This window comes from Catharus ustulatus, chromosome 18, assembly GCF_009819885.2.
Source record: "Catharus ustulatus isolate bCatUst1 chromosome 18, bCatUst1.pri.v2, whole genome shotgun sequence".
NCBI classification, from domain to species: domain Eukaryota; kingdom Metazoa; phylum Chordata; class Aves; order Passeriformes; family Turdidae; genus Catharus; species Catharus ustulatus.
In genome coordinates this window covers 3004631-3264189 of record NC_046238.1, presented here as the reverse complement: position 1 = coordinate 3264189, position 259559 = coordinate 3004631, and the positions used below count along the sequence as shown (strand labels likewise).

General features: G+C 46.2%; 11 protein-coding genes and 2 long non-coding RNA genes across 33 annotated transcripts; 6 read left to right on the top strand and 7 right to left on the bottom strand.

Annotated features, from left to right (window-relative positions):
• The first annotated feature begins 4576 nt into the window (after window positions 1-4576).
• CLIP1 (CAP-Gly domain containing linker protein 1) lies at window positions 4577-64013 on the top strand. Of its 12 annotated transcripts, none has more exons than XM_033075902.2 (28): window positions 4577-4673; window positions 15542-15737; window positions 16191-16756; window positions 28560-28684; window positions 29625-29805; window positions 32404-32601; window positions 32957-33060; window positions 33542-33602; window positions 34632-34664; window positions 37973-38077; window positions 39371-40315; window positions 41435-41551; window positions 42394-42451; window positions 42680-42763; window positions 43386-43542; window positions 44155-44320; window positions 44410-44625; window positions 48975-49112; window positions 50169-50275; window positions 52950-53073; window positions 56852-56904; window positions 58987-59007; window positions 61141-61258; window positions 61492-61651; window positions 61753-61799; window positions 62554-62559; window positions 62691-62815; window positions 63358-64013. In XM_033075902.2, the coding sequence occupies exons 2-28, from the start codon at window positions 15644-15646 to the stop codon at window positions 63578-63580; spliced, it is 4332 nt and encodes a 1443-aa protein (XP_032931793.1). In that variant the 5' UTR covers window positions 4577-4673; window positions 15542-15643; the 3' UTR covers window positions 63581-64013. The 12 variants fall into 12 exon arrangements, with proteins under 12 accessions (XP_032931793.1, XP_032931791.1, XP_032931790.1 ...); XM_033075900.2 differs by having other exon boundaries at window positions 29625-29835; window positions 58999-59007; XM_033075899.2 differs by having other exon boundaries at window positions 29625-29835.
• A 945-nt stretch (window positions 64014-64958) lies between these two features.
• On the top strand, window positions 64959-73168 carry VPS33A (VPS33A core subunit of CORVET and HOPS complexes). The gene is made up of 13 exons (XM_033075909.2): window positions 64959-65079; window positions 65171-65236; window positions 65307-65434; window positions 65850-66039; window positions 66785-66901; window positions 67191-67365; window positions 67993-68186; window positions 69569-69695; window positions 69855-69922; window positions 70349-70486; window positions 70861-70998; window positions 71129-71297; window positions 71702-73168. Exons 1-13 carry the CDS (start codon window positions 64978-64980, stop codon window positions 71893-71895), a joined length of 1806 nt encoding a protein of 601 aa, XP_032931800.1. The 5' UTR covers window positions 64959-64977; the 3' UTR covers window positions 71896-73168.
• A 1563-nt stretch (window positions 73169-74731) lies between these two features.
• Window positions 74732-76310, top strand: LOC117004806. The gene is made up of 2 exons (XR_004419683.1): window positions 74732-74843; window positions 75959-76310. It is a non-coding gene; the product is annotated as an uncharacterized LOC117004806 (long non-coding RNA).
• A 1343-nt stretch (window positions 76311-77653) lies between these two features.
• On the top strand, window positions 77654-81410 carry DIABLO (diablo IAP-binding mitochondrial protein). Of its 3 annotated transcripts, none has more exons than XM_033076205.1 (6): window positions 77654-77736; window positions 78347-78461; window positions 78630-78758; window positions 79624-79734; window positions 79822-79918; window positions 80802-81410. In XM_033076205.1, exons 1-6 carry the CDS (start codon window positions 77678-77680, stop codon window positions 81008-81010), a joined length of 720 nt encoding a protein of 239 aa, XP_032932096.1. In that variant the 5' UTR covers window positions 77654-77677; the 3' UTR covers window positions 81011-81410. The 3 variants fall into 3 exon arrangements, with proteins under 3 accessions (XP_032932096.1, XP_032932095.1, XP_032932097.1); XM_033076204.1 differs by having other exon boundaries at window positions 78627-78758; XM_033076206.2 differs by having other exon boundaries at window positions 77659-77724; window positions 78344-78461; window positions 78627-78758.
• A 1877-nt stretch (window positions 81411-83287) lies between these two features.
• B3GNT4 (UDP-GlcNAc:betaGal beta-1,3-N-acetylglucosaminyltransferase 4) lies at window positions 83288-85687 on the bottom strand. Of its 2 annotated transcripts, XM_033076069.2 has the most exons (2): window positions 85412-85687; window positions 83288-85353 (listed from the first exon to the last, which is right to left on the bottom strand). In XM_033076069.2, the coding sequence occupies exons 1-2, from the start codon at window positions 85685-85687 to the stop codon at window positions 84007-84009; spliced, it is 1623 nt and encodes a 540-aa protein (XP_032931960.1). In that variant the 3' UTR covers window positions 83288-84006. The 2 variants fall into 2 exon arrangements, with proteins under 2 accessions (XP_032931960.1, XP_032931961.1); XM_033076070.2 differs by having other exon boundaries at window positions 83288-85447.
• Window positions 85688-85773: 86 nt separating this feature from the next.
• Window positions 85774-92596, bottom strand: LRRC43 (leucine rich repeat containing 43). Of its 6 annotated transcripts, none has more exons than XM_042779846.1 (12): window positions 92464-92596; window positions 92152-92391; window positions 91787-91897; window positions 91514-91653; window positions 90697-90935; window positions 89965-90143; window positions 89514-89637; window positions 89191-89330; window positions 88974-89063; window positions 88523-88708; window positions 87950-88037; window positions 85774-85928 (listed from the first exon to the last, which is right to left on the bottom strand). In XM_042779846.1, the coding sequence occupies exons 1-12, from the start codon at window positions 92551-92553 to the stop codon at window positions 85774-85776; spliced, it is 1782 nt and encodes a 593-aa protein (XP_042635780.1). In that variant the 5' UTR covers window positions 92554-92596. The 6 variants fall into 6 exon arrangements, 5 of the variants coding, with proteins under 5 accessions (XP_042635780.1, XP_032931955.1, XP_032931956.1 ...); XM_033076064.2 differs by having other exon boundaries at window positions 88523-88702; XM_033076065.2 differs by having other exon boundaries at window positions 88523-88699.
• A 12379-nt stretch (window positions 92597-104975) lies between these two features.
• LOC117004740 (MLX interacting protein) lies at window positions 104976-147475 on the bottom strand. Of its 2 annotated transcripts, XM_033075795.1 has the most exons (17): window positions 147105-147475; window positions 124522-124628; window positions 124154-124239; window positions 122816-122905; window positions 122507-122548; window positions 121449-121620; window positions 120445-120534; window positions 119793-119884; window positions 119029-119695; window positions 116144-116265; window positions 115252-115438; window positions 114362-114486; window positions 111851-111949; window positions 110585-110712; window positions 109459-109582; window positions 108753-108882; window positions 104976-108280 (listed from the first exon to the last, which is right to left on the bottom strand). In XM_033075795.1, exons 1-17 carry the CDS (start codon window positions 147473-147475, stop codon window positions 108159-108161), a joined length of 2754 nt encoding a protein of 917 aa, XP_032931686.1. In that variant the 3' UTR covers window positions 104976-108158. The 2 variants fall into 2 exon arrangements, with proteins under 2 accessions (XP_032931686.1, XP_032931688.1); XM_033075797.1 differs by lacking the exons at window positions 115252-115438; window positions 116144-116265 and having other exon boundaries at window positions 147105-147327.
• Window positions 147476-150777: 3302 nt separating this feature from the next.
• On the bottom strand, window positions 150778-170151 carry BCL7A (BAF chromatin remodeling complex subunit BCL7A). The gene is made up of 6 exons (XM_033075831.1): window positions 169918-170151; window positions 162280-162361; window positions 159630-159726; window positions 157777-157944; window positions 155190-155311; window positions 150778-154401 (listed from the first exon to the last, which is right to left on the bottom strand). The coding sequence occupies exons 1-6, from the start codon at window positions 170007-170009 to the stop codon at window positions 154330-154332; spliced, it is 633 nt and encodes a 210-aa protein (XP_032931722.1). The 5' UTR covers window positions 170010-170151; the 3' UTR covers window positions 150778-154329.
• A 1692-nt stretch (window positions 170152-171843) lies between these two features.
• CFAP251 (cilia and flagella associated protein 251) lies at window positions 171844-188179 on the bottom strand. Its single transcript, XM_033076061.2, has 23 exons — window positions 188080-188179; window positions 187438-187611; window positions 187195-187285; window positions 186930-187036; window positions 186646-186786; window positions 186343-186452; window positions 185797-185905; window positions 185295-185375; window positions 184950-185027; window positions 184545-184589; window positions 184008-184225; window positions 183354-183527; window positions 181231-181478; window positions 180990-181138; window positions 180362-180535; window positions 179907-180091; window positions 179290-179404; window positions 178952-179115; window positions 176664-176754; window positions 176318-176461; window positions 174141-174369; window positions 172955-173056; window positions 171844-172102 (listed from the first exon to the last, which is right to left on the bottom strand). The coding sequence occupies exons 2-23, from the start codon at window positions 187486-187488 to the stop codon at window positions 171978-171980; spliced, it is 2931 nt and encodes a 976-aa protein (XP_032931952.1). The 5' UTR covers window positions 187489-187611; window positions 188080-188179; the 3' UTR covers window positions 171844-171977.
• A 989-nt stretch (window positions 188180-189168) lies between these two features.
• On the bottom strand, window positions 189169-192928 carry PSMD9 (proteasome 26S subunit, non-ATPase 9). Its single transcript, XM_033076195.1, has 6 exons — window positions 192782-192928; window positions 192587-192689; window positions 191553-191746; window positions 191001-191102; window positions 190417-190505; window positions 189169-190093 (listed from the first exon to the last, which is right to left on the bottom strand). Exons 1-6 carry the CDS (start codon window positions 192893-192895, stop codon window positions 190066-190068), a joined length of 630 nt encoding a protein of 209 aa, XP_032932086.1. The 5' UTR covers window positions 192896-192928; the 3' UTR covers window positions 189169-190065.
• An 872-nt stretch (window positions 192929-193800) lies between these two features.
• On the top strand, window positions 193801-198663 carry HPD (4-hydroxyphenylpyruvate dioxygenase). The gene is made up of 14 exons (XM_033075877.1): window positions 193801-193872; window positions 194089-194115; window positions 194786-194848; window positions 195495-195599; window positions 195741-195783; window positions 195872-195954; window positions 196088-196177; window positions 196274-196377; window positions 196520-196597; window positions 196742-196904; window positions 197234-197305; window positions 197707-197829; window positions 197965-198081; window positions 198166-198663. Exons 1-14 carry the CDS (start codon window positions 193870-193872, stop codon window positions 198274-198276), a joined length of 1182 nt encoding a protein of 393 aa, XP_032931768.1. The 5' UTR covers window positions 193801-193869; the 3' UTR covers window positions 198277-198663.
• A 1410-nt stretch (window positions 198664-200073) lies between these two features.
• Window positions 200074-246801, bottom strand: SETD1B (SET domain containing 1B, histone lysine methyltransferase). The gene is made up of 18 exons (XM_033075756.1): window positions 246527-246801; window positions 246059-246213; window positions 245545-245643; window positions 244778-245048; window positions 241564-241676; window positions 237730-238905; window positions 216620-217390; window positions 214681-214851; window positions 213712-213799; window positions 212703-212920; window positions 212357-212486; window positions 211217-211690; window positions 207883-209430; window positions 206459-206625; window positions 206084-206215; window positions 205861-205980; window positions 205392-205529; window positions 200074-204745 (listed from the first exon to the last, which is right to left on the bottom strand). The coding sequence occupies exons 1-18, from the start codon at window positions 246597-246599 to the stop codon at window positions 204572-204574; spliced, it is 6018 nt and encodes a 2005-aa protein (XP_032931647.1). The 5' UTR covers window positions 246600-246801; the 3' UTR covers window positions 200074-204571.
• Window positions 246802-248041: 1240 nt separating this feature from the next.
• On the top strand, window positions 248042-254384 carry LOC117004917. The gene is made up of 2 exons (XR_004419705.1): window positions 248042-248725; window positions 251721-254384. It is a non-coding gene; the product is annotated as an uncharacterized LOC117004917 (long non-coding RNA).
• The last annotated feature ends 5175 nt before the right edge of the window (window positions 254385-259559 follow it).

Here is a 259559-nt window from a genome sequence, read left to right as displayed (position 1 = left end):
ATGCAGGGCAGGAGGTGATGATTGCCAGTGCACACCTTCTGGGTGTGGTGTGCTGCTCAGATTTGAAACAAGAAGTTCTCTCACCACACCTTCAAGATCTGTTTTTAATGGCTCTTAGGAAATGCTGCTGCTTGGGGAGGACATGCAGCCCAAATTAAAGGAGTGCTTGTGGTTTCTGTGAGCAAGGCAGAATACACAAGATAAAAATCATCTTTATGTGCTTGGAACCTTCTAGTGCTCGGTATGGTCCATCCTCAATCACCCTTCCACATAATTAATTGGTCACAACAGATGAGCAAAACAGTTGTGACTGAAGTACTTTAATTTGTTATCCTTTTGTCTTTCAAACTGCAATGTTATAAATGTTCCTGTAATGCTGATTTTTTTTCTTAAAATAATATTTTTGTGATATGTTTTGATCTCAGAAAAGCAGGCAGGGACTGTTTAATTTCTGGGTATAATTTTAGTAATTTAATTTCAAATAAGGATAATCAGAGTACTCAGAGGTATCTTTTAAATTGTTCTTTTAAATCTTCTCTTTGGAATTGTCCTTTTTTTGGAGGTGGCAGTCAGCATGGATAGTGCTGTGAGAAAACTGAAGCAATAAGTAAAACTCCTCCTGTATTTACCTGTGCTGTCAGACACACAGTTAATTAGGGATGGGGAGTTATCTCTGCTGCTTCTCTCATGATGAGGAATTATTCATCTGCATCTCTTAGCTATTTATCTATAATTCACTGTTCTATCAAGTGCTACATATTGTTGCACTGAAAAAACTTGTAATTAGTGAAGTTTTTAATCTGTCAGCTGTAACTACTCAAATGGGTTTTGTATATTGAAACTGCAATCAGATCACACTCTTAAGACCTAAGGAAAAGCTGAATAGCAAAGTATTTTGGGTCCTTTTAAGTGCCATTCCCATGGTGATGGGTGTGGCATAATAACCTAGATTAGAGTTTACTAAAATGAATGAGTAATAAAATCTGTAATGAGGTGGGTATAGCATGAGCAGGCATCACTCACATTTTCCCACAGATTCTATTGGCATAGTCCTTGTGTTTATTTACAGCTCTTGGAGCACCAAAAATATTTTTAAATGCTCATGCACATCTAAAAAAATCAAATATCTGCAAAATATTCTGGGTATCAGTCAGGTGGGAAGTTGAGTCTTTAAAAGATCCAAATTTCTGACTCGAAATTTTTATAACCCAATTCATAGCGCTCAAAACGTCAAGAAAAGAGAAACAGCTGAGATTCTAGAAGATAGCTGAAAGATGTGGTAATGCTAAAAATAATCATTTCACTGCAAGCTCTGTGAGGCAGCATAGCTGGGGAAAAAAAAATAAAAAGGAAAAACGAAGAGGAGGAAAAAGCTGCGATATAATGGAAGTGTTTCAGTTGCCATGGAAGCCCGTAGCACCTTCCCTCTGTGCCATGGCTGTGCTGCCCTGGGAAGGGAATGCCACTGATGCTGCTCCTGAGAACACAGTGCAGAGTCATTGCTCCTTTTTGGGGGGTGGCAGGGGATGAATCAGAGGGAGGAATTGGTCCTGATTCCTGGGGTAGCTTGAAAACAGGATGGATTTAATAGCGTGGTAATTACTGGGTGACAATTGGACACTTCCTAGGCTTCAGACAACTACAGCAGCAGAGATGTTACATAAGATTTTTTTGCAATATGACTGAATGAACATTTCTTTAACTTTTCTTTAGAATTCAGCACTTGATAGGAACAAAATCCTGCTTTGCTTCACTGTAGGTGAGAATTCAGCTTTTATTGGTATTTACATAAGTGCTAGAATGATTTGCATCTTTATTAATAGCCTGGTTTCTCAGTTATCAGGGAAATGAAACACTCATCAGGAGGAATATTACTGTTAATTTAAGTATCTTGTTTAAACCAGAATGCAGAAAGGATTCTTTTTAAATCAGTTCAAATACTGTTCTCTGTTGTTTTACCTATATTAGGTAGAACAAATAATGTAAAATTGGATGAAAGCTTGTCTTGAGTAGCTCACCAAAGAACATGGGTTAGGAGAGCTTTTATTGCTGCTGGCTGACCTGGGGAAGGGAACCAGTAAGTACATCAGCAGTGAAAAGACTTCTTGCAGCCTTTACAGAAAAGAAACTACAGGAAATAGTAGTGCTAGTGCTGGGATTTTTGAAGCAGCACTTCAGAGATTTTTTGAAAAAAGCAATTAGCTGCCTTTTCTGTAGCAGATGTGACCACCAGTTCTGTACAGGAATTGCCAGATGTGCATATTGAAGAGATCATTCAGATGGAAAAAAAAATCTTTACTCAAAATTCTCATACTTGGGTGAATACATCCCATTGAATAGGAAAGTGGATTTCATCAGTCAGAAGATCCTTACATTCAGTTCTTAAAGGACATTTTAATTCTTCAGAAAGCTTCAACAACCTTGGACCTATCATAAATCTGAAAAAGGGCAGAAACAACTGCAACTGGTGTTGCCACATTATTGAGAACAATTTTTAATTTTAAAGTGAGCCTTGTACTTGTGGCCAGGATGCCAGTAGTTATGTTGGCATCTTGAATTTCCCTGGAGCACCCAGCAATTCCTGTTCTTGTGGAGTTATGAAAATGCCTATATATTACTTGTTGACTGATCTGATCATGCAGATCAGAAAACAAAGCCACCAGGACTGGAATCAAAGATATTCTGGCTTTCAATCATATCTAATCCTGTACAGGAGTGTGGTTTATAGCACCAGGATCTTTTATTACAATGATTCCTACAAATTGGCTGTGCCCTGCTGGTGCAGACTGGTACACAGAGCCTGTCAAGCATTTCCAGCTGGGGTGAAGTTGCAGTTGCTCCAAGGTTACAGTTTTGTGGTATGAAGTTGATTCTGGTCAAAGAATGGATAACAAACTCTTTTTTTTTTCCTACAGGACTATGGGATCTTGAAGCTGAGTCTGCTCAGTAGGAAATTACTGGAAAAAACAGTGGCACATTTCCTTGGTCTGTGTGACAGTCTCAATTCTTGCCTTAGTCCAGGACATTTTTACCATAGCCTTGCAAGGTATTGAGGCAGACTATTTACACATTTACACCATATTTTATCCATTTATTTCCCCACTGACACTGCTTCCACATGATGACAAGTTCTACAATAACAGCACAAAGTTGCAACTTCTATTTTTCATCTTTAAGCTGTCTTGTAGTAGCTCTGTCCTAGATGCATCAGTCTGATATTGCTTATACAATTTTAATGCTGTGCACTGAACTGCAAGCATTTGAGATGGACTTACATGGTGATAAAACAGCTGAGAGACAAAACATCAAATTAATGATGGAGAATGATAGACACACTCAGAAAAAAACCCATTCTACATTAGCATCAGATCAGGACAGAGCTCAAATCTGCACCACCAGAAAGACAAAGGTTCACCACTGCAGCTCTCAAGCCAGCAGATATTTTAGGTAAGTGTTGTGTAAAGTTAGTACAACTCTCAGTTTCTACCCTTACTGCAATTTTTGTGTCAGGATTATTTCCATTTAGGAGCTGCAGGGTCATTTTTTAAAAAAGCAATCCTTTGCTGGCTCTGCACTTCTAAATACAACCCAATGTTTAAATCCTGAAGTCCTTATTCAGCGAAGCTTTTATCAAATTTTGCAAGGAGAAAGTGGGGTGGCTGTACATGGATTCAAATATCTGTTTCACCATATAATGGCCATGGCAAGAGATTTTGTTTAACGTTTAGGAAGTGAAATTCCAACAAACATTGGTAAATGCTGATGTAGTTGAAACCTATTCTTTGGGGAGTGCATCACACCATTTTGTGTTTTACCATGCTGGATTAATGCCAAAGAACGAAGCCAAAATGAAACACAAATTGCAATCAGTCCCCAGCAATGGAACTGCTTTCTCATCACCCTTTTGTTCGAATGGCATCATGCAGAAACCGAACAAGCTCTGAGGCTGCAAACTGAGGTTTGCTTTGTGAGGAATTCAGCAGTGCTGGGCCAGCTCTGTCTGGGTTCTCTGCCTGTTTATAAGAGGGGAAGAAGTGGAGCAGAGGTGTTTGATTCAGCCTTAAAAATCGGTATTAAATTTTTGATGATGGCATTGGAGCTGCCGCTGCAGCTGTTTAAACTTTAGCAGTGGGATAACGCCAGCTTCCAATGTGTTGCTTCACAAACACAATGAAAATAAAAATATTCAACACTTTGAGATGATAAATTTCTGCATGATAAATTTCCGGGCATCAGGACAAAAGGAAAATGGAGCGAAGCAGCAGACAGTGAAGTTATTCACCCACTAGAGCGATGTGCTTCACACCTCCCCGTCTGTGCCCACCCTCTCCCCCTCCCACCCAGCCGGGCTGTGCCGCAGCGGCGGCCCCGGGACCACCGCGCTCACCCCGAGCCGGGGCACGGCCGCTCCCTCCCCGGAGCCGGAGGCACGAACAAAGCGGGGGGCGGACAAAGAGAGAGGAGGGGGCGCGGGGAGCTCGGGGGCACCGCCGGTGCTGCCGCTGGTGCTGCCGCTGGTGCAGTCCCCGCCCCGGCGGGCGCAGACGTTGTGCCCGCCCCGCTCCGCCTCCTGCCAGCCGGGGCGGCGCCGCTGCAGAGGGGAGCGGGAGCAGGAACGGGAGCGGGAGCAGCGGCCGGAGGAGGCGGCGGGAGCTGCGCTGGCGCCGGGGCCGGTGAGACGGCGGAGCCGGGGGGGAACCGCCCTGGGGAGCGCGTGGAGCCACGGCAGCGCCTGAGGGCGAGCGGAGCCGCGGCCGCCGCCTCCCGCCTCGGGGCCTCCGCGCTTCCCGTCCGGGCGCCGCGCTGGGCGGGTCTGAGGGCGCGGGGGTCGGCGCCGAGGAGCCGTGAGGGGAGCGCGGGGCCGTGAGGGCCGGCGGCGGGCAGGGCCCCGGCGCTCAGGGCTGTTAGCGGCCGCCACACGTGCTGGGCTCCGGCGGGGGCCCGGCCGAGCCCCGGCGGGACGGGGCGCTGCGGACGTGGGGCCGGAGCGGAGCAGCAGCAGCGAGGCGGCCTCGTCTCGTTCAGCCCCGGGGTGCTGGTCCGGAGCGGGGACGCCGAGGTTGGTTCGCAGCCTCTGCTCGGGTCTCGCTGTGGGAAGCTGCGGCGCTGTGCTGGGTTAGTGGTGGCTTGAGCGGTTGGTTCTGAGGGAAGAGGTGTGGATATTCCTTATATTCCTTGGTGAGTGCTGACCTGCAATTCCCAGCATCCTGCATTTACATACGGATATTTTACTAATAATCTACCTTGGCATTTCTGTATTTTTTTTTAATGGGCGGCCCCCATCCTCGCGTTGTTATAAAAGCTGCTGTTTCCAGGTGAGCTGCTCTGGCATCCCCTCAGGTGGCTCAGCAGAGTTTGCTGCCATGTTCTAGGCAGGGTCAGAGCTGCGGGATTCCCAGGCACGGGCGCTGCTCCAGGCCCCTCCTGCTCCCGCTATGGAGCTGAACCTCGGGCGATGCACTGCTCCCTTTTCTGTGCCATAGCTGTCATGGGGCACAAGGTAATTGCTGCTGTTACTCACAGGGTAATGTGGCTCCTGCTGCATAAAAAAATCAGGAGTTACTTTTCCCTTTCATCTCGGTTCTGATTCCGTGCTTTAAATAATTTTTCAAAATAGAAACAAACAAGCCAACACTAAAGAAATTTTCCAGAATAGAGCATGGGCAGGAAAATGTACTCTGTGATTGTATATGTTGATGATTAAAAATATGACTGTGAAATGAGGACTTGATCCTCCCCACCCCTTCTTTTACCCACTGTGCTGAACGGGCAGGGTTTTATAGAAGTTCACAGGTTGCTTTGAGATCTTTGAGCAGAAGGATTTTGAAACATGTGACACTTGTGTTGACACGTAGGAAGAAGAAAGAAAAAGAGGTACAAAAGAGGAAATGCCTTGATGCCGGCTGCTTTGCAAAGTATTTTATTGAAAGAACAGAAATATGCATTCTGAATGCAATGTAAATTTGAAAGTAGCAACGGCAGAGTGGTTTTCCTGAAGTGTGTCCGTGTGCACCTGCTGCAAGAGTAGGAAGATTGCAAAGTAGATACTGTGAAGGAAAAGTAAACACCTCCCCTCCACCCACAGCAGCATTTCTTATTCTGAGGATAGTTTAACTGTCATGCTGAGGATTGTTAGTTCTTGCTGTAAAATGCCAAGATTTCAGGGTTCTCTTCCTGCCCAGTCCTTCTGTATGTGCTGGGAGCTTTTCTGTCTGTGCTACAGTGCACTAAATATTTCTGTGTACTGAAGGGAGAGGCATGAGTTGTCTGAAGCAGAAAGCTTTGGAAATGTGACCTTAAATGTCTGTATCTTTAGGGATCAAAAGGGAGATTTTATTTGGCAAAAAAGAGTTTTACACAATTTGTATGGTTTCCCTTAAAGAGAAGATCTCAGCTTTCTAGGCAGGGCAGAGCACCAGCTGTGTCCTATGCTCATTGCAGATGTATTCTGTAGGGAATAGCAGCCTCTTTCCTCGTGTGCTTACACTGTAGGAAGGAGCAGTGCTCTCTCTGCTGATTGCTACAACTTCCTAGAGCTCCTGAAGATTTCCTGTCTGCCTTTCAGGTTGTATCTGTTTGCCATCTTCTGACTGTGGATACCCAAGACAGCTTTTATTTACTCAGCTTGGGCAGATTGCATAATTCCTTCAGCGTTCCTCCCTTTATCCTTTTAGCCCTGTTAAAGTTTTTCTTGGGAGGGACTGAGAATATATCAAAATAGATCCTCCTTAAAAAGAAATAGAGAGCTCTGCCTTGCCAATATGATTTTTCAGAGCTGCTTTTCTTTCTCTTTCTAAAACACTGGGGTCAAATGTCAGCTCCGTATGTTGAATGCGAGTTTTCTAATGTTTGAACATGACAGCCATGAATGAATGCAGCTCTTGTTTAATCCTTTGGCATTCCTTAGGGACTACTGGCTCTGCTGGCACATATAAAGAGTAACTCACTGGAATCCTTATTGGAGCAGCATGTTTGGAAATGCCTCAGATGGATGGTGTTTTGTTATTTCATGAAAGGCAATTATATACTGCATTAGCTGTAATCTCAGCTGCCCTCAGCCCCATGCCAGTTCCTGCTGGAGCAACCATTTCTTTGGTGTTGAGCAGCAGAACTCTGTCAGCAGAGTTAAATCCCTGGTGATTTAAACACCTCCTGCTTGTGCAGGTGTCTGTCCTCCACGTTTTGTTTTTGCAGAGTGAAGCTGCACTCTTGACTGACCCTTAGAAATACCCACAAATCTGGTGCTGGCTCCTGGCCCCCAGAAGGCTGTGAAGGGTTCAGGAGATGTAGCTAAGGACAGGCTTTACAAGTTTGTGCTTTAACACCCATCTAAGTTTTTCTACTTGAAACATCTCAGTAATTATTTGTAAAAATTAATGAGAATAGTACTATACATTCTTCTAATTTATAAGACACATCTTCACTGTTTCCAGAAGAACCACCATTAAAACCTATTTATTTCCCCTCATCTTTATAATCTGTCTGTATTTTTATCTTATTATGAGGGGAAATTGCAAGGCAGAGAGAGAAACTCAATATTGTACAGAATCAGCTTATTTGACACTCTCATTCTGCTGCTTGGCAGCAGCATCCACTCAATCACAGCAATATTTATCTAAGTTCTGAATTTGTACTTGTCCTGAGCTCTCTGCCAGCCGTGCAGCACTCATGGTGCTAATTTCAAAGGCTGAGAACACAGCTAAAAAGAGACAGCTGACTTGATGTTTTCACCCAGTGTGAAACAGTTACAGTTTCACCCAAGTCTATCAAAATTAAATCCTTACTATAAAAAGCAGCATCTTTGTTTCAGCTGCTTTGGTTGTTAATTGTATTAGGGAGAAGCCTTTGTGCCTGTAAATGCTTGGGGGTTTGAGGCTGACAGGAGATGTTTTCTTTCTCAAAGTTTAAATAGTAGGTCCTAAATAACTCAAGACTCTGCTTTTCCAAAGTCATCATTTTATCCTGACTGATTGCACTTACTGGGATGGCTGAAGTGAATTATCATCAACAGAAGTCAGTGTGGACAGCCAAACAAATTGTTCTTTTTCTTGTTGAAATGGAGATCTTTGAGGAAAGACAAGAATTTCCTGGGAAAAATATAGGAAAATTAGTGATGATAATGGGTTTTACCAGAAGAGGTGGCAATTATTTACTTAGTTGGAAACTTTCTCTGCTCCTCAATCCTTGACTCTTTCTGTAGGGAATGATGTGCTGAGGAGGGAGGATCATGTGGTTTCTGATCTTTTAATAGACTAGAGCAGCAATGTTTTCATAATCTGTGTGCACAGTGGCAACTTGAAGTGCTAGTTTGCATCATATTAACAATTAGCAGCTCTTCCTGATTAATTAAAGATAGGCAGAATCTTTTTAAGAGGACTGATCAGGCTGTGTTTGAAATAGCAATAGATTTTGAAAAAATTACTCACAAATTGCTGGCCCAAAATAGTTTTTTAGACATCCTCTCATTTGTGCTTCATATTCAACAGTCTCAGTGTTTCTTTACTGAGGATCCTGAGGCATTTAGGAATCTGAATGAGCATAGCAAGTTCTAGAATGATGAAATGGGGTGACTTAAAATGTCCTTGATGCAGAATTAAAATCCATAAGCAGAGCTGAAGCTCTGATGAATTGCCTTCCTCATAGCAGTGCTGTAATATCTGACTGATGGTTTCAGCTCCTAAGCCTCTTACTATCTTTGATCTGATTCATCTTCTTCTTAGTGCAGTTTCTGACTTAGAGGAATTCCCCCCACCTTTTCCCTTTCCTTGATTCTGTTTATACAATATCCTGCACTTCCCAAGACAGAAAAACATCCTTGTGTCTTATTTAGCAACTTAGCAATTGGTTAATATCAATTTTCAGTGGATTTGGGTCTGATGATGGTTGCCTTCCTAACTGTATTAAGTTCAAATTTTATATTATCTCCAAACAAACTGATAACCTGCTGCTCTCAAATGTATTGATGGCAAATTTGCTTCAGAAGTCTGTTATTCTAAAGGGAGAAACTCAAAACTCTTTAAACACAAGTCTCCTTCTTCCTGGTTCACCTGCTTCTGTGAAACTTGTAAGAATAGGATTTTTTTTAAGAGATGTCCTGCCTTTTGTTTTATTTAGTTGAAATTACCCAGCAGGTCAAAATCAAAGGAGAAATACAGATTTGTGTGCAGGCCTTGCTGTTGTTGAAAGATGATCTAAAAGTCTTTGGTTCTGAATACCCTGGGATGTGTGAACTCATGTGGAGAACAGTTCCAGTCATCTCTGTGGTACAGAAACACAACTTCTGCTATTGATTTCAGTCAGGAAATAAATCTGAAGTTGCTGGTTGAGCTGTGCTGTGGGGCTTTGGGGTTCCCAAATATCCTTCCTCAGCCCCTCTCAGTGTACAAGACAGAGGGAGCATCTTTGAGATCTCAGGGAAACAGGGATTTGCTCTTTGGAGTGAAAAAGGCAGGAGCTATTTCTGGGGCTGTCCTTAGCCCTGGGTGCAGTGGTTCCATGGTGGGATGAGTGATGACAAGGCAGAGTGTTTGTGTTACAGCCTGGGACTGCTCCAGACATCCCTGCCTGCTCCTGCCTCACAAACACACTCTGCTTGCCTCACACTGAGGGGTGTCTCTCTAAACCAGTGCCCTGGAAAACACAACTGGAAGGTTTTTCAGGCCCTCTGCCACTGATAGCACAGCTCTGTTTCAGTTTCTGTTGGTTTTTGTCACTCTTTGTTTCAGGTTGAGTTCTTCACATCAGGGCCACTGTCAGAGGAGCTGTGTCATCCCAGTGGGCAAACTTCCCAAATTCCTGCAGCCTTTGGGCTCGTGTTATTATGGCAGCAAAAGCAAACTGTGTTTGGGTTAGACTAAAGCCCTGCTAAAACTTGCATGCAGCAGTAATTTCCTGGAGTTATCCTGGTAGCTACAGTGAAGGCACTGCAGAAAAGCAGGAATTGCTTTTGTTCTGTTCATTTAATAGTTATGCCTGGTTAAATTAAGTAGAGATGCACTTCCAAGAGTCTATCCCTAGTAAAATTCATATTTATGTTAAACAGAATATAAGAAATGTGGCTTTGAGGTTCCTGCAGGATAAGTGTTTGCCTTTGTGAAGGGTTTACTCTGGAATTCCTGTCATGGTTGTGTTGGCTTGGGCTGGACAGCAGAATGTCATCAGGATCCTGTGTAAATTATGAGACCTTCTTGTTTATTTTCTTACAAAATTTTTATTTCCTGTTCCAGTACCTGCAAACAACAGATCAGAAAGGTCTGAATTTCTTTTGTTATTTTCTACCTGATCAGTTAAGTTATAAATGCAATTTTTTTTTCCTACCTTTAAAGGAGAGGTACAAACCATTGGTTTGAAGGGCAGGTACCAGCCCTCATGTTCTGATTTTGGCACTAAGCAGAGCACAGTAACCCAAATAAATATGTTTTCTTGGCACTTGGCCTAACAAACATTGAAGTAAATAATGTCTTTTCTTCTAGTAGTGATGTGTCTGAAGGCTATATTCAGATCATAACATTACTTGACTAATTGACACAAAAATCAATGGCTTTTGGAAGAGAAAATGAAACTGAAGCCATGTTTTTAAATGCTCCCTTTCTCTAATTGCTGTGTGTTGAATGAGTAATCAAATATTGACTTCCAAATGCCAACTCCTTTTGTACTGAAATCTTAAATTCTCAATTCTGTTTGTTTGCTGTTTGATATATAAATTCTTTCTTAAATTACATTCATTTCAGTGTGACTGATACCTGAAGATGCCTCTGATTGCACAGTGTGATCCCTGAGCAGTGCAGTAAATCCCAGAGGAATGCTCAGATGCTCAGTTTGCTTTAACAGTGGCCTCTGCAGAGGGTTTTACCTCAGCCCCACCTCATTTGCTGTTTGTGCCTCTCTTTGTTAACAAATGCCTACGGTGCTTTCTGTGTGCTTCACTCTGAACTTGCTGCCCATTCAATAAATGCATCAGAGCTGACAAAACCCAGGGAATTTGCAGCAAGGCAGGAGTGTGAGGGTCACAGAGTTGTTCATTTGCCTTTTCACTGTCTGGCTTCGGTGGATCGATACAGAGAGACCTGGATGTGAGTTTATGGCTCCAGAATAGTTGTGTTTGAGTAGTGAGTGGCCAGGAAAACCAAGAGAAGCTCCGTGAAGTGAGTCCATGAGGGCTTCCAAATCCATCCTTCTGGTTTAGCAACTTGTAATTGTACAGGGCTGGCTTTGAAGGTGAGTGAGACATTCACAATGGATATTCTGTGCTCTGGAATATTTAGTTGTAAATCTAATCCATTGCTTGCACAATGATTATTCAGAAATTTCTCCAACAGACCCAGAATTCAGCAGAGGGGGAGTCAGGATTAGGAAAATTTCTGTTCCAGGATTCATCCTGTGCCCCCTTCATCCAGAATTGTTCCTGTAAGGATTCTGGTGGGCATGTCCCAGTCTGGTGGGTTGTGCACCTGCTGTGCATGAATTACTCCCCTCAGAACTTTCCAGAAGTTTGGCTCTGATCTGGCTCATTCTTGCACACAAAGAAATATTCTCCAAGAGGCAGCAAGCAGCTAAGAGCAGTGCAAAGAGAAGGTGTTGATTTTGTTCAAAGCCAAAATGGAGTTGTATTTTTAAATCAGGTGTGGATTTCAAAAGCTTATAAATTCAACTAAAAGCATTAAGTGCTTTAGTAAATATATATACTCATTTTTACAGGAGTGTAATAACAGCCCAGGAGAGTGCAAATACAACTTTTGGAGCTGTAGGGATTAGATCTGAATCACAGAGAACATGTTTATGTGCTTTACTTTTAAGACTGCAATAATTTTAGGAGTTGTGTTCATGAGTGTGTAGGGTCAGAGCTCTTGGAATAACTCATGGGCTGGAGGGGAAATCTTTCAAGGGTCAAAATTCCAAGTTACTTTCTCTAAACTCCAGATATTTGAGGAATGATTCATTAGTTCCTTCAAGCTTGGCAGCAGCAGTTGGACAAGAATGAAACAGGTATTTAAGAAATGCTGTTCAGGCAGAGATTTCAAACTGTGCTTCTTGTGCTGAGTTTGTTTTTCTCTCAGGAAGGTGAAGTTACTGCATTATGGTGGTCTTTGGAATATATTTTCCATTTAACTTTTCTACAGAAGGATTTTCTGATTTATTTTGGTCATTTTACCTTTTCTTCATGCTATGGGAATTTGTTTTCTAGGTGTTGTTACTGACTGCCACAGGGGTTGCATGTGATGGTCCCTGTGAGATTTTTCAGCAGTTTTCTGTTCTACAAACTCCTTTTACAATATTTACTCTCTAGCTTGCAGTGGGACTGTTTATTTGTGTTTTGCAAAGCACCTCTGTGCTCAGCACAATTAACAAATCAAGTGGTCTCTTTTTGAGCTTGGAAATGCATTGGCATTGCAAGGCATTTTCCAGCAGTATTTAGTCTATTAATGGTGTTAACTAAGTTAAACATTAATCTTTTTAATTCCAAGTGTTTTGAAGAACTAGGAAAAGCTGGACTTAATTATCCTAGAGGTCTTTTCCAACCTAAGCTATGCTGTGGTTCCACTGGTACTCCTAAATTCTTGTCATGACTACAGGGTTAAGTAGAGTGAGCTGAGTTTTCTCCCTGTGTTCTTATTTTATTTAGTTCTTTTTGGAATACTGTTTGTTGAAAATGGTCTTGAAAGGAACTTTGGACAGCTGCTTTCTTTTAATTATAGGAATTCCTTTTTTGACAGTTGGAAAATATTCTGCTTTTGTAATTTTGTAATTATGTGGCTACATTTTATTTATTTTTAATATCAGCCTGCCAACAAAATTCATATCATTATCACATAGCACATTAGTAGGATTTATTTACTTAAAACAATGGTTCCCAACTTTTTGCTTGATCCATGCAATACTTAGAGGCCTTCAGAAGGTAAATAAGAATAATGTGATCATTAATCAGTTAAAATTCATATTGTGTGTAGTCCAGTAATAGCACAAGTGCAAAGCCTGTGCTTAAAATCTCTTTTTATGCTCAGTTTTGTTACTGGTAGAACACTTCAGTGGAATTTATTATCACAGACTTTCTGGACCTTTCCTTAGGTTCCTGACAGGATATTTTGGGACACAGTCATATTTTTGTCTGTTGGTTATAAGGATCCTTTCTCAGGAGAGCTGAGACAGATTCCAGGGAGGAGAGAACAAATTGAGACAAGCAGTGAGCTGCTGTGTTTGATGAGAACTGAAATGAGATCATTGACATCTGGAGCCTGTTAGGATACGTTGGAGTGTGTAATGCTGAAAATCAGCTGATGCAAATTTCTGTGTTTAATGAGCTCCATTAGGCAATGCTGCTCCAAAGCTCTGTCCCTGAGACCAAAAGTTGCATTTGAACTCTTTCAGTGAGGCAGTCATTTATCCACAGGTGTTGCCTATAATCTTAGTTTTTATTTTGTCTGAATTAAGTACAATTTCAGTAACTCTGAAACCAGGACATGAGGGGTTCTGTTATGGCCTAGTTGAGAAAAGCAAATGACACAGCAAATATATAACCCATGACTGTGGAGAGCAAGATTAAACTCTGAATGAGTACCCTGAGCCAAGAAATGCAGTGGTAGAACATTCTAACTTTCTGTTGAGCAGAGGCTTGTTAACCATCTATTAATAAATAATTAACTGCAACTGGCAAAGTCTGATTTGGGTGGTCATGTAGTGTGTGCTTTCTCTTGCTGTGTCTGTCCTTGCACAATGCAGTTGTGGTGGTGCTGGAATGATCTTTGGGGGCCAAAAAAGAGGTGAGGTGTGGAAAAGAATGGCAGAGTGTGGGGAGCAGTTCCAGCTTCCAGGCTTCAGGAGAAACCTTCCTTGAGGACAACTCCCCTTGGCCCAAATTTCCATCAGTTTGGTCTTTGGTACTGACTGTGAACTAAAAAGAACTGACCATGATGTTTCTCCTGTTTCTGTATTTACACCAAACACTTCTTTATCTTGAACAGTTTTTCTGTTTCATGCATTTTGATGGGTTGAGGAAAGTAGAGGAGGTGAGCATGGGGGGTCTGGAGTTGGAGAGGAAGGAAAAGGGCTGCAGCCTGAGGAGGGGAGCACATTTGTGAGAGAGAAGGCTTTTCATGCTCTTGGTGCAGTTTTAGAAGATTTCTAGAAGGAAGGATAAGGAAATATGCAGTCATAACTCTGCAGGCAGGTGGGTGACAAACTTCTGGCATCACTAGAAAAAAAAAGGTTCAGAAATCTTCCCAGCACTTCAGGGAGCAGAACTTACATTGTAGACAAACACAATTACAACCAAGGTGGTTATTCATGCTTTTTAAAGTATAATATATTTTCTAAAGGCCTTGAATTTGGCATGGCAGGTCTTGAAATACCATAAGGAATGTTTCACTTTGGTGTTTATGTTCACAAAACAGTGAATTGATTTTTAGGGACGCCGATTAATAATTCATAACACAGGAGGGATAAATCTTAGACTGGTACCATGGTTTATTCTCCTTAGTTCCCCTTGCTGCAGGTTTGTTTTACCTTTAACTGGGTGCTGAGCTGCCCAGCTTTCTGTCCTGACAGGTGCCAGAGTGCTGAGTAGAGGGCAGGACCGGGAGCTGCTTTGTAGTTCTTGTCTGACGTGTTCTGAGCAAACACTTGAGCAAGCACTGCGTGCCCGTTTCCTTTCCCCTTCAGGTTTTTGTTTAGGTGTGTGCTGCTGCTGTTTGAGTGGTGTAGCTGTTCTGGCAGTGCCTCATGTAAAAGTCAGCACAAAGCCAAGCTGTGTTCACACAGAATAGTTTATTCCTTTGAAGAGGGGGGAGAGCAGTCGCCTTCAAGTTCGGCTTTGAATTCGCATTCGAGGTAAAAAAATGTGGATTTTTCATTAGAGATGAAAAAGCTTTTCTGAAGCTTTTGGGATCAGAAAGAAGATGCCTCCTGTGGCAAAACAGCTCCCTGAAAAGCTTTGAGCTGGCTTCCAAGTTCTGTCCTAGCAACGTTGGGAGGAGTCCCTCCTCTTAGCTGGGGCACTGGTGGGGACTGCGAGCCAGCGTATCTTGTGATCTGAGGTCACCAGGAGCTGAGGTGGCTCTTTGCTTTTCACTTGTCATCATGTAACTTTAAAACAATTTAAACTTTTCAGTTCCAATCTCTTAGAAACTTCTTTTATCCTGAAATTCCTGGCTGTCTTGATTTCTCTTGCTGTTATTTCTTTAGCCTTAAGTTGGTTTTGCTGGGCTGTTGCAACACTGGAAAAATGGGACTGAAAACAGTTGTGTGTGCACAGCAGTTAAATTTATGTGTAATGTTAGCTGTGCTGTTAAGGAATTTGTTTTTCTTTCTTAAAATAGCCTTTTAGTTTAAATCTCAAGATAAATAAAGCAGCATTCAGCAAAGTGAGTTCTTTTGATGATTTGGGTTTTAATAGGAAGTTCAAAAGATGGGAAGCTGGAAATGCTGCTGGTTGCTGCTGGAAGGCATTTTTTATAATGCATTTTGTACACAGATTGTGTATATACAGAAATCCTTTCTGCAGGAGTTAACACTGATCTTTGCTCATGTCTGATCTTTTTATATACAGGTTTATTCCAGAGTTGAAAAAGTTTGAACAATATATTTTCTCCATGTTTGGAAAAAGATAGTTGCTACAGAGGAGGAGGATAACCAGTGGTATTGCAAAAAGATGAGTATGTTAAAACCAAGTGGACTTAAAGCTCCTTCAAAGACCATCAAGCACGGGAGTACCTTGCTGAAAACACCTACACCTGTTGCTGTTGGTAAGGAATAGTTAAATATCTTAATTATCCCCTTATTCATCTTCTGATACAAAAATACCTTGAATGCTGTACTATACATTATTTTTACTCTTTACACCAATGTATTTTTGCTTGTATTTCTGATTTTTAAAAATTGCATGTAGAACTTACAAAACATCTAAAGATTGGAATTTTCCTCAGAGAAACCTTGTCATGATAAAAATGCTTTGGGAATTTTTGAAGTCAGACCCGTGATTTTTACAAGGTTTTTACCAAAACCTTCATTAAATGCATTCAGTGTCTCTGTCCTTAGATTTTGAATTATTTTTTCCAGAGATTACAGCGTTTGCACAGGAAAATTAGGAGTTGTGATCTCCTAATTAGGGACATTATTACATTGAAACAGAGTAATGATGCTCTTTGGAATATTAGTGTATTTAATTCCCATTGTTTCTCATTGTGCTTTGCTTCCAGCTCCAGCAGAAAAAGCAGCTCCCAGTGAGAAGAGCTCAAGCACAGCCCCTGCAGACGCACACGAGGAGTTTGTGGATGATTTCAGAGTCGGGGAGCGCGTTTGGGTCAATGGAAACAAGCCCGGCTTCATCCAGTTCCTGGGGGAGACGCAGTTCGCCCCGGGGCAGTGGGCAGGGATTGTGCTGGATGAGCCCATCGGCAAGAACGACGGCTCCGTGGCTGGAGTTCGCTATTTCCAGTGTGAACCCCTGAGGGGAATATTCACAAGGCCGTCCAAACTGACCAGGAAAGTGGTGACAGAGGACGAGGCCAACGGTACCCAGACAGCTCACGCCTCCAGAGCCACGTCCCCAACCTCCACATCAGCTGCCAGTGTAGTGTCCTCCAGTGCTGCACTCCCCCCTTCAGGAATCCCCCAGAAAAGCCCCCTTGCTGCTAAGGAACATGCAACTCCTTCTCAGATTAGCAATCTTTCCAAAACTGCCAGTGAATCTATATCAAACCTGTCGGAAGCTGGATCGCTAAAGAAAGGAGAGAGGGAGCTCAAGATTGGAGATCGAGTGCTGGTAAGATTTCCCTGTCTGCTTTTGATTGATTAATTGAAACTTCTGCTAATATTCAAAACTTTTCTGCTGTTTCCTTGGTAGGATAATGTAAATTTGTGCTCTGGCTTTTTTTGTTTAGTGTCTTCTGTAAACAAGCTCTTTGCATGCTGTGGGAATCTTGGCAGTACCAAGATAAAATGGTTATTTTGGCAGGTTTTAATCTATTATGTTTTGCCACTGTTTAAAACACAACATTGTGTTTAACAACATATTTGTAGCTTATCTCTCTGCCTCTTCAAGAGCTCCAGTGGTGCTAAATAAAAACCAAGCCTGTGAGATTTCCATGCAGCTCTCCTGCCCTGTCCAGGGCTGTGTCTTTAGAAAGCAAAGAGTTCAATAATTGATTGTTCCTGAGTGGTGATGGGCAGGGACAGGAGCAGTCACATAATCCACTGATCAGCCAGGAATTACGTGTGCTCTTGGGGATGTGCCACATTTCTTGGCAGCCCTTCCTGAATGCAGGCCCCTAAATGCTTCTGCCAGTGTATCATCTCACCTTTTTAAAAGGGAGCTGCTCTGTTAGTTTTAACATTTAAAAAAATAATTATCAGGAAACTGGTTGTGTATGTTACATTCTTAATTTAAAGACACTTGTGTAGCCTTCATATATAACTGGAATGATCTTTGTGTGCTCACCAGATCTATGATCACTGTATCAGAGACCTGATTTTAGGTTTGATTTACTCCAGTGAATCATTAAGCTGAAGATTTGTCTTGTTCTTATTTTGATACAATATTTTCTTATTTATGATATAGTTTTAGAATTTCCATTTGGCAGGTGTGAGTATTCTGGCACAGAAACATTTCTGTGGTTACTGTAAGGACATTAAATAGAAAAAAAAATCCCCTGGATTATATTGTTTGTCTTGCATTGCTCCACCAGATAATAATTCTGCAGTGAAGGTGGATTGATATTTTAATTAAGTTTATTGTGTTTTTGAAGGAAGAATTTGCCTCCTCTTTCTGTTTAAGAAGAGCTTAAAACACAGGGCCAAGTTGTAGAAGGAAGCAAAGGTGAAGTGAGGGCAGGGGTTGGCTGACAGCTGGATTTGGGCTGAGATGTGTTTTCTTGGAGTGCCAATGGAAACAAAGATTTGTGGTTTATCCCTGGCTATTTCTGTCAGACTGAGCCCTGTTGTCCTCCAGACACCATCAGGGCTTTAACCACTTGTTTGCCTTTTCCTCAAGGACCTTTGGGAGCCCTTCTGGGATGTCCCTTTTGGGTGGGAGAATTCTGTGCTGCTGTGAAGGCATTGCTCTGCCTTCCCTGGGTCTAATTAGTGCAGAAGCAGCATATCCTAAGTGCCACAGTTTGAGAATAATAATAAGGTCCCAAATTGTTAAGTAGGACAAGTTAAACTTAATATTTCATCCTCTGTACTACCTCTGTTTGCCATAAGTCTTCCTCATGAATCATCAAATTGTAGTTTGAGGTTTTGGGTGAATTCCTAGCACAGTATGGTGGTGATGCATAACTATAATTTCTATACCATTATAAAACACTCAGGAATGTGAATGTTGAAGGGGCAGGATCCTTGTTTACTCTTTTTTAATCCTTTTGGATCCCATGCTAATTATTTGTAGTATATCCCAGACTCTGTTGTCATGTGGTAATAATAATTCAGATGTAAATATCCTAAGTGGCCAGGTTAGTTCAGATAATCCTAAGCTTGGCTGAATAATTGATTCATCTGTTAATATTTTTTTCCCTGACACTGAACTGGAGAGTTGAGGTGTCACTGAGTAATTCTGGGAACTGTCCTCAGAGCCTCCAACAGCACCAATTGTTGGGAAAGGCTTGCCTGTCCTTGTGTCACTCTCAGCCATTCCTGCTCCATCAGAAGGACAAATCCACAAACCTGGCCTGCTCCACATCTCTTGGGTTTTATTTATGCTCACAGCAGTTCCTTTTCAGTGATGTGTTACACAAGAGGGTGAAAGGCTGGGTGGAAGTTGCCAGTCCCACCTCAGCACAGAATTCCCCCTCTAAGTGACAATGTGGTGTCACAGTGATGTGTTCCAGTCTGAGCACACCAGTGCAGGGCTGGAGGGGCTCAGTGCTGCAGCATCCATCAGTTCCTGCAGCTTGGACCAACTGCTGGGAGTATTTGGTGAAGGTTTTTTGGTGATTATGGACATGTGGGGAAAACAACTGCTGGGAATTACAGTGTGAGAACAGGGAGCCTCCAGCAGCAAAGAACTGCAGTTCAAAACAGTGAATTCATGATAGACAAAAGCTCATTTGGGAGTCCTGTTAAAACAGCTAATTGGAAAATGATGTCCTAAAGGGCAGATTCATAGATGGGTAAGGCACAGCCTGTCAGCCAAGATTACATTCCAGAATGGACATCAGATGGCCTCAACTTCATTGATCTTAGTGTGTGATCTCAGGGTGTGGAGTGTTACACTGAAGTATTTCAATCTGTTCATTTTTTGTCTCTTAACTTGGGTTCTAAAATGTCCTGCATGGGAATTACCTTGAGTGGATCAGTTAAATTACTTAAAGTTTTTTTTTTATTGGTGGTAAATGGCTGCTTTTGGATGATTTCAACAAAAAAGGCAAAAATCTTACAGCTCTTTTTGTGTTCCCAGTCTGGATTAGCAAGGAACAGGAGGCCATTCAGCCAGTGTTTGCTAACTCACATCTCAACTTTCTGTGTTACACAGATGCAAATTGGGCACAAGTTTGAGCCTGACATGTTGGGTTCAATTTCAGGCTTTCCCAGCAGCTCAGCTTGGTTGGAATTCTCCAGTTCCTGCAGAGATGTTAACACTGCTCCTCTCCAGGATCAGAAGCTGTCACTCCTCAGTTTGCTTCTGCATTGTCCCAGCAAACTGCTGCCCCAGTGGTGCTGGGGTGAGGTGGTTTCATTAAAGGCTGTTGGGAGCAGAGGAGTCTTGAGGAGGTGATTAAAGCTCCAGTGGATGGCCTGTACTGTTTTGTGTGGAGAGAAAAGATGCCTTAGGCTTTTCTTCTTATTCCTTTCATCTCTGGTGGTTTCACCAGCCTTTTGTACACTTTGTTAGAATTACCAAATGCTGCAGGGTCCCGTGTTAGAGCCCTCCCAAACTTCTGCAGGAAAATTGATATCTTCAAAATATAAAGGGTTAGTAAAAAAGGAACCTTCCAGTGAATATGTCCCTGATTTATTTGATTATGAAGACAGATACCCTGTGTGATCTTTCCTTAATTCAGATAACATTAGGAAGAACAGTGCTTACATGCAGATTTGGGACACTTACTCAGAGTTAGAGAAAAGAAATTCCAGAGAAGTAAAAGAAAAAATTTCTAGAGGGAAAAAAATAGAGGCAAATGCCAGAGAAAATAAATTCCAGTACAAAAACCAAGTAGAGCTGTGAGGTGATCACCTGTGTATTGTCAACCAGGCTTGCTCAGAGCATCTCATGTGAGGTTGTGCTGAACAGTGCTGTAGATACAGAGATAAAAAAAGGCAAAACAAGCAGCCTTGCTTTTTCAGGGGGCAGAAAACCCTCTTCTCCCAAAAGACCTTGGTTATTAAAAAGACATTGACATCAAAACAGACACTGCTTCAAGGTATTGGATATGTCAGTTGTGGGTGCCTGCAGAAAAATACAACAATCAGCTATAACCTTTCCTGGTTTTTCCCCTCAATTTGAAGAAGACATTTCCAGGCCATTAAATTGAGTTGTAAACATCAGAAAAATAACTCATGGTAGACATCAATGCCCTTAAGGGAAATAGAATAATTGTGGGAAAATTCCCATTGTCCTGTTGTCTTAGAAGTTCTCTTTCTTGAGATTCCAGAGGAGTCAAAGCAAATCAAAGTGAGTGAATACACAAGTATTCACTGAAATATTATAGCCCTAAATGGATGTTCTAGTGGAAAAGGACCTTTAGATTTCTGTAGTTTACTCCTCAAAGATGATTAATTGAAACAGCCCCCTGTGCTCTGCTGTCCTGGGAATCTCTGATGATGAATCTGTCTCCCTCAAATCCCAATATCTGAGCCATGTTCAGCAAGCTTGTGCTCAATTTTCCTTTCACTAACAAACCAACAATGTCTTGTGATAGATTTGGAAATGTTGAAAATACAGGTAGATGAGTTAGATATATCAAAGAATTGTGGTTTATTAGGTGTAATTCACTATTCAGCTTTTCATTTGGTACACTGATGTATCTTTTACTGAATAAAAATGGGGCTAAACCAAAGAAGACTTATTAATGCAAAGAGTAATTCAAACAGCCCTGTATTAGGCATCATTTCCATTCCTAACATATGATGTGTGTTCTGGAATCTGGATGTGATTTAAGAGTTAGAACATTAACTCTGGACAGCCTGATCCTGTTTTTGGGGATTCTGTAACACAGGAAAATTGATGTGGAAATCTGCACTTTCTCACTGCCCTCATCCAGCCTTTTTGGGGTTAATGACAGTGCCAGAGCTGCAGTTGATTTTTCTGCTGAAAATCAGGCTCCAGCTTCAGCATTTGAACCTGCTCTGAATAAGAATTCCTGTGCAAGAAGTGCCTTGCTCAGTGCTAAACCAGATGGGGAAAGAACAACAGAAAACCAATTCAGAAAACAAATTACTTTCAGGCTCAGCCAGTTTGGGTTTCCTGTTTGAGTTGTGGCCAGAGAACCTGTTTGCCCTGGTGCTGCACACTTAGGATTTCTTAAGAGCCCAATACAAAGTTGATTTGAAAAACAAACAAACAAACCCCCCTGAACTACCCAACCAAAACAAAGGCAACTTGTTAATAAAAGAGAGGAATCTTCTCTGTGTGACAACTGTTGGCTGTACCAAAAGTTGAAGCAGCTTTGACAGCATCAGCAGCTTTTCCCTGAAGGGACCAGATGCTGTATTTTAAAGAAATAAATAAAAATCTTATCAACCTAAGGGCCCTTAGCCTTCTCAAGGGATTAAAGTGCTTTCATTCATTTAACCAGTTACAGCTCCATCCCAGTCTGCCAAATCTGCTGCTCCTGGGGCTGAGCTGTAAAGCTGGAACTCTGTCCATATGTTCACAAAAAGATGCAAACTCAATTTCCAGGCATTGCTGATGTGGCCTTTTTTGCAAAGCTCTCTGAGTGACATCTCATTTCTCTTTATTCCCTGTTTTACAGAGCTGCCTGGAAGTTACTCTGTGCTTTGATGTTTCTTCCCGTTGTCTTTGGTGCTGGAGCAGGCAGGGGCTGATAGGAGATTATTGTCAGATTTGTTTCCACCCATGTAACCTATCTGCAAGTAAACATGACGTGGGGCTGTCAACTGATTACATTCCAGAGCTCTGAAAAGCAGCCAAGGGAAAAAAACTTCACGTGTAGAGAGGAGTTTCTCCTTTAGCATTGGCACTGTGGTGTTTTTAAGGCTCTTTTTCTGGATTTTACAACTTTCTGAAATGCACTTCTGAGCTTAGTCTGTTTGAGAGTTATAAAAACTGTTCTAAAACAAATATTCATTGGTGGTGTTACAGTTAAAACAGTGCAAAAATATCTGGCACAATGAATAGAAGGATGGAAAAGGAAGAAAAATTTGGAAGTTGGGAATGTGTGAGTGGTTTGTGCTCTCCTGGGGCTCCTCTCTCCTGTCTCCTCCATCAGATGTGACAGTTTTAACTGCTCAGTCACACTTGGCTTTATCCCTGAGCTGAGGTGGCTGTGAGGTATTTTCATGGCTTTGTCATGTTAAATCAAGGATGAAAGTAATTTTTATATTTATGTATGACTACCTAGGCCCAGTATTTTGGATATTGTAATGGATGATGTAGATTAGTTTGCTAAGTGGCTGCTACAGCTTGAAATCCATGCATGAGAAAATATCTGAGGATAAGGGGTATCCAAAGGCTTTGCCTTTATTCATTCCTTGTGCAAACCTCTGCTTTATTTAATGTTACTTTGAAGCATTTTCCAGACGTGGCATTACCAACCTGCTCACAACCAAGGTGTTAAATTTAACTTGGAGCAAGGCACAAGTTGTGTCTGAGTCACTCTGTTTTGGTAATTCCTTTTTAAAGTTCTGATTGTCTGTGAGCTCCTGGGCTGTAATGGCAGGGACTGGTGACTCCCCACATGCTTTAATAATAGTATTTAATTCCTTTTTTGTGTGTGGATTCCCTGGCTCCCTTCCCCTCTCCCTGCCTTCCCAAGGGGGAATATCCAGGAACACTTTGTCCTCAGTCATTTCAACACAGGATGGGAGAAAGAACAGTTTATTTACTTATTTCAGTTTTTGCTTTTTTTTTGTGGTGGTGATGAATTCACATGTGGCTTTTGTAGTATGCAATTGCTGTTAGGGTTTTTTTTTCTTTGTTTTCTTTGAGTTGGATGAATGAATTGACCCTCAATAGCACATCAGTTTTAGTTACTGAGCTGTTTTCTCTGGAAGTGAAGGATTGTGTGGTAGCACAGTGTGTGAGTATTTTATTGCACATGAGGTTTTTTGACCACTTTGATTTTGCTTTTGAACTTCTCAAGTCGACTGCAACCAAATTGGGTAGAAGTGGAGAGGTTTCAAAGGAAATTCTTCCCAGTTCCATGGAAACAGCCCAATGGAAGGTGGAGACTGCCCACCATTTCTGGAAAAGCTGCAATTTGCTTTCACAGAACTTTGCACATCACAGAATCCACATGATCAAGGCTTGTCTGAATCCTGTTCCCAGCAGTGGGAACAGCAGAAGTCACTCTTGCATTTTGAGGTAGTGAAGTCACTCACCCACAATATCCAATGCCACAGAAAAACTGCCATCATTGATCCTGCCACTCACAGAATTGCTGGGTTGAAAAATCTGAATTTTGGAGGCCAGTTTAAAGTTTGGGAATGCTCTAGCACTGTTCCAGTTGTGGCTTGATCTAGTGTTGGATGTTGTGTAAAAGGAAATAAGAAAAGCAAATAGCTAATATCTGTCTAATCTCAGCAAAAAAAAAAGGCAAAAACTGTCAGAGCAAACAAATGTTGACAAACTGAAATATGGCAGTTTTGTCAAACACTTTTGCTTCCTTCTCTAAAACTATGGATTTAATGAGAAGATGCCATTATGGAGTTATGTGGTGGGATTATTATTTTAAAATCCTGAATACTGTCTAACAGTCTAGCTTCAAAATTAGCACTTGACTTCACTGATAGATTTAAAAACTCAGTATATTTACACCTGTAGTTATTTGAGAAACCCATTGGAATTCAGAGCACAGCTGGAAGATGACTCAAGCAAGAGAAAATATCTTGCAATAAAAGATTTTAAGAGCTGAAGCTGCTAATGTTGAAAGGGAAAAATTGAGGTGTCTTGCTTAAAACCTGTGTGTACCTGCATGGTGGATGCTGCAGAGCTCTGTAATCTTCCAACAAATCATCATGAGAGCCAGTGGCCAGAGGCCACAGTCAAATTTGGTTTATTTGCAATTTAAATATGTTTGAACAATGGAGTGATTAAGTATGAAAACAGCCTGGCAGTGGCAGCATGTTTCCTGATGGATATCAGCTCTGCTCTAAAAACATCCCCACAGAAATGAGCTCAGGACAGTTCCAGGGTTAATCACAGATGGAGCTGGGGAGAGGGAAGGAGCTGTCCCATGAGAAGGGGAAATGATCCCTTTGTCCCCTCTGGCCTTGAAGGGGTGAACAAATCAATTAAACACAATTTCTGTTGCCAGCTGGAAACAGTTCTGCTAAATGTGGAGAAACAAGAGGAAGATGATTCTGATTAGATCCTGATTAGTGCATCCCAGGTGTTTCAAAGGCTGAGTGCCTGCATGGGTTTTGCTTTTCCAAGTGCTGAATTGTCCTGAAAATGCAGAAATATCCAGGTGATGCTTTCAGGAGTCACCACAAGTTTGTGCTCAGGCAGGAGGGGACACAGAGCAGTTGTTATCACCTTTTACCTCCTCTGGGCAGGTTTGAATGGGTGATATTGTTAACACAATATCAGAGCCTGCCTGTCCCCTTTTCCACCAGCCCTGCTCAAATCACACTCTCATTTTTAGACCATCTCTCCTTTCCCCCTCTGCATTACACTGGTTTATTTGTTTCCTGCTTCTCCTTATCTTTGGAAATGTGGCTCCACAGAGGTTCTCACAAGGTCTGATGTGTTCATCCCCCTGTCCTTTCACCAGGAGGTTTTTAACCACTTCAGCTTTCCAAACCCATTTTGCTGTTTCACTTTACCTGGCAGCAAATTAATGTCAGCTCAGGTATAATTGGAAAAATGGAATTTAATCTCTTTTTGCATGTGTTTGACATAACTCTGGTGAGTTCCAAGCAAAATTCCTCACCTCATCATGACCTGTAGTCTAACCTAGATTCTCTGGAGTATTACAGCTTTGTATTTTACAGCTTGATTCTATTGAGTGTGGGAACTGACTGAGAAAAGGTCTGGCAGCTCTTTTCTCTATCCATTATTTAGTGACCTGCCTTAGCATGAAAGAAGGTCATGGAAAACTCTCTCTGTGGTAGTTGTGCTCTATTTTTTCATAGAACTTTCAGAAATCTTTTAATATTTGTTTCCCCTGTTTCTTTTGGATGATGTTTTTTATTTTAGGCCTTCATGCAGTACTGGGAAGTAGATCTGCTGGCAAATGCAGCTAATTTTGTGGTTTGGGGTTGGGTTTTTTCACCTTTTTTGGCTGTAATTCTCAGAAATAAAATTCTAGAACAGATGCTGTACACTGTAAGTACAATTCTTTTTCCATATTGATTGGAACAGTTGAATTTAATCATGTCAGGATCTTTTTTTCCCATTTATCCATTAAGTCTGTGTGTGTACAACAACTTCCATCATGAAAAGCCTTTACCACACTGTCTTGTACAGTAGCACCTCACATTATACTGCTAAGGGAGTAAATTATTATTTTCTTTTCAAGGCTGGTGTTGTCACTTGCAGTACTAATTGCAGCTGGAGATAAATAATATACTTTTTGGGAGAGATGTCTGTGAATGATTGGGAGCTTTCAGTCTCGGGCTTTATAAAGGAGGGCTGACCTGTCTTTAAAGCTGAAATTTAGAAAGCTTTTGGTTAAAACTGAGCACATTACAGCCACAGGGTGCTCTGATTCCTGCTCTGTAAGGACACACAGAAGGTGCAGAGAGAGATGTAGTAGCTGCTTATTCCAAGAAACTGGACTGGGTTTGGAAAAAACCAACAATTCTTTGGCATTCTCCCTTGAGTCCTGTTTAAAATAACCCAGGTACCATGGTTACAAGGCAGTCACTTTGCTGCCTCTCCTGGGAATCTGGTGTTGAGCAGCCCCATCTGGTCTGGGATCTGAATTTCTGCATTTCTGGCTCCCAGGCTGTGGCTCAGGGCACTGCAGGGGCTGGAGCAGCTCCAGGGTCCCTGGGCACTGCCACATTCCTCCAGGTTGTGCTTTGAATGTGATCTCTTCAAAATAAACTCTTCACTTTTTTTTTACATCACTGTGGAAGATGAGCAGGGCCAAGGTATGAAACAGAAAAGGAAGAATATTTATTCTGCACCCAAGTTTAATGTGTGTTTTCCTGGAGCCAGCATTGATTTGCAGGGTGAGCTGGAGGGAACAGATTGCAGCATTTTCCTGTCCCTGGGAGTCCTTGCATGGACTTATCCTGTTCCACCTTTTACCTCACCTACCCCACTCACCTTCCTATGGAAAGGGTGCCTGTGTTTGGGTAATTCATTTGGGTTTGTTAAAAAAAATCACCACAGACACATGAAACAGGAAAAAAAAATTCCATTGCCTGGCTCAAGGTTCTGGCAAAGGAGCTTGAGGAGTCTCTGCAACCCCAACCCTGAGAATTGTCTCTGAAGGGATGCTCCTTATCTAGGCCATTGTTCTGGTTTTCCTGTCTAATTTCTTAAATGGATTTATGGAGCCTCTTTTGATTTAACTCTATTTTTTTCTGATGGAAAACAGAACAAAATTGAGTGGGAAACAGCTTCTAACCAGAACTAACCAGTCTTTTCACCTAAAGAAAAAATTGCCAAACAAAACAAGACAAACCTAAAGAGACAAAAACCTCTACCCAAACTTGCTAGAAAAGCAATAAGGAGGAGAACTTGGAGCTCAGTATGGACTGATAGTGCAGTTAAAATTTGTTTTTATGTTTGTATTTAAGATATTTACCCTCTAGAAAACATCTCTCAATTTAAGGGGTAGTTCTTCCCAGGGGTTACTTTGTCAGTGTTGTATATTCCTTTTTCAGCACTGGGCCAGAGGTCTGGATTCTCTGTAACTCTTTGAATGGTTACAATTCTTTTTTTCTAAGCCAGTCCTAGTTCTTGTTTGTGTGTTCTCTGCCAAGAGCACCAAATACCAAAGGTTCTACGAGTTACTATATTAGGCTGAGTCATGATAACTGTAAACTTTGTGTGTTTTTATTCCATGGAGAGTAATAATTTGCTACAGTGCCACTTAAAGCAGGATCTGAAGGTGACCTGCAGAATTTCTTCTAATGGCAGAGAAGGAGCTGCCACCTTAAGTGTGGACAAGAAGTGTCTCCGCCACCTTTCTGACTTGAATAATATCAGAAAAGTTCATTATTCTCCCTGTTTTTCTGAGGTTTGTGTGGATTAGGATTATTTTTCCTCAATTGAAGCCTCATAGAGCCAGAAGCTGGAGCACAGATGTGTGTGGCAGCTCCTGGCACTGACTTGGGACTTTGTGGATGTAAAATCCTCAATTCCTCACAGGTGACCTCACGACTGAACTCTTCCCAGCTGGAATAATGTGAATTCTCTCATGTGCTGTGATCATGCACCTTAATTTATGGCATTCTAATAATCCTGGGAAATCCCAAGAAACAGAATGTCTGCTGCAAAAATTATATTAAATACGAATTTATTTTTTCATTTCTAAAAAGGAGAATCACAGTCTTTAATAGGAGATTTCATTCAAGCTCTCTGCCAAGGCCTCACAACATTCCTGGTTTTACTACAAAACACAAGTGACCATTTTCAAACCATTGGTGCATTTTCCATGTGGAATTCTGTGGAAAAAAAAGAGGTTTCCATCACCATGTCCCTGTTTTCACAATGCTGGATGCAGGCTGAACAGATTTGCACAAATTTAGGGCACAGCATCTTGTCTTCCTGAACTGCAGGAGTCCTGTGGCTCTTCCTGGCACTCAACACCTTTTCCTTCCTTGCTTCACTGACTTCTTCCATCCCCTGGCTGTTATGAAAAGCTGTAGCTCACAGACACTGCAAGTAATTGGAATGACTGTAAATATTTAATATTATAAGTTTGAAAGCCACTGCTTTCCAGGCTTTCATTTAGGAGTGTTTGGGTTGGATTTTTTTGTTCTTGGAAGTGAAGAAAAGATAAAATGATTCTTCCCCAAAGATTCAAATAGCTGGTTATATCTACAGTTCTGCCAAGTGCTCTGTATCATGCTTTATATCAGTTCTAAATACAAGAGGGCTGTACTGTGTAGTTTATCTGAATTATTCCTTAGAGAAAATATGAAAGGGTTTTGTTCACATTTAATTTCCTTTCTTTTTCCTCACAGAATTAGAATAAGAAGAGACCTTAGACATCATTACCTGCTGGTAGAAATTGATATGAAATTCCAGCACAAATCTATTGCATTCAGAACATTGGTTATACTGTGCCTTGTTAAATATATTTTGGGTTGTGAAGGTCACTGTTTGTTCAACATTAAAACAAACTCATTAACAAAAAAAATACATAGTTTGAAATAAGAACTGGTTATGTCATTCCTGTGCTTTGTGAATGTGATTATGCCAAAATGTCACTGAATGTGGTGTTTTCTTTTGGAAATGCATTAAATGCAGATGTGTGTCATTGCTCTAGGTTGGAGGAACCAAAGCTGGAGTCGTGCGTTTTCTGGGAGAGACGGACTTTGCCAAAGGGGAGTGGTGTGGGGTGGAGCTGGATGAGCCCCTGGGGAAGAACGATGGAGCTGTGGCTGGCACCAGGTCAGTCCCTCCCCACATTCACTGGGGCATTTTCCTCTGGATTCTCTTGGGTTTTTATATCTTCCATGGAATTTTCAGTCAGGGAGGCTCTGAAGCTGCCTTTGCTGGTGGGGAGGGTTGGAGTGCCCTGGGTTGAATCCTCTGATGCCAACACTTCTCTCACATTCGTGGGGTGAGCTGATCTCTCCTCCCATGTGATTTTTATTCATAGACTGGTAATGGAAAACACAAATTCCTTCTTTTGAATGCCTGTTTGATTTCTCAGCTTGGAAGGAATGCTTAGTTAAGAAAATCTCTGGATATCCAGTAGTTGTACCTGAGGGAAATCCTCCAGCATCCCAGGAGCTGGAAGCTCCTGTTCCAACAATGTAGAGACTGGGAGAGACTGGGAGCAGTCAAAAGACATTAATTCACATCACAATTTAACTTTAATTCTCATGTGCCATAAGGAATAATCTTTTACCTCATTAAAAGGAGGTTTTACAAGGATTGTCTCACCTTAACATAGGTGATCACAGCTTTAAATTATAAGTGGCTTTTGTCTATATTTAACCAAAGATGTATGTTCTGTATCATCAAATATGCATAAATGGTACGTATGTAATAACATAAAAAACTACTTGATTTAATTAAAATCGCATTTCTATTTTTAACTCATCACATCTGTTGGCAGCTCAGAGGAACGTGATGAAGGGGAAATCTATAGATATAAAACTGAATCTGAATGGAATTTTTTAGGCATTAGAGCAGTGGTGTTAACTCTGAATATCTGAAGTTGTGATCTGAAGATGCGACCATGCTGCTCCAGTCCCGAATCCATCATTAAACAGAATTGCAGTGTGAATGAGATCCCTGTCCTTTAACCCTCACACTCCTGCTCTAGAATCCTCCACGAGAAGCACTTCAATCCTGCTCCCTTCTGCTTGCTTTGCCCTTGCAGGTATTTCCAGTGCCAGCCCAAGTACGGCCTGTTCGCCCCGGTGCACAAGGTGACCAAGATCGGCTTCCCCTCCACCACCCCGGCCAAGGCCAAGCCCGCGGTGCGCAAGGTGCTGCCCACGCCGCTGAAACGCAGCCCCAGCGCCTCCTCGCTGAGCTCGCTCAGCTCCGTGGCCTCCTCCGTAAGCAGCAAGCCCAGCCGCACAGGACTCGTAAGCTGCTTTTTCCTTGGCATGCTTCCCCTCGGCAGCCCCGCCCGGCCCCGAGCGGCTCGTGGGCAGAGTTTCACGGTGCTCCTCTTCATTCCAAGCATGCACGAAGGAAGGGAATCTTAGCTAGCCCTGGAGAGCAGCTGAATGTTTGAATATTTAATTCAGGCTAACTGAGTGATTGCAATAAGAAAGAGGCTTAAGATACTCACACAAATTTCTCTCCATTTAATTCATTTTCTGAGGATCTGAAGCTTCCAGAGATCACACTCGTTTTATTTAAGCAGGAAGCTTCACGTTGGCTAAAATGTTCAAAATTTCCTTTTGCTGTTCAAGAGACAAGTCAGCTGAGAAATGCAGCAGGAGCAATTTCCAAGAAGCCTCTTTCTTTTCTTTTAGGTTTGGTTTTAATCCTGTGAATTCATAAAGGCTGAGTGTTGGCTCAGGTGAAATCTAACACAGTACTAATTCCACCTAATACACTTACTATGGATTCTTTTGAAGTTGCTCTGTTACATAAATGTCCTAATCTTGGGTTGCAGCAGTAAAATGGAAATCTGAGAAGGCTGAATTTTGAGAAGTCTCTTTTATGGCAATTGAAAACACAGGAATAATTGGATTTTTCCAGTCACCCTAGTGTTTCCCTTTTGTTTTTTTTATTTTTAAACCATAGTCCATAGATAGATCTAATTAGGAAGAAGTGACTCCCAGTGATGTGGAGAGGTTCCCTGTCCCACTGTCCCACTGACCTGGTGGTACCCAGAGGTGACTTACCCTGCTCCTGCAGGACTGAAGCAGATTACCAGAGGTCAGCAGTCGGTCAGGGCACCAGGGTTAATACCTGACCACAAAAAGGATTTTTATTTGGCACAAACAGTGGCACTTCGTTACTTAATCCATTCTGGAAGTTGCACTTGCAGCTGCAGAGTGCCCTCTAGTTTGGGATCACAGCACTAACAGGTCAAGCCAAATGCTTTACTCCATGTGCTGTGATCCCCCAAGTTCCACCTTGTGAATGTCTAAAATGTATTTCCTTATTTTGTTGTGTCCCAGGGATTTTGCATGATTTAGACCATGAAATACAAAGCTGCTGTAATCCATTATTTCTGGAATTAAAATTCCAGCTTTCTTCCAGCTCTTTCTCAGGCAGTGTGAACATTTGGTGGCCATCCAAGTTTACAGGATTGTCCAAATAATTCTGAGACTTTTTCTTTAAAAGTTAAGCTGCTGAGGAAACATGATTTCCTGTAATCAGGTTTGACCCAGCAGACTTTTCATGCTTCAGTTTCTAGGAAAACTAAAACTTTTCTGGGAATTTCTGGACTCTCACATTGACTGCTCAGTTGTTCAGGGCTGTTTCTATTTTCTTTTTCCTCTATAATAAAAGCAGCTGTCAGAGTAGGTGATCTATGATTTAAGGGGCTCTCTGATATAATTGGTGTTTATTTCCAAATCTGAAGGAAGCTGATGCTTTTCTGAAGAGTCTTGGATTTGTTTTGCAGTTGGGAGTGAAGGGTGATTTGAAGACCTAAAACTGTCAGAAAGCAAAACACTCTGGAATGGGATTTCTTCTGGAAACTGGGAGGGTCTGAAAGAACCAATTAAGCATCAGAGTGAAGGTGCTTTATTCTGTGTGGTGCCTTTCCAGTCATTCTCATTTAATACTTAGGCAAATTTCCCAGCTGTTAAAGTTAGGTTTTATGAACAGCACTGGGTTGTTCTTGTTCAGTTTTTGCTGTTTTCTCACCTATTGCTCACTTCATAATTTTAATTTATTTACTTCCCCTGCCAGCTCAGGAACTCATGAGGGTGTAGCTGATAGGGCCATACTGAATTCTCCCTGGTACTGATTCCATCCAATGGGGCAGAGATGATGCAAGGTCAAGGAAAACCTGATTTCATTTTAGCTACAATTCTCCTGATTAATTTTAATCTGCATTCTTGAAGCTTAATATTTCAGATTTTTTTTTCTGGCAGTAATTTAATTCCAGGTGATATAAACATATATTTTAGTCAGATACCAGGTGATGTTCTTCACAAGGTTTTAGCTCTAAGGCTGGCTTTAGGCCAAGGTAAATGCTCTTCATCCTGGCTGGTTTTGCCATGGTGGAGGTGCCAGATGCTGGTGGGAGATCCCAAAGCTTTTCATGAAGGGTTTGGAAGTGTTGGACAATTGCTGGTCACCCAAGATAATGACCTGGTAACTAGAGACACAATGTTTGTGGCTTGCTAGAAAGCTGCCTTTCTTTTTTTAATGCAAAAAGATGCTTAGGAACATCCTGAGCCAGCCTTTGTGTGAGTCTACACCTTCAGCTGAGGCCTTTTATTTTCACTTCATCCCTCCTGCCTCTTCTGCTGCTGCTGCTCCTTAGAGGGCACTGACCACACAGTGTTGGCCACTGTTAAATTCTGGAAAATGAAGTCATTTAGGTGCAAAAGGAGAAGGTACAGTAGGTCACAGAAAGTGTTTGCTTTACTAACCCTGTGTTTGTGGAGTCTGGAGATACCAACTACAGCTCTGTTTTCTTTCTCTTGGGGCAGAATGATTTTTAACACATTTATTTTATGAAGTTGACAGAAACCTCTTCCCGGTATGCAAGAAAAATTTCGGGCACCACAGCCCTCCAGGAGGCCCTGAAGGAGAAGCAGCAGCACATTGAGCAGCTCCTGGCAGAAAGGGACCTGGAGAGGGCAGAAGTTGCAAAAGCAACGAGTCACGTCGGGGAGATCGAGCAGGAGCTGGCGCTGGTTCGCGATGGGCACGACCGGGTAAGAGAGTTCCTGTTCTTCTGAAACAGAGTTAGCACAATGGAGCTCACCTCCAAAATGGGCTTTTCTTATTGGAAAGGGCTGGCAGCAAGAGGTGGTGTGCTAAAAGTAAAATAATCCATACCTGTGAGATCTCCCTTGTGGGATCTTTGGCTTGGTGAGATACCAGATCTACTGAATTTAACTCGTTTTTATTGAACTTCACTGCAGCCTTTGATCATCTTCATATTTGATAACATTCCTGTCACTTGGCCCATCACTTCACCAAGTTGTGGTTACTGAGGTACAGGTACAGGGAAATATTCCTGTGTTTCCCAGCTTAGTAAATTTTGGTTTTATTCCTCTTCCTGATTAGCACGTGCTGGAGATGGAGGCCAAAATGGACCAGCTCCGAGCTATGGTGGAGGCAGCTGACAGGGAGAAAGTGGAGCTCCTCAATCAGCTGGAGGAAGAGAAAAGGTAACCCCAAACTGTCCTCATTCATGTAATTAATATTCTTCTTGTGCTCCCCTTGTGCATCTTGCTGTTCATCCTGACTCCAGACATGTTTGTGACATCTTAAAGGCCTGTGGACATTTTGGATGTGTCCTGAATTTCTGTTTCCTGCATGAATGGTAGAATGTATAGAATGTGAGATCAAACTGCTGGTTTAGGTCACCTCAGATCATGCAGAAGATCAATGAGGATTTAAAAGGTTTTAATACAAAATACCCTTTTACAGCTGCAGGAGTAGTGATGGCCTTGGCACTGGTAGTGTTTTAAGAACAGCAATTTTCCCTCACTCTGATGCTTCCTGTGAGAAATTTCTCCTTAATGTTCCTGGCAGTTTGCTGGTACAGTGTTGGGAATGTTGTCACTGTCATTCTGATTTCCACTGAAAAGTGAGCTTGAAAGCATTTTCTTCCAAAATTACCTGAATTTTAATGAGCTGTCCCCACAGGAAAGTTGAAGACCTTCAGTTCCGTGTGGAAGAAGAATCCATTACCAAAGGAGACCTAGAGGTAAAATATCTCCAGCTTTGTGAACGGGATATCCAGGAGGGCACAGAAAGGCAGCAATCATTAAGAGATGCAATCCTGATGCAAATCATGAAAATGAAATCCATTTCTGCACTCCTTTAGTAAGCCAACTGTCCCAAAATTGCAGGATTGCACCCCGAATTCAGTTACACACTTTAGCTGTGCTATAGAGCAGCTGTAGTTATTTAGAGGAATTAAATTAATTCATAGAAAATTCTACCTTTTGCTGTTAAAAGTAACCACTAAGAAAAAAAAATAGTTTTGAAGTTAATTGGAAGTTAATATTTCTACTTTTGAAAATTAATATTGAAGACTTGTCCTGTTTGATCCATTCCTTGAGTAATTCTGTGCTTCCCTTAGGGAATGTTGATTTTGTCCTGAGAGTTTGCACATAAAATCTGAATAGCAATTCATGTGTGCAACTTTTAATCTGTTGTTTATCTAATTGTGATATTGGGCTATAGCACAGTGTGTTACTGCACAGTCAGAATAGAAAACATTTAGGGAAGGATTGCTCTCAGGTATTTGAGCACTGCCAGTTTTTATCCCAAAATTCCAATTAATAAGTAAGATACTTTCAGTTGCTCTACACTGTTGTCTAATCACAAAGATATTTGAACTTCTTGCACAGCATAAAGTACAGACTTAGTTAACTGTGTTGTTATAAAGCATTTGTGATTGAAGTGCTAGCCTGATGAAAAATGCTCATTTCATATAACATTTCTTTTATTTTAGTCTTCCATTCATTTTAAGATACCTATCTAGACTCTTCATAGAATGCTCCTTTTATTGTTTAATCCATGAAAATATTTCAGTTTTTTATTTTCTGTTAAATCAATCAATAGTCATGGCAAGCCATCCTAAATACTCTGGTTTGTCAAGCTGCTTAACCTGGGGGTTTAAACTGAATTCAAGCTGATGAAATGTCTCCTGTTGTTTGTGTTGGAATGGCAGTGCTGAGTCTGTAGGTGAAACATTTTTGTTTGTTTGTTTTTTTAATTTTACTGATAGCAAAAGAGGCAGATTTCGGAAGACCCAGAAAATGTAAGAGGGCACTTCAATGTGCAGAGACATCCCATGTTAACAGATTGTGTGCAGAAAATGCTTATACTGATTCACTAACTGCATAATCTGTTATTGAGACATTGACTCTGGTATTTGTGTGCATGTTGCTTCCAGAGCAATTACAACATTTCTTGGAAAGAATGTGTGTAATGACTAAACGTGGTAATGCCCATTAACTGCAGACAGGGCCAGTGTGCCATTGGAATTCTTTAGGGTCAAAACCTTTGCAACTCACTGAAGAATCCAGGAGCTTGTAGAACATGACTGAGCAGCATCCTGAAGTGGCTTTAATTTAAATGTAGGATTTGAGCTGTTTTCTTCACAAAATCCTGCCTGCTCTCCTGTGAGATCCTGCTGCTCTTCAGTAGATGGCAATTTTTCTGAGGGAAAAAAATCTGTCTGTTCTTCATCTCCTCATACTTGTTTCCTTTTTTCCTGTATGAAATGCTAAGGGGAGAGATGATTAAAACCATCTGAACAATTACTGTAGAAAGCTGTCTGATTTTACTGTATCTTCATGTAGCTCCTCTTCTAATTATGTGTTACTTGAGAACAGAAATGGCCTTGCAAGATATTTAAGGAGCCCTCTTGCTTCCCCAGCTCAGAATAGTGGGATTTTAAAGGTAAATTTATCCCAGGAAGTTCTCAAGACTAGAACTGGATCCTGCTGTGCATCCTTAGGGGTTCCCTTTGAGATCCCTCAGGGATCTGAGTCTCCTCCAGTCTCCCCATCAGGCTGATGCTTTGTTAGAAATAAATCTGCATGTGCCCTTCCTTTCTCTTGTTTTGTGCACTCCTTCTTTGGTCCCATCTCTTCTCCTGACTTCCCTGTTTTGATTTTTCCATTCAGAATGGACATCTTCACTCTCAGAAGGAGTTCCAGCTGACACTCCCTGACCCCAGGGGTGTCCTGTGATTGAATCCCAGCATGAGGGGACTGGAGGGGCTCTTGCCCCATCCTAGAACAGAATTTGTCCCTCAGCACAGTTTCCCAGTTTGATGGAGAATGTCACAGGGAGGTTTATTCTGGAGTGAATAGAGGGGCTGGAAAAGGCTGATGTGCAGCTCCAGAGTTTGGGTGGAATTCTTGGAGGCTCAAGGCAGAGTAAGGATCCCATTTCCACATCACTTCCCCAGTTGTGAAGCTCTGGAGAAGGGGAAGGTGTTTCCTTTGGATTTGTTGTCTGATTTTTCTTCCCTGCTTTTCTCTTCCATCCAAGTTAAGGTTTACAATCAAATTCTTTTCTTCTTTTTGGGGTACTCTCTCTTCCCAGTTCACTGTGTTCTGGATTTCCTCAAAGAGAATCATAAATCAATAAAAATTTCTCTTTACATCATCAAGAGAGAAATTTGTGCAGTTCAAGATTTTGCAGTGATTTTTACCTCAGGGAATCTGGAATCTGTCCCTTGGAAATCAGATTTGATTAAAGGATAATCTCTCATGCTCTAAATGGGGGAAAAGGTGTCAAGCAAAGATCTCTGGAATATTCTTTTTAATCTTTTATTTCCATTTTGGCAGGATTTTAACTTACTTGCCTTTGTAGTATATAAGAGTTAGGATTTTAAAAAATCCAATAATCAGTGATGGTCTGTCTGATCTTTGGAGCAGTAAAGCACTGTCTATAAAATTAATCATCAAAGAGTTTGGGTTTTATGTAGCATGAAAAAAACTTAAAGTTGCATATTCCAAAGGCACTCAGGGAAATCCTGTAAGTATTTGGGATTTCTTGGGGTTTAGTAGATCCCCTTGGTGAATTAGAGTAAGTAGAGTTTGAATTTCCAGCTTTTAAAGCAGATTGTTTTTCACATTTACTTACAGTTTGGATCAGAACTAATACTGACCTGTGTCAGAGAGAGAAAAGAATTGTAGCCACTTACTAAATATGATTTCCCTTAGAATACTCAATTCCATTTTCAAAGGCTATGGGCAGGAAAAGGAATAATCTCTGTTCTTTTGGAGCATTTTTGCCTGTTACACCCTGAAGATCTTCCACTGAGAGAGAAACAGATCTGAGAGAGAAACTGCAGAGAATTAAAACATCAACAAATCTAAGGAGCAACTTCTAAGTGTTTGTGGACCAAGGAACTCCACAGTAACACAGCCAACTGTTTTCAGCTGTTTAAAAAATTGCCCCCCTTGGATGTCTGGATGATTTGGAAGGAAGAACTTGCTGCTGCCAGAAGGAATTCTGTGTTTGGAAAAGCAGACAAGAAGCTCATCCCCATCTTTATACTTCTTCATTTTATTCTGTTCCCTACTTCAGAGGTGCAGGTCAGGTTTGAATTACCTGCTGGACTTTCCCTGCATCTCCCAAACTTCAGATTCTCTTGCAGGCCCCAGGGAGTATCTGGATATCAAGCCAGAATATAAAATATTCTGTGTTCTTGCTAAAAGTTCTGTTTGTAAGCAAAAGGCAGGAGGGTTCACTTGGGTTCATCTGTGTACTGCTTCTCGTTAGGAACTTGTTAGAATTCCAAAGATCTTACTTTTCTCTTAATTCCACATATTTTCAATATACTTAGACATCAGTAACTGCAGAGCAGCCAGGCTGATTCACTTTTTTATCTGGTTTTGAGGGATCTTGTAGCTCACTTCCTGAAAGAGGAGAAGAGGGGAAAAAAGAGGAAGGTTTTGGAGTTAGAGACAACCATTCTCTTTGTATTTCTGCTCAGATAATTCAAACCACAGTGACAGAGGAACCTTCATGTTCCCATTTCTTGGCCAGAAGCATTTTTATGGCTGAGACTTAGAGACAGCTGCTATCAAAAAAAGAAAGTTAAAGTTTTGATGAGTCACATGAGCTTCAGTGGAGATTTTTTGTCCCCTTGTTAAGTATTTTTTTAATAAAATCAGCCAAACACATTAAAGGAAAAAGGTAGTGTGATGACAAGGGATTTACCTTCCTTTTAGAACAGGAACAGATATATATGCACAAATATATATTTTTGACATAACTATTCTAATTTGTGCTCAAAGCCTCATGTACTGATAAATAACTTCTACTCAGCTGCATGAAACTTTTTTCCATTCCCATTCCTCCGTTTGCTGTTCATTCAATCCTTGATTTATTTTACACGTTTGATTTCATTTTTACACGCCCATCCATTCACACCTTCAGCCCATCCTCCTCATCCATAGATTTCCCTGCCCATTCCCCACCCCTTGCATCCTCTCTGCTCACCTGTTAGAAGGCTCTGGCAGCACGGCCTGCATGTGGCTCCTCCTCTTGTGCTGGCATGTGATGGTGGCACCGTTGTGTTCTCTTCCTCTCCCTCTCCACTAACAGACGCAGACCAAACTGGAGCATGCCCGCATTAAGGAGCTTGAACAGAGCCTGCTCTTTGAAAAGACCAAAGCTGACAAACTCCAGAGGGAGTTAGAAGACACTAGGGTAATGGTTTTCCCTGTTTGAATAACGAACCTGATCTGTGTTGTGGAAGATTTCTGATGGCACAATGCCGGGGGTGACACGTGCTGGAACAGGTCCTTGCTCCTGCCGTAGCCAAAGCTGGAACTGTAAAAAATTAGATTAATGTTGAGCTTCCCTGGGGTGTGTTTGTGTGCCTGGACGTGGGGCTCGTTCAAGAACTCAGGTAAGATGTCTTCACACTGCAAAAGTAATCCTTGGATCCACAAGTGGCAGGATGAGGTGACAGAAAGGAACATTCAGTAGCTCATTTTAGAATTTAGCAGAGGTCATTAAACCCAAAAAACCTAAGATTGAACATGCCAGTCCTTTTAACACAAACTGACTATTTGGGGCTTGGTTTCTGAGCTCTTCAGTAGCTGCTGCACTATTTGTTTTGCTAAATCATGGTTTGTAGTGGCTTTTTAGCTCTTTTTTCTCACCAATGATATAATCCTTTAATGGATATCCCAGTAATTAGTGATACTGCTGCCTGTCAGAATATTACTGACATGCTTTGCACCAAGCCAGAAGTTCAGCAGATGTAAATTCTTAAATATATATAATATATATACACACACATATAGACATATTCATGCTCACACATGGGGATTTTCTTGAAGGTCAGGTGGGATGAATAAAAAACCCAGGATGAATATAAAACCAACAATTTAATGTAGAATAAATACTTTTAAAGAGCAGCTGTGGGTAAGTTATATCTTTTCCAGGAGGTCAAAGTAGTAATTTCCTAATTAGAATTAATTCTGGGAGCTTTGCTGTAGCAAAAGCTGCTCCAACAGCCAGTGAAAAGCTCAGATAGTGTGAGGACGCTTCTTCAGAGAGAATAAAGCAGGTATAGAAAGGATTTCAGAGGATTTATCAGTTCAAAATTAGTTTGTCATTTTCTCTGACAGTCTTGTAGCTGGTGTGAGATGAATTTGGAAGGAATTATTTCAACAAAGACCTCAAGGTTCTCCATTCTTTTCCAGTGTGCCTTAAAATGGTTCTGAGGAACATTTTGTTAATCATTGATAATACCCATCAGGGTGGTTTGTAAGTTTTTTAGTAAGTTATTTCTAGATAGTACCAGAAGAACAAATTTTAGTAAATTCTGTGTTTATAGACAATAGAAGATGTTTGTCATTATGAATTATGGACATTTTTCCCTTTTTGAAGCAATTTGCAACGCTCAGTGGAAACTTTCCAGCAAGGCCTGAGTGTCTTTGTATGAAATTTATTTTTATAATTCATTTTTTCTTCAAATGCTGTTGATCTTAGGTGGCCACAGTGTCGGAAAAGTCCCGGATCATGGAGCTGGAGAGGGACCTGGCACTGAGGGTGAAGGAGGTGGCTGAGCTCCGAGGGAGGTTGGATTCCAGCAAACACATGGATGATGTGGACACTTCTCTCTCCCTGCTACAAGAAATCAGTTCTTTGCAAGAAAAAATGGCAGCAGCTGGCAAAGAACATCAGAACGAGATGAACTCGCTGAAGGAGAAGTTTGGCCTCAGTGAGGAAGCCTTGCAGAAAGAGATCAAGGCCCTTTCAGCTTCAAATGAGAGAATAGCAAAAGAAAATGAATCCTTGAAAACCAAGCTTGACCATGCCAACAAGGAGAATTCTGATGTGATAGAGCTGTGGAAGTCCAAGCTGGAATCTGCAATTGCCTCCCATCAGCAAGCAATGGAAGAGCTGAAAGTTTCTTTCAGCAAAGGTGTTGGGGCTCAGACGGCAGAATTCGCAGAGTTAAAGACTCAGACTGAGAAGATGAAATTAGACTATGAGAATGAAATGGCAAATTTAAAACTGAAGCAGGAAAATGAGAGATCTCAGCACTTGAAAGAGATGGAGTCTCTGAAAGCAAAACTGGTGGCAGTCACGGAGGAGAAGGAGCAAAACCTGGAAAGCCTGAAGACCAAACTGGAAAGTGTGGAAGATCAGCATCTAGTAGAAATGGAAGACACTTTAAACAAATTGCAGGAAGCTGAGATAAAGGTAAAGGAGCTAGAGGTACTGCAAGCCAAGTACAATGAACAAACCAAAGTTATTGATAGTCTTACATCACAGATCAAAGCTACTGAAGAAAAGCTTTTGGACCTTGCTGCACTTGAGAAAGCCAATTCTGAAGGTAAATTGGAAATCGAGAAACTTAGCAAGCAGCTTGAGGCAGCTGAGAAACAAATTCAGACTTTAGAGACTGAAAAGGGTGATGGAATTAGCCAGGTTTGTATCAACATCCATCCTTTTAGTTTTCTTTTGCTTTTATTTTGCATTTGTACTGTTTTGATCTGCTCTAGGAAATACATCACAGAAAAAGCAAAGTTCACTGAATGTGTATCTTGGGACCATCTGGGGAGGTTTAGAGGAGCATTAACTGGGTCATGTCTCAACAGGTTTCTGCTGCTCCACCTGCACCAATAAGCAAAAGGGAAAAATTCCTTCTGCACTTCCCTTCTGCAGATTTAGGCATGTGCTGAAATCTTCCTGTCTTGGAAAAATTATTTTGTGGGCTTGTTTGGGAGAAGGGTCCACACATCCAAAGGCTTTAACCTTTGGGGACTTGGGACTCAGTAGGGAAATATTTCCTTCATTACCTTTCCCCTCCTCTGACAAGGTGATGGAAAAGGCTTTTAAAACAAAAGAAAGCACAAAAAAATCCTGGTGGAACTTTTCTTTAAGCCCAGGCTCTGCAGGGAATTCACAGCACTTTGGAACCACAGACTGCAACTTGATCCAGGATTTTCCTTGGGTTTGGATGAAACACCTCTGATGGTTGTAAAGCTGGTGGGAGTGAAGAATAGTGGGGAAATAATTGGAAAAAGCTTTCCTAAACTCTTCACAGGTGGTTCCAAGATATCAGATTTTTACCTTTGACTCTTTTTGAGTTTCTGCACTAGCCCTGGGTGTGGTACAGAGCTCTTCCCTCCCAGTGGGTGTGGATTCATCTGATCAGCCAATTGAAGCACAAATCAATCAGTTCCAAAAATGAAAACAATAAAGAACCAAAACTATTGATTGAACTAATGCTGAAACTTTGAAATTGTGGATGTATTAAAAAATGTCTGTCATTAAATAATGTATTCACAATTATTGCCAGGAGAACTAAATTTTAATGATTTCAAATCTGTTCCAAGATGCAATTAGTGCTGTGATGTATGTAGTCATAGTGGAAATCAGCTTCACTCAGTTAACCCATCATGGTTTTTTCTTCATTTTCTTTTGTTTTTCATCTTAGAGTGATTTTAATATTACAGTTATTTCTTTCAGATTCACCTTTTAATTTTCCTAATTTTTCATTCATGTTTGTCATTTTATTTTACTCCATTTCATCACCTTTGTTAGGCCAGTAATCTGGCCAAAGAACTGCAGGGCAAAGAGCAAAAGCTTCTTGACCTTGAGAAAAACTTGAGTGCAGTAAATCAAGTTAAAGATTCTTTGGAAAAGGAACTTCAAGTTTTGGTGAGTAATACCCAAAAATTTTGACTTTACTCTTTGGATTTTGGGTTTCATGGTGAGAATGTAATGGAAATCTGTGGATCAGCTCTGAGCAAAGCCTTCCAGAGGTGTTTTACTGCTGGAAAAAATGGGAAGGGCTCATGGCTAATGGGATCTGTCTCAGAATAAAAAGAGCATTTCAGTCCTGTGTAATCAGGTGTTTTGTCTAAATAGAACTCATCTATTTATGGATTGCAGATAAAATGAAACCAAATCAAAAGCAGCAGCAGTTTAAATTTAGACTGCTCATCAAGGAACACTTAATGGCCCTTTATTGTAGCTGTTGTACCAATTAATGCTTGCTACACACTTCTTGTAAATGGTTTTAAAAGACATTTCTCATTTCAATAAATTCCTAAATACTGTCTTGTTGAGTGGGGTTTCCCTTAGGAGCATTAGTAACAGCACAATGGGACTTTTGATCTTTCCATGGCCAATAGTAAATATTCAAACTTGGTGGCAGAGCCAAAAAAAATCTTCCCTTCACTGTCTGGCATCAATTCCTGCTGGTGAAACTGGAAGACACTGGTAGGAGATGGCTCACAGGGAACAGCAGGGATAGAAACCCCAAATCCTTGTTTCCCACCCTGAGCTCTGTGGCAGCTGATGGAGGAGTTGCTTTAAATGTTGAGGGACTTGCAGCCAAGGGAAGATCTGTGCTAAGCTGTAACTCAAAAACTTGAGATCTGTTTGTGATAGGAGCAAAAATTGTTCTACTTGTACAGAAAAATACCTAATACAAATTCAGTGGTTGAATTATGCTGTTACTACCAAGCCTTACCTTAAGTTTTTATCATTTTTTTCAGAAAGAAAAGTTTACTAGTGCAGCTGATGAAGCAGAGAAAGTTCAACAAGCTATGCAAGGTATGTGTTGCTAAAATAAAGAGAACTAAAAAGCTGCAGAAATTAAATACCAACAAAATGGCTTTTTTAAACACTTTGAAGCTCCTAGTTGATGGCACAGCAGTTTCAGTGGCTGTGGAAAGGACAGGATTATTTGTAGCCTCTCTGAAGGGTAACACCTTGCAAGTAGGTGGAATTGTCTGCCTTTAGGTTGTTACTGACTTTGTTTTCCACATTTGACTTGCCTAGAAACGGTGAAAAAGCTGAACCAAAAAGAAGAGCAGTTTGCACTCATGTCTGCAGAACTGGAGCAGCTCAAGTCGAGTCTGACTGGTAAGTTTGGGATGAAATGGAATCTTCTGGAAATGCATCAGCTTTGTGCTCTGGCATGGCTCCTGTAGGCTGCAGGAGGCTTTGCTGTGCCTTTCTCCTCCTGCAGCTCTGCAAAAGCAGTGCAGAGGGAAGCCAAGCACAGTTTGTGCCCTGCAGCAAACCTTGCCTGGCTGTTGGCTCAGAAGTGATCCCAAGGGTGCCCTTGCCCCTGGCAGTGCCTGCCCTGGCCTCGGGCATTTTTTCACTGTAGCTTGGTGTTTCCTTCTTGTTCATTCTCTGCTGCTCTGCTGAGCAGCTGATGAGTGCTTTCACCTGCAAGACCTGCAGGTCTCTTCCTCCATGGCTTCCTTCCCCTCAGACAGCAGAACTTGTACCAACATCTCATGGCCTGGGGTGAATCACTTCTGAAACAGAGGGCTTGTGACCAGCTGCTCCTCGCTGTTTCTGAAGAGTCCTTAATCTTTGCTGCAGTTACCAGTTCAATCAATCAACAGCTTTCATTTTAAAGGGGTGATCTGTGAGGTCTGGAGTATTGCTGGTTTTAGTTCTTTACAGTTCTCTATCTGTTCTTTGCATGCCCTTCCTCTGAAGTGTACAGCTTAACCACCTTTGTTTTGCTCAGAGATGGAGAGGAAGCTGAGGGAGCGAGAAGAGAGGGAGCAGCAGCTGATGGAAGCAAAAACCAAACTTGAAAATGACATTGCAGAGATCATGAAGTCCTCAGGAGACAGCTCTGCCCAGCTCACAAGAATGAACGATGAGCTGAGGTTAAAAGAAAGGTATTTCATCACTGTCAGAGCATTGTCACATCAAATCTCCACTCCCACACTCCCAGCTTCTCATTTTATTTTTCTGTAAATATCTGAACAAGATGCTCCTGAGTGTCACATTGATATGACAAGTGAGCTTATTCTAGCAAGCTAAATCAATCAAAACAGTCTCCTGGGAGTGATTTGAAGAGCATCCAACACTGGTAATTCCAAAATTCTTACATAACCTGCTTCTCATTGCCCAGAGTAAATGACCTCTTGAATAATCCAGACTGTTTTGTGATTGTGCTTCATGATTATTTGATTACCTGAAAAACTCAGTTTATTTAGATATATAAAAGACTTGGATCACATTTTTGTGAGAGAAAATGGGAGGTTTCTTCCAAATAAAAATTGTATGTACAATAGCTGTTCTTTGCCTTTCAAAACTGTACTGGGGGCAAAGTAACTTGGCCTTCCTTGTGTATACTGAATTTAGCAGAACACTATCTGTTAAACAATGAAATCTCTTTCTAAATGCTTGGTCAGAATATAGAAACTTCAGCACAGTCTTGGCTCTTTCATCTCTGTGCTTGTGGTGCTGTCAGCAAAAAGTGATGTTCTTTCATTTGGTCTTTCCAGGCAGTTGGAGCAAGTACAACTTGAGCTTACAAAAGCAAATGAAAAGGCTGCTCAGCTTGAGAAAAACGTGGAGCAGACAGCACAGAAAGCTGAGCAGAGTCAGCAGGAAACTCTAAAGATTCATCAAGAAGAACTGAAAACTCTGCAGGATCAATTAACAGACATGGTAAGAACGACTTTAAAAGCACTAAAACCGTGCAGAAATACGGAGCCACTGCTGTTTGAGCTGTGTTTTACTGTTTTATCTTCCACCAGAAAAAGCAGATTGAGACCAGCCAACATCAGTACAAAGATCTTCAGGCCAAGCACGAGAAAGAAACTTCTGAGCTGGTGGCCAAACATGCTGCAGATATCCAAGGGTTTAAGCAGAACCTGCTGGATGCAGAAGAGGCACTGAAAAGTGCCCAGAGGAAAAACAGTGAGCTGGAGGCACAGGCTGAGGAGCTGCAGAAACAAGCAGAGCAGGCCAGAGTAAGTGGCTTTTGTCACTCTGCAAGTGACTTAAAGTTTGAATTTTCTGTCTCAGTGTCTCATTTTCTCTCTGCTTCAACCTTTCATAGCCAGATTTTTGCAGTGTTCCTGTTCTGAACTTTTCCAGGGTACGTGGGTATGGGTTAGGGAGGAGAAGCCCACAGGACAAACTGGTTATCAGCTCTTCTCTCAGTTACACCAGAGTTGATGAGATACAGTTCTTTGGTATCAGTTAACATTTTATGTTCCTAGCTCTGGCTCAGCACAGCCAGCAGGAACCAGATGTCATTCCCTGGTTTTTTATATGCTTGGATTTTAAGATGCATTGTGAGCTACTTCATTTAGAAGTGCTACACACCTTTTGTTTTGTAGTATGATCTGCAGCTATTCAGTGTGTAGCTTGACTTCAGCAATTTTAATTTTTCTTCCTGTTTCTTTGACTTTGCTGCTTGCTTTCATCCCTCAGCAATTATTTGCTATAATCTTTGCTGTATGATTTAGCAAATTGTGTAGTGTATAAATTGACACACAATATTGAAGCACTGATGTGGTGTTTTGAGTTAAAGGGGTCATGACAGCATCTTTTTGAGAGAATCATGAGGAGGTGAAACTGAGAATTGGAAGTCAGTTTCTAATAGAACTCCTTGCATTTTAATTCACTTTGGAATTAAAATCATGGAATCATTATGTGGCTCTTCTTTTGAATAATTTAGAGTCAGTTAATTTATTGAGAGTAGTTTTATAAATGACATGAAATTTTGGATGGAGGAACCTTTAAACCATGATTTTTTATAATATTATTTAGCCACTAAAAACTTGATGCTTGTTCTGTAATGTAACAGGGGTGTCTGTCAGCAGCTGAGTTCAAACAGGCACTGTGTGTCAGTGTATACACTTTTAAATTGCAATTGCTCTAGTTGCCCTTAAAGCACATTTCTCATTCATCTGCTTGACTTGATTTTTGTTTTCCCTTCTCCCCAACTTTATTTCTTTAGTCCTTAAGCTCTGTGTTAGCCTCATCCAGAAAAGAAATCGAGCAAGTGTCAGACAAGATGAGGGCTTTGATATCAGAAAAAGAGACTTTGGCACAGGAGGGGAATGCTTTAAAATTAGAGAGAGGTCTGTTGTTAACAAAACTTAAAGAACTGGAATCAAAGATTTCGCTAATGCAACAAGACCTAGAAGAACTCAAGGCAGAAAATGAAAGAATCCTAAAACAGAAGGCAGAAGCTGAGGCCAAAAGCCAGCAGGAGAGCACAGAAAAGGGAGCACTGCTTTCTGAGAAAAGCACATTACTCTCTGAACTGGAGGCAGTGCAGGCAAAGCTGCTGGAGGCAGCTCTGGAAAATGAGACTCTCCAGTCCTTGGAGGTGACCTTGTTCCAAAAGCTGGAGGAGCTTCAGGCCAGCAAAGATGCCATGGAGGTGGCGTGTCAGAAACGTGTCAAAGAGTGGGAGGAGCTGGAGCATTATCAGAAGACGCTTCTGGAAGAGAAAGATACCATTCTAAAAGACAAAGATGATGTTATCCAGAAGCTGGGAAGTTCTTGTGAGGCCCTGGCCAAAGACCAAAGGGAGCTCCAGCTGCAAATGTCAGCTCTGGCTGCAGAGAGAGATTCAGCCCTACGGGAGCTCTTGGTTCTTCAAGACAGACACGAGGCCCTGGAAAAGGAGCTGGGCAGGGTCCTGCTGAGCCTGCAGGAAGAGAAGGACATGCTCCTTGAAAGCACAGAAAAGCTGAAAGTGAGTTTAGACAATGCAGTCAGTGAAAACCAGGTGTTAAAAGCAATGGAAGAGGAGATGCAAACCCAGCTCACCAAAGCCATGAGAGACAGCGCGGAGCTGGAGAATTCCTTTGCAAAACTCACCTGCTGTCTTGAGGAAATGAGAGCCTCAAGAGACACACTCAGTTTGGAATGCAATCAGTTACATCAAGAGAAAGAGGCTCTTTCCTCATCAGAACAGAGGCTTTTGGCTGAAAGGGAACAACTTCTCAATGAAAAGAAAGCGATTGCTGAGAAGCTCGCAAAGACCTCAGCAGCTGCTGAGCTTTGTGAGAGAATGTGCACTGAGAAAATGGACAAACTGACCTTGGAAAAGGAATCTATCCTTCAGAAGTCCTTGCAGTTTGAAAAGCACAATGAAGCTCTTCTCCAAGAGAAGAAGGAACTGGAGACAAAATACTTGGAGCTTCTTGATGAAAGCAAGTCTTGTGCAAAGGCACTTTGTGATCTGAAGAGAGAACATGAGCTGGACCTCTCGTCCAAGAATGCTGTGGCTCAAGAGAATACCACACTCCAAAATTCCATTGAAGCCCTGAAGGGAGAGCTCAGTAAGAAGGCTGTAGAAAATCAAGAGTTAGTGGCCTCTAAATGTGACCTTTCCAATCTTCTGAAGGAGACCCAGGATGATAAAAGAGCATTAGAAGGTGAGCTGGCTGCTGCATCAGACTCCACACAGGTCCTGCCATCTTCCTTGGACACCTGCAGCTTTGCCAGGGAAATGGTGACCAAGGAGAGGGATGAGCTGCAGGAGGAGTGTCAGAAATTCAACACAGAGGTTGCTCCTACGAAAGAAACCTTAACCTTGGAAAAGGAAGCTCGGAAAAGGGACGAGAAATCCTTTCTGCTGGGACGTAGGGAACTTCAAAGGAACATCTTCAGCTTAGAGAAGGAGCTAGAAGAGCTGAAAGAGAAAAATAAAGTAGTTCTGGCTGAGAAAACATTTTTAATTCAGGAAATGAAATTGATGGAAGTAATGAAAGGGGAAGAAACCCCCTGTGCAGAGAAAGAGCGGTTCTCTTCCTTCATGGAGCAGCTGAAGAGTGACTTTGCTTCCTTGTTCAGCTCAGTAATGCAGTACCAGGGCCTGCAGAGCTCCATCTTGAGCAAGATGGAGGTGATTGAACACAAGATGGAGCTGATGAAGGAGGAGGAAATGGAGTTGTTCAAGGAGCTGGAGAGCCTGAGGGATGAGCAGGGAAGTCTGGAGGGACCAGTGAATGAGAAGGGGAGATTCTTCCAGGACTATCACAGACTGTGTCAGGAGGTTAAACTCTTAGAACAAACCAATAGTGACCTCTCAGGCAAATTGCTGGAGTCTCAGGGCCAAAATCAGATGCTGCAGGAGCAAATGAACAATCTCATTTTGAATGTAAAAGAACTTGAGACTCTCCAGAGCCAAGCAGTAGTACAGAATCCAGAGGTATTGAAATTCATAGTTAAAAGTCAAGTCTGGGGCTGATTCTACTAATCCTGAGCACTAACCCCTGGTGTCCTCTCTGCACTTCTCTGCACACTCAGCACTTCATAACACACTCTGGGCTCTCTCAATGTGGTATTTGGGGGTTGTTGCAAGTTGCAACTATGAGTCTGAAAGACACTTTATGTTTATTTTTTGTATTTTTAACTGCAAAAACCTCTGTTGTTGCTGAATGTTGCAAGAAAACAGCATAAACTGTGAATAAAAGGAAGTTTTGTTCCCTGAATCTGGTAGGAGACTTTGAGCAGCTCCTTCTGGTGAAGCACTCTGCAGCTTAAAATCTAAAGTAGTAATAGATAAGGTTTTAGATTGGATCTTTGTGCAATTTTATGTTCAATTACAGCAAAGTACAAATCTGAGTTGCTCCAAAAAAATACAAAAGAATGTGCTGCTCCTGTAAATGTAATTGGATAAAAGCAGTGTGAGAGAAAGGGAGAGACATTGACAATTCTGGTGTTCTTTTTATTCACAGAAGTGTTTTGTATTCACCACCAACAAATTCTTTATCAAATACTTTGATTTTCAGTTTGTGTGGCTTGAAGCCCAGAAAATCACACTGAATGCAAATTGGAATCAGGAGATCTTGTAGATAACACCTAAGTATTTTAATATCATTGTGAACTATTTCCTTTATGAAGTCATAATGAACAACACTGAAATAATGCAATAATTGGCTTTATCTTAATTCCATTATTTTCAAAATGTTTGAGTTTTGGTAATTCCATATTTTCTGAAAATATCCCAGGCTGTTGGAAGTGAATATCTGTTGAATTGTTATTGCCTAAAGAGGTGAGAGGTCTGAGAGCCATCACAGTGGTGGTAATGAGAAATGCAGGAATCCAAACTGAGGGAATTCCTCAGTGGTGACACGAGCATGGGGTTATGATCTGTTTCTGCATGGAACTGAATCTTCTCTTCAGTTCATTTTATACTTTATGCAGCTCCAAAATGCAAATAAATTCCCAGTTGAAGTTCCTTATTTACCTGGGAAGCAGCTGACAAACCACAGAGCTGTGCATAAAGTATTGATCTTTTGCTGTCAGAGTTAGGAATAACTGTTTTATTCCCCCCATTTCCCTTTGTATCCAGGTGGCCAAACTGGCAGAAGATGTTTTCCAGGCAGTGGAGCAGGTGACCAAGGAGAAGGATGCCATTCACAAAGAAAAGATTGAAACTTTGGCCTCTTTGGAGAACTCAAGACAGACAAACCAGAAGCTGCAGAATGAAGTAATCACATTAAATGCTTTCCTGTGAAAAGCTGTGCCTGGTTTGTGAGAGCAACTGTTGAATTACAGAGAATTGAAACAGGCAGGAGGGAGAGGATTCTGTAATTTTCCCACTGTGAAAACTTACTGGATGAGTGCAGAGTGATGGAAAGTGCATGTGGTTTTATGGTGATGGTTATTTTGGATTTTGCATGTGGTGTCAGTCCAAGGTGCAGCAGCTCCCCTTGGGATCTGTGTCCAGGCTGGGGCTGTGTCTTCCCAGCACTCTGTGCTGCTCCAGGGCCCAAGGAAGGGGAAGATGCCCTCACCTCTGATGTTCTGCACTCCCAGAGCACTGGGAGTGAGCAGCTGGGTGCCCTCAGTGCTGGAGCAGGGGAGAGATTCCAGCACAAGAATTAGAATTGGTGACGTTGGTGTGGGAGGGGTTCCCTTTCTGGATTAAAACAATCCACAGGGTCCTGCAATGCCACCAGAATGGCTGCAGATTATCTGTTATGTAATAAATACACTGGGAGCTGCAGGCAAACAAATCAGCTCCACCAGCTCCTGGTGGTTCCTGGAGGGACACAAGCTCAGAAATCCATGTCCAACACTTTGTCCCATGCAACAAGATCTCTGCAAGGAATTCATTTCCTGTGTGCAGGCACAGTATTCAGCCCTCCTGGCTCTCAGAAAATAAGGTATGGAAAAGCAGAATTTATGGGTTATCTTAGAGGAATAAAAATCAAGGGGATAGCTGGTTTTAGCAACAAGCTCTGCATTTAACAAACAAATAATGCTCTGAGTGCTGCAGCAGTGAGTGGAGGTGAGGTGCTTTGAGCTTTACCTCTTGGCACCACATTCCTGGAAATTCCTCTCCAGTGCTCTTGGAATTCTTTGTGCTGCTCTATTTGCATGCAGGAAGTCTCATTCCATTTGTTGTTGGACAAACACACCAGTGCAGACAGGCTGGGTTAATTTAGGGGCTAAAGATGGAAAATGGAAGAGCTCAAGCCCCCATTTGGCTGAGAGTTTGTGTGGTTTCATTGGTGTAATGAGGGTTTTTTTCCTCTTTAAGTTGGACATGCTTAAACAAAACAACCTGAAAAATGAAGAGGAACTTAATAAATCAAAAGAGCTTCTAAATCTGGAGAACAAGAAAGTGGAAGAACTTAAAAAAGAATTGTAAGTATTTCAGGGTTAATTCTGTTAATTTTTGTGGGTACATTTACCTTTATTTTTTTTTAAATTGTCTTTCAGCACCTTTCTGGAATCCTGACTTATATTAGGTCAAAATTAAATGTTTGGCATGTGCAAAACTTGACATGAGAATGTTGCTACTAAATTGTTGAAGGGAATTGAAGCAAATCCTTGGAGCATAGTTTGAAATAATTTGTTGTTGGAGGGTTCTGTCACCTGAGGGCACAAGATGATATTAAAATCATTATTAGAAGAGAATTCTGGTTTAATTGCAAGCACACTTGGAGTTTTAAGTGGCTTTGTTCAGAGAAATTTCACTCTGCTTTTATTTTTCATCGATGGCTTTATGAAGTTTATTTCTGTGTATTTATTTTCTAAATGGTGCAAACCAAATCCTACATATGGGATGTAAAACTCGAGTTAATTGTTCATTATTTGAGCTGCTTCATTGAAAAGCAACATTTGACATACACAGACTCACTGTGTAACACTGGACACAAACAAATGAACTGAAAGCATTTGATAGAAAGTAATTTACCCTGTGGAATCTCATTGTAGCAAAGCTACCACAGGGAATAAAAACCCCAATTACTGCTGCCTGCAGTGGCTGCACATCCCCAGCTCTCAGAGGTGTCCTGCATTAAATCACAAACATGAAATCACAAACCTGCATTAAATCACAAACCTGCATTGAATCACAAACCTGCATTAAATCACAAACCTGCATTAAATCACAAACCTGCATTGAATCACAAACCTGCATGAAATCACAAACCTGCATTGAAACACAAACCAATTTCCACCTGTGCTCCAACAGGAATTTCTTGGCTCATGGAGTGAGAGCTGGAAGCTCACTGACAGCTTAAGAGCAGCTTTGATTAATTATTATTATTATTGTAGATCCATTTGTCATTTTGTGACAGCTCTGAGGTGACACCAGGTGACACAGGGGCCACCAGCTCACAGAATTCAGTGTTTGCCTGGGACTGGCAGCTTGTGCTGGCACAGACCCCTTTGAGAAATGCAGGATTTCATTCCAGGAGCAATTCCTGCCTCAGTGCTCGTGGGAGATGTAAATGATTGCTGCTTGCTCTAATGCTGGAGCAGCAAAGGAGACTCTGATGTTATGGGAAGGCAGCAGATGCTGGGCTGTAATTTGCCAGGCAGGAATTATTTATAGGAGATGCTGCCTTGGAAGTCTCCAGCAGCACAAGGTGTTCTCAGGACCCTGCTCACTCTGAGGGTTAATTCTGTTATTTCTCAGATTGAATGTGGCCTCTGATCAGAGCTGAGAACTTGGGGAGAAAGAGAAGCTTGTCTAATTTTTAATTGATGTTTGCTGGTTGTTTTGTGTGTTGCCCTGTTTTAATTTCAGTAAGAATTAGCTTGGTGTCAGGGACTCCTGATGAGCAGGGTGAGGAGAGCAGAGGGTGGGACAGGGACAGGGACAGGGACAGGGTGTCCTTTGGGAAAGGCTGGGGAAGCTGCAGTGCCTGTGGGAATTCTTGCCATGAACACAGGAGCATTTCAGGCACACTGACCCCAGTGCTGGGTGCGGGGTTTTGTTAACACCCTAAATAATCTGTGCTCAATGCCAGAAAAAAGAGGAAGAGAGGTTGGTGCTGCACCTCAGCAAGGAAACAGGGTTAGAAATTGGTGTGTTCTGCCCAGCAGGAGGGGAGGCTGTTAGAGCTGGAGCAGTTTGCTCCAGCCCAGGGAAATCAGGGTGGGAATTTGCCAAGGTGAGACCAGGTGGAAGGAATGGTTGAAAAATCAGAATTCCATGAGATGCTGAACTAAAATCAGAGTTTTGTCTAAATGTGCCCAGTGAGAGACAACAGAACCTTGTAAGTGCTGGAATAAGTTTTTTATTTCAGGGTTCTACTTCCCACAGTTATAAAAGTATTTTTAATATTCCAGTCAGGGTTTAAGTCTCTAGTTTTGGCACACAGGAGTACTGCATCTCCTTTTTTAAAAAACAAAAGAGTAATAAAAATTACTGTTCAGTGGAATTAAAGGTATCTTTTGTGCTTTTTGAAAGATGTCAAATCTTGAATATTTTCTGCTAGTCACACATTACAGCCAGCATGCTAAATATTTTTAAAAATTCATTGCAAATAAACCTATTTTAAGGAAATTATACTCATTAGTAGCAGCACAGGCTGTTGAAAGCTGCAAAGCCTTTTTTTCTTCAGCTTTGGTTTTGTCTCATTTGCAGTTTTGTGTCTATTAGAATAATGGAATAGATGAGGTTTTGCTTCCTGTGATCCTGCACTTTTGGATGTCACACCTGGTAGGGAGTAGTTAAATAAATGAACCTCTAAGCTGTTTTTTTTCCTTTTTGCCTTTTTCTCCCATAAGTTTTTTTTTTATGCTTTTAAGCAATTCAGTTTTACCTCTGGCTGCAAAGTGTGAACACTCCAGGCTGCAAACATCTCCTGCCCTGCGTGCCCAGCTGCCGTGGGATGCTAAACCACGGGCAGGGCAAGGCTCCGTGCAGGGCTGGGCTTGTCCCTGGGATTGTCCCAGGATTGTCCCCGCTGTCCCCGATCTCCCATCCCCGTGATCCCGATGTGTTTTTCCAAGCTGTGCAGCCTCTCCCCGCAGTTTTCCCTCGCCTCTCCCGTTCCTATGGTAACGATGCTCTCTGTGCTCGCAGCGAAGCGCTCAAGCTGGCAGCGGCTCTCAAGTCCCAGCAGCTCGAGGCTCTGCAGGAGGAGAACGTGAGACTGGCCGAGGAGCTGGGCAGGAGCAGGGACGAGGTCTCGAGTCACCACCACAAGGTAGAGCGGCCGCAGCGGGAGGGTGGAGGCTCGGCCGGAGCTCCGGGGCTGCCCCGGGGGAGCCTCTGTGCTGGAAACGTGCTGGGAACGTTTGGAAATAAATTTGGAAGCCACCTGCACGGGGAGGTTGGAAGTGCAGGCTGACAGAAGGTTACATAAGCCGGGAAGGATACTTGGGAAGGCTTGGGAATGAGCATAAATTAAACGTGCTTTAGCCAAGTGTATTAACACAGAGTTGCTATTTCTGTCGGGAGTGATTTTGTTACACAACTGTGGAAATGTCCATCCAGCAGTACTAAGGAAATGTAGCTTTTTAATTCTTAATCCTGCTCTCCCCACTGAAAACAAAGCATTTAGGATGTATTTCAGAATGCTGTGTAAAACTCCTTGATTGGACTTGTGCTGTGCATGTGTCTGCTCAAACTTCACACTGTGCTGCAGCCAGGCAGTGGTACCAGAACAGAACCCCTGCAAGGTGTTTTATTTTTATTTCATTTTTTACTATTATATCTGAACATGTTGTTGGAGTCCTGAAACGGCAAGTTACTCTGCTTGTATCTCTGGTACTTGCCAAAAGATAAAATAGATTTACAGCCCCTAATGGGTTTAGTTCTTGTGGAGCAGTTCCAGTGACAAGCACACTGTGAAGGAATCTTTGGAAGATCTTACCCAAAAGATCCCAAATTAGGAATGTGGGTTTGTGTCCTGCCTTTTTGAGAGAGCACCTGTGCAGGGAGGGAATTCTGTTCCCTGTGACAGGGCACAGACTCTTCCACCCTGCAACAAGCTTCATATTTTTAAATCCAAGAGGCTGATTTTTCCCCAAGGGTTCTGTTTGGAAGTGCTGAGGATGAGTGACTACAGCCCTGGCCAGTTTGTAAATCCTTTAGCTGCTGGCAGGAGTAATGCTCAGCTCCTTGATCCTCAGGAGGTGACGAGCAGAGTCCCAGACGTGTGGGCTCAGCACTGACTCATTCCCCATCTGAGGAGCAGAGTGGGGAGAGCACATCCCAAACAGCCAGTGGGAGCTGCTCCACTCCCACAGGGTTTATTTCAGAGTCCTTAAGGCAACCTGTTATTTTCAGGGAGAGTAGTAACTTCAGCAGGATTTGGCAGCATTGATCCAATCTTTGTGCATTTTGTCACCCTGAAGGGACCCCAAGGGCTGGGCTGGTCACTGCATGGCTCTGTGTGCTGCCTTGTTTGCAGCTGACCCTGGGCAGGAATCCTGCTGTGGATCTGTCAGCAGGGATCCCTCACACTGCCAGGACAGGCAGCTGCAGTGTGGGAAGCACAGGGATGAATCCATCACCTCTCAAACTGCACCAGAGGCAGCTGGGCTGCACCACAGCCTGTCCTGCCCAGGAGTAGATGGCTCCAGGAGTGAGGATCTGCTGGACACACAGCCTGCTTGCCTTCTTCAGCCCTTTGTGTTCACTGTGTCCCCTTCTGGGAGGAAAATGTGATCTGAGTCTCAGCAATGTGGGAATGCTGCCTGTTGCATTTCCCAAATGTTGTATTTGGGCTGTGAGATCTGGTGAAGAGCTCAGCCTCCCAAAAGCCAGGGAGAGCCCTTTGGTGTCCCAACACCTCCTCTCCTGTCACAGCACACAGCACCAGTGGCCACAGCCTTTGGGATCCCTGGGTTCAGGCTCTCTGTGGGAAAAGGAAAAATGTCACCAGAGAATCCTCCAGCAGATTTTGGAGGAGTGTCTGTGGTGGCAGGGAAGGGTTTCCCACGGCAGCATTGCCCAGGAGCTGCACCTTGTGCTCCCAAAAGTCTGGGCAGGGGAGGAGAGCAGAGCTTAGGGGCTGTGCAGGTACCTGAGAAATGCATCAGGAAGGGGCAAACACAGCACTGGGAATTTTGAGCTGTTGCTGTGGTAACCACATAAATTCTAACAAGTGTGTTGTCAGTTGGATTAGAGAATCTGGAGCTGCTTGTTACACACTTTGCAAAATTAATGAATTCTGTTTCATGAATGATTCATGTGGACATGTAAAGGTTAAAGTGTCTCATGCCAAAGATGCTGAGGGAGCTTTTCTGTATTGACCTGTTAATAATTAGCTGATTGTAATTAGTTAAAGAGTCACATTCAGATAGGTACTGAGCTCAGAGAAATTTCCTGGCTTCAGATGATTTGTTGTGGCATTTTGGGAGCCTCAGACCTGCCCAGGCATTGGAGTTCATTGGAGAAGGTGTAGAAATACCCAGCAGCTCAACTGCCCATCTTTTATTAACAGTGTGCAAGGTCTGCTCCAGGGGTGCTGAGTTAGAGAAATGCCAGTGCTGGCAGGGGACAAGGAATCCATAAAACCAGCTGGGAAGTGTGATGGGCAGGAATTGAGGGGATGATTCCCCTCACTCTGGAGATGTGCAGGAGCAGAGGGGCCTGGAACCCAGGTGTCACAACAAGGCTCTGGAGGAGTGGCTGAAGCTGCAGCTCCAGGGAGTCACATTTCCCAGACTTGTCACATTCCTCCCTGTCTGTCACCAGTCTGTGCAGATGTCAGGAGTTCACACAGGCTGCCTCTAGGAAACAAGGCACAAACTGGGAATCAGGGGGTGCTCTGGTGCTGCTGCTGCAGCTGGGTTTGACCTGCAGGAAAAACTTGGCCATACCCCCACAGTGTCACTTGCCTTGAGAGACACATCTTGATTTACTTTAATAATTATTTATAAGAGTCCCTCTGCACCCTTCTAGTGTCTGTTTTTCCTATCAATAAAGGTGTCTGAAAAACCCAGTGCAACAATCCTGGTTAATCCCAAACCTGGAAGGTTGAACAGCACTGCAGCACAGGGAAGGGGAAGGTGACTGTCAGGAAATGTGGAGGAGATGGCTGCTCTCAGTGAGCTGCTTTTAGCTGAGAGCTGGGGGCTGGCAGACACCCTGCCTGCTCGAGGAAACTTCTTTAACACCTTCTGTGCCAAATCAGGATCTGCAAAGTGCTGAAAGAATTCCCTCTGTCAGGGACAGGAGCTGTTCCAGGGCTCTGAGGTTGCCATTATAAATGTATGTGTTCCTGACCTTGGGGCTGAACCCTGGAAGCTTCTGGAATCCCACTGGAGCCTGTGCTCAGGGACTTCTGGTACAGACAGTTCTCAGAGCAGTGATTGCTGCCTTTGGTCATTGAATAAGAGAGAAGGAGGAAATGGTGAAAAATAATTAATTTGCCTGGAAAACACTGGTTTTCTTAACCTTTTCAGAAGATCAGTTGTCCCAGCATTTCTGTGCTGGGCCTTTGCAGTTTTGTTGCTTTGCATTTCCTAACCCAGTTTAGACCCAAGAACCAACATAAATAATTTCTGTTGAAGGCTTTGAAGGTTTTTAAGGGCTTAAAGTGGCCTCACTGAGTTACAGGTTCAGGATGTGGTAACAAACAGCACACCAACAGCTTTGGGATCAGTAATTTATCTCTGAGCAAATACAGATCAGTGGTGCAATGACAGCAAACCCAGCAATTCCCCAGTGCTGGCCTAAAAGTAATGGCCAGGCACACAAAGGGTTCCTGTGGGGTGTGTGGGGTCTGGAAATGTCCTTTAACACTGCCCTCACCTCTGCTGTGTGCACAGGACATGGAAATGCTCCTAAAGCACCTCCAGGCCCTCACTGGCTGAGGTTTTGGTCACTGAACAGTTTGTATTTGGGTGCTGTGCCAGGAGAAAACCTGGGGGCTCTGCAGCCTCTCCCACGTTTATTTTATGATAATGATGCTCTGATACTGAGGAAACAATCTGCACTGTATTAACTGCAGTCTGTCTGTACTTGTGTTGTAGCTGGAAGAGGAGAGATCAGTACTCAATAACCAGTTATTAGAGATGAAAAAGAGGTAAGTTGTTCTGCTGATGTGTGTTTAACCCCAGAGTTTTACAGAAATGGAACACAAACACTGCTGAGAACTGTTCTTTTCTGTTGTGTCATGGTTAAAAGTGCTGAGTTGTTGCACTCATTGGATTAGAGATGGAAGCATCCACGTTTAGTTCCACACCTCCCACCTTGTGGTAATTCTTATTTGCAGTGACCAGTTTAATGTTTGGTTTTAGTCTGCTCTGGAATGTTGGATTGTCCCTCAGTCTGATAAAATGTATGTGCACAGATCTGACCTGGTGAGCTCTTGAAAAATAAAGGACAGCACAGTGATGCTGAGGAGGGTTATGAGAGGAAAAGAAAAGAAAAGTTTCTGAGCACTTGCTGCTCTCTTGGTTTTGGTCTGTTGAGTTCCTTGTGAGTTATTGCAGTTCATTCAGCACTGCTTTTAAATGCCAGATCTGTCCTGGGTGACTGGGGCATCCCTTTGGAAACTGCTGCTCAGGGAAAGGTCCCAAGTCACAAATCTGAGTGTGGGCAGTTGATTGGCCCCTGGGCCTTGAGGGAAATGGGGGCTTTCCAAAAGCAGTTACATAAATCCTCAGAGAACAAGAGAGCTCCCCATGACACCTCAGCTGTTCCAGGAAAAACAAACCAAGCCCTGCTAAATTTCCTGGGTTTAGAATGGTCACAACAAAGAACAGTGAGTGGCTTTTGGGTGTTTGTGCACATCCTTGGCCACTCAGTATTGTCAGTGTTCCCTTCCTCATTCCCTGTGCTCTGGGAGGGGTTTTCACATCTCCTGCTGCTCCAAATGCCAGCAGCCCATGGGGTGTTCCCAAGGCAGGGCTCCCCCAGGGAATGTCACAGTTGGGTCAGCTGAAGCTGCAGCCTTACCCAGCCTCACCAGCCTGGGAGTGAAGATGTTTGAAGATGTGTTTTCAGTGGTGTAACTCCTGAAGTCACTTGAGGGAAGGAGGGAGTGGGGACCAAGTCATTCAACACTTTCCAGCAGTTCTGTTTCACAAGAGAACATTTATCAAAGACAAACTCTCTGTAAGTTCTGCAGAGGAAGGTGTGTGGCTCTGATCTTCCTTCTCATGTTTCACTCTGGGTGAGCTTGAGCTGCCTGAAATAATTCAGACTGTTATGAAATCAGTGAAGTGAATTTTACCTTCAGTTGGTTACACTGAGATGCCCCAGTTTGTGACTGGCTTAATGACATTGCTCAGCAGTGTTGAATAAACTGCAGTAAAAAAGGAAAATGAGGAACAGGAACAGGGGAAAATGAGGAACAGGAATAGGAATAAATAGGAATAAGAACAGCCTGGCTGAGGCAAACTGCAGGCACTGGGGCTCAGTACATGTCAACATGGCATCAGTGCTAATGAAAAAAAGTTTGGTGGAATAAAGAGCTAATTAAGTAAAAATAATGAAAAAAGTCTCTAAATTCCCAAATCCCACAGAATTTGGTGATGGGAAGATGATAATTTCCTCCTTATGCCTTAGGAATTTGAGCTGCTGAACAAGAGCCATCTTTGGGTTTCAATTAGGTCAAATCTCTAGAGGTGATTTCCTCTCCTTCCTTCCACCCCCAGGAATTCTCTCTCTGTTTTACATCCCCTTGGATGAAATCCCCCAGCTGGGAGTGCAGCAGTGAGGTGTTGGTGGATCAGGGGCTCTGTGCCTCAGCTCTGGGTTCAGTGTGGGTTGCTGTCTGACTGTCTTTGAGCTTGGCTGTTTATGGATACTCATTTCATTCCTCTCTCTTCCCTTTCCTGCCCTTGCTTCCCTTGCTATATCTGTGTGTCTTTAATGGTAAGACTCAAGAAAGTCTATCCACGTTACAATAAATAATTATTTTTTTTTTTTAGTAAAGTTGTTGTACATATTTTGGCTGCCTTTGTCCCTTGGTGTCTTGCTTTTGTTTTGTAAAACACTCAGCTCTATATATATATATATATATAATGAAAAAAAAAAAGTATATATATTTTTTACCAAAACAGAAGAGGCCCTTGGTGCAAATATTGTTCTTCCTTACAGTATTTTGCATTTGTACTCCATGTTTCTAACATGTGGTTCTTGTTATCTTGCATTTTTAAAGCTTACCCAGTAGCACTTTAAGGTATTTGCTTCATTCTTAGAATTTCTTATTTTTGTAGTAAGGGAAGAATCTGGGTGATTTTTTTTTCTAATATTAAACCAAAACAAACCCCTTTCTCCCACAACTTCCACACACTGCTCAGAACATGGTGACCTGTGATCCTCAGCCTGGATCTGCACCTTCCCTGCCTGGAGCCTCTCCAGGTCCAGCATTTTTGGGTCCTGGAGAGACTGGCCAGGGAAACAAAGCCCAGGGACCTTCTTCCCCTCTTGTTTTCTCTCCTCTTTTCTTCTCTCCTTTCTCTCCCTTGTGTTTTAGCATTCAAGGCTCCTGTGCTGAGTCTGTAAATATTTTATTTCTCTCCTTACAACCTGTTTGCCTTTTCCAGCCACCTCAGCGTTGTGGTGGTTGAAGCTGAGCCTGACAAATGGCAAATTAACCATATTTGTGCCAAAAGCATCTGTTTGGTCCTGATCTCTCCACGAAGATCTGACCAAGTGGGAACATTGGCTGAATCACAGACTCTTGAGCTTGGGCTGAGTCACTGGGGCTCCCATCTGCCCTCCCCAGCTGCAGAGCTCGTGAGCAGCAACTTCCAGATGTGATTCCCAAACGACCTCAGGGTCTCCTTCCCACAAATCCTGGGTTTGCAGCTCTGCTCTGTCAGCAGCACCCCCTGCACTGTGGCACAGCCTTTCCCTCACAGCACTGCCTGTGATCCATGCACAAAGCCTGCAGGCCAGGGGACAGGCAGAGCCTCGGGGATCCTGCGGGAGAACGCGGAGCTGCCGGGGGCTCTGAGAGCTTTGCTGAGCTGGGGGTGGCCGGGGGGGCTTCCCATGCCACTGCCCTTCTGGGTTTTGTTACCAAAACTCTAACTTGTATGTGAAGGCAAGATCACACAGTCTGCAAGTTGTTGTGTTTCCACTTCTGTTGATTCTCTCATTGTAAAAATGCACCAAAACCAAATCGAATTTTGGTTCTTGTTTGGTAGCTGCCTCAGCTTTTCTAAACCCCAGATTCTCCACTTGCTGCTTCCATTGCTGAGTACAATCTGAACAATGAAAGAATTGCATTGATTGTGCTCTCATTGTTGAGTTTATCTCGAGTGGGTGAGATTTCCTGTGCTTCATGGTCTGGGTATCGTGGCTCTCACTAAGTGTAGATACCACAGAGGTGGAAACTTTTCCATTTGAGCTGTTCCCTGAGCATCCTCCCCATGTGATGGGCTCTGCTCCTGACCCCTCAGCAGTGCTGGGAGTGTGGTGCAGTTCAGGATCCCTGCAGGAGCTCAGAGCCAAGAGCAGCACTGCTGCCTGCACTGAAGAGCCAGCACCTCTTGGAGAAAAGTAAATGGTTTGAAGTCATTAATTTATTGTTTTATTTTTAACCCAAATCTTTCAGCTCGTGAGGAAGTTTGTAGCAATGCTCCTCCCATCAGAGGACAGTTACTCACTGTGTGTGTTCTGTGACCTGGCAGGAAGATCAGCTTGCACCAGTGTCACAGCAGTGGTGCCTTAAGGCAGGAGCTGGAGACAGAAGTTGTATTTCTGTTAGATCCACAAAAAATATTGGGAAAACTGGACATTTGTACACAGAAGGGAGTTGTGCCTGCTTTGGAAGATTCCTTTATAACCCTTGTCCCATGAAATAAAACAAATCCCATGTGGTTTCTCCACGTGCAGGAAATGATGATGTCACTGAAATTAGTGAGGACCAGCTGATATTTCCAGCCTCATCCATGCTTTGCATGACAACTTGTACAATGAGCTTTGCATGCCTGTTTTGTTGCTTGTTAGTAATTTTCAAGAAGTAACAAAACTCTCGAGTTAGGTTTTGTGGAACACTGTGCAACATGTTTGTTTATCCTGTATCTCCCCAGTCTGTTAACTTGCTCCTTTAAATTCAAATGGATTCGGTGCTATGCAGATTCTGGCATGTACTACCTAGGTAAAGTTTTTGCTTTGTTTCCACAGTTGTAACACCTGAAATGTTTGTACATAGATAAAACCTTAGTCAAGTAGTAAATTGTAATTTGTTTTTTAAGAACCACTTGTTAAGTAGTTTAATACCTGAAATTAAATGAAACTACTTTAGGCCACTGCAGTTACCCATCCATTAGATGACTTCTGCTTTTACTTGATTTTCTTTTAGAGAATCGACTTTAAAAAAAGAAATTGATGAAGAGAGAGCATCTTTACAGAAATCCATCAATGTTACTAGTGCCTTGATCACACAAAAAGATGAGGAACTGGAAAAACTCAGACATGAGGTAAATGAGGAATGAGTTATTCCTAATTTCAGTTAAGTTGCAGCCAGGCTTTGTGTGCTGGCTCCTGAAGAGCTGGCTGATCATTTTTCTTTCATGTGGGGCATAGTTAAACCTTAGCATCAAATCTTGAGATGCCTGTGCTGAGCAGGGTGACTCCTGGCCCGTGGTTTTGGTGGCCTTGGTGCTCTGCCTTGGTGCTGGAAGGTCCAAGTGCTGTCAAACAACTCTTGCAGATCACGGTGCTGCGCGGAGAAAATGCCTCTGCAAAAACCCTGCAGTCAGTGGTGAAGTCACTGGAGTCTGACAAACTGAAACTTGAGGAGAAGGTGAAGAACTTGGAGCAAAAACTCAAGGAAAACAACGAGCAGCCTTTAACTGTAACGAGCCCCTCAGGTAAAGTGAGACCACTGCAGTGTCCCTCAGAGCCTGGGGTGTTATTCCTGACTGAGCCTTGGCACGAGTCACATTGTCCTTGTTTGTTCTCTCCTTTAAAGGTGATGCTGCTACTCTGCTTCAGGAGGAAATTGCCAGAGAGAAGCAGGTACTGGATGTGCACATGAACATTCTACAGCAGCAGTGGGGCTGTAGGAGAGGGGAACATTCCAGACAGTCCTTACCTGGATTTGTCAGCCAGGATTTTAATGGGCAGATTCATCTTGTGGCCCCTCAGCTTCTGAAGGGAAATGTCAGTGACAGTAAATGCTAAAGATCAAGTGATGAGTGATACTGGAGAAACAGTCCAGATCATGGGAATGTGAGGAAACAAGCAGGAAGTGAGGGGGGCAGGCTGTGCCCTGCACCTGTCAGGGGTCCAGCCCAGCAGAGCTCTCACTGCTCCTTGGCCTTTCCAGAGGTTTCTGGGTGTGCATGAGGAAAAGCTGGGGCTCACCTGAAGCTGGTGCTTGCCAGCTTGGGGAAATGGGGTCCCTGAGCTCCTGGGTGCCTCTAAGCTCTGCAGAGCTGGACTCAGAACAAGCATTGGCAGCACTGGAGAAGGGAGGTGCTCAGCTGGCACAGGGATGTGATTCAGAGCAGAACAGTCACAGTGACCTCAGTGAATGCTGCTTCACAGGGGCCTGTGCCAGCAAATGCCTAGAAAATGTGGTTAGAATAGAATCACCTTCTGCTCACCATAAAGCCTTTGTTGGATCACAAATGTCAGTCACAGTGATTTTAAAATGTCCTTCCCAGTTGTGCAGCCAGCAGAAATGTCATGAATTTACACTAACCACCAATCTTTTTCTGTTTCTCTGCTTCCCTGAATTCACCTGCTGATGGCAACCCTTCTTCACCAGGGCGAGGTTGGTTGCATTTCTTCCCTCCCCTGTTGATTTGCCCAGAGTTCCTTGGCTCCATTGAGCAGTGCTGAGCCCTGGGCTGGGGGTGGTGCCATCCCTGCCCCTCTCACTGTCCCTGTCCTTGGCTCTCCCAGATCGACTTCCTGAACTCAGTGATCGTGGATCTGCAGAGGAGAAATGAAGAATTGAACTTGAAGATACAAAGAATGTGTGAAGCAGCCCTCAATGGCAATGAAGAGGAAATAAATAACTATGACAGGTACAAATGCTAAAGGGAACCTTGGCTCTTGTTTTGGGAGCTGCACGATGCAGCAGCCTGATCTCAGCTGTCAGGAGGGACAGACAGAGCTTTCCCTGCAGTTCAGGGCTGGAATTCTCTTTACTCTGGGGGTGCCAGTGGTGCTCTGGTGATCAGTCACAAACACTGATGTGTTGACATGTCTGTGGTATGATTTGGTGAATCTGGCCCTTTCCAAGTGCAGAAGTCTTTGCTCCCAAGAGGAGCTGTGCTAGGATGGGAAGAACCAATCCAGAGAAACAGAACTAAATTTGATGTGTCATGACTTCAGCTCTCTTAAGGGAAAAGAGAAACTATTTCACATGTAGTTTTTTTTTAATGTCTCTGTGCATGTATTTGCACAAGCAGCAGCTTGTTCAGTAAATACTGGAGTGCAGGGGATTGTGGGGGCACTGCAGGGTGCTGCAGAAGGGTTCACATCCTATTTCTGGCTGAGTTTCCCGAGCTCCCTGCAGGGCCCTGCCCCCGTGTGCCAGAGGCACTGACCTGTGCTGCTCTTGCAGTGAGGAGGAGAGCCTGTCCAAGAAGAAGCCGCGGCTCTTCTGCGACATCTGCGGCTGCTTCGACCTGCACGACACCGAGGACTGCCCGACGCAGGCGCAGGCGCTGGAGGAGCCGCCGCACTCGGCGCACCACGGCAGCCGGCGGGAGGAGCGGCCCTACTGCGACACGTGCGAGGTGTTCGGCCACTGGACCGCCGATTGCAACGACGACGAGACCTTCTGAGGGCACGGCCGGCCCCGCCCCGCCCGGCCCCGCAGCACCAGCACCGCCCTGCTGAATGTCAGGACAAGGGACAGGGAGCCCTGCCCCACAATCCCTACAAGCATCGAGATTTTGCTCTTCCATTAATAAATACCCCCTGTCCCTTTTTAACAAACTTCAGTGAAAGATGAATAAATGATTTAACAAGTGACTTTTATGCTGTTTCTTCCCAGGTTCTGGGTTTGTCCCGCCCTTAAGAGGAAATTCCCCTGTGCTGTTGGATTTATTGATGGGAAAACATGTATAGGAATGAAGCACTAGAGTTATATTAAAGCTTATTTAAATACCTTAAAAATATGCTGTTAATTTTCATATTTGCACTAAACCATTTTAAGGCTGAATTTGTACATTTAGATTTCTAAGCTTTTTTTTTTTTGACACTGGACTGAGTTGAGAAATATTTCATCTTTATTTTCATTTACTCCTTTGATTGCGATGTGGCTCGGTGCCGTGAGCTCTGGGTTGTGGTTTGGTGTGAAACGTGGAAGTGATGCAGGTAAGGAGCTGCTGGGGGGGTTTGGAAGCCTGGAACAGTTTGTGGCCATCCCTGTTTTGCGTTCTTTCAGCTTCTCTATAGTGAGTGTGGTGTGTGTGTATATATGCATATATATAATAAAGTTATATTTTGGAAAAAAAAATCAAAGTGTGTTTTCTTGTCTGCATTTCTGTTCAGAGTGTGAGGGGTTCTGAGTGGGGACAGACATGCCCAGGGCTGCCCTGTAAATCACAGAATCCATCAGCTGGGAGGAGACCTCTGAGATCACCAGGCCTGTGACAAAACCACCCTGTCACCGTGAGCAGGGCACTCCTGAGTGCCACATCCAGTCTTTAGTTAAATATCTGCAGGGACAGCGACTCCACCGCCTCCCTGGACAACACTGAATCACCTTCCAGTGAAGATTCCTCCTGCTGCCCCACCTGAGCCCCTCCTGCTGCGGCTTTAGGCCATTTCTGTCCCTGTTCCTGGAGCAGAGCCCGACCAAGGGCTGTCCCCTCCTGTCAGGGAGCTGTGCAGAGCCACAAGGTCCCTGAGCCTCCTTTTCTCCAGGCTGAGCCCCTTTCCCAGCTCCGTTCCCTTCCCTGGACACGCTCCTCAATGCTCTCCCTCAATGGAGGGTCCGGAGCTGGACATAGGACCCAGGTGTGGCCTCAGCAGCGCCCAGCGCGGCGGGGAAGCGGTTCTGTGGGGCAGCCAGACACACATGACACACACGTGTGACACACACATATGACACGTGACACACACGACACGCACGTGACCTCTCGCGCAGCCGCGCTGCCGCTCCCGGCCGTGTCCCCCGTGCGGCTGCGCGGCCCCGCCCCTGCAGTCACGTGATCGGTCACGTGCGCGGGCGGCCATGGCGGCGCACCTGAGCTCGGGCCGGGTGAACCTGACGGCGCTGCGCGAGGCGGGGCGGCGCGAGCTGCGCGAGTTCCTCGACAAGTGCGCGGGCTCCAAGGTGGGCGCGGGGGGCGGCGGGGCCGGGCGGGGTCCGGGTGCGGCCCGGCCCGTGTGATCCCGCCCGGTGATCCCGCCGTCCCTTCCCGCAGGCCATCGTGTGGGACGAGTACCTGACCGGCCCCTTCGGGCTCATCGCGCAGTACTCGCTGCTCAAGGTAAGCCCCCCGGGCAGGCGGCCGGGCCCCGGCGCTCCCGCGCTCGGCTGACGGCCGTGCCTCCACGCAGGAGCATGAGGTGGAGAAGATGTTCACGCTCAAGCCGGGCCGGCTGCCCCCGGCTGATGTCAAGAACATCATCTTCTTCGTCAGGCCCAAGCTGGAGCTGATGGACATCATCACGGACAACGTGCTCAGGTACCGCGGGCCGAGCAGGGGACGGGTGCGGCCTGAATCCCCGCGGGGTTTGTTCACCTGTGCGGTCACCAAACTGCAGCACAGCCACTCTGTCACAGTGGGGGTGCGAGACACCCTGGGCAGGGGGAGCTTCCCCTTGGCTGCGGTGGTATGGGTGCGCTCCTCCCTGCAAGGGTGTGCACTCCTTTATGAGCTGGGACGAGTCCTGCCCGGATTGCTGTCCCTTTGGGGAACTGCAGGTGTCAGAGCGTGTCAGAGCTGTGGCTGCCCAAGGCTGGACACTGACACTGACACTGCAGGGTGAATAACCCAGCGCAGCGTTGCTGTTGTGTGTGACTCCAGTGCCCCCTGCCGTGGTCCGTGCTGTCCCAGTGCAGTCAGTGATATTGCTGTGCTGCTCCTGTGACTCTTCCAGGGAAGACAGAGGCCGCTCTCCGCAGAGGGATTTCCACATCCTGTTCGTGCCGCGCCGCAGCCTCCTGTGCGAGCAGTGGCTGAAGGAGCAGGGAGTGCTGGGCTCCTTCATCCACCGTGAGCAGTACAGCCTGGACCTGATCCCCTTCGATGGAGACCTGCTCTCCATGGAGTCCGAGAGCGCCTTCAAGGTGCGCGCTCGCCTTGTCCTCCAGGAAAAACGCGGCGTGGTTTTGTGCTGATGTTGCTGCTGGTGCAGCGGCTCTCAGAGGGTTTGTGAGTGACCTGCACAGCAAGGAAAGGCCTTGCAGAGCAAACCTGGCTCAGTGCTGAAGCCTGAACTTCCCTGTTTTCACACTAAATGCTGAAGGAGCAGTCACTACCCCAGTTCCTCCAGCTGCTGGTGTCATTGTCACAAGTGGAGCATTGCTGAGGCTTAAAGCACTCCGTTGTCACAAGGAGCCAGCGTGGTTTGTGTTCCTGCACAGCCAGAGCACTGTGTGTGATGGTTCTCACTGCTCTGAGCTGCACTGAGCATTAAGAGCTGTCACATCCCAGCTGCATGCCCAGCGTTCCCAGAGTGCTGCACCCTAGGACTCAGTTTGGGAGTTTCTTGGCCCTCTCTGTCCTGTGAGTAGCACAGAGAATGTGTCAGGGATGCTCAGATTTCCCTAATTAGCAGGAAACAGTCCTTTCAGTCATTTCTTTTACTCCATCAAACTGGATTTGTGTCTGGAGCTCAAAAATATTAGTGTCTGGTCATCTAAAAATGATTTGATGTAGTGACAGCACAGATAATAAGGTCCATTTATGCCAACAGCCACAGTTTTGTCCCCAGCCTGTGTCCCCTCTGAACTGTTCACATGGACCCTGCTGTGCTGTGGAGGCAGCTGTATCAGAGTGACACCTTCCCTCAGGATCCCTCTTGTTCTTTAGGAATGTTACCTGGAGAGTGACCAGACCAGCCTGTACCATGCAGCAAAGGGGCTGATGACCCTGCAGGCTCTCTACGGAACCATCCCGCAGATTTTCGGGAAGGGCGACTGTGCTCGGGTGAGGCTGAACAAATGTATCTTGTTCTTTGGAGCTGCCTTAGGGAGTGTTTGGTTCAATGCATGTCTGGGTTTTTTTAGTCCAGCCATGACACACCCACATCCTTTCTGATCAATCTGTGGTTTAATTGGTATTTTTGGTGGTGAGGGAGCAGCTCGAGGTGAATGCCGTGCTTTGGCCATCGCTTGCTGAGCTGCAGAGAGCAGCAGAGAAGGATTTTTGTTTTCTCAGTCAGCCAGTCTGTACCTCCTGCCTGGACCATAAGCAGAGCAATGTGATTTCCTTGCAGCACGTGGCCAACATGATGATCAGGATGAAGCGGGAGTTCCCTGGCAGCCAGAATTCCATATTCCCGGTCTTTGACACCCTCCTGCTGCTGGACCGCAACGTGGACCTGCTGACCCCGCTGGCCACACAGCTGACCTATGAGGGGCTCATAGATGAGATCTATGGCATCCAGAACAGTGAGTCCTGCAGGGAAGGGCAGGGTTGGGTGCTGGGTGGGTTTGTGCTTCACTAAATGTGAGTTGGGAGCAGCTCAGCTGAAATCCATGTGAGATTTGTTCAGTCCCAAACTGGAGCACATCAATTTCCACTCTGGCTGTTTTTGCCTGAGGAGCCAGGTACAGTCTGTGGGTATTGAAAGGGCATCCTTTGGCTGTTGGCTGCTGCAGGCACAGTGACAACAGGGAATGGCAGAGTGTGCCTTCAGCATCCATCCTGCTGGATCATGTGCCACACTGAGGGGACAGGGACAGTTTGTGAAATGCCATTTTCAGAATGCTGTCCTGAACCTCTTCGGGGGTAAGAAAATTCCAGAGAGGCATTTATGGGCTGTAATCCCTCCTGCTGGGCTGCCTCCAAGCCTCTCTGAAAGCAGGGCAGCTGCACCTGGCTCTGATGTTTGTGCAGGTCCCTGGCTGAGTGCAGGGGGAGACTCCTTAATTAACACACAGGCACTGAGTGGTTTGAGTGTTAATATTGCTTTGCTACTCAGAGCTGTTCCCAGCTCAGGGGACACATTTTCATTGATCTTAACTTCTGCTGATGAAGTTCCAGTCCTTATAAGGGTTATTCTTTGCATTTGGCAGCTTATGTGAAACTCCCTCCTGAGAAGTTTGCCCCGAAGAAGCAGGGTGAGGGTGGGAAGGATCTCCCCACAGAACCCAAGAAGCTCCAGCTGAACTCTGCAGAAGAGCTTTATGCTGAAATCCGAGACAAGAACTTCAATGCTGTGGGGTCAGTGCTGAGCAAGAAGGCCAAGATCATCTCAGCAGCCTTTGAGGTGAGGCCTGTGTCCAGCAGTGCATCAGATAATTCAGAGTGTGTTGACTGGCAGCTCAGGCTGCTCCCACACAATAATCCCCCATCCAAAGGAAAACCAGGGAGCTGTTCCAGTCTGTTCCCCTGCCCTGGGATGAGGTCAGCTCCACTTGGATTGTTCTGAGTAGGTGTTGGTCAAATCCCCTTTTAGAAGCCTGTAGTAATGTGGTTCCTTATTTCTCCCCACACCTCTGTCCTGGGGCTTCCCCTCTGTTCAGAGCTTGCTTAACCCACCCTAGTGCTGTGTGAGCCCAGAGATCCCATACAGGAATTGCTCTCTTCAGTCTGCAGGAGTCAGGTGCTGCTTCCCTCTGTAAGAACCCAAAGGTGATTTTTAGTGTGCTGATCAATTCTACTTGTTCACTGAAAGGTCCTTTTCCCTTCAGGATGCAGAGAAAAAGCTTTAAGGACAAAACACCAGAATGTACTTTCACAGAGCATTATGGCTGGCATCAAAAACAACAGAAATGTGCCAAAGACATTGCACGTTTGTGGTTTTGTTGAAAACATCCTGTTGATGATTCATAAACTGAGATCCCATATCTCATTTTTCTGACCTCATGGGGACTCACAAGAGAATGTTTAACTCTTTGATTTTATTTCCTTGAGGGGGCTTTTTTAGCTTCTTAACCTCTGCCACATCTAAGGTGAGGTAGTGGTACCTTAACTGAAATACTGAGTGCTCAGCCTCATCCCCCAGTTAATGCTGGAGGTGCTAAAGATGGATTGTTCATCCTGCTTGTTAAAAAAAGAGAATTCTAAGAAATTGTCAGCAGTAATAGGTGATAATGAAACAGCAGTGTATTGGCAGCAGAGGACTTCAGTCACAGGCTCCATCATGACTCTCCTGCCTGCACTTGCCCATTTAAATCCTTCATGTAGGAGTCAAATTATTACTGTTTTTATTCCAAGTTGCAGCAAGTAACCCAAATGCAGTGCAGACCTCTGGAGCTGAACCCTGCCAGCCCAGTTCCTCAGCACCTTTCACTCCTGCTCCAAGGGGAGACATCCCCAGCATTGGCCTAGAGCTCCCTGACAGCAAATTCCTCTTGGTGTGAAAAAGGGACTGTTCCCTGGTAGGGAAATTGAGGAGCAACTAGTGATGCTGGAGATATGGAAAATAACAGTGAGTGATGCTGCTGTGTTAGGTGCTGCCTCTCCCCATGATCCAGGTGCTGGTTCAGGTAATGCTGTGACTTCACTGTAAGCACCTAAAGCCCTCTGTTAAAAAGCTGCCTAACTCTAACTCCCCACAGGGAGTGCAGTAAACATTCCTGATGATAAAATGATCTGGTTGGTGTCAGTAACACAAACAAGCCTAACCCCAGTGCTGGATCTCTCCAGGAAAGGCACCATGCCAAGACTGTTGGGGAGATTAAGCAGTTTGTGTCCCAGCTGCCCCACATGCAGGCGGCGAGGAGCTCGCTGGCCAACCACACCTCCATCGCAGAGCTCATCAAGGACATCACCAGTGAGTAGGAGTCATTTCAATCCAGCAGGATGCCACAGAGCTTGATGGACAGCCTGGCAAAAACTGGCTTTGCTCCATCCAGTGCATCTCTGCTGAAATGTTAAATGTAAAACATAAGCTGTCGGTTGCTGTTGTATTGATTTTCGTTCTTTTCCAAAGCATCTGAAGATTTCTTTGATAATTTAACTGTGGAGCAAGAGTTCATGTCTGGAATAGACACAGACAAGGTAAGTAGATAATGGCAATTAGCCACTCTTACATCTTCAAATAACATTTTCTTTTTTCTTTTTTTTTTGAGAGGGGAAACATCTGATCTAGATGATGTCCAGTGAAATGGATGTCTGAGTTACCTGTGCACAGCTGGGGTGCTTGACCTATCCTGAGGCACCCTGTGCTCTGAGGGATCAGTGGGACACAGAAGATGTTTAATAAGAATTTTTCAGTGCATCAGGCAAAGTCTGGCTGCTGAGTGAGGAGCTGAGATGCTCCTGGGTGGAACCAGTGCTGGGTCCCTGATTTACAGACGGTCCTGGAGAGCAGCTGCTCCTCTTCCTTTCTATTTTGGAGATCCAGGCAAACCAGACCTTTCTTTCCAGGTCTGATGGGCACTTTAACAATTCTTTAAATAACTGCTTCTGTATTTTATTGAATAGGTTAACAATTATATTGAAGACTGCATAGCTCAGAAGCATCCATTGATCAAGATCCTGCGTCTCGTTTGCTTGCAGTCCGTGTGCAATAGTGGGCTGAAGCAGAAGGTTCTGGACCATTACAAAAGAGAGATCCTCCAGGTTAGGCTCTAACATTTGGAGCAATAATTTCCTGAGAAAACCCACATCAGCTCTTCAGCCCTACACTTCAGTTCTAGACAGAGACATCTTACACCTGAACAATGTACACTGGGTTTCTGTCTGGGCTGGAATGGGGAGGTGCTTTTGTGTGTTACAACATGTAGATACAGAGGTTGATATCACTTTTTACTTACATTATTTAAACACTCTAGATTGGATATTCTCTACAGAGATCTTAACCAAAAAGCCTTTTTTAAACAAACATTTCTTAAACATCTTTTTTAAACAAACATCTTTGCTTTTTTTTTTTTCTGTTTTAAACACTGGTCATGGGTTATTGCCATGGCATTAAAGGTGATTTCTTCACATTACAGACTTATGGCTATGAACATATATTGACCTTAAACAACCTGGAAAAGGCTGGACTCCTGAAAGCCCAGACAGGTGGCAGGAATAACTACCCAACGATCAGGAAAACGCTGCGCCTGTGGATGGATGACGTTAACGAGCAGGTGAACATTACCTCTAACTCCAGAGTTATGTGCAGCAGGAAAACCTCCTTTTTTTTATTTAATGTTAGTGATTTCTTTGAGGCTGTTGTGCAGCCCTGACCTGCTCCCTGCCCTGTGTGTGTCCCTGCAGAACCCCAATGACATCTCGTACGTGTACAGCGGTTACGCCCCGCTGAGCGTGCGCCTGGCCCAGCTGCTGGCCCGGCCGGGCTGGCGCAGCATCGAGGAGGTTTTGAAGATGCTGCCAGGGCCCCATTTCGAGGAGAGGCAGCAGCTCCCTACTGGCCTGCAGAAAAAGCGTGAGTTTGGCTTTGTTTTCCTGTGGTTTGCAGGGAATTAAGTCTCTCTGACTCTCTAAACTGGAATTAGAGCAGGCAGAGTTCAGGTCTCAGCCTCATCCCTCTGTCCCACAGCAGTGTTAGACTGACCTAACCCTCCTTTGATAATTGGTTTAACTTCTCATCAGTGTGCTGAAATAAACCCTAAACCCACAGTGTGATTTTAATAAGTAATGTTATGTGTGGGAGGGTCAGCATCACTCTCAAACAGAAACACATCCAGAAGCACTCCAGAGCTGGGAGCAGACTCTGGATTTCTTTGTCCAAGCCTCTAATTCAGCTCATTTGAGTTTGACTGTCAGTTGATGCAGGGGAGCTGTAAATACCAAACCAAGCCAACCTGGACCTTTTTTGTGAACCCACAGGTCAGCAGGGGGAGAACAGAGTGACCCTGGTGTTCTTCCTGGGTGGGGTGACGTACGCGGAAATCGCCGCGCTGAGATTTCTGTCCCAGATGGAGGATGGAGGCACAGAGTACATCATTGCCACTACAAAACTCATCAATGGGACAACCTGGATCAAATCCTTGATGGAAAAACTGGAGCCTGCCCCGTTCTAGGGTGTGTGAGAGACAGTAAATGTGAGAGGCCCTGTGCACACAGGCCCATCAGCTGCTGCTCCTGGCACAGCACTGAAGGAAGCTCTCCTGGGACCAGCTCGTGACCCTCATCCCTTCTGCACTCGTGTTCCAGCTGTCTGTGGAACTTCCAAGCAGACAAGCAGGGTTGGAAGGCACTAATGATAAACAGTGTGAAAGAGAGAGAAATCCCTGCTCATGGTCTGACCTGGCAGCCAATCCTGGCAGCAGGAATGGGCCTGGTTCTTCTCTTTGGCAAAGTGCTGCTTTTTTTTTTTCCAGTTTAACTTTGGTGGGAGATGGGATTTCTGCTTTTTACCCCCCTAAGGTGCTGAGGAGGCAGGATGTTCTCTATGCCTGCCTTCATACCAGTATTCACAGACTGTTTGTCTGTCTCTGGTGCCTGATCCATTCCATGGATGCACTGGATGTGTCAGTCAGAGATCTGTACCCAGCTGGACCTGTGATCCTTGAGCCTTTTACTTCATTTGTCCCCTGAAGGGATTGCTGTGAGGTGACTTCAGGGATTGCTGTGAGGTGACTTTTTTTGTCCCAGGTACACCCACCTGACTCTGGAAAGCTCCTCCAGAGAATGAATGACAGCAGTGTGTCCTGAGTTTGTGGTGAAGACACACAAACACTCCCTGTGTGGGGGCCAAAAATAGCAAGAGCAGGGACCCAGTAAACAGTGGGTTTAAAACAGACACCTTTTCACCCCCTGGTGAGGTTATAAACTGTGGTACTTGGTGTCACAAGCTGTTGTAGAGCTCGAACTCATAAAATGGAATTTTCCATGGGCTTGGGAGCTGGCCCTTGGTGTGCAAGAGGCAGCTCCTGGCTCCAGAGGCAGAGCAGGGTCCTTGGTGGTGCCTGTGCAGTGCCAGCCACACTGCAGTTCACTCTTAAATACAGTGAAAAAAAGAAAAGCCCACTCCTCACCTTAAATCACTCTCTTAGCAAACATTTCTGCCTTATTTATCATGTATAATATGTCCCAATAAATCCCTTCATTTTTCCAAGTTGTCACAGTTGTGACTGTGGGTTTTGGTCTGTTTTATTTTCTGACACTGAGTTCTGCCAAGTCAGACCCTCCTGTTTAACTCCAGCTGACTTATTAGAATAAAATAAAGATGTATTTGAACTGGGTTTTTTTTGCCTTCTCTCTCTGGAATACAATAATAAAATAAAACCCTGCACTGTGGTAGCTGTATCCTTGTCTCCACATTCCAAAATAAATTAATTACTTAAGTTGAAATTATTTTTCTTTTTCACTGTTTTCCAGGTGTTTTATAATTAAGGCTCATGCAAAATTTCATTCTGATCTGCCACCTAACAAACTACATTAGAAGTGGAATTTCTGAGTTTTTGAAGGAAAATACAATTTCAGTCACTGGAGACTTTGTGTTTCAGGTGGGGAGGCAACTTGTAGACAGACTTAACAAAAAACACGCTGCAACTTCAGTGATGCAAGAAGAGCAAACATGGATTGTTTGCTCTGCAAGTTCCATTTAAAGTAGCTAATTTCAGAGTATTTAAAAGGAAAACTGAATTAGGTTTGGATCAAAAATTAGATGTTACTGTGTAGAGAAAAACAAGAAATTGACTCAGAGCAACAGAGTGTCCTTGGGTTGGCCTTGAGGGTCTGTGTAGTATCACAGTTTCCAGACTTTTTTTTTTTTTTTTTTAAATCTTAACTGAATTTAAAAGGAAATACTGACCAGGCTGGTTTCTGAGCTAAGGTCCTGCTGTGTAAAAGCTACACCACAGGTGAATAAAGGGAAACACACAAAGACTGGCTCACCTTTCCAATCACTAACAATACAGGCAAAACTTTTTTTGGTAAGAGTTTACACCAGACACTTGGTAAACTCAGAATTCATCACCAACATTGCAGCCTGTTTTTTGCACCTGCACCAGCACTGAGCTAGAACCATGCAGCCACTCCACCTAGACAAAGCCTCTTCCTGGAACTATTCAGCAACAAAATAAAAGCCATCCTGACGCTGATCAATTCCCTGGAGGAGCAATTACTATTTAACAGGCTTCCTGGGCAGCTGATGATGTTCTGTGTCTGTCCAAGGCCCTGCTGACCATGTGGGTAATAATTTGATAATGAGAACCTAATTAAATTAAGGGACCATTTTCTACATCATAATATCTTTGTAGGTAAGAGATTTGATTTGCAGTACATAATCTTCCTTCTCTCTGCTGTCTGCAGTACTAAAAAAAAAATAATATATATTACCCAACCTCAACCCCAAAAGACTTTCACTTTTCATACAACATTATCAGAAGCAGTTTTGCTAAGAATAAACAGAGCCTGGCTCTCTCCTCCCCTCACTGCAAAGGAGCTGCAGCACTTGAGCTCTGAAAGGTCGGGATGACTCTGGGAGGGAGGGTAAGGGTGTCACTACAGCAGTGACCTGGGCACAGTGCAGGGACTGGGCTGCCTTCAACCCTCACTGACTTTGGTAAAAGATCCTGGCTCAGCCTGCCCAGGGATGAGCCCCAGCTGTGTGTGAGCATCCTCCTCCCTGGGTGGCTCACAGGGAGCCCAGGGATCAGAGCAAGAGGCACTGCAGCCTTTGAGACACCAGAATAGAACGTGTAAGATGACACAACGTTTTGTCAGAGGCAAACCCCCACTTCTCAACAAAATCTGGTGACTCCAAGCCCAGGCACTGGAACTCTGGAAATGCTGTTGCCAAAAGCCCCCAGGGGAAGGGGAGTGTTTGGCTGCTCCGAGCACCACGGCGCTGTCGGATGATAAGCGGTGCTGACCACACCTAGAGCTCAGTCCTGGTGTGGGCTGCACACACACTCTGCTCCTGGGATCAGCCTACAGCACAAACCCCTGGAAAAGGGACAGCTGCAGAACAAAGCTAGGGAGGAACACCAACTTGCCGAAGTAGAGCCCGTCATCTGCCTGGGTAAGCAGTTTATTTCTTTATCAGCGTCTTTCTAGATAACCAGAAATCTCACACAGGCTATGGACAGAAAACTGAAATGCTCTGAACCATATCTGTTTTAAAAATGCTCTAAGTCCTGTGCTGTATACATGTGCCTGAGCTTGGAATGGAATGGCTGAACTCAATAGCACCAAAAAGTAAATTCCTTATCACAAGAGTTCTTTAAAAAAACATTCTAAGCAGCAGGACAGGAATTCAGTTTAGTTTAGCCGGCTTTAGGTTGAGAAATAATAAAAGAAATAATCCTTCTGGGTTAGTTTTTATCTTTTTGAGTTAGTTTTTATCCTAAGTCTTATTTTACACTCCCTTTTCGTGCTCCACCCAGAGCGCCAGTGTCGTTGATCAGGCACAGTTACGATCACAATGCAAAAGAAGGTGTAAACTGAAGAGAAAATAGAAATTTTTAGGTGGGTTTTCACAGCTTCAAATCTAAGAAGCCAGCGACTTTAGGGAAAAGGTTCCACTTTAATTTAAACTAACAAATGAGCAATCACTTCCATATATGTGTATATATGACTATACAGTACTGCTAGAAGATGAATTCTAAGGCTCCTTATCCCATGTCTCCCATTTAACAGTTATTTTTAACGTGAGATATAAATATTTGCCTGTGCAAACTTGTATTTAAGCCTCCGTTTTCGCTGTCCTTAAACAAAAGGCTCAGTTTGTGCCAGTACCTCCATTAGATGCAATTATAGAATTAAATATTAATGGTGGCTTCCTTGGAGGAATTGACCACTCTGATCAGAACACTGTTGGTAATGCACCATCAGCGGCTGCTCTGATCCTGACGCTTCCTGAACGCACAGCCCCAGCCTCAGGGGAGAGGTTCCAGGAGCAGCTGGATTCTGTAACACCCCCATTCTCACCCCATGGCTGTGCCCACTGCCTGTGTCTGTATTTCCATCTGCTTCCTTCCCAGTCACTTTGATCAGATCCCGCACTCTTCCAGCACCTCAGCAGGACTCTGAGCAGGCCCACACCACTCACTAACAACCCTCCTGACCACAGGATTTCTTCCTCAGGGCAGGGGGGTGTCCCTGCTGTGAACACTCACCTTGTTCCTGTGCTTCCAGGAGGAGCAGGCAGCCCAGGGAGCCGGGAGAGCCATGCCGGACTCCTTCGCCATCCACTTCCTCAAGGTGCTGCGGGAGCTGCTGGCCTTTGTGCTGTTCAGCTACACGGTGCTGCTCGGGGCGCTGCTGCTGGCTGGCTGGACCACCTACTTCATGGTGCTGAAATGAGGGCTCTGCTCCTGCTCCTGCTCCCACAGGCTTTCCAACGCAGCTGCACACACAGGATGGGAGCCCCTTCCCCCTGCGCCAAACCCGCAGCAGTTCTGTGCTCTGGCTGCCTCGTCGCGGTCTTGTTTTCCTGTGTAAAAACAATAAAGGTTAAAAGAAAAGCTATCCCCCAGTATGCACTTTACAGATCCTTGTGGCTTTGCAGATTCTTTGTGTCTCCTGGAGGTTTGTTTCTGCTCTCTGAACTGTTTAAAAGCCTCCCAGCAGTTTTCTCCTGAGATTCCCACCCTGCCGAGCGCAGCACAGGGATGTAACACCACTCCAACATCTCAACAAACAAGTCCTGCCTTGTCCTACTCTGCCTCATTAAGGGTGTGAAGGCAGACACACAGAAATTACTCGTAATTTGGTTTAGAAGTCCCGGTAAAAGGCATTTCAAATCAGCACAAGGGTCCCCTCTCCCCAGTTTTACGAGGTACAGGGTTGTTACCTGGCGCTCTCAGGTGTTCATTTGAGCAAATGTTTAAAGCAGGAGTTGGATGAAGGGTGTGTGATACAGTAAAGTAACCCACATTGAGTGAGTCTCTGAAAACAGGAGAGAGAGTAGGAATTCCTGTTATAATTAAAAAGAATAGATTTAATTGATCAAGACCGTTTTGTGTGGAATTGCATGGGAAACCCGTGCTGGAGAAGGTGGAGATCATCACTAGCATGGAACTACCCAAAATCAAAGCAGCATCGTGTACTTTAGAACAGTAAAGATGAATTAAACCAGAGCTGTGAGGAGCATTGCTATCTCTGAGCTGGTGATGATGATCTGTCCCTGCTGAAATTCCCTTTTACACAACAGAGCTGATCTTAACACAGATGCAAAGCTGGTTTTTTAGTTACTTCCTTATCTTGGGGGTTCTGCCCAATGTCCTCGTGGCACACAAGTTCCACATTTCTTTTGTCCAAATCCTTCTTCCCAAGCTTTGTTCACCTTTCCCAGATCTAACATCACTGAATCACATCAAGTCCTAAACCTTATCAAGGTAATTCCACCACCGAGTAATTTGGATTTCTAACACCTGGACATCACCCAAAGCTTGTTGGCTGCTGTTTCATGGATTAAATAATCTCGTTCACCAGGCTTGAAAGCTACAAAATCAAACAGCAAAGAACAGCAAAAACTCCTAAAGACAATTTTTACACATTCCACATTTCGTAACAATTAGGCAAGACCCTGTTTCATAATCTCCTCATTCCCAGCAACTGGGCAAATTATTGCCTATTTCTGACCCTTGCATCGCGGCGAAAAGCAGAGGAGGTGTCTCTCAGCACCGTTTGTGCTCCACAGGGCCGTGACGGCGGAGGGGACGCGGGGACATCCTTGGGGACATCTCTGGGGACACCTCTGGGTCCCTCCCGCCTCACGCTCCCGCCGCTGCCCTCACGGCTCCGCGCGCCCCTCACGCGCCCCTCACGCGCTCTGCGCACGCGCCGCGCCCGGCCCCGGCCACGCCCCCCGCAGGTGTGCGTGGTGACGTCACTTCCGCCGGGCGGGCCAAGATGGCGGCGGCGGGCGGGAGGTGGCTGCGGAGCTGCTGCTCTGTGCTTTCCGTGCTCAGGTACCGCGGCGGGCCGGGGGGAGAGGCTGAGGGGGAGACGCGCTGCCCACACCGCCCTCCCCACCCGTGGGATTTAGGTTAAAGAGCACGTGGCATAAAAGAAGGAAAACCGACCGGTTGTTTTCATTAAATGTCTTTAGAACAACTACAGGAATTTGTTATTACTCTCTGCTTCTGTTTTTCCGCTCGAGTATTTCCATGACAGACCCTGACCCCAGGGCATTTGCACAGCTTGGGTTATTAATAAAATTAGCCACAGAGACCCAAGTGTCACTGGATTGTAAGAAACCTGTCACATTTTTCACCTGCATGTACCACAAGCCGCTTTTAAGCCTGTTTTTTAACCTCCTTTCCAGTATTACTGACTATCAGCAGTGTGCTGGTACCAGCTAATAGACATTTTAATAATGCTCTAGTTACTGTGCTTGTCTTTTCTTGCACTTATGAATAAATAGGAGATTTGAAACAAACTTACCCACTGTCATCATAGCAGCCTGGCAAGGACGAGTTCCCCTCAGCAGCTCCTGGGTGGTGTTCTCCTCGCTGATCCCCGTTTCCCCCTGCACACAGGGATGTTTTTGCAGCTAAACTTTGCCTCTTGCTTTTCCAGACGCAGCTTCCCAGTCCTGGCCAGCGTCCGGCAGCGAGGCCTGGTGGGCAGGAGCGGGCAGTGGCACCAGGCTGTGGGGCTGGGGGTGGCCCTGTGTGCTGTCCCTGTCGTGGAGGTACCCCCAGCACCCCCTCCTTGCACCACTTTAACACCCAGAGCCACCTGTCTGCCCTGGCTCTCCCCCTGGGATTGCATCCTCGGGGAGAACTTGGCCTCTCAGAGTGGCTTCACCTGACCTTTGTGCTGGAGTGGGGAGGTCTCACAGTGTCTTGTGTTGCAGCAGCAGAGCTCGGGGTCCCTCAGCAATGATGCCCTGATCAGAAGAGCCGTGTCCCTGGTGACAGACAGCACGGCCACGCTGCTCTCCCAGACCACCTACGCGCTCATCGAGGCGCTCACCGAGTACACCAAGGTCAGCTCAGGGCTCTCACCTGGCACTGCTGCCACTGCCAGCTGCTCTGCACTAACTGCACCTCTTAAACCAAGCTCAAAATGGGCTTTTGCAAAATTAGTTTTACCAAAGAGGTGTGGGGGGTTGAAGGTGTCAGGTCCTTCCAGAGCTGTGGGGTCACTGTTCTGCACCAAAGGTGGAAGTTACTTTCAGCTTTGTTAAATTGTTGCTTTTGGGTTAAAACTGGACAATCCCAGAAGGGTTTGGGTTGGAAGGACCTTAAAGCTCTTCCAGTCCCATGAGCAGGGACACCTTTCACTATCCCAGGTTGCTCCAAACCCTGTCCAGCCTGTCCTTGGACACTTCCAGGGATGGAACATTCACAGCTTCTCTGGGCAGCCTGTGCCAGGGCCTCATCACCCTCAGAGCCAAGAATTTTTCCCTAACATCCCATCCAACCCTGCCCTCTGTCAGCATGAATCCCTTCCCCTTGTCCTGTCATTCCATGCTCTTGTGAGAAGTCCTTTTTACTCCAGGCAAAATGACCCTGGAACTCAGAACTGGGGCTGAAGAAACTCCTAACAGTTATTTATATTACCTGTGTACTGAGTTCTCTGTTCCTGAGCATTTGATTGCCCTTCTCAGCCTTTCTAAGGCCACAAACTGAGTTCCATCAGAACAATGGCATGAGCCATACTTAAGTCTGGAACAACAAAACTTTGCAAACAAAGTGCCAATTTGAGTAGAGTATTTGCATCCCCATTTACATCCTTGTCAGTACATCAAGTGTGTGAAGAGTAATTTTGCTAATTAACACCAGGTAACACTGAGACAGCACCAGAGCTGTGCAGGCTGTCGTGGTAACTGCAAAGTGATTCCTTCACAGGCAGTTTATACCCTGGTGTCCCTCTACAAGCAATACTCAAATCTCCTTGGGAAAATGAACTCGGAAGAGGTGGACGCAGTCTGGCAGGTGGTCATAGGAGCCAGAGTGGATGTAAGCAACCAAACCTCCCTCACCATCTGCCTCTCCAACCCTGCTCTTGGGTCTGGTGCACCCTTGTTGATTTTCTCCTGCTCCTAGATGACCACCAAGCAGCAGGAATACCTCAGGCTGGAATCCAGCTGGATGACAGCGCTGCGGCTGTCGGAGATGGCGGCAGAGGCTGCCTATCAGTCAGGTGAGCACAGGCAGCAGCACTGAGCCTCTGGCCCCTCTCCCTCTGTCAGCACAGTTCAGATACAGGATGTACATTCAGTTAATACCACAATTGACAGCTGGTAACTGGCTTTTAGAGGTGCTGAGCATGTACATTCTGGTTTTGGCTGCAAGTCTTAGAACTTTAGGCCTGGAAACTTCACACGGTTTAGAGTGACTAACCACAGCCAAAAATGTTTGAGTTCAGTTATTTTTAAATGCAAGGCTCAAACACAGTCCTGGGAACCACAGAACCAAGGCTGCCTGTGAGTGCAGTAGGGCTTTCCAGCTGGATTTAATTATATTAAAAAAGGAAAATACACTAATTTTCGGGGTTTTTTTCCTCCCTGGAAAGATTTGAGAGCTCTGAGACTGAGTTATGGACTGGTTTGTGGTAAATGGGCAAAGTTACTGGAGTGAAGGAGGGAGGGAAAGCAGTGAACATACAGAGAGACCCTAATTCTGTAAGTGCCTGGAAAAGATGACAAATTCTGTGGGAGCATGGGAGGAGAGTGGGAATTCAGCAGTGCCACAGGTATTCCCACTGCTGTAGGTGCCAGGATGGGACAAGGACTGAAAGGTTCTGACACAAGGACTGGGCTGGGCTTAGCTCTCAAACCCACTGGCACAAGGTGATCACTCCTACCCAATTCCAGCTCTATCCCACTGGGATGGGAGAACTCAAGGGAGCAGTGACATCCCAAAGCAGACAAAAGGTTTGAGGCAAATGAACAGTAAATGTGTTGAGCATTAATACAGCCCAAGAGCCATCACAGCACTGCAAAGCAGATGATAATCCCATCCATTTCCTCAGCTGAAGCTTTGCCCAGTGCTCTCTAACCCAGTGTGTCAATCCTTCCCTCCAGGTGCAGACCAGGCCTCGGTGACAGCCCGCAGCCACATCCAGGTGATGAAATCCCAGGTGCAGGAGGTGCGGCTGCTGTCCCAGAAAGCAGAGACCAAACTAGCTGAAGCTCAGACAGAGGAGCTGATAAAAGCCCAAGGAGAGGATCCCTCATTGCCACAGGGTGTTATAGGAAATACAGATGATGACCCTTACCTTCGGGAGGACTGAACAGAACTGAACTCTCAGCTCAATCACAAATTGAACAGTCCCAAGCTCTCAAGTGTGGGATAGTGTAAAACTGCTGAAACAAGCCTGTGATTCCATTTCTTTTCCCCAAGAAAGGATTGCTTCACCAATCAAGTGTTTGGAAGGCCACGATTTTGTTTGTAACTTACCTTGTTTGTTATACTTTTGGATTCATTTATTTAAATGTTTATCTATGCAAATGTGAAGACTGTTATCAGGGTGGTAATTGTGTCTCTGCTGGGAGGGTCCTGCTGCTCCCTTGGTGTTTTTGTGGGAGCTCAGTAGGGATCAGCCAGAGAAGTGTATTTAAAAATCCTTGTTTTTAACCTGTGAAGTAAATGATGTCTATGAGGAGATGCTTTTATTAAACTCTGCAAAAGCAGCTCGTTGTGGATGCGTCTGTTTGGGGAAAAGATAAGGCCCTGCTTTCTACTTGAATTTAAAAGTTTTTATCCTCTGAGTTGGTTGGCAGCTGCACCAAATTACACTGAGCTGCAGTCAGGAAATATTTGCTCTGGAGCTGAGAACATCCCATGGAGTCACCCAGGCTCTTGGTGCAGTTTTGTTTAGCACAGCAACTTACTTCACCAAGGGGGAGGGTTTGATTTTCAAGATACTGTGGTTATAAATGAAATTGTTTTGGCAGCTGCTGTGTACTGTTCTACAAAGCACTGAGCAAAAGAGAGTTTTACATATTTGAATGCTTCCCAGTGCAAGTTTCAGGAAATAATCATAATTATTTCTTTTTCAAGCTTAATGTTTCACTGCAGATTTTAAAACCACAGGTGTCTTTCACTGTGTTCATTTCCTAACTTGACAGCTGGTGTGAAATTTGCTTTGTAGAACAGCATCCACTAGAACTTTCTGACTGATGATTGGAAGCAGTTAAACCCCATCTGCCAGGTTGTGTAAGAAAACACACATTGATCAAAGGTTTTTCACCACATATTAGCATCTGATGCACTGCATCTGTGTCAAGGTTGCTGTTACTAAATTGAGTTGTGCCTGACCAGGAATTTTCTTACCTGCAGCATAAACTGTCTCATTTTGGCTGCCTTTGCAACAAACACAGTTTCAGGTCCACAGCACTGTTCATTTATAGATTGAGTAGTAAAAAGAAAATTAACCATCTTTCCTTGCTCCTCACTGGGTGCTGCTGTATCCAAGGAGAATGGCACAGTCTGGGAGCTGCCAGTGTTTGCTGTGCCAATTACAGCTCTGGGCTGCAGCATTGGGGAAAAAAAACTCTGTGATGAGAGATTATTTGGGTGGTGGCACAGCCAAGCCCTGAGGAGCCAAATGCACTCTCACATCAACCTCTAACCACAACTGCTCTCATTTGGTACCTCCTGCTGTTGAAGAACATCTGCAAAGCCCCTGACCTGAATGCACAAACAACTTGTGTACCTCTCAGGATGCCACAGTAACTCTCCTCAGATGTTTGCATGGCACTGCCAGGAGCCTGCAAAGCCAGCAAAGTCCCTCTTCCCCTTTCAGGGCCTGCTCCCAGCCCTGCTGTCACCCCACTTCTGGTTTCAGTGCACGTCCTGCGCTTCCTGCCCGAGAGCTGCTCCCACCCACATCCAGCCTGGTGTGACTGGAACCAACCAGTCAGTCCCTCCATGAACGGCTCCACATCACCCCCAGAGCAGGGCAGAAGGGAGTCCCTCACCTTTGTTAGGAAGTGAGAGCTGCCAGCTGGGGGTTAGCCCACACACCTAAGCCCACAGCAGACATGACATCATGCTCTGTGCTCCTGAGTTTGCACTGGAATCATGGAGTGGATCACAGAAGTGCTGGCACAGCAGCTCACAGGGCACCGCGGTGCCTGCCCTGTTCAGTCTCCTCCCCAGGACCAGCAGCAGTGCCCAGAGAATTGTGCCCAGAATCTGGGGTTTGCTGCTGACACTCAGCCTTGTTTACAAAGCCAGCACACCTCAAACTGCACACAGGCACTGTTTCAGCTACAGTTAATAAAGCCCTGTTGGAGCTGCAGCTTCATAAAAGCACCACCAAAACTTAATTCTATATTTGATCTTTGCTCAAATTAGCAACTCCAGCACATTCAGATTAATCACTTCTGTGCCAGTGCATCTTGTCTGGACAGGGCAGAGAAGTGCTCACAGAAAAGGAGGAGGTAAGCATCCATTTCCACTTAACATTATCCTCTTTAATGCAAATACCCAGCACCAGATCTCAGCCTTCCCTGGCTTTTTGGGCTCTTAACTTTCAGAAGACCTAAGAATATTCCCATGTAAGTACTTTTCAAAACTATTTTATTTATACACAACATTACAACAACAACAACAATGAACATCTCCCACACAACATGGGAAGCTACAGCTACTCTTCCTACCACTGTGATTATTCAAGACACATGGCTCCTCTCAAACCAGATCAGAAAGTGTTTGTGCTAAAGTTTCCAGTGCATGTAAACTTGTTGTGAGTTTCTGTAAAAGCCAAAGGGCCAGAGGCAGAGCCCAGTTCCTCAGATCATCATCACTGCTGTGTTAAAGCCATATATTTTGTGAAGCTTTTCCTTCCCCACTCCACTCCCTTTCTCCTGCTGACTGGTAGGAGCTGTGGGGTTGCTGCCCACCCAGCACACCCAGCAGGACACATTGGCCTTTCTTCTGTGCCTTCAAGCAAATTTCAAATGTTCTGTCACTCGTTAGTCATTGCTGGCTGCCCCACGAGACTGACTTTGGCTGGCAGTCAGACACCAGTGCAGGTGGCTCTTGTGACTTCCCCCAGCACAGTCTGGCTGGAAGGAGCCGAGTTCCCTGCACTGTGTGTCACAAAGCCACCAGCCACCCTGTGACAATTCAACTGCTTCGAGTGATCCCCAACAGAAAAACACTCACTGCAAACCAACCCACCACAGCTCCAGTGCAATCTGTTAGTAATGGACACGTTTCTACCACAACCTGGTTTTTAGTTCAAGTACCCTGTCACCAGCCACAATCCCACTGGGCTCATCAGGAGATCCTTTTCCAGCCCCTGCTGTAGCTGTGTGTCACTGACACTGCACACCTAATGCTGTCATCCTTCACCAGCGTCCACATGATCCACATCTCCGTTGGGTTCAGCCTGTGCACGACCATCAGCTCTTTGTACAAGCAGGGATCAAAAGGATTGAAAGGTCTCTGGATGCCAAAAGTCTTAAAGCCAGCGTGGTTCTTTGGGGTCACTGACATCTTTGCCAGGCACATTCCCACAAACACATCATCTATGGGGAAGAGCTCCATGTCCTCTGCAGTGCTCTGGAGGCGATGCACTGTCTCCCTGGACATCACATATCCCCCTCCTCCTGCATAGACAGGATAGAAGGTGGCTCCATACATGGGCTCTGGAATAAAGTATTTGACCTTGGTGTTCCTGATGGGCCGAGCGTTGGCGATCACGTCCCCAACAAAGAGATCCTGTTCAGGGTCCAGCTCCCGGAGGAACTCAACGATGTTGTAAGTGTTGACAAACACATCATCATCGCCCTTGAGCACGAACCTGGCCTGCGGGCAGTCCTCCGTGAACCAGCGGAGGAAATGCAGCTCCTTCAGGGTCAGGTTGAAGAAGTTGTCAACAAAATCCCACTGCAAGATGTCATCAAACTCCTGGCTCTCGTAAGCCAGCAGCTGGTGCAGGGGCTGCAGCTGGGTTTTGGCCTCGGAGCGCCCCAGCAGGAACACCAGCCTGACGCGCCTGCCCCCGATGGAGCCCTCCTTGCCCCACGTGTTCCTGATGGCCACGCGCCGGTCCACGTTGATGGGGGAAGACTTGATGGCCAGCAGGAGGAACATGTCTTTGCTACACCTGGAAGGCCTCAGCAGGACCGAGAAGTTCCTGCAGTGCTTGTAGGTTAAGAAGACGCGGTGAGGCTCGGGGAGGGAGAAAGAAGAATTGGCAAAGGTCAAGTTGGGCAAACACTTGCTGTGCTCAGCACTGTCCAGAAGCGAAGGCTGCAGTCTGTGACCCACCACATCCACTTTCTGCTCTGCTGACGACGCTGCCAACTTCGCCTCCTTCTTCATGTAAAACACGCAGGCCAGCAGCGTGATGGAGAAGGTGTAAAGCGCCAGGCTTTTAATCCTGGGATACATGGCAGCATCCGACGCAGGACCGGCCCGGGTGGGCAGGTGAAGACGAACCGGGACTGGGACGTGTCTCGGTGCTTTCCCCCGCTTCTCACCAGGACCCGGTGCTGCCGGTCCAGAGCCCCCGGTCCCGCCGGGGCGCGCACACCGGGCTGGAGCCGCCACTCCACGGTGACCCCGCCCGGCAAAACCTCCGCCGGAGCCTCCTCCGCGATTCCCCGGGAGCTGCCTTGCCTTTCCCTCCGTGCTCCACCGGGAGCTGCCTGTCCCTCCGTGCTCCACCGGGAGCTGCCTTTCCCTCGGTGCCCCACCGGGAGCTGCCTGTCCCTCCGTGCTCCACCGGGAGCTGCCTTGCCTTTCTCTCCGTGCTCCACCGGGAGCTGCCACCGCCCCCGCCCCGCCCCGCAGCTCCCAAGCCCAGCCCGCGGGAGGAGGATGCGGGGGGCTGGCACCGGCACAGCGTGTCCCCGACCCTGCACACCCACCCTCCACACCCAGCCAACACCACCTGTCCGCCCCAGCTCCTGGAGAAGCTCAGCACCAGCCACAGACCGGAGCCCCGGAGCATCTCCCAGCTCTGGGGTTCAGCTGAGCCAGGCTCCACGCAGCGTTCCCGTGTGTTTTATTTCCACTCACGCTTCTGCTATGGACACATCACTGAGCGTTCCCCGCAGCCCCGTTCTCCTGGCTCTGCGTGCTGGCTGCCAAGGGCCACCGAAGCAGCTGCATCTGGAATTGAACCGTCAGCGGCACCGGCTGGAGCTCCTGACCCTCCTCCACTTCAGCAGTTTCTTTGTTTTTTCCTTTTCCTGTGGTAAGAAGTACATTTATCACTGTCTTGAGACAGTAAATCATCCTAAAAGCAGCGGTGTGCAAGGCTGTCAGCACTGACTGGGCCTCAAGGGAAATCTATTTGAATATGACTTTGAATGATAAGCCCAAAAAGCATCTTTAGACTGGCAATTGACCTGGGTGCAGCCTTGCTTTTTTGCTGTGAAACTGCCCTGGGGCAAAATAAAGATGCAGAAATAAATTATTTCAAGGATCCTGGAAAATCAAGTGTGGGGTAAAATAAGACGTACGTGAGACTACTTCTGAAGACATCCTTCAGTGTCTGGGCAAATGGCTCACTTGTGACAAAAGCCTTTCCTCTTTGAGCCGTCTGGAAGTGATCCCAATTCCTCTGAGAACACTTATTATTTGTGTGCATTTGCTGACTGAGGGATGCAAATCAGCCCAGCTCCCGGCTGTGAGAGTGCCGGTCCCTGCAGAGCCCCGCTGGACACAGGGCTGGGAGCCACCCCTGTCCCCCGGGGCACGGCCACTGTCACAGCTCCGAGGAGGTGCACGGTCCCCAGGTGAAGAGCCAGTGTCAAACTGTCCCAAAGCAGCTGGTGACTCATGGGACAGGCAGGATGTGCAGGCACTGAGCTCAGCAGGGCTCGAGCAGCCCCCCAAAAACCACAGCTGTGACTCACAGGCCAGTGCTGGAGCAGGGGGTGCAGCGAGATGTGGGGCAGCTCATTTTTAGGCACTGTGAATTTTGCACTCACACTTTGGAAGGTGGCCTCACAGTGCACAGGCACACGGGGACACCAAATTAAGCACAAATCTCTAATTAATGTTGGTTTCCTATAGCAGCAGCACTTCTGTGCACACTACAGCACCCTGATTCGAGCTGAAGGGAAACCTGCACGCACTGACCACACACCAGGGAGGGAAGGAACAAAGAAACAACCACTGCTGAAGCTGAGCTGTTTGACAGCAGCTGCCTGCCACAGCAACAGGCTGAGTGTACATTGTAAATACACATCTTCTTGGGGACAGCAATTCGAGGAGTTCTTTTCAAATTGCTGGGAGAGGCCACAGGCTTCTCTGAGTGCAGACACAGCCCAGGACTGCAGAGCTCTGAGAGCCTCCCCAGAGATGGGACGTGGCTGTGGGTGACAGGGCACAGGAAAGCAGCCTGGAGCTCTGTGGGTTATTTGCACTCTTAAATCTGATGCCACAGCAGAAGAGCAAAGCTCCTTTGGTAGCTCTGAGCAGTGCTGGAGGCCTGGCCCTCCCCATGCCCTCCCTGACCCACAAGCAGCTTTCCAGCATTGCTTGGCCACCTCATCCCTCTTCCCACTTCCTCCCACTCTCTTATCTCTTTTTCCCCTCTCCGATGTGCTGGCACTGATATTTCTGTGGTCAAAACCAAGACTGCTGGAAAGATAACCTGCAAGAGGCAGGGTGAGGTTTACTTCTGGCAGATTAAGCAACGCTGCTGGCTGAGCAGCCCTGAGCTCTGCACTGGGGAGGCAGGGACACACCAGGCAGGGTCAGGGTGCTCTCTCCATGGATGACAGCAGACTGGGATCCGTTTCCAGCCCTGCCAAGGGCTGGCTGGGGCACCTGGGGCTCTCTGTGCATCTCCTCTCCAAACCAGAGAGAACAATAATCCCCTCTGCAAAGTGCTTGGAGATGGGAGCTGGCAGTGGATGAGGAGCTCGTTATGCACCCCAGGCACCCTCGCCCAGCTGCCCGCCCACGCCACCGCCCACGTTTGGCAGCTGACACAGTGGGCAGCGCTTTTCTCACCCAAAAATCTGCTTTGCCCTTCTCCCCTGGCACAGGGTGCTGTAGGTGTGTGTCTCACAGCCCACCCTCAGACTCATAAAATGAGTCCAGGCTGTGTCTGTGCTGCAGCCCCGCAGTCAATGTCTGTATTCACGGCTCAGGATGTGAGTAAGTGCCTGCTCCTGGAGCTGGCAGGGTGGCAGGACTCTCTCCTGTTTGTTCTCTCACACACCCCACCCTCTGCCCAGCCAGCTCCAGCCTCAGTCACCTTTGGGAGTCGTCTCACTTTTCTGGCTGGTCTTACTTTCTTTCTCTGCTTTGGGTTTTCTGTTCTTGCCTTTGCCTTTTTTTACCTCCTGTGGAGAGAGAGGTTTCCATAGTAAGGCTGTGTTGAAAATCACTGCTCTCATTCAGTCCTGTGACAGATGCCATCATCTGAGTGCTGTCACTGGGATTTCAGGGGCAGAGGAAAGAGGTGAGGGGGAGCAAGAGCACAGCAGAGTGGCTGCCCAGAGAAGAGGATCCAGGAAACAGAAAGTTGGTACAGCTGGTATGTGCTGCCATGCTGAGAGCACCAGAGGAAGCACGAGTGGCTGCTTACACATTTTGGAATGGAAAAATAAACTCATCTATTTTCCTAGGCCCAGAAAAAGTAGCAGTACTGCTCACTAATATCAGCCTTAAATAACCACAGCAGCAGCAATGGATGGGGGTTAGGCAGGGCTATTTCAGCCCCATTTTGGGGAGAGAAGAACTGAGGGGTGGATGGAAGGATGCCCAGGCCAGAGAGGGCATTTGCTGAACCCCAGCCTGCAGCCCTGCCCTGGGACATGCTCCTTACCTTCTCCTCCACAACTGGTGGTTTCTCAGGGATCAGGATCCCAAAGTCACACACAGTTGCCACCAGGTCCTCGGTGGCCAGCAGGGTGTCCAAGGTCACCCTCGTGGTGCCCAGGGTGCTCCGAATGGGAGGGTCGCTGCGGAATTCACTCGGCTGCTGCTGCTGCTTCTTCTTTTTCTGCTTGTCCTCAGACATGGGCACAGGCCTCAGCAGAAGGCTGGGGTCCCTTTATCAGAGAGAAGGAACCCCAACCCAGCCCCTTTCCCACCACTGCATCCTGGCCAAGCTGTGTGCCAACAGCTGCTGCCTTCCCCCCACAGAACGGGGAGACTCTGGGACAGGTCTGACTCTCTGACACACCAAACTGACCCTGGAGAAGAGTACTTGTTCTCCCATCACTGTTTTTGCAACTCAGATATAATTTGGTCATTGTTGTCTCCCAGCACCCTACCTTTGCATTGTTCTTCTTCAGTCCCTGTCCTTCCTTCTTATTTGTGGCAGCATTTTCTTCTGCATCAGCATCCACAGGCCATGAAAGCACCTGCCCAGAGAGAGGAGCTGGCCCAGGGTCACTGCCATCCCAGCCTGCCTCCCAGAGGGAATGTGGTGCCACTGGCTGGGCCTCCCAGCAGCTCTTCCCCCTTCATCCAGCTCAGCCACACCCTCACCTTCTCCTCCACAACTGAGACAATCGTTCCAGCCTCCAGGTAGGCCTTCAGCCCCACCAAGTCCTTGTCAACGTGTTCCTTCCTGTAGCTGCAGTCAATGGTGTCTGCCCAGGGCTGTCCAGGGGTGGCAAACACCTTTGCTGTGTAGGGACACAAAAAAGTTCAGAGGAGAGCTCTCTTTCCCCAGGACATGGCTGGTGCCAGGTCAGTATCCATCAGCCCCAGGAACAGCCCAGCTGGAACTGTGAGGGACATCCACACCCCACAAAGAGCTGCAAACCTGCCCCAAGAGATGGGACAGAAGATCTGTAATTCCTCATTACCAGAGTGGGTCTTGGGCTCCTCTGTGGCAGCAGGTTCCTGATGGTTCTTTGTTTCCTCTGTGTCCTGAGCAGAGCTGTCCACATCCAGCGGGGCCACTGTGGAATTCTGGTGGATTTTTATTCCCTGGAAGAGATGGATCTGCCTCCAAAATCCTATTCCTCAGCCCACCCTCATGGGAAGAAGGCACTTCAGTGCCAGGGAAAGGCTCTGCCACAGTCAGCAGGAGGGGACCTGTGACTGCAGTCCCAGGTGCAGAGCTCTGGGCTCCCCAAGAGGGATGTGGAATGTGGGCAGCTGGGGCTTGTGCTGCTGGATGCAGCCACATGGGAATTCTGTCCCCAGCACTGCTGCTGCCCATGCCAGACCCATCAGCTCACAGCCTGGAGATGCAGCTCCCCCTGCTGTGACCTGCCATGCTGCTTGTTTCCAGGAGCACAGTTAATCACCAACCTCAGGGCTGCCCCTGTCCTCGAGCTCCTCTCCCTCTGCAAACTCGTAGGTCACATAGTAGCTGTAGGTGATCACTGGGCCCTCAGAGCCAACCTCCAGCTGCTGAAAAGCTTCAGGATTGGGGAGTCCCTTCAACTCCCCAATGCTCACAACCACTCGTGCTTCACTCCTGATCAGCTCTGAAAGGAAAACAATCTTGCCATGAACCTGCAGCGCTTCACTTCCAGAGAAAGGAAGGAACAGAGCAGCAGAAACCTCCAGATCCCATGTCCTGACATCCCTCGGTGCCAGCTTGTGCAAATGCTGTGACAAACCACTGCCACCTGGGGTCACCCCAAAGCCACTCAAACACCTCCTGGCTTGGCTGCTCTGCTCCTTCAACATTTGAGTCTCCAAAAAGCACATCCAGCACATAAACTCATTGAGTAGGGGCCATCAAAAGAGGTTTCCCATCCCGGGTGTCCCCAGCCTCCTCCTCTCATCCCAGTCAGGGATGTGGCACAGAGGTGGCATTGCTGTGTGCAGTCAGTGCAGCTCCATGTGAGCACCTTCCCCTGTACAGATGCTCCTCTTGCCACAGCTCGGGAGGGAAACCCATGGCCTGAAACCAGATGGTGTCTGGGAAGAAAAGCTGAGGCAGTGCTGGGACTGGGATGGGCTGTTCTTGGGCCTGGACTGCAGTTACAGAGCTCAACCACAATGCAAACTGCACTCCTGGATCACAGGGCTCACCTGGCTGCCTTGCCAGACCATAGAAGTGCTCCCTCTCTTCAGGCCATATGTGGATGTCATCGAGGATGGACAGCTTGGGCAGGCTGTCCACAAGGAAGCCTCTGTAAGTGGGGGTGAGAGCCAGTGGGTTCCCTTGGAGCAGCAGGATGTGGAGGTTGGGCAGAGTGGACAGTTGGGACACCAGCCCTGGCAGGTCTGTGAGGCTGTTAAAGCTCAGGTCAAGGGAGATGAGGTTTGGCCTAAGGAGAGAACCCAGGGAAGGAGGTGAGGCAGCCAGTACTCATTTGAGGATAGAAAGCTACAGCCCTAGGGCAAAAATAGAAAAAAAATCATATTTCCCCAGAACAAACTGGGTTGAACTGAGGAATCCAATCTGGAGGCCAGTTCCAAATTCCCGAGCCGTACAGTCCATTGCCAGTCTGCCCCACAACACAAAAACATTTATTTAGCATCCATTGATGACCCCACTGCACCATCTGGTGATGCAGACTATGCTCCAGATCCTTACAAACTTCCAGCAGCAGCTTTGGGAAGGACATGGAAAGAGTAAACTGCCCAGGGAAATGGAACTGTGGTGGGCAGGGTGTCAGGGCAGCTCCCTGGGCATGGCCCCATTCCACACCTTGCTGAGGACTGAGACAACCTTGGCATGAGACAGAAAACACCAGAGACAGACTGCTCTGCACAGAGAGTAGACACAGAGCAAAGAAACAACCCTTCTGTATTTTCCCAAAAAGGGCCACCTCCATGGTTTGAGGTCACCTGTCACATCTGCTCACTTTCCTTTCAGGAGCCCACGTTCAGCCTGTGGCATTACCAGAAATCCACAGTGAGGTGCTTTTCCTGGGAAGGGCCGCACAGTCGGTTGTAGCCCAGCCCCAAGTGCTGGAGCTCTGGGGGTGGCTGAGCACACAGGTCCTGCAGATCACCCACAGCATTGTAGCAGAGCTCCAGGACCTGCCCAGGACAGAAGGAACAACAAACACCTTGGAAATGAGCTGTTCCTGGCACTCCCTCCAGCTGTTTGGCTTCCACTGTGTTCCCACATGGGAATTGCTGCCCCATCCTGCACAAGGCCCTGCTCACTCACCTTCAGAGTCCGGGGCAGGTGGGCTGAGCTTACTCTGCTGATGTGGTTGGCACTGAGGATGAGCTCCTCCAGCTGCTGGAACTGCAGCAGACCCTCATCCACCTCCTCCACCTGCAAAGAGCTGGGTTTGGCCAACTTGTCCCTGAGGCACCTCATGGCCAGGGTGACATGGACACGTGTTGATCTGTGTGACATCTGTGTGACATCTGTGTGACATGGATTAGCACAGTACCCTGGGGAGGCTGTGGGGAGAAGCTCTACTCCAGCTGCAGCACCTGGGATGGGAAAGTGTCCTTTTCCCAGCGTGTTTTCCCCCAACGTGGTTTCCTGGCCTACATCTTCAGGGCACCAGCAGCTGCACTTACCCCCTTGTCGAGTATCCGCAGGGACTTGACAAGCTGGAAGATTCCAGAGCCGCGGAGGAGCTCGGGTGCCAGCACGGCCACTTCCCGCAGGAGCCGGTCCAGGGGGCTGCACTCGGGGGGCAGTGCCCAGGGGCTGTGTGGGTCTCTCAGCAGCTCCAGCAGCGCCTCGGGGCTCTCCTCTCCCGGTGGCACAGCCTCCTCCAGCCGGGAGCTCCTGCGGCCATGGAAGCGAGATTTGTTCTGCAGAGAGAGAGAGGAGAGGCAGTGGCAGCTCTGTGCCACCTCCCAGGGCTGTGCCCCCCAAATCCTTACCCAGCTGCCGATGCCACAGGGGAAGTCCTGCAGCCCCAGGTGCTGCAGGTACTCCTGAAAAGCAGCCGAGACGCTGCGGGGTGCTGCCATCCAGCCCCAGCCTGGCAGGGAATCCCCTGGCTCGGTGGTTTGTGTCCCTGTTGCTAGGAGATGGTGCCAGGGAAACAAAGGCTCCAAGCAGAGGTCTGGACTTGCACCAAGCTCAGCCAGCTGGGAATAAATCCCTGGTTTTCTGGTTCCCACTGGGTTCTGGAGGCTGCTCCCCACCAGAGAAAGAGCAGGTAGCCTCACGATGCACTTGCAGGGTGCAGCATCAGCACTCTTCCCTGGCCAGGGACCTGGGGCATGGAATTTGCCATTTCCCTTATCTGTGTCCTGTTCCACTCAGGTTTCAGGGAAGAAGCAGTCAGCTCTGAAAGCCCCTTACACAACCATGTAAGGCCATCAAAAGGCTCACAGCTGAAAATGCGAGCTCCCACACTTGGAAAAAGTAGGTGAGCTCCGGGAACAAAAGCCACAGCTGTGTCTCAGGTCAGCATCAGGTCTCCACACACAAGACTAATTTCCTTTTTCCAGCGATAGGTGTTGAGGCAATGGCCACAAATTCCATTTTAGAGAGCTGACAGAGCAGCGTGTGTCAGAAGAATGAATCGCAGCCGCTCTGTGGCGTCTGATGGTTACGTGGTGGAAAGCTGAACTTCTCAGGCTGGGTTTTACAGGACGGATGCTGACCTGCTCCCTTATCAGCTCAGCAGCTTATCACACACTTGTACAGACAAGAAAGGATGTGCACAGCAAGCACAGGCTATGAGATAATGGCATGTCCTGCAGTGGAATAACCAGGTAAAGTGCTGTCCTTAGGAGAAAATGAAGTAAAATCTTCTGAAAGCTGTGGAAGAAAATCCCCAGAGACTGAATTGTATTTTGTAGAAAAGCAAATCTGGAAAAATTCTGTTTCTTTTATTTGCATCACTAATTAAAACACCTCAGCCCCATTGCCTTCAGTGCTGCACAAAGAGATACTCCTGCTCTTTGGGGAAGAGCAGATCCCAGCACTCCCTGGCTGTGCCCGTCTGGGAGAGCCGGCAAGGGGCTGGCAGTGCCCAATGGCATCTTCTATATACAAACCCCTGCACCTTCCACAGATCTTCCTGTGTGCCACTGACCAACTGCACCTCTGCAGGTTTGGTGCTTCTGAACAAAGAACTCTCCAAGAACATCCTTCTGCCTGAAAGGAGCCATCTGTACCCACCACTGCCTTTGTAGGGACATTCCTAAAGAACATCATGCACAAAGAAACTTTTCTCTTTGTCTCAATTTTCCCACCAAGTAATAATAAAACCCTCAAATAAAATAAGTGTTTGCCGGTCATTTCCATAGGCCATGGTAACAAATCTCTTCCTTGGCATTATTTAGGACCTATTCTGTTTTGGTGTACATGAGAATTTCCTGCATTTGGTTACTGAAGGCAGAAAAAGAGCTTGAGGGGAGTTGGAGAGATGGGTGACAAGGATAGGGAGGGGGAATCCTGAGCATCCCTTGGGAACAGAGTCTTACAGGCATCCAGCAAAAAAATTTATACATGGAATTGGAGGCCTGACCTATCATGCACCCAAGCCTTTTTCATTCCCTGCATTGGCCCTCTCTTACACTGACTCTGCAGGAGAAGCAATGGCTTTGGGCAGCAATAACGTGCCCCCAACCACCTTTAAAAATAAATCAAGAAATTTTATGTTCTAAATCCTACACTTTGGAGAGCCCAAGGATTTCGATGGGATGGTCAAGCCAAGTATCCCAAGGTCCAAGTGAAAGAAATGAGACAGGACAAACTCTATGTCAGTTTGAAACCGCACCTAGATCACAATCAGCGAAGGCGCATTTGAATCAACTTTTGATGTAACCTTTCAAAAAAGAAAAAATCCCAAAATATAAGTGACAAAAAAAAAAAAATACTGTGGGGGAGCCACTGACGCAGGACTCCACAGCCCTTAAATGCAGCCTGGCTGGCCCCATCCACAGCACTCCAGGCAGGCAGAAGCTCCAGAAGCAGCTCCAAGGGCAGCTCCCAGCCAAGCCACTGCTGTCCCATCCCACCATGGAATGCAGAGCAGGTGGGTGTGATTTACCTTTGCCACAGGCTGTAAGGTTGTCCTGCTTGATGTTCATCTCTAGCTCAACCACTTCATGCCTAAATGCTTTAAAGATGTATCATGCTGCACAAAATTATTAATATTTGCAAAGAAAACTATGCAGAACATCAAGACTACTCATTGTATTCTCTCTTTCTTTTTGGTTTCCTCTCTTCATCTGAATGCAGAGATCAACAGGTTTGCAGTGTTCCTCTTCTGTTTGCTGGTTCCTTTGGGCTCCATGGCACTGACACAGACATCAGAAGCCAATGTGAATGCAGGACTGAAATCTTTAATTAAAGATAAAAAGAGCCCCGCAGCAATAATACGAGATAATGCACACGAGTTGTTTCAATCCTATGTAAGTGCACCATTGTCCATGTCCTGTGCCTATGTCTGTGGAGAAATATCTTTAATTATTACAAAACACTAGAAAGACCACCAGAAAAGTATTTGGGTTAAAATCTAAAGTAGCCTCTTCTCTGTATTCCATGCAAGAAGGAGAATGTTCGCTGCATTATTTCAGGAGCAAAGGCAGCTGCAGAGAGCTTGGGTGACTTTGCCCCAGCTCACTGCCAGCTGGGATCTTCCTGATTCCCAGTGTTCCTTCTCAGTCTCCTGAGTCCCACTGGGCATCTTCTTGCAGGAATTCAGTCAGATCACTGGAAACGTGGTGAGAATTGCTTTGCCATTCAGTCTGACCCTAGTGCTTGAGCACTTCTGCCAAAAATCCTGTTCCTTAGAAAGCATGAATTCCTTCACCTGAATTCATTCTTGAAATCAAAAGGCAGAGATGAAAACACACAGAGGCCAAACCAGATTTCTGGATCAGATAAATTTTGCCCTTACAGCAAAGAACAAAACCCAAGATTTAGAAAAGCTGAGAACCAAGGCAAGCAAGGCATGGGGAGAGGAACTGCACACTCGGTGCAATGCCTGCTTGATCAGAGGGGTGGAGGTGTTAATGTAACAACTGCATCACAAGCAAAAAACCCACAAGTGGCTACACAGATGAGAAAGGGAAACCAAAGGATTAACAATTTCTCTCTCCTTTTCCTTCCCCACAGAACAACTGTATCTCTGGAGCGCTCCACCCTGATCCCTGTTTAGTTCAGTCCAAAGGCAGGGACCTGGTAGAGAGGATACCCATATGTGAAGCTTTCGAGGCCAACTGTTGTGCTCTGCACCACATCCAGAACATTCTGAAAACCCTGAAAGGTGACATAGAAACCATCTGCCCCAAGAGGTCCACACATGTGCTGGAGAAGAACCTCAACCAGCTGGACATCACGCTGCACGACGGCACCGTCGTCCCGCACACCTGCAAGGACCTGCCCCAGGTCCAGTCTGTGGGCAAGGAAGACAAAAAAATCTACATCTGGTGGGTTTTAAGGAAATATAAGTACATAGCGGAATTTACAGCAAGGCGGATCCTTGAAAAAGCTGCTGCTCAACAGAAGGTGATCCATAAAGTTTGATATGCCAGCATGAAGAAATAACTGGAAGATGCTGTAGAGTTGGTTAAATGTGCCAGGGGTTATGGGATCAGTTTGATGTCAGGATCAACATGGATAATGTACTTGCTATTCTTTATAACCATATAATTTCATTTAAATTAATATTTTAAAGATGAGTGTGTTAAGTTATTGATTGTATTTATTATAAAACTATTTATTGCAACATCATATGATAAGGATGGGCTAAGATGAGTCAAGGTAGTTTAATTAACCAACCCTGCCATATATAAGGAATCAGGAAAGTGTAGTTTTAGTAATTTTAATGTTATTTATAATTTTATCTTGCAGTTATTTTTTAAAAGATAAGTTGATTGTCAGCAGGCTGATTTTGTACTTCTCTCTCAATTAGTGAATTTTATTTATGAATTTATACAACATAAACCATCTATTTTTATAAATCTATTTAAGCAATTAGTTTATCTATTTATTTATTTATTAGTATTTTAAACTTGTATGTTTTAATACTGAAAGGGATCTATTTGCTATCTAGTAGATGAAGAGTTGTACTCATTTCCTGTTACCACCTTTGGATAGAAACTGGAACTTCATTAAAATATTAAATAAAATAAATATTGCTGAATTCTCTTTTTGCTAATTCTTTTTTACAATATATTTTGCACTGGCCTTGTTCTGCTCAGACTTCTCCAGGAAAAGTGGGTTTGACATCATCTGAGTTGCACTGCCAGCCCCACAAAAGTCTGGGGGGGAATCCTAGATACGCACTCAAGTTTCCCAAGAGGAACAGAGGGACCAAGCTCCTTGCTGGAGCCAGGGGAAGAATTCCTCCCCAAGAGGCCCCATTTCAGACACAACTGCAGAGATGTCACAGAGTGGTGACATGAAGGAGGCAGAATTCCAACCTCATAGCCTTCATTTTTAATAGAAAAAGAAGAGTGGCTGGAAAAAAAAATCACTGCCTGGGGATGTGCTTATCCCCAAGGCTGAAGCAACACCTGCCTGATCTTTTCAGGTGTGGTCAGCAAACCACTCTGGGGAGGAAGTCACATCCCAAGGGCTCAAACATCACCAGTGCCAAGGACTGACACAAACCACTCCAGCCTTGCTGAACCAGAGGATTATACAGGGCTGCTCCCTGTGGTTTCCTCTCCCATGCACAGCTTTTGTTTCACCTTCTAAATGCATCAATAGCTCAACAAAAGGGTTTTCCTTAGAAAGGGAAATGCTTCCTCAGTAGCTCTAAGAAGATGTCAGAGTGAGTGCCATGGTCTGCCCAAACTCACATCATGGGAAGAGCCACCTGAGCAAGAAGAGTTGTTCTTCCCCAGGGGGTAAACTCAGAGCAGTCAGTGCCAAGAGGAAAAGGCACCAGCCCCAGGCAGAGCAGGGAGGGAACAGTGAGAGAACTCCTGTGGCCTTCCTGCTGCAGGGTTACCAGGGCTCAGAGAAATCCTCCCCAGCCCTGGAGAGCTGCAAGCTGGGGGATACAGCTGTGCCACAGGGAGCATCTCTGCTGTGATCATCATTTGGTGACCAGCAAAGATCTCCTGACCAGCAGCTCCCCCTTTATCCTGGCTGAAAACAAAGCTTTGGAGGCCGATGAGGAATGAAGAGCTTGGATGGAGCAGCCACAGATGAGCAGCAGCAGCAGCACCCAGGGATGTGATGAGTCTCACCTTTCCTGGGTTTGTTTCCATTTGGTGGTGGAAAGGCATTGGGGGTGGGACACACACACACACACCTTGTTCTGAGAAAGGAACATGTTAAACATCTCTCTGGATGACAACAAGGGCTCTTCTGTGTTTGCACACAGGGAATTTCCCCAACACCCAAATAACCTTTGTCTGCCCACCTCCTGGACAAAGTGCTCAGGGATGAGAATAGCAGAGATGAGCTCCTGAGGGCAAATACAGGTTAAAATGAATAAATAAAAATCTAGTGAGCATTCCATCCCATTCTCTTAGATATAAAGAGAGCCCTGGTCTGTGAAATCACTTAGAGCAGTGATTTAATTTGGCATCATTTCCACAGAGCAAGTGTGGGTCCACTTTCAGCAGTGTTCAAGGATTAGCAGAGCCAGCCACAAAACGAAATCACTTGACAAACTCTTCTGGCACCTCAGCTGAAGTTAAAGCAGCCTCCCTGAAATCACCACTAAATCAGTAGTACAGAAACAGAGCTCTGCACCCAAGCCTTTTTCATTCCCTGCATTGGCCCTCTCTTACACCGACTCTGCAGGAGAAGCAATGGCTTTGGGCAGTAATAACGTGCTCCCAGCCACCTTTATCAATAAATCAAGAAATTTTATGTTCTAAATCCTACACTTTGGAGAGCCCAAGGATTTCGATGGGATGGTCAAGCCAAGTATCCCAAGGTCCAAGTCAAAGAAATGAGACAGGACAAACTCTATGTCAGTTTGAAACCGCACCTAGATCACAATCAGCGAAGGCGCGTTTGAATCAACTTTTGATGTAATCTTTCAAAAAAGATAAAAACCCGAATTATCTCTGATAAAAAAAAAGAAAGAAAAAAAAAATACTGTGGGGAGCCACTGACGCAGGACTCCACAGCCCTTAAATGCAGCCTGGCTGGCCCCATCCACAGCACTCCAGGCAGGCAGAAGCTCCAGAAGCAGCTCCAAGGGCAGCTCCCAGCCAAGCCACTGCTGTCCCATCCCACCATGGAATGCAGAGCAGGTGGGTGTGATTTACCTTTGCCACAGGCTGTAAGGTTGTCCTGCTTGATGTTCATCTCTAGCTCAACCACTTCATGCCTAAATGCTTTAAAAATGTATCATGCTGCACAAAATTATTAATATTTGCAAAAAAATCTATGCAGAACATCAAGACTACTCATTGTATTCTCTCTTTCCTTTTGGTTTCCTCTCTTCATCTGAATGCAGAGATCAACAGGTTTGCAGTGTTCCTCTTCTGTTTGCTGGTTCCTTTGGGTTCCATGGCACCAACACAGACATCAGAAGTCAAAGTGACTGCAGGACTGGAACATTTCACTACAGAGATACCGACCTACGCAGCAATAATACGACAGAAAGCACACGAGTTGTTTCAATCCTATGTAAGTGCACCATTGTCCATGTCCTGTGCCTTTGTCTGTGGAGAAATCTCTTGAATTATTACAAAACACTAGAAAGACCACCAGAAAAGTATTTGGGTTAAAATCTAAAGTAGCCTCTTCTCTGTATTCCATGCAAGAAGAAAAGCGTTCGCTGCATTATTTCAGGAGCAAAGGCAGCTGCAGAGAGCTTGGGTGACTTTGCCTCAGCTCACTGCCAGCTGGGATCTTCCTGATTCCCAGTGTTCCTTCTCAGTCTCCTGGGTGCCACTGGGCATCTTCTTGCAGGAATTCAGTCAGATCACCAGAACGTGGTGAGAATTGCTTTGCCATTCAGTCTGACCCTAGTGCTTGAGCACTTCTGCCAAAAATCCTGTTCCTTAGAAAGGATGAATTCCTTCATCTGGATTCATTCTTGAAATCTAAAGGCAGAGATGAAAACACACAGAGGCCAAAACCAGATTTCTAGAACAGGTAAATTTTGCCCTTACAGCAAAGAATAAAACCCAAGATTTAGAAAAGCTGAGAACCAAGGCAAGCAAGGCATGGGGAGAGAAAGTGCACACTCGTGCAATGCCTGCTTGATCAGAGGGGAGGAGGTGTTAATGCAACAACTGCATCACAAGCAAAAAACCCACAAATGGCTACACAGATGAGAAAGGGAAACCAAAGGATTAACAATTTCTCTCTCCTCTTCCTTACCCACAGAACAACTGTCTCTCTGGAGCGCTCCCCCCTGAGCCCTGCAAAGATCATTCCAAAGGCAGGGACCTGGCTGAGAGGATTCCCGTCTGCCAAGCGTTCCAGCCCAGCTGCTGCGCTCTGCACCACATCCAGAACCACCTGAAAACCCTGAAAGGTCACCTAGGAACCATCTGCCCCAAGAGGTCCAGAGATGTGCTGGAGATGAACCTGAGCCAGCTGAACACCACGCTGAGCCAAGGCACTGCCTTCTTCTACACCTGCAAGGACCTGCCCCAGGTGCAGCCCCAGAGTCTGACACAGGCAGATGAAAAAATCTACATCTGGTGTGTTTTAAAGAAATATGAGACCATCATGCAATCAAGAAAAAAACTGTAATCTGAAGCAGCAGTTTGATATGCCAGCATGAAGAAATAACTTGAAGATGCTGTAGAGTTGGTTAAATGTGCCAGGGGTTATGGGATCACTTTGATGCCAGCATCAACATGGATAATGTACTTGCTATTCTCTATAACTATATAATTTCATTTAAATTAATATTTAAAAGATGAGTGTGTTAAATTATTGATTGTATTTATTATAAAACTGTTTATTGCAACAGCATGTGATAAGGATGGGCTAAGATGAGTCAAGGTAGTTTAATTAACCAACCCTGACATATATAAGGAATCAGGAAAGTGTAGTTTTAGTAATTTTAATGTTATTTATAATTTTACCTGGCAGTTATTTTTTAAAACAAAAGTTGATTGTCAGCAGGCTGATTTTGTACTTCTCTCTCAACTACAGAATTTTATTTATGAATTTATACAACATAAACCATCTATTTTTATAAATCTATTTAAGCAATTAGTTTATCTATTTATTTATTTATTAGTAGTTTAAACTCGTATATTTTAATACTGAAAGGGATCTATTTGCTATTTAGTAGATGAATAGTTGTACTCATTTCCTGTTACCACCTTTGGACAGAAACTGGAACTTCATTAAAATATTAAATAAAATAAATATTGCTGAATTCTCTTTTTGCTAATTCTTTTTTACAATATATTTTGCACTGGCCTTGTTCTGCTCAGACTTCTCCAGGAAAAGTGGGTTTGACATCATCTGACTTGCACTGCCAGCCCCACAAAAGTCTGGGGGGGAATCCTAGAAAATTCAAGTTTCCCAAGAGGAACAGAGGGACCAAGCTCCTTGCTGGAGCCAGGGGAAGAATTCCTCCCCAAGAGGCCCCATTTCAGACACAACTGCAGAGATGTCACAAAGTGGTGACATGAAGAAAGCAAAATTCCAACCTCATAGCCTTCATTTTTAATAGAAAAAGAAGAGTGGCTGGAAAAAAATATCAGTGCCTGGGGATGTGCTTATCCCCAAGGCTGAAGCAACACCTGCCTGATCTTTTCAGGTGTGGTCAGCAAACCACTCTGGGGAGGAAGTCACATCCCAAGGGCTCAAACATCACCAGTGCCAAGGACTGACACAAACCACTCCAGCCTTGCTGAACCAGAGGATTATACAGGGCTGCTCCCTGTGGTTTCCTCTCCCATGCACAGCTTTTGTCTCACCTTCTAAATGCATCAACAGCTCAACAAAAGGGTTTTCCTTAGAAAGGGAAATGCTTCCTCAGTAGCTCTAACAAGATGTCAGAGTGAGTGCCATGGTCTGCCCAAACTCACATCATGGGAAGAGCCACCTGAGCAAGAAGAGTTGTTCTTCCCCAGGGGGTAAACTCAGAGCAGTCAGTGCCAAGAGGAAAAGGCACCAGCCCCAGGCAGAGCAGGGAGGGAACAGTGAGAGAACTCCTGTGGCCTTCCTGCTGCAGGGTTACCAGGGCTCAGAGAAATCCTCCCCAGCCCTGGAGAGCTGCAAGCTGGGGGATACAGCTGTGCCACAGGGAGCATCTCTCTGCTGTGATCATCATTTGGTGACCAGCAAAGATCTCCTGACCAGCAGCTCCCCATTTTTCCTGGCTGAAAACAAAGCTTTGGAGGCCGATGAGGAATGAAGAGTTCGGATGGAGCAGCCACAGATGAGCAGCAGCAGCACCCAGGGATGTGATGAGTCTCACCTTTCCTGGGTTTGTTTCCATTTGGTGGTGGAAAGGCATTGGGGGTGTGACACACACACACCCCTTGTTCTGAAAAAGGAACATGTTAAACATCTCTCTGGATGACAACAAGGGCTCTTCTGTGTTTGCACACAGGGAATTTCCCCAACACCCAAATAACCTTTGTCTGCCCACCTCCTGGACAAAGTGCTCAGGGATGAGAATAGCAGAGATGAGCTCCTGAGGGCAAATACAGGTTAAAATGAATAAATAAAAATCTAGTGAGCATTCCATCCCATTCTCTTAGATATAAAGAGAGCTCTGGGCTGTGAAACCACTTAGAGCGTGATTTCATTTGGCATCATTTCCAACGAGCAAGTGTGGGTCCACTTTCAGCAGTGTTCAAGGATTAGCAGAGCCAGCCACAAAAAGAAACCACTTGACAAACTCTTCTGGCACCTCAGCTGAAGTTACAGCCTCCCTGAAATCACCACTAAATCAGTAGTACAGAAACAGAGCTCTGCAGCCACAGCTTCCTCCCAGAGAGCTCGATAGCATCGCTGCAGTAACTCTGGCATTTGTAGTGCTTGGTCAAGAGGGAAGGCAGGTTGAAGAGCTGGTTTATCACTGCTGAAATAGCAATTGCTCTTCTCTCCCACCAAAATGCTTTATGTGAGATCAAGATTGTGATTTCTGAAGAATTAAATGCAGGGTTATTGAACCCTGCTGTACCTCCTGGAACCGCATGCCTGACTCATCAGAAGAGTTCTCATCAGAAATACCAAGTCAAAGGCATTAATCACAAGGATAACATCAACCAGCACAAACCCTTGTGCTGTGATTTTAAAATAAAATCCTTCTTTTCACTCTTCTATTACCTTTCACTTCAATTAGAGCCTCACTGCTGCTTCCACTAGGCAAGAAAATCCAAAATGCCAGGGAGGTGACAACTGAAGCACAGACAGCTGGAGTGTCCTACCAGGGAAAAACAAGAATTAGTCATTAAAGGAAGATTTATTAATTTCATTTTTTAAATGGACTTCAGCAGCTCAGAACCTAACATCAACATCAATCCCAAAAGGAATCCAAACCAGCAACTCCATAGAGGATACAGAGCCCTGATCCAAAGGTAACTCCAGCACTGTTCACAGGGAAATGAGCCCTTGTCACCTTTTAGAGCTGCAAAAACGATGCCAGCTGCTGACTCTGGTCCAGGAATAATTCTACTTACCATTTCCTCACATTCAGTCAGAAAATAAAGGCCTTACAACCAGTTTCTTCCAAAAAATATCCTTTATTGTTTTGGTTGTAAATATAAAAAAATGCATTGCACAATTTAACAGACCTACTGAAAAGTGCTACATATCAACAGCACAACAGAAGTTGTCATGCAACAGAACAGGAAACCTAAGCAAAGCAAGAGCACAACCTGAAGTCCTCATACCTTCAAGTTTTTTTTTTTCCTTTTTTCTTAACAAGAATGAATTCCATTCACTTAAAACACATTTAAATACAAGGTTAGAAGAAGAAAATGATCTATTTATTCATTGTATTGTTAAAAGGCTTGCTCATAACATTGATACCTTTTGATTGAAAACCTTATTCATGTTGGAAAAGTTCAGATATAAAAAGTTCAGACAATGGCAAGAAATTAATTCCATTATATGCCTAAGGTGTGTTTCATTGTAACTGAAGTTACTGTAATTATAACTGAAGAACTCTAGTTTTACAGATAAAGCTACAGTTTGGTGCAGAAAATCCAACCAAGAATGAAACCAAAAAACCAAGAGCTTTGACTGACATTGTGGGGAAAACTTTGGGGTCCTATAAAACAAAAAAAAAAACCAAACCAATTCATCTCCTCTGAAACCCAAGTGTAAAAATTGAGGAGTAATAGAAAAATTCCTGATGTTTCACCTAATTTAAAAAACTAAAAGTTATCAACAACGGTCCATAGTCCTCCAGACTGGTGTGACAGAATCCCTAAAGAACCTGAACTGGAAGTCATCAGCCTTTTCATTTTTGGTGGTTTTCCATGCAATAAAAGTGGAAAGGAACCAAAAAATAGAAAGAAAAAGGAGAAAACCCATTCAATTTCCAGCAGTACCTTCTAGTTGGCAACATCAAGGCAAGAATTAACCACTTCAGAAACTGAGAAAGTGAAACAGCCTTCAAATAAGCATTATCTTAGTGAACATTTCTGCAGTGAGCTTCCCTTTCCTGTTCTCAAACTGCTTTTCAGGAGTTTCAGGTCTTAAAAGCAAACAGAACTAAATTTATCTGTCCCTGTCCCTTCTACAACATGTGAACACTAACACACTCACACAGGAATCAAAAAAACCAAACTGAAGACACAAAGGGATGCAGTTTTCCAACACATTTGACAGCCCTTTGTCATTTCAAGCCAGTTGAGATTTAGAGGTTGAAGCCCTTGCCTGTTTCCTGGGTTTGGCAGAGATGATGTCCATGTGTGCACACGGCAGTGGGGAGGGGAGATTCAGCAGCAAAGATGCAATTTTTTCCAAACATAGACACAGTTACTCACAACCTCAGTCTGAAAGGGTCACAGCAATGCCACACAGGTAAAATCCCCTAAAAGGCCAGGGAGGCCCCACTTCCTCCATTCACTGAATTTTCCACAGAGCATCATTTTAGAGGGAAAAATGGATGACTTATGATTAATCAAATGCATACACAACACCAAGATCTAAGGCACAGATGGAAACATTCCAGTAGTCCCCCCCTCCTTCAAGAAAGCCTTCCCCAGGGGTCTAGAAAAGCATGGAAGAACATTCCACTCAGGTCAAATGTATTAACCAAGAATTGTTTTGGTTTTGTGCAGTGATCAGACTGTCATGGTGAAGTGTGCTCTTGTCTCTGATCCCACTCCTCTGTAATTCCTTTAATCCAATTTGCTCCTGGACCTTCATCCCTTACTCCTCCTGCTAAAAGCATGCCAAAAACTACAATGTAAGCTAATAACTCCACCAGATAATGCCCAAGTTCTCCAGAACTTGTGTTTGGTGTGGGACCATCCACAATTAATACAATCTGAGGTCAGAAGGAACCAGCAGATAATCCCAGTTTGACTTTGTGCATATCACAGGCCATAAATTAGTTATTTAGCCACTCCTTTACTGAGTGAAATATGTTGGATTTGACAGAATACAACTTGTATTCAGTTATATGGGGGTTCTCCAAAAGTTTAGCACCAGACAGATGTGCAGCACCTGCAGTTCTGTGCAGACTATAGGCACTGTGTGTTTGGCTTGCTTACTTTGGTGACACTGAGGAAATCAAGAGTCCTTCAATTACAGGAGAAGGTGTTACCAAACTGTGAAAAAAATGAAGTATTTAAACTCATCCATGGGTAAGAAAGACTAAGGTGTTTAAACATAAATCAAAGTGGAAAACTGTGCAGGAACTAATACATACGTGGTCCATCTCTTTCCATACCAATCTTTAGTGGTTTTATTGCTCAGATGTTAGACATAAACCAGCTCTTTTCTCCTGTTTCCAAATGCAGTGAAATCACTCTCCTCACCAGGCTGACTGATAAAAGAATTCTGATCTGCAATAACAGGGTGACAAGAACACATTGAATCACTGCTTCAAAGAGCAGCCACATCATTCCTGGTAATTGCATGGTGGAAAGTATCTTTTCACTTTTCCTTTCCTCCCTCCTACACTCTTGCCTAAGTAAGCAACATTTTCTCTTTAAGATTTGCAATTTTTTAACAGTGCTTTGAGTTTGTTTCTACACCACAATTTGTTAAACAAGCACTTTTCAGGTGCAATCTGATGGATGAGTTTTCTACTCACATCAAAAATGTGAATGGACCAAATTTTTGGCAGTTCAGGTGAATGATCCCTCCCTGTTATTTTAAGTTTGCTTTCATTTTCCAATTCACTCAGTGACATAAGGGATGTCAGAGTTTCAGGTCCTCCCTGGGCCCTGAAGGATGACTGTGCTGCACTGTGTGTGGGACAAAACTTCCACGTCACCAATACCAGAAATGGTAAAAATCACACACCATCACTGCTGACAAGCAGGGCAGGCAGCACAGGATCTCCTCAGCTGAAAAGGTGAGAAAACCACCAGCTCTTGGACAATATGCCTGTTGCTTTCTTGTTAGAAACCCAGACATTTTTAATACACAAACAGTGAGATCAGCCCACAGAGGAAAGGACATAAGGGACATCCCCAGCTCATCACAGTGTAAAATGATTTTACTGAAGTCAAATTCATAACTAGTGATAAAAATGGGAGGATTGAAAGCATTGATTCAAAAATGGTTTACTTATTCAACATTTGTGACACAGATGTAGCAAAAAAAAATTGTTTAATTGATTACAACATTATGAAAGATCTAGGAATGAATCCCTCCAGAAAATCTACTCACTATTTGATTACTATGACAACCTTTGCACACCATTCCTTGGCTGAGACTTGGAATTTTGTTGCTTTTGTCACAGGGACACAGGTTTTCACATGTGCCATGAACTTCAAATTATATGTCAAATCTACTGGAAAAAAAAAAAAGGAAAGAAAAGCATTTCCCTCTCTGCCTGCACAGCTACAGGAAGCTGTGTTGGTACAAAATGTGCCATTCTGCCTTTCCCTCCAGCCCTCAGTCCCTCCATGCAGGGAGAGGCTCACCTTCAGTGCCTTGGCCTTGCTACAGAGCTGCTCTCACAGAAGGAACTCTGCAAGGAAAGCCATTAGCTGCAAAATCTCAGCACAAAGGAGAAACCAGAACAAAACCATCACCTGTGCTCAGCCCCACTCCCCAGGCTGCTGTTCCCTTCCAAAGTGGAGGAGATTGGGATAAGGCTTGAGAAAAGCTCCTTTCCCCAAGGAGAACCCATTTCAGAGTGTGCAATCCCCAACTGTTCCAGTTATTCCTCATTTTCCCACTGTGAGAGGTTGCACAGCACCTCCAGCCTGCTCTTGGGACTGCTCCAGGGAAGTGCTCCCACTGTTTGCACAGCTCTAAACAATCAGGATCAAGTCAGGAGTGGAATTCCAAGGGTTATGGGATCATCCCAGACTAGGAACAACCAGCTGGAATGAACACCCCAGTGCTGCCTCAGGACTGACAATCACTGCTGGAACAGGACTCACTTCACCTGCAGCAGAGCTGAGATTGTCACAGAAAAATGCTTTGCTGTATTTTGAGTTTTAATCTTATTTTTACATGTTTTATAATTCATGCTGAACATAACCTTCCCACATAGATCAGGTCTAGCAAAGTCCTTCAGGTTTTTCAGACAGAAGGCAAGAAGAAGAAGAAGCAAAAAAAGACAAAGAAGCAAAGAACTGACTGCAAGTCTGTGTGGTTTGATATAGCTTCTGAGATAATAAAAAAGCCAATTTTTAACATTACAAACTCAATTCTTGTCTCTGAAGTGCTACTACATTTATTTTACCTATGGGTGTGTTTTGTATGTGCACATTTTGTGAGGATAGCAGCTGAACCGTGCAGAGTGCAAGAAAACATCTCACTGATTAAACTGATACAAAATTCATGTATTTATCCTAATTGCAGAGTTTATACAATCTAAAATGTTTTCTTGCACTTACTGCACAGCCTGCTACTCCCTTGCAATGGCTATATTATAAAAAAAAATCAGCTACTTTATTTACTAGAAAATAAAGCACGTCTTGAACTGATCAAATGCAATGATACACTCATTAAAATAAAATACACAAAACACAGCCTGAGATTTTAATTCTAGTATTTTTACCATGAGTTGACATCACTGACAGAGTTTTCTTCTCCTTTGGTTTTTCATATGATCCTGTCGAACAATTTCCACTATTCAAGTAAAACACATGGAACTGAATACCAGAAAACAAAATAAAAAGCACATTTTGCTTCACGAAATCAGAAGTATTTTTTTCCCCTTGAAGAGCACATTCCTCGGTGTACAGGATTTACACTTCAGAGAACTGAGGGTGTTTCATTAGTTGCATAAGGATGCATTGATGGAGATCTATTGCTGCCTGCAGGGCTCAAACCTGCTGAGTTTACCTGAGCTTGGTGTTTTTTTCTCACGTGACAAGAGCACAGCACAGCACTGGAGAGGAACCCAAACGTTCTGACACGGCTGCATCACCTGCACCTCTTCACAAGGCAGGGCCAGGTGCCCTGAACAGCGTCTCTGGTGATGGAGAGAATCCTTTCTAAAGTGCACTGACTGGAGGAGCCTGGGCAGGCAGGGCCTGGCGGGTTCTCCACCCCTGGGACAGCAGCTCAGTGTCTTTGGTTGTTAGCTCTCCCCAGCTCTCTTGTTCACCTTGGCCACGGCCTCGCGCGCCTGCTCCGGCAGCCGCGACGGGTCCGACAGGATCGAGGTGCTCCTGCTCAGGTGCCACAGGGTGTTCAGCACCACTATAAAAAAAATAAAAAGGCAGGAAAGCATCAGGAAAAGCTACTAATCTGATAGATCTTTCTTCTACAAAAGAGAACAGCCCTTGACAGCTGTAAGTTAAATATTTGCTGAAAGGCAAGAGGGGAAAAACCAAGCATTGATGCCCAAAGAGAAGGTCACTACAAAGCTGGTACAAATCTCAGAGGTCTTCCCTCATTATGAGATAAACCACACTGCCAAACATACTCCAAATAGAGCCAAGCTTTTGAAATTTAAATGTAGTTAAAGGCTGTTTAAATTCTGGTATACTCAACAATTTTTTTCTGTCTCTGCAGTCAGAAGATGCTCTTATTTTTTCATTGAGTTAACAAAAAGGAAGCAAAAGTCACATTCAGCATCATGTGCTTTCTTTGCCATCCTCTGACTTTTAAGAAATGGTATTATATTATACTTTCTATGATCTGAAGAGCTGCTGGATGGAACTTCACTTACTTGGCCTCAGAACAGGAAGAGAACAGTGCTGATCCAACCAGGCCAGTGCAGTGTCGTTCAGATCCTTAAAGCTTGTTGTGGAAACCATCCCATTGAAGGACTCAAACAATGGCTTAATAATAATGCTGAACTGCAAACCATCAAATGTCAAGGGAGACAACAAAGGAGAGTTCAAAACATTCTATGGGGAAGGCTATGGCAGAGAAAACACTGAATTTCTAAATGGACTTCAACCAGTAGAGGAATTGCAATACTTAAATAATTGTAATTTCAAATTTGTAACACTAAGACTGAGGAAAAAAATGAACTTTAGTTCTGAGTGATCCACACTGACCTGAAGAGGGAAAAAGGGGAATGTGCAAATTTTTGAACAGCTTCAGTAACCATAATTTTTTCCCCCCTGAAATCTTTGCTATTGTCTATGTACATTTCCCAAAAGACAACCAGAGCTGCAGTTACAGCAGAGTCCACAAAAGATTTATTGCAGTACAATAACCTAGCAAGAAAACCTTGCCTCTGGCATTGCATTTTACTTTCCACACGTTGAGGTGAGCAAGCTCTGCAAGAATCCACATCCACACACAGATGTGGATGAAAACTGAGGACATTTGCTATTTAAGCATAAAGTCACAGCATCAGAATCCCAAGTTGTTGGCTCTAAAAGGACCAGTAGCAAAGCCCAAGTTCATCAGATATAAAAGGATACAATCCAAAACTTCCAGTTCTGCAGGGTTCTGCTTCTCACGTACTCATCAAACAATTTCCTCATGTGGTCAAATCTCTGCCGTGTCACAGGGACCCCTGTAGCAGGGAGCTGCTGCTGGCAAGAACTGAAAACATGTTTGAAGGTCAGAATCCCACCAAAAAAGGATAAATTTTCCTTCCAGACTAAACTGCAGCAGGAGAAAAGTGTGTACTCCTGGCATCTCTGGCAGAGGGGATTCCCAGTGCATGATCCTCCCACAGTGTTAACTGCTCAGGTCAGGAATAAAAACTGTTTTCCCAGTAATTTTATCTCTATTCATGCAGCAAAGCAATTTATCAAGCTGCTACAAACACTTCTGCTTACAAACAACAGAACTGAAAATGAAATATAACACAGAACAGTGATTTTGGCATCCATTAAGGACAAGGTACGTTAGGAGTCAAGAAAAAATTTACAATTACTCCTAAGCAATGTTACAGAAGAAGATGTAACAGAGGATCTTATGAAACAGATCAAAACCAAGCAGACTTCATCATATTTTGTAAGAAAAATAAAAAGATTTTGATTTACTGCTGATTCTAACATTGTGCCCAAGTCTAAAACTTCTGGAGATGGAAGCAAAGCCAGTGCAGTTCTCAATGTGCCTTGCAATAGTGCATAATGAAAAACCCAGAGAGCAAACTGAGGCACTGGGAAGGTGATGTGATTTATCACAGTTATGTTCAGCCAGTGGTAAGTTCTGTGAGCCCAAGTTCTGTGTCTTATGTAATCAACCACAGTTTTCTACAAAAACTGACTGCATTTGAAAATAAAACTGCAGCAAAGCCCTTGTGAGAGTGAGTTCAATCACCAATGAGCTTTATAAAAAAATCCTCACTGACTTCTCAGAACTATTCTGACCTGACACATCCTCCCTGATGCTGCCACTGCTGTGCATGCCCTGCTCAGAGCTTGCTGAAAATCCAGTTTGCACCAGTGCCCATCTTACAGCAGCTCTGCCTGGAGCTTGGAGCTGGCAGCAGCTCTGCTGTGTCCCACACCACCTGCTCCTGCTGTGACACTGAGCTCACACTCCCTGCTGCTTGGCCCAGCTGCAGCTCCATCCCTGGCAGCTCCCCGTTCTCACAGGATGGTGGCGTTCAGCTCCTCGATCTCCTCCCGCAGGCGCCGCGTCTCCTCCTGCATCTGTGTCCTCTCCTGCTGCAGCTTGGCGATGTACTCCACTGTCTTCTGCAGCGTGATGGCGTGGCTGATCTAGGCCAAACACACACACAGCTCACACCCTGCAGCAGCCTCAGCTTCACCATGGGTTTGTCCTCCTAACCTGCTCTATAACACCTTTTACTTTTCCTTCACTGTGTGTGAAACCACAGGGTCAGGTAGAGCAAAACACTTCAGATACTCAACTCTGCATTTCTCTGAATCCTCTCTGCTCTCCTGTACAGAGAAGTGTGGCTGCAGGGGTTTTCTTCCATAAATTACATTTCTGTTACTTGGTTGAAAGAAGTATTTTAATAATTTAAAACGTTTTATTTTTCACAGTTCTTACTTAAGTACTGAAGGATGTGTTACATCTCCAGACAGATTTATAGTCTTGGTGGAAGCGCTGCTTGAAGTTGGTAATATAAATTATTTAGTTTGGGAAACCTGAAGTTATTAAACAGAAGGACCCACCAAAGGAGACAGATAATAATACTCTTCAGTTTGGAGGAACCAATTAAAAATCTGTACTTGAAAAATAAAATTACCAAACATTTCAGTAAAGCTGAGTTTTCAAAAAGGACTAAAGGACTTCCTCTCAAAATAGGCTATTCAAGTCAGGAAGTGAAATGCTGACAACTTGCCACCTAAATTTCTGAAATGATTAAAATTATGTAAGCAAATCAACATGCTGCAGAAAAAGCTTCCATATTTTCCATGTTTCAAAGCTCCTGGTATTTAAAGGTCACTAAGAATTTTGTTGTGCAGATATATCTGTATTTCAATTTACTGAACTAAATAAACCAGTGTAGCCAGAGTAAGTTTTTAGTTTGGACAAAGTAATTTGACAATGAAAAATCAAATGGGAATTTTTTTCTCTATAAACCCGTGCACAAAAGACAGGTGAAAGGGAGAAAAAAGGTCTGGATTCTTAAAGACAGCTAGGTGGTATAAAGAGTCCTGAAGAGATTTTCCAGATCATCTGAACTGACCATGCCTCAGAGATCTCAGTGGTGTAGGAAATGTTAGGAATTTACCTGAGATTTCCATTCTACCTCTGCTCACTGCTGTGCTCCAGCCCTGTGTGCTCTGCTGTGCTCAGCTGACCACTGATTACATTTATTAACAAGACTTTTAGAATGGCTGTTTTTAACATTTCACATGAAACTGTAGGTGCTGCTGCAGTACTTACCAACTTGGAGTTGGATGACACCAAGCTGTTCAGAGCACTGAAACCAATCTTGATGTTGAACCTTCGTTTTTGTTCTGAAAGATGCTTCATCCTTCGATTCTGCAGAAACAAAATCAGCTCAGTTTATGCTGCTCTCCTTTACTGTTCCACTGCTATGACTATTTCATCTACTCAAATTCAGTGTTATTTTTGTTAACTTGTTGGCATTCAGTCTCCCCTGGAATGACTCTCTAAAATTTTATTAATTAATTGATGGTGTGTTTGCGGACCAACCCATCTCTGACGTCTGCACCAATTTTAAGCATCACATGTCAGGATGGCAAGGAAAAAATCTGAAAGATACTATATTACCTGGAGGTTCTAGACTTGTACAGTATGCACATGATTGTTACCTTGCCAGCAAGGCACACAAAGGTTTGAAAGATACTTTTTGTCTGTGAAGTGCTTTAGCAGAAACAAAAGGTCACCTTACCCCTCTTTCTTCAGCTGTGTCATCAGAAGCAAAATATTTAGGATTTATATTAACAAAAGAACAAAGATCAGTAGCCCCAGAACTGGTCCAGCCTGTGGCAGAAATACCTCACAATCACTAACAAAGAAAACAACTGGCAGGATTTTTTAGGCACAGGAGAATCCTGCAGCCCCTGGATCCCAGGGCTGGGGAGCCACACAAACCACGGACAGGAGCTCCCAAGGTTGGTGTCCATAGAAAGAAAAGACTTTCCAAAAAGGAGCTCTAGTTTCTGTTGCAGCACTGGGAATGCCAGATTATTCCAAGGCCTCTGAGCTGCTGAGGACAGAGGAGCTGGCAGATCCCTTCCCAAAGCTGGGGCCACACCGCCGCCCTGTGGCTCCTGCCCAGCTCAGAACAGCCAGGGATCATCCCTGGGATGTCACAGCCTCAGCAGCTGGGGGGACACACACAAACATCCAGGACGGAAGAGACCGTAACTCTGTAACAGCCCAGGGATTTCTCTGTTCTGAGTCTCTGGCAGCACCAGCCTGAGTTCTTCCTATTGCTGCACCATTCAGTTACTGCTTTCTCCTGGGAGTCTGCCACAGAACACCTGGGATGAAGAAACTTCTTTAACTGATTTTGCACTTTGAGAACACAATCCTGGCAGAGTGAGGCTTTCTGGCAGCAGCTCATCATCACCCCACTTTATAATGGAGGAAAGTAATGTAATAAAGCAGTGAAGTGCTGCCCAAAACCACAGAAAATGCAGGTTCATGAGCAGAACTGAGATTTCCAGTGTCCTCTATGCTTTGCCAAACTGAAATAACCATGTTACCTAGCAATACAGAACTGTTTAATCTAACTAACAATGCAGAGGAACAAAAGCACATACATCTGGAACCTGGCAAGGATCACTGTCTCTCTTGTCTTACAAAACAGTTTCTAACAGTACATATCCAAAGCAATTCCTGTCAGAGCAGGTGTGTTTGCATGGCTGTAAAGCCTTTTTCATAGGAACAGCAAGGACATGGCATCTAGTGACCACTTTCCCACCATCAGCCAGCCCTACTAATTTTTTCCTTTGTTACTTTACTCTCTAGCAGCAGAACAGACTCCATCCACTGCTTGTGAGCTTTCATGCCAAGCAAATCCCAACCAACTTTTATGAGTAACTTGTAGCATGGCCAGCATGGGGAGTACTGATTGTCCTCTGCAACAGATCTAGACCTGAGTGCAGGTGTTAAACTTACCTTTCTGCCCTAGAGAAACCAAACTCACAGGGGACACAGAGCCAGAGAAGCCAGAAGGGGGTTGGTACTTGCAAAACAGTTCAGTAACACTCCCTTCCACAACAGGATGAAAGAGAGGGTTACAGCTGATTGTTCTGATGGGGTTTTTGTGGAGAAGTTTCTCATACACCACAGAAAGGGTTCTGACAAGGGCAGCCTGTGTGTGAGGTACCAGCAGCGCTCAGTGCTATCTCCAGACCGCCGAGTTCTTATCCCAGTAACTCTCGAAGGGTTTTACAGGTGTAACTTGTAGAGTCTGTGGAGCTGCTTCCCTGTGGAGCAGCATAGCATCACTGGAGACATGTAAGTAACTCATAGCATCACTGGAGACATGTAAGTAACTCAGCAGATCAAGAACTTCCCTCCAGCGATGGCCAGAGCCCTGCAGACTGAAGAGCCCCAACAGAACAATGGCAAAAAGCCACAGTTTAGAACACTACACCTGAAAGCTCTGACCAAGTAAACTGACACCTGTCACAACACTCCTGTGAGCCACTGCAGGAACTGCTGCCACAACCACAGGGACCTGCAGAGGTACAGCTAAGCTTGGCCCCTCTGGTAACACAGCCCTGAGGAGCAGAGTAGATTGGAGTCTGACATTTTGGATTGCACAGAGCAGCACAGATGCAGCAGCAAGCTAAGCCCAGTACAAAAATAAGCTACTGTCCTGAAGCACAACTTTCTCTAGTCCATGCTCAGACATCAGGACAGAAAAGGAGCTAGGAAGGTAAAGAAGAAAATCCCCTAAAAGGAAGGGACACACACCTTAAATGCAGCCATAGTAGGGTCAGTGGTAGGTTTTCCTGAGCAGCTGCTCTGAGGAGACTGCGGACTGGGGCTCTGCTCAGAGGTGCAGGGGGAAGCCTGGCCTGAATTCTGACAGTCCCGGCCTTCAGAAAGGAAAAAACACAAGACACATTAACAAACAACTTTCTGTAGCAAATGTAACTGCTGAGGAATTTATACTCAGAATTAAACTGAAAGGCAGTCGGCAACCAAGTTACACAGTTTGATGCAGCAACCACATGCTTGAAAACATCAACACTGCTGGCAAGGCTTAGGGTATCATGTCACATGGTGCATCCTGAATTGCAAGATGTAACAGTCCTTTCACACACACATATTTCAGCAGAGCCATGTTGGATGCACAGGCTGTGACTCCATTGTCCTGCTGGGCTCCCCCATGTGTCTCTAAAGGCCTGGGATGTGATGGTGACACTTCCAAGCATTTACCACCAGAACCAGCCCAGGGAACACCCTGCTGATGCACATGCAAAAGGAGTCTTTGCACTTACCTACAAGGATTGTGTCTGAGATCCTCCAGTCAAAATCAGAGCTATGACACTGAACAACAAACCTACTCAGCACTTCCTACACAGATGCCTTTCATTTCTTGGTGACTACAACAGCACATCCTTTTAGAAAGGAGTGACTTACAGGAACCACAAAATCACAGTTTGTGGGGATGCTGCACAGTCATTTAAGACAAAAATTGCAAACTACTCAATGCAACTGAAGCTGTGGAGTAGAAGGGTCTGAAAACCTTTCCCTTCAAAAATTGTCTAGGGATCCTCAAGGCCCCCTTTACACCCTGCCTACCCAACACACACACTTCCATGTGCAGGGGAGAGAAAGCTCACAGCTTTCTAACTTACTAGGTGTAGGTGAGGGAACTTGTGAACTGCAACAGTGGGAAGGGATGTGCTCTCCTTTCACCAACACATCCTGGACTACACTAGGAGGGAAGAGATGTGAGACTGTGGACTGGCTTTGTTGACTACTTGGTGCTCGCTGTGCTGGACCAACCAGAATGTTACTACGGAACTCCGTCACCCCGGGAGCCTGGGAACAGCACAGAAACAGCACAGAGAAAAACACAGAGAGAGAGAGCAGGAGGGGAAGTGTGGGGGCACAGGGAAAGAAGGGATGAGAAAAAGGAGAATGGAGGGAGAGATTAGGAAAGAGAAAGAGAGAGAGAGAGATTTGTTACCTTGCCTTTCACTAGAAGTAGCAAATTAATACATGATTAACAATCTGATGACATGAAACAAGGGCTAATAAATAAGGAATTGGCAGGCACCAAAGTCAGGCTTCTGGCAGGAGACCAGTAACCTTAAAACAGTATTACAACACATCAACAGCATAATCTACTAAAATCCATCTCCACCTTCCTGCACACAACATGCTGGGGAAACCCACTCACATACCCAAGGCATGTTTTCCAATAGGGCAGTGGAAAGGGGGGCTCCTTCCAGCTTCTGCACAGTTAAAGCACAAAGCATCCCCATCCTCAGCACTGTGAATACAGGCCTCCTTGGAACCTTGCTGTTGTGTGACACAGAGCCTGTCAAGACTATAAAGTGCTTCCAAGCCCATGAAGTGGCTACTTTAAAAATAAGCAAATATAATGCTGAATGCACAAATGCATACGTTGGGTAACACATGATTTAGTGGACTCATTACCTGCCTGAACACATTATGGCTCTCACTACTTGCAAATAACAGGCCTAGAAAACAAATATGTAATTGTTTTTTTCTTCTCCTTACTCTGACAATTCCAGCTGGTGCAATTGCAACATTAGACTGAGACGTGGCTGGCGTCAAAATCCCCTCTCTTTTTAAAGGTGCTGGAGTTACAATCACAGCTCTGGACTGTCCCTGAAAGGCAGCTGAAGAACACAATTCAGTTAGAATAGTTAATGACACACACAAAAAAAAAGAGATGGAGATTATTTTGTATGAAATAACTTGTCATTAAACATGGGTGTGGATCAAGGGGCATCTACTTGGTGCTATTTCACTGCAGTATAAAATGCCTGTCTTCCAATGATCTCAACCCCACTCCAGCTATTTCTGAGTTTTCTAGCATCACTGTCACTGCTTCAAGGTGAATTTACAGAGCTATGTAGTAATTCAGGGAGGTGCAAAGTGTCTTCATTCTGTCAGAGCTGGGTTTGACAGGAGGAGGACCCTCTTCCATCCACATTTTGGGATGTCAGGCTTGCTCTGCTGACCCAGGAAGGGTCAATGACTCAATACTTCATTATTCCTTGTGTATGTATCTTAAATCCTTTCCCTCAGCACTTCAGCCTACCAGCTTCTTTTACCACCTGGTTTTACAGCTGCTTTAGATGACACACAACCACAAGACAACCAAATGGGATTGGGAATCAGCATCAAAATTCTACAAAATATGCTAAGGAGTTCTGCAGTGCTTAGACAGTTAGAAATAATTCTGAATAGCAGCAAATGTCTCCACCTGAATCTGTGAAGATCTCCATGTAACCACTGCAGATGTGCAGTTACTACCACAGCATTCATGGTGACATGGCTCTTGCCCAGACTAGACAGAACATGACATGACCATCCTAAAATGTTACTGAGAGAAGAATCAGGCAAAGGTACAGATGCTGTCTGGGGTTTGATAAATCAGAACCAAACATATTTGGCTTCACTCTTGGCTGTACTGGTTCAGCTCTCCTTTGTACAAATAAAGTCATGATGCAAGAGAAGTGTCAGCACAGCTCAGCCCCTGCTGAGCCACTCCTCTGCATTCAGCATCAGGAACCTGAAGGACACACACAGCAGGACAGGGAGACAGTGTAGGGTTATCCAATGTCCCCTCCCTGACAGTGTCACCTGTGACTGCCAACTGTGTTCTCACTCAACTGGAGTTTCTGCACAGCCTCCCTAAGAGAGGATTGCACAAACCTTGTGCCAGCCCCTGTGTGGGTCTGCCTGGAGCAGAGCTCTGTCACTGACACAGGGAGCTCATTCTTTGAGCATTCCCACACCTAAAGCTGCAATCACAGCTGTTCACTGATGTTCAGCTGGACTTGTGACATCTCTACTGACCTCAAGAGCCTGCTCCTCTTACCAGGGCATTAATGCTGCTGCACAGGCTTGGCCTTTCTGACTTCCACATTTGGGGAACTGCAGCAACCAGCAATAATGTTTAGGAATCACTTTACATGATTCATGTTTCTGTCCTACACATGCATCTTTTGCAGACTTTCCTCTCAAAATCAGCACATTTATCATGAAGTGGTAATAACAGTGAAGTCTTGCACTTGATGAGACAATCTGTACAGGTTTTTAGTCCTTATACCACACAGCAGTTCTAACACAAGATATACCATCATTTGCTTTACAGTCACAAGATGATTTGTTTGCCCTGAACACAAATTACAGGCATAAATGCGTCAGTTACAAGTACTGATGTTTATTCTATTGCCAAAAATAAAGCTCTAGTATTTATATAAATTCTTGGATTTGTCCCCTGAGCTTGATGTCCCAGCAGTTTAGGAACACCATGATCCCCAAACACATGCCACTAATCTAGATGAGAAACAAAGCCACTGGTTGTGATGGTCTAGAAGTAAATGCTGGAGCACTGGGAAAGTAATGTATGGGGTGAGGAACAACCCAGGAAACACTGACAAAAGCAGGAGCAAAGGCTTTCTGAAAATGAGCTGCCTACAATCTTTACTAGGTGAGAAATGCATGTCCTGACTGCTGAGGGTACATGGGCTGTTAGTTTATAATATACTATAGATAGGAACAGTGCCATTAACACCCTCATGCTATTAATCATGGACCAGCTTGATCCCAGTGACATCCTAGAATTAGATCTTGGGTCTGCTCTCCTGAACAGTGATTCTTCTTTTTGGTGGGTGACCTCACTATCAGGCCCTGGCAGATACACCTACTCCTACTAAAGCCTGTTTCATTACTCCTCCAGGCAGGCTTTTTCTTGAATTATTGTTGCACATTTCAAGTGGCTGAAGTCACTTGGCCCCCAGCCAGCACAAGTCTAAAAATAGACTGCAATAATGCTAAGAAAAGCGTTCTGCCTGCCCTGCTCCAGCCTTGAGCTTTCCTACAAGAATCTCAAGCAAAATTCTTGGTCCTTATCTTGTTATTCTTTGCCTTGTGCAGCACCAGAGACTCCATGCAGTGTGGAAGTCCCAGGTGTTCTTACCCTGACCTGAAACCCACTCCTGACTTCAAGCATCTCAAGGGTCTCTAGACTGCTTGAGACAAAGATCTCCAGGTCCCTGAGGAGAATCTCCTCCTCCACTGTGGCTGAATGCTTGGAGGGGCAGTTAATCACAACATCACACCTAAATCCAAGGTTTCTATGGGGCAGGAGCACAGAGCTGGTGCAGCTACACACCCATCAGAGAGGTTACAGAGAGCCCCTTTTGCAGGTCAGCTTTTCACACTCCACCAGACTGCTTCCAATCCTTGCAGCAATCCAGAGCATCCACCTGAACAGTGCAGCCACTCGTGCTCAGTTGGTGGATTCAAGGGTTCCATGGACACACTCAAAAGCTCTATTTTAACTTATGTAAAGCAAGAAAAGCAAGAAGGTCTTTTCCTCCTGCTAGTCCAACTCAGAAACAGAACCACCCTCCCGCAGCACTCCTCACCTGGGGTGATGAAGGCATTCTTTACCAATAAGGACACTGTTTCAAGCTTCGGAGCAGGCACTATTTTCTGTGACTGTTTGGGCCTTGTCCCAGCACTGGCCAAAGGAACAGGTTTGGGGAGTGCAAATGTCAGCTGGGACTGCAGCTGGGGCCGGGGCTGCCCCTGCACTACAGCAGTCTGGAAGGCCAGGTTACAAGGCACTCCTGCCCCCGGCTGCTGCGTGGCCAGGACCAGGCTCTGGCTCTGGCTCTGGCTGAAGGTGGTGGCAGGGGCGTTGTGGGTCAGCGTGGCAGAAGCCGTGTGAGTGATGACCGAGGATTCACAGAGGAACTTGGGGGTTTCGGGAGCAGCGAAGGCGGCGGGGGCGGGGCTCGGGCTGGAGCTCAGCGGCACCGCGGGCAGCGGCGATTGCTGCTGGGCGCTCGGGGGCTGCAGCAGCGGCAGCGGCGGCTGGAACACCGACATAAAAGTTTGTGGCCCGCCGAGAGACGAGTCAGGAGGGAAGTCTGGCGGCTGGATGAAAGATCCCCCACTTCTAATGCTGGAACACTGGTCAGCAACGACGTCAGGAATGACAGGAGCAGGTACTGAGGAAGGAATCAGCTCATCGCTGATGCTCTCTGCTGGAAGCGTGCTGGGCAACGAACCCGACGGCAGGACAGGAGACTGAGAGACAAGGAAACATCACTGATTCAGACATGTCTGAACTCCTCCTGAGAGGACATGGCTCATGTCAGAGCCTTGTGGTTTAAACCCCTCTTACCTGGGAAGAGTGGCTGCTGCCGTCTGTGGTAGCTGAGCTGACAGCAGACACGGAAGGGAAATAATTACTGGAGCGACTGGGCGTGAATAATTCTGAAATATAAAAAGTCACCTATTAATTTTCAACTTTGCTAGATCCTAAAATTCACAGAAATACCTGTATTATTTAGTAAATGATGAAACCATGAGATTTTGGCTTCATACAACTGCTGTTGACTGAGCAGTGAATTGCTGTCTTCCAGAGGAACTCTCTCTTTGGGGCTGACTCCTTCAGATTTCATGTAAACTGGGACAAATGCAAAAATCAGTCCTGTTAAAGGTTCCTCTACACAAAGACAGCCAAGAGCTGATCCTCAGTGAGTCCCACAAAGTACAGTTATCTTATGCAGACTGCTCACAGAGCCAGCAAACAGATGTGACTCTACTTCCATGAAGATCCACAACCATCAAAGTTGACAGCAGTAGTTTAATGTTACATGGAATCCTTGACAGTGCCATAAAACATTAGAAGAAAATGTTAAATGTCTTCATCACTAAGAAGTGTGAAATGGGAAAACCTTAGATGTTTGTAACACTTAAAACTTCTTTTAAAACTTAGTTCATAAATCACTGCAATATTTAAGAAATTAATGAACTCTATATATGATTCTTACCCTGAAAAGGCTCAAAAGTATCCATAAAATCAAAATTTGGCTGGAGAGGAATAAGCCCTGGTTGAATCATGTCAGCATTTCCTAAGTGTCCTGCAAAATTCAGGAGACAGGTTAGATTAGCTTCCCACCACTCACAAAATAACAGCAGCAGGAATAAAACACTCCACAGCCAGGCTTGGCCAAGATGTTACAAAAAAACTGCTGCTGAAAAGAACTGAGCATCTGCTTCTCTTCAGAGCTACAGCACAGTCCAGATATCAAAGCCATTGGGGAATGAAACTTTCAGTTACTAAAATGGAGGAGGTGAACCCTGAAGGTTCTAATTGACATCTGGGATTGTCAAGCTCAGATGCTCCTGCTCCCAAACCTCCTGTCTTGCCCCTGCTGCACCACACACAGCCATGCTGGGAAGCACAGCCTGACCACCACAGCTCACAGCAGAGTATTTTAAAATAAACAATCACTCATTTCATTTGCCTTGAGTACAACTCATGCAAGGCTGCTTTGGAGTTGCTCAGACATCCATGCAGCAAGGATGGTGAGCAGTGGACATGTGTTGTCCCATGAGACAGTCAGAGCCTCCAGACAGAGCTGAACAGCTCTTGGCATTGTTTGCACAGATGAAACTTGCACTGATTCTACTGGCCAAAGCCAAACAAAATTACACAGGCACTCCCTTAAAAACACACACACAACTATGCTTTGAGATAAATCAGAGTGTCTTCACCACTGATAAAGTAAATACTGCTCAGTACAGATTTACTCAGAGCAACATTAGGGGGCAAAGCTGGGAGCAGCCCATAAGAAGCTAAGACAGAAATTAAATTCAGATCATTAACTGGGACTCTATAACCTACAGAATCATAAGACACCTCCATTTCCAGACCTGTTTTTATCTGTATCAGCAATATAAGAGAGATTTCTTAGGCAAAACTAGAGCAGCAAAGCAACAAACCAGAATTTTTGTAGGGGTTCTCAATGCAACACAGCTACAGCCCAAATACCTATGTCCCTGGAATTTGGCCAGGAAACCAGCTGATGTGAAGAGAGCGTGGAGAACAGCGTGTCGGTGAACTCGGACATGAGCATGTCTGCATCCAAGAGGCTGCCTTCCTCCATGGGCACTGGGGTTTCTCTGCCATACCTTCTCTTTTGCCAGAGAACCACATCATCATCCTGTCAGAGGAGAGGAAGAGGGGTCAGGATGCCCAGTAATGTCAGCCCTCATCATTCACATTTTTAAAAAAACTTCTTATATTGACTAGAAGGATGTAAGACAAGTAACAACAATTCCTTGTTTGATTACACAAGTATTTTTGCACCTAGTTTAACAACCCCTTAGTTTGAATAAAGATTAAAAGTAAGATGACTAGCAAGAATGCAAAAAACAACTCCTGTCTTGTGAGACATATCTGAAACTCTGAGTTTGCACAAGACACTTTTTGCCCATGAAAAATACAACATAATGTCACTTGGTTTACTCATCCCTCACTACAGGCTGAGTTAAACTGCACAGTCTGGCAAAAACAGCAGAACAGTGCTGCTGATCATCAGTTTGCATACCCAAAGTAGGTTTGATAGTTAAAGGGGACATACTAAATGGTGATACCACTGTTCCTTTAACCATTTTGCTCTTTTATAGGATCCTGGCATATTATCTGCCTGAGCTGTGGGCACAGCAGGAAGATCTGCAACACACAGCTCCCACATCTTCACAGATCCAGTTACACAAGCAAGGCAGCAGTGCCAGTTACAACTCAGTAACAAGATGAAATCATGTGCCAGCCCTCAAAGAGACTGATCTCTCTGGGCATGCAATGCTGATTCCCATTTCTTCTGTCACAGCACTTAACATTCAACCTTTGCTCCATCCAATTCAAGCTCCAAATCTTACATTGCTCTCTGAGGCACAGAACATTAAGGTGTCTAACCTTAATTAAGGCTTAAGCAAGATGCTTGTCTTTAGATTTTAATCAAAGCAAGCTACTGCATGTTACAGCTTTGTTATCTGCTGTGGGTTCTACAAGCATAAATGCTGCCACTTCTCAGTGGTGTTACCTACCCTGACCAAACTTGAAAGATCTTCATCTTTGTGTTTCTGTAACTGCAAAAGGAGAACAGAACAGATGGTGAAGTCAGAATAGGTCCTGTATGTGCCAGTGGAAGACCTGATTTTGAAAAACTTGTAAGACCCAATCATGCACAATCAGTCCCAGCACAATAATTTTTATTTAAGTGGAACTAATCAGATGAGCATGTCTGTACCAGCTTATCATCTGTTTTATGTACTCTTGCATGCCAGAAAAAGTGATAGATAAATTCAAGAAGCAACAACATACTGATCAAGCTTTTACTAGGTAAACCAACAGACCCTTTTCTTGAAGTATGTTCTCCACTTGTGGTATTCCCTAATGACTATTTCAATTCTTCGCTTCCAGTATTTCCCTTCTGTTGCAATGGCCTGAGAACACAAACACATACCATGAATTACAGGGAATCACATAAGGGCTGAATATTCAATACATTTCCAAGCAAATATTCAGGCATAAAAAATGCAAAAGAAAGCATGCTAATTCTATTTGAGCTCATGTATCAGCAGCCCACACTGTCCCAGAGTTCAGCTATCACAGAGCAAATCTGACAGTACTAACTTCATCTTCCCCACAAAAACCAAACAGCAGATGACATCTGACTGCACTGTCAGCATCTCCCACAGCAGCACAACCATCACCAAGAGCTGAGAAATGGCAAAAAAAATCCCTTTAAAATTAATTTACTGAAATACAGCATATAAAGCACACAATACCCTGTGAATTTCACAAGGTCACATGCACAGACACACAAAATAAGCAGAAGCTGCTATGAATGACACAAAGCAATAAAATCTGATGTCCAGCTCAGGGAGGACCTTGCAGGCCACACACTGATGGCAACAAAAGGATCAGACAATATGGATCTTCAATGTATCACAGAGAGCAGTGTGTAAGTTGGGGAGAGTAGACTAATGAGAGCCTTAACTTTGTGTTCCAGGGCCACTTTCAACACAAACATCACCACTGTTCTTTCAAAAACCTGAGACAGTTCCACAAACTCATCTGGAACTCCTTTGAGTTATAAATTATTCTAGTTATGCAGTCTAGAGAGAGCCATATATTGCCACATCAAGGGCCTCACTGGTTTTCTGCAAGGAGCCAGAGGGCAGATGTTAGTTTTCATTTATGTTTACAGGAGCACAAAAATGAAAGAACACAAACTCATATTTGATCTGTCTGTGAAACTACCTCAATACAGAAAAAGAAATTGCTTGTTCTCTTGAAACCACACTTTGCCAATTACATAAAATACAGAAAACTCTCTCAGGGTCACTTAGATTCAGTCATGAAAATAGTCATCACTCTGATTTCCCACCAAATTCAAGTCAGAAGACAGCAGTAGCTATCAAAATGTTACCTATTCAAATAGCATTTCTATGAGTTATGATTCATTAAACTGCAACATTAACATAAATCACACAGATAACAAATGTCCTTCTGGTTGCACCTTGATCATCCTAATGTGATGAACTCACAGAACCGGGTTCACTCTGCTTCTAATGGCTCCTTCTAAATAAAACCAGCACAGCCTGGCTATGCTGCCCTTGTTTCCAGCAGACCAGAAAATCCTGTTAGAAATGCAGAGCTCACTGGGCTGCTCCCAGGGTTTCACACACCTCTGGCCGCCGGTGCTCATCCACGTCCACGGAGCCGTCCAGAGGGGTCACAAAGTGGCACACGGGGTTCTTGCGCTTCTCCAGGTCTGAAACAACACCAGAAACGCCAGAGCTGAGCAGGGGCAGGGCCTGCAGAGAGCTGGCACTTCAGTGCCAAGGTGTGCCAGGGAGCTAGGCAGGATTGCTGCCTGATGAACAGCACGGAACAGGAGATGTGGGGCTGTGCTTGCAGCGCTCAGCACAGTCAGGAAAGCCCTGATCCCACAGCACTGCCTCAAACATCAGGCCTTGAGCACATTTTCACCAGGCAGTCATTTCAATTCTCTGTCACCGGTGTCCCAAAGACCCGCCCCCAGCACGGTACTCACACTGCATGTACCAGGCCCTCCAGATGGCGTTATTGAGACGGATTTTATCTCTCCACTGAAGCTTCAGTCCCTTAAAATTTTTCCATTTTGGTGAAACCAACCTTCCGCTGCAACAAAACAGACAACAAATCATTCTGATTTCAGTTTTTCTCTCTCCCTTCCTTTCGAAGCATCCCCCTAAACCAGCCAAACTGCCAAGAGATGAAACAACAACGAGCCACACTTGGCCAGTCACAACTTCTGCTGTCCATGGCTCACTGAGCCAGGAGTCAGAGATTATTCCAGTCTTCAAGAGTCCTCCACAAGAACTAAGAACTGTCACAACTGGTCTCACAAATATCAGCAGGAATGAAATTCATTTCACCCACACTTTTCTTTTTGGCAGTATCACACCTTTTCTAACTCCTACCTATGAGCTTCCACCAACTGGGATTGAGATTACTTCAATTAAGAGGTTTTTGCATGTTTGGTAAAATACACTTCCATTCGATTTTCCAGGATGGTAACACTGGAAAGGAGGAATGAAATGTTGGTTCTGGCCCAAGAAAAAACATAACCCATCAATTCTACACTGCTGGTAATCAGAGCTGGGCACAAAGGAGTCCCAACAGGCTAGAAAAAGTAACTTTTCTCCAAGGAAAGGCAAGGCTGGAAAAGGAACTGGCTTATGCATGAATGCTGCTGGGAGATGGAAGGGAAATAGAAGGAAAAAGGAAGAAACAGCAAGGACTCTAGCAAGCACTGTATAAACACTAACTACCCAGCCCTTAAAACACACCTTTATGAATCATTAATCCATACTACTGACAGGGCAGAGGAAGTAGGGAATACCCATAACACAGTAAACTTCAAGCCAGAGATTAAAGTATAGGAACTGTGCCTATCTCAGGTTCTCCCTCGTTTTGGGGGGTTTAGCCCTACATCTTCCAAGTTTGTCTCCTGTGCTCTTTGTGCAACCTTGCTAGGAGAGAATTGGAGCAGCAACATCAACTACAACCCATGCAACAACCAAGGAAACAGGTTCACCTCGACACACTGAGCATCAGGGGGATGGACAGAAGGAGTGACAGGAGCAATGTCACCCCAAACACTCTGTCCTCCCACAGGAGATCCCCTGAGCATGGCCAGTCAGGAATGGTCTCTGCCATGAACTGCAGTGGCACTGGGGATGTACCAGCACAGACAGTGCCCTGGCACAGGACATTTGCCTCACACATTCAGTACAAATGAACTCAGAGAGGAATTATTTATCCTTAAAAGCTCACTTCACATTTAAGCTCTGAACTTGCTGTACAAATAGGAAGCACATCCTACAGAAGTGCAAGGCACTTCCCCTGGCTCACCAAAGCCCATGCACAGTGCCTGAGGCTAGAGAACTGATGATTCCCAGTTTCCTATTTAGTCTGGGAAACCTCTCAATGGCAGCTCTTTCTAAAGAAACCTTTTAATAAAACTTGCAATATTAAAAACAAGTAAAAAGTCTCGAGACTGAACAAAAGCAATCAGAATGCCAGAGCTGCCAAAACCAGGATATTAAACTAATATTTTTTCATTTCTTTCCTGCCTTGCTGACACCACAACTGCTCTCTCATCTGGGTACTCCCACAACTCTGACAGTACCAGAGGAGCAAATGCCAGGCTTCAGACAAGAGCCAGGTAAAGAAAACCAGCTCTGCTCTTTCAATTTTACTGCTATATAAAATGTCAGTTGTGGCAACAGCTTGTAGCAATGCACCAGCAGATGAGTTGTTGTTTGACTGGGAAATTTTTTTTCCTCCTTGTCCTCTTTAAAAATAAAATGCTTTATATGCACAGGGAAGCAGATGCAGAGACCAGGTATGAACTGCACTAAAAGGATAATTCCCAGCAGCAGGGATGAAGTTGTGAGCCCTGTCCATGCCCAGCTGCCCCTTTGGGCTGTAGGCTGTACACTGCTATAAGGCTCTGCTGCAGCCTTTGGGACACTGGTGCTTGATAAAAAATAAAGCATAGACAAAATTTAGTACACAAAATAGAACAAGAGTACCCCCAAGACAAGGAGATTTGCTGGAGCAAGAAACTTCACTGACTGGGAGTGAGAGCAAACCATGTCAACTATTAGCAAGGAAGAGAAAAATAGAAAAATCATTGTTAATGTACTTGTGCTGTCACTGGGCTTTAAGACACTCAATGCCACCAGACTATCATGGTCATGGACATTTAGGAAATCCTTCTGGATTTTTTCTTTTTAGTAGTGCATCCATATGCCACTCAAAGACATCTCCCAAAACTCCACTTCTAAATGTCAAGACTTTTAGTTAATGAAAAGATTTTAAGTCACTGTTGCCTAACCCATGTGTCAGGGCAGAGAGTGGATTTCCACCCATTGAATATTTCTCCCACCACTGCAAACTCTCCCAACACCTTCAGTGCTCACTGCACAGCCAGCTCTGCCTCAGAACCACTGCACACCTTCTCTTTCCTTCTAAAGCCAGACCAAAGCACATCCTTTCCTGTTTCTCATCTGTGCATTAACAGTTTGGAGACAGGAGATTAACATGCTGCTGCATCACCAGCACTGACAAAGTGCCCACATGCCTTTGACTAAGAAATCTGTCAACTTAATGTTCATCTCTTCATAGCTCTGTGTGACTCGACAGTTTGCCAAAGCAACAAAACTCTAATAATCTGCACTCAGAATAACAAGAGCAAATGCTTTTCTATAAAAAGACTAAAAGGAACTGTAATCAAGTCTGGTATACTCCTTGCATGTTCAAAGAGCTAATTAAAACCAGAATTAAAACACAAATAGTTTAAAATATTTGCAACTACATTCTTAGAAAATGCTAAACAAGACCAGTACATCAAAAGAAGGAAGTGATTAAGAACCTATTCTTAAAATAATTATTATTTTTAGTTCCCATGGGAGCAAAACACAAGTCCAGCTTGAGGTCATAAGTGAAATTACTTCAGCCTCAGTGAAGAGGAATCAGCATGAAGCTGACAACAATATTTAGACACTATTTCAAATTCCAAAGTCAATGGAAAGTCAATTACTTTGAACAGCGCTGTGACTGAGAGCAGCTGCCTAACTGAAAGCAGCCCTCAGATTTTAAAGCAGCAAAACAACAACAAGGAAAAAACCCAAACAACTGGAGACACCATCTGGCTGCTGCTCCTGCCAAGTCCTACAGCAAATGTGGAGCAATTCCCAACAGGTGGATGGACACCATGGACCTGCAGCACAGCCCAAGAGCACAGCCCTGCTCCAAGAGCTGCTCTGGGGGATGCTGCTCCCAATGGGAGGAGCAGAATGTGCCAAGGGAGAACTGGAGCCAACAGTGCATGGCAAGAGGCAGGACAGCTGCAGCCACAGCCTGTGGGAATGCTGGGGCTGCACAGAGGGTGCCCAAGCTGAGGAACACAGGGAACCAGCCCCCAGGTGCATCCTGCAGGGGATGCTGCTGCCAGCAGCTCAGATCACAAAAGCAGTGCTGGAAGAGCAGGTGACTTTCATGTTCTCCTCACTATCACACAGATCAAATCAAAGCAGCTGAAAACCATCTGGTGAGTGACTTGCAGTGCATTCCAGCAGCTCAGCTCAGTCTCCCATGGAGAAATCTCCACCTCCTGAGTCCAAATGTTCTCATCAAGTGATTTGATCAGAGCAAACCAGCCAAAAGAGCAGAGCTTCAGCTCAACAGCAGCAGAGCTGGAAATCCCCTGGGACACAGTGGCCCCAGGAGGGCTGTCAGAGGAGAGGCTGCAACTTCCATCTGCTGCAACTTTCACCCAAGAGCTCTGGATACACCAGGAGAGGCTGGAGTCCATTCCCAAGGTTTTTAGAAGTGTTTTCCCAGCTCAGGAACTACACCTCAGGCAGCTGAGATCCAAGCAGGCAGACAGATAACAGAGCACTGCTCTCTCACAGTAACACAACTCTCAGTTTCTAAAACACCAATGAAAGCAGCTGTATTTTAAAATAATTACAAACCTTCAAACATCACAAAACTTGTGGCATAGTACAAGAAACAGACATCCACTGTGAGAGCGTGACCTGATTCCCTTCAACACCTTTGATTTCTAAATTTTTCTTCAGTCAACTGAAATGTAATTAGGGAGCAGGTTTGTGTTCTAACAGTACCCTGACAGCATCCATTTACAAGTTTACCTCTGAGAATCTCATCCTTTCATTCTTAATAACACTCAGCTCTTGTAAGATGTTTTAGTGATGCTTTGGACTCAGCAGAGACAAGGCAAAGGGGTGACCCTCTTTCTTAACAGATAGACATGAGATGCCATTCACTGCTGCAAAATTTAAATCAGTAGCTCTCCCTAGCACTGAAACAACATTCAATTAATAAACTCAATGAGAAACTCCTCCCAACATCTGTAAGAGGATCAAGACTGAGATGAGATGACTCACAACAGAAGAATCCTCTGTTCTCCTCCCTTAATCAGAGGATTTTAAGTTGGACTTCAGTCAGCAAAAAACCCACGGCAGAAGCACCCTCCAGGTTTGGGCAGAAAGGGACATTTTTCTATGTGCAAACCCAGAAGAAATTCAGGAATCTTTCATTACTTATTACCATTAGGAAACACCAGCATTTCAGGGAACTAATTTCTACAAAGAACACTGAAGGTGCAGAGAAGCAAGACTTCAAAATATCAAGATAAATTCCATATATCCTCCACTTAGGTGGTTTGAATAGATGTTAATTAAATGGAAACCATATGGTTTATTCAGTTGTTTCTGATTCAACTTGCAGTTCCCCATTTTTTATCTCCCTCAGAAATGCTCACACCACTACTACAGCCTTAGGTTTAAATCCTTTTCCAACAGAAGGCAGTAATGTAAACATCAGCCTGAAAAATCCCTTTTTCCCATTCAGAAAAATGTAAGTTCATTCTCCCCACCATGACGTGTAGAAGTCACTGAGCAGGAATTTCAGCTGGGAATGATCTTGGGATTGCAGTGAACTAAATGCTGCACCAAGTGAGAAGTTTTTAAAATACCCTCTGAGGATGGAATGCAGGATTTCCTGCTCAAAATAAGGAAAGAGTGAATTACATTCCCATGGCTACAAAACGTGTGAGTGACACAGTAGAAGTAGGACATGGATTTTTTTGATGTACCACAGTGCTTTGCACATAAACTCCTCATTTCCACCCTCTCACTTGTTTGATACTCAGGGACAAGGAAAATCTCTGGCAACATTTGGCTCCCTAGCTCAGGAGCTGTTATTTTTTCTCTTCTCCTCAGAGATCACCTGGCCAAGACCTATGGTACATGGAATTTAAACACAAACCTCCAATGCTGTGGTTTAGATTCCACAGGCCTGTCCTGCTGCCCAAATATGCATTCCCAGGAAGCCCAGAGATAGGCTGGGAAGCAGCTACTGCATGGAATCACTTCTACAGATCACTGCATTCTAATGTGCTATGGTTGTAAACAAATTATTTTGTTTTCAAGTCTGAATTTTGTCAATTCAGTTTATGGCAACAAATGTCCTGTGTTTTCCTGTTCAGGCAATGGATTCCCCCTGCCCTTATGCTAAAACAACATTTTTTTGCCTAATTAGCTCCAGCCTCAAAACCCACTTCCTCTGTGCCTCCCCCAGTTCCTTCCTGTGCACAATCATGCAATTTTTTGAGGTAGGGTAAGAATTTTACTTTTATTACAGGTAATGGCAATGAGGTTCATAATTTAAGTAACAGGACAAAAATCAGACTTGATAGTACAGTAGCTAAATAGATTGGCTTGTTCAGAAACACAGGAAAGGAACTTTCTGGCTTCTCCCCAGCGTTTTTTTTTCCCAAGGCGTGGTCTTAATTTGTTTTGTCATCTCCAATCTGTTTTGCTGGGGAGTTGGGCCTGTCAGCTCAGCTCTCCAAGAGCCAAAACTAACAGTATTTCCCCAAACAAAGGTTCATTCAGAGAATCAGATTATATGCATTGTGTGTTGGAGCAAAGGGGCAGGCAAGAGAAACCAAAACATTTCTGTGTAGGATGGGGAGGAGAGCACGTTTTAGCATCTCCCAATTCCCACCTCCACAGCTAATCCCAGCTGCAGCCTGAGGATACTAATCCCAGACAGAGCTCATTTTAAAAGCCAGATTTAGGGCAGGTCATTTGCTTTGTTACCTGGTTCATCCTCCTTCCCTGAAATCCTCCCACAGCAGCAGGCTCAGGGTTGTGGAGGGATCTTCTGTTGCCCACAGACCACAAAGGACAGCAGGGAGCTTTGTGCTGAAGTTAAATCAAACACTTTAAAACAACCAAAAGTCCCCTCACTGTTTGATTCATCACCTTTTAAAAATAATAGTTCCATCTTGAAGACAGAGATACTGGACCAGACAAATATTTTTCCTCTGTCATGAGAAATATCTATAAAGAACTGTTAGAAAAAATAAAAACAAAGATCAAATTTGGCCACTGGCAAACTGGAATTGCAACACCTGCCAAGAAACATTTTATCTGCACTGATTTCACACAGGCAGGCTCAGGTATGCACCTCCTGAAATGGAACAGGAAAGTGAAAGGTCAGCTGTATGCCTGAAGCAAACACTCCTGCCCCAACACATCCACAAGAAACGTTGATTTATTTATATTATTATTTCAATGCTATTTTAAGCGTGGAAGTTTAATGTAATTTGCATAAATGAAAGTTTGCAATGCCTGGGCTCTTGCTCTGACAACCTGGTCTATGCTGGAGTCAGGAATGACCAGGCAGGAGCTGTGTCAGGGACAGCTGAAAAATTCACATTTTGGGAGCATTATCACACAGGCCCTGACAGTTTTTCATTCCACCACCACTGTGCCAACTAGGGAAAGGAGCTGCTGGCTGCAGTTTTAGTCAAACACAACGTGGCAGGGTCTGCTGTGTGCAGGGGGAGGCTGCAGGCAGCTGGGGAGCACCACAGAAAGCCCTCACCAGATGCAGGTTTCATGCAGATTATGAAATGGTGAAAAAAGCACTGGGCAAACAAAGAACAGTACAAATATCAAGGAGACTTGAAGGCCATGGTGTCCTTCAGCCAGGGGCTATTTAAAGACTCAGAATATTTAGACAGTTTCTCATTTCCAGTCAGAAATCACAGGGTATTTCTAGAAATCTTCCTGCTTTTCAGACACTTGTCCAGCAGTGGCTCACTTTAGTACAGAACTGGAACAGCAAGAAAAGAAAAAGTTTCTTAAGTACTGTCATTAATATGTCAGCTAAAAGGCTGAGAAAATGACCCTAAACCATCCCATCTGTCACTGCTGACCCTCCCCAAACCTCTCCCTGATCCCTGCTGTCTTTAACTTTGCCCCTTTACAAAAATCACATATTTTGTAACTTTATAAACATTAACACTTTATAAAAAGGCCACACACTTCCACTGTCAAAAATCAGCAGCTTCTGAAAGAACTACCAGAAACCCCCTCATGGCAAAAGCAAAGCACAAAACTGACACAGTGCTCTGAGATGCAGGCTCAGGAAATGCCACCCCTTTCACTGCCCAAATCTGAAATGCCAAGCTGGAGAGCAGCTGCCCATGGGCACAAAGTGTGTCACTGGCAAAGGGAGGACAGAACACCAGCCAAGCATATCCCAGCCACACACCCCACACTAGAAATGCTACCAGCAAGGGTGAGCTTCAGCAAGGATTAGATTTACATTTTTCACATCAGATCAGTACATTTGGTTTTCCTTCTTTTTTCAGTATATTCTGTTTTCCTTTTTTTGAAGTGCTTCCTATGCTGTCATGCATAGGAAAGAAGTGTCAATTTTAGAGCTGCTTCAGTGTAAAGGGAAGTGATCCTACTTACTTCAGTTTCTTGAAATTTTCCACTTCTTCCTAAGACTTCATTTCTGCCACTCATTTTCTATCAACCTTCTCAGAATCACAATATTCACTACAAAGAGGTGCTTCCCAATATAGATACCAGGAACTGATAGGCTTTTTCAGTATACCTCTCTTTTCATTTAAAAATGGTTGTTGGTGAGGAACCCTCTTGTATGGAGAGCTATAAATGTGTCAGAATCTTTTTGACCATTAAGGCCCCAGCCTAGATTAATGAACTGATCAAGACGTGATGATCTGGGACTTAAAAGACTTTTCACACTGAAAAACCCAAACAAACCCTATCAGCCTGGCAGATCAGCCCAGCTCCCTGAGCAGCACACATACCACCGGAGCCCAGAGCTGTTTACCATGCTCTAGAAACCCGAAACCAGCACTTCTGCAGCAGAGGATACTGTAACATTCTCTGAACAGCACTACAAGCCTATAAATACACCGCAAGACTTCAGGGATCTTATTCTGAAAGCGCCTCGCAGGTTTGCAAAAGCAGAGATGCTCCCCCAGCTCTCCCCCTGTGACACAAAGCTTTCATCCCAGCTGTCTGCAGCCAGCTCCCTGCAGCTTGAAAAACACCAGGCTGCTTCCCAAACTCAGTTATTACAGACTCGAGAGTGCAACAGCACATACAGTGTATTCAAAGTTTACATAAAAGCTGAACCAGAAACGACACAAGAGACAGAAGCAGGGTAAAGGCACCATTGTGCTGCTATTGAAATTACTCAAAGATCAACCCAAATCCCATAGAAAAATGATGTAGGGAGAAAACTCCTTCCAGAATTCACATAAAACAGCCTGGAATGTGGAAAAAAGAAGTCTCACAACTCACAGGAAAAGTCTCCACTCAGACCCTTCTTGGATCTGTGTACAAACAAGTGCTCTGGCAATGCTTCAACCAAAACCAGCCCTTCAGTTCATGGTGAACACCCCAGTGCCCTGTGCAGGGGGCAGCCACATCTCAAACACCTCAGTAAAACTCCCCAGGATCCACCCACCCATTCCCATTCCTGGGAGGGTTGAACAATTAGAGAACACAGAGTACAAAACAAACTCCCACCCCTGGGTCACCAGTCAGACTGGAGCTGTGAAGATCTGTCTGCTGCAAGGCAGGGAAGGCTGTGGGAGTGACCCTTCCTTAATTAATTGAGACACAGAGCTGGCAGGGAAGCTGCTAATAATGCTCATTCCACATAATCCCCACCACACTTTTCCCAGATGGCTCCCAGTGCCTGCCTAGGATTGGACAGGCCAAGGCAATGTCAGGTTCCCCCACACAGCTGGAGAGATCAACCCCGTCCTTGGTGGCTCCAGCCCTGCTGAATTGTTGGATCTGTTACTTTATAAAGGTGCTGGTTATGGGAACCAGGCACAGCACAGGGCACTGATGAATGTTTCATAGCAGTAACTTCATAAAGCAATATTTAACCTTGTTACATGCAGCAAGTGTCAGAGGAAGATGTTGTTTTATTGCATTATACCCTTATAAAGTAATTCCTTTGCTCCCAGTAATCACCATGATTAAATATCAAGCAGCAAAATGGTTCAGAAATTCTCATGCCATCCACCTGTGCAGCAGTTAAAAGACGTGGCTGGACTGATTTTCAAATGGACTGAGATGGTTTGTGTCCCAAAGCAAGTGGTGATTTCACCAGTAAAACATGTGACAGCATCAGCACTTTCACAAATCTTACTACAAACAAAACAACAACCAAGTCACTAAGTGACCCTCACTCAAATCCTTTCTTTGAACCATGTTTTTCCTATGTGCCAAAAATCACAAAAAACCAGTCTCAACCTTCATTCTGTAGAGTCCTGTGCTGGGGACATGACAGTCCCTTGGGAAAGCTCATGTGGAAGGTAAATAACACTTTTTACATGTTTATTGCTATGGAGAGAAGCAACCTCTCTGAATTTCCTAGGATCTGTCTCCCCATTTCCAAAGCCTGCTACATGCACCCAGCCTATAATCACCACATGCCAAGCTTAGACACCAAGCCTACTAATGTGCTAATAAAAACTGCTAATAAAAGTTTTAGTCTCCTTAAGCTCTGCTAAGATTTTTACTGGAGATTTGAGAGTTCTACTTGTACAACTGGATACTAAAACCAGATGGGATCCACGCTGAGTTCCTAAACAACAGCCTTCACAGACCAAAATTTTATTAGAAACAGTAATGAATTAGCTTTTTTTTTTTTTTTTTTGCAGAATTCTATGCATCTACTTGCAGAACTAATATCTGCTCTAAGTAAAAAAGTGCAATCCAATCCCATGGTTTCCATTAAGAGTTAACAATTTCACACAGCACTAGAGAGGCAGACCAGGATTTAGGAATGCCTCTGTTCCCATGCAGTCTGACTGCAGATTACCCCTCCTCACAGGAGGAATGACAGATCACAGTGTCATTCCACTCACAAACACTGGCTCTGTGCTTCCACAAGACCATGGAATCCCCAGCACCTCCAGGCAGAGAGCAGCCACACACTCCAGCCTTATCTGCAGCTCCCAGAGACCAAATGCTGCCTGGAATTTTTTCCCAGCTGATACTAAAACACTGTGTAGCTCCCTCCAGCACTTGGCACCTGCTTTGGCAAGAGCTGTAAGAACAGCCACCCAGCCTGCCACAGGTCCAGCCCTGCCCTGCTCAGTCCCAGTGCTTGGGGAAGGGTCACTAGAGGACCAGCCTGTCCCCATGGTGTTCCTGCCAGCCCCTCCCAGCTCTGAAGGGAAATGATAGTAGCAAGTGCATTAACTCACTCCCTAAAAGTGAACTGAAGAACTACAGTTTCTCTTTTTGCTGTTTATAGACAGTTCCCCCCCACTCCAGCTGAGTATGTATATTGATTTGGCAGGACTCTGCTTTGAAAAGGGAGGGATAATGATATTTTTAGTAGATAACAACCACTATGGTGACTATTCAACAGCTTGGATGTCCCAGCTTTTGGACAGACTGTTTTGGTTTCCCAAAGCAATTATTTCACAATCTCTGTTTTCTGTTTTAGGTGTCAAACATGGTTGCTAACAATTACCTGAAGTGAGTGCAGTTTCCTCCTTGAGGATATTTGTATTCCTGACCAAGTCAGTTCTCCCATCCCAACACTAATAAACTGACAACACTCAAAGAGCTTCTCTGGCTCTGTAACACATCTAAATACTTCACAACCATATCCAAATCCCCTGACTTAGTCCTTCCTTTCTAAAAGTTTTATATCCCCTAATCCAGAAAAGTCATTTTTGCATGTTTCTGGATAACAAAACCTCCTCCACAACCCCTGCACTCAATTTTCTTTCTCAAAAGTTGTGTTTTAAAGAGCAAAGGCAACTACTTGATCCTCTTTCACTGCTTCATGCTTTCCCACATCTGGCACACCACCAGCACATTTTCTATCCAAGTTCCTCAACCTCCAGCCTGTCAGAGATGCTTACCAAGCAAACAGAGAGCTGGACTAAGCTGTGCAGATACCAATCTGCAGGAGTTTGTACAGGGAAATGGGGATACATTCTTTGGACACTGTACAGGAGGAGTTAACACAAGAAGTGTGATGTGTAACATCCAGACCTTTGTGTGCTGCTAACAGATGAGCACATTTCAGAGCTGCTCCTGAATCCACTACACAGCTCAGCAGGACCAGGACTTTGCTGTGCTGCCTCTCACTCAGATACTGGGAGTTGTCCTGATGCACAGTTGTCACTGTAAATATTATTAACAGAGCTTGACTGGCCATGGCTAAGCTTACTCAGACTACAGCTTCTATGTAAACATACAGAAATTCAGCAGGATGAGCAGAGCGTCCATCCAAGAACAAAACAAATTATATTCTTTGCTCTGGGAAATGTGCAGCAGATAATACCCATATCCAATGACTGGCAGATCAGGAATGCAAGAAGATCTGCCACTGTCCTCTTCCTGTTTGGCACTTCTTCTCTAATAGCTGCCAGACCCACAACCTCAGGTATTTCCTTTTCACCTTTTTAAGTTTTCCTTTTTATGTGCATGCCTTTCCTTTTTTTACCTTGATCACTTCTGCCTCTGAAGTAACTCAACAACTAACAAAGGCTAAATCAAGTGTCACACCACAGCACCAAAAGCAAAAGCTGCATGATAAAAAGATAATCAAGAGCAGTCATGGACTTCAAAGAATAATTACAAAGACATGAGAAGCTGTTCCACAATTCTTGCTCCACTTGGTCTCTGTCTCTTTGTGAATGGTGTTGGACAGTGAGGACAAACTAGATTTAAGAGCAGCCTAAAATTTGGATGTAAGACACAGCATGGAGAATTGAGCAGAAGAGTCTGAGATAGCTCACACTCACATCAACATACAGTAACTAAATGCTCTGAGCCCAAGTTATTTTTAGGTCTATTGTGAAACCCCACATTCCAGCTGCTCCCAAGATACATGAGCACTACCACAGAGGCTGGGCTCTGGATCATCTATCTCCCTGGCTGGCTGGAGTGAGTCTAACCCTTGCCCTACATTAGAATTTTGATGCTGAGGCAACCAAGTCCCCAGCCCAGATGGGGCAATATGGACAAGAAGTGTTGTGCACAACAAGCTCCCATGGGCTGGGGAAGGGTTTGGCTGCTGGATGCAGAAGTCACTGAGCTGCTGCAGCCTGGCCAGAGGTCTCCAGCCATGCTGGCCAAGGTCACTGCAGCTGTGGTGTCCTTGAACTGCTGCAGGCAGAGCACTCGTTACTATGGGACCTTGAGGGAAGGGAGAGTAAACAAAGCAGCAGAGGGAAAGGAGGCCAGGATTTCGAGTAAACATCCCATGCTCCACAATCCTGAAAACAATGAACTTGACAGATTCCAGAAGCAAAGGCTCCTTCGTGCCTCTGCAATGTTTGTTTGAATCTTGCTATGCAGACATCTCTCATAAAGAACAGCCCTGCTGATCTCTGAGGACTAACAGCCTCCCCTGGAAGGATCAGTGAAAAGAAAAGGCCTCATCCTGCTCACTTGTGCTTCTGCAGATCTGTGCTGGGCAGCAGAACGAGCTGCACACCAACTCCTCAGAACAAAACACCTGCACACCTTTGTTCCTGTGCTCCCTCTGCCTGCCAGGACACAGGACCAAGGTGCTGCCCTCACCACAGGGATTCTACTGGCACTAAAACTCTGGTGCTCACACAAGCTCCCAGCACAGACACCTCTGAGTTCCCACACCAGCAGGACTCTCAGAACACCAGGACAGATGCAGCACAGGAGGAGTGAACACCCCACCAAGAGGGTTCAGGCCAGGTCACATTTGCAAGCTGCCACCTTCCCCCCAGATTTGCAAAACCCAACTACAAACAATGCAGCTGCTATCTCACTTCCAAAACAAGTACCAGCAACCCTCTTTCTCAAGAAGAGCAAACCTATTACACAAGAGCAAGGTTATCTGGTTATCTTCTCCTTACCCCCTCAGTCATCCTTAAGGCTCCACTCTTCAATTCCTGTTCTGAATTCACAAACCAGCCCTGGGCCAAGTAAGCCCCACCCAAAACCAGCAAAGACAAGACCACCCTTCATCTCCTGAGATGGAAGAAGCTTTCAAAACTCTAACAAGCATCAGAACTCCTTTGCTTGAGTAAGAACAACTTTTCATGGACTGAGAGTGATCTCAAACATTCTTCCTTGCTCCTCCAGCTGCAAGCAGCCTCAACTCTCTTATTTCTGTTTTGAACTGTCCCTCCAAATTCTGTTCTTTGTTCCCCAAATCATGGGAGAATGCATAGGGAAATATGGTTAATCTGCAACGAAACAGAAGCACAAACACCACATATTTACTTTACTCATATTCTCTGTTTGCTCTGATGTGGTATAAATGAGCAATAAAGATACCCCAAGAAATCCAGAAATTTCCCACTATAATTTTTAAAAAAAGCATCTATCTCTGTATGTAGGAAGACATTACCATACATTAAAAATACAGCAATAAAAGGCATTAAATATAATAAAAAGGGCTGTATCCACTGCTTCCTTGGACTACACCATCAGCTAAACTAGAAGTAGAGACATAAAAAAAGTCTCTAACTGTGCATTACTGTCGTAGATAATGTGCTGCAAACACAAAACCCAGGATAAAAAGCTCTCTAACAAGTCATTAAAATTTAACAAGTCATTAAAATTTTTCTGTGCTTTTCAGGAAAAGTGATCAATTCATTAAGCAGCAATGCTTAGCTACTTAAACAGCTGAACCCTTTCCTCAGATCATGGTACATCACCAACTGTGTCATGGCAAAGGGTTATCTGTGGGTCAGGAGCATCCTGGCCAAAACACACAGACATATCACTAATTGAAGGGAATCAGATTCTTTCACTAATACCCTGTTACATGATAATCCCAGCAGTGCCCTGCAAGCCCTTTCCATCTGGCATGTCACCTTTTCTCTCACACTCCCAAAGGTGACAAAGCAGCCCTGAGAGCCACTCCTAACACTGTGGGCTTTGTACCTTCACACACCTTGCAAGTAGCCATGGTCTGGATAACCAGCCAAGGGAAGGAATCTTTTCCCTGGGCCTGGATGCTTCCTATGCTCCTTTATTATCCACCGCTATCATGGCTGGACAGCCAAGTTAAAATTCAATCACAAAGGTAACTGCTGCTGAACTTGCTCTTAAGCAGCACTCAGGTTTCCATACCTTGAAGGCACAAAGTGAAATCTGCTTAACAGAGAGGGAAGAGACAACTCCCCTGCAGCCATTCACACCACACACAATGGCCAAGGTGTCACCCAGCTCTCCTCACCACTTGCTGCTCAGAGGCATCAAGCCTGGAGGAGAGTGATAAGAGATTGTGGGAATGGCAGGAAGATAAAACACTATCACCACTGAGTTCCAGGAAACTTCTGCTGAATCCCAACAGTAGATTTAACACAGGGAGACAGAGTCCAGCAATTGCAGTGCATGAAGCCAAGGCAGGAAAACAAAGAGTTCTCCATTTCTGCCTGCAGAGTAAAGGGTTCCCAAACAGGCAGGCTCCTCCTGCTGCCTGAGGTGGCACATTCAGCTCCTGAACAAATCTCTCCTGAGGAAAGGGGTCCTGCATCCAACCATTGGACAGCTCAAACAAGCTCACACCGTTTAGATTTCCAAGCCCAAGAGAACAAAAGGGTTTTCCAGATTCTCCAGAAGGTCACTGGCAGCAGCATGCTCAGGAATCCAGAGGGATGCTCCAGATATTAAAGGTTTTTTGGGGACTGCATGATGAGAGAATGATGCCTCTCAGAACCACAGTCAGGGCAGGGAGAGCTGCTTCTCAGGCAGCTCAGTGAAGGCCAAGGGTACTTAGCAGAACTCTGCCTTCCAGAAGCATCAGGACTGCCCTTCAAGTATCAGCCTGCTTTTATTACCCTGGGATTTGTATCTGTGAGGTTCCCCAGTAAGGGACGTGTCAGTAAGCAGCACATCTTCAACATCCCATCCTGAATCTTTCTTCCATTTGTCCTCTTTCCTTTACTAAGTTTGTAGCTGAGGTGTCATCTTTGCCTTTTAGATTCCTATGTCAGCTCACTTCTCAACTTCATGCCTTTGTTTCCCTCTTTCTAAAAGGCCAGCACACACATCTGGGGCTCTGAAGTGCTGAGACTGTTGTGATCACTTCAGAATGGAGAAAGGGAGGAAAAAGCAATAAATGATTTATCTAAGATCAACAGCCAAGAAACCAAGGGTTAGTGAAGAGCTTTGTGCTTGTGTGTCACTAAGTAAATAAGCTGTGGCAAATGCACACTGCAACATTTCCGATGGCAGAGGCTGCTTTACTTACCAAGGCATGGCTACATTAATTGTGTCAGGAGTGACACCAAGCCAGTGTGTTTATGTTCAAAAACAATCAAAAATTACCTTCCAACTCCAATTTGAGCAAAAATTGTTTGAAAAGACCATGGTCAGAACTTTTGTTCTGGTGCTAAAACTATTAGAAGCAATTTCTGAAGAACCTTGCTTTTCCTAACTTATTTTTCAAGCCTTTCTGCTTCAGAAACTGTGACAATAGTGTAACTCTAGCTTGCACTAAAAACAATCAGATTCAGGTTTTTCTATCACTGTCTGAAACACAAAGAACCAACTCTATTTTCTTTGGAGGCAACTGAAACAAGTACTTTTCCTAATCATCTTCAGAACTGTTTTATGGACATGTTAAAGGTTTCCTTTCCAAAGCGAAAGGAAAATTGTATGAAAGCTGTAAAATATTTCTATAGTCATCAAAGAGTTTAGAAAGCTTGTCTTTTCCCTCAGAAGTAGCTTAGAAGTTTTGTCTTTAAAGAACTGTTTGTGCCAACGATATTAAGATATCAAAGGACACATGAGGGAAACTGTAAATGCAATTAATTTCTGCATACAAAGAAAGGAAGTTGCAAGCATATAGCCTGCAGTCTGTTAATTAAAAATAAAATACCAGATTTAACCCAAACTGGTCCAGGTTCCTCAACTGGTAAGGTTTGTTGTTCTTCTGTTTTAAAAAGAGAATCCTTTCCCTCCAACAGCAAAAGGCAGCAGGGCAGCATGAGAAGAGCCAAAGCAGGAATTGCAGATCTGCTGCCCCATCTCACTGCTCCATCATCCATGACTTCCACATCTGGGTGCATCCAGCTCATTCTCTCCTTTATCAGGCACACCCTCACCAAGTGCCTCCTATCTGACTCTCCCATCACAGATCAAAGCACGGGGAATAAACACTGGACTTCTCCAACTGCAGCCACACCTTCCACCATCTACCCTGACTTTCCATCTATTCTTCCCTTCCATTCCTATTTCTCCTGTCCTGGACAGCATTACACCAACATCCTCCTTTCTCCCCAGCTCATCATCATCTTTTAGCTCTGTCCTTTTACTCAAATCTCATCTAAGTACAGCTCCAACCTCTTTTCTTCTCCAGTCCCCAGCACGATGAGAGACTTCCCTTTCCCTGCTGCTGGGTGTTTCCTCACTCACACGGGTTCAGTGAGTTGGTAATCCGGGCTCAAACCCACCCAGTCAGCTGAGACATCCTTTGTTTCACTCGAACTTTGCAGCATCTCATTTTTTCTTTCCTGTTTCCATCCCTGTGGCCTGTGTCAACACCATCCAGCTCTTCCTGTGGCTTTATCTTGGCCCTTCTAATTCACTCAGTGCATTCCTCAAAGATCCTCTTAATTTCCCTCCACAATCTCAGCGATCTTCCAGCCCCATTCCTTGTCCTTTCAGCTCTTGCTGCTTCACAACAGATCCCTAAGTGCTGTTATTAGGGGAAAATTCCACCCACCCATAACAACTTCAAGAGTTCACTCTCTCCTTCAAGCCTGTCAAAATGCCTCTGAGATCCCAGAAATGTCCAGCCTTCAGCTCAAAATGGCTACAAAGCTCCCTTTATTCCCCCCCACCCCTTCCCAGCCTGCAGCATCACTAGATACCCTTTTGTTTGATTAACACTAATCATAGCTTAAGGACACACAGTCAGATAAGGAGCTGCTCAAGTGACTGAATATCAACTCTGCTTTCCAAAAGAATGGAAATTTTTTCCCCCCACATGGGAAAGTAACAAAGAAGAATGGTTCAGTGACCTACTAAAGGGATGTGTGGAAAAACATGAGTGAAGCCAAGACCTGAATTTTGGGTTTCTTGGCTTTAAGTCCTCTTGCCACTCAGCAGAAAGAAATAAAAATGGGTAGGGGGGGAAGAACTGGAAATCAACATATTAATTTTTGTTCCCATTCAAAGCACATCATTAAAAAAACAACACAAAATCTTCACTAAAAATAATGCCAAATCTTAAAGTTCAGCCATGTTTTTTTCAGATTATGCAAAAGTTCTTGAGAACTGGCAGTTCTCAGGACAAACCAGCTCCCTCTTCCCTATTTCAGCAATCCATCAAAATTATGATTACTAAATCCATGCTGTATTTAAGCCAGGAAATGACATCTGTTTACTGAGTAAAAACATGAGATGAGAACTACAACAAAAGATGTAGATTAATTGGTAGACCAAAAGATAACGATGTGCTTTTTCAATGAAAAATGTGAGTACTGTGCCTCACACCTCTATAGCAACACCCTGCCCCACCAGGTCCATAGAAACCAGTCTGCAGAGACACCAAAATAGCCAGGAGCAAAACAAACTAAATTGTCCCTGTATCTAAACCTCTGTCCACAGAATTTGTTCTCCCTGTTCTCATTTGTAGCCCTGAAAACATCAAACCTTAACTTGAACCAAGGCCTTCTCACAGTACCACTACCAAATGTTTACTCTGGCAAAGAAACGTGTCTCTGAGACAAGAACAGCCCAGCAACTTTTCTGCAAACCATCCTGAGGTTCAAGGTTGTCAAGGTGGAATTTCCAAGTGCATCTTAAACAGAGCTTAAAAGCTTGTGACTATATCAAGCATTTGACATAAGCAGGGTAAGAGGCTCAGTACCAATGTCTCGATCATACTGCACCCTGACTGTGGTATCCTGGCTTGGAAGGGACCCTCACCATGGTTAAAAATACTTGTAACAGCAGCTCTGCTCAAGCTTGGCTGAATTCAGAGGTGAACATAGGTGTTTTTATCAGAGCACCATCCACAAGCAGCATGTGAAATATGTAACTGAATTCTTTTTAATCTCCAAGTGCTATCAGCACTGCTGAGAACTTCCCCAAACACTGCTCTAACAAAGAATGTGTGGCAAAGGTGCTCTGGAAACAAGCTGACCCTAACTTCAGTCCACTGAGGAAGGGAATATTTTTGGCTTACATCTACATGAAGTGAAGGAGTCATATTGCTAAAGAGGAGAGATGAAATCTAGAAATGACCTGGCAAGCTGCTCACAAGGCAGCTTTTGTCCCAGTTCCCAGAGCCCACTCTCCTGCTCTGTGCAGCTTTAGCAAGCAGGATCCAGAGGGTTTTGGACAAGGATCTCATGCCAACCTTAACACTCTTACCTCAAGTACAACACCTGGCATGTTCCTTAAGCTCTTATTAAGAGGTGACAGAACTCTGAGGCTACTTAAGAATAAATGAGCCCACAAAGTCATCTTGATTTACCCTACCATGCCCTATGCTAATCAACAACTGCCATAATAATATATAATAGTTTAAAAAGAACACCACTCAGTGTGAGTAGTATCATTAATAACACCTACAATAAAGCTTGTGCTTTGTTTACACAGTGTACACGACCACACACATCTGAGGAGCCCATTCCTGTGCAGGACTGTCTTCCCAGCACTGCACAAGAAGGGAACCTTAATACACAAAGTTAATTATTTACATGGTCTCAGATCCTCATCAACCTCTTATTCCTTCACAGGGCGTGTACACAGCACACTGCAGAGTATAACTGAAATCTGCAATGTCACTCATGCATTTTACACTGGAGAAAATAAAGAATTGTCTTAAATCCACTTTTTCCAGAAGTAATACACTGTATTTCCTACTCCTTGCAATAATTACATCAGTAATTTTAGCATGATTTACCTCTCTACCCTAGAGATAAACTAGCATAAGGTCATGGATTCCCAACATCCATTTTTCAGAGCTCCACACAGTTCAGAAAAGTTCCAATTTCAGGTTTTAAACCTTAAACTATGCATCATTCTTCCCAAAGCAGAGCTTTCCACAGGGAAGTCCAACTGCCAGGGCAATAAATGGTTTACAGTGCCCTTTTGTAGAGCTCAGTTTTTCACCTCACAGAAATCTTCAGCCTGCATTCTACATGGAGCTGAGTATGATTCTTCCACTGGAGACAAGAAGTCTCCAAAACAAAGAGAAAAAATTCTTCTGTCCCAATCTCAAGGAAAAAAACCTTCCTGATAGGCTGTTGTTGGAACATTTTTAAATACAGTTCAGCTTCAGGAATTTTTTTCTGGATAATGTAATTATGTGGTTAATGTAAAGTTATAAGAGGGCTTTAGTAAATTAAATATCAAGATGGCATAACATTTTACTTAACTGTGCATATTGTGGGTCTGCCCAGGAGCACAGCTTCTCAGCAGAACGAGCAGTGTCAAAGGTCTCTCTCATTTTGAGAACATTTTTTAACATCTAAAGTGAGCTGCCTGCAACAGGTCAATTGCAGCTACCTACACGTCAAGGTCTGCAAGGTCACATTGGTTTAAAGAGCTGAGATGAAGGGGCTAAAAGGGGAAAAACAATGTTCTTTTCCTTCTGTCAGTGTGGTACAGTTCCCATAATCAATCTCATCAGAAAAACAAGTGACATCTAGATAAAGTACAGCCCGCGTGACACCTGTTGTAAACCCCAGTGTTTATAAGTTACTAATTAATTTTAAAAATTGTTTTCATCTGCTCACTGTACAGGGGAGTATGCTATAGGCATATTTTCCTCTCTGGAATGGCTTATCTGAAATGAGACTGTTCAAGCTGTGCAACTGGATATGTGACTGAAACAGCTGTGAGGAAAATTAGAATCGTGTTGGTTTGTGCTGCTCAAAGGCATGAGGGAATCGCTTCCCTGGTGCTCAGAAACAACTTTTTTTATCATTAAAAGGTTTGACCGTTAACAGCACAAAGCCAAACTCAAAAAAATTTAGAGCACAATTAAAAGATGCCAGGTTACACAACAAATCCGTGATCTTGCATAAATTTGGTCACTTCCAAACAAACCACCCGAGGTAATGACCCAGGTAATGACCGAGGTAATCTAGAAAAACTTTGCTTTCTAGTCCATCAGCAAAGCTAATGGGTACCACATTTTACTGCTTCTCTTTAAAAGTTTAAACACTGAAATACCAGCAATGGGTGTCATGTGTAAATAAATATTGCACAGAGAGCTCTGTTACAGCAGCTTCCTTGGGTTTGTGTTTAACAGGGCTGCATCACCCAGCTCTGCAGGCAGCTCATGCTCCCACAAAGCAAAATCTTCACCTTTCTGTGGCAGAGTTTTTGCTGTTGGTTTTCACACCCCCAGTCCATTTCTGGAGCGAATTTCTACCCAGCAAAGGCAGCACAGAAGACATTAATGTGGAATCTGTGTGTTTTGTCAGTGCTGGATGTGACAGGCAATAATGAGAAAGGCACAGCTGAGGCAACAGCCACAAAACATCCCCATAAACCAGCCCAGATCAAATCCGACCTGAGATGTGGACAGAGACACCTACAACCTGCAGGCTCAATCACTTCTTAAAATGACATTTCCATTTCACAGCCACGTTCATCACCTCAAATCAGACTTCCCAGAATTACTTTAATCCTTTTTAGAGCCGAGTTTACAGCTGGTTTGTTTGGCAGATTTAAAAATTCTATCCCAAAGCTGCTGAGTAAGCAGGCTGGATCTGGGCAGGATGCTCCAGGGCTGCAACTCAGCAAACCCTAAGATACCCAAGGACAGAAGCATCAAGAATGTGCTTTCCTTTGGCAGCCTCTAAGAAGATATTTTCTACACCTTGCCTCATGGTACCACCAGCAAGCAGGGTAAAATTATTTCTTCTGAAATAAATTTGGTGCTCAATTTATTCACTTACATCCCAATTGAGTAATGTCAGTCAGTGTAACAGAATTACTCCTCTGTAGAAGATGTGATCCTCAGTTTCAAAATCCCAAGGACACACTAATGGAAGCACAAAATAAAACAAAGGTGGTAGAGGCCGAGGAGCAGATGCACATGAGCAGTGCAGTTCTGTCATTCACAATCCCTGTGGCTCCTCTGCAAGTTCCTCCCAGCTTGTACAATAAAGGTAGATTGATTAATTTTCAATTAATTAATTTCAATTAAGGCTCACATTTTTATTTCTTTTGTAAGCACCAAGTACTCATGTCCAGTGTTGCACCTTGTCTGAGGTTCAGCCTCTTGCCAATAACTAATAACATTCTTGGCCAATATTACCAAAATTTTAGGATTACTTACATTATATCTTCTCACAACTGTACAGAACAGATAGTTCTATTGTCTCATTTTCATTGAGCAATACTCAGATTAGCTGGGGTGGGCAAAGTTAATTTTCTTTTAGCAACCTAATGTGGTGCCTACAGATGAAAATAAATATTTCCGCTGATATGCCAAGAGACATTTTCCATCAACCCTTTTAATCAACTTCCAAAACACGCTCAGCAGAGAACATCAGATTGGATCCGGTTTCTGCTATATCACACGGAACAAAAGACTCGAGCAGACACACATCTTTCCAAAACACTTCTATTCCACAGCTCTGCCTCCATTTTGGATGACAGACAAAGGGGATAAATGGGAATATAACGCCTTAGTGAAGAGATGAAAAGCACAACTGAAGTCTGAGCAAAAGGTGCTTAAGATAAACCCAGGAAGTGCTGCTGCCAGCTGCAGCCACCACAGGAACAAAGGAAACGACAGAGCCCGCTTGCTTGACTTTGTTATAAAAATAAAATTTGGGGAGGGGAAAAGGGAAAATTGGCCGGGTTTCACATGGAGCAGGGCACTTTGCCCTTTAAGGGTTTCTGCTTAGCACTGGAGGCTTCCACTCGCCGCCGGCCTGGCCGCGGGATGCTGAGGGCTTCCAGCGGCACCAGCAGCCGCCGGGGCGAGCGGGACCCCGGCCCGCAGCCCTCAGGGCGGGGGGGCAGCGACACCCCCGGCTCACCCCAGCCACGGCCTGGGCCTGCGGGAAGTCCCGCCGGGATCCCCCGAGCCCGCTGAAAACAAAAGCGGCACCGAACCCCGCGTGTGGCTCGGCTCGGCTCGGGTCGGGTCGGGTCGGGTCGGTCCCCACACGGCTGCGACCCCGCCCCTCACACGGAGCCGGGCCCGGCGCGGTCCCCCCGCCCAGCCCAGGGCTGTGCCCGCGGCCGGGGCTCGCTGCCGGGACCGCCCGGCCCCCGGCGGTACCTGTAGGCCAGGGACATGCACTCGAACAGCTTCGTGAGGGACGCGTCGATGCTGAGGCGGCCGCCGGCGCCGCCGCCGCCGCGGGCCGCCCCGAACTGGTAGGTCTGGCAGGTCTGCTCGTTGACCGTGTCGAAGTCGTAGCCCTTCTTGGGCGGGTGCTCGCTGTGCGGCGACGAGACCATGAAGTGCCCCGAGTGGATGATCTGCGGGCCCGGGGGCTGCCCCCGCCGCGGCCCGCACCGCCGCCCCCCGCCCGGCGACGCTCCGCCATCGTCCGTGTCCGACGAGTCCTCGTCGGGCTCCGTGCGGGGGGACAGCGGCCCCGCCGCCCCGAGCAGCCGCGCCGGCCGCATGAACACGTCGGCGGCCATGGCCCCGCTGCCGCCGCGGCCGAGCCCGCGCCCGCTCTGCGCCGCCACCGCCCCGCTCCGCCCCGCCCCGGCCCCCGCCGCGCTTAAAGGCGACGGAGCGGCCGCGCCGCCCTGGGCACGGGGACACCCCGGTACCGCCGGCGTGGCTCAAAAATATAAACGGGGAAAGCAATGCTGGTGCCCTGTGCCAGGAATGTCCCCGCTCCTTCTGAGGGTGGCTGGTTTAAATGATGCGGCGGGACTTGCATCCAGCAGGACAAACGTGTTTCTTTTATAAACCAAACTAAGAGAGGAAATGTTCCACCTCAACACGAGGAGCTCCTTTAGGTTGAGGGTGGCAGGGACTGCCCGGGGAGGCCGTGGATTGTCCCTCTCTGGGGACATTCAAACACCGCTGGATGCGTTCCTGTGTCACCTGCTCCATTGGACTGGGTGATCTCCTGAGGTCCCTTCCAGCTCTAACGATTAGGGAAAACATTCCTAAACTTAAAGGAATGTGAGGAACACGAGATGCAGAGGACAGCCCAGAAGTGGGTGAAGAGCATTGAGTGAGCGATTGCACTAGAAATACTTAAAATACTAAATTGTTCATTATTTTCCAGGAGTCTGCAAGAAGGGACAGGGCAGCCAGAGAAGTGGAGACCTGCAGTCACAGAGGGGTCAGGACATGGAGCTTCTGCTGCCAGGGCCTCACACCTAACACAGCTACCTGCTCAGTGGCACATGGAAAGGAATCACAAATGTTCCAAGGAAAATGAAGGTCAGATTTCATCTTTCTCAAAAGCATAAAGGAGGCAATGGATCCTGTAGGTTAACATAAAAACATGGCAACAGGGCTGGTGTGGGGAGAGAGTATCATCCTACAGCACAAAACCCCATACATGTATGTATGTGTACACAAAGTCAAGTGAAAAGATTTCAAACTTGCCCTGCAGTGCAAACCTCCATGACCAGGAGAGCAGTCAGATCCTAGGACACACATTCCAAAGCATTTATACTAAATTGAAAATATTATTTCAGTTTTAGGACCTCACACTCAAAATGAAAAAACAGGCTCTTGTACACAGCCACCCTCAGGAGAGAAAAAGCTTCCAAACATTAAATAGCCATATGCTACTTTTTCTGGTGTGTTAAACCAGAAATAAGATCAAGGGAGACTGAGAAGATTGAGAGCAAATCTTGGGTGAGGAGAGAAGAGGCATCTCTGCAATATCCCAATTACGCCCATGCAATGATCAGACATTCCCCATTAGCATGGAATCAAGGCTGATCCCTGTGTTTAGGGGAGGAGTGCTAGGCCAAACACTTCCCCACACATGAAAGCAACAGTAAGGAATGATCACATCATGTGAGAGCTGTCTCAGATCTTTAAAAACTAAAACTAGCATTCAGCTCTTAGTCAGCATCATACATGACTCAAATTCTGAAGAAAAGGCCTGTCATATTTAGCTTCAAAACTGGTTATTGCTATCCTATATTAACATTTGCTTAAAAAAAAAAGAAAATAAAAAGTGCTGCCTCCTAGCAAGACATTGAGAATATTTTAAGTACAAAAAAAAATTTAAAACATTTCAAAACAACACAGTTTAATAATACCTATTAAAAGTCTTTCATGTAGTTTATTCAGAACTAAACCTGAGCTAAAAAAAATCAGTAGCAGCACTGTATAAAGTATTTCCATGACAACAGCCTGTACACTGACCTCACTGAATTCTAAGCAAGCCAGTGTTTCCTCCTGCAGGAAAAGACAGGTAACTTGTTAAAATAAAATCACTGGGTTGCAGTGCAATTTTCTAGGAAGTGTTAAAAGTACACCATCATTTAAAGAAAGACAGCAGCTTTAAGCTACATCACAAGTTCAGGGTTTTCTCCTTTGCAAAGGGGAGGGAAAAAGAAAGGAAAGGGGCATCCCTTAAAATAAATCCACTTATTTTGGAGACAGACCTGTTGGTTTGCCCTTTTAAAATGAGCATTTAGGTTATCAGTAACAGTTCAAGACTGCAGTGATCCTCTCCTGCTCCACAGCAAGCAGTTCCAGGAGGCACAGGGAGTTTGTCATTTCCTACTGTTTTCATCAATCCACAGTGCAAGGTGAAACACAGGCCACCAGCTTCTGATGATGTTCCTTCAAGGAACAACATCAATTCCTTGAGGCTTTTAGCACAGGAGAAATTCCACTGCAATACACACAGTGAACAGAGACATCCAAGCTGTTCCATGCCCACAGTGTATTCCACACTGCTTAGTGGTGAGATTATCCTCCCAAATCTACACACAGGGAGATAAACACTCCCATACTGATGAGGGAGAGCTCAAGGAATCTTCCTGCCAGCTCCCAGCCTGGGCTGGGGCTGAGTGCAGGAGTCCAGCCCAGCCATGCCCTGCTCCAGCGGGGCTCTGTGCCCATCCTGCTCCACAGGCACAACCTCCAGCCATGCCCTGCTCCAGGCTGCTGCTGCTGCTCACTCCCTGGCACAAGCCTTACCTGTTCAGAGGCCTTTCCTTCTGGGACCCATCTTGAGTTACAGCCTTGCTTCTACCTGTTCTTTCCTCTCTCTCCAGTTCCACCCAGTATGGAACTCCTTGGTAGGTGTCTCCCGGTTTAATTCACTAATCTGGAGAAGGAAAAGAAAACCAAACTAAAACATAGTTTCCTTCCCAGGCTAGTGAGTTTAAGGGGCTGGTGAGGATGTTAGGAACACCCCAGTAAATGTGAGAGGGGCAGCAGAGCCAAGGTGGGAGCAGGCTGGGGCTCACCCCGCTGGGAGGCAGAGCCAGCAGAGCAGTCCAGCTGCCTGGGGAGCTGCAGGCCACCTCGGGACAGAGCACACCGACCACTAAAAATAAGCTGGACACTTTATATCCATCTTGAATGTAAAGAATCTTTCCAAAACTCTTCAGGAGTTTTTCCCTTGCAAGCATCAGACTCGAGCTCCTTTCCAAACCAAAGCACGTTCCCACGTTCTGCCTTCCCTCCCCCTCCAATTTCAGCTACCACAACACATTAACCGAGCACCAAACGAGGAATTTGGTAAAGAATTATCTGAAATGACCAAATTATTGCTGCAATTACATTGGCCATATCTACTTGTTCTTCTCATAAGCAGCACCTGCCCCACCACACAATTATCAAGACACCTTTGGACTGCTCAAAGGTGGATCATTTTACACGTTATCAAACGAGACAACACCAGAGAATAAACATTTAAAAATACCATTTATAAAAACAGAAATTTATTGTGGGGGAAATAAAAAAAGAACCAAACTGAGATTGTTTCTTGATAAAAATTATTCACACAGCATTCATGTTGTGATTTTTTATTTTATTTTGAAATGAAACCATTGTACATTGTACAAACCATAACTACCGATGGAATAAATAAGTGAAAAATTATACTGCTGTACAACACACACACACACAAATCATAAGATGGAAAACGATTAGGTATTGAAGAAAACAAAATTCTTTACACCTTCTAACAGGCCCTTAGATATAAAGAACATTCCAAAACATGACAATGTTTATGTATGAAGATAGCCACCCAAAACCGATATTTTATACTGCCTTGTTGATTTTTTTTTTATTGTTGTTGTTGTTTTGTAAGTGCCAGCACTTTTTGGAATGTTTAACAACTACTTTCCCAAGCATAAAAATTCCAAGGAATAGTTCTGCTATAAAATGTTTGGCTGAGTAAATCGATTATCCGGAAGGCCTTCCCACGTGTTCCACAAACTCAGCTAAATTACTTGCTTGCTTCTAGTTTCTTTTTTTTTTTTTTCATATTTTTTGTTAATTTTTTTATTTATTTATTTGTAACTGAAGCTCCAACATTCAGCATTGTAGCAAGGAAGCACTTCTTGATATTTGCACTATTTCTAAAACATCAGCTGTATGAGAACTTTCAGTCATCTTGAAAAAAATTACATCTCTCCTCCTGCTCCACCTCTCAATGCTTTCAATAAACCCTTTTACAGTGAGTTCATAAAACAAGTTTTGGGTAGAGATAGGTCCAAGCCAAAAAAAGCTGGATTTAGATCTGCTTTCAAACCTCAGGTGGATTTGAATTCCATGTTCTGGTTTGGTCCCATCTGGACTTTCTGGCATTAAAATGTGTTCAATCACATCCGTTGGCCCATAAATGTTATCAGGCACTTCAAAAAAAGACTAATAACAGTCTTATACACTATTTTGGATTTCTTCATACCAGATAATGTCAAAGTCTCTTTCCTCAGAGACTGACAATAACAGGTCTAAGGAACCCAAATCTATCTGCTTGTTCAGTTGTCTGTTGTCACTAGAATCTCTGGTTAAAATAAAAGATCTGAATGCATTCTGTAGAAGCTGTAAATAAAGGATTTCTACCTCAGAAATAAAGCCTCTAGGAAGATGGTTATGATGCCTTGTCTCATTAGCCACAGAACAATGAACAGTTCTGAGCAGAAGCCACAGGAGAGAAAAGGAAGTTTATAATCAAACCTGTTGATGTCAATAATGCCAATAAAAGCTTCTATCTAATGAAAAATTTGAGGTATTTTTAGTGCTATTTATATATTTTATTTCTTCCTAAAGTACAGGAATTAGTTCCTAAATGAAAAGTCTATTTACTCCCTTGGAAACTACAAAATGAAAATTAAAAACTTGCTGTGATGCACCTGAAGAGAGGGATTAGTAAACACGACTACTTGTCAAAGGTGGCATCCATTTGTTTTGTTTTAGCATTAAGAATAACGAAAAGTAGTTAGTAAATCAAAAATATTTAGAAGTTTGAATCTTTCTAAATTTGCCCATTTAATATATCAATAGAACTTCTCACAAAATATCACTTAAATCTGAATGTAATATACATACAAATCAATCATCATGGACCAGTTATCCACATTTTAGGCATACACACAATTCAAGAGAGAATTCTACCGTTTCATTGCATATATTGTGCAATTTCAGTTTTTGGCTCCTCATTTCCTCATTTTCAGAATGTTAATGGACTTCATGATCAGACCAGAAATCCCAAAAATCTTATTAGGGAGCACGCTGTTATCATGATTTGCAATCAAATTTTATTCAGTCAAAATCCAAAATGGTTTATTTCAACATAAAGGAAAAGTTGAGTGTCATAGGTTATTTGGGGTTCAATCCTACAAACATCTTATGGAAGGTCAGTATTGGCTCCCCACTCCTCCCTCCCCTTTTCCCTCCCCCCAGTTCCTCAGTATTTTTCCTAATAAAGTGGTAATTGCAAACGTAATGCAGTAGTCTAAGTGCAAGCCATTTTCACTATTGGAGAATTCAGACCTAAATAAGCTTCACAAAGACCTAATTTATGAAAAAACCTTATCAACTGGAAGCAACTTTTTTTTTTTTTTTTTTTTTGTCTACAAAAGTATTTACAGGTTTTTTTTTTTTCAGCTTACAAACTACACGCAACCATTCCCAGAGCTGTGAGATCGTATTTGAAATTCCCAGTTCCATCTCCCACACCAGGAGGAGACAGAGAAGGGCTGGAGGACAAGCAGCAGGGATGGACACATGGATGGATGTGTGTGCATGGAGTGGGAGGTCCCACCAACACCGGGTGTTTATTCCCTGGAAGTACAAAGCCCACTGGAAGACCAGACCCTCGTGACCTGATGCAGATGGTTCCACGCTTCTGCTTGCCAGGAATTTGAGGGGAGCTGCACCTACCTTGTGCCTTTCCATTAGTTTAGTTAGCATAAGCACACCTGAACGTTCATTGGAAGAGAAGGAACGTTCCTAACTGCAGTCAGGAACTGGACTATGCAAACAAGGCTTATTTACAAGACTTGCTGAAAGAGAATCAGGAGCCCACCCCCCTCAATACAGTATTTTCCTGGAACATAGAAGTAAACATCTCATAATGAAACAGTACAATGAAATCCAGTTCAGTGAAAACATGATATCAAAAAAGACCAATTGAAAATAAACTCACTGTGCATCAATCCCTTTGATCCTATTTATGTACATAGTGGAACTTTTCTGTAAAGCAAGTTGTACCCAGTACAGAGATCTGGACCTAATACTAAGTATTTTAAGTGCCTGTGTTATAGCATCTATTCAGATCTGGACTATAAATGGTAAACAGATCATGTTAACTTCTGATGAAGTTAAGTATTTAGAAGACCAAATTTACAGTTGCGAATGCCATGCATTCAATAAAAGATCTCTGCTATAGCTGCTAAAATAAAATATCAAGCTCCTTTTTCTCCTTGGACTCCAAGAGTGAAAATGGCTTCCTGATTTGTAGTTGTTTAAAAATTTAAGCACCAGGGATTTAAAACTTAAAAACGAAACAAAAACCCCAAACAAAAAAGAAAAAAAAAAAAAAGCCTGACTACATGGCATTATGCAAACATAGGCCACTTTGCAAAGGAGACAGTTGCAAAACAACTTTTAAAAGTTAGCACTGTTTTCAGAACACAAGGCACAAAACAAAAGCAGACATCACGCCAGAACAATGAACTTCACATGAAAGCTAATACCTGACCTGTACCATCCTTAAATATCTTACAATGTTAAATAGAGAAATGAAAAAAAAAATACAGCAGCAACATAATTGTAATTTTGACTTTAGAAACAGTGCGTAGACCCCTCCTGAGTTGTTTACTCCAACCATTTCAGAGACAGTAACTTAAAAGTTCTCAATGTTTGTTTCACAGGAAAAAGTTTTCAGTGTCTGAGAAGTTAAACCTTTGTTAGGCTTTCTTGGATTTTTGCTTGGTAACTTGAAAAGTTAGGAGTTCTGTCCTCATCCAAGAGAAGATGCTTAAGTAAGGTTGTTCTATAATTAAGCCCACTGATGTACCTTACATAAAAACTGACCAGAAAAATCTATAGTCTAAATCTCTTCAACATTTTGTTGGGAAGCCTCTACTTTCATCTTTTTAGAAGGTGGCACTCCTTCAGAGTCCTTAATGAGGGGGAAAAGAAAAACAGCCATGTTATCATTGCACTGAAGTTCAGGCACCACAAACATCAAACAAACTGCACCAACAAATTCCCCAGCGTGTGATGTGTCCCAGACAAAGCATCCCTGGATGTCAGAACATGTCCCAGTGCTGCCTTAAATCCTCCTCTGCTTACACCTTACCTCAACATCTTTGCTGTTGTTGTCATCTACAAAGGGTAAAATTCTAGTTCCAGGCTAAAACCCACAGTGAATATTCCAAGGAACAGCCTCGATGGAGGGGGCACTGAAACTCAGGACCCACAGGAAAACCAGGAGGAGCAGGGCTCTGCCTGAGGGCCTGGGCACAATTTCTTCCTCCCACCCATCCAGAATTTTTCAGTGTTTCAGTGAGTGAACACCCAAACATCCACAGATTAACTCTCCTATCTACCATAAGCATTTACCTTTATAGAAGGTGTTTTACTTCTGAAAGGTCCTCAAAGGGTCCAGTAGGTTTGTTCCAAGCAATTTATTAATGTAAAATGTAAACAATCACTTAAATAACATGGTCTGGTTTAAGAAACCAAGAAATCCAGCAGACCAATCTGGTTTTACTGTTCCAATTCTGTGAGACTCAAGCAGCCTGGACCATAAAACCAGGAACAGGCACATTTAATATTCTACAGCTGCTTTACTGTCCTCACTTTGGAAATCAATGGAAATACACAACTGTCCTCCTTATATTTGCTTTTAAGTAAAACCAAACTTTTCCAAGATCCATGCAATCAGACTACTGCACTTAAAGTTACCTGAGAATTTTTAGATGCCTCTGTAATTAAATCATTTTCCCCAGAGGACTGAATTTCTGCTTTCTCTGAACTATTCATGGAATTTTCCATTGAAGACTGTGAATTCTGTTCATCAGAGGTATCTGAAATGGCAAAAAATAATTTTAAACAAATGAAAGCTTTCAGCAGGAGCCTTCCAGGATGTTTTCCCATCAGCACATCCATTTCAGCCACATTAATGAAAACACACATAACAAGTGTACAAATATGATGAATTAAGCACAAACTTCAGGATCAGAACCTAGCTGCTGCCTGAGCTTTTCCTTCCTGCTGCTGGAGCACAGACCCTGGGATCAGACCCTAGAGGGAGCCAAGCTCCTGCACAGCCTCAGACAGGATGTCAGAGCCCTCAGAGTGTGGACTGAAAGGGAATTGCTTCAAACCACAAGGTTGAATTGTTTCAACTAAGACAGAATTCAATTACCTGAATCAAAATTCAGCCATGTATTTTAAATCCTTTTTTTTTTTTTTTTTAGTTCTGGTATACAGGTGTGAAGAGGTCCTCCAGTCTATCATAGCTGTTAATTGCTTAATTTTCACTGGGTTTTGGAATTTTTTTTTGTTGGTTGGTTGTTTTTTTAAACCCCTCTCTCTCTCAAAACAAGATTTACAGAAGACTGAATTAAAGCAAGGTTTACTTAAACAGGGGACAGGGACATGTAAAATGAATTTCTAGTTCTCTGATCCAAAGATTATATTAATTTATTCCATATGAAGAGAAATGCAAGGTCAAACAAAACTGTTGGACAGCTTTGGTGAATGAGGATGCCATAAGCAGTGAGTAATGGATATTTTTGTGGTGTACTGTATAAAAAGCATCACAAGCATTTCTGAATTGAAGAGAGTGATGCCCATCATCAGCATCTCAAAAATCACATTCAGTGAACTCAGGCAGAATCTTCTTCCTTTCTATGTCTCACAGAAAATCTTCATGCTGATGAAGAAACAAGTCCCAAGGGTCCCAAGAAGTTGAGTTTTGATTTTGGCTGTGTATCTCTCAGCCTCCCTGAGGAGCACTCAGCCATGTGCCCATGTCCCCATGACACATCCAGCCCTAACTCATCACTGCTGCTCTCTTCAGCAGCTCCTGATGGAACACTCAGCCTGCAGCTGACCTTTGGGCAAGGGGATCTACACCTTAAACCACCAAGCCTCAAGCTATTGCAGTGCCTGCAGCACTTGTTCACACAGCAGAATGCTTTGAATCCACCTGTTTTATTTAGGAATTGCTCATTAAGCATTTCTGACCACACAGAGTGGCTTGCAGGAACTCCCTGGTTTCAGTGCAGTAACATGAGATAGACATGCAAGGTCATTAACCCTGTCCAGCTGAATAATGACCCAATTGCAGGGCTCTGACTGATCACAACAAGGTAGATAAATGTTTGATAAATGTTTACACAGCACTGAACCAGCTGAAAAACCCCTGCATTAATAATAGGTACTTTTTGCCATTATATCTCCCTTTCATTTTACAGTAACTGGCTCTGGAACTATTCCCAGAGGACTTGGTATGATTTCCCCCAAACCTAAATTTAACCAGGGGAACATGCATGCTATGTGACAGCTTCACACAAGCAGGTTCAGCCAACATTACACCAAGGAGTAAATCCTTACTGTTTACTGTGCAAGTGGAGCTATTCTTTGAAGGAAATGGTGCTCTGATTTATTCCAATTTGGTGATGGTTCTGTTGTCAAATTTTAACCCCAGTTAACAATGACAACACTTAACATATCTGACACTCTGGCATTACCAAGATAAAAGTTCTAAATTTAAACTGGTCAGTGAAGAACTAAATCAGGAGGGTGTAATTTAATTGCTTTGGTATGGGAAGAATTCTGCAACCAAATGGTTAGAATGGTGTTAAGGACATCTTTTATCTGTTACAACAGCACAAAGAAAGTTATCTTCCCAAGAATATAAATACAGAGCATGTTTCAATTACCCAAAATACCATATAAAGAGTGAGGTTCAGAACAATCCCTTAACCCACATGTATTTTTAATCTGTCCACAACTGCCACAGGATCTTGTAATGCTTTAAGAAAATTAGGACAGAACTCAGAGCTAACTTTTGAATAAGTAGCTAGGAGGGTTAAGAGGAAGGAAAGCTTGCATTATAGTTTACACAATTTAAAAAGTAATTTCAAAGTATCTCACCTCTATTTTAGTCACACTAGGGCATAAACTTCCAGAAATCTACACAAACTAATACCTTGCAGGATTTGTGTGATTACATGGTAGGAGCCATTTCAAAGATGATTTTAAATTATTTCTTCTTTCAAGACTGATATTTGAGAACAATAAACCAGTATTTTGTTTGTTTCTCTCTGAAAAGACCCCTGAATGTCAGTGTGACCTTTCCAGCTGTATGAAAGATCACCAGTAGGTCAGAGAAATCCTGGCCCATTTTCACATAAATGCCGAGAATTCAGAAACCATCTCTTTCAAATTGTTATTTTCCAGTTCCTAAAGTGGATAAGCAAATAAATAGCACACTGAAGGATATTTTTTTTTGTTTGGCTTTCAAATGGCCCTCCCAGCTCACCTTCTGAACCAGGCTGCTCCTTTGCCTCTGCCTGAGTTTCGTCAGACTTGACTTCAGTGCCGTCCGCTTGTGTTGCCAAGTTCTGCTCTGGTGCTGGACTGGAATTACTGCTGTTCTCCTGTTTGATTGGAGAAGCATCAGCTATTGAACTCTGGTTGCTATTGTCATCTGTGAACAGAGGAGGGAAAACCAACAAAGTTTCATTTGACAAGACACAAAGCACACCTTAATCCTTCCATATTATTCCCTGAAAACACATGATATACTTTAGCTCATCAGGGATTGAGTCCAATCATTTAGACTCACACTACACATCCAACTTTTTTCCACATCAGCCTACAGTGTTTTCAAGCAGTTACTAAAAACCAATCCAAAAGATCCTAGAATTTTGTAATATGAGTAAACCAGATCAACAGGGCTAAGTAAGTTCATGCTGCAATGTTCAGATAATCAGGTATTTTTGAATCAAGTCCTGAAGGCCAAAAAAAAAAAATCCAAAACCCCTTCAAGGTGAAATGTAACATCCAGTCCCAATATCAACAGTTTCTAAGTGATAATTGTGCAGAATATTCTCTAGCCCTCAAAGACTTGGATCACAGTAATCTTCTGCAGCACAGATCTGTAGTTAACAGAATTATTCTGCCTGTGCCCTCCCTGGGATAGTGTTTAAGTAGCTCAGAATTATTTTATTGGAGCAACTTCCTTTAAGCCAGACTAACATCCATGGATTACCAAGAGGGAAGTTCCTGCTCCCTAAAGAAAACTAAACCTGCAAAATATTATGAATTAAATTACTAGAATACAAGTCAATCCATCTCCCTCTGCATTTGTACAACCATTATATCCAAAGGACTCCAGGAACTCCAGAGCAGCCTGGAGTCAATTCAGATTAAATTTATGACAAAATTGTACAGTGTGAAACTGTACAGTTAAAAACACAGGTAATAAGTGATAAAAAAAGCAAGTAGTACATTCACCTCATGGATGGGAGAATCAAGACTTTAAAAAATTAAATGACCTGACCAAAGCAAATTTAAAAGGTTTGAAACAGTTGAAAAATTAATCCAGATCTGCAAAACCCCTGCTCATTCAAGACCACACTTGCTGTCAGCACTGCAAAAAAGCAACCATGAGGCAACACAAATGCAAATAAAACTAAATTAAAAATTTACAGCCCACTAAAAAGTGATCCTCTCTTATCAGCTCAAACAGTTCTCAGCCATAATTGTTATCCAAACACCCAGGAGGTAAAAACCTGAAACAGAGCTGAGCTGTGCAAGCTGCTCTGTAATAAACACCAGGCTAACACTCAAAAGTGTCAAAAAAAAAATTAAAGTGAAATAAAATTGACCTCATAGTGCCTGACTGGCAAACAAAAAGTGTTTTCTTGAGTAGTAACTTCATCAAGCTGCAGCAGAAGGAAGGCACCACAAATCAGAGCTTGAATTCTCTTGACCTTAATCAGCAGGAGAGTTAATAAGTACAAAACCTGCCTAAATTACAGTAGGTCCCACTGAGGCTCTGGGGGATTTTTGGTTCTTCAAGCAGCAAACTCTTCTGGAGGTATTACTCCACCTGACTGCAGTGTTTTACATGATAGATATTTCTAATTTTATTTTCATATTTAGCTCCACTACCAATCTTTTTCCCTTACACTCATAGCCCAAATATAAATGGCATTTAATTAACTGTTAGCACACCCAGAGAAGAGAAGTCCAAGGTACCAAGTGAGTGTCTGATGGTGTTTTTCATTTAGCTTCAAGTCCCTACATGGGAGCAGTGCAGAATCTGAGGTTGCTGGTTTAACTTTCACAGTGTAAGAGGGGAATTGGGTCTGACCTTCTCCCACTCACCATGCATGTCCATCATCCCTGGGGAGGAGCTGTTCTCTGGAGTGGTCACTTCAGAGCCACATTTTTCATCTTTGCCCTTTTTCTTATTCTTATTTTTCTGAAAAACAAAAGGCACCACACACAAATGAGGCACAAATGCTGTGCAAAACCCTCCCCACTCAGCACTTCTGTAAAAACAGCAGAATCCCAACTGAAACCTTCTCCACAACTAATGCTGCTTCTTCCTTAAAACTGCAAGATGGATTAAGAAAAATCAGATTGACCCAAACCAAAGAGCACAACACAACAGCCCCGTGTGAGCTGGAGGTCCCAACCTGCTCCCAGCCCACGAGGTTGAAAACAAAGGAAGGGACCCTGGCATCCATCACGTGGGGAATCTGTGCCTGCTGAGGGATGCACCATTTGCAATTAGGAGGTGATGTAATCAGTCTCACAGGAAAAAGAGCCAGCTGCACTGCTTTTGGAGATCCTGCCTGCTGGGGAGACAATTCAAAGCCTGACTCCAGGAAGAATGTTCTCAGCCCACCCTTTTGGACAGTCCTCCGAGGAGGGAAGGAACTGAACCACAATCAAATATTGTCTGAGGCTGCAGAAGAAATTCAACAAGTGATATCTGAAAGGACTTTTCTCTCCATTTTAAACAGATTATTAAACTGTATTTTTACTGAGAGAAGCCACATTTTACTTGCTGATGCACGAAACAGAGGTGAGAGCACATGGATTTCTTTACCTTTGCAACATGAAAGGTCAGAGGGGTCATGATCTCTCTCAGGTTTGGTTTTGCTGTTTTTTTAAAGGTAAAAGGACACTTTTGCCACAAAGGAAATACTGAAAGTGACTGTGAGCAATTGAAGTTGACAGATATTTTTAAAAGAGGTTTAACCATCAAAGTGCTGAGGTTCCAGAACTGCCTTCTACAACCAGGAGGAGGAAGAGCCAAGCTAATTGTAGTGCAAAGTGTCCAAGGTTCTGTTCACCAAAATCAAAGACAATAGGGAAGATAACATTCTCCCATTCCAGGGAAAAACAAATATACTGTCTGGTCCTCCAGAGTGGATGAGATTGGATATAAAAGGATGTCCACAACAAAATTTAAAAGACAAAATTATCCCTACCTTTATTTATTGTTAAAAATTGTGTTATTTGTGAGAACTTCCAGAAATCTTGCCAACATCAAGCCTGCAACAACTGCAGCTGCACAACAGCCTCTACTTGAAATAAAAAGGAGTGTAGGACACTAATATAACTGCTCTTAAACAAGTGTCCCAATTTCAGCAAATCTGCAGCCTCAACCTAGAGATGATGGCTTAGAAAAAACAATTAAACTCTGCACATAGAAACCATTATATAAACCCATTCTTCATAATAGAGAGCCCGACTTTGGGTAGCAGTGACCTTCAAAATTCCTCCAGAAGCTCACTTAGAAATTCTATTTCCAAGTCCCACAGCACCCATCCTGCAGGCACAGCTGAACAGCAGGAAAACAGCCAGAAGCCATGAGCCCAAATATCCTAAATCTTCTCACATGGATAGCACAATTTCCCCCACTATGTACTATAAACAATAAAATCAAGACCAAACATTTGACAACTAGAAAGAACAGATTTCCCAATTCCCAAGAGGTAACTTCAGAGAAATGCTGCCCAAGCTCTGGAAGAACCCCTGAGGTTTACCACAAGTCTGACAGTCCCTGAAATCTGTGGGACAACCAAAGCACAGAAAGAAAAAAACTCAGTTAAAAGCAATCCTAATAAAAAAATAGGTCTTAAAATTGGAGTCTGAGTAAGACAAGGTCATGACACTGTCTTGTCTGAAAAACCCCCATTCTACACATCTATTAATACAGAAGTTTTCTTCCAAATAAGCCTTCACTCCAATTTCAGGTAAAGGAAAAGCCATGACAGCCCAAGGAAAGAATATCAAATTCAGGATTTGTTTTCTATTGTGTCATTAATTTACTGTGGAATCATGGGTCAGTGTTCTCTCTATCACAATATTACAATTTATAAATTGACAGCAAAGATCATTTTAAAAACCAATTTGTAAGCCCTATCAAAGTCACAGTTACTTTATGCCACACAAACAGTGCACACAACATAAACAGGATGCACAGACAGAACATTTATCAAGAGAAAACACACATGACAACAGAAGTGTGTGCTGCTGTATCATTTGGCTGGACATCTCAATACAATAATCCCAGCTCCACAGGACATTCCTACACTCATGTCAGTGTTTTCCACCTATTTTTGAGCAAAACAGCAGTGATGCACACACAGAATATGCTCTCTGCCCTGTTCCAAACCAGATACTTTCTTAAAATCACCAGGCAGAAAGAGAGGAAAAATAATGCTTGTCATAACTTTCCCTCCCTGCCTCCCAGTCAGTCAGAGAAAGGTTTTCAAACTCGGTTTCAGCTGCATGTGTAACATCTCAGTTATCTGAGAACTGATCCCAGCTGACTCAGGGACACTGTCACACACTCACCCATCAACATCACTTGCTGTAGAGATCAACATCTCCCTGGAGCTTGCAAGACCCACACCACTTTTAGCTCAAAGGCTCAATGAAAATCAAAGAGTATTTCTTTAGACTTTGCCTAAACAGGAGCATCTACATGTGGAAAAAGCAAGATACTGCAGATACTTACATCATCCACTTTGGGCTCTGTTACTGGTACCCATTTGTAAATCCTTAGGGATGTGTCGCCAACTGTCACCCACTTCTTCTCCCTACAAAATTACAATGCAGGAGAAGTTAAACTTCAGACTCAGAAAAGAGTGATCTGCTATTGTGAGTTGTCAGGGTTTTAAACAGGCTATTAAGTAGGATGATCTCTATTACATCGTCTTTAGCACTGCATTGTGCAAATTGTTCTTTGCATTTCACAACTTGCTAGAGCACTGCTAACCTCCAGATTTCTCAGGGCTCTTACTGGACTGGGTGAGTAACTGCAGTAGCAGTAATAAGATCTGGATTAAAGATAAAGTTAAGAAGAACAGCAATTGAAAATGCAGATTTAATGCCTACAATGTTCACTTAAGTTTCTAGACAGCAGAAGAGGGTTTAGACAGACCAGTGTGTGTTGATTGTCATGAAGCTGTTTAATGGGATTAGAAATCTAGATGCATTTTGACCATCTGAGCTTTATTTGGGGGGCAGAAATTTGCTGCTGGCAATTTAATGCTCACTCCACACCCCTGACAGACAGCTCTGCAATTCACAGGGAGCAATTTGTGCCAACTCAGACTCTGGAGAGCTCAGCTCTGGGGAAAGGCAAGGCTGAGGCTACCAGAGAGGGGAAAGCACAACCTGGGGTGCTGTGTGACCCTGCCAGCCCTGAGTGGTGACAAATGGAGAAGGAATTGTGGCTGCAGGCTCTGCCTCAGGGGGTCCCAGGGCTGGGATGGACAGGGATGCTGAGCACTGAGGGTTCCTTGAGCTCGGCACATCAGGGGTTAAAAGAAGGTCCATAATGCCAGAGAAATTTCATCACGTTTCTGGGATCAGTTTTCACAGATCACCACTGCTGGGTCCTGGCTTTGCAATGCAGCTCTGCAAATGGATCAATCCAAAGTTAACAACAAAGACCGATTCCATCAAATATTCAGGAACTTCTGAAATTAATTTGGCATGAGATCTCAGGCTTTTTTTTTTCTTTTCCATAAACACATTTAAATAATAGATTTGGGATCCAGTTATATAAAATATTGTTCTTTGCAGGATGGGAGAAGCTGGATGTGACTCCAAGTATATATATATATTTATATATGTGTGATAGCTCCATTTTTAGAAAGGGCCTCCAGAATCAAAAGCAGCCACACTGTACAAATGTCACAAACATCCTCCTGACTATTTGTTTTAGCTATCAAAGCCAATCTCATATTTTCCCTTTAGAAGAGGCATTTTCCTGTTTAATTAAGAACAAAACTAAACTATATATGACTATTTGATACAATTTGGCTCTGTCCATAATGATATTTTAATTCATGAAGTCCAAAACTATTTCAAATTAATTTCTTTCCCACTGCTCTTCATGGAGCAACGTTCCCTCAGTGTGTTTAGACACAGCCATTTGGGTACACTAGGTGGCTAAAGTATGTCAAAATCCAATTTCACTCTAATTTGGAGCTCTACATGTGATAAAAATGACAGTGGAGATGAGGGCATGTCAATAATGAGAGCATACTTAATTGTGAAGAGATGATCATGGTATAATTCGGGGTTTTTTAAGGATACCAGACAAACTAGATTTATTTCTACTTCAGAAAACCTTTGAAATTATGGAAATAAAACCAGCTGGGGTTTTGTTTTGGGTGTGGGGAGAGGTGAATAAATGCTTTTTTTTAAAAATCAAGTTTTCAGTCTTTTCCTACAGCAAAATATTACTTAGAGATGCTGCACTGGAAAACCAAAAGTTCAAGATACCTGTTAGCATCTCAAAGCAGCCTCACACAGCATCTTCACTGGACAGACTGTAGAACACAGGAGGAAACCTATATTAGTAACTTTTTCCTTCTAGTATTAAAGTTAGCCCTGACATTTTAACTCTTCTGAGCTTCTTATGTACCACTTCAAGTTTTGATAACCCTCAGCTCTAGGGATTTTTTAACTGATTTCAATACACAGAAATTCAGACAACAATGGGAATAAGAATATTTTGTGATGGAAGTACACCAACATCCCAGTCCTGCAAACACTTATGGCTAAAAAGAAAATCCAACATCACAGTGCTATTATGCAAATATTTTACATGTGTAAGTGTTTACAGTATTGACAGTTTAAGACCATGAAAGTATTAATAAGAAAAAAAGAAGACAACCTCCTCTAAAACTTAATAAAAGCATTGGCAGCACAAACACAAATTTGTTAACAAAGAAACGCAGTGACTTTCAGACATTTAAGATCAACAGGGTAAAATAATTTCAGGATTTGTAACATTCATTGCAAATTAATATTAGAATATTACCTGTAATACTTACTACCTTTCAAAACAAAACCCAAAATCCAAACAAGCAAACAAAAACCCCAAACCCACTTCTACTCTAACCACTCACTATTTTTAATCTTTTGTGCAAAGACACCACCCCAACCTGCTGATCAGGGACTTCCACTCAGTGAGAACTGACAATTTACAGCAAGTTTGGGAAATGCTGCACAAATCACAGAAGATCCTCACTGGACTAGGGATGAGGAACTCATGAACTCTTGTGCTCAGTCTGTTGTGAAACCTTCAATAGTTTCTTCACTTGTTTTCCTGTCTGCTGCACCCACCCAGCCCAAGATCCTGACCAGAATTCCACCCCATCACTCAATTCCACCTCTGGTAAGTGATGACTGAGCAATATCTGTTATTGCAGCACCCTCTGTTTTTCTCTGTAGGATGAGCTCTGTGTTGATTGTTGGATTGGAAAAGATGGCTAATGGAATACCATCAACCTGACCCTTTATCAGGTAAAAAAGTGGCAATTACCAACTTTACTTTTCCATGTCTAGCTGGTAAATTCCAGTTTTACAAAAAAAATCCATTTTGCCTGTTTTCAAAACTCTCCTGTTCCTCCATTAATGACTCAGGAGTAACAGAAAATGGCAAAGCTGATATATAATAATATTTTTTCTTTTGATCTTCCACACTGAGAAGTATCTTCAATATTTTAGCTATAGTTAATTCAGAAACTAATCAGAACAGGAACAAACCCTTACATTTATCTGAAATTGTGCCAAAGCATTTTTAAATTCTGAACTATATCTGCACAGCATTTAAAGGACAGCCAAGGGTACAAAGGGAAACCTTGGTATCAACACTTCTTCAGTGCTTATGCCTGAGGCATACTATATCTCAGAACTTACATCATTACATACTCAATTCCCCATTCCAAACAACCCCAGACTCTCCAATATATTTATACTTTGTTTAATAACACTAAAGCTCCACAGATGAACATCAGATTCCACGTAGAAAAGTAATATACTGGTGAGCAAACACAACAGTGTGCATTACACTTATCCAGAAAGTGTCAAGGCAGCTTCTGCAGCAGCAGGGAGTGCCAGAAACATTTGATGGCAGAGACACAGAAAGCCTTTTCTGCCAATATATCACTCAGGAAAATGCTTTCCCACTTGTCTGGCCTTTCCCCATGACTACCATTCATCACAGTGATGTGCTTTCACACACGGATTTGCTCCCACATACCCCATCTTCTGCTGGTGATCACGAAGTGACGTCATAATGCTGAATTTATCACATCACACTCACTTGCATTGCAACAGAGTTTGGTGAAAATCACAGAATTATGACCTCCCTGTGGGATCAAGCAAAAGAGAAAGGGGATGGGAAAGAATATGCCATTATTATACACAAAAAGTGCTGTCAGATGCACAAAAAATGATTTTTTTCGAAGCGTAGGCTTGCTTTTCCGAGCACGCCTACTGCTGAGTAGATGTTTGTCTAGTGACTAAAGTGAAGGAGCCCCAAACACACATGGTGTTTATTGAACAGGCTGCAAATATAATAAAATGCCATGCAGAGGGACTGGACAAGGACATGTGGTCACAGACACCTTCTCTCTAAGCACATTTGGGGAGTCCCTGTAGGATACACACGGCTCAAAGCAAGCCCTGCTTGGTTCCACGTGGCCACAAGCTCCTCTCACAGCAGAGAGAACCACGGCTCACACATGCCAAAACTCTGCCTTCAGCTTCCACTGGAGTCAGAGAGCATATCCTGGCTCAGAAAGAAAGAATCACAAGCCAGAAAAAAGGAAGGTGTCATAATTCAAGCACGGTAACAGCGTGTTTGGGCCACTGCAGAACCTTGGTGCATTCCTGCACATGCACTGGGTATTTTTACTTCAACCACCACTACTTAACTTCAGGAGAAAACCCAACACAGACAGGCTAAAGCAGGGAGGTGATCTGGGAGCAGCAAACAGCCTTTTTCCACAGACATCATGTTAAGGAGTTCTGTGTCATGACTCCTTTTCAGAGCAAAAGCCTATTTGAAGGAGGAGGCAGGAGCAGCAAAACCTGCAGAAGCTCAATCTGAGAGCATTACATAGCACACAAAAGCATTTCAGCAAGTCTGAATGGAGACACTGAACAGAAAAGCTACAGCAGCACTGCCTAGAAACCCTAAATAGCCACAGCTCACAATCCCAGCCCATGGCACCAGGTAACACAGCCCATGGGAACTTTCCCCCTCAGCTTTCTCCAGGTACTTTCACCAGCTGTCCAGGTTCACTTCTCCTCCTAAGATGTTATCACTACCCACAGATTAGGGCTTTGATGGGTCAGAAAAAGGTCAAAGGACTCCTGAGGAACACTGAAATTCAAAGGCAAGGCACCACAGTGGGATTTCCTGGAGCATTCTCTAAAGCCAGGGTTACCTATCCCCACCAGGTATTCCACCCCTCCATCCTCACATATTTGCACAGCTGTCCCAAAGTCCAGCAGTGCTGTGTACCCAGGTAAATCACTTCACTGCCTCCCAAGACATCCTACCACTTATGCCTTCCTCCTGCTCTAGATGAATGTGTTTTCCTTCATTTAATAGATCAAACTTTGACAAAAAACAAGAGTGTCCTCTATTTTTCTAATGCTGGTTGAGGGTATGATAGTTTTTGCCCCTCTCTCCTTGAGAGCCCACTTTGAATCTACATGTACCCATCAACCTTTAAAGACAAAAAAAACCAATCCTGTACCATCCACTGAGTCAAAATAATTTCAGAGGATTTTTTAAAATAGACTGAGAAAAAATTAACTTTAAAAAAGGTAGAACTGTTCTCTTACTGTGGAAATTTAACATTTCTGCCACACAAACACAAGGCAACCATGTATTCTGCAAGCCACGTGCTGTGTGTTTTCCAAAACAGATGCTCATTCATGAGCGTGGTTTAAACAAAGGAGATAAGGTTACAGTAATCTCAAGATAAAAACGTAACAACTTCATTGTTTACTACTGAGTTCCAGCAATAACCACAAGTGCCACGCGCTCTGGGAACGGACAGGAAGACAGGGGACCTGCATCCAAGCCTGTCCAGGAACACTGATTTTCAGAGGAATAAAATCTGCCCTGGTGGAAGCTGCCTTGCAGCAGGCACATTGACACACGTGGCAGCACAGGGATTCAGGAGCAGCAAGCACAGCAAGGAGCTGCACACCTGCACAGGTGTGGACAAAGCTTGGTCTGCTCAGGTGAGCTCCCAGCCCTGTCTGTCTCCCTGCCCATCCCTGGCACGCACAGCTCCGAGCAAAATCTCACAAAACTGTTCTAGGAAATGTTGGATGCAAGGTATTTTAATTTTCAGTGGCTGCATTTCCACAGAAGAGCTGTGGATGGCAACAAATTGCTCCTATTATGCAAATGAAACTGCACACTTGGAAATTGCCGATGTGGCTCTTCTGAAGATGCAGGAATTGCTAGTGTGGAAAGTTCAATTTAACAAGCCAAGTCTTCTCAAAACACTGAAACCACAAAACACAAAATCTCTCTAGCTAATTTCCCGCTGTATTTGACTGAAGGTGGGGGGGGTAACCATGAGATTCACCTTCAAATTAGGATTCCTTTAAAAATTAGAAATTTGCTTATGTAAGCACTTGTGAGGTGCATGCACAGAAAATCCTATCAATACTTCTGATAATAATCAACAGAAACACTGCATGACTGTACAGGAACCCTCTAAAACAAGCTGTCTATAGCAAAGGTTAAAATGTAGAGAAATCTATTTATACCCTAAGATTTCTGTTCTACAGAAAGAGCCATAGCAACTGGCATGATGGCAGAGAGTCCTTGCCAAGAAAAAAATAAATAAATTAGGTATTTTGTTGAATGGCCAAGCTCCTGTCTCTACTCCTCTCTGAATTCCACAAACCAGGATTCAAAGGGAGCGTGCTGTGCTCATGAATGAAATACCTCCAGACAGAACAGTCCCACACATCCAACCACGCTCCGGCTGCAACAAAAGTCCTGTCACACCACTGCACATTGTTCTGACCCTCCAAAGCCGGCCCAGCAGTCAGCAAACTGCACTTTCAAACATCAGCCGAGTAAAGAGAGTTCCTGAAAGCACCGGAGCTGGGGCTGCTCCGGCTCCCTAACAAAGGCTCGGTTCTTTGGAATCCCCAGCCCGGTTCTTTGTCCGGATCACTCCAATGGGCCCATTCGTGTGCTCCAGGCCATTTAAAACTTACCGATCCATTTCACCCTAATAAAAACACGTTCAATTCTGTATTTTGCTCTTTTGTTTTTTTAAGGAAAACAAAGCGTGAGCTGAGGAGGACAATAGAAGTGTCCCCTTGATTTCAAAGCTGCGACCTGGCTGAGCGATGCACAGTAACAATAACGCGAGGGATTTCCCCGTGGATAACAAACGTTTAAAGAAAGTATTTTAAGATCCGTGCACAGAGACTGCTGAACACTCAGCCAACTTGCTGGAAGAAAGATTCACTCCTGAGTCACACCGGCACTGCTCTTTCTGCCATCCCCAATCCCGCACCGACCATGCAGAGCAGGCGGCACCGCTTGAACCGTATTGTTCAAACACCTCGTGAGGCTTTTTCTAACAAAAGCAGGGAAAAAAAGACAAAAGCGGGGAAATTCCAAAACGCACTGAAGGCCTAACAAAAGGGACTCATTCCACACGGGGTACAGCCTTTGGTTTTGTGATTTCGGAGCGGTTCCAGGGGCAGTTCGCGCTCTCTCCCGGAGCGCCGGGGGCAGACGATCGCGCTCAGGCTCGCTGCGCCTTTACGCGCAAACCCCGGGAACTTGGGAGGTGAAACCAATACATAAACAGGCAACCTCAAAAAAACAAATAAACTCTCGGGAGCTTCACAGGGCCATTCTTTACGTGTTATCTTTTTTTTTTTTTTTTTTTTTGAGAACACTTCTCCGAGCGCTATTTCCACCCAGAAGAGCGGGCGGCGGAGCCACCCCGGGCCCGCTCCTCGGGCCCTTTGTAGGAGCCGGCGGCGGGAGGCGCCCGAACCGACCCCGCCGCCCGCCCAAGCCCGAGGCGCCCGGCCCGGGACCCGCGGCGAGGGGCGGCGGGCCGGGGTCCGCGGGGAGCGGCGGGGGGCGGCGGGGAGGGGGCTCGGCCGCACAATGGAGCCGCCTCTCGCCCTCACACGCCGCCGCCGCCTTCATGTGACTCGCCGGAGCGAAATGGCTGCTGGGTGCCGCCGGCTCCCCGCCCCCCGCGGCCGCCGGCGAGCCCCGGACCCGCGCGGGGCCGGCGCGGGGCGCGGGGGGACGCGGGCGCGGGGTCCCGGCGCGGCGCGGCCCGCTCACCATTTGCGCACTTTCTCGATGGCCGCCATCACCCGCTTGATATCATCCTTCGCCCGGCTCCGGGTCTCGGCCCGCACCGACCGGCCCGACATGCTGCTGGGGGGCGGCGGGCTCGGCGGGGAACGCGGCGCTCGGCGCGGCCGGCGGCTCGGTCCGTGTGTCGGGGCGCCCGCCCGCACAATGCCGGGGCTGCGCGGGGCTCGGCACGGCTGCGCTCGGCGGCTCCGCTCGGCTCCGCCCGCCCGCCCGGCGGGGCCCGCGCTGCGCGCACGCGCGGGGCCGGCGGGGAGGGGAGGGGCGCGGGCCGTGAGGGGACGGCGGGTGGCGGGAAGAGCGGCCCCGGCTGAGGGAGCGCCGGGCACGGCCGGGCAGGGCAGGGCAGGACAGGGCAGGACAGGGCGGGGGGCCGAGCTCCGGGCGGTGCTCGGGGCTGAGGGGACACCGCGGACCCGCGGGCACAGCGAGCCGCCCCCGGAGGAGGGGCCGGGCGGGAAGGAGCCCGCGCGGGGCAGAAGCGGAGGCGGCTGCTCGGGCTTGCAGAGCTCCCCGCGCTGTTTTTCCTCGAGTGTTCGATGGAGCGAGCACAAGACAACGTCCTTTCCCCGCTTCCACCAAGCTCAGGCCGTAAGTTACCCCAGAACTAAAAAGTTGGTCCGATTTCAGCTCACCTCCCCTCTAAAAGGTCACCAAGAGCCGCCCAGGGAGGAATCGGCGCCTTCAGGGAAGGGCTGGATGTGCTTGGTGCTGCTTTGGTTATCAAGGTGGTGATCGGGCAAGGGTTGGACTCGATGATCCCAGAGATCTTTTCCAACCAAATTCTGTGATAAACCAATGCAGTCTGGCAGCATCAAGAGCACAGTTACATTTTCCAGTCCTAGAATCCAGGGCTTTTAGAAACCTCAAAGCACTTTCCATAGAGATAACACCAGTTTTTGTGCAGGGCAGTGACAGACACCCATCCCACCCTTATTGTTGTGACAGACCTTGAACACAGGGATGGGTGATGAGTCCCCTGTTTAACATGAAACATAAATCCATAATTAGCAGATTGTGATTTTTTTTTCCCCCCAGTGGTTATAAAGTTTCTCAGCTGCTTTAAATAACTCCAATACTATCCGTGGAACTTGATTTTGAGCAGTGGAGGCTCAGATCCATGTGCATAAATAAATTATTTACATGGGAGGTGATGCTCTGCAGGAAATTTGTGACAGACCTGCAAGCTGTGGTGTGGTACTGCTGGACTCCTTCATTAACTTCTCCCTAATGCACACCTTGCTGCTCCTGCTAATTGTACAATCACAGATGCTCTGAGTACACAACAGCGAGCTCTGTTTAAAAAACATTGCTTCTGAAAGGAACGCTTCTTAAGGGCCCACATTATTATTCAAATTGCTGCCGAGGATGATGTAAAGAAGGAAGCTGTTCAACAGCACTTCACTGATCTTTCCACAGCAACTCGTATCAGTCTCATTATGCTGTTTACACACACACAGAGCGATGCCGTCCCCTTGGTATTACACTGCTAATTGGAATTACTACTTTCTGAAAGAAAAAGTCACTTTAAAGGCCAAAAGAAGCGTGGTTTTAATGGATACCACAGCACTTATTTCTTTACCGAGGTCCATTGGATTTATAATTACAAATCTATTCTAACCTGTCAAAGCATTTATCAATGTATTTAATCAATACAATGCTCTTACATTGCTCTTTTGCTGTCAGGTTTCACAAATGAATGCTGTCTTAACCTCATGAAAATAGACTGCATCTGGCATAAACCCACCTGAAATGGCTTCTGGGAAGGTTCCAGCCAAGGATGGAGTGGCCACCTGCCTCATTCTTTCCAGCCATTCCAGTGTTTCCCTATATAGGTGTGAAATTACAGGTTTGTGGCATGTGCCAAGCTGGGGACTTATTCTAGAGTTTGACTGAAACACAACTATGTGACCTTTACTTTGCAATAAACACAAGCCATAAATTTTACAGATATTTGAGGAGAAGATCCTGGAAAGTGGGAACAAACAGAGAATCTAGTAGTAGCTGCATTTTTGAGCCTTTGTAGATCAAAGATTCTTGTTCCTTCTGTTCTTTTTTTCTGGTTCAGGAATAGGTAACCCAAGAAAGTCTCTAACAAATATCTCTGCTGTGATTTCTGCTGGAATTTCTTCTTCAGTCAAAGCTGCTGCACCTGGAGAGCAGTAACAACAGCATGAGACACACAGAAGCAATGTCAAAATGGCTTTCCAGTAAAGTTTATAAGCAGCAATAAGTGAATGAAATGTTTTTAAATATATATGAAGGGTTCATGACAAAGTGATGCTTTACTAGCTCGATACTTGATGTGTTTATATCAGGGATTAAACCTGTCAAATCTGTGTGCCTCACCTTGCAGCAGATCCCTGCCTCAGAGGAGTCATGGGACAACTTTTACACCTGGATTTGATGTGATTTAGGACCCTGAGGGATCCAGGAATTTCCAAGTTCCCTCTGGAAGCAGCACCTTTGCTGCATGGGGCCCATTACCAGTGACCCTAAACAGATGCTGTTCCAAACTGGTGAGGACTGGGACATGAATTGTACAAAAATGCAGTTCCCATTACAATGGGCAATTAAATACAGCCTCTTGGCTCAAATCAATGCTATAATTTGCTGTTCCAGACTGGTGTGGACTGGGACATAAATTGCAGACAAATGTGGTCGTTCCCAACAGCTCTGTTACAATGGGCACTGCAGCCTGGGTGAAACCAGCCCTGGGATTTCCCTGTGTGTTTCTAATTTCAGTTCCAGCCAGCAGATAAACAGCACAGTAATCTTGTCAGGCCCCAGTTATAGTTTATTGTCCATTTATTTTTAGATACACCCATGCAATTGCTGTGTGGATGAAGGACAGTCTGTAGCTCTGTGGCTATTTTTGCAATCCCATCTGAGCAGTTTTGACAGCTCTTGGCCTAACAGGGTAAATGGGTTTGAAATTTAAATTATTGCATTTGGGAATTGAAACAATCCTGCTTCTGTGCTGTGTGGAATGCTAATGCTGTACCTGTGAGATCACAGGTGTCCTGTTCAGATTCTCCTTTCCTGGCTCTCCTGCCCAGCAGGGTGGTCAGACACTCAGCCAGCTCGTCCTCTGTCATCTGCTCCCCTGTACAGAGCACCACCAGCCCGTGGGTTATGGGGTCAGGAACACAAAAACTCAAAAGCAACTCAAATTAAATTAAACAGGACAGTTCAAAAGAGGATCTGGCTTCTCTGAGATAGAGACATACACACTGAAACACATGATTCCAACGCAGGAAAATTGCTCTTCCCTGTAGCATTTTGGGCGAAAATGTCATTGAAAGGGAGAAACTCTGATGCAGACAGCTCTTTAAGCAACATTGCAGTAACAGGGACTAGAGCTTCTATTCCCACTGGAGAATTCCTGGCACAGACCTCAGTCCATGGAGCCATTTTCATGCAGAGGAAGAGAAAGGTGGAGAAAAGTCTTGATTTAGTAACATGGACATAGCACTTGTTCCCAGTTAGTGGTTGGCTCATGCCCTGGAGCAGGAGGTTATAGATCTGTTATGAAACTGTTCTGTCTCATGTACCTATTTCTGGATGTTCACACCATCTGTATAAATAGCTAACCTTTCTCACTCCAGTTGAATCTGTGGTTTCCAAGGATCTTTGTGGCAAGGAGTCTTGCCAAGTGATGTGCTGAGTGAACCAGCATTTCCCTTTACCTGTTTGAGTGCTCACTTTTACACCAGAACTTAGACAATAGAAGTTTGTTATTAGCACTCTGTGGCACTGGCCACAAGCATATTAACACCTACATTTATGGTGTTCTCCCTGATTCAGCCCAGGACCAATTTCATCCCTCCTTTCTTGTCTCCCTTTTATCATTTTTATACTACTTTTCCAGAGCCTGTGTGACTGGAAGAGAGAACAACAATTCAGATAAGGACACACTGGGAATAGGATACATTTTACCAAGATCCATACTCATCATTTAACAGCTGAGATACCTCAGGCCAGCAGAGATTTCCAGAGCAGTACAAGAAGCACAGCTGGGACAAGCTATGTGATTATTCAATTTAAAATCTTAAGGCAGGTGGCTCCTCATGCCTGCCCTGGTTACCAGGTTATCATTCCAGAATAATTTCTTGCTGCAGGGAAAAAGCCCTGAAATTGCAGGCAGAACTAGCAAGCATAAAACTGATTGTAGAAACAAAATAACTCACCTCTGCGCTGAAGCAGTAACAGGAAGTCCCCTCTGTCAATAACTTTGTCTCCCTTCTCGTTATCATAACCAAGAACCTGAAATGCTTTTTGTATGGTTTTCATTGACAAGTCAAGTGCAGGTCGATGATTTATATAAAGTTTGATAAAATCATCTAAATTGATTTTTGTCACTTCTTCTCCAGTATCCACATACTTGCTGAATTTCACTTCATTTATCATTTCTTCAATCTAAAGACCAAGACAAGGCAGATTGTTACATGTTTTATTTTGAAGAGCATTGGGACAGTTTCTGATCCTGTGTTGGTGCCATGACCACATCCCAGGAGGGAGTGAGCTGAGGATGGGAATGGCCAACAGTTACACACTGCTGAGGTGACAATAACAGCTAAATATGGGGGTTACACATCCACAGGTATTTGGGATTTCCTCTCTGTGACAGGCACTCAGTGACCCTGCAGCTGTTACTGGCACCTTGGGCACAGCTGTGTCTCCACTCTGGGACAGTGGGCAGGCAAACCACAAAGCAGTAAACACCACCATCCCTGCTCTGGAAGCACACACACAAGGGTCCTGACAGAACCAGGCTGCACACCCTGACTGGATAAGAAATCTTATCTTTCCCTGCTCTTCCCCACGTCCAGGGGCATTCAGGTGCTGCACAAGCCAAATCCAAAATGTGCTCAGTGGGGCTGCCACCCTGCCCTGCTGGATCCCTCTCTCTCCTCTGGCTGTGCTGGATACCAGTGGTTTTCCTGAAGTCTGGTGCTGTGAGTCAGCCCAGTGAGCAGCTGTGCAGAAGGCAGCATCTGCTCCATGCCTGCATTGTGCTTGCAGCCCCTTCCGAGATACACGGGGAGAATTCCCGGTGCCAACACGTACCAGCCCTGCTGCTCCCTGCAAGGGAAGCTGATGCAAGATCTCCCCAGGGAGGACTTTGCATTCAGCTTTGGGCCTTTGTCCTTGTGTCACAAGTTTTTCCACTGAATGAAGCCCAGGGAAGAGGGAAATCTCAGCCTTATATTTTTCCTGTAGCAAATGTCACGCCAAGCAAGAACAGTCATTTTCTCTCAGCTCTGGCTGAGCTGGGATTAGGTTTTATATCAACCCCACTGAACTACAAAAGAAAAACACCAATTCCCAAAAGCTTTGCTAGTCAGCCCAAGCTGCCTTTTCTCCCTCCTGCTTTTCTTTTATTAAAACACTCTAGAGAGAGATGAAGCTTCTCTTTGGATTTATTACTGATTGTAGGTTGCCTGGTTTCACAACAGCTCAGCACCTCTGTTTCCATGCCTGAAATGCTGTTTATATTTTAATTTGGGGAAGTGTGGGACATTCTCAGTTATTATTCCAGAGACATTTCCCAAAGGAATATGTTTTCTGTGTCCCCAAGAGGCAAAAATGTAATAACCCAAGGAAGAGATCTAACACAGTATGAAGAGATAACACCTCGACTTGACACCAGGGCAAAGCAGCCCCAGCTCAAACATTTGCTGGTTGTGGGGGCTCCAAAGTGAGTCAGTTTGGTGGCAGCTGGGGCAAAAGTCCTGCCTCCCATCTGGGGCTGTCCTGACAGAGCATCCCTGAGCAGGTGGAGTGGCACAGACTCACAGCAGTGCCTCAGCAGCCTCTGGGTTCCTGTGGCAAAGCAGAAAGGCTGAGGGAGTGCAGTGATGCACCCCTTCCCTTGGGAGAGCCTCTCCTGTGCTGAGGGGGCTGAGCTGCTGCTCAGAGGTCGTTATTCAAATCTTGCTTCAGATTCAGTCATGCTGGGTTACACATTACAAATGAGGTTTGTATACAGTACAAACTGCCTTGGAGAAACAGCCACACAAAGGGGAAGAAGCAGCACCCTTGTTAAATCAGTTCTCTCTGCTGTAAAGTTTTGACCCTGAGGTTGCCTTGTTGGACAACTCTGAGCTGTCAGGTTCCAGGTTTGCTCAGCCTTCCTCTGCAGTTGCCCAACTTGCTATCAAGGAAACTTTTTAGGAATTTTCTGCCAGATTCTGACCACTACTGTATTGATACAGACCAGATAAAAATACATTGAAAGCCAAGAAATAAATCCCAGAGCCATCCAACATGGCAATGGTCAGAAACTGCCTTTAGAACACTTGGGAAGTGCAATTAGTCTTGCTCTTTCTTCTTTTAATAACAACAATAAAAACAGCTGACCAACCTCTTCCTCTGATGGATAAAATCCTATTGCTCTCATTACAGAAGGAATTTCCTCCAAGGGAATGTGTGTTGACACCTGTCTTGTCTCCAGTGTTCCGATACCTTGGCTGCACAGCTGTACGTAGTAAAAATAGTCCTCCAGTTCCTGCCAGGGAATCAAACAAACACTGCAAATTTCAGTTACCAACAGGCACAGAAGATAAGGCTCCTTTGAGGGTTTACTAACAGCCACATCAATGAGATTGCTGTTAAAGGTGAGCTGGACAAAACATAAAGAAATGTCAGGCCTGTATAAATTAAATTCCAGCCAGATGTGGCCAGACAGGGTTCACAGTGAGCATAATTACCCTGAAGAATTTGCCATCTCTGCCACCATCCAGGAGGTTGTAGAATGGGATCAAGTCCTCCCCACCCAGGAAAGAAGCAGCATCCAAGGCACTGGCAGAAGGGGAGGAAAGAAGATACAGGAAGGGTTCATGTGAGGAGACACTTTCAATAATTAAAATCCCTGGGCCTCAGAATTCAGGAAAGAAAAGCACTGCCTTGAACCTTGTGCTATTTTATCATCAGCTGCATTTCTACAGCATATTTCATACCCAGGTTTTACATACAATACCACAGTGTGGGAATTAATTATTACTGAATGGTCCTCTTGTTTAGTGGAATGAGTGCAGGGCTGGGAGCCAGGAGCTTTTCCATGGACTTGAACTTGGTGTCTGGCATTTGGCTTTTCTGCTTCCTTACAGAGACATTGAGGGAGATGAATTAGCTAGATCAGCATTTTGAACATGCAGAGAAGGCTGGGGCTGGGTGTTTGCAATAAACCACACAACTCCCTGTTCCTTGATCCAACACATTTTTCCCCAATAACTCAGTGCAATCCATTACCCAACTTCCTCTGCCGTGGCGGCCGGCGGAGTCGCAGGTGCAGTTTGCATTAAACTGAAAGTGCCTGAGTAGCCACCTCTTTGTTTCAATTTCACAGGCACTTGGAGCCAAAAGAATCCCTTTGGCTTGTGCAGATGTAAAAAGAAACCAAGCCTGGAAGTGCAATCATGGCATAGCACTGCCACATAATACCCTGTGCCTGGCAGCCAGGCTGCAGCTTTCACACACACCTCTCCAGTGCTGCTTCCACTGGGGTTTGGTTTTGCAAGCTTCATGCTTTTTTCATAATTAAGTTATTTGGGTATTAAACACAGTGGAGATTCACAAGATGCCAGAAGCAGCAATAAAATGATAATTAGCTCATCAAAAACTTCTCTCCAAAAACAAATTACATAGAAATTCAATGTTGCCTGGACTCTGGCCAAGCATTATAAAGAAGGATCATTTATATTCTATTGCCTTCCTTAAAATGTCGCTTATCCTGACCCCCGACTGTTTAAGCCACACAAAGTGGAAAAGAAAATAAATAAACCCATTGCTTTCCCACTCAGGTTTCCTTTGTTCTGGCACATGAAGGTGAGCTGGCTTGGCACTCCTTGGGCTTTTCTCAGAGCAAATGGTACCTGCAAAATGTGTTCCTTGCAGGACCAGCATGGGTCTTAACCATGGTCCTGGGAAGGTGAGGGTGTTTCCCAGGTGCACACCAAGTGGCAAACATAGGAGCAAAGGCTAAAAGCAGCTCCCATGGAGTTATTTCCCAGAAACCAGGAGACACAGTGCTCTGTGCTAGGAGGGTGTTGTGCAGGGTTTGAAAAAAAGAACCCAAAACAGCACAGACTGGGGGAGACCATGCCACACTGTCCTAACTCTGCCATGGACTAAGCTCCCTTCCCAGTCCCTGAAGTGTGAAGTGGTTCCATGGTGGCCTGGCAGTTTTCATGCCATTCACATCTGCCTTGCTCCATTTTCTAAGTACAAATGTATCTTTTGGGCACCTGCAGCTGGGAGGGAAAAGCCTGTGCCCCAAACATGTATTGCATTGAGCATCTTTGGTCCTTGACATGCCAAGAAACCAAAATATCTCTGCTGCCTTTGCTGTGTTACCCTCCTGTCATGTGGGAGCACGCCTGGCACCACTGCCTGGGGGATCTGGCAGAGGGAAACCTGCAGAGGATGGCGTAAGAAACCTGGCAGGATTCATCCCTGCTGCTCTGGGCCAGAGCCTGGAGATCCTCCTTTGTTAGAGCAGCCTCCACTCTTCAACCACCCCCTTTACTACAGGCCATTTATTCATGTAAGCAAAGCTTTATAGGATTAAAGTGGCTTGTCCTAAATCCAGTCTTCAAACACAAGGGGGATTTCCCAGCAAATTCCTATCCCATTTGGAGAGCAGACACTTTTCTATCAGCAGCTGCCCTGTGTGCTCCTCCTGCAGCCTGTGCTGCTCCTCTGGTCCCTGCCTAACCCTGACCATCTCCCATCACACTGGCCAGGCCCTCACAAGGATCACAAAATCCTCTGCCCAATTTCTTTACCATTTGGGCATCATGTCCCAGACTGGAGTATTGTTTAGGCACTATGGCCACCCTTGTGAGGTTTGTTGGCTTAATCCCTCCTACGTGTCAGAGGGGGGAACAAATCCCCCAAAAATATTCCCTCTGTTTTGGCTGCTTGGGGCCCAATGGGTTGGCCAAGCAGCTGTGGAAAGCAGTAAGAAGTTTCCTTTCCCTTTCCTGCCACGACTCACGGTAGGTTGACCTTCCATTTCATGAAGGTTCTCTCCCTGCCCCCGGCTGTAAAGACGTAACGCCCGTCGTGGGAGATGGCAAAGTCAGAGGCACCATCTGGGTGGCAGATGAAGGCTGAGGACTTGTGGGGATTGCCATCAACAGGCAGCATCTGCAAGCCCACCTGTAAGGGAAGAGGGAATCTGGGAGAGCTGGGGGTCCCTGGCACATCCTCTGCCCCAGGAGCTTGCTCAGCTCTCGGGCAGGACCAGCCTCCACGTGGTTTCACCTTCAGTGAAATTCCCAAGGGAACAGCAGCTCTGCAAGTGGGGGCTCTTGTGCAGCTGGGGCTTCATACCTTGTCCTTTGTGATGTACACCAGGTAGTGTTGCTGGGGGTCTGCAGAGCTTGTCCTAGGGAGGATTTGTATCTTCTCCAAGGGGGAGCCATAGGTTGGTCCCAGAAGGGTCTTTCTAAAGGCAAACAATATATTTATCTACTTTAGGCCATGCAAAACATTTTTCCCCTCTGGACAGCTGTTGTGTGGAAGGATGGGTAGATATGGGAGGTGTGCAGAGGCTTTGTGCTGCTGGCTGAGAGAACAGGACAGGACAGAGTCCCTGGCTAGAAGAGACTACACTGGGGCTTAGAAATTAATTTAGTGCTCAGGGATTATTATGCTTTGCTCCTGTGGACTCCAGTCTCTTTATCTGGTGTCTGACTGCTGCATCTCAGGTCCAACATGCTGAGCAGACCAAGACCCACCTGCAGCCACAACCTTGCTAAAAGACACATTAGTGAGCAGCAGAGTGGGCATAAGAATGGAGTGACCTGAGCCTGAGGGCTCTAGAGCCATCCCAAGATCTGCATCACAGATGGAAAAATCACATGCTCAGGGGTAGGAGCATGGTGTTCATGAGACCAAGGAGAGCACAGGGTCAGGAGGAGGCTCCCAGGCCTGAATCAATCCTCTACCTGCACATTTTGGTCGTTGTGTTGTAGAGCTTCATTTTGTAGCAGTTGTTGGCAGTGATGAAAAAGGACTCGGCGCTGAGCTGTGGGTACCAGGTCAAGCACAGGGGCACAGCATCCTGCTCCAGCCTGTCCCTGTGTGTGACCACCAAGTGGTCCTTGATGCTGCTCTTGAGGTCATATTCAACCTGGAGGGAAGACAAGGAAACACAGCAGCTCCTTGTGGGCTGCCCTGCACCCTTGACCTTGTGGATTCGCTGGATTTTCATCTCCTGGAGAAGCCACAATAGGAGAGGCTCAGCATCAAGACCAGGCTGAGAAACAACTCCCAGCAATGGAGCTGGGGAGAGAGGGTTGGGAGCCATGGAACCAAACATGGATTCTCCTTTGATGGCCTGTCCAGCCCCACCCCTTTAACCACAAATCTTCACTGTCCTTTAAGCTTTGCATCAACCCACCAGCTGCCGGTCCGCCCCGAGGCTCAGCAGCCTGGGCTCGGGGCTGTCTGAGTGGACCCCAAAGAGGAGGCTCCTGATGGGTTTGTAGTGGGATTCCAGCCCTGCCAGGTGTTCCCAGCATCTGCTCCCCTTCTCCAGGACTCTCTTGTAAACTGTCACTGTATAATTCTCATCCTGCAACAACAGCATGAAGGTTAACAAAGGGAATCTTTCTTTGTACAGATCACCAGTTGCTACAACCTCTGAGCCAAACTGCTTCAACGCTGCCTCAATACTTCTACACCCAGACATGGACTGAGCAGCAGCCAGGAGGAAATCTCTGCTCCAGCCCCTTCTTCAGATGAATGTCACTAAAGACTTGTCACTAAAATTAGGGACAGGGCACTGCTAGCAGCGGGTCTGCGGAGCCGCTCTGACTGGTGACGTTTTTACAGTGACTCTTCAAGCCAGGAAAAACATTTCGGAAGCCCCAGGGGAGGAACAACCCTCTGCCCTGCTCGCTCTGCGTTTGAGAGTCACCAAGCCCCAGGGGAGGGAAGCTCTCTGCCCTGCTCGCTCTGTGCCTCGCAGCACGGCCGCGATTCCCAGTCCCTCCCATTCAGTCACCGAGCGGAAAAAACAAGCTTACAGCGGTGGCGAGGTACTTGGAATCGTGAGAGAAGCTGATGTGAGTCACGGGACCTTGCGAGAACTGGAATTCCTTGCAGATGGACTGAAGGGAAATTGCATCAAGGATGTAAACGCTTCCATCAGTAAAACCAGCAGCCAGCAAATGGCCTGGAAAGCAGAGCAGAAAGCTCTCACGACACCATCACTCCTCCCAGGAGGGCCAGTGCTTGGCACACGGGGAGGTCACAGGGCTGGGATACCTTCAGGATCGTAGGATAAGCACTGGATGCCAGCCTCAGTGAATATTCTGCTAACCAGGTACTTTGTTTGCCTGTATTCCCACACCTTCAGCAGCCCACAGTGACTCCCCACAGCCACAAGTGGCTCCTGTGGGTGGCAGGCAATGGCATTCACAGCTTTCTTCGCCTCTTCCATGATTCTTTCAAAGTTTGTGCTGTCTGTTGCAACATGGAACATGGTTGCATCAGAGGTGGAAAGGATAAAGTTCCTGTTTAGCGTGAGAGAGACAGAATTCGATGAATCAGACAACTGGCTCATGTCCCTCCAAGCTATATTACACATCAGTCTCTTTTTGGCAAGTTAGTTGGACAATCACTTATATTTTGTGATACACAGTATGCAAACGTTCCTTGACCTGGAAGGCAAGTGGCACTTTGTATTCATGACCTGGGAAATGGCCATGGGAAGACACTGGAGCCAGTTCCATTTTCTACTTGGCTGGGCAAGCCAGAAGATGAATGACATCTGGGGAGCTCCTGCCATGTGCAAGTCACTGGTGTGTGAGATGGACAAATGAGCAGTTGGAGATGCTCTGAATGGGCTTTTCATGTCCCACACCACCATTGTCAGGGGCTCCACATCAAGTGTGTGCCATGGCCAAGGTCAGAGGGCAGTTTCAGTCTCTGTCTGCTCACTTGGCCACGCTGACCAGCACAGCAGAGAAGTTTCACTGTGTGACTGGTGATGTGTGAAGCAGACAGATGGATAATTATTCACATTACAGCACAAGCATGTACAGTTTCAGTCTGCCTGATGGAGAGTCTGGACCCAGTCAAAGGGACAAGCGAGGATCACACAGAAATCTCAGACTGGTTTGAGTAGGAAGAGACCTTAAAGATCATCTTGTTTCAACACCTTCCACTAGACCAGGTTACTCCAAAACCAGTCAACCTGGCCTTGAACAATTCCAGGCACAGGGCATCCACAGCTTTTCTGGGCAACCTGTGCCAGGATATTACGGGATTTGCTTCCTGTATCCCATCTAACCCTGCCCTCTGCCAGTTTTAAGCTATTCTCCCCTTGTCCTGTCACTCCACACCCTTGTCCAAAGTCTCTCTCCAGCTGTTTTGGAGCCCTTGAGGCACTGGAAAGTGCTGTAAGGTCTCCTTAGAACCTTTTCCAGGCTGAGTCTAGGAGCTGCACAGACAAGTGAGGAAGCACAGCTTCTTTGCCAGCTGTTCCACCACAGCCACCAGTTTATGCACATCTGGCCCAGGCACAGATGGACTCTGCACTCCTCCCGTGCCTTAGCTGGGCTCTCCAGCCATTCCTAATCCCACCAGCCCCTGGGATGAACTCAGACCTTCCCCTTTGGTTTTCTGCCTTTTGTGCTGCCCACAGCAGCTGCAAGTGGCAGGAGCTGCAGCAGCAACCCAGGAAGAGGGATGAGATAACAGAGACCAACAGGGAAACCAAACCATCCCTCAGGCTGGAGAAGAATCTGTCCCCACAGCTCTTTGGAAAACACACGTGGCTAAGAACAGACTTTGCCAGGAAAGCCTTAAGAGGAGTGACAAACGTGGTTTGCAGGCTGGATGGAGCCACTCAACAGCTTCATCTGGCCTGCAGACTCCCTTTAAATCCTCAGGCACTGCTACATCACACAGGGATACAGAGGGACCAGTGACCAGTCAGTGTGCACAGCCCTGTGCCCCCATTAGCTTGCCAAGCCATGATAAAATCCAACTGGATCCAGCCATCCCTGGGAGGGGTTTAAGGGGGGATTAAGGGGCCCAGTGAGAGCTGGAGGCTCAGCACTAGCACTGCCTGGTGTGCTGGGTACGTGACAGAGAAGCTGATCATCATCACCATGCCTGCACTAACGCTGTGTCTGTGCCAAGGCACCACCTCGAGCTCAGAGGTGATGTCCTGGAGCCCACCCACACTCCCTCCCTCTCCTGCCTCCCTCTCCTGCCCAGGAGCCTGGGCACAGGGCTGAATCCTGCTCCAGAAGCTCATGGAGCAGCTCTCACTGACACCTCCCCAGCTCTCACTGACACCTCCCCAGCTCTCGCTGACACCTCCCCAGCTCTCAGCTGCAAGGCAAACACTGGAGAAGTCCTGGGTTTGTAGAGAGCCTCACCTGGTGAGAAAGGGCTGGCTGCTGTCTGGGGGGGCGCTGGGAGGATCACGAAGGATGGTGGAGAAGGAGATGGACTGGATGGGACCCACTTTGTCGTGGCTGTAGATGGTGAGGAGCCGCAGCTGCCCATCGTAGAATTTAACCTGTCCTTCCACATCACCTGTGACTATACAGCTGCAGGGAAGGGAAAGTTATTAATCAACACACTGACTGACAACTCCCAAATATTTCTTGGAGAACATCCTTGGGTGGAAGAAAATCTCTTCCCCATTTCTCTGCACAAGCACATGAGCAGAGCCCTGCACAGATGTGCAGGACAAAGCCAGGGTTGTGCAGAAACCAGCGGCTCTGCTGTGACCCTGCCGTGTCCCTGCCGTGTCCCCAAGGCTGTCGCGGCGTTTGGTGGCTGTCTGCTCCCTCTGCCGGTGGTAGCCAGGAGGCTGAGCTACCCCAGCAGAGCTGGCATCTCATCACCACGAATTTTCAACTTAATTTCCACCCCCAGGCAAATTTCATCGCTGGAAAATTACTCATAAACCGGCAGCACTTTCCTGCATGAGTGACCGTGCTGCCAAGTGAAACTCCAACATCGTGTCTGCCACTCCTACAGCTGAGGACTGTACCTCCAGCTGCTGAAAAGGGCTGTCCTGTTACCTCTCCAGCACCTGGAGCACGGTAAGGCTCTCCTTCTGCATTGACACCACTTTGGTGGCTGTTACTCCGTGGGGTTTGGCCGGCAGCTCCTCGGGGAGGGTGCGGGGATTGTCCATGTCCCACACCACCAACTTCCCAGCAGAGGTCCCCGTCAGAGCTTGGGTGGTGTTAAAATGGAAAACTGACTGGCTGAACTGTCCCACCCGGCACTTGAAGGTCTGTGGAGACAGCAACCAGGCTGTGTTTTTATCCCAGAGCTGGCTCTGCCCTTCTCAAGCAGAGAGGTTTCTGCTTGATCCTCATTCCCCTCCTGTCCCATACCAGGACAAGAGAGCAGAGCCCCATGAGAAAATGCAGTGGGGCACATAGGAGAGAGAGCTCTGCTTGAGCTCAGCTTTGGTAAACTTGGCTTGTGCCTGTCCAAGGAGGACAGGCTGGGGCCATGGCCACTGTTTTTGTGTAAGGGGATGAGGAGGGACAGTGCCAGCAGGAAAGCCAAGGGGGTGACATGCTGTGTTCCCTCCCTGCTGTGCTCACCTGGTTGCTCAGGAATGGTGCCCCATACTGCAAACCAGAATCATCCTGGGGAAAGCAGAGAAAACATCCAGGACAGGAATTTTTGAGCTCTGCAGTGCCATAATGTCCCCTCCCCACCATCTGGGCACTGGCCCCACATTGTGGTGACCAAAACACTGAGGTGACCCAAAGCTGCTGAATGGCACAAGGCCCATGGGCAAGCAGGAGTGGGAGAGGTGAAGAGCAGTGTGGGACCAGTGTGGGAGTGGAGGGAGTGTGATACTCTGTCCAGACCACTTTGGGATCTGGCAAGGGCAGGGAGCAGGGAGGGGACAGATCTGCAGAGTGTGACCTCAGCTGTGGACAGACCACAGCCCCTGAGCCCCCCCTGCCACCAGAAACACGACTTCCCATGGCCCTACTTACCCACAGGTAAAATATCACCTGGGTTTTGCTGTTGCTGACAAACTCATGGGGATTCTGAGGGTTAAAAATGACATAATCCTGAAATTCAAAGAATTGCATTAGTGCCAAGCTGAGCAGTGCTTTCTGCTTATTCTTTCATCCAAAACCACCTCACCAGCTGCACTGAACTGAAAACAGAGGACACCTCATGCCTGGCAGGCATCAGAGGAACAGAGATGACCCCATGGGATGCACCAGAGTGATCCTGCCCCCCATCCCCAGCTAACACCTACCAGCAGCCCCGTGCTGGATGGGGCTGCCCAGTCCAGTCCATCCCCTCTGCCCCCCTTGGCCATGGTCACTCACCTGATACCCAAACTCAGGCTTCAGCTCTGTGCTGCATATCACTTTCTCTGTGGGCAAAGTCCATCTCCAAACACAAACTTTCTGGAAGAGAAGGGAAGAAAAATCCAAGCAACACTTGTGACTTTCTGGGAGGTTATGGGAGCCAGGTAAATCCCATTCCTCACCCACTGCAAAGACTAGAGCAGGGTAAATCCCAGCACAGCCTGGCAGCAGAAAGCTTAATTTCAGGAAATAATGCTGGAAATTGCTTAGATGAAAGTGATTAAGTCAGAAGCTTTTATCCCAAATTAAGATCCATTTTCTCAACTCTGCAGCATTAATTTTAATGAAATCCAGGTCTGCCTTCTAATGGCTCAGCAAAAAGAAGTCATCACTCTGCAAACCTGCTCCCCCTCTCTCCCCATCTAATGCCCACCTCCCCTATGCTGCACTGCAAAAAAAGGTCCTGTCCTTTCCAGGTCTCTATCCTGCAAAGCTATGAAAGAGGAAATATTCTCTTCACCTGCACAGCAGCAGCACTAATGGTCACCAAATACTTGGCATCCTGGGAAATGGCAATGGCACAGATCCCATCCTCTGAATGAGTCTCGAAGATGGTGCACACGGGTACCCTGCAGAGCAGAGACCTCATGGGTGCTCCTGGCAGCATAGGGGCTTCAAGGCAGTCACTTGGCAAAGTCTGGCACAACCCACCCACCCTGTCTGTGTGGAGGAAGGGGTGGAGGGAGGCTGCAAACACTGGTGCTGCCACAGGCTGGTGCTCAGTGTCCTCTCCATCCCTTCCTCCCAAGTAAATGGCAGTGGGAAACAATCACCAGGGATCTTTGTAGATCCTACAGCATGGAGATGTGATGTCTTACTCTGGGGGAGCTCAGCCCCATCTCAGTGTTGTGTGGGTGATACAAGAACAATGAAGGGCTTGGTTTGGTTTTGGTTCCTTTGCTGCTTTTTAGTTCTCCCATTTTACTCTCAGCTGAGACTGGAGTTGGTCCTGAGTGATTTACTGGACATAGGGGGTTTCCAAAAGAGGAGGTTCCTGGGAGCTTACCCAGAGTAGGAGTCCCACACGATGATCAGAGCGTCTGGCCCTTGGTCAGCAGTCACAACCCAGCGTTTGTCTTCACTCACACACAGGCAGGAGATGACATTTGTGTGGCCCTGGGGGGGAGAAGCAGCAAAGTGCCCTGGAGGCTGCAAACCTGGGGCTGTTTTGTTTGTACCTTTTGGATGGGCTGCTCCTGGGTTTGGTTACAGGTGACCCCTGAACGGGGCACCAGGAAGAGAGATGGAGGGAGGGGGATCAGGAGAAGGGGAGGAGGAAGAGGGAGATGCTCAGCTGTGTGTGCCAGACCTGCAGGTGGTACTGCCTGTTCTGCAGGATATCGTGGATGACCACTGTGTGGGAGGAGATGTACAGGAGCACCCGGTCCTGCCCGTCCATCAGGCTGTGCACAGCCAGGCTGCTGTTGTAGCCAAACACCCAGGACAGGTCCTGCAGGGAAAAAGCAGCTCCTGGCTCTCAGCAGCCAGGACAAAACAGGCACAGGAGGTCTGTGGGGTGATGGAGGAGAGTGGGGCAGGAGTGCCAGGTGCCCTGTGGACCGTGCTGGTGGCACTGTGCCTGTTGGTACTCACGAGGGGGTGAATGCTGATGTCCTTGTCCTTCTGGAACAGCATCCCCGGCGTGGCCCCCCACACCAAGCTGGCAAAGCCTTCATGCCGTGTGTGCCTCTCCCTGTTGCCTGAGAGAAGGCTGGAGATGGCTCCCTTGGCCTCAGGCAGTGCTGGGGGTGGTGCAGGGGGTCCAGCACCCTCCAGGCATGATGTCCCAGCAGTGCCTTCCCCAGGGTGCCCTGGCTCCCAGCCCAGGTGCTGGGCAGCATGTCTGAGATCCCCATACCTAAAGGAGATGATTGGGGACCCAACAGTGACTCTTCAGTATTCTCTGAATTCTCAGCTCCTTCCTTCTCCCCGGCAGCAGCAAGGGGATCCTCGAAAAGGAAAAGAGGATTTGGTGAATGCTGGCTCCTGGGCTGGTCTGGATGGGGCTACTGGGAATGAATCTCAGCATGCCCCAGATCCCAGGGGCTCTGTTTCCAATAGGATCTGTCCCAGACAGGGTTTTCCATGGTGCTGCCCTCACCTTCTCAGGCTGTACATCCATCTCCTGAGCTGTCTGTCTGTCCTGGGACATCTCCCTGCTGCCCTTCGCTCAGTGGGTTATTCCAGTGTAAATTCACAGGGACCATCCATCCACACCTTCACCCTCCGAAACAATTCCCCACACACACTGTCCCAGATCTGGCTGCACAACAACCTGGAATTTGGCACAGCAGGAGGAAAAAGCACCTGTGAAACTGGGAAATGGGTCCGGAGCCCCTTCCCAGCTGCAGGAACACTCCTGCCCTGAGCACGAACAGCCGAGCACGGCGCTTCTCCAGCAGGCTCCGTCCACGGCACCGGGCACGGAAATGTCCCTTTGGGTCGGGCTTTTGTCGCAGTCCTGTGAGCACAGAGCTGCTCCTGAGCGGCAGCTGCTTCATCTCCGGCTTCACGGGTCTGGATTTGAGCCAACGCCGAAACCTTGTGCGCAGAAAACTTCCACGGGAAGGGAAAGAGGCCCTGGGAAAAGCCTCGGCGGGCCCCGGCAGGCGGGACGGGAGCTCGGGAACCGCCTCGGCCCCCGGCTCTCACAGGGAGCCCTTCCCAAAAACCCCTCCAGGCTTCGGTGCCTCCTGCACCCCCCGGGACCCCCCGGACACCGTCCCGAGACCCCCCCGCTCACCGACACAGCGATCCCCGCGGCTCTGCCTCTGCCAGCGCCGTTCCCAGGCAACGGCTGCACCGGCAGCGCCACCGGCTGCAGGAAACGGGGGAACCTTCCTCATCCTCATCCTTATCCTCATCCTTACCGGCTGAACCGGGAAACGAGGAAACCTTCCTCATCCTCACCCTCATCCTCACCGGCTGCAGGAAACGGGGGAACCTTCCTCATCCTCACCCTCATCCTCACCGGCTGCAGGAAATGGGGGAACCTTCCTCATCCTCATCCTTATCCTCATCCCCACCGGCTGAACCGGGAAACGGGGGAACCTTCCTCATCCTCATCCTCACCCTCATCCTCATCGGCTGCACGGGAAACGGGGGAACCTTCCTCATCCTCATCCTCATCCTCACCCTCATCTTCACCGGCTGCAGGAAACGGGGAAACCTTCCTCATCCTCACCGTCATCCTCACCGGCTGCACGGGAACGGGGGAACCTTCCTCATCCTCATCCTCACCGGGAGAAGGGGAGCAGCTTCCTCGTCCCCACCGGCTGCCAAGAAGAGGCAGCGCTGTCCCCCTGCCCCAAAGCGGGGATCTGGAGGAGGGAACATTGAGCCCTTCACCCTGCCCCAGCCTAAATCCCGCTCTTGGCACCGCGGGAGCCATTCGGGACTGAACCCTCGCCCTGCCCGGTGATGGATCTTTACCCCATGCCCCTCCCAAGGAGCTGTAGGCAGCTCTGCTCCAGTAGCTTCCCTGAGCAGGACAGGCGAAGTCAAAGTGAGGAAAATCATCCCCCAACCCCTGCCAGTCCCCCACGGTCCCCAGCTCTCTGCCAGGGCAGCATTTGCACAGGGAATCCACTCCAGGGCTCACTCCAGGCTCTCACTTCACCCTGCAGAAAACCAGCTCCAAACGCTCCCAGCTGTTGACCTCAGCCTGGCTGTTAAGCTCAAATAATAACAATTTCTAAACTTAATTTGTTTTTCCTTCTGCCCACAAAGAGCCTCACACCCTGCTGGGAGCGGAAAGGAGATTTGTTATCAGCTCCCATTATCTCCCTGACCCGGAGAGGCTGCCCCAAATAATGACTTCTGTGAGAACAGAGAGAGGCAATACTCAGTTTTATTGTTTTGGGAGACTATTTTGAAGTTCAAGTAGAAATAAGCTTCAAACAAACCAGTCATTCCTGGAATCCCTTCAAAGTTTAGGAATGGTATTCCCCAATTTACTGTTCCCACTGAAAACACCCCAGAGCATGTGCCCTCAGCCACTGCCCCCACTGCTCCTGCAGCAGGATGGAGAGGAGAATGGGAGGCACAGAAAGGCAAACCCTGTCCTGGCTGGAACCAGGAAAACACCCCCAAATAAACTAACTCCTGCAAATAAACTCATTTTTTAAAACTTATAATAGAGGGAGAAGCCAAATTAGGACTGCTTTTATCATGACTACACAAACACTAGAAATTCCAAAAGTAGAATTACAACCCCTATTCCTTATCTCATTGTGTTAAAATAACTGGGCATTCCAAAAATCCTTTCAGTATCTTCACTGACTTTAAAAGTTGTGGCAATGTGGGGAAGATGAAGTATCAAACTTGCATATCTCTTGCCTGTCATCTACTATGACAGGCATCCAAAAGTGCTCTAGGACTTTTCAGCACACATTTCATGATATTCACTGAGGAGTTTCAAAGGGGAGAAAAAAGGAATGCTCTGTTATCACCAAACAAGAGCATTTCAAGCTCTTCAGAGCATGTATCAAGTGAGATTTGGGTCTCTCTAAGTTGGTACAAGGTGGAAGAGATGAGAAGCCACACACATCTTGCAGCTCTGCAGGTTCCTCCTGACCACCAGAGCAATTCTGAACTGCAGGCAGGCCCTGCTCTGCCAGAACCCTTCAGCACCAGAGGTCACAGCCACACCACGTAGGGAAGTCCTCAAACCAGATCAAAGTCCAGGAAGCAGGCACAAGCTTCAGCTTTATTGTTCTCCAAGCCATGGTCATCTTTGTAAAGGAATGATATTGCAGCTGAAATAGAAGAGGGTAGAAGGAGATATTAAATTTCCTTTCTCAAACAGGCACAGAAGACCTGACATGAGATGGATCAGAGCCACCACAACCCTCCTGCACTGGTTTCCTCTACCAGAGAAACCAGCCACTGACACCTTTGTCCCTGTGCTCATGTTTGATGGAACTCAGTTCCCTGTGTCCCTGTGCAGAACCAGCAGCCTCCAGCTCCCTGTGAGGTCTGTCACAGTGGGCAGTGACACAGCCAGGGCTGGCCCTGCTCAGGAAACCTGTCCTGAGCTGCTGAAAGCCTCTCCCCTTCCAGCAAGGAAACAGCAGCTCACCCCAGGAGGCCCTTCCCAGCCCAGCGCTTTGGAGTCAGCCCCACGTGCACCCTTCTGCCACCACGGATCACAGTCACACTCAGGGGTCTCTGAAAGAGAGGAAAAAAATAAAAAATTAACCAAAATATTTCACTTTTCCATCACAAAGTCAACTCCCTTCCTTCTTTTGCTGAAGCACAGAAGAACATTAAGCCCAAGGAACTGTTCTGCAGCAGTGCCCATTTCCACTCCTGTGGCTATAACTTAAAGAGCAGAGTATTTTGTGTGAAGTCATCTCCAGGAGATCCCTCACTTCCACCACCAATGGTTGTGGCAGCTTCTCTGCCAGTCCAGGAGGGTGGCACAGCAATGCTGCTGCAGGGAGTGCCCAGGGAGAACAAACAATGTGATGCTGACAGCTAAGAGCACACACCTCTGAGCTCTTCCATTCATGAGCAAATGGAGAACAAGGCTACAACAGCACAGACTGAATCTGAACTCTTTCTGACATGGAAATGATGATTCCAGAGATCCAAGTTCCATAGAAAAAGCAGTGGCTAACACAGACAGGCAAGAGAATGCAGTCACAGCAGGAATGAGCTCACCCCCTCGCTGTGCTGCACCACCGTGGCGATGTTCTGCAGGTTCTGGAAGTTGTTTGCATTGACAGATCCAAACTCCACAATCTCATCATCAACTTGAAGCCCCTGGACAGAGAGAGAAGAGAGATGAGCATCTGCATTTTCTAAAGACAGGTAATAACACAGGAGCACCACCCTTCACCCAGCCCCAGAGAGAGATGTGCTGAATACTTCTGATACTCAGGCAAATGAACATCACTACTGCCATAGGGAGAGGTGAGTGTTCACTCCTGTGTTCTGTTTCATGGGAAGAGAAAAGCTGAGCCTGGAGTGGTCAGTGAGGTGTGGGAAGAGCTGTGTGGTGCCAGGAATACAGCTCAGGGAACACCCATCTCACCCCTGTACAGTCACCAGCCCCTTCACAGGACATCCCAACGCGATTTAAAAAAGGGGGTGACACCCCAATCAAGCCCCAGCTTATTCCCATTTATTAACAAGGCACAGAGGGAGCCCTGAGCTGTGCTCCAGACCAAGCCCTGCCCACGAGCTGTGCCCCACGAGCTGTGCCCCACGTACCGAGACGCTGGCGGGGGAGCCCGGGGTCACGGCGTTCACTTTGGCAAAGGGCTGAGGCACGCTCTGGTTCTGCCTCATGGCCTCAGCCATGGCCTCTGCCTCATCCTTGGCGTGTTTCTCCTTCTCCCGAGCGTGCAGCTTGTGCAGAGCTTCCTCCACCTCCTTCATCACGGCCTTGTGATCGTTCTGCAAACCTGTGGGTGACACCACGAGCACACAGGAGCTGGAGAGGCTCCCCCTGTGCAGCCCTGCACAGCAGTGCCCTGGCCGTCTGATCTCAGCAAGAACCTCTGCTCCATCTGCTGGGGCCTGCTGCCAGCCCGGCAGATGCTTATCAGGAAAAGTCAGACACAGAGAAAACCACCCCTTGAATTCTGGTAAACATGCAAAGGCAGCAGGGCTGGGAGGCCCATGATCCTTAGAACTCAGCGAGCAGCTTAAGTCTTCTTTCCATTAAATCACCTGCTGTTAGGTATGAAGAGAAAAACCCACCCTGAGAGTCAGGGCACTGGGAAAGCCTGGGATGAAATAAATGCCGAGCTGTTTCCTACCAGAATTTTATTCTACAAACAGCACAGAAAAGCATTGTTGTGCTCCACAGATCCCAAGCGGCTCCGCAGCAGTGGCAGAATTTCTGCGCCGCTGCAGCAACACGTGGACAGAAGCGTTTTCGTGACTCAGCTCCGAGCACTGAGCGGAACCGCAGGGAACGGGCTGAGCGCAGCCCTGCGCTCCGGATCTGAGCGATTACACCAGCGAGACGGGCATTCCACAGGACCCCGCCGTGTCGCCGCTGTTCCCGGGCAGAGGCCGCGTCTCCCCCGCACATCCCGGTTTCGCTGCCTCATCCCGCGGGATGGGGGCGCGGCCCGGCCCCGACAAGGCCCCAGTTCCCGTTCCCCGCCCGGCTCCCGTTCCCCGCCCGGCTCCCGTTCCCCGCCCGGTTCCCGTTCCCGGCCCGGCTCCCGTTCCCCGCCCGGCTCCCGTTCCCAGCCCGGCTCCCGTTCCCCGCCCGGTTCCCGTTCCCCGCTCACAGATGATGTTGTGCCGGGCCGTGCGCACTTGGTACACGTCGATGTCAGCGCGGGGGAAGCCCTCGGCGTCCACCAGCGGCTCGTGCATCCCGACGCCCTTTTGCTGTGAGGGAAGAGGCTGCGGTTGGGAGGGGGCCGGGCCCGCGGGCCCGCACGGTGCCCCCCGGCCCTGCCGTGCCGTGCCCGGGCACTGACCCCCTCCAGCAGCTCGTAGCACGCCTTGATCTGCGCCTCGATCTCGTCCTTGCGCCGCACCAGCTGCTGGACATCGCTGACGGTGACGGGGCGGCCCCCGCCGGGATCCGCCATGGCCGCGGCCGGACGGGAGCCGGGACGGGGCGGGGCCAGTGCAGGGGGCGGGAACATTGTGGGAACGCCCGGGGGCGGGGAATGGGCGTGACCAACACAGGGGGCGGGGCCAGCGGGGCTGCGCCGGGGCTGACACAGCGGTGACACAGCGGTGACACAGCGGGACAATAACGGGGTGGCACAGCTGCCTCAGCAGCACTGCGGCTCACTGCTGTGGCGCTGGCATGGGGTGGCACAGCGGTGTCACCATCAGGAAGTTAGACAGCTTTGATAGTGACATGGAGTGGCACAGCCGTGTCACCAGCATGAGTTACACAGCTCTGGTGGTGACATGCAGTGGCACAGCGGTGTCGCCATCACTGGGTGACACAGCCGTGGTGTACCTGTTCCTGCTGCTGGCCCTCTTCAGTCTGTGCCCCAGCACACTTGGCGGGTGCTGCATGGCATCCGTGTCCCAGGGAGCGTGGCAGCAGGGGACAGCCCCACCACGAGCCCCCCATCCTGTCCCCCGTGCCACTGGCACCCCCAAAGCCCCCTGTGCTCCTCCCCGGCCTTGCTGCTGGCTCAGACTCCCCACACTCCCAGTCAGGTGGAGTTTGTGCTCTGCAGGCTGTCCTGGCTCAGCGCTGGCCAGGATGACATGTCCCCAGGGCGGGGTCGATGTCCCCAAGGACAGCGGGGGATGCGCTGCCCAAATTGCGCCACCCCCCAGTGACCCCGGCACCCACGGGGCAGGGATTTGGGTGTGGGGTCAGCAGGGTCCCTCCCCTCCGCAGAGCCTCACGTGCTGCACAGCCACCCTCGCCACCCTGCCCGGGGACAGGCTGGGGCAGCTCCCGGCCAGGCCAAACACATCCCTGGGTTGGTGGGGGCAGAAGGTGGGGCCGAGGAGGAGCCTTCCCCTCCCGCTGTTATATTGGAACCCCTCCGTGCTCGAGCTCTCTTTGCTCCTGTCACATCGCCAGGACACAAAAATGGTGAGGGGCAGCAGATGGGAATTAATTTGAAAATCCGGGACTCCATGGCACGGACGCCTTGGGAGATTTAAGCTCTGCTCGAACTGGGATTTTCCAGTGGCTGTGCTGGAAGTGGCACAGCAGAGCTGTTCCTCACAGCCTGACCTTTGCATTCAGCTCCCTGGGGGCTGTACCTGCCTGTCCCGTTAATGTCTCTCTTTTCTCATTCTCTTTCAGACATCCTACACAGACAAGGGAGAGAAGGTAAGAGTTGTGTCCTCCTCTGCCTGGTGTGAAACATTGGTCATGTTAGTGCACATCGTATCAATTCCTTGATTGCCTGTTGAAATCAGGAGTAAAACTGCTCTGGCTGGACCACACAAGATCCTCGTTGTAAATTAGTATTAATCATTGAAATTTCTGCTTTGGGAGGAGAGTGACAAACAGGAGATGATGGATATTTCCCAGTCAAACCAAACTTTAAGCAGAAATCCTCATTCCATGCAGCAATTTTTGCCACCTTTTTCACTTTTAAAGTGTTTCCAGTGCGGGGTGGGCAGTGGAGGGGAACGGAGCAAAGGGGGATCTGTCCTGGCACTGGTGCTTGTGTAAGAGCTTTTGTGGAAGGATTAATCTTTAACACAGCAGGGTTTGCAGGGGGCAGCTCGCTGGGACAGCACTGGGAGAACTGGGAGTGTGGCTGTGGGCCGAGGCCAGTCAGTGCTTTGTTCCTTCCAACCTGCACTGCAGGATCCTGTGGGACTTGACTGCGAAGCATTTTGGAAAATCCCCGTTTGGGGCTGTTCCAGTTAATTCAGATGCATTTACAGGAGATGCATTTTCAGTGTCACAGCTGCTTCCCCCTGCTCCAGAGCTGAGCTGCAGGAAAGGCAGCAGCAGCAGCACTTTCAGCCCTGTTTTCCCTTCCTTTTAGCCCCAACGAGGCCGCTTCATCCACTTCCACTCCATCACCTTCTGGGTCGGCAATGCCAAGCAGGTGAGAGGCTGCGGCTGCCAGGCACGAGTGTCAGGGGCCACCTGTGCCAGGGGCCACCTGTGCCAGGGGCCACCTGTGCCAGGGGACACCTCCCACAGGCCAGGCTGGCTGCAGGCATTGGCTGCCAGGGGGGTGTTGGCTCATCCCTGGCCAGGGATGTGCCGCTGTCCCAGAGCCTGGCCCTGGCCGATGGCCTTGGTGGCCCTTGCGCAAGGCGAGGGGCGGTGCCGGGGGCGTGAGCGGGGACGTGGGAGCTGAACCAGCGCACGTGGCCGGGCTCAGCTGTGGCACCAGCCTGCAGGGCTGCATGGGCTGGTGGCAGCTGCCCTTACACACCCCTCTGCTTCACACCCAGCTGCTTTTCACCCGAGCTTGCAGAGCAGGGGACATGCAGGAATGTGTCCTGCTCTGTGGCAGCCCTCACAGAAAGCTCTGGAGGCAGCATTTTGGGCTTTTTCCTCAATCCCAGCCCTTTCTTGCCTCTGTTTGTTCCCCCTGGGCTGCTGGAGGAAGCAGAGAAGCTGCTGCCTGTTCTCACACACACACAGGGCAAGTGTGACTTGCACCTGCCGTGGTGGCTGCTCTCCATGGCCTGTGGGCCACCAGCACTGCAGCTCCAGCCAGGGGGACTCTTCCCTCCCCACAGGCTGCATCCTACTACTGCAACAAGCTGGGCTTCGAGGAGCTGGCCTACCGGGGGCTGGAGACTGGCAGCAGGGAGGTGGTGTCACATGCTGTCAAGCAGGACAAGGTAAGGGAGCCCCTGGCAGAGGTGCCACTGACAGGGGAATGGTGAGGTGGTGTCAGACACGAGGGTGCTGCCAAACCCACCATGAAAACCATCACCCTCCTCAGAGGCTCCATCCTCACCTGTCCTCCTCTTCCTTGGCAGATCGTGTTTGTTTTCTCATCCGCTCTGAACCCAGGGAACGAGGGTAGGTGTTTGGGGGGATGGAGTGGGAAATGGCCCTGGCACAGCAAAGCACTTGTGCTGATGCCTGTGGCTGCCCCTGCTCCGGGCAGAGATGGGGGAGCACCTGGTGAAGCACGGTGACGGCGTGAAGGACGTCGCCTTCGAAGTGGAGGACTGTGACTTCATCGTGCAGGTGGGCAGCCCCTCCACCCCCTCCCACAGAGCCCCCAAAGGGGGAGGCAGGCAGGGCCTGGGGATGTGTCCCCCTGGTGTCCCCCTGGCCCAGGGGAGCTGTGGCAGGACAGGATCTCTCTCCTTCTGCCCAGAAAGCCAAGGAGCGCGGTGCTGTGGTGGTGAAGGAGCCGTGGGTGGAGCAGGACAAATTTGGGAAGGTGAAGTTTGCAGTGATCCAGACGGTGAGTGGCAGGGCAGGGCAGGGCAGGGCAGGGCCATGGGGCTGGCTGCACCTGAGAGTACCCACAAACAAACACAACCACTTTCCCCCCTCACAGTACGGTGACACCACCCACACCTTGATAGAAAATATCAACTACAAGGGCCTGTTCCTCCCTGGGTATCACCCACCCCTCTTCAAGGACCCCCTGCTGCCCAAGCTGTGAGTACTTCCCAGAGGGTCCTGCCTGGCTCTTTGCCATCGTGTTCTGTGGGATGTCCCACCCAGGAGCTGGACAGGTCCCCACTTCCTCACTGTGGGTACCCCTGAGCCTGGCTGAGCCCCCCTTGGCTTCCCCCCACAGACCAAGCACCAAGCTCAGCTTTGTTGATCACGTTGTGGGGAACCAGCCTGACCTCCAGATGGTCCCAGTGGCAGACTGGTAAGAGTGGGGAGACCTGGTGGGAGGTGGGATGGAGCTCTGCTGCTTCTGACAGGGGTGGCTGGGGCTGATGAAGCCAGAGCAGAGCTTCTTTACTGTGGGGATGGAGCAAGGGCTTGACTGTGCCCCTTGTGGCCTGGGCAGGTACCAGAAGAACCTGCTCTTCCACCGCTTCTGGTCAGTGGATGACAAGCAGCTGCACACCGAGTTCAGTGCCCTGCGCTCCATCGTGGTCACCAACTATGAGGAGACCATCAAGATGCCCATCAATGAGCCAGCACCTGGCAAGAAGAAATCCCAGATTCAGGTCTGTGGATGCTGGTGGTTGAGCTGTCTGGCTGCCTCCACCCCCAGGGGATTTTGGTGAAGGAAAAGGGGCCAAGGGTCAGTGATTTGGAGGCAGAGCAGGCCTGCTGTGCTGAAGTGGCTGCTAGAAAGCAATCCTGGCTCTGCTTGGGTCTGCCAAACCCCAGGGGAGCTGCTGGGCAGAGCCAGTTTACCCTCATCTCATCAACAGTGTCTTTGTCATTCCATGGTGTCCCTGGGCTGATCTTGCCTGCTTATTTATGAGCCCACACCAATCCTTCACAGCTGTAGCTGTGCTGTCACTGCCATGGTGACATCTTTTCCCTGCAGGAATACATCGATTACTACGGAGGGGCCGGAGTCCAGCACATTGCACTGAACACCTCCGACATCATCTCAGCTGTGAGTGCAGCCCTGGGACCCCCTGCCCTGGGACCCCCTGCCCTGAGACCACCCCCCTGCCCTGGCTCTGGGCACGGTGCTCATCACAGGGTGGACCATGACCCTGTCAGGGTACAAGGACACAGAGCACAAGGGCTTTGTGCTGTGGTTGTTTTACAACCAGGATTAACTGCTCAGGCAGTCACTGCAAAGGGACCTGCAGAACTCTCTGCAGTGCCTGGGGAGGGCATCTTGGGCCTGCCCATTCCTGGTGCCAAAGTGAAATGATGAGCCAGGTTCTCGTGCTTGGAGATGTCCAATGCATGGAAAGCATCCATGTCCCAACACTGCCCATCCCAGGAAATGCTCCTGGCACAAACCCCTCCCAAACTGAGCCCTGCTGAGTCTCCTCTGCCTTGCAGATCACCAACCTGAAGCAGAGGGGCATGCAGTTCATGGATGTGCCCTCCAGCTACTACCAGGTGCTGCGGGAGAGGCTCAAAACTGCCAAAATCAAAGTGAAGGAGAACATTGACAAGCTGGCGGTGAGTCACACAGGGACGAGGCTGCCCAGGGCTGCAGCAGCTCCCCCAAGGGCTCTGCAGGGATGTGAGTGACACAGAGAGCTCCACTTGCTCCTCTCTGGGTCTTGGAGCTGTCACCTCATTTCTTTTCTCCAGGAACTGAAAATCCTGGTGGATTTTGATGAAAAAGGCTACTTGCTCCAGATCTTCACCAAACCAGTTCAAGACAGACCCACGGTCTTTCTGGAGGTGATCCAGAGGCACAACCACCAGGTTGGTTTGAGGATCTCCTGCTGATCCTGGCCATGAGCCCCCAGGGCCACCAATCCCTGCTCTGTAACATTGCTGTCTCCACAGGGCTTTGGGGCTGGCAACTTCAAGTCTCTGTTTGAAGCCATAGAAATGGACCAGGATGCCAGAGGAAACCTGACTGTCCTGGAGCCCAACGGGGAGAGCAGGAGGATGTAGAGGATGGCAGGAGGTGCCACCCTCATCCCTAAGGAGCTGAATCCCAAATGAACTGGGAAACAGCTGATGTTTTGGTAAATAGCCCAGAGTTGAGTACCACAAACCCAGGGAAGCCACTGCCAAGTTGGACAATGCAAAAGGACCCAACACCTCCCCCAGTCCAGCCCTGGCACTGCCCTTCAGTGACTTCCTGGGAAATGGGAAATGGAAAACACACTCTCAAAAAGCAGCTTGATCTGATCCAAACCACGGAATTCCTAACAAAGGGCAGATTTAAGGCATGTGCCAAAGACATGCAGCTACAGAGGAAGACAGAAGAAACAGCTGGGAGTGCTCAAATTTAGTCTCCCCAAAGTTTTAATTTTAGCTCCACGGGAAGCTGCGAAAGCACGGAGGCGTTCGCCTCTCTGTGCGTCTCCTTTTGTAAGATTTTGGTTTAATTGCTTTTAGACTCAATCTTGACTTTGAATTTGCTGAGAATAAACATGGTTTTAGGGTAGCTCCAACACTCTGGAATGAGAATTAATTGTATTTACATATTTCAGCCTTCCCAAGGCAACACAGCCTTGCTCTGATACCTGGAAATTCCTGCATTAATGATGGGTTGGGGATTTTGCCATGTTCCAAGCAGTAATTGCTGGCATTGGCAGCAATTCCTTGGCTCAGCTCCTGGCTGCATGTGCAAAGTCCCCTCTGGGTGTTGCTCTGGTGTTGTCACTGTCCTTAGCACAGGGAACTCCTCCCCAGCACAATAAATCCCTTTTCTGCCCCGTGTCCCCTGAGTGCCTGGGGAGTCCCTGTGTTCCCAGGGGCTGCAGATCCAGCACTCCCTGTCACAACCCTCAGCCCAGCTGCTGAGGGACACCCTGGGGTATCCCCTTGCTGCACAGCCCCCTGTTCCCAGTTCCTATCATGGGAGCTCCCAGACCCCAAGCCCTGCTGAGCCCCTGAGCTGTGGCTGTCCTGCAGCCCTGCCCTGGGCTCACCTGAGCAAAGCAGGAGCTGAACTGGGAAATCTCCTGCAGCCTCTGTCCTGTCCCTTCCTCCTCCTCCTCCATCAGCCATTCCACTGTCCCTGCTCCAGGTATTAAATAAAAGCTCAGAGAGGCCACTGTGACCCCCACTGGGGTGGGAACATGGGACAAACCTGAGCAGCTCCCCCAGCTCCCCCTTCTCTGCATCCCAGGGAGCAGAACTGATCCAGATTTCACACAAACACAGAATGTCCTGACAGGGACCCACGAGGATCATCCAAGTCCAACTCCTGGCAATTTGAATAAAGTGATTTAAAAAGAAGGAAAGCAAAGAGCCACAACAGCCTCACTCATCACTGACACCTCACCTGGTGGTTCAGGGCTTCAGCCTCCATAAAATTAAAAATAAATAAATTTTAAAAAGGATATGAACTCAGAGCAATCCAGGGCAGAACTGCAGGAGCAGGGACCCCTCACCTGCAGAGGTTGGACATGTTTGGGATTCCTGGTTCACTGTCAGGAGAGCTCTGCTTCAGCTCTCCAGCGCTCTCAAGACTCTTCATACTGAGACATTTCTGAAATTTTATAGTCTAAATCACTCACAAATTTCTTTCATGCAATGTGATGTTGCTTAAATTCATTTCCTGCTCACCAGAATTAATATTTTCAGTTTTGCTGAAAATCAGTTCTTCACACTGTTCTTGCTCTGCATCTGCCTCCTTGAGCTCTCACAGCTCCCAGCACAGGTCTGAGAGCAAAAAGCTGCCCTGGTAATATATTAAGCACAACATAATTTTTCTGTAAGAAAAGTCAGTATATTTATGGTTTGCTTTATAAAAGTTACTATAATACAATGGTACATAGTATTCAATTCACAAAAATATGAACAAATATATACAGCATGACACATCCACAACAAAAACACTTTCTTCAAAACAAGATACATACTGGTGACAGATTCTATATGCACAAAACATCCCTAAATTTATAAATTTGCTTAACAAAAGAAAAAGCAGAAATCCTAAATCTTCAAAGCAGAATTGTTCTTTTTTGTAAAGGAACTTAGGAAAAAAAAATTTTTTTAATTTATTGCAAATGATTTGACCTGCCTACTTTTAAAGGAGGCCCTTGATTTCCACACTGGGAATTAAAACCAGAAAACTGCAAGAATTTGGAGCTGGGTGTTCTTCCACTTTGCTTCCAACCTGCCCCATTCTTCCAGAGTGTCCTTGATGTGTTTCTTTTCATTTGGACAAATCCTACAGTGGCAATTAAGGAGGAAACTCATAAAAACAAAACAAATATTAAACTGAAAAAATCCAGTTGCAAATTCGCTTAAATACATTTTAGGGTGTCTATTAGACTGTACACTTTTCCTCGCTTGAAATAAATAGATTTTGCACAATAGGTTTCAGACTGAGGGAGGGGGGGAAAGAAGAAGCCTTGACTTGGCAATTTTTTGTCTTCACTTTCTTAATGCTTCTAATTTAATCTATTTATTTGACAAAAAAAACCCCATATTTATACAGAATTTACATTATACAAAGCTTGACACAAGCTGTAAATGCCACCAGCTCCTTTGCTATACTCAGTCCTTCTTCCTCCCCATCTTGACATTATTTAGAGCTGGAATCTGTTTAAAAAGAACTCCAAATTACAATAGTCACTTTTAATAAACTATTTACATGCTCTTGAAGTACAAAGAAATCAGCAAAAAAATTTTGACATGTTTCTACAAGAAACAGTGTTTGAAGAGAAGATTCTTGAGTTCGCCTATGTACAGAAGATGCATTTTTTTTATACTTCAAAATCCATTTTTTTCCTTAAATTTTTATTTTGTACAGAAATGCACTGAAATGATCCCTGAAAAAGGTCACAAAAACCAGAACTGAAACTACTGTGTAATTTGTTGGAGTTTAAAAATGATGGTTGTTTTTAATTTCCTTGTAGAAATAAGCTGCTCTGTACAACATCAACACCTGCAGGGTGAGCCCCATCCCCTCCTGGACCCCCCAGAGTCCCACTCTGGGACTGCAGAGAGATGGAACCACACAGATCCTGTGGGTGCCAGCACAGAGGCACCTGCACCCTGACCTCCCACAGCTGCAAACCAAACTTCAATTCTATTTCCAGAATTTTGCTCTGTTCTCTTGGTCATTCCCCCCAGCAAGATGGAATTTTGCAGGGAGCACTGAAAATGTCTCTTTTTTTTTTTAGGCTTTCTTTTTCTTTAGGCTCAAATGGAAGTGGCAATAAATTTGGGGATGACTTTTCAGTGGATGAAAGCACCTCGTGCTGGTGAGGTTCCCCTCCATCCCTGTCTCTGTTTCCATGGGGTGCCAGGGACTCTGTGCTGAGTGTGACCCACACAGCTCCTGCCCTCCTCTCATCCCATCCCCTGCCAAGTGCAGAGCAAAGGATTTGAGGCATCTCCAAAACACACCTGAGGCTGCAGGGCTCCCCTGGGGCTGGCAGGGACAGGGCACCCCCAGAAATCACTGCAGCAGATTTGGGAGTCCTCACCATAAAATGATTTGTTTTGAGGTCAGGCAGCTCCCCAGCCCAGGGTGAAACATCTCCCAGGCAGGGCTCTGCAAGCCAAGGGTTGTGGGGAAAGAAACAGAAGCCTCAGGTTTGGCTTTGAGATCAGACCCAACCTGACTTTTCAGAAGTGCTGGGGCTTCAACAGCTCTGTTTCTTCCTGGGAACTATTGGGAGCTCAGCTCTTCTAAAAACTCACATGATTTGTCTGGGGTCCTAAAAGGGGATGAATTACAGGCAGTGTCAGAAGTACCCAAGTGATTCAGGTGCTCCTGGTCTTGGGCACCCAAATCCCTCAGGTGCTCCCAAAACCACACAGGACCTGAAGGTGACAGTGACCTTCCTCCCCACCTTCCTCAGCAAGGATTAAGGCAAACTGCAGGGCTGATCCCATCCAGAGCACACAGATATGCTGGGAAACAGAAGTGCCAGCAGGGCTGGGCCACAAATCCACCATGAATGCACTGGTCAGATGGAGCAGAGAGGGAGAAGGCCAAGGACAGGGATCAGTTCTGACACACAGGAAACTTCCATGCATTTCCAAAGCCTTCAAAGGCCAAGCTGTGGAGATGCCAACACATTGAATCTCATTAAAAAAAACAACAACTAAACTGAGCAGCTGGTTTAACTCCCAAATGCCATCACTGCAGTTCCAACCAACATTCAGTGACAGAATCTTGTGCTTCTCACAATTTTAGGTTCTGGGTCACCAACACCCAGGTGCTGGAGAGATTTATGAAGAAGGAGAAGAAAGAACAAAACTGAACTGAAACAAAAGCAGAGATGGAGCATGGACTGTCCAATCTCAGAGACAATTTGCTCACCCCCAGACAGAAACACAGGTGGTGTTAAGGCAGCTTGCAGCAGTCTGTGTGTTCCTGCTCTCTCAGGCCTTTTGTCTGGAGAAGAAATTCAGAGGCAGAGTCTAATCTACATGACAGGTTCCACACTGCAGTGCAGGCCTGGCAATTCCATGGAACAGCTGAAAAAACTTCCAGGAATTTCTTTTGCAAGGCTGTCACCTCAGCTTGTGGAGGTTTGGAAAGAATACAAGAATACAGCTGTGCAATTTGTTCTGTGGGGAAAAGGTGTTTAGTTATGCAGATAATCTTCCCATTTCATAATGACATTGCAACTTCCCCTTACAAGCCAATTAAAAAGGGTTTAGTATGACTAATCTCTACTTTCAAAGCAGGAGAAATTCAATGCAAATTGAAAAACTGATCCTGTCTATACCTGAATGCTGGTGTAACATTTCCAGATCTCATCCAAATAACTCTTTTTGTTTTTGGTGTTTTGTCCCATTTTTAAATGGAACCTCTTGAAGAACTGCAACCTTCACCTCAGCACATCTACAAGGACAAAACATATCGAGAAATAATTTTAAAACACGCCTTCCAAATGTAGAGAAGCATTCATTTCATGCTCTAGATGGGGGGGACAGGATTGCTCTCAGGGACACTTTCACCAGGATTTTCTGGAGGGATGGGACCACCCCAGGCCAAGTTACTGAGTAACAGAGGGAGGAGAGCAGCAGGGCACAGCTTGCTCCTATCACAGGAGGCATCTCCCACATCCAAGGACAGAGCAAATACTCCACGGAAAACACTGGAAGGGCAGGGAAAATGCAGATGAAAGTGAGAAAAAATGAATACAAGTCACACATCAGCTTGTTTCCCATGCACAGGAAGAAAATCCTGCTGCAAACGTGGGCCATAGTCCTTGCCTGAAGGCAGGGCAGGATTTCCACAGCACAAACAGGGGCTGAGCTGTGCACTTAACCCCAGCCTCTCCTGCAAGCAAGACAAGCCCATCTCCAAGGAATGGGCATCCCCAAAGGCCACACGATGCCACAGCTGCTCTGCTGACTCCACTTCTCCCAGTGACTGAAGTATCCAAGGATTTCTCACCTGCAGCTGCAGAGGTTTTGATCCCCCATGGACCAGCATGGCATAGAAAACGAGAGGGGAGCCCAGGGAGGGGAGCTGAGCTCTGGCTGACCTGACTGAGCCCCAGGGTCAGCCTGAGGGGCTTTGCTCAGGCTCATCCCTAAGGAAAAGGCAGGACAGCTCAGCTCTGGTCTCACTGTGGACACATCTCCACACACACACACCCCCAAGCACACGCACACACCCATTCACACACCCTCAAGCCTCTGGCTTGCTCTGTAACATCAACCTTACATTTATTTACAGCTTACTCTGAGAAATCTGTGCAATTTCAGCCAATCAAGCTCCCAACAAACCCTACATGGCATTTTCAGTCTCTGCTTCACATTTAAACGTTGAATGTCTTTTCCAACCAACGAAAACTGATGAGAAAAAGGTAGCAGCATTTATGAAAAGATGAAGGTTTATAAGAACAATTTAAAAAAAAATAAAGGTACCATTATCCCACTATGGAGCATTACTGCAGGGACTGAACAGAGAAGCTAGTGTTTGGATAGACCATGCCACAAAAGGTAGCCACCTTTTTGTGTGCGTGTTGGATCTCAAAAGGAAGAAGCACCTGAAACATGAACAGTCCTGGTGAGCGTGTGCGCTTTTTGCTTTCACTCATCATCCTGGCAGAAGTGCGAAACTTGCTTGGTTTTCTTCTCTTTTTCCTCTTTTTTTTTTTTTTTTTGGTAAGTATTTTTTTGCTTTTAATTTTTTTTTCTTCCTTTTTTTCTGTTGTTTTTTTTATTTTTCCTCTTTTTTTTTTTTGGCAAAGTGCAACCACACCTGGTTACCACAGTTTTGACATGGCCGAAGGTGCAAGTGTGACGAGAAACCTTGAGTTCAGTTCAGGGTTCCCCTGCAGTTCTCAGAGCCACAGAGACACGGGATTTTTACATCCTCAATTGGAAATTTGTAGTCGTAGGTAATTTCCTCGTTCACATTGATGTGCTGCTTGGAGTAGATAACGATCTTCTTTTGAGACTCCACCGTGATCACTTTAGCATAACAATTTGGCTGCAAGGGTGACAGAATAGGTGATGATGTAGGTCCTCAGCCTCCACACAATTATTTCAAAATAAAATAAAATAGAGCAGTCCTTTCCTGAGACAACACCAGCCAGGCTTCCAGAGCCTGGACTCAGGGCAAGCCTAGGGAGGGAGGTGTGAAGCCAAAACATAGAGCAGCCCTCCTTGTGCTGCTCCAAAATATCCAAATTCTGGTCATTTGTGGAGCAAAAGAGCCTGGATGATGCTCCATCAAATTTGTCACAGGTGAAGAGAAGCCCAATGCTTCAGTTTGGCCAGGCAGGCAGGTCTGAGTGCAGACTGCAGCACAGAGCAGAGGGGGAGCAGCAGGGGATATTTTCCCATGCAGACACAAGAAGGAGACTGCTCCCACAGCTGAAATTTGGTATGTTTTAAGGAAATATTTGTTATCAGAGTCCCCCAAGACAGTCAGGAGGGCTCTTGAGTGCACTCAGTCTCCCTGCACGTTTCATTTCCCAGGTCTCTCCAACCTCTTTACACTACAGACCCTGCTCTGATCTGCTGTGGCTCATTAACATTTAATCACAACCCTGCCACCCCTGAGCACCCCAACAGGGCTGGCAGGGACCCCCAGGTGTGTCAGGGGACCATGGCAGGGAGAAGCCCATACTCACATTGCAGCTGTGGTTGATAAACCTGGCGAAGTTCCCACACTTGGTGGCGTCGATGATGGTGTCGTGGTCCACTCTGAACATGTAACTGCTGCCAATGCCCTCGTCCTCGTAGCGCTTCTCACGCATGTCAGCAATGACCTGCAGGAACCAGGCAGCCTCAGCACAGCTCAGCTGGCAGCAGCCACCTGCACAAGGCTCCCCTGAGCTCTGCTCGTGCCAGCCATGATAGGATCCCCATCACCCCAAGAGAGCACACTCCTAACTGGAACCACACAAGTTCAGGATGGGCTTCTCAAGGAGGATTCTCCTGAGTGCTCACTTCCCATGGGTTGTTGAAATTCCCACCCTTGTACCTCCAAACCTTGTGCCAACCTCTGCCCAGTCCCCAGAGCCTCCAACCCTCTCTGTCATACTCAAGGGCTTCCTTCTTGCAGGGCTGGTTTTTGCTCAGATTTCAGCCACAGCTCACCTGCCTGATGTTCTGACCCACGTACTCGATCACCATCTCATCAGCTGCAATGGGCTCCATAGCAAAAAGGCCCCAGTCGTGAATGTGGCTCTTGCAGAATTTTAGTTTTTTCTTCCGGAACTGCACGAAGAAAACACCCCAAAACCCCAACCCTGAATTAGCCACAGCACAGAACAGGAAAGGATGTCTCTGGGTCCAGAATGTGCAGCAGGGGGTGATGTACCTTGAGCTGGTTGAACTTGAGCAGGTCACTGTCACAGCTCCCAGTGAAGGAGGAGAGGAGCCTGCGCTGCTCGGATCGCCTCTCGGAGCCAGCCCGTGTGGAAGCGTGAGGTTGGGCAGGGATGCTCATACCCTGAGAGGACAAATGGGTGATCAAAGCTGAGCCAACACCCTGCAGGCTCCCTGTGAGCAGCCCCCTGTGCTACAACACCACAGCACAGCTGACATCAAACATTAACACTCCTCACACAACCCCAGGACAATCAGGAGACACCAAAGCTTCCTCTCCCTCCTTGCCAAAAGGCAGGAAGCACCCACTGTGTGTGACAGTGTCAAACCAAACCCCATTCACACCTGGCACTCCTGGATTCCTCACCTGTGTGTCAGCTGGAGGCTCCTCTGCAAAAGCTCGGCTATTGTTGAGGTATTTGAGTTTGTCCTTCTTATCAATTTTGTAATAGCCTTCGCTTCGCGCGCAGCCCGTCACGTGCTCCCGCATCCCGTCATCCCGCTTCTTCTTCTTGGGGGTAGAAAAGCTGGTAGGTGGCAACAAGTCAAGGAGCAACACAGCCAGAGGTGGAGATCAGACTAAACTTGCTAGAGTTGCATGGAGCTAACACCAGGAGCCTGGGAAATCAGGAAGGTTTTGTGGAGTTGCAAAAAATAACATTGAAACGGAGATGCTGCTCTCGCCAGCTTTGGGAAATCAGCTCCTTCAGACACACCTTACAAACCTTCAGGTCTGAGGGCACCTCCAGGGCTTTGGCTCCTGCAAGGACAGTGCAGCTGCACTGCTGCCAGCTCACCCCACTAACACAGCCATGAAGGTTACAACAATGGAGACTGACCCAAAAAATTCTCCCAGTGAGGCAAAGCATATCCTTGCCACCAGAAAACTGAAGCAGAGAAACCATAAAAACCAAAAGGTGGTGGCCTCAAAACCAGAGTATTGAAGGTTTGCTGCAAAGCAGGTGAGCCTGCAGGTTCTTTCACACTTGTCATGCAGTGTGGCACATGATGAACCCAAGGTGAATTTGAAGTGGCTAAAAAAGTGAGTGTAATTTTGCTGTTACAATATAATCCTTATCAAGAGGAAAACAGATTTATTTTCACTAGGGGTTTTGTTAGTTGTCACTGACTCTTTTTAGGTGGTTTGGGCTTTTTTGGTTTTGTTTTCCTGTCTTGCAGGAAGCAAGGGATGAAGATATCTAAACTTCACACAATCTCTAGCAACACACAAGGTGGTGTGTTCGTCTTCTTCAACACATAAACCTGTGCATCCTTCCTGAAAGCAGTACTGGAGAGTTCTGAGGTTTTTAGAACAGTCTTTTAAGCTCTGCTCTGGAGATCACTACACACACAGAGCCCTGATGTGCCACTTAGAAACCACTGATTTTATCAACATTTCAAACCCAAAGCAAGTTAAAGCTGCTAGAAGCACTAACTCATTGTTTTGGGCACAGATGGTGAGATTATTTTTACAGCAAGTTTTAGCTCTGAGTGAAAGCTCTGTATGTGCAGACTAGAAATTCCACAAGCTGGAAAAAAAGTCTGGTAACATTGCAGACAGAAGCTTCTCAAACTAGGAAGGAAACCTCGCCAGAAGAGGCACCTACACACTGTCCCTGCACCTCCAGACTGAACGTGCAGCAAGAACAGCCACTTCTGCAGTATTTTCGTCCTGCAGCTTCAGAGAATAAACCAGCCTAAAACTCCCTGCTCATCCAAGCAACCACAATTCCTGCAGCAACTGCTTCTCCCACCAACTCCTGGTGCTGCCAGCACAGCCAGAAAGGATATAAGGATGGAAAACCCAGAGGGTGTCATTGAGCCAGTCCATACCGTTGTCCTGCTGTAACAAGCGGTCGTAGGTGATGCACATGAACTTGATGTCCTCGTCGTCGATGCCGCCGTTCCAGATGTCGTACAGAATCGTCATCTCCTCGAACTCGGAGCGCGGCCGGAACTGCGGCCGGGGCGGGGAGTACTCGGGGGAAGGGATCACAGGCAGCTCCTCGGATGGTTTCTTCTGCCTCCGCCACTGCCGCTTCGGCTTCGCTTCTTCTTCCTTCAAGTCTTCGTTCCACTGGTTCTCCAGCTCCTTGAAAGGCAGTTTCTCTGCAACTGTCTCAGCTGCTATTTTCTCGTGGAAGCCGTCATTCCTGAAGTCCAGGGTGACGGCTTCAGGGTCTTTCAGTCCATAGTAGGCATCAGGATGTCCACTCAACACCTCTTTGCCCACAGGACCTTCCACCAAGGCCACTGGCATGGGAGGAGGTTCTATGGTTTTGCCTGGGTACACATCCAGAGAGAGGACAGAAGGTGGGGACCGCCTCGGCCGACCCGGCCTCCTTTTGGGAAGAACAGAAGGTGGTGGTGGGGGAGGAAGAATAGAAGCCCCAGGGGGTATTTCTGGGGAGAGCAAACCAGGTTTTACTTCTGCCTTGCATTCCTCGATGGGCATTCTTCCATCTCCATGCATGCACGGCAGGGCTGCTACAGGTATTGGCTCATCAGGTGGCAAACCCATGTCCATGTGGAAATCTGCTTGTGGGGGGCTGGCAAAGGGGATAGGGGAAGGAACACTGTTCATGCTGATTGTAAGGGAAGCACCAAGAGGCTCTTTAAAGGTTTTCTCTTCTAGCTCATCCTCTGACTGTTTCTTGCCAGGAAGAAGGCAAGGAATGGTAGCACCAGCCTCTGGGAAAGTAGGCGTGAAATTGAAATCTCTCCCAGGAGTCCGAGGAATGCCACTGTTAATGCCAGGAGATTGGGATGGGTAGGAAAAGGGGCTCCCTGGGACTTGAGGGGAACTGAGGGTCAAGCTGCTTCCTGTAAGGGGAGCATCACTTCCTGGCGTGGCTGGAACAGTGTCCGTGCTCTGCGACTTGGCAAGGGGGTGCGAAGACTTGGCCAAAATGTCCCGCCCGGGAGTCCTGGGAATCTCCTCTTCCACGGTCGTTTTGGTCACCATTAATTGTTCAGAGAACTTCTCTGGAGGGACTGAAGGTTCCTCCTTGCCGGGAGTGGATGGCAAGGGAAGCATGGAGGATGGCACCTTGAGGGCTGGAAGCAGGAGAGCCTCAGTGTCCATGTGGATCATCACCTCCCGGCCCGGCGTGCGGGGCAGCCGCTCCTCCTCCTCCGCCGCCGCCTTGGCTTTAACCCGCCCTTCCAAGCTGCTCTCCTCACACTTGCCAAAGAAGCTGCTTTTGCTGGGCAGAGGTTCTCCAAAGACTCCTCCCACTGGAGCAGAGATACAGAGAGTCACCTCCTCATCTTGAGATTCAGGCTTTGGACCTTCCGGTACCTCTGGCTCCAGCATGGAAGTGGGTTCGGGCTCTTCCTCTGAAAGGGGAACAGAGAGGAGAATCAGGAGCTTTGCCTCCACTTGGTTACTTGCCACTTGCTAGTAAAGACATGTTTGAGATGCCACAATTAAAGAACAGCTCAATTCCACCGGGAGGCTTTAAAACTCCAGTGCTTTACGTTTTGGAGGCACGGAGTGTAGAGTAATTAGACACTACCACACACTTTCCTAATGGACCATAAAAAACCCACACTATTAATTTGAGGATTAGCTACAACACAGACCAGAACGAAGGTTTCTCTGCTTTCCAAAGCCCTGACAACCTCTTGTACAGACATTAAAGGAAGGAGTGTATTGTGGGGTGAGGGCTTTGGAAAAGAGAGCTGTCAGAGCCCAGAGCTATCAACTTTTCTAATGTGGGAACTCAACTAATTGCAGGCCAAGGAGCACCCTCAGCTCTCCAAGGAGGGAGTGGTGGAGGGAACAGCAGAACACTCCTGAACAACACATGAAGGAAACGGGGAGCCCTTGTCATGGATGAGGAGACACTCAGATTGTATCAATGAGGCAATTTATATGCTGTTCTCCTTGCAGCAGCCTCATTTGTCTGGAGTTTATTTACCCACTTAGGGCCAGGTCCAAAAGGAATAAATGGTGAATCTTGTTAGGCAGCTCAAAATAGCATTTTCAAGTGGGAGAATGAAAGGAGGTGAAAATGCCTGGAGAGTTGGAAGGGAAGCATTCCCTGTTTGTCCTGAACAAACCAGGGCTGCTGGAGAAGGGTCTGAGCCTTGCAACTCCTGGATGACAGAGCTGGGCTGCCCAAGAACACTGCTGCAGTTTGAGTTTGGTCCCACAGCTTACCTGTAAAGCTCCTCACACATGTCATGTTGCTCAAATGCAGGTGTCTCCAAATTTATGTTCCTTAGGCACACTGACCTGTTCTAGAAAGGATTTGTGCAAAACCAGTTCTTTGCCTGCCCAGTTTAATATTTTGCCTCTTTGTGACTTTCAGATTTTGCAGCAGGCCAGGAGTGATGCTCTGTGCAGGGATTGGATTTCCAGCTCTCCAAATGAAAAAACATTGCCCATCCTCAGACACCAGTGCTGCCCAAGGTTCCACAGCAGGCCCCACTAGATGTGCCCTCCCTGTTGGCTCCAATTTTAACTTTTAGATTTCCCCCAATTGCCAAACTACTCAAGTTTTATGCATCTCACTCCTGCTCTAGTGAAAGGTTTCCAATTTCCTTGGGTTAAATATAATTCTGTATTGATTGAAGACAATTTCCTTCTTCCAGAAGGAAATGAGTATCACTCATTTTAAAGGAGTGGATGACAAAAACCCCCACAAATAATACTAGAAATCATACATAACTCTGAGACTCCACTCACCTGGCCCATGCAGCTTCCCTGTCACACACTGCTTTGATAATAAAACCAAAAAGAGCCAGTAGTGACATTCTGTTCTGTTTTAGCAGCCATGGCTTTTCTATCTTGAGCTGCAGCCACCACACCACCTGATCAGTCACCCTTGGATGATGACAACTGTTCAGTCCCTGCAGGACTCCAACTAAACTGCCCCAGGACAAGATTCTGGACACAGGAACCACACTATTTTTAGTAGCAGATGGCTCATGTAAAGCTCTTTACTAGGAAGGAAAGTTCAGCACAGACCTCTATCTCTGTACAGATAATCCCTAGCCTAGAGCCAAGACTGGAAGAAGAAAGAGAACAAGGGAAATACAAACCCATACATATGGATACAGGGAGAAAATTTACTTGGAAATGTGATAACAAAACTCCAAAGCACACAGAAGGGCATACCTGGCCTACAGATGGGAGAGAGTGCAAGTTTTGTCTCCTGGTCTCTTTCCATAACCAAATGTTTCAGAGTTTCAGCAGCAACAGAAGCCCCTGGGACCTGGCCACACTCACTTTCCCCTGCCTTGATTTCTTCACTGCCTTCATCTTTCACTGCCAAAGCTGGCTCAGCAAGTTCCAAGCCTGTTGCATCCATGTAGTCATCCACAGGGTACAGGTCCAAAATAGTCTCCCTCTCATCATCAGGAAGCTCATGAGCAGCAGGTTCATGCTCTGGCTCAGCAACCATGGTTTCTCTGCCTTGATCTTCAGCCACCTCTTCCTCCTCTTCTTCCTCCTCCTCATCTTCATCATCATCCTCCTCCTCCTCCTCCTCATCTTCATCATCCGAGTCTGAACTTGATTCGAATTCAGAGGAGTCCTCACTCTCATCAGATGATTCAGCCTCAGCCTTGGAAGACGAGGGACTTGCTACATCTGCAAGAACAAACTGCCATTAGTTCTGCTTTCTGGCTTTATTAAACAATCTGAGGTAAACATCCCTTCCACTGTGAAAGGGTGAAACAGCATCAACAGCAGCATGTGGGTTTGAAGGAGTGGCCTCCCAGTTTATTTATTTTTGCAGAGATTTATAAATCCTGTCCCTGGCTGCTTACAGCAATCACCACACAACATGTGAGGAGCAGGGCTGCCTGGCACCTTCCCACATGGGTCTCTTGCTTTAATTGTATCTTTTATTGAGATTTTCTGCTGCCTTTACACATGGCCTTAAAAAGTGGAAACTGCCACCTTCCAGAGCAGGAACTGATTGATAGGACAGTTATCAGCAGCCAAATTACCCTTGTCTGAAATCTGGTCCCTTCTCCTCCCAGCCACTCCTGTTTCACAAAACAAGCACACTTTTAGCTGGGCTTGAGCCCCTGTGCCAGGTTGGGCTGAGATCAGTTGGGACTGGAGGGCTACAGGAAAGGGACTCACTGACTGAGGGATCAGGAAACCTCACAGGTGTTAATTAAACACATCTCTGTGCATTATCTTGTGTAAAACTGCCCATCAGTGAAGGAAGGTGCACAGGTAACAAAGTCAGCTCACAAAGGAAGAGGGGAGACCACAGCTGACCCAAAGGTGACTCTTGCTGCTCACCCTCCTCGGAGTCCTGCTCCTCCTCCTTGTCACTTGTGTCTATTCCTGTCTCCTCCTCATCATCTTCATCCTCGTCTTCATCCTCATCTTCATCCTCATCATCTTCATCCTCCTCATCCTCCTCTTCCTCCTTTGCAAGAAATCATTGCCAAAAATGAACAGTGCCTGAGCCTGTGACCTGGCTGTGAGTGCAGAAAGCACCAGGGGCTCTCAGGGAGGTGTCAAAGAAGCTGACAGAGGCTGTGTGAGGACAGACCCCACCAGGAGCACTCATCTCCTACAAGAGGGAACTTTGGCATTTGACATTACCAGGCCCCCTTTTAATGACAGCCACACACCAACATACCTTGCCAGGTGGTGCTTTCACCAAGCCTGCCTCCTCTTCCTGCTCCTCTTCCTTCTCTGAGGAGGACTCTTCCTCTTTCCCTGATGTCTCATCTCCCTCCTCTCCCTCGCTGTCCAGCTCCAGTGGCCTTGCTGGTCGCCGCCGCAGCCCCACTGCCTCTGCATCCTTCTTTGACAGCTCAGATGTTGTGTCAGAAGCATCCCTGTCCCTCTCCGACTCTGAGGAGCAAAAGCAACAGAAATGACCATCAAATAGCTTGGAAAGGACAGAAAGAGTGAAGTACACAAGGGAAAGTTCTTTGGGAAGATGGAAGTTAGGAGCAATGTGTCCATGTGGTGTGAGGGTCCCCAGGCTTCCAGGGGACAGTCACAGTGAACAGTGCTGATGGCAAAGTGGGTGGCCAAAGGTGACACTGCCTAGGCAGGGCAGACAGGAAGTCAGGACAGGTAACCTGAATTTAATGCTTTCTTGTTTCATTTTTTGGCTTCAAAACCACTTGTTACCCTGAATCAACTCCAACACAAACCCATGTGCTAAGCAAAGGGTATTCAAAGCTTTGTCTCCTCTTTACTCTTCCCTAGTTATAGGAAATAATGTTAAGGTATTTTCAAACAGATTTTTCTGGCAAATAACTTTGGTTTCTTCCTCAAACTAAATGCAGAGCAAACTGTTACTGCTTCCTCCCACCACGTCCCAGCGAGCTGTGAGCACACCCCAAGCAGCCCATGAACCCATCTGAGCTCCTTCTGCTGGGGCCCAGCACAGCTAAAATAGGTTATGAGTTATTCTTAAAATGTGGGTCTTAAACTTCCCAGCAGAGAATTTCATCTAATTGAACCCAGAGGGGCCATGTCCCAGCTGATCAGAGCTCTGTGAGAAGCAGGGCTTGGCTCAGATCTTGACTCTGTGTTTAACTGTAAGCGAGAGCACTGCTGTGAAGTTTAAAGGGATTCAGTTTGCGTGGGGTTTGCATCTGCTCCCGGGTTTCAAACAAATGCACTTTGCAAACCTTCATCTTCATCATCCACTGAAGTAGAAGGCCGGATTCTCTTCTGATCTCCCGCTGAGGCAGCTTCAGGTGGCTCCTTTCTTTTCACCTGAACAAAAGACACAATTAGCATTTCTGAAAGTTTAGAAACACCAGAAATCAACTTCTTAAGCAAATTGCCACTTTTTAACTTTGCTGTGGTCACAGCAGAAACCAAGGGCCACTCCCCAGCTCTTGATCTCTTTATTTGCTTGCAAACAGAATTTCACTCTGAATGAAACTCTACCCCTTCAATTTGCATGAAAACACCCCGGGTACCAGCATGGTGCATGTCACCACCAGGTACTTTGAGGATGACAGAGAAAACTCTTGACAAATCCATGTTTGAGACTGTAGCAGAACAGCAAGAGAGCCTAAGCACATCTTAAAGAACCTCAATGCAAGTTTTACTCTAAATAAAGACTGGAGAATCTCTCATCCCAAACCTTTACTTGCACCTTCTGTGCAAACAAAAACCCTAATTTCAGGGAAGCCCTCTACACTCCCCTACCCCACACTTCTTTCAAGATACTTTTAATTTTTTATGCAAATGCTTTTCAAAACAGATACCCTGTGCTTCTGAGGAGAGAGTTAGAACAAACTTCAGGTGAAACTCAGCTGCCAAACCACCAGATTCCAACCAAAACAGTAACTGTGTAAAGCACCATGAGCATAGGTGGATTTTTATGATCATGCTGAAACACAAGCAAATGCTCCCCTTCCCCTGCAGGGCAGGGAGATCCTCCACAGACAATTCACAGCAGTGGGGGATGAACAGCTAAGGGAACAGAGGCTCCTTGCTCTGGTCCTGGGGGGTCAGAAGCAGCCCCTGAGTGAACACAGGGTGGGTGAACAGCCTGAGAGCTCTAGGGCACAAACCTAGCGGGGTCTGTCCTCCTAAGGCTCCTCTCTGGGGGATGCCAGCATAAGAAGAGAGTTTTTTGTTTTCACCTTGAAGGATGGCAGCCGGATGGCCCCTCGTAACCCAATGCCCAAGCCAATTGCCTCATAGCCCAGCCCTTCTCCTTTGTTCCAGTTCTCCAAGAGACAAGAGGCAATTCGATCCTTCGGCTTTGGCTTTTCCTCCACTTCTCCTCCAGACTTCACTGGGGTGAGAGACGCCTGCAACAGAGAAGGCACATTTGAGAGGGGAAGTTTCCTGGGAAGGACACAAGCTCTGGGAACATTTACACAGTTGAAGTTTAGGAAATATCACTGCCCTGCCCAGGCATCAGTTTCTCTGAGGGCATCTGAAGCTGCCCCACATCTGAAAGGAAATAGAGCTGCACAGAATAACACAAATAACTTGAACCCAACAATGTGTTATCTACCTTCCTTTGCTAACCCACATAACTGAAAGCAACTCCAGACCTTCCAGTTGGGAACACCTTCCTTCTGTTGAGTGTAAGGCCAAAAATAGTGCATCAAAAATCACACACATCCCTGTGTTTCCTTAGCAACCACAGCCCAAGTCCACAAAACCTGTCAGAAGGCTCCAGTCCTGGGAAAAGGGACATCAAAATATTTAGGCAAAACACCAAAGGGTCTGCAAAATAGACATACAGCCTCAACAAATCCTTTTTCACCAGAGCTGAGATGCAAAGGAAGAGCAGGAATTCAGACCTCTGCAGCTGTGGAAGGCTGGAGAAGCCAGTTTAAGCTAAATATTCATATTTTGTTTTCTGCAAAAGCAGGCAACTTGTGCCTGAGAAGGAATCCTGTCCCACCCCAATCCTAGCAGAAAGGAGGCTCTGAAATCTGTGAGGTTTTTCTGCACACAACAGTAACACATGCCCTGGGGCAGAAATGGTTCTGTGCTCTCTGCTCCTGGACAGAAAGCACACGTGGTTTTCCATGCAGCAATTTCACATTTTCAATTACACTCCTCACATCCAACATAACCTGTGGCTGTGGTACAGTCAGCTTCCCTTCCCAAAATGGTTTATAAATCAAGGTGAGGGAAGAACACCCCAAACCCAGCCATAACCTGGGATGTAAGAGCCTGAAGATCTGCCTCAACTTGCTCCTGCTTCTTCACCACAGATGTCTGGTGTAAAACAATTTCTTGAGTATTTCAGTTGCTGTTTTTGCAACTTATTGCCCTGGAAACTCATGGGCCTCCTCCAAGACTGTCAGCACACGCTGGCTGGCACAAGAAAAGCTCTGAGCATTATTCAGGAGCAGAGGGATGGGGTTTCTGCTGCACATCATGCCAGCCAGCTCTAAGCCACAGCAAATTACACTGTCATAAAACAGCTGCTAAGCAGCAGCATTAGCAACCCCTCCAGAAAGCCAAGGAGCTGTCCCAGGCACCACAGCTAACATGCACAGGTTTACAAAAACAGGTGGTGAGGATACTGCTCTGAAACAGATCTACCTGCAGGTTGTGGTTTGTTCTGTTGTTTTTACAGTAATTCACTGCAATGGTAATTTTGAGGCTTGCATTAACCTTTCTGTAGTGTTAGGTTTTTTGGGTAGTGACAAATTCACCACAGATTAAATCACAGAGCTGTTTGCTGGCTGAGGTACACTTCAAATTGGGTGAGAAAAGGATGAGAGGATTCAAGCAAAGCTGTTTTCTCAACTAATCCCTGGAACTCTTTGTGTATTTGGTCAATGTTCAACTTTTGAGTTAATTGCTGCTTTGTACATGCACTAGGGAGGGGGCAGAACTGGAAATACCCACAAATCTCATTGCACAAAGCAGGGAACACAAAACAGAGGCTTGGTGATTTCCAACAAGTTTTTTCAGAACTAAACTTCAGCTCCCTCTAGTACACAACAGTTAGGGGGTTTGGGTTTTTTAAAGTCAGCTCCAGACCCCTGCTGACCCCACAAGCATTAAGAACAGCTCTCCCCAGGACCCAGGACAGAACATGTGAAAACCCACTTTTGCCAGACGCTCCTTCTTGTCCCACCAGTCGTCGAATGCCCGGAACGCCACCACTTCGACCATCTTGCGGTTCAGGTCCCTCTTCATGATGGCCTTGAGCTCCTTCACTATGACCAGCAGGACTCCATCCACAGTGGCTTTGTGGGGATCTTCCTTCTTGGGCTCATAGCCCGGGGGTGGAACCGAGGGGTCAAACTTGGGCAGCGGCGGCCACTGCTGCCCGCGGGCCAGAGCGGCTCCCATGGAGATGGGCCGGTAGGGAGGAAGATTCACAAACTGCATCCGGCCCGTCATGAAAGGCGGGTACTGGTACGTGTTCTGCGCCTGCATCATGCGGCTCAGCATCTGAGTTTGCATCTGGAAGGACATGGGCATGCCACCCCACTGGTTGCCCAAGACGCTGATCATATCCACCTGCATGACGGGGAACATGCCGGGATGGAACGGGGGCAGCGGGGGCAGGATGTGGGGCGGGGGCACCCCGGGCGGGGCGGGCAGCGGCGGCGGGGGCACGGTGACGGCAGGGTGGGTGGGAGGGGGTGGTGGAGGCAGAGGTGGGGGCATGGGGAAGCCTGGCTGTGGAGGAGGAGGAGGAGGAAGAGGAGGGAATCCCGGAGGTGGCAGCGGGGGGATGGATGGAGCCATCACGGCAGAGTTGCTGACGGAGGAGTTCACCACAATGGTTTTGGCACATTCCGCGCTGGTGATGGGCGCAGGGTTGGTCTCGTCGTCAGAGATTTCCATGTCCTCCCCTGAGGAATGCTGACCCTGCCACAAAAGAGAGAGAAAAGGTGACGAGCACATTCTCTTTACATTAAATACCACAGCGCTGGGCTGCTTCAAACAAAAGCGAAGTTTAACACACATTTTAATTGGGAACGGAGAAAAGCGAGCGATGCTCTGAAAGGACAGGGCCCACTGAGCAGCTGGTGCCTATTGAAGCTTTTCTCTTCCGTGTCAGACCTCAGGAATCAGAGAGGTAAAAGCTTTCTAAAAGAGCATCAGCACCAACTGAACAAAACCCTCAGCTTCTGTGGAGCAGGAGGAATTGCTCCCATGCTTGGTGAAATACACACAATCCAAAGGTCCTTCACTGCGAGACACATTATCTTTCATTTGCATCTACTGCTCCTAGGTACATTACACCATGAGTTTTAATTCCTTCATTTTTCCATGCACAAATAATTACCCTGTTTTTTAATTATAATCCTTGGCTTGTTTGCTGTCAACTCCTAACCTCTAATTGTGGAAAGACAATACCTCCACATGGTTTCTGCTACTAAAAGTTGTCTTGACTCAACCACACCAATTCACATGGGGAAAAAGAACCCCAAATCTGGTTAAATTGCTTTTAAACATCAAAGTCATAAATACTGGGATTCAAAGACATAGCCTATATTGTGTTTTGGGAGAAAATGAATACTTTACTAGCCATAAGAAATACAGACTTGTACAAAATGCTAAAACCATGTCCTACCTCTGCTGCCAAAGGGATGGAAACTCGATTAAAACAGAGGGTGCCAGCTTGCTCTGAAGTCTCAAAGCTGCCAGACTAGGTCTTGTACAAAAGTCTCATCCTCAACAGCACATAGTCACACCTGCACGCTGTGTCCTACAGGCACTTCAGTCCTCAAGGAGTCCCCAGCACCAGGAATCCACATGCATGACTGTGACATCCCTCAGGTACCAAACCCTGACACGAAACACAGTAACCAAACACTGCTGGAGGACATATCCACACGGTGACAGTTTATCTAGGAAACATGAATGGGGCTGATCTCTGCCCAGAGTGATGACAGCAGACAGGACAGGGTCCCTGTAGCCTCCAAACACGAGTCTCACATTGCTGGTGCCAGGGAAGAGCCCCCCTGTGTCCCCAGGGCACGGCAGGGATGCTCCTCTGGCCAGAGCCCTCCTGCTGCCCCAGAGCCAGGAAGAGATCTCCACCAAGTGCCTCTCTCTATCACAGTCCTGGCAAGAGTTTTGGAACCTCCTGGTTGTTAGCAGCCAGATTTCACTGTAGATCCCAAAGATATTTATTGTTTGCTCCACATTTCGTGCCAGCAGGTGCCTCTTCTGTCTGCTCTCCTACCAGGCTCCCCAGCCTGAAAGAAGGAGCAGTATCAGACACTGGAGAACCTGGAAGTTCTGGGAAGAGCTGTTGAGGAGCAGACTTTGTTGGCAGTTTGCACATGGAAGAAGCTGTGATTTGGTTCTTAACCTGTGAATTTCTTACTGGGGTATGCAAACAAAAGCAGGAGCAGCTGAGTTGATTCTGCTACAAACTGTCGCTGTGTGAAACTGAGCAACCACAACTATCCAAATCACTCCAAATGTTTCCCGTTTTATCAAAGGTCATCTCTGCTACAGCAGCTACCACCAGAGAGCAGGCTGAGCACGATGCTTGCAGCAGCAGCTGTGCAAATGCTCCAGTCCTGGCACCTCCCCTCGCCCTGCTTCCCTGCATTCCTCTGCTGCAGCACGAACCCAGCGCCTCCCGCAGCCCTGGGTCACCCCCAAAAAGCCACTCGCAGTTTTAGTGCCCAAAATGCCCAGCAAGGAGACACCATTCACCTGGCAAAGCCTGAGCAAGAGCTGTTGAGCCCTGGTCATGGTGATGGAGAGGGGACTCCCCTGTAGTCACAGAGTCACTTCAGTGCATCTGTGCACGCAGGGAGAACTCCGAGGGCTGTTTGGTAAACCCTAAAGTGAACAGCTAATAAAGAAGTAGAGGTGACAGATAACCCATTGCAGTCTTTCCAAAGCCCAGCTGTATCCTGCCCTTGAGCTGCCCACATCTGGCTCCCACTTCTCAGTGGGTCTCACACCCTGCATCCTCTCCCCAGCTGCTCTATTGCGGTCACGTCCCACGCCGACCATGCTGGGGAATAAAAGGACATTCTGCACTCCCAACTACTGCAGCTCAGTGAAAGGAGCAGAGGAAGAGCAAAAAGGACGACTGTGGCAGGTGTAAACAAGATTCCTGTGAAACAGACCCTGGTTTTCACTAAGTGAACACAAAAGGCCCTGTTAAAAGCACTGGCTCCAATTGCAAATGCTGGATGATGCTAAAGGTCGGCGCTGGAGAGAAAGCCAGGAGTGTTCAGGCTACCAAAGTCAGACAAAATCAGCTTCAAGTTCACATTAATCTCATCTGATGGGATACAGAGAAAAGTCACCTCATGAGGCCTCAGGGGAGACCAGCACTGAGCAGTGTCAAGCCACAAACTCTCCCCAGTCCCTGCTGCAGGACCTTGCACCCTCCCAGAGCCCTCCCAGCCTCCCACCCTGCAGCACCAGTCAGTCCTGCACACGAGATTTGTGTGCACCTTCCTGCCCATCTCCCAGAGCCCACTGCCATCCACACCAGCCTCTCATCAGCACCAGTGAGTGCTGCCTGATAAATGAGGCTGGTTTTCCCTCTGGAAGGAAACATCAGATAGAAAAAGCCAGTCCTGAAATTGCAGAGGTGGCAGGACTAGCAGGATTCCATGCTTTAGGGCACAGAGCTTCCTTCATCCATACATACATTAATTTTTACTTAAGCTGAAATGAGAATTGCTAAAGCAATAACCAGTGTTTGAAATATTGATTTTTTTTTTTTTCACTTCTGGTGCTACAGGAAGCAACAACAGATTCCCTGCTTCCTACAATGCTGGGCTGACGACTCACCTCCACTTGCACAGGGCACACAGTCTGTGCTCCAGTTTTATCCCAAGCAAGATGGACAGGGAGAGAAGAGGAGATCAAATGGCAGGGAGAAAAGGATCAGAAAAGGCACAGGGGGTAGAGGGAAAGAATCACAAGGTTAGGAAAGAGGTCAAACCAAAAGGAGATCATCTACAAGGATGTCTTTAAAGAAAGTTAAGAGTAACGAATATTTAAAGCGGATGACTGTCCTGCAACTGCTCACATCCAAGGGGGAAAAATGTAGGCACCAAGTGAAAGAGATCAAGGTACTGACAGAAAAACCAAGGGGAGACATAGAAAGATCTTCTGTTATTTGAATTTCTTTTCATTCACCTGTCTGAACCTGGATTTACTATGGTTGCTACCAAATACCTCTCAGGGTAGAGCTGAAAAGCACCTGTGCTGTCCTCTCAAAGAATCTGCCTTCTAGCTGGCCTCCCTCTTTGCTCTTACAAGCAGAAAAAAGTGAACTGATAGAAGACAGACATACTGCTATGAGAATGTCATGGCCATCACTGTCAAAAAAACCCTGTGTCAATCAGTCCTGGAGCTCACCTGCCTGTTTCTGAGGTCATCAGGTACAATGCCACCAGAAAACCTCCCTTCAGCCCACTGAGAGAAAAGCCATTTCCAGCTAAATTAATTTGTGCTGCCATCTTTACTTTGGATTAATTAAATTAAGAGTTAGCAAAACAGGTATTTAATTATACGCATGACACATTTTTCCAAAGGTTCTTTAATGATGCAAATTTGTTGGGAGAGATTCATGTCAGCGTAACTGGTTATAAATGGCCTCATTCACTGTTCACCCAAAATGTTAATTGCCACCTTTAACACCAGCAGAGAGTGCAGAGACTCTTGAGGTAAATGAGGGAACATCCTGGGATGGCACTGCTCCATCAGCTGGAACAGTGACAGGGCAGAGCCACGGCTCTGGAGTGTGGATCCCACCTCAGAGCCTTACCCAGCATTGCAGGCTGATGTTAATACTCCAAAGAAACTGTTCTAATATTGGCATGCAGACCTGGCAGCTTCCAGATGTGAGGAGGGTGCTCCATCCCCTGAGCCAGAGGAGCACTGACACTGTGGCAGAGATTGGGACCTCCACTGTACACACTGCTCAGTGTTACAGAGAAACTTCCATTTCCTTCTAAAAGGCCATCTGATAAAAGAATTTACTCAGAATTACACAACTCTTTTTGAACACCATCAGCTTACAGCTCATTTTTGCCTCAACATTCTGCTGGGTACCAAGCTACTTATATTTGAGGGAGGGTACCACTGAACACAGCAGTTATTCTGGCATTACCTGGCTGAGTCCTGGTGCATCAAAATAATGAAATGCAGGACTGATGGCATTCAGCACAGTGCAAGGCATTATCCTTCATGTTTTTCAATAAAGCCAGAACTTTAAAAAAGAAGGGACTCTTGGACAAAAAGGTTTTCCTAACCTGGTTAAACAGTCATCATTTGGTTTTGGATTAAGTCCAAGCAAGGGTTGAAAAAAATTCACAAGTTGTTATCTCACACTTTATCCTTACAAAAAAGCAGGGAAAGAAAAGCCTTTGGAGTTGAGGAGAAGAGGACAACTGACTGAAGAGGGTCACACACCAAGTCACAATCAGAGTCAAGAACAGACTCCAGGTCCCTCTGACCTCCCATACCCAAGCCCAGCTGCCTCCCACCCAGGCTCCTCACTGCCTGTGCTCTGTGTTTGATCCATGATCCCTGGGTGAAACCAGCTCAAGTTCTCTAACACACAATTCTCTTCTCAGACTCCTTCAGCAGAGCACACTGAAGAGAATGAGACACTGCAAACCTGCCACATTTCTTATGCCACCATCCAGAACAAAAATGAAGCCTGAGGTCACCAACCAGCCACTGCAACTCTTCCTCCAAGACAACTTCACTGAAAAACTCCTTTCAAGTTTGGCCCAGACAATCCCACCACTCACTCTGCTAACAGAGTAAATAACAAACACCTCTTGCAGCCCAAAATTTGCAAACCCAGTGAGGGCTTCAGAGAGTATTGCTTTGGTCATTCCTGATCTGCTTTTAGCTTGCAGTTCCCCATTTGAGGCAAAGCACCCGAGGATGAGCCTGGCTCTGAGCTGCCCTCTTGCCTTGCTGGGAGAGCAGGGTGACATGGCAGAGGGACTGTGCTGAGCACTCACACCTCGTGTGTCAGGCGTGAACAAGGCAGAGCTGGCACCTTATTTACAATGCACACAAGTATTTTGGCTTTGCTAACCATAATTACAGCCCTGCCTTGGGAAGAACACGCAGGAGGGCGGCGCTTTGCTGGCGGTGCAGACACGGAGCACAGCAGGGCACAGCCACTCCAGGTGGTTTGCCAGCAGTCCAGCAGCAAAAAACACAGAGCAAACTGCTGCCTGCACCTTGCTGGGTGAGCTTTCCAGCCTGGTCAGGTCACTGTGCTGTCCACAGTGCCTGTGGTGGCTCTGGTGGCAGCCCAGCAGCACTGAGCCTGGGCTGAAGCTGCAATCAGGTGCTGCCTCCTCCTCCCTGTGGGTTAGTCAGGTCTTTCAACCTCCTCTGGGCAGCTGAGAGAGCTCCTGTCCTCCTGCTGCAGTCAGAGCCCACAAGGGCAACCACAGCAGCTTTTAATTGGAACAACTTTCTGGTGTTTGCTCTGTAATAAAATCCCCAGCTCGGTAATTGGCAAATGGAAAGATTTACATATTACAAATCAGTGATTATAAAATATCTCCAGCATCATGTGATTCTATCTCTAGAAAATAAGACTGTGAGGTTTTTATATAGTTATATATTTATACAGCACTTTATAAATGAACTCACAAGCAAAGGCTGCAAACACACAGATCAGAGTGATGGACTCAAGGCAGTGTCCCACAAAAAGGGGCAGCTAAAAGGCCCTAATGGAGCAGGGATTTCTCACAGAAGGACAGACACTCCTTGGATGTTCTGGTTTCTCTAGTACCAATTGCCAAAGTACCTCTCACTACCTGAAAAAGAGAACTCAAGCTCTCTGTGATGACAATATCCCACCTAACACACACTGCTGGCTCAGGCTGTGTTTTGGTCTGGCACTTGCAGCACTTCTTTGGCACAGGAACTGCTCCCCACACCTACAGGGCTGCCCAACAAGTAAAACAAGTGACAATGATATCCAAGTGCTCACTGTAAACAAACAGCACTGCAAACACCAGCCCAATTTACACCACTTACTTTCCTTCCCAAAGGCCAAGAGGGAACTTTGACTTGATATCTCAAATCACAGAAGGAGAGAGGGAGAATTCCCCAGAAGATCCTGTTGGTCCCAGAAGAGGGGGACAGGGGTGAGGAAGTGCCACAAGTGCTTGCTTGTGGCTCACAATGAGCTCCATCAGGTGCTGGTCCCTAATCAGACCATCCTGAACACGGGGAGATGCCACAAGCAGGATTGGGAAGGATGCAGAGGAGCAGCTCAACAGGGCTGTCAGAGTAGGGCAGGAAGGGCTCTTGAGGGGGGAAGGCACATGGGGCTAATGCTTACAAAGATAAAAGGTCTCCTCACTCACTCCCAGTGTTTCCTGACACCAGGAACAAGAAGTAAATTGACTTGTGCTTTATGGACAGCAGGAGAGCTGGAGAGCTGCCCAACAGTCCATGCCATCATCAGAAAATATAGTGAAACAAGATGACAAAACAAGCTAAAATGAGTCCTGGAGGATGGACAGCAGTGCCAAAGAGCAGCCCAGCCTCATGCAAATCCACACCACACTTCCTGCAGGCCTTAAATGCACTGAGCAGCTGAAATGGGTTTCAACACTTCAAGCCCTGTTTCAGACTCCAGAGGGGATTATCCTGTCTCCCAGCAGGACAATGGAATAACAGCAACATCTCCACAGAAAAGAATGAAGCAGCAGCTTAAATCAGTACATCCCAAAGTAAAGTCCCCTGATGTGACACAGGGCATGCAATGGTCCACACAAAAACCCCACAAAAAATAGGAGAAAATGAATGCAGTGACTGAACAGGAGGGGTTCAGGTTGGTTTTGCTTGACTGTACATTGGATCTCCAGTGGCTGTAGGAAATTATTCCTCCTTCCAGAAGTCAAAACAGAGCCTGGAGTAAGAAACACCCACCTAGGCAGCTGCTAGGCATTTCCACAAGGCTAAGAACTTCTTTCATTCAGCAAGTGGTGCAGGGAAGGACAGACAATTCAGGTGAAGCAAGAAGACAGAGAAGGGAAGCCCATGTGGTACAGTCTGAGGGAAACAGATCTTCACTGATCCAGAAAAAAACACAACTTAAGGAATGTGATCCCAAGGGGGGAACACTCAATCACCATTCAGTACTTTCAAAAATCCATTCTCTTGGCAAGACAGCACCACAGTCCAGTTTTCAATGTGGATTTCAAGACTGCAAGAGCTTCCTAGGACAGAAATCCTCAGAGCCAGGAATTAACCCAGATCTGCCTCAGCAGAACTCCTGAAGAGATCAACTGGCAAAGAGAGCTAGGTTGAGGGGTTGCTCTGTTTGTTAGGAAGTCAGTAAGCTATCCACAAAGAGGATGGCTTAATTCAAGTCTTTCTCCCTCCCAAGAGGAAGATGCTCCAAACTGCAAACCCCACGGCATGTGATGTGGTTACACTGCTCCTGTCAGCAGGATCACTGAAATAGGGACATGTGGAGCAGCCAGACATTACCTCTGGGCTTCCCATGCACAAGAGACTCTCCAGTGTCTGCAGGGAGAGGCCAACACAACATCCTTGGAGTCCACACTCAGCAATGCTGAGACTGGAAACTTCCAGACTCCCTGACTGCACAGACCTGAGCAGTGAACATCCCACTGGGCAGGTCACAAAATCCAGTGAGGGTATGACAAGGGGAGCCCTTGTCCCCCAGCCTGAGCTCAGGGAGCCTGGGCAGCCTGTGCATGCCCCCATGCATGCCCCAGGACAGTGGCCCCTCCTGCATTATGTGCACAAATGTGAGCTGGCAGGGTGAATGTGTGCCAATTCAGGGCCAGCGTCACGCGGCCACAGGGGTTTTCATCACACGTGAAACACCCTAAAATTGGATTTACCATCTCATGCAACCATGGCCATTTCCCTCAAGTCTAAAGTAGATCTTATTAAGGGAAAAAAAAGGGTTTTTTTATGGGGGGGAGGAGGAGGTAGGGAAAAGGAAGGAGGAGAAGAGAGGAGTGTTAATATTGGGAAGCCATGTAACAAGGCAGGCTCTTCCCACAGCAATGGTTGTTCTGGTTTCCCTATTTTAGATGGGGGGGAAGGGATAGCTGAAGAGCTATTTGCAACCTAACTTCAAAGGCTTTAGTCGGCTGGGAAGCTAAGTCATGCATAAAAGGATGGTGGAGTGGCAAGAAAATACCCCCTACAGATAAATTAGTCAGGGAATGTCCTCTGCTTCTCCCAAAGACTTTCATACCCAGGTAAAGCCCTTTTCAGACAGCAGGTTCAGTGATGCAGAGTTCTGAGAACTAACCAGCCAAATCCAACAGAGGAACTGAACAATCTCTCTGAAAAACAGAAAGGCACTGGTACACACACAATGGGCTCCTCTGTCACTTTCTGCCACCTCAGCCATTATTTTATTCTAAGGTCTGTCCACACACAAAAGATGCAGAGCTCGAGGCAGCATCCCTTCTCTAAAGATGCAAAGAAAAGCAAGGAATTCAGAAGAAATCACACTGCACACAGAACTCATTTCCCAAATGATTCTGTAACGCTGTCTTGCTCTTCACACTGGTGTGCAGAAATGCACACACATTTCTAAAGAAGGCACTTTGCAATCAAAGATAAAGGGAGCTGGCAACATTAGATCAGAGTCCACCTATAAGTTCAAAAAAAAAAAAAAACCAGCACCCTCCACATGCAATAACTGCATGTGCAGAGTACACAGATCCCTCACAGTTCAGTGCCAGCACGAGCTCACATGCCAGCCCCTGACCTCACCCTCATACTTAAACCTTAGGTCAAATGGAACCATGAATTCAGATCTTGCTACCAAGAAGATGATAAGGAAGGAGATAAGGATGGAAAACAGTCTAGCTCCCCAGCTGATAGCAGCCTGCTGAAGAATAGGTAGTACACATGCTGTATTTAAACAGTGCTAATCAGCACAACTAGGCCAGTTTGATACTCTTCCCCTTTTACACAGTACTGCTGTACCCCTGGGTATCTGAAATCACGTGGCTGTCATGGTTATGGCAGCATTTTCAGTGTCTGTTCAGTGCTCTCTGCATTTCAGTGTTAGCACCAGCAGTGGTTCATTTGCAAAACCTGGATTTCCCCAGTGTGACCTGTGCAACGTTGAGTCTCCTCAATTTTCCTTCAGAAATGAAGGAATTTTGGGTCTTGAAGGAGAATGGGCAAAAGAAAAGAGTTTTTGTTAGATCATTCCTCAGTCTCATCCTTTAAAGCTCACCTCACTCCCATCTGCCCTCCACACCCCTCTCCTTCCAGCAGCTCTGCTCCAGCCCAGCTATTTAAAAAGAAATATGCACGAAAGAGGGAGCACACTGTTAAAAAGGTTTTTAGGACCTTGTTATCATCCTAACTGCAGTCATGGTGGCTGCATGGTATGGTTTCAAAGAAGGAAACCTGTGGCTTTGTGTTCTGGAGGCAGCCACCCCCATCACCCCAGACAGGACAAGAGGACATCTGCTGCATTTCTGAATTCACACAAAAACTGCTGCAGAGAGGATGGTTCAGCCAGCCCACACGATCCTGACTGACAAAAAGCATTTACCCACTTTGGAAAAGCCCCCACTGGAGGTGGCACAAATGCTGGGGTGGCCCCAGGGAATGGGAAGCCCAGGAGACCCAAACCCTCCCTGGCTGTGAGTCCTTCAGAGCAGTGACCACAAGAGATGAGAGGCACCCTAATGAGCTCAGCATCTCCTCATTTTCTGAGCATCTCCTCATTTTCTGAGCATTACAACACAACCCTAACAAGTCCTTCCCAGCAAAGCAATACACGCATTAAAACCCAGCTAGACCACAGGAGATACTTCACTCTGAGGAGCCTATTTCCAGCAGCTGAGTAGATGTTCTTCCTCAAAAGTGAGGGTGAGGCCAGCAAGAAACAGTTCCCCTTTGGTAACATTTCTCTTCTCTCTGGAGGCAGCTTGAATTTTTCACTGCTTTATTTCCTGCTTAGATGTTTTCTTCTCTTGTTGTACTCAGATTTAACTTAGTGCATCAAGTTAGAGAGGGCTCATCAATTGAGAAATGTAACACATTAATTAATACAATAAAATCTTTCTAAGACAAAAGAGCAAGCAATACCTCCAAGCTGTCCTTTCTCAAAACCTGCTCAGTGAGGGAAATGCAACTTTTTCCCCCTACCACTCACTTTGGGTGATAAAAACAAAACCCTTGCAGCTGCCAACTGCTGACTAGTTGATCCTTTAATAGAAATAATCCCTGTGCAGGACATAACATTTCTCATGGCCTTCAAGAAGACACCAAACTTTTACTATCAAACTATCCCCATTGTATGCAAAATAAATTGTAAAACCACAAGTGTTCTAAAGCACCAGAGTGGAAATATGCCCCCAGCTGGGCTGCACTCCCACTGGCATTTGTGCAGGCATAAAATATGCAAAGAGAGGAGAGGTAAAGTGTGCTGATTTCCCCACCTGCCCCCTAATTAGCAAGCAGGAGGTTTAAACAAACACATGAAAACACTTTTCACTTAGAGCAAAATTCAGCTGTGCACTGCACTGTCACAGGATACTGCACAGGCTCAGGAGGGCAGAGGGGCTGAATAATGGATTAGATGTTTGTGGAAGACAGTCCAGCAGAAGCTACTGAGGTCAGGAGCTGCATGGCACCCACTGCAGACCCAAAGGAAATAACCCCCAACAACACAGCCAGCCATGGAAAGGTAAAGATGTGCCTTTTCCTTGCTTAGAGTTACTCTGAAGTCTCTCCTGTAATCAAGCTCTCCCACAGGTGACTGCTCAAGTGGAAGGGCAGTGTGTCCATGGCAGAGCCCTTCAGCAGCACCAGGTGAGCAATATTCTGCTCCTCAGACCCCACCTCAGGCTCTTCTAGGCCTCCCCATGTTGGTGACACTTTACTCACTTCTTTACTACCTGCTTTAAAGAGCTTTGCTAAAATGCTGGAGATGAGTGAAGCCCTGCAGAAACTCACATCACCACAGCCCATTCTTGAGCAGACACAGTTAAACCCCTCTCCATCACACAGCTCTTTATTTGTATCTTTAAAGCAGCATTCCTATTAGTACTGGTTCATTAGTTTGAAGTTCTATATGGAGTTTAAAAAGGCAGGTTACCTATTCAAAGCATTATGTGAAACAGTTGTGAGAAAGGCACAGAACCAGGCAAGCACAGCTTTGTGTTTGAGCTCTGTGCTCATGCATTCCATGCCCTGTTCACTGATCCAGGTGGCCAGCTGGAAGGCATGGGCATCTTTTTATTTTTTAAGCAGTTCTGCAGGAACAGCTGCTGTGGTGGTTTGCAGCTCATTTTTTATTACTTAGCACCATTTGGCCTCAGCACCTTTTGAAGCACCAGAGCTGCACAGGGGTTGCTCTATCACTGACCATCATCAGAACATCTCACTGGATGTGATACTAAAGTTGTGCCTCACTGACACAATTGCACTGTGAAATGCTCTTGATACCAGAGCTCAGTTAAAATAGTAAAAATATTGCAAAAACTGACCTTTCTCTGACTGCAGCAACAACCCAAGACAAAGTCATGCAGCAACACTTCTTCCTCAAGCTGAAGCCTGAACATTCAACCCAGCAGGGTTCACAGCTGACTGCTGGTGCCTTGCAGCCAGGCTGGGTGTCCCCAACATGATGCCAGTTCCCAGGGAATTTAAAATCAACCCCAGCATCCTCCAGCAGGGCTCTGCTGGGGCCACCAAGCCCTCACCATCTGCCTGCCTCTCACCGAGCTGGAACACACCTCAGCTTTGCAAACCCATCTGCTGTTACCACTTTTCTGAGGTAATTTGGGAGATACATCCCACCTGACACTACATTAACAAGCAAATAAATTTGTTGAGATTCCCTAGTCAAAATTCATCCCTTCACACACATCTCTCTATGGCACACATTCCACTGGTGGATTGCCCTTTATGTATTACTGCAATTTGAATAATTTCATGCAGTATGAAGGATTTTCATATTTTCCAAGTATTTCTTTTTCCTGACAATAGCAAAATGCTTGTAGCACCATGATAGCAGTTGCTCACATTTATCTGCACCCTTCAAAGACAATATTTCAATTATCTGCACTGGAAACTCTCAGCCACATCTGCTGACCAAAATGCCACGTTTGGCAACTGCTTAGCAACAAGGACTGGATTGGGAAACAGTTCCCCAGAGCCACGTGCCAACACCTCACCAGCTCCTGCATCCACCAAACAACACTGCTATCACCTCAAATAAGTGTATTTTGTTCTGCCTGGGATACACAAGGCACTAGAAATAACAAGGTCCTTTGGGAAAAGGGAAATCTGGAAAAAAGCCACCTGCTTCAGCAATCCCTCCCCAGGCTCCACAGGGAATGTCTCCCTGGTGTGTGCAACACATGTTGATCCCACACCACAGAAGGAGGACAGGCCACTTGGACATAAGAATAAAAGTGTATCTGCTCTCTGCCAAGCACAGTTCTTATGGAAAAAATTTGGATGTAAGAGCAACTCCCACCCCACTCCACCCACAAAAGCAGCAGACATCAGATTCTTCAACTGGGACAGCAAAAAGGAAAAACAAAACCCCATCTGTCCTTGATGTCACCCCCCCTGCACCATCCTCAGTCCTCCCTAAGGCTCTGTGCCATTTCTCACAGTGGCACAGGGAATCTGGCAGTGCCAGACTGAGGACATCCCACCTTGAATGCTTGAAGGTGCAGGCAAGGAGGTGAGACAGGAAGGACTCAAACTTGGCAAGACCATCTTTGTTTCTCCTCTTCCACCCCTCCTCACCATTCTCAGAGCCTTTTTCCTATCTCCCTGACTTACTGCCTGATACAGAGAGAGAGAGATTGGGCAAAACACAGGTGAACTGGTCAAAGGTGTGTGGTAATTGCACTTAGCACTGTTATCAGCTCCACAGAAACACAGTCCAAACACAGCCTTCGGAGCAGGCAGCAACTCCAAACACCACTAAAAAGTGCCAAAGTTGAGGGAAAACTGGAAGGTGAGCTCCAGCTGTCTGACCCTTTTGCAGGCAAGGCTCCCAAGCAGGGCACTGCTGCCAGCTCTGTGTCCGGGCGATTTCAGTTCCGGAGCCCTCTGAGCTCAGAGCCACTGCTGGAGCCCAAGCCACCACCAACAACTTCCTCTGCTCAAACTGCTCCTAGAGCAACACCCCTGCAGCAGCCACAGGAGCAAACCCATTCCACCTATTCCAGCCTGGAGAGAAATGAGAAACCTCAATTTGCTGCCTTGCTATTTCCACTTCATGAGGCCTGTCCACACTGCTGGAAAGGTGTGAAAGCAGACACTGACCTTATTTTAGCACTATGCAAATAAAAAAACATATTAAACTTTTTTTTCCCTTTACCATTTTCTTTCTTCTTTGTTTTTTTGGGTTTTTTTAGGAGTACAAAATGTGAGCAATCTTTTTGTCATGATGAATGGGCATATCCAAAAGCAAGCACTGCACTTTCATAATAAATCCTGAGACAGCAGTAACATGTCTGGGTCAAAGGAGCCCTCATGGGCAGGTACGTGATGCACAGAGTTAACGATCTCACAAGTTTCATTTTGAGTTCTGCCCCATCTTCACTAGGTACAAACAAGTACCCCAAACTGAAAATTAAAATTATCAGAAGGGGGGTGGCAAAGTCACAGGCCTCCAAAATTGACGCAGCACGGAAAAAACATTCTACTGATGAACCGTATCTATTTAGAGGACTCCAGGAAAGGCACCAGCCAGCAGAAATTTGAATAAGAGCTCGTCTGCTCAGTGCTCTGTGTCAGACACAGACACATATAGAACACAGCGGCTGCTCCGGCATCTCCACAAACCAGACCCAGAAATTAGTGCTGTTCTGGCAGCTGCCAGCACAATATGTTAACAGCAATTATTTTCTCAATATTTCTACTGATTACCTAACACACTGGCACGTTTTCTCAGTGTCACTGCATGTTGCAACACACGCCGCCATCCAGTAACTTGTCTGCATTCCCTTGGTCACTTTTCACAGCCATCAGATGCGAAACGCAACTGGAATGATAATGGGTTGGAGAAACTGTGAGGAAAATGTGTCACTTCAATGTGAGGCTTCACAGCCTGCATTTATGACATCTGAACATTCAATATCGTCACTGCTAAATCCTGAGTGTTGGAAGGAATGGGAAGAACTCTGCAAGCAGCAAAGGGAAGATGGCCAATGGCTCTCTAACCGTGGATGCTCAGATTTGGGGATTTCTTCCACCATAAGTTATGTGCTGTGGTTAAACACTGTAATTTGGATCTAACTTTGCAGTGCAGGGGCATCCACAGATTGCACAAACACAAAATAAGCAATGCTCTACCTATTAACAAGCAGTTCAAGTACACACAACCAGTCCACCAGGAACTGAAAATTTACAGCAAATCACTGGTGGAGAAACAGAACAAACTGAGCTAGTGGTGAGAGTATTGTGAGCAACAGTGATTTATAAAAAGGAATGGCAATGTCAATTCTATCAGGTATGCAAAATGAAAAAGCCTCAAAGCCTTGGCCTGGTGTGAGAGCAAAAGAACCACTCAGCCTCCCAACCACAGCCTGCTTTCTATTTTTCAGTTACACTCCAGAGCATTTCACCATTTCCAGCTCTGTTATCAACCAGAGACACGTCCTCTCACTCCACTGGAGTTGCTTGGTATCCAAAAAAACCAAACCACAAACAGACAGATATTTTTCCATTCGGTTTCCTTCCCCCCACAAGCACACATGCACGAGGGGTGCATCATCAGGAATGCCAGGTGAACCCTTATGCAGTACTGCTCTGAAAAGTGACTGTAAAAGCTGACACTGGGCTTGTTACCTCTTGCTGCTTCCTCTATTGAACATTTGTCTGGTCAAGCCCTCTGCTCTGCTAACCACTCTGCAAGCACTCCAAGAAACAAATCAGAGCCAAATATAAAAAGTCAAAAGTGAAATACAACTTAACAAAAACGAACAGACTACTCTGCTTCATATAAATTTTGGTAGGAGCAGCAGGTTGTCATGTGGTAAATGAATCAGTGTACAAAGAAGCAGTCCCTGCCTGTGGTCTTCCAGCATCAATTCTGAAAAAAAAAAAGGTAAAACAACAATCTGCACTTCCACTGCTCTGGGAGCCTGGACATCCTTGCCTTGGTCAGGTTATTTAGGAACTGATCCCCAGCCCTCAGCATGCCTGGGGGATGCAGGGCTGCAGTCCTGCTCCCTCCTCAGGACCCAGTGGCTGAACAGATCACTGAGCTCTCAGAGGGGCCAGTGTAGTGTCACATTTAAATCACCTTTTGAGGGATTTGTGTGCTGCCTTTCTCTTCTGAACAAGCTTAAACTCCACAAGATCCCCTGAAGTCGCTGTGGCTTCTCACTGCTGCTGTGCGTGGGTCAGGGAGGGCAGAACTGAACCCACAGCTTAAGCAGTTCACTCTCATTTTAATTTCACAGGTTTAGCATGGCTGGTGTAATTCACATGTAAAACCACAGCAGTCATCCAAATCTCTGCTGCCTGGGCATTGGCTGGCTGCATTTCTGGAAATTCATGGTCATAACATGATACCTATTTTTTGAGTTTCCATTAGGAACCGGTTCTGTCAGGCATGATTGCATTTGCAAGAGCTCAGGAGGCAGGAAAATTTGAAAAAGTGTTTATGAGACTGGGTATAAATCACAGCTCTCAGGTTTTCCTGCCTTCTTCAATTAAAAGACTACATTCAGAGCAACCTTTCCCCCATCTACTCTCCCCATCTCCCTCCAGAAATGATGAATCCCACTGCAGCTGTAAACTGGATCCCAGGTGTACCCAGATATATTATATATACTAACAGCTACCTATGGGCATAAGGGCTTTTGCACAGTTACTGTGGAAACAAAGGTATCAAATTTCCTGGCTCTTAAGAACCCACCTTCTCAGCCTTAATGTGCATTTACCTTGAATAAATCACTTCTGAGCTCTTCAGCCCAGAAACATCCCTCAGTGGAGTGAGATTGGGTTCACCTTTAGGGATGTCCCACACAATCCACGGGTGGGAGCAGGGCACAGCAGGAGAACATCCTCCTGCAGGCACAGATGGACTTGCTCCTGCTCAGCTCAGCTCCAAGGGACATCAGCTGTCCCTGGGGCAACACTGCAGGTACTGCTAGCACCAAAACCCTCAACAGCTCCTCTCACTGCCTGGACAACACCTGGGCTTTGCTTTGTCTCACCAGGGTTTGAGCACTGAGGGCTGAATTTGGCTCTGCAGGAATGGGCAATCATTTACCAGCTGCTGAAACAATGCCCAGTCTGGATGGGGATGCAGCAGCATGGATCCACACAAGACACGAGGCAGAGTCTTCAGGGGAATGTCATCACATCCTGCTAAGGCTCCAGAGGGACAATATGACACTTCAACAAAAATTTCTTCCAGTTCTGGCCATGACCACACAAGAACCCAGAGATGCTTCAATACAAAGGGCAAATCCAGCCCAGATGTAACCCCAGGGACTTCAGCAGAGCTTTGTTGTAGGGCTGAGCCTGACCCACCTCGTCTGTGTGTAAGCACAGCTGGGAAATTCTCCCTGGGTAGCTGTGAGAGGACCCACTGCATGCACACAGCTTGTCCCAGGGATGCTGAAGCTGTCCTGCACCTCAGCACCCAGCACAGCACTAAAAACATTCACAACAGCCGGGTGAGACAGCTGGTGACAGCAGTGGCTTTCAGGGTCTCTAGGGCTGTTGAGCACTGTGTAATTTCCAGTTCACTCCCCAACCCATTTGCTACAATTCCCAGCAAACAGCAGGAGAACTGCTCTCGCCTCATTCATGCTTCAGGATCTTTATTTTTATGATGATCTTTGGTGTTTTTAAGGCGCCCCTCCCACCTCAGTAAATCAGTGCTTAGCCAAACTACCAGGAGGACAGGAGACTGCTGATCCCTCAATTAAAAAGTGCTTTTGTACTTATAAATCTGGGAAAACACCATTGTCAGCCATACAGTCTTCTTATTACACACTGGCTATGCACACAGACTGATACATTCATAAGCTGGAACATGAAAGGCATCATCAATACACAACAAAGTGACTCTCTGCAATCCTGTCACCCTCCCCAGCACAAAGGCAGGGCCTCTTCCTGTCACAAACCAAGCCAAAACAAGACCTGGCTCAGATGGGATGTCAAAACGTCAAACTGAACGTACTTAACCTCTGCACTTCCGAAACAGCAAAAATCCTGTGAAAAGAAATTATTACAACTCTTTCCCTTTTATCTTCTCAAGCACATGGGAAGGAAAGTTTGTACACTGCTCTCTCAAAAATTTCCCTGATATAACAACGAAGCTCAGTTTTTTTTCTTTCATTTTTTTCTTTGCCATCTTCTAGTTTCTTGAAAAAGCCCTCCCTGCCCTGCCTTCCTGTCTGGCAGGTGGTGCTGCTTGGAAAGGATCCTTTTCCTCCCCTCACCTCGTACTGCCCACATCCCACTGCTCCACCTCTCAGCCTGGTCCCTTGGCTAAGCTTAGCTGGACTTTCTCTGCAGGCCTTAATCACTGCTCTGAGATTAGGCAGGTGAGGTGTTGCAGACAGATGCAGAGCCCTTCCTCTCCCACACCCGAAATCCCTGCCAAACTCTGGCTTAGGAGTATCATAGCAGATCTTGAAACCAAACTCCAGGGTCTTGCATGATAAATCAGAGCATTTGCTGGGCTTGGCTGAACCTCCTTTACTTATGGCAAGTCTGGGGGGTGTAATTTGCCTGAAGATTTGACAGCACTTCACCTACAGAACAGATGTTACTGCATCAGCAATCACTGACAACAATCCTGCTTGTTTTGATGGGAAACAGGAGGAGGTCCTTCAAAAGCACTGATCACCTCAGCAAAAACTTCCTTGTGACTTTGCTGGCATCCTCATGAATCCTGTGATTTTCCCAGCTAGAGCACCCACCCAAAGCGAGCTGACCTGGGGTTGCTCTGACCCCAACAGAACCAAACATAAAGTAAATAAGTCCAAACTCTCTGCCCTTTATTGCTTCCTTATGATACTTAATGAGCCTTCCCTACACTAAGATATCACTCCTGCTCTGCTCCCCAAGGCACACAGTCACTAGAAATATTTGTGTCTGCCTTCCCTCTGTTTCACTGGAGGATTCTCTAAAGGACTGGAGTTGAATAGTGGTATCACAATAGGCTGGAGCTGGAGGTTCAGCTTTCCAGCCCTTACACAGACTCAATGCTCCTCTCTAACTCAGTTGGAAAGCTGCAGCTCAAATTTCAGCCTATGTTAAGTCACTGTTCAGCTCTGCTCCTTCAACAGAAGAGAGGGAAGCCAGAAGAGCCTTTTTCTAAAGCAAAAAGCTGTGTGGGGAGAAGGGTGGGGAAAGGAAGCAAAAACACATGGAGATCGTTTTTTCTGCATCACAAGGAGCAATGAAAGGCGCAGGCAACTTTTCAAACATGTCAGAATAGCTCAGTGTGATTTGTAACCAAGAGGAAGTTTGAATAAACAGCTCTAACAACAAACATCAACTTTTTTGGGGGAAGGAGACAAATTAGGCAGCAATGACCTGCATGGAGATCCTGCCATCACCCTTCTGACATCTGCACAGGATTGAGGCACTTACATAATTTTGTGTCACAGAACCACCGATGTGAACTTCTGACACCAGCTTCTCATTAAGGGGAAACAAAGACTTAACACGGGCTTCAACATCAGCCCCATATCACAGCCTAAATATCACATCCCAGCCACTCCCCCAAACTTGCTGTCAGCTACAGAAGTGCTGGCACCTACCCATCTTCCTAAACACACTCAGAATTGGCTGCAACCCACTTGCAGGAGTGCAAGGACAGCAGACACAAACCCAGAAAGGCATGGAGAGCAGGGATCTCTTCCTCACTGTTTTTTAGTCAAAGTGTCCCCTCTCAAGCCTGCTTAAGGAATCAAAACTCCATTCCTAATTAACACATCATCAGGCCTCACCAGCCAGGGACTTGCCTCCCAAGAGGGGAGCCTGGGCCAGCCTGGATGATGAATGAGAACTCAAGCAGCTGAACTGTTTCAAAGGCTGAACTGGCAACTACAAGGACAAGCAGGTTCCGAAAGGCAAGCAGAAAAAAAACAAAATATCCAGTACAGCCACATTGTTTTCACTATTTAACACCCAGACCCGCACTGTGTTGCTGCTGCAGTTTTCCCTCCAGTGAAGCCTCCTGCAAAGCTACAGGAGCAGCTCCTCCTCGCAGCCACTTCCCTGGTGAAAACCTCACAACTGCAGAGCACTGGAGGGAAACCCATTCTGCCAGCTTAACCCCAATAAACTTTCATGAGTAAATTAAATTGATCTACCACGCTTGGGACATTTACACAAGACCAGCCCTCTTGACTGCAGCATTCTTGCACACCAGGGACAGCAGTTCCATCTGCTTGCATGACCATTATAAACATTGAGGAGAAAGGTCTGGCATTTGCCAAGATCTGTATTTTGACTGTTCCTTGACACAGCGCAATAGGACCAACACATGCACTGCAGTGATGCTCACATTTGTTGCAACAGACCTCCCAAACAGACACACCATACACAACATAATTCCTGTCTGCTGGCACCACTCCACACTGTTCAGCTCTCTCTCCCCCTTCAGCCACAAATGCCCCGGCAGAGGCAGCAAGCTCCACTCTATTATTGGAAGACTCAGTGGAGCACATCCCCCACAAGACAACCACCTCCCCCTTTCAGATACTCCCTCTCTCCCAGAGTAAAGTGAGTACTAAAACCCAGCAACTGTCTCCCTTTGGAACCAGATGGCAGGAATAGCTGGAGAGCTTTCAAACACCCTATACACTCAAAACTTCAGTGCAACATGAAAGCCCCGTTAAGCAAGGGTGTGCCTGCATACACAGCCCTGCTCAGGGAGCACAGAAAGTGCTCCATTAACTCCTCTAGTGGCTTAAGTGTCTGTCAACACTCAGGACGTTCACACAGCCTGAGCACTGGCCAAACTTTGGTGGCTTGTGCAGTCCTTGAGCTCTCCTGAAGCTATAAATTGCAGCAGGTTGGTAATATAAATAAGGAAAGCTGGAGACTGCAAATTGATTAAGACCATTACTTTCTGTCACATCTAACTCATTTCCAGCTGGCTCGAGTAGAAGGAAAAGCCACCAGAAACCCCACGCTCTGACGACACAAAGACAAGTGCAATTCCCCACCCTGTCCAGCCCTGGGAACACGTGCAAAGCTTCATAAGTCACTTCCAGCTCACTTACCTCGTCCATTTTTTCTGACGTTGGAGTCTGGTCACCAGGCACCATTTCTTTAGCCTCCAAGGTCTCAATTTTGGAGGTCCTGCTCAGCTGATCAATGGGAGTCATGCTGGCCTCCGACGTCCCCCGGGAATTCTGACTCAGAGAAGCCGCCCCAGGGATGGGCTCATCATCATCAGAGTCAGGTAAAGGTGTGGGGCTGATGTCCTCCAAGCCTGTGCTGGAAGGGCGCGAGGAAGGCGTCTGACCCCTGAAACCGGGCTGAGAGTTCGAACCGTACGTTGGGATGGGGGAGAGCTGGGAAGAAGAGGAGGAAATAGGGCTACCTTCCATTCTGATCTCATTATCTGAGTCATGCTCGTTAAGAAAGGGTAATTTTGTTCTCTGCTCTTTTAAGAGCATCTCAATCCTTGAGTCCAAACTGTTATGCTGCATCTCAGTCTCCATGGTGGGGGTGCCAGGGGTCTCGCTCCTCTCTGGAGTCTGAGAGAAGGACGCTGTGCTCGGTTCAGGAACAGAGTTTGAGTCGGGCAAGGGTGGAGGCTCCTCTGGTTTCTCCTTCACGGGGACAAAATCGATGCTCGGGGCAGCGCTGCTCTCCACCACCATGTCGGTGGGAGGCGGCGCGGGTCTCCGGTACTCTGCCTCCCTGGAGGTCTGGGGGAACGGCTGCTCCTCGGACTGGGGAAAAACAGCTGGTGCTTGGTAGGGGGAGAAGGCGGATTTATAGCTCGAGGAACTAGAGTGGCTCAGGGGAGGAGTGTGAGAGAACTGAACTGGCTCCTGCTGATGGGATTTGAATGTACTGAACTGATGCTCCGTGCCTCGGAACACCCCGGCCGAGTTGTGCATGTAGTGGTGTCCCGGCCGGCGGTTGTACGCATCCGTAAATTTTGTCTCGTGCCTGCGGGGTTTGTAGCCGCTGTCCTGCCCGAAGTGGTACACAGGCGTGGTCTGGCGGCTGGAGTAGGTGGAGTCCTGGGAGAAGGGTGTCCCCAGGCGGGGGGTGTGGGGTGTTCCTTGGGACTGCGGGGTGAATTGGCTGTAGGAGTTGGGGGTGTCCTGCCGACAGCTGGAATAGGCTGTGTCATGGGAAAAGGGCGTGCTGCTGTTGGGGGTGACGGAGGATCCCGCGGAGGAAAGGGAACTGTCCTTCAGGCGCTTCAGGGAGTCCGTCAGCTGTAACAGCAGAGGAGACAAAACACCTAAACACACATTTTTATAAAGATATTTGTCTAATCTGTTTGGTTTTCAGAGGAGTACCCAAGAGTTCGTGCTGATTTCCAGGGCAAACAAATAAATGGGTTACAGCATCCCTGAAAACACAAACCATTATCCCTTACTAACAGCTCCCTTTGATTTAAAAGAAAAAGGTAAAGAGTAACTCTTCAAGGGAAGGAAAAAGAAAGCAGATACAAGTTTTCCTTGTAAGTACCCCCAAGAGCATCAGGTGAACAGGAGACTTCCACACCACTTCTAGCTGGAAGAGTTCCAGTTTTTAGCAACTATGTAATGCTTGCCTAAACTGCAAACAGGGAGAAGAATAAGGAAAGTCTGAGATGTGAAATTGTCAATTTATCTTTTTTTTTTGGTGAAAAAATCAAAACATACAAATGTATGAACTGCCAGCCTGCAGCCAAACCTATGCAGCAGAGCTGGCCCATCACCCTCCCTACCACTCATCTGAAACAAGGCAGAAGGTTACACGTACAAAAAGTACAAAAAGTTCTCAACTGCCAGAAAAACACTATTTTAAAGCTTTTCACAAAGACAAATGCTCAGAGTGCCACTGATTATGGCATTTAAAACTGAAACCCTACAAATCTACAGAGCAGCCAAGTAATTGCTCTGCAACTCACTTCACAGGCACATTCAGGGGGTTTCTAAGAGCAGCCCTGCTCCAGCTCAGACTCTGCTGAGTCATAACAGTGCCACACTTATCATCAGCTCCAGAATCAATTTTCCATCATGCAAAGCAGGAGCTCAGTGAGAATGCTGCTGGTAGCAAGGGAGGATGGACTGAGCTCCAGCTGCCCAAAAGCACATCAGCACAGGCAACGGTGAGAGCTCTTAAGCACAGGTAGGCAGAGATGTGTAAAATGACCTGCTTAGAATATGCCAGCACCATCAAACTCAAGCTGAACTCTCACCTGCCTGCTATGCTCACACATCTCACCCACTCAATAGTGTGGATCTGCTCTCAGTTTGACCCCCTGGATATCATGACCAGAGAGATACCAGGAAAGTTTCTTCCTCAACTGTCCTAAAAACCCACAGAAAGGAGCAGGAAGCATGTGGCTGGCTCTTAATAACATCCACACTGCTGCAACATTAGTGTAGATGTGCTGTGGAGTGTTTTTCAGTGGGGTTTGTGTATGGCCTGGAGGCAGGGATTGCAGAACTGTCAGATCTTTGCTGCTCTGCATGAGAGGAGGAGCAAATGTCAGGAGTAATTTACTGAACTACAACAGTAAACAAGTTTGTTGGCAGATTCTAGTGTCAAAACTATGATGCAAACAGTTAAAAATTACTCACAAAGCAATAATTCTAGTGGTAATTGGGAAGAAAATCAATTCAGGACAATAATGTAACACATGAACACAATATCTAGAGAAAAAAATCTTCAGGATAATTACAGCAGGGACTGCTTTGGGTGATGCCATCAATTAAGTGTTTTGCTGTTAGCCCTGAAAAAAAAAGAGTAAGAACAAATCTGCCCATTTTTATTTCAGATGTGGAAGCAGCAGAAATGAGCAGTCAGGGTCTACTCACATAGCAGGGCTCCCTGCAAAATCATTACTTGCCTCTCCCTTGCCATTAAAAGGATCTTGCTGGGAGGTAAGGAAGAACCAACCTCTTTATGATTTTGCTAAAAAGATACCAGAGTTTTGCCTTGGCTGCTGTTGGGGTGCTTTGGTGGGAGGAGACATTTCTCTTTTTCAGATCAATGGGATTTTCATGTTCAATGCACAGCTATTACCTGTCCTGAGAACACTTGGTCACAGAATTAATGAAATCATGGAATTTTAAGAAGTTGTACGAGTACAGAGAAGTAAAGAGAAGGAAAACAAAAATCTTTGCCAAATCTCTTTCAAATGTGATGTCCTAAAATCAGTTCTTAAGTCACAATGAGGAGCCAAAGTACATTTAGACAAGCCAAAGAGGCTGATAACTTCACACAAACAGGCTCCCCTTCCCCCTGGCCCTCTCATCCCAGTGGGGTTCACAGGGAAGCAGGTTTGCAAAGCCACGTAGAGAATCGTGCCCTAAATATCAAGGGACCCCTGGAAGCCCACAGGAATTCTGTCCACTGCTTTGATTAAAAGCTGATTCCAGCAACTAATTAAGATTCTGAAAAATTGATGCCACTGTTGAAGCTCAGACACCTTCCACCTCTCAGCCTTTAAGCAAGGCTGAAGTCCGTGCGCGCTGAGGATTACACGCCGCAGACGCCAGGCCAAATGTACCACTGTAAATCATTCCCCTGACTTCAAGGGAATAATCTCATCTCAGGGACAGATCTGATCCAGTCCTAACTGCAGGAATTTCTGATGTTAATAGGGCATGTTCTGTCGGTTCTGAAGGTATTTTTCACTCAGAAAGACAAAAAGCACTCCCTGTGCAAAGCAGGCACCCATCAGCCACACGCTCCATATTCAGAGGTACATTTGCTGTGGCAATTATGAGCAAGCTCTATTTAAATGTGAATTAGCAACAGCCATTGGAACTATAGCAAGACACACAAAAAAAGCCAAATTAAAAGTGTTAAAATGCTAATGTTAACATTTGGGATTTTCTAGGAAGTTTTTCTTTTAAAAAAAATCTAAGCACACCTACCTGGAGAGCTTCGTTCCCAGTTGGGGACACGTCCTGTTCAGTGCCTACAGGGAGGGTCTGAGGAGTGTAGAGACCATTAACCAGCAGCTCATAGAATCTCATGCGGGTTTCACCTGCACAGAACACAACACAAGAGCAGATTTAACAGAAATACCACAATCCATGTAAAAACACACATTCCTGACACTCACACGACCCTGCTAGCACTCCTGGCCCACTGCATCCATGCAAGAGAGGAGCAGTTATCACCTCAGAGCTCGCAGGGATCATTTTTAAATAATCTGCTGGGCAAGTGAAGTCAGACACTGCCTTCTCCAGCCAAGACAAGGAGATTTCTAAATCCTTTTTCCTCTTCTCAGCCTCCTTGGCAGCTCTGCTCTTTACCATGCTTTCTGGAGCGCAGCCGTTTCCCTCCTCTCCAGAGTGCCAAGCAAATAGCTCGCAGATTTGAGAAGTGAAACTCTCACCCAAGGGAGAAGCCTCTGCCAACACCCAGAGCCACTCCAGAAAGCTCTCCCTACACACCTTGCTCATAGGAACTGCCTGTTACTAATGCAAACACAATGCATGAGAATGCTGAGGACAAAGCTGTTAATGCTGTCTTTCCAAAAAGACACCAATTAATCCTTTTTTCCCCCTAGTTTAAGGAGAACTCAGTGGCATCCTTCGAAGAATAAAGCCAGAGGAGCAAACTGTCCTATATAGCGTTACTGAGCCTCAGCCTTTTCATTCCTAAAGTCTACAAAGACCCAGATTCTTAATATTGAATTTTTCATTACTACAAAAACTTAATCCTACTTATTTTGCAGTCTGTAAGAAATCTGTCATCAGCTTCAAAGGCAATAGAATCAGATCCTGAAACTATCTGAATTTTTGCTCTGAAAGATGATAATATATGGAAAAATGGACAGACCTGGCACCTGAGCCCAGAAAATCATTTCAGGCAATGTCTCCCCAAAACCAGGACTACTTTTATGAGAAAGTCCTGCAGGATCAAACCTCAAACTCCCTGTGAATCACCCCATTCAATTCAAAAACAAAACATCCCACAGCACAATTCTGTCCTGAAAAAGATTTCTTTATCTTGAACAAATGTTGTAGATGAAATTATTTGAGTATCAAATCTCATTTCACAAAGTCCTGAGCCCCATCCTCAACTATGTAAACTGTTTAAGTTCAACCAAAGTCATGACAAAAGAGATCTCTTCACTGCAAGAGTCTGAAGATAAGCTTGAAATATTAACACACACCACCCACGCATGACACTACAATGCCACGGGTATGGAAGTGTTAGGCTTATTTTCACTTGCTCTTAAAAAAAAAAAGAAAGTAATTGTTACATAGTTCTTCCTGGATCCCAAACGAAATGCAGGAAAAGTTACAGTTTCAAAGAGTTTTATGAACCTGAAATGATTCCCAGCTATTGCTCTAAGACAGGTAATTACTACTTGTGTCCAGTCTGTAGATGGATAAACTGAGACAGAAGTTTCTTTAAACAACCCTGTCTCAGATGAGGAGACTGGATTTATTAGTTTCAGATTCCCAGGCCTGTGCTCACACCAGACAGATAAAAATTACACTTTCATTCCTATTATTTATTTTGCTACAAAGTTTTTAACCAACCTTTCATTGTCTTGCAAAGCAGAATACTAGAAAGTAACAGTAAAAATTATACATATATAAAAAGTATGTCCTAACCTGCTAATGCTATTTTAGGAACATCATTTTTACTTGATTCTGACACATTATAGCACACTGACAGTCCTACTCTTTTAGAATGAAAGAGAAGCAACTGTGTGAAAAAAAATACATTAGGAGCATAAAGCTGGCAAACAAAACAGCAATGCAATTTGAAACTGATTTCAGCATTTTCCCCCAAGAAACAGAAGCATAAACCCCCCCTCATTTCCCTGATGTGCTACAAACTTTCTGGAACAGCTGCCTGGTCAAGACTTGCAGCATAGTTTATAAATGGAAGAGAACAAGGAGGAAGGCAGTACAATCAGCTTGTTTAAAATGATTGCCATTAAGACATCCATCACTTATAAAACAGCTTTAGCTTATATTAAATCTGCTTATATTAAATCTGCAAATGGTTAATTTGTCCTTAAATGTGATTTTTACCTTCCAATTTCAAAGCAAGGGAAGGAGCCTGTCTGTAAAAATTATTGGTACTAGAATTTCAAAGTATACACGCGTAAGGTCGAGCCTAGCTCCCAACAGAAAATATTAAAATACTACCGTGATTTTTCTTCTAACAGTGGTCAGTAATGTCAATAAACATCCTGTTCTACTCTATCACATGTGGCACACCAACTGCTGTGTTGGTTGTGCACTAAGCTGTTGAAACCTTTAAATACAGAACAAAAATATCAGCATTTTTAAGAAAATGCTGTTAGCAATGTCTTTTTCCCAAGAAAGAGTGCAGCAAGCCAGTTTTGAACTTGAAATGCCACCTTTGGAATGTAGAAACACAATCAGCAACTGATCCATAATCCTCAGTCCTAGATACTCCCTAAAATTCAGGCAGAATTCAGCAAAGCCCTTTCACTATCACACTTGGAGGAGAGAGAACAGACCAAACACAATGCCTTCACACTTGCAGAAACTTTATTGGGGCTCTGGAGTGGGGCTGGGAGCTGTTTCCTCCAGCACAGGGAGCTGCTGTCGCTTTAAGAGCCAGTCTCACACTTACACACTCGCACACACCGACAAGTGCTGCGTGTGCACTCTGCTGTGCCAGCCCCCAGCCCGCTCTGAGCATCAATGAAATGCCAGGCACGCAGGGGACAGCACCCAGCCCCGCTGCTGCCACGGGAATCCACAGATTTGGGGCTCAGGAACCACCAAAAAAACCCCAAGTTTGCAAAACCCAGGTGCCAGCAGGTCCAGCAGCCCTGGCAGGTGGCTGAGAGGGACCAGCCTGGGGCAGGGAGATGGGGGACATGAGAGGGCAGCAAGCAGGGACAGGGACGGGCAGGGAGAGGCAGGGGACAGGCAGGATGGCAGCATTTTGCAAATTACAGGGCTGTCTCTTAGCAACAGACAACACATTTGGCTCCACGTGACTCGCCCAGGCCCCAGACACCAGACCCGGCTCCCTTCGTATTTTTAATCACCAGGTCCCTGCCCTCTGCACCAGCCCCTGTGGTGGGACTGGGATGGGCAGGGATGGGCAAACCCCAAACCATCACACCCAAACGTGCCCCCTCACCTTTTGTATCCAGCTCCACGTGGATGATGTTGCCCATGACAGAGGTGTTGTGAAGGTGCTGCACAGCCTCCCGGGCACCCTTAACAGTGGCAAAGATGACTTTGGCAATGCCCAGGTGCTTCTTGTTCTTGGGGTTGTAGAGAATCTCCACCTCTTCCACTTCGCCGTATTTCTTGCACATGTCGGCCAAAAAGTTTTCACGGATGTTGTCGTTCAGCTTGGCAAAGGTGACCTGCTTGGGAGGCACTGGCCCCACGTAAAATTCATCAATCTGGAAACGGGCACAAGGTGGGGAACGATAAAAATCATCGGCATTGTGAATGGGCATAGGGGAGGGCCTAAGGATGGCACGGGAGGGAGGGAGTTAAAACATCCTGCAAACTTTGGGGGGGAAAAAAAAATCTTTGAGGGTTTGAGTAAACCTCAGAGCCGAGCAGAGGCTCTGCCGCTGCAGCCATTCATGGGAACCGGCTCCTTTCTGGGCTACAAAGATGCATTTTGAGCAGTGCTGTCAGCACAGAGCCCCCCTCCCCACTGCCCTCCTCCCCAGGAGCCCCAGCTCCAAAACCTTCAAGTGATCTCATCAGACAGATGCATTGATTTCTTGTTATCCTCATAGAGGAGGATTATTGTTAAACAGTTTGCTAAATAACAATGTTAATAGGAATATGACTGTCATTTAAACGGTCCATTAAACTATTTGGAACTCAGGCTTCACTCCCAGATAAACAAGTTTCCATAGCTAAAGCCAAAAGTCAGAGCAGTACCTTGAATTTGGGGACAGACAGCTCCAACTCCTTAGTTTTGGTCCATATTCGCCCTATTCTGGGATCCCTGACACAATCCACAGGAGCGATCCCCGAGTTCTGGGAGGAGGAGGAAGAGAGAAAACACAGAAACAGCAATAACAAGACTTGAAATTTAAGACAAAAATAAAAGAAAAAATAAACCCCAAGGAAGCACGGACTGTCTCAAGGGAAGGGGAAAGCGCACACACACACACACGTGTCAAATTGCAATACTGCTGGGAAATGCACACAGATTGGAAACACAGAAAAAAGCCGCAGGTTTGGGCTCCTGACAGTTGAATACACAGTGTCAGGTGGCTGTAACTTTGGTAGCTGTGCGTGTCCCCCCCCCAAAGACCCCCCTCCCACACACATGCGCTAGCGCGAGGATTACCACGACCCGGAGGGACCCCCAGCCCCCAAAACGCCGGTAAGAGGGAGGCTGCGGGGGGAGACACGACACAATGGGGAAACCCGGGAGCCCCCCACTCACAGGCATGCTGAAATGTTGCCCATCGTAACGATAGAGTTTGTGCTGTCCTTTTTTCAGAGCCGGGTCAATAATCAACTTGTAACTTCTCCAATGGTGATTTCTTTTCTCGACAGAAGTGCTGGCTTGCGTGCTGTTCTCCATTCCGTTGATCCAACCTGAACGCGAGGGGGGGGGGGAGAGAGAGAAAGGGGGAAGGGGAAAAGAAAAAAAACACACGAAAAAGCACAAAGTTAAAAAAAATATTCAACAAAGACCTCTTCGTTTCGGTGTGTATTTTTTTTTTTTTTAACGAGCCGCCCGCTCTACACACCCAGGCAGGGAGGAAATCCACCGCGAAGCGAGCCCCAAAATGGGGGAATTGCCAACCGCGTCCCCCCCTCCACCCCAAGCAGACAAGAGGCAGAGAGGGAGGAGGAGAGGAGGAGGAAAAAAAAGAAGAAGGGAAAAAAAAAAAAGATCCAATCTCACTTGAACTCTGCTTTTTGCCATGATCTTCAGGGTGCTTGGCTTTTTCCCCCGCCTTGGTCTCTCGGAAAGACATCGCGCTGGGCGGCCGATCGTCTCCGGGCGGCGAAAGGCGAGCTCCCGTCTCACATGGGGCCGGTTACCGGCGCGGGCTGCCCGCCAGGCTCCTGCCTCCCGTTTTCGCGAGCCACCACATATTGTGTGTGCTCGCTGCTGGCGGCGGCCGGGATCCCACAATACACCGCTGCGAGCGCCGCGAACGCCTAACCGCGCTCCGCCGCCTGCACATTCACGGCGGCCGCGCCGCGCAGCCCCCGGCCCGCGGCCGCCCGCCGCCGCCCCGCCGCCGCCGAGCGCCGCCGCATGGGCCGCCGCCGGGACGCGCGGCTTTTTTTTCCCTCCCCGCCGCGGGGTTAACGGCATGCGGGGGGGCGAGTGGAATCTGCCCGCTGCATTTACCTTAGCGCAAACTGTTTCCAAACAAGATGGATCTATAGGTGGGACAAGTTGGGCTTTTTTTTTTTTTTTCCGCTTTTTTTTTTTTTTGTTTTCCCTCTCTTAATCTTTTTTTAGGGAAAGACTTCGGCGAGCCCGGGCGACCGCGGGGGCGGGTGGAGCGCGGACCCGCCGCGCTGCTGCGGCGGAGAGCGCGGGGGGGGGTTTGGACGGGGGGGTGGCGACACACGCAGAGGAGGGGGTGATGGAGGATGGGGGAGCAGCTTTGCTTATTAAAGGTCCGGAGCCCTCGTCAGCCAATCAGCGGGGAGGTTCCATTTTGTTTTCGGTATTAAAGGCGGGCGGCGCGGTGCCCCCGGCGCTCGGCGGGCGCGGGGCCGGGCGGAGCGCGGCGGGCGCATGGCGCGGCCGTCCCGGGGCGCGGGGCCGCGGCGGCCCCGGGAGCGGCCTCGCCATTGGCTGGGGCGGCGGCAGCGCGGTGGGCGCAGCCAATGGGAGCGCGGCTTCCATGGGGCTTGAGTTATTAGACGGCGGGGTAAAAGCGCCGCGCGGCAGAAGCCAAGGAGAGGCCGCGGGACCCGCAGCCATTTTTCTGCAGTGGAGCGAAATGGCCAACTGGGCTTTTCCTTTGTTCCATAAAGGGGGATCCGCCATGTGAATCCACACCACGCGGGGTGGTGGGAGCCTCTAGCACGGTGCCAGACGACTCACTGAAGAAGGATTTCAATATATATATAGCTATCTCAAACCCTTAACCAAAAAAAAAAAAAAAAGTAATGCGGATTTTTTTTTTTTCCTCCCTTATGATTCGGGATCCATCTTTGTCTTGTGTAACTAGGTCATGGCACACCCTATGTCAGCAGTTAACAATTTCGAATGCCAACAAAAAAAGAGTAAATACATTCTTTTTATATTTTTTTCGTTGTTTTGGCGGTTTTGAAGCTTTAAGCAGCTCTGATGACTGAACAATAAATTTGAGAGACTTCTCTCCCGTATTAAACACTTGATTCCTGGCCATTTTTGTTAACTCCTTTGGTGCTTAAAAGGTAATGTTTTAAATATAGGTATAGGAATAGTGAATTCTGGCAAAAAATAAGCAAATTTTACTATGATAAGCTTTTTCTCTTTCTTTCCTCTTACGTTGTAAGTACCCAATCCATTCTGTCCTTGCTAAGTGTAGTTTTCATGTTAATGTTACTGAAGTGGTCCTTATTGCTAAGCCTTCATTTGCATGTCTTATGTTTTTGTCTGTTTAAACAAATTTATGCTTTTTGAAATATTTTACTTATAAAGCAAACTATCTGGCTAAGATATGCTTAACAGTTGTTTAGAACCAGTAAATGTTAACTAGGTGTTTTCACACTGACATGTGCAGCCTAAAACTATCGAGGAGAATATTTTTAGTGTCTGCGTGCTCTGTGGAAAAACACTGAACGTCCTTTTTATGTACAGAGTAAATCTGCCACAGGAAGGTAGATTTAAGCCTCGAGCAGGAGTCCTCGCCTGTGTACGGTCAGTCAACATAGCTGGACTTTTTCTATAGCTTTTTTTCCCCCTTTTTTTTCCTCTTTTTTTGATGCTAGACCACTGCCATACAAAGATCCGTAACTTATCTTAACAAGATCCGCTTTGGCTCGCAAACTTACGAGAGAAGTGGTGATACAGATCATATATATATTTATAGCCATTATTTTAAAAAAGAGTAACAACTTCACCTTCAGAGCTGCATTCAACTATGGTGTGCGGGTAAGTAAACCCTTTTGCCCTTGCAGAGGAACAAATAGCCCAGGCCTGTAGCTAATGGTATTGTCCTGGGTGGAAAGATCCCAATGGTCGTCTGAAAGCGCTGGCGATCTCCTTCTCCTCAGAAACATCTAACAGTGCCTCTGAAACGTCTCTTTTCAGGGAGGGATTTGATTTCTCTTTCTGCACAAAGCTCTTGGTCGTCCTCAGCCCTGGGTGGGTTTGGGGTTTTTTTGTGCGGAGACGCTGTGAATCCATTGCAGGCATTACGTGGCTGTTAAATTGAAAGCACCCAAAAAAAAAAAAAATCTGCCTGTGAACAGTAAGATGTTAGTGAGGTTGATGTTAAAAAAGGCGAGAAGGCGGTGGTGGTGGTAGGGATCCCTTACATGTTTTATCCGTCTAATTACAGAAGCTCGACAAAAACCAGGCAACAGAATGGGGGGGTGTTTTTCACGACGGTGAGTCTTAATGGCGGATGTCTCCCTAGAAAGCACTGTAAAATCCTTCATACCGAGAGGCAATGACTTGGAGAGAGGGGGGAAAAAGGAGGTCTGGAAGTATATCCAAAATGAGGGAGTTTCCTTCCAAGTGAGGGACCCTTTGCAGCCTGAGTGTTACAGATGGAGAGCCGTGACGCAGTTGATATTCACAGCAGTTGTGCTTTAGTGCCGCCACCCAGCCCACGAAAATGGCCTCCCCGCCGAATTCTGGTGGGTTTATTATGTGAAAGGCTGCGGCAGCACCGTGTCCCGGGCGGCGGGAGGGGCGGGCACGGCGCTCCCGGTCGCGCTCCGTGTTGTGTGAGGGCAGCCGCCATCATGGCTTCTCCTTCCCTTCGGCGCCGCGTTCTCCTCAGCGCTGGGCGGTGGCGCGGCGGGCGCTCCCCCCGCTGCCTCCCGGCGCTCCGCGTCCCAGGCGCTGCAGGGAAATGGTGGGTTTGGGGTGGTTTGGGTTTTTTTTTTTTGTTGTTGTTTTTTTTCCCTTTCTCTCCCCTTTCCCGCCCCCCTTCCCCCAGCGCTTTGTGAGGGGCTGTGGCAGGGCGAAGCCGGGCAGGGAGCAGCGCTTTCTCCCCGCTCACAACATGGCGGGAGCGCCCTGCGGCAGCGGGGCTGGCGGCGCTCCAGCCGGGCCGGGCGGGGGGGCGGCCGGCCGGGAGGACAAAGGCAGCTCGGATAATGCCGGCGCAGCCCCGGCTGCTATAAATAACAGCGCCCTTCCCCCGCCGCAGCCTGCCGCTCTCTTTATAAACACCAAGCCTTGGAAGTCGCCTAATGCAGAGAGGGGGGAGGAAAAAAGAGGAACAAACAACGACACCCCCCTTCTCCACATTCACACAAAGGGCAAAAAATTAAAATGTACCAAAAATTTAAAGCCCAGGCAGTGTGGGGGACGGGGGGAAGCAGCAGCGTTGGCCGCGGGAGGGGCCGGGCGGCGCCGCCACCTTCCCCGCCCGGAGCGGGTGCGCCGGGGGGAGCGCGGCCGCCGCTCCCCGTCACATGGCTCTTTGTTGTTTTCCTTCTCTGCCTCTGCTGGGCTGATCCCCCCTCCGCCATCACCCAGCCGGGGCAGCGCTGCCCTGCCTCCTCCGGCCTGCAGCGCCCAGCTCCCCGGGCCCGCACGGGCAGGGCTGGCGCGGAGCCGGTGCCGCGCTGCAGTGGAGCCGCCATGGCCCGATGAAGTGTTACATGTGGCGTCTTTTTTTTTTTTTTTACTTCGTCTTTTTTTTTTTTTCTTCCTCCGTGTGCTTTTTGGTGGTTTCTTTTTTTTTTTTGGTGGGATTTTTTTTTCCCCCGAGCAGATTCTGCTGCAGCTCGCTTTGGGTGGAGGCTGAGGGTTATCTCGGAACAAGCCTCGCTGTGCTCTGCGGGGAATTGCAGCTTGTGCTCACTGCAGACCTAGAATAGGTGAGCCAGGAAAGCCTGGCTTGAGCAACCACTTCAGAGGGCAGGACAGGGAGGAAAAAGCAAACACTGTAGAGAGGTGGCCTCCCTGGTAAGGCTAGAGCAGGACCGTCCTGCGGACTCAGAGGGAGGGAGAAGGTAAGTGGCTGCTTGGCAGAGGCTGGCTGCGGGAGCGGCATGTGCCGGGCAGGGTGCGCCCTGCCCGCAGTTCCTGCGGCTCAGCACCAGCCGCTCCGTGGGTTTGTACAACCTGTGCTGTGGTATGTGCCGAGGCTCAGGGCTGTTTCCCTGCGAGGGAGAAGGGTGCTGCCGCGAAGGAGGCACCGCAGCCCGCGCCTTTCGCAACAACTGCGCTCATCGCTCCATTCCTCGCTCCCCCCCTCGCTCCTCACCGGGTCAGGCTCTGTGTCGAGAACAAGCGACAAACCGTCCGCACAAAACAGAACACGTTCCCATGGAGGGGGAGAAAACCAAACAAACCAACAACAAAACCAAAGCGCTTCCGCAGTGCCAGGCTGGCGTTGCAGCGCTGTCGGGGCTCGGAGCCGGGGCCGCCGCTCGCTCCCTGCCCGGCCTGAGCGCCCGGCCCGGCTCACGGCGGCTCCCAGGGACCGTCTGCTGGCAAAATCGGAAGGAACGCTGACGTTGTTCTTAGCTGAACACCATTAAAATGCTCCTCTGGTATCTCTCAATAGAGGTGAAAAGCATTTCAGCTTCCTGGAAATGGCCGAAAAAGGCGACGTGTAGATCAAAGTACGGCGCAGAGCTGGGCTCGTGTTTGCAGGGGTTTTTGAACTGTAGTGAAAACGTTTCTGCAGCTTGCATCGTAATGAGTTAAGTCAGCACGTGAAGAGACTAAAAAAGGCATATTTAAACAGCATCGGGCTATTAACTTTCCTGGGATTTAAGATTTATGTTTAAATATATATTTGGCTGTTAGCAATACCAGCATTTAAACAGTAACGTTGATCTGTTCAACCCTGAAGCAAACCAGCTCTGCCTAACGCAGCTTTGAAGCGACACAGCCAGACCATAATACTGTGGGAGCTTAGACAGCTTTGTCTGTACTTGCATCTCTCTGCATATTTTTCCAGGACTCTGATCTTTGTCTGCGATTAATCATTGTCCAGGACGGCTGTTCCCGGTGGTAGGATCCATGAAGTGCTCCAGCTGGGAGAGGTCCTAACGCGTGTGCCTGGTGCTGCGTACGTGCAAACCAGGGCCAGAAATTGCTGGGGCAGCAGGCGCTGGACAGCGAGCCTGCCGTGCCGCCCCAGTGAGTTGTGTGGGTCCTCAGCACTTCTGGAAGTTGTTTTTGTAAGTCTGAGCTGAAAATTTCCTTCCCTTTCTTTAGAGTTTCTAAATGACTATAATGTTGAGTGTAGTTTAAAAGTCGCCGAGGCAGTTGAGACCAGTTGTGCTCTCAGAGTGGGCGGTTTCATGGCTGAACCTCGTATCTGAAAAGTGAAATGTTCTGGTACAGTGTGTTTAAATCCCAGAAAGGTCAAACCAGACTTTCATACTTGAGTTAGATTGACCCTGGTTTGCTGCGTGAGACTCTTTAGATAAAGAGATCTTTCAGAGAAAAAGGAGGGGGGGAAAAGAAAAAAAAGAGTTTTTTTTTCTCTGAACAGCTTGTGGTGACTCTGTGCACATTCTTGAAGCAAAGGAGTTTGTTCTTGCCCACAGCGTCCCTGCTTGGCATTGTTGAGTGGAAAACTCTTATGCTAATTATATCACTGTCTGTTATCAATAAGAAGTGATTTAATTTCTTTGGCAAAGTGTTGCAACAAGAGCAAATTAGATTGAGAGGCAAAGTGAAATAAAAAATATGCAGCTGTTCTGCCAAACAATGATCCTGACTGTTTGCAACATTTTGTTTTAGGCTGCCTTGTACACAGAATCCTTTATATTGAAGGTTTTCAAGCCACAATCCACTGCTTGTGCAAGGCAACTAGATTAATAGATTATAAACGACAAAAGAGGCCAAGGTTCATCTGGTTCGACTTCCTGCATTATGCAGGTCTCTGGATTTTTGTGAATTTTTTGCTTTTTCTCATCTGAAAGAATTTAACTGCGGCATAGCTGCATGTTAGATAAAGATCAGATTTTCATTTTCAAACAGGCTGTGAAAGAGTAAAAAAGGGTAAATTGTTTCCATCAAAAATCTACCTGACAGACTAGAAATCGAAATACCTTTTTAAACTTGTCTAGTTTCTGCTTTCAGTTTCTGGATGTGTCTGTCCCCCAGTCTCCTTGGCAGAGGAATTCTCCATGACCAGATTTCCATCCCCTTGTAGCTCTGTGCAAGCTGAGCATTTAAACACTCCATTGCAGGCTGCAGAGCTCCCCCTCGGGTCCATCTTTACTAATCCTGTAATTGTTCCTGCTCCGGTTTGTCACCATTTTGATCTGGGCAGAAGGGGACAGAGCCACGGGCAGGGACCGTGCCCAAGCCAAGAGCCCTCCTGGCTCAGCTGTGTCTGTCAGGCATCCAGGGATTACTCCAGCCCATGTTCAGCTGCTTTCCCAGCAGGGCTGCTGAAATACTCTGGGATCAGCTCCTTCTTAGGATGACAACCCTGCACTGTAGGATTGTGCTCTTTGTTTTGTATGTATGGCTTTACTCTGGTCCTCTTGAAAACTCTCAGCGTTGTTGCTTGCAATGACCTTTTTGAAATTATTATTTTTGATACTCCCCCCTGATACTGCTTGGTGTCACCTGCAAACTCGGTTGGTTATGATTTTATGTTTTCTTCCAGATAAACAAGCTATCTGCTCTGTGGGTGTTTCCCGGTTCTGGGTGTGTGTACACACCTCAGCAGCGTTAATATTGTGTCAGGAGGAGGTCTGGTTCCTCACCATCCCTTGCCACACCCCAGTTGCATGGGAAGAAAGCCCAGTTTAGGAGCTGGAAGGGAGCCAGAGGCACACTGCAACACTTGCCTGCCCTGGGTCTATTATGAAGCCATTAAATAATGCAGAGCACAAAACAGGTGGTTGCAGGATCCATAAAAGAAAGATGAGAGGTCTGGGGCAGGGTGGTTACAAAGTACATTTTGAGACCTTCCTGTTAGATGGGTTTGTTCAGACGTGATGCCTCACTACGTGCTCTGTATCCAGCTGTTCTTTCAAGACCTAAATACATTAGGGACTTCTTCCCCCTGCCAAAATTGATTGAGATTGGAGGAAGGAGGGAGGAAAATTACATAGAACACAGTTGCATTAGACAATTTTATTTTTAGGAAACCAGGCTAAGAATATCAAAGGAATATTTAGTAGGAATATGGACAGGGTATTTGCCTGTTCAGATTTTCTTGCCATTAAATTTTTCATTCCTTCCTAAGAACAGCAGATGATCTGTCTAGGGAATTGTCAGCCAAAATAAGCAACCTGCTGACAGATTTCACCTGTGTCCCAGCATGCTCTGAGGATGCATGGGATGTGAGCCTTGAACAATGACAGGGAATCACTGGGCTAAGTTGTTTGGCTGCCGGGGTGCAGAGATGCATGGTGACACCCAGCAGTGGAACAAACATTTGCTGTGTTTAAGATCCAGACGAATTTTGATGGATATGTTGGCTATTTGCCAGAGCTGAGGGTTTGGGGTTTTTTTGTTACTTTTTAAATTGTATGTGATCATGTTATTTCTGAAAGTATTATGACAAAGCCACCTCTGTACGGTAAGGAGTGAGTGCTTTCAGAGATCTAATCTTTCTTGAGCCATAAAGGAATAAAGAAGCTGTTTCAACACCTGACTTGCAGAATGTTTTGTGTCCCTTCTTGCCTATTGAAATGCAGCTGCCATCGAAATGCTGTGATCCTATCAGGATGTAGAACTGGCTATTTTTTAGAATGCTTTCAAGCTTATAAAAATCATGAAATAAATCAAGACGATTGGCAATTCTAATCAGCATTCTAAAGCCATTGAATTACAAAACAGTTCAGTGCTTCATGGCCCCTGAGCAGTACAGTTTCACAAAAATAAAAGAGAAAGAATGAAAAGAATGTACCATTTAAAGACGCCGGGCACTTACAAAGCTTGCATCAAAAGGAAATGAAGATACAAATAAGTAATCTAAAAGGATATTTATGCATTAAATTACTTGTGTCTCTGGACAATTCATTAAACAGTCTGGATATGATGGTAGCTGGGGACCTGGGAGCCATTTTAACACATGCAGCACATACGAGGAACATTCTGATTACAAGTGATGGAGTAGAAAACGTTGCAGCCAGAAACTGATGACAAAGATCAAAAGGAATGAGCACAGCTTACAAATCAGAGCAGTGTCTTCCCACTGCTGCGATGTGACACCAGACCAGGACTTTGTTTTGCCCTTGACACTGCCACCACTGCTCTCAATGCCGCAGTTAAGGATTTGCATCTTGATTGATCGTTTGACAGGAGAGTGGGGAGTGCCCCAGCTGGTCCCCCAGCCCTGGGTTGCACGGGTCGGTGCAGGCTGTGCTGTCCATGGCTCCCAGTTGCTGAGCAGCTGCGGGGCTGTCTCTGCCTGTGCTGTACGAGGGGAGCAGCACGGGTTCCCCTTGGCTGCAGCGTGGAAACGGCAGCAGTGGCCATGGCAAAATCATTCCGTTCCTGGCTGGCTCACGGAGCCGCTGGCAAAAACGCTGGAGCGAGGAGAAGGGAACTCGGTGGAGCAGGGGGAGGCAGGAGGGGAGGGAAGAGCCAGCATATGTGCACAGCAGAGGCTACAAAGACAGCAGATCCTGGCAGAGCAGGGGGCACACACCGAGGAGAAAGGAATGGGAGAGAGGCCAAAGGCACGGCTCACAATTAAAAAAAAAAAAAAGCAGGAGGAGAGTGTGGCATATGGAGAGGGGAAATAATGCAGAACTTGCACAGCCTGCAAATAATTGAATAGAAAATGCAGGAAGAGGGAAGGAGCTTGATTCATTACTGCCCTTCACCTTGTAGAGACAGCTACACCCAGGAAGAGGAGGTGTGGAACACAACAGCATCCTTCATGTTCCACAGTGAACTGGGGGTTTTACATTTCGACCCCTGCCATTTGTGGTTTTCTCCTTTCATAGCCCAGATCTTTTGTTCAGACTTGACTCCTGAGGCTCTGTTCTTATCTGTGTCTACTTTCTGAGTTATTTTTGAACATGATTTAGCTTTTTTTTTTTTCCTTCACTTTTAGGTAAGTTTTAAATTAAAAGACCTTTTCCAGGTATTTTAGTTGTTTTAACCTTCAAAAGGGCAGGCCATTGCTCATTTCTAACTAAAGTTAGTTTTCACTAAACCCACACAGCCATTGCTGCATTTCTACCTGTCTCTCCTGGGAGCTGCTGATGCAGGAGAGGGCTCTCTTTGCTTCCTGACACCTTCCCCTGCACATTGTGTTTCCCTTTCCCTGGGCAGTGCCTGCCAGCAGTCCGGAAGGACTCGCAGTTAGCAGCGTGCAGGAAGTGGTTCCTGTGGCTGTAAATTATCACAAGTCCCTGACGTGCTGCATAAAGGGGAGTGAAAAAAGTGTCACAACATCTGCAGGGAGTTCTGACCAAAAGGGATCCTTAGTGCCACCACCACTGCCCACATGGAAAAGCACTTCATGGTGTTGGCACCTAACGTGCAATTGGCTGTGGAATAGGAAATGCCAGTGGAGCTGGCAGGGAAGCAGGAGAGCTGGACATTCCTCCAGGCACAGGACTGAGGGGCACAGCTTGTGCAGCAGGGTGGGGAGAGGAATTTAAGCTCATGCAGCTGTTGCTCTGCTCTGACCAGTCCAGGCTTGCTTGGAGGCTTTTCGACTGAGAACACTTTTTCCCCAGGTCCAAAATTGAGTCCTAAAAGGAAAATGGAGGTGTCCACTCAGACTTACAGTGGAAATTATTTGAATTATTTGCTGTGGGTGCTGTGTGTGTAGTTCAAGCCAATAAAGTACTTGAAAAATGCACAGCCAGATGTGTTCTGTACTTAGAAAACTTTTGTCTAAGATGTCTGATTTGTGGGGATGCTGTGTTTGTTTCCTTCTTCCATTGGCCTGGAGCCCTTATCTTTGAACAGGCACTGTGTGTACTATTGTTAGACTCCCAAGACCATGAAAGGTCTTGGGGCACTGACATTTTACAAGCAGATCCAGCTGCCATTCACACAGGGGCATTTTTAGCCCTATGAGAGATGTAAGTTTAATTAGAACTATTTTAACCAGGAGGTCTCCCCACCTTAAGAAATCCGAGCTCCTGTGTTAATCCCAGTAAGCAATGAGGAACTTGAACACGTGCCTGTTGTTACCAGGAGATTCAGGAAGGGTGAGATGTGTGTAGGAAGGGTGAAACACAGGAAATGTGCCATCAAGGACAGAGGTGTGGAGCAGGGCAGGGCAGCATGCCAGACCTAGCACTGTCAGCTTGCTGCTCTCTGTGCCTGCCCTCAGCACCCCACATCACTGCTTGAACACCTTCATGACCTGCTCTGGTGACTCTCAGCGAGGACATCCAGCCAGGCCACTCTGCAATGTCAGCCCAACCAACTCCCACAAACCAGGCAGAGGCCAAGAATCACAGCTCTAAAGCAAACTTCACTCAATTACAACCTGGTTTTATTTCCAGCGCCTGAAGTTATTCATTAACCTGCTCTGAGCATCGCTGTTCCTGTCAAGGTTTGCTCTGGCCAGGTTATGATTGCTCTCAGGTCTGAGAAAAATTCAGTCTGGGCCTGTGCTTTGCCTGGCCATGCTCTGACAAGCCACAAGCTCCTCTGACTCCTGCCAAATCTCCACCTCTATGAATGAGCATCTTGCCAGCCAAAAAACGACAGAGCAAGCTCTTCCCACTTAGCTCTACCTGTACATCCAGCACTCCACAAAAAACAGGCAGAAACTGTGGTGTCCCCCATATAAAGAGAGGATTTTATCATCTTTTCAGTCTGCCATTGCTGCCTTCCTGTGGGAAGTTTGCACAGATATCAGAGGGGAGGATGCAAACTTCATGTTAACTGCCCTATAATGTCAGTGCTATGCATTACTCAGCAAAAACATGGCCCTGTTTCATCACAGTCCACTCTCTCATAGCCTACTTCACCATCTTTTATTCTCCCCCATGAATATTCCCAATTTCCTCACATCCTTGTCCAAATGGTTTGGGAGCTTCCTGCCTGGGCCAGGTGCAAGAGTGCAGGAATGAGGTGTTGATCAAAGCCTGACTCGTGACTCTGTAAAACACGCACTTGTTCAGGCTGCACTGTAGCTCACATAATGAAAAGAATATTTAGGAAGCCAAACCTGGGTTCACTTAAACTCGATGTTCTCTACAACCACACAAAAAACCAAAAAAAAAATACAACTCCACATATTTCAGCTTTAGAGGAATCTTCCAACAGATTTTGGGGAGTGTAACCCAGATTTGGCAATCCACAGTTGACTCACCCACTCCATATTAATCCCTCCTGTGTAAGTTAAAGCAGTTGAATGCAACTCCTGCCTGATGATGTGGTCATCTTAATTAACACACACTCCTCTTGGGTTCAGTCTTCCCTTGTTTCTGAACCAGCAAGTACATTAAAATAAAATATCTCTATCCACAAGGAATTACATAATTTGGGAGAGAAAAATTATCTGAAGGAAGCACATACTGCAGAGAGCTCTCCAATTTTGAAAAAAATATCTTCATGCTTGCTGGGTTAGGTGGAGTGTTGGGTAATGAAAACACAGGAAGGCCTAAGCCAGAGGGATTTTAGAGGTTATTCTAAAGGGATTGGATGGATACTGGCTAAGAATGCATTGTGTTGCAAGCAAAGCTATTGGTAGCCCTTTTCCCTAAATTTCCCCAAATTACAGTAATTTCGCGATTATAAACCGCATTGAGTATAAGCTGCACTTCCGGGTGCAGCAACTTTTCATTCTTTGTCCATACATAAACTGCACCTGATTATAAACCGCACATTACAATACAGAGTGTGATAAAAGGGATCTGTTCTATCACCATCTGTTGAGGGTGGGGGCAGTGATCCTGATCTCCATGGGAGATATTCTGCTAATGGGCATCCATTGAAACCAGGCAGGGCATTGTTCTTTATCTTTTCACAGCCCATCCTTCCTCCAGCCAGTCATTTTCTGCTCACGGCCATTGAGTCCCACTGTGGGACTGATAAAATTACTGCATCCCATTGGGAGTTGCTCCAGCCAGGGGGAAGAGCCCAGCATTTCTTACCAAGATAAAAACAGAGGTTTTGGGACACTAAGGGAGCCCCTTTCTCCACTGGACTCCAGAGGAAAACCGGATTTCTCCACATCACCACTGGAGCTCCAGAGGGAAACTGCACCTTGTACAGGAGCACTGCTCCAACTGAGCCACATGTGTCACTGCAGGAGGATGCAGCCACCATGGGATGGGACTGCTGCCAACACCCTGCCTGACGGGTGTCAGGCTGTACTCTGACTGTGTCAGGGTTTGGGGTTTGTTTCTTTGTAGTGCTGTATTTCTATTTTAATTTCCCTAGAAAAGAGCTGTTATTCCTAATTCCCATATTTTGCCTAAAACCCCCTTGATTTCAAAATTTTAATAATTTATTATTATATATAATGTATTACGAGTAGGGGGTGGGGCCGCAATGCATTATGGGTAGGCGGGGCCGCAATGCATTATGGGTAGGCGGGGCCGCAATGCATTATGGGTAGGCGGGGGCGCAATGCATTATGGGTAGGGGCTGCCGCAATGCATTATGGGTAGGCGGGGCCGCAATGCATTATGGGTAGGCGGGGCCGCAATGCATTATGGGTAGGCGGGGGCGCAATGCATTATGGGTAGGGGCTGCCGCAATGCATTATGGGTAGGGGCTGCCGCAATGCATTATGGGTAGGGGGCCGCCGCAATGCATTATGGGTAGGGGGCCGCCGCAATGCATTATGGGTAGGCGGGGCCGCAATGCATTATGGGTAGGCGGGGCCGCAATGCATTATGGGTAG

Excerpts from the sequence above, each read along its gene's own strand:
- CLIP1 (XM_042779841.1), top strand. The coding sequence starts at position 15,644 with ATGAGTATGTTAAAACCAAGTGGACTTAAAGCTCCTTCAAAGACCATC. Across the intron at positions 61,652-61,752 it reads AACTGTAACGAGCCCCTCAG|GTGATGCTGCTACTCTGCTT; the intron begins GTAAAGTGAGAC and ends TCTCCTTTAAAG. Across the intron at positions 62,816-63,357 it reads GAAATAAATAACTATGACAG|TGAGGAGGAGAGCCTGTCCA; the intron begins GTACAAATGCTA and ends CTGCTCTTGCAG.
- VPS33A (XM_033075909.2), top strand. The coding sequence starts at position 64,978 with ATGGCGGCGCACCTGAGCTCGGGCCGGGTGAACCTGACGGCGCTGCGC. Across the intron at positions 65,080-65,170 it reads ACAAGTGCGCGGGCTCCAAG|GCCATCGTGTGGGACGAGTA; the intron begins GTGGGCGCGGGG and ends CCCTTCCCGCAG. Across the intron at positions 69,923-70,348 it reads CTGGAATAGACACAGACAAG|GTTAACAATTATATTGAAGA; the intron begins GTAAGTAGATAA and ends TTTATTGAATAG.
- DIABLO (XM_033076204.1), top strand. The coding sequence starts at position 77,678 with ATGGCGGCGGCGGGCGGGAGGTGGCTGCGGAGCTGCTGCTCTGTGCTT. Across the intron at positions 77,737-78,346 it reads TCTGTGCTTTCCGTGCTCAG|ACGCAGCTTCCCAGTCCTGG; the intron begins GTACCGCGGCGG and ends TTGCTTTTCCAG. Across the intron at positions 78,759-79,623 it reads CGCTCACCGAGTACACCAAG|GCAGTTTATACCCTGGTGTC; the intron begins GTCAGCTCAGGG and ends ATTCCTTCACAG.
- B3GNT4 (XM_033076069.2), bottom strand. The coding sequence starts at position 85,687 with ATGCTCCGGGGCTCCGGTCTGTGGCTGGTGCTGAGCTTCTCCAGGAGC. Across the intron at positions 85,354-85,411 it reads GGTGGGGCACCGAGGGAAAG|GCAAGGCAGCTCCCGGGGAA; the intron begins GCAGCTCCCGGT and ends ACGGAGGGAAAG.
- LRRC43 (XM_042779846.1), bottom strand. The coding sequence starts at position 92,553 with ATGGCAGCACCCCGCAGCGTCTCGGCTGCTTTTCAGGAGTACCTGCAG. Across the intron at positions 91,654-91,786 it reads ACCTGCCCCGGACTCTGAAG|GTCCTGGAGCTCTGCTACAA; the intron begins GTGAGTGAGCAG and ends TGTCCTGGGCAG. Across the intron at positions 85,929-87,949 it reads AAGTGAGACGACTCCCAAAG|GAAAAGGAAAAAACAAAGAA; the intron begins GTGACTGAGGCT and ends TTCTTACCACAG.
- LOC117004740 (XM_033075795.1), bottom strand. The coding sequence starts at position 147,475 with ATGGCCGCCGACGTGTTCATGCGGCCGGCGCGGCTGCTCGGGGCGGCG. Across the intron at positions 124,629-147,104 it reads TGCATGTCCCTGGCCTACAG|CGGAAGGTTGGTTTCACCAA; the intron begins GTACCGCCGGGG and ends GTTTTGTTGCAG. Across the intron at positions 122,549-122,815 it reads GAACATACTTCAAGAAAAGG|TTACAGAAACACAAAGATGA; the intron begins GTCTGTTGGTTT and ends CTCCTTTTGCAG.
- BCL7A (XM_033075831.1), bottom strand. The coding sequence starts at position 170,009 with ATGTCGGGCCGGTCGGTGCGGGCCGAGACCCGGAGCCGGGCGAAGGAT. Across the intron at positions 159,727-162,279 it reads CAGAGCCCAAAGTGGATGAT|AAAAATAAGAATAAGAAAAA; the intron begins GTAAGTATCTGC and ends TTTGTTTTTCAG. Across the intron at positions 154,402-155,189 it reads AGGCATCTAAAAATTCTCAG|GACTCTGAAGGAGTGCCACC; the intron begins GTAACTTTAAGT and ends CCCCTCATTAAG.
- CFAP251 (XM_033076061.2), bottom strand. The coding sequence starts at position 187,488 with ATGTCCCAGGACAGACAGACAGCTCAGGAGATGGATGTACAGCCTGAG. Across the intron at positions 185,028-185,294 it reads AGCCTGAGTTTGGGTATCAG|GATTATGTCATTTTTAACCC; the intron begins GTGAGTGACCAT and ends TTTGAATTTCAG. Across the intron at positions 179,116-179,289 it reads TGTACATCACAAAGGACAAG|GTGGGCTTGCAGATGCTGCC; the intron begins GTATGAAGCCCC and ends CTTCCCTTACAG.
- PSMD9 (XM_033076195.1), bottom strand. The coding sequence starts at position 192,895 with ATGGCGGATCCCGGCGGGGGCCGCCCCGTCACCGTCAGCGATGTCCAG. Across the intron at positions 191,747-192,586 it reads GGCCCGGCACAACATCATCT|GTTTGCAGAACGATCACAAG; the intron begins GTGAGCGGGGAA and ends TGTCACCCACAG. Across the intron at positions 190,506-191,000 it reads TGGTGCAGCACAGCGAGGGG|AGACCCCTGAGTGTGACTGT; the intron begins GTGAGCTCATTC and ends CCTCTCTTTCAG.
- HPD (XM_033075877.1), top strand. Across the intron at positions 194,116-194,785 it reads ACACAGACAAGGGAGAGAAG|CCCCAACGAGGCCGCTTCAT; the intron begins GTAAGAGTTGTG and ends CCTTCCTTTTAG. Across the intron at positions 195,784-195,871 it reads TCTGAACCCAGGGAACGAGG|AGATGGGGGAGCACCTGGTG; the intron begins GTAGGTGTTTGG and ends TGCTCCGGGCAG.
- SETD1B (XM_033075756.1), bottom strand. The coding sequence starts at position 246,599 with ATGTCTTTCCGAGAGACCAAGGCGGGGGAAAAAGCCAAGCACCCTGAA. Across the intron at positions 212,487-212,702 it reads TGAAAGCACCACCTGGCAAG|GAGGAAGAGGAGGATGAGGA; the intron begins GTATGTTGGTGT and ends TTTCTTGCAAAG. Across the intron at positions 205,981-206,083 it reads TCAAGTTCAACCAGCTCAAG|TTCCGGAAGAAAAAACTAAA; the intron begins GTACATCACCCC and ends TTCTTCGTGCAG.